This window comes from Ictidomys tridecemlineatus, chromosome 1 (assembly GCF_052094955.1).
Source record: "Ictidomys tridecemlineatus isolate mIctTri1 chromosome 1, mIctTri1.hap1, whole genome shotgun sequence".
Classification (NCBI taxonomy): domain Eukaryota; kingdom Metazoa; phylum Chordata; class Mammalia; order Rodentia; family Sciuridae; genus Ictidomys; species Ictidomys tridecemlineatus.
In genome coordinates, this window is record NC_135477.1 from 250523448 (window position 1) to 250811805 (window position 288358).

Sequence of the window (288358 nt, forward strand, 5' to 3'; positions counted from 1 at the left end):
AAAGGCATGAAAAGTACACTTGGAGGAGTCTATGGAAACATTCTCCCCTGTATTCTCCCTTATTCCCTTGCTACAAACTAGAAAAAAAAATATTTTCCTTATCCTTAAAAAGACCAGAAGGACAGCGTTAGAGGTGTGAGGGTTTCCAGTGGGAGAAGAGGACTCTGCAGCACTCACTTCTCACTCACCTGCTGCACGGAGGGTCTGCACGGTCATTTCCAGAGATATCTGAGGAGGTGGCAGGACCCACAGTAATCATGACTGTGACCTTGGGTAGCGCATAAGCAGATAAAAAGTCCCAAAGAAGACTCTGGATGTAGATTCAGAGGACCCCAAAGCTATAGCATGCCCAGGACTGGCCCTGAAATAACTCATAGAAGAACAGAGCTGAGAGTCTCATGGTGAAGCTGAAGGGTAAATCAGCATAACCTTGGTTGACCTTCCAAGAACCACGTAGGATAATGCAACCAAGGATCAGACAAGACAACAGAATCAAGGACCAGATAGGACAAAAGAACAGGGCAGAGACTAAGGCAGCCAGGTGGGTAGAAGACCAGTTTCATCCCAGAAGCCTAGTGAAGAATATAACTCAGTCCTGTGAGCATGGAGATACAGATTTGGACAAAAATGATAGACATGGGCAAAGAAACTTGAGTTGTCTGAGATTAAATGTTCTCTATCTGATGAACTGGGAGAGGAAGGATCCAAATGGAATTAAATTCATTTATTAAAAAACAATGGAGGGATTGGGGATATAGCTCAGTGGAAGAGCGCTTGCCCAGCATGCGCAAGGCCCTGAGTTCGGTCCTCAGCCCTGGGAAAAAAAAAATAATAATAATGGAGCCAGGCATGGTGGCTCATATCTGTAATCCCAGCTGCTCAGGAGACTGAGGCAGGAGGATCACAAGTTCAAAGCCAGCCTCGGCAATTTAGCAAGACCCTGTCTCTTAAAGAAAAATTCAGGGGTGGGGGATATGGCCAGGAATGTAGCTCAGTGGTTAAGTGCCCCTGGGTTCAATTTCTGGTACCAAAAAAAAAAAAAAAAAGAAAGAAAGAAAGAAATCAGATTATAGAGCTTGTGAGTAGTATGAAATTCCAATCTACCTAGTTAAGATTATATCTTCACAAATCAGTGTACAGCCTCTCTTCACGAAGGAGCACAGTGTAACTGTTTCTGGGGCTACAGGAGTGCCGCTTTCCTCCCGGAACCTGCTCAGAGTGTCCTGGGCTATTCTCATTACACGTGGATGGTATGTAGCAGCCACCTCCCTTTTAGAGCCTGTGTCTGAAATCTTAGTAAACAAAGCCCCCACATATGCTCCATGTGCATCATTTAAGAACTGAACCTTTGCCAGTTGATTTCAGTGGAAGGCTTTACTTTCATCCCAAATTCTATGTAAAATCCTGGCTCTGGCTTTGCTTCCTCATTGCATTTCCCTCTGATCTCAGGTTTTCGTGTCTGCCAGCAGCTTCATTCCATCTCTTTGTGGGAACCTGTGCTCTCTCTGGCAGCTGTGTTCTCTCTGTAGGATCATCAGTCTTCTGCAGGCTGTGGTGATAGCATGGATTTTTACACTCTTCTGGCAGAAGGAGTCACTTCCTGCTCAGAGAAAGAGATGAAAGTGAGCCCCACATTGTGCAGAAACACGGACACCGTGACACTTCCTGCAAAGCCCTGCTCAGCCCCCTACCCACACAGCAACACAGCACTCCACTGCCCCAAGCCCTCTTGACCCTGAACCCATGAGCTACACCAACCTCAGCCTGTGTCACATCTGCTCTAGGAAAGGGTATTTCCATAAACTTGGATACTCAGTTTCATATTCTTTGAGTTCAGGTGTATTGCTGAATTTCCCATTATTTAACATAAGACAACTTAATTTAATATGTGCAGCATACATTAAAAAAAAAATTAACTGTCATACAATCTCAAGTGAGAAACATTCCCTGGAGTTACATTTCAGGAAAAGGCGGTAAGTTACAGTCACTAATATTGGAACACAAAGACACCTGTGTTCCTTGTTCTGCAGCTTGACTTTAAGTCGTGACAAGTTGTAGAGACATTTCAGAATTTGATTCTTGTTTCCTTCATTTGTAGGAAAGAGCCTGTGGAAGATTTGGCATGGTTTGAACAACTGAAGGAAACTGAACATTTATGGCAAGGGGCCTTGGGAGACATAAAGACACCGAGGCCTCATGCCAGAGTCACCCAGGTAGATCTTCCTTTCTCCTTTCTTACATGACAGCTGCCCTGGGGACCTGGGAGTTGACACTAGATATTTTCACTGCTTTGGAGACGTAATCTCATTCCTCTCTCTCCCCACTTTGCTCGAAACCACAGCAATGCCTGGTACATAGGGAGAGTTCAGCATGTGTTTGAAAGATGGCTGAAGTGGAGAAGGGGTTCTCCCTCTGAGTCCTGGGTGGACAGCCCAGCACTCACAGAAAGCACCCAGAGCACAAGCACTCCTCATTCAGAGAGGATGTATTTGGGTAGAAGGGAAAGCCCTGGTCCTGAGTGACGTCATCTTAAGCCAGTCTCCACGGAGGTAAGGATGTCTCACTCTCCTAGAGGGCAGACTACCCCAGCCACTATGTGTCATCAGTGCCCCAGTCCCTACCCTATCATTCAGCGTGGGCCCCATGATGATGTAGGAGGGCTGGGAAGACCCACTCGGCACCCTGAGTGGAGATGGCAGAAGAGCATCATTGCTGGTTTCCACTGGGGGCACTCCTTCCATTTACGCGGCTTCAGACACCCCAGGTCCAACCAGGCAACTGCACAATGGGCTGTAAATATGTAAAGCCATATTTAGACACATCCAGGAAGGCAGTTTCTAGAACCATAAACCTAGAAGAGATTTGGCCAGATGCAAAAAAATGACTCCTATCAAACCCTTCTCTGAGATCTTGAGATTTGAAGACGTGACTAGTCCTCTACGGTAGCTTCTGCCCACTTCAGAGATCTGTCTTGTGGTATGGGTCCTACAAACTGGAGACCAGGGATGGCTTGGTAGTACCATGGACAGAAAACTGAGTGCACCTGTAATTTTCCTATGCCTCCCACGAAGAGTTTGACCTCTGATAAATGTGAATAATTTTTTAAAGTTCTGTTTAAAAGGCATTTATTAACTTACTAGATTTGACCTACCCAGGGTATCCACATGCCCATCATTGCTGTAACTTCACAGATACTACTTTTTTTGGTTTTGTTTTACAGATATTACTTTTAATTAAAGTTTTAACATTTTGTTCATTGTGACTTGGGTTGGGAGCCATCAATGTTTATTTTTTAATATATTGCTTCAAGGCTGGGGGTATAATTCAGATGTAGGGCAAATGCTTATCATGTGCGAGGTCATGGTTCAATCCCCAGCAACAAAAAATAAATAAAATAAAATATTGCATCAATATAATATATTGTACTATTGTACTATTTCTAATTGTTGACAGATTTGTTTGTCTTCTCTTAAATTTTGCAACTATATTAGCTCTTAAGTATGCATGCCAAATCACCACAAACTAGGTAGCTTGAAAACAATAGAAATGTTCTCTCATAGTTCTGGGGGCCACAAGTTCAAAATCATGGTGTTGGCAGGACCGCATTCCATTCAAAGCCTCTAGGAGAGAACCTGCCTTGCTTGCTCCTGGCTCTACTGGTCCCTGGTGTTCCTGCACCACTCCAATCTCTGCCTCCGTCTTGGCAGGGCCTCCTTCCTGTGCCTCCATGTGCCACCTTGTCCTCTGCTTCTAAGAAGGATACCTATTACCCTAAATCCAGAGTGATCTCAACTGGGGACTTTTAATCACATTTGCAAAGACCTTTTACCAAGTAAAATCACTCTCACAGGTTCCAGGGACTAAGACTTGAACATACATTTTGGGGGACCATTATTTCACCCACTGTGGCACCAAAGACAAGGACCTCATTTGTGGTCCCCTACTCTTGACCTTGTCACAAGCACATGTGTCCCTTGGGGATTCTGCCTCATTACCAGAATCACGACTGGTCCTTTTAGGTATGTGCAATGAGTAGACAGGACAATGCAAAACAGGGAACAACACACACACACACGAAGAGTAGGGACTTTCTGTAGCCAGATCCCACCCACAAGGAGAAACTCTGGCAAGGAAAAAGGGAGAGCAATTTTCTACATTGAAGATTTTCATAAGGGTCTTGAAAGTATGTTTTGTAAAGAAGTTCACCAAACTTCTGTCTTACTGCGACAGATCTTCTGGGTTTTGTTACGTACAATTTTATTCGTCCCTTGACTTCTTTCAGTATTCGCTTTATTTATATGTATGCAAAAATATTGATTTTTTTTTTGTCAAAACCACAGCTGCATGGCTGTCGTAAACTGAAATTCTTACAGCATGATCTTCTTCCTATGATCGTGGGAAAGAGTAAGCTACTCTAAAAGCACACATGCACACACGGCTTGAAGCCATATGGAGGTTTAATTCATGCAAATAGAGCTTGGTTTCCTCCCAGTTTCCCACAAGGCACTGTCTACATCAGAAAGATCTTGGTCTCTCAGTAGGACACATCAGGATGAGCCTCCCTCTGACCAAACATCTGCCCCCTTGCCTTGGCTCTTGGACACCTACATCTTTTATTCCCACCACAACAGCATCCAGGCTCCTTAGAACATGAAGAAGGACCAGTCAGTTCTGTTAAACCACTTACTTTATTTTAACATAAAACACTAGGTCAGACGAACCTATGTGTGAATTTCCACATTAGACAAGTTATGAATGTTCTCTCCAAAACTGTGTAAAAATTCATGTTTGAGTAAACTTCTCCTCTTCAGTATGTTTAAAAATTGGCATCATGTGAGAAAATTATTTGCAGATTGCTAGACAGGGTGAATAATCTGACACCATATGGAGACTATTTATGAACCACAACGATTTCCACACTGTTGATCATGTGTAAGATAAACAATGTAACCGAAGTGAATTATTACTTTTCCATTATTATCTTGGTATATTACATTTAATATTTAAATTGCGAGAAGCAGTTTGTGAGATTCTCTTATATGCATCTTGCCATTCATTAGTTAAGGGGGAATTATTTGTGTTTGCTATTTTCTGACCTTAACACAAAACATGTTTTCCTCTTCCTCGGTACTAACTGATATTTCATAGAAAAAGGGATTAAATATCAGAGCCTTTAGTAAATAGCAGCTTTTACTGGTGTAATGTCAGTCTTAGAAAACTCATCAAGAGGGAGAAGGATTCAAGCAGAGAGTGTGTCGGCATGGGTGCAGGTGTGGATGACAGGTACAGAAAATATGAATTCCGTTTTTACATGAAGATACTTCTCCCGGGCCAGACCATTGAGTCCTGTGGATGGGAGGAGAGGGTGTCAATGAAAACTGGAAGAACTTTTAGAGTACAACACAAGTAGTAGCTACTAACCCCCTAAATATGTTTTGAATCTGCTTTGTCTCCACCAGTTTCAGTGCTATAGGACAGCCTTATCTAGATGGTTTTCATGTCATCCTAACTCCGCTCTGCTCCGGAGGACCCACACACACTCAGCCTTCACAGACTGACAGACTCGACATTCCAAAATGCAGATTGAATTGTGTTGTGTCACTAAGTGGCACCTTTAAGTAACTCCCTGGATAATGAAGTCCTAATCCACAGCCTAGCTCCCGGGGCTGCTCATGCTCAGACCCAACCCACCTTCCCAGTCTGCCTCCTCATCCTCGGCACAGATTGCATGGTTCAAAACTCAGTAGTAGGATCAAGGACTAATCATCTGGAAGTAGTGAAGAAGAGAGAGAGAGAATAGCCTTCCTCCCAACCCTTGGTCACCTGGGACTTAGGAGAACTAGCTCCTGCACTAAGTGTTTCAGGAGGCTAAAGAGATGCAGTGGAGTCAGCTCTCAATCAAATCTGGAGTTTTTCACAACCCTTTCAAAAACTTACCCCAAGTGCTTTCTTGCTTTTCCTAAATATGTATTTGAAAGATTGCAGGTGTCCAATTACTCTCCATATCAAGACAAAAATTCAATATTGATTGATTGAGCTCATTTAAGTTGCAGCTACTGGCATAAGAACTAAGAACTCAGAGATGAATTACAACACAGCCACTACACTGATGATGGAACTCATGGTTAGTGCTCTTGGAAGCTCAGAGCTTTCCCTGAGAAATTCACTGACTGCAGGAAATGGGGGCTTAATATCTCCTGTCAGCCTCACTTGTGACCCAGGAGAGAGAATATTGGATTTTATGAAAAGAAACATAGGTGAGACAAGTTGTAATGAACAAGGCCTGGGAAGAGGGCAGGCGAGGCCGAAGGCTTAGCAGCAGGGGTGAGAGGCAGGCACATACAGCAGGCCACCAGTGGAGGGCTCAGCCTGCCCTGTCCTTTCCTGTGCAGCTGAGCCCTTTCCTCACATAAATTTCTACTTCTAAGAGAAGGTGTTTAACTATTTGATTGAACCTTCATTTCCAAAAGCCTTAATATTAGACACTTAATATTAGACATTCACTTGAGCTGCTATAACCAAATACCATGGGCTGAGTGACTTTTATAAACAAAAGAAACTTATTTATCATGGTTCTGGAGGCGAGAAGTCCAAGATCAGGGTGCCAGCATGGTCAGGTCTTGGTGAGGGCCCTCCTCCATGGTGCACGCTGCATACTTCTTGCTGTAGCCTCACATGACCAAGGAGGAGAGAGAGCTCTCAGCCTCTTTGTATGGGAACTAACCTCATTCAGGAGGGCTCCACCTTCATGACTTAATCACCTCCTAAAGTCCTCCCCTCTTATTTCCATCACCTTGGGAGTTGGGATTTTAACATTCAAGTTCAGCATGGGCACAAGCATTTGGACACAGCACACAGCAGCTTGATCTTCTGCACATCTCAAGAGATGGAGATGGAGATGGAGATGGAGAGCAATTAAAAGCTATCACTAGGGCCTTTTGGTTCTCCTTGCATGTTTTCATTTTTTTTTCTTGCATGTTTTTTTAAAAAAGTTTTTCTTATCTGTAATAAAGTGAGGAGCCAAATAGTCAGTTGTCAATAATGCCATGAATCAGCCTAGCCCCAAACTCAGTAGCCTGATGTAGCATTTACTTTTCCCCATCACAGATCTGAGGATTGCCTGATGTGGCTTTGGTTTGGGCTAAATTTTGGCTGGGTGTGGCCTTGTGTCAGAGTCCCAGCTACCTCATCATCTCATTTGAAGAAGCGGACTGAAGAATCTGTAGCTAGCAGGGGCAAACTCTTCTAATAGTAATGTTGGAGGTGCTCATATTCCATTGGCCGAAGCAAGATGTGAAGCTGAGTTCAAAGCTGGTGGGGATGGGAAACACGCACTCCTGGGAAAGGGAAGTTAATGGAGAGATGTGAAGTGATACTCTATGCCATCACCCCAGGTGAGGTACAACCCTTGCAATTACTGTGGTTTCCATAGCAACTCAGTGTCACAGGCATGGTCTTCCAATGTCCTTTCCTATATGTGCACTTCATTCTATGCTACCATAGGTGATAATATGAGTTACCATCATGTGACCTCATGCCATGAATCACTGGTGTCTTATTTCCCCCAAAAGCAAGGTTATTCAAGCCCTTACCCAATATTATAAGCAACTCAATCTTAGAAACACATTCTTAGGTTCTGTTTCCTGAGGCTACTCCTGGTACCAATTATACTGTCAGACATGGGAAATAATGTTATACCCTGAATTTGTTCATAATACTTTTGAGACATCAATCTGAATATCCAGATTGGGATATTCAGCTAAAGGAGAAAATTGATGTCTAAAGGAGATATTTTACATAGGCCAGCTAAAGGAGAGAATCAATATTGTTTTTAAAACATACTCAAACTTTGTGGGAGTATTATTACTCAAAGCATGCATTAATATGCTTGGTATTATTCTCCTCTCAGGATCTTTTTAACAAATATTAAAAAGCCCCAACATTGTTAAGAGTTTAAAGACACAAGGTTCATATTATAAAAATTCTGTAGATTTAATGCTACATAAAAAGTATGTCCAGGAGGAACTGTGAAATGGAATGTGGTATAAAAACACAGCAGTAATGGAGAAAACTGATCCATTTATGTCAATCATGTGGAGAGTCACGAGTACACTAGTAAAGACGATTAATATATCATCTATGAAAAGAAACAACAGAAGATTTAGGGAACTTTGCAGGTAAAGCTAAAGAGATCTGTAAATATACCCACCAAGATCCTCATCATTCTTGGACTCAAGAGAAAAAAAAATAAGAATAAAATCTAGGCTCAAAAACTCCTTTAGATTATCAGCTGAACAGTTCATTTTATATCACCTTCTAGAATTTTTAAATTGATGCAAAATATGTCTCCTATCTAGGACTTTAACATGGAACAGATGCTTCTTACCTGAGGAAGTAAACTGGTAGTGACCACAGAGGTGATTTGCTGATGTAAATCTGATAACCACATTTTAGTGATGAGGAGACACTTGTGTCCACCTTAAATCCACAATCTGCTTGTTCTTATAGCCTGAATATTTTCAAAGTCTTCGAATACATCCACATTAAACTAAAGACGGTACATTATCATCTGCGAGGTGACAAACTCATTACACCTGGTATTGAAATGACTATCCTTCAGGGAAACGTTGGGGAGGGCGTTGGAGCATAATCCGCCACCAGTCAGCACTGACTGCCAAGGGAAATGGGCTTTCTGCTTCATGCCATACCATGTCCTGGAGGCCCTGGAGGGTCCTGTTCTGTCCTGACTCTACCTTCAGATAAAGACAGAAGTGCTTACATTACCCAGGATCTTGCAGGACTGGGGTGAAAAGGAGTTTTATGATGTTTCTCACTCAGGCATGATGGATTTGGAGATACTATCTGGCAACACGGTAGACATATACACCATGGCTAGGAATCACATGTGACTAGGCACTTTTGCAACTCTTCCAGACAGATTCTCCCGACAAGTATTCCCCTTTAAGGATCAGCAATGAAACCCTTACAGAGACGGCTTGCAGAGCAGGTGAAGGGCAGTTCAGAAACTATTTTCCAAATCTCATCTTATTTCAATTTTGAACCCCCTGTCAGCAGGATGGCAGGAAACAAATTTATCTTCCTTAGGGTTAATCTCGGGGTGACTATGAATCCTGGTTTACCTGGGACATTACTGGTTTACTCCTGCATAACTATAAGTACATAATTATAAGTGCTCCCAAATGTGTCCTGGTGTCTATATTTGGCCACTGTATTTGGTGAATTGCCTCCCCAAGCCTCAGGTCATCACAAAGTTCTAAGAGGCAGATAAGCTTTGGTGTATGTAGGAGGAGTGAACAGGTGTCTGACCATTGGGTCCCTCAAGAGTCCACCAAAAGGCCCACCACTTTGTCCTGTGAGGGTAGTCAGACCTGAGGGCTAGGATTTTGTCACCTCTCTCCCACGCAGGACAAGTGACATCATTCTAAGTGTGCCCATGTCCTGATGCAGAGATGTTGACATTACCCTCTGGGGTTTGCTTCTTCCCTGACACAAGGCAATGAAGTTTGGCTTTGTCCATGTGGGATGCAGCCTGATACTCACTCTCTCGCCTGTGGAATGGAGCTGGTGATAGGCATTGTCTGCTTCCACCTTGGGACCCGCCCTCTCTTGCTCTCTTGTCTGCTCACTGATGGAAACTGGCTGCCAGGTTGTGGTCTTATCTGAAGAAAGTCTCATGGGGCAGGAAGAGCCAGGAGACCCTGGTACCCTTAGTCCAACTTCATACAAAGAGCTGACTCCTACCACAAATTGTGGGAATGAGCTTGGAGGCTGCTCATCCCCCAGTCAAGATGGGAGATGATGGCAGCCATGACCAATGTTGTCACTGAAGCTTGGTGGGAGATTGAGCAGAGGACTTCACTAAGGCAGATTTAGATCCTGACCTACTGAAACTGTGGGATAATAAATCTTTGCTGGTTTTAATCACTAAGCTTTAGGGTAATTTATTACATAGCAATAGGTAATTAATACAGCTCTCTCTGCTCTGGGGTTCCATGTACCCATGTTGGCTCCTACGGATGCCAGGAATTAGAAGATTACTTCTTATAATGACCATGTCTGTAATTTTCTGCATTCTGATGCTTTTATATCTTGGGCCTTGCTGACCCTGGAGGGACTGCTGGTCCCAGAATTAGCCCATGCCCAGAGACAAGAAACAACTTGCCCTCAAGTGTGTCTGTCAAATATTAATCAAACAATCAGGAGCTCACACCTCAAACACTGTTCTTTTTGGCTCTTGTACTCTAAGTCACAACCTCCTGCCTAATCACCCCAAGGTTAAGGAGCAGGTAACTAGGAGTATAGCCACACACCTCAGAACCTGCTGAGATCATTCAAACTAGCCATTATAAACTGACTACCTGCCTCACCTGTTTTTTCATGCAGACATCATGATAAAGACCCTTGCCTCACCTCCCCCTCTCCCTCTGCCTCCTCATCTGCCCTGGGGCTTCCTCATGTGGCCATCCATTGCAGATCATGGAAACTGTGAGTTACAATCTGTCATCTCCTGATCTATTGGCCTTACTATACCTCCGATTTCTACCAGTGTACTATATTTTAAAGACTTAGTTTTTTTTTTCTCCAAGCAGGACATCTTCTATAGTTTTGTATGGATTTGGAGATGCTATCTGGCAAGACAGTAGGCATATACACCATGGCTAGGTCAACATATGTGACTAGGCACTTTTGCAACACTCAGACAACTTATAGGTTTTGAGGGAAGCTTCACTTTTACTTTTGCTTCTAGTTAAACGTTTGTCATTTGTCTGGACACTAGACCATTCTTGTTTCCTTAACTACTACCTTAGGTCTCTCCATCTCTTAGGCCTGCCTTCGGCTCTAACCTTTGAATGTAAAAGGGACAAAAAGGAAGTACGAGGTGACAGCTGCAGAAATTAATACCAAAAAGATATTCTGCCATAGCTGAACATTGGCTTTCAGGAAAGTAGAACTTCTTCAAAGACAATCCTGAGAAGACCCTCGAAATACCTGGATAGGAGTGCACGATGAGAGGAATCTTTACAAAACCAGCTAGAGCTCAAGGAGAACTCACATGACAAAAAAAAGGGAGGGCCATCAAAATTTCACTAAATTAGTCAAAATGCACAGACAATGGGATTTCTGCATATAGATTTTATTTTTTATTAATTAATTTATTTTAATTAGGTATATCTGAGAGAAGAATGCATTCTGATTCATTGTGCACAGCTGCAGCATAACTTTTCATTTCTATGGTTGTACATGATGTAGTGTCACACCTTATGTGCAGTCATACTCCTACCTAGGATAGTGATGTCCATCTCATTCCACCATCTCTCCCGCCCCCATGCCCATTCCCCATTAGATTTTATTTTTAAAAGAGCTAGTTTCTTCTGTACTACAGTCCTGGGCAGAAGCCCATGATTAAAAGTAAATTCTGCCACTAATGTTGATTTCCGAATAGCAAAAAACTAAAAAATAATATAAAAATTGAAAAATAAATAAATAAAATGCTTTAGGTTAGAAATGCTAAAAGACTATTCTAAATGCATGTTTCTCCCTCTCCCTCTTTGGCCTGCATAAGCTCATGTTGAGTAGTTCATTTAATAGAAGCCTTCTTGAAACCACAGTCCATGTGGTAAGGTTTGTTTTACATGGGTCACTAATGTGGAAGGCTTTGATACCTTATGTTGAAAGTAGTGCAGTCAATTAATACCATGAGTGTGAACTTGGCATGACATCTAGTTTATCCTCAGAAGAAAGCAGTCAGGGTCCAAATACTGGTTTCTAAATAAAATAAAATATTATGTTCTGTGACTTAAAGTCAAAGCATGTTGCTTTAATTCATGAAGCATAAAATGAAAATTCTATCTTTTTTTAGCCCTCTTTTTCTCTCTTAAAGGAATCCTGGGCATAACTTAATTCAGAAACCTAAGGATTCTACTTCCTCACTCTCTGCTGAAATATACATGCTTATTTTGCTCAGTCTCTGTATTAATCAGTATGTGATGAGTTATGCTTCAGTAACAATTCAGAAATCTTAACTGATGCCCAAAGCAAAAGAGAGAGAGAGAGAGAGAGAGAGAGAGAGAGACAGAGAGACAGAGAGAGAGAAAGAAAGAAGAAGAAGAAGGAGGAGGAGGAGGAGGAGGAGGAGGAGAGAAGAAAGAAAGAAAGAAAGAAAGAAAGAAAGAAAGAAAGAAAGAGAGAGAGAGAGAGAAAGAAAGGAAGAAAGAAAGAGAGAAAGAAAGAGAGAGAAAGGAAGGAAGGAAGGAAGGAAGGAAGGAAGGAAGAAAGAAAGAAAGAAAGAAAGAAAGAAAGAAAGAAAGAAAGAAAGAAAGAAAGAAAGAAAGAAAGAAAGAAAGAGATTTGTTTGTTACACTGTATATAAATAGGGTTTGTCAGTAATATTAGGTTCTGCATGATGGCTAAGTGATTCAAGCTGATCAGAGACAGTCATATTTTAAATTTTACTTATTTCAGAGAGAAAAAGCATTGTAGAAGATTTTGACCCTACAAATAAATACTCCAATTCACACTATATTGCTTGGTGCTGGCCTTATGGCCCCACTAAAGCATGACAGGGTTAGAAATTCAATCTTTATGAGTCTAGAAGAGAAAGCAGCTGAATTTTGGAGGGTTGTCCTCATGATTATTCCAAGGCCTTTTAAGAAAACTGACTTGAACCACACAAACACAGACAGACCCTGCTGTCATTCCTGCAGGGTGAATTCCATTGCTCCACAAAGGGTCTGGCCACCTTTCTTTCATCTCCATCATTTAATCCTCATTTCCTCTTCATTTCCTCATCCTAGAATCCTCTCTTCATGCATTGAATTTTGGATGCTGCTATTTATCTAGTCAAGTGTTTAGCACACCACCCAAAACTAATTAAATCAGGATCTTTTGGGTATGGGAGCAGCCCACAGTCATCAGTTCTTTTTAAATCTCCAATGAGTCAAATGTGAAACAGAGTTGAAAAGAACTGCACTGATACATTGAATCAATGACCTTTGTATCTGTCTTAGCATCCTTCTATCAGAGGAGACTCAAAGAGCCACACATCAAGTCCCTGGACTCAGGCTTCACATGATGAAGCAAGAGGAACTCTGCCTTCTGACCCCATAGTGGAGGAAAATCACACATCCTGTCAGATGGTGTTCTTTGTCCTTCTTCCTTTCACAATACAGGAACCAGAAAATATCATTTCTAGAAGTGGGAGAAGGAGTAGAATGAACTGCTTGAAGTTAGAAACACAGTCATCCTAATCCAGTTATCTATTCCTATGTAAAAATCATCCCAAAATATAGAAGTTTAAAATAATGTGCATTTCTTTTCTGACAAATATGCCGTTACTCTACGTGGTACCTTCCAGGTGGCTGACCTGGGTCTGTACCAATCACATTGCCAACAGCTCACTCCCAGGGCTGGCAAGTCAGTGATGGCTGTCAGCTCTTCTCCTCAGTACAACTTTGCACTTCCTCATGACACAGCGTCTGGGTTCCAAAAGGGAGAATCCTAAGAGAGAGGATCTCAAAAGTGTCAGCCTGAATCGACATTGCCCCTTAAGATGTAGATGTCACACACTGTCCCTCCTGGCTAACTTAGAAAGAGCCTTTTGTTGCCATGTTCAAAATCAGGAAGGTTTTCCTCTGTTCTCTTCTAGGAGTTTTACAGTTGGAGGTTCAGTCTTAATTCATTTTGAGTTGGTTTTCCATAGAGCGTATGCTAGAGATCCAATTTCATTTTTTCACAAGTGGATACTCACTTTTCCTGGTACCATTACTACCCTTTCCCTATTGTGTATTCTTGGCACTCTTGTCAAATATCAATTGACCACATATGAATGAGTTTATTTCCAGACTCTTGAGTGTTTTGGTGTATATATCTGTCTCTATATCATTGCCACACTATTTTATTGTGACTTTGTAATACACATTTAAATCAGGAAGTGTGATGCCTCTGGCTTTGTGGTACTTGTTCAATATTGCTTTGAATATTCTCAGGTTGCTGTGATTATGTATGAATTTTAATATTTTTTTCTATTACTGTGGAAAATACCATTAGGATTTTCATATGAGTGCATTATATCTGCAGATAACTGAGCAGTATGAACACTTTAACAATATTAAATTTTCTAACCCATGAACATGGGAAATCTTTCATTTATTTGTGTCTTTTAAAACTTTCTTTCATTATTATTTTATGGTTTTCAGTGTACAAGTTTTTCAGCTCTCAGTTAAAGGTATTTCTAAGTATTTTATTATTTTAATACTATATATATTGCCATTTTGAATGATTTCAGTGTATCATATTTCATCTCCTTTGTTAAGTTTATTCTTAAGTATTTTATTATCGTTTTTATTGTGGTCATAAAGATATTTATTAAGACTTCAGGTACTTTTTGGTTAGATAAACATATATATATATTTATCCAAATTATATTCAGAAAAAAATTCAGAAAGGCTATGATCTTGAAGCATGTATATATAATGAAACATTCAAAAATTTATACAGAAAATTTATTTGACATGTCATTCGTATAACAATGGCAAGAAAAATTATCTTGAGATGAAGTAACAAGGAAATATTCATGAAAATATTGGGGTTCAAGTATTTATATACTTTAATATTAAAAAGTAAAACTTGATAATTTCTACTTTGGGCAATTTTGCTGAAATTACCAGATACTTTAATGCCCAAAGCAAGTTTTCTAAACTAATAATATGGTGGTACACAGGGAAATGTCAATTAAATGTATCAACATTTATATATTGATTAGTCATGAAATATAGCCTTAAAGAAGATGACATGTAATTTTATGGGGAAAAAATAGGACAATATTAAAATTAAAAATTCTTCAGAAAAATTCTGGTAATGAAGTTAGAGAGAATGCCTAAAAAACTGATTGAGTTAGGGGAATGTGTTCCAGGAACAACTATTCTACTCATGCTGTTTTAGTCTTCAGATGATTAGTATAAAGTTTTATTTTAATATAATGCACATGGTTATATGTTACTTTTTTCTTCATATAATTTTATTTTTAAAATATTTTTGTAAATAGGATTGTATGTCAGACTACCAGTATAATAGAATCAATGTGGAATTCAGTAAACAAATACTTCAAAAGTTATATTTTTAAAAGTATTTTAGTGTTTCCTTTTAACCCTTGAAGTATCTCTATACAATAAATCATAGTCATCTTATTAGCAGTTAATAATGTTACCTGTGATTTTTTAAAAATTTAGTGACAATATTCTTCCCATTAGAATTGGTATGGTGCATAAACAATTTATAATTGTACCCAAATAATCTGTGATACTTTGATCATTCATAATGGATGCTTCAGATGCCAAAATGTATAAATATTTCACATATTACAGTAGGACAACAGAGCTATTAGGACATTTCTTTTCTGTTCAAAACCTGCAAGTCCTTTCTTTTCCCTATATTCAGACTCTCACCTCCTGCACCTAAACTAACATTCTGTCTCTCTTGTTTTTCATCTACAGGTTCAGAATACATCACAACAACCTGCCATTTTTGCAAAAATACAAGTTATTGAGCCCTAGCCCCTAACTCAGTAAATATGAACTACAACCCAGGAATTAACATTTTGGATAGGCCCTCTAGATAATTCAGATTCTGTTTTATTATTGGAAGACAAGGACCACAGTTTGAGAAGTACAACTTTAGTCTCATATCAAAGGCAGTGCATCTATTTCTCTCAGATGTCTCTACATGGTCCCACCCCCATCTTTCTCTCTCTCTCTCTCTCTCTCTCTCTCTCTCTCTCTCTCTCTCTTTTTTTTTTTTGGTGGTGGTTGTACAAGTTAGATTTTCAGTGCTATGACCGAAAAGCCTACCAAAGACAACTTAGAGGAGAGGAAATTTACTTTATGCTCACAGTCTCAGAGGTTTCTGCCCATGGTCAGTCAACTCCATTGCTCTAGGTCCAAGGTGAGGCAGAACATTATGGCAAAAGGATGTGGAGGAGAAAGCTGCTCAATTCATGGCAGCCAGGAAGGAGAGGGAGAAAGAGAACAAGAAAGGAAGCAGGGAAAAAATATGATCCCTATGGAAAGTAGGGACCTACTTTCTCAAGCCATACCTTACCTGACCACAGTTACCACACAATAATCCATTCAAATTTAATCCATCAAGAGGACCAAACCACTGATTAGCTTACAGCTATTATTATTATTATTATTATTATTATTTTATCATATTATTTTTATTATATTATCATGTATTATTATTATTATTATTTTCATAATAGTATCATTTAACCTCTGAACATTCCTATGTTGCCACATGAGCTATTCAGGGGGCATCTCCTATTTAAACTATGGCAGTGGTGAGGGAGATCAAGCCCTCTCTCTTTTCTTATAAAACCATCAGGATTCAATTATGGAGGCTCTGCATTAATCACCTTCTCTAATTCTGATCACTTCCCAATGGTCCCACCTCTAAACACCAGAGTCAGATTAAGTTTTGACCTTCTGAATACCACAACATGGTGATTTGTGAGATTAAAATCCTGCCTGAGTTCAGGAGGGACAAATCATATTCAGATCATAACAATGGCATCTCACTGCGTGATGGATTGGGTCCAAAGTCCTTAGCAATATATACAAGAAGTTTCAATGAAATGGCCAGGAATTGGATTTTTTTCCAATTCTTTTGCACCTGTATTCAAGCTCCATCTGCCAGGGATCTGTGTATCAGGGGCTGCTTCTGTTCCCATCATTATATGCGCATACCCTCTAGAGAACTCAGAATATGGCAAAGCTTATCAGACCCTCAAGGTTGTCACACTTCCTGGAAATCCCTTTTAAATCCCTCCCTGGTCACCTTAAATGTTGCTTGCCTAAAATGGATTTGCAATCTCAGGCAAGCAGAACTTCTATTCCTCCCTGTTCTTTTTCTCCCCAGTTCTTTTTCTCTCTGTAACTGACAATGCTGAAATCAAATGAACCCCTTTACCGGAAACTGGACCTTTAAGACCCTGACAAAGGAAATAGGCCTTCACCAAATACCGAACCTGCTGGCATCTTGTTCTTGGATTTCCCAGACTCCAAACTTTAAAAAATAAATTACTATTCTTTATAAGCTACCCTACCTTTTGTATTCTATGACATCGGATCTAATGGACCTTTCTGCAGGGACAGTTTTACGACTGTTGTGTCTATCCTGGCTGAACCACCATGCTGACAAAGCTGGGGGTTAGGACCCTGGGAATAGGGCCACACACTCATTCAGTTCTCAACCAAGGTCCAGTCGTTTTCGTGAATAAGCCCTTCTCAGTTGGTTGCATGCTTTTGATCAGATTCAAGAGTGCTGAAAATATGATTGTTTCTGACCACTTTGTCTACCTTTAGAATTGCTTTTCAGGGAGACATCTGAATTGCCAGAGTCAGGACCACCTCTATAGCAGAGCTGAAAGCCCCTGAACTCCTCAGAATAGCTTTTAGACACACATCCTGAACTCCCTTGTGCATGACTATATGATACTATCGATCATCAGTGAGGCGTGTGTTTATGTTCCCCCTGGTATATAAGATGGGCCACACAGAAACATTCACCCTCTTTCCTTCCTTACAATCAGTATTACCCATTCACACAGTGACTGTGCCAGGCAAGAAGCATCATCTGATTTCTTAGTACAAAACTCAGAGGCCTCTCACTCTTCCACCTCCTTATAATTAGTAACACATTCTAAATGCCTGAACTATAGAGTGTCACCAGCTCACATATGAATTTGAGGGCACTAAAACTGTACCAGCTTGAAGTTTAGCAAACCCTCTGCAACACTGCTGGAGCTTCCAGGGTGCTTTGAAATATTTCCCCTCCAAAGACTTCACAAGCTCACACTGGAAACATACTGAGAGAGTTTCAATAAAATAAAGCTAACGAATTGTTTAGACATAAAACACTCAAATCTTTTTCATGTATTGTCTAAACTGATCTGATTAACTCATGAGAATAATTCCACACTCCTGCCAGAAAACAACAGGTTTTCTACATAGGTCTAGTTGGAAAGAGAAAGAAAAACTCCATGCAGCTATTCCAAGGCTGGGAAATGCTGTGCAGATCTGACAGCAGCTGTTGGCATGCCAAATAGTTCCAGAAATTCCTAATTAAATCCAGCTCAGGAGAAACTTTATGATTTGCATCACATGATTTCTGTCTGTATCTGGGATGTTTTTTTCTCCCCTTTTGAAAGTCCTCCAACAGAGTTTGCCTATTTGCTTAATCTCAGAGCTAATTAATCTAAAGGCAAAAATAGTATTTTATACCTTAAGGTTAGAACCCTCATAGGAGTCAAATGCTAAAGTTCCCAGAAGGGAGATGTCCTATCTCTTAACTGCAATAAACCAGCAGTGAGTGTGATTGGGGTGAGAGCTGTTCCTCTCCCTAATCCCCTGCCCCCAGTGTCTCTACTTCAATAAGGAATGGCATGTACATTTGTGGGTTTTTTCAACTTTGGTTCATAACTCCTAACTCATCATCCTAAATTAATCATAATAATACACTGATATAATATTTAACCAGTGGTTTCATGCATATTTTTATGTATGATTTAAAGCAACTATATGAAGGTGGCCACAAGATATTATTATCCCCATTTTATTAATCATAGTACCGACACTCTCAAATCCAAGTGATTCCTGATAAATAAATAGGTTTTGGTTGTCAGGTCAGCACTTAAAAACAGACTTCCTCGCCCCAAGGTCATGGCTGCTCCACTTGGCCCCATCCCTTCCTCAGGTCATTACTTGGCTGATGTAGCAGTCTCTTCCTACATTCATATGGTGCCATTTTGCCCAAGAGTATCTATATATTCTGCAGGAAAATTATTGTATTTTTTTTTAAAGAGAGAGTGAGAGAGGAGAGAGAAAGAGAGAATTATTTATTTATTTTTTAGTTCTCGGCGGACACAACATCTTTGTTGGTATGTGGTGCTGAGGATTGAACCCGGGCCACACGCATGCCAGGTGAGCACGCTACCGCTTGAACCACATCCCCAGCCCAAAATTGTTGTATTTTTGCATACATGTAGATGACTATAATTACATTTTTCCTTCATCCAACAGAAATGTGATGTATGTAGATTAGGTCCAGGTAGAGCTTGATAGAGGGCTTGAGCATATATTAGTAGTGAATATGAATTTAGCCATCAACATTTAAAATTATGTATTCTTGCCTATATGGTACAAGATTCTGGTCTCTCTGGTACACAAGTTCCAGAAACCAACCTAAAAAATGTACATTTTCAAAATCCCTCAGGCTAAAGGACAAAAGGAATGTAAGCCTTGCTAAAATAGAATTCTGGCTGTGAATAAGATTTTCATTAAGGTAAACAAAATAACAGCCCCACAGCCCTTTGACATGTTTATTCAGACTATTAATGCTTGTTTCCATGCGAGACCACATTCCTAGACTATTGGTAAGTGTGTGAGGGGCCTGTGAACACTTTTGCTCCATTATTAATGAGTTCAACCAATATGAAAATGTTTAATGGGACAGAATATGATAGAAGTATTTATCTGCTTATTTGATTGATTTCTGAGTTTATTACTCAGGATAATGAAGGTTAATTGGTGAAGAGATAAATCAACAAATCAGTGACATAATGCCTCCCCCCCCAAAAAAAACTCTTTTTTTTTTTTGCTCATACAAAGTACAATGGAATTTGGATAGCTCTGGGGTGTGTTTTAGGGATCCAAACTTTTTTAAACAATAAGCCTAGAAGTAGTAGCATATATTCTTTCCATGCACATGACATTGGCCAGCTTCTTAGCCTCATACCACAGAAAGAGATTTAGGGGAATGTAGTCTTCCTGTATTTCTATGAAAAAGAAAAGGGATGGAAAACAGAACCGTCTAGTAATGCATATGTATCCGCAATCACATTACTCTGGAAACCCAAATAGTCTATTTTGGAGAAGCATAATAATCTCAGGAGAGGGATTTTACAAACCCTGTCAACAGGAAGGGTTACTAGCCTCAGAGGAATTTCTCCAGAGCATGGCTTCAGAATCTAGAGGCCCCTATCTTTAACTACTGGGAAGAGGAGGAGACTAGGAGGAGGAGGGATTGAGCAGGATAGAGCTGAGGGAGGCTGAGCTCTATGATCCTGTCATCTCAATTTCATAATCCAATAAGGACTTTCTTCCAAAGATATGTGTATGTGTTTGTGTATACACACACACACTTGTGTATGCATATATGTATATATACATATGTATTCATGTATAAATATAAGAATAAAAGTATATGAGTATTTCTGCTGAACTGACCTGAACCGACCAGGGGAAACTTTTGCCATATAGGTGGGATGTTATCTTGGAATCATAATTATCTAGGGAACTCCAGATTTCCACCAAAGGCTGTTCATGTTCAACAGAGTCCCAAGGGATTAATTGGTCTAAGAAATTCTCTCACTTATAGCATTGTCTGTTCTGTGTTGTAAAACAGCTTTATTGAATACGTTCATATTCTTATATGTAATAACTCATCTTTAAATGCTCTTCTCAAAATACATTTAAAAAGGCTACCAATGAGATATTGCCTGATTGTACTTATCTCATGGTTCATTACAGTTATCTTTACTTCGTGACTACATAACTATATTTCATAGTTGTTAAAATCTGTAATTGTATTGAATTCAATTTTTTTCAAAACTTAGAAAATCAAGCATTACAGGTCAGTCCCCAAGCTTATAGAACTAAAATGCCTTGTTTTTTTGTTTTGTTTTGTTTTAATTTCTTCTTTCAGAAGACACAATCAGTCTTAGATATGTATATCCTGCCCTATGTCATTTCCATTTCCATAACAAAAACCATGATACCAAACTTTCAGAGTATATTGAAGAGTGAAGTATAGGTGAAATATAGGTGAAATGCTGAGTTCCCAGTCATGCATATTATTCTGTTTAGCTGCTTAACTTTTAAAATTTGGGGACATCAGACTTTTAAGAAATATCATATGCATTCAGACTTTGAAATAAATTGAATCAGGCCTGTTCATGCTCAACAGATCTGTTCATATATTCACTATACATAATTCTTTCCCCAAGGGTAGCACAATGTTTGTGAACCTAATAGAAACAGGATTTGTTTCATACAAAATGCACTCCACACCATGTTGACACATACAATATCTAATTTTCTCTCATCTCCAAAACGTTTCATACTCTGTGGCAGATAAGCATTTCAAGGGATAATATTCTGTCAATACTCATGGGCCATACATTTCATGTTTGAAGTGGAACTTGTTCTCTGAAGACAATGCAGTGTATCTGGGAATTTTGAATTTATCATAGACAAGCTGGAAACAATCAATAAAGTGGGTAGTTGTATACATTTCTCCAATTTCAAAAGAGCACAGTGTCTCTTTTGGACTTGCAAAAATTATACATTAGAAACCATCTTAGAAGCATCAGAAAAGAAGTGATGTTTAATTTTTTTTACATGATCATTCAATTTGACACAGAATATATTAAGAATTAGCGCAATGATATGAATATAGGGCACAGCAGCATTTTCTAAGCCTTCTGTATGGAACACATTATACTGTTAGAAATATATCCCGTGGTCAGAAAAATTGTGTTTGAATATTTTAAATCGAACAGATTTCTTTTATTGAGGGATTTTTCAGAGCCCTTAATAAACTTGTGTACATCGAGACTCTCCCAGATGTATGGTGTCCAAGTGCTGTAATTCCTAACTTACTTGGCCATTTAAACTTATTTGGCAGACTTCTTTAACATCTTAAGTCAAACCAGTGTTCTATAAAATGGTCTAAGAAAATTTCAGAAGAGACCCAAGCCCCCTTTTTTTTCTTTCCTAGAAAATACATAATTTCTGTAACAACAGTGCTGAAGGAATTCAGCAATAAGAGGAACATGTCAGAGCCCACTAGTTCAATCTGAAAGAGCTGTGTGGACACAACAAAAACGTGTTGAGCTGTGGCAATGAAGTACCGGTACTTTGTCTATTTAAAAGTAAGTATGTCATTGAGGGACAACCCAAACTTTAAAAAGTAAAGTAACAAAATAATTATATGCAAATTTATCTGTATATCCTAGTCACATCTCCCATTTATTCACTTCACAAATGATTAGAGAGTGCTGAGCATAGGCCAGGCATTGAGCTACTTCTCAAGAGTGTAGCAGGGAGAAGACACCTATTGTCTCCTTCACCAAAGGTTCTTGGGGTTCCAGCATAAATGTATATGCATAGATATGTATATATGCATGTGTTCATATTTCACAAGTACCACAATACAGAGACAATTATTCTACAATAAGAAAAATGTGTTAAAAGTGAACATTTCCTACAAAGGCATTACACATATAATTCAATATACAAATGATTAAAACGTTTTTCTCCTACAATCTTTTAAAATACACATATGGCCTCTCTAAACAATTGTTTCACTGAAAGCTCCAAATGACATTTTTATCTCAAGTTTCTTTTGAGTTTACAAAACAACTTTTTGCAGGTTTCCTCTAGATACTTTCTGTCCAAGCAACCATGAGGCTATTATGTTTAGGAAATGTCACAATATTCCTGCCACGCCGTAAAGGAACTGCATTACTATACTATCTCCAGGCAGAGTCGGACGTTTCCAAACAAAACATGAGCTAATATAAAGGTCTTTTTTCAAGATATAAACTTTGTGTGTTTTCCTTGCTTTCCAGGTTAGATGTGGGGCCAAGGAGATTACGACATGAATGGAATGCAGCTCGGTTCTATAATATAGGAAACTGTCATCTTTTTTTCGTCGGGTCGAAGGGAAGGATAAAGTGGGGAAAGCCAATGAAGCTCAGTTTAATATATATATATTTTTCCACTTTCCAATTTAAACCACTCACCTTCGCTCATACTCCGTTTAAGGCTTTGTGACCAGAAAACAGAGGGAAAGCAAAGAACAGCAGCATTGATGAAGGAAGGTGCCAAGGTGTGTTTGGAACAGCAGGGTATGAGCATTGGCAAGACGGCCAGGGCACCAGCATATCAGGATGAAGTGGGGGCTGGAAAGGAAGCACCTTTAGAATATGAGGAATGTCTTTCTTCTTATTTCTATTGATGTCTTCACTTAGAGCAACTACTAAATCTGCCTTTAGTGCAACAAATGTCAGATAGTTCCTGGTCTCTGACCAAGTGTCTCTGTATCCTCCCTCCTGGCTCAGCAGTTACTGCTTTCTTGACCAAGATAATACAGCATCTGCTTCCTGCTTCATGAGGTCTGTCATCTCCAAAGCTGCAGGCTCTCCTCTCGCACTAGAGGCTGCCATGTAGAGATCCATAGATTGAGTCAGATGGGGGGGGGGGGTTTGGTTGTTTTTTTGGGGGGGGGGCTTGGCTTTTTCCCCTCTTTAAATGCAAAACAAAATAAGAATCAAGATATTTCACATAAAATGCAAGTTTCTGGCTTCCTTTGAAGAACTGAAATATCTCCCAATCCCAGCCTCAAGATTCCACATGGTACAACTAGCTGGGGCTCAGGAGACTGAGCATTTCAATGTCATGTCAAGTCCTTCCACTTGCATAACATCTGCAGGTATGCTGAAGGCAGACCAGCTTCATTCATGGAAACCACCTGCTTAACCCCATGGAGGCAGTAATCGCCCATCTCAATGAAAACTGAAACTGCACATGGAGATGACCTGATCAAAATCATTTCCCCCTCTTCAAAGCTCATTCATCCACAAATGTCCTGTTCATCTAACCAACAGTCTCCAGGACGTCAATCCATCAAGTACTTCTTCAACCTTATGTGTTCACCATTTGATTCTCCATTAATTCTGTCCTAAACACAGTGAAAACAATTTTTTACCACCAAAAAAAAAAAAATAAGCAAACAAACAAACAAACAAAAAACAAGCACTTTACTCAACATTTGTTTTCTTTAAGCTATTCCCTTCTCCTTAGAGCAGAAAACATCCCTAAAAGAATAATTGAACCTTGCTCTTTGCAGTTCTTCACCCATCACCCACTTTTCAAACCACTGTAATCTGGCCCCAGCAGACTTTGGAAACTACTTTCACTATATTCACCAGTGGTTTCCCATTTCTGAGACCAACAAACTGACTTATTCCTCACCGTGTTAACTCTGCTGCAATATCCAGCATGGATGACTACTGACTTCTATTTTGAAACTATGTTCTTTCCTAGATTCCAAGGCAGGACTGTCTCCTTGTTCTTATTCTTGTCTTTAAATTTTTATTGAAGATTTAAAACTTTGTAAAAAAGTAACATAAAATACTAACTTCTTTTTTTTAAGATATCTCATGTATTTAGATGGTAAACTACTAAATTCTTTCTAGATGTATTTCCTACTCCTTTCAATTCTCCTTTATGTAAGACCTAATAACATCACCTGATGCTCAGCTATAAGATCCTAAGTACGTATAGAGAACAAAGATGATGGAAGGCACCTTGACGTGTCTGAAGAGAACATCAGATGTGATTAAAATCCAGGCAATGAAAACATATTTCATTCAAAAGCATAGCTTTTGGCTTAATCTTACATTTCCCTTACTGAACTGTCTTTTATTATTATTATTATTATTAAGATTGGATTTTTTCTAACTTTTCTTATATTTAGGGTGTAAGGGTCCGGCGAATCGTTGGAGAAAGAGACCACAAGAGACCAGCTTCATGCAATGAGCAGGAGGGAGTTTATTGAAGAGGATCCTAATTCAGCACACTGAGGCTCAAGGCTCACTCAGGAAGGGAGAGCGGCCCAGAGCCCAGAGCAGAGGTCAAGCAGAGCTTAAGTACACTTTTTGGGGAGGGGGGGGGGCTTTGCATACATCAGAACAAATCATCATGAGGCGCGGGGGAAAATTGAACAACTCTGAGACATGATTAGCACATTCATTTGCAGGAACAGGTCAGGCGGGGGTGATTGGTCACTCCTAAGCGGGGTACACATTTAAACTGATTGGTTCGGGCCCTGTGACAAACTGCACAGGGCCCTAGGCTAAATGGCCAGTAGGGCGTTGTCTTAACTATCTCAGGAATTTCAGGTTCTGGGTGTAGCAGAGGAACTTTGCGATGCCCGGGTCTTTTACATTTTAATTTTGCAGTTTAGAATCAGCTTAGAAATTTTACCCTTACAAGGGTTTTTTTTTTTTTTTAATTCATGTTAGCTTACTCCATTAAGGAGCCTTAAGGTTAAAATTCTCAAATTTCCATGGCTACATACACATAGGAATAGCCATGTGACACAGGCAATTACATGGTCAAGGAAAACAGTAGAGGGAATTTTCAAGACAACTTTTATGAAAAAAATGTATAGACAGTTAATGTGACCCATTTTGCCTTTTTAGCTTTTTCCTCCTCTCTTTTTCTGCCAAAAACAGAGAGGAAATGCTCAGAGGTGTGACTGCCTCCATCTTTCTACTATAAGAACAAATGCTTTTGCTAATGATTGCAAATCAAAAAGGTAAAAGGAGCCTGGCCCTGGTGACCTGCATAATCCACTGATGTGAACTTTGGACTCACCTGTTTAGGTCTTATTGTCTTGTGAGATAAACCTCCTGCTGGGAAACCACAGTGTTGGGTTTTCTGTATTTGCAAATGAAGTCATTCCTTTTTTAATTTGTTTTAATTAGTTACACATGACAATACAATGATCTTGATATATCATAGATTTGAATCAGATGGGCTATAATTTCTCATTTTTCTGAGTGTACAGGTTGCAGAATTACATTGGTCATGCAGTCACGTATATACCCACAGCAATAATAATGTCTATTTTATGCAAACATTTCTATGTAGGGAACACTTTTCACCTCTGTGACTGAATATGAGAGGATACATTTCAGAACTTATCACCATGGTTTCCTTTATACTGCTTTGAAAAATAAAATAAATGGAGATATAAAAACTTATAAAAAATGTTTAAGACCACTTCTTCATTTTAGAACTTAGGAAATTAAGACCCAAAATGCTATAAGGATTTATTCAAGACCACTTGAGTGTTGAAGCTTGAACTAGGCTCTGGTAGCCTATATCCCACCCTGTTATGCTTCCCTGTGTCTCTAAAAAGAGATTTTTGTATCTGAAACTACTGAAATTCTTTTTGAAAGCTTTACACCAATTTATCATCAATATACTCTGACATACCCAAGGTTACAATGTAAGTTGGAGACTTATGAGAAAGATAAAAATTATTAAGCACATAAGGAAAATTATAAATTATAATTATAGATTATAAATTTATAATTTAAAATTATAAATGATATATTTAAAGTTTGCAGAAGAATGAGGCAGGACTTAACCATCCATAGTGTAAGAGGTGTTCTCTGCTTTGTTCTTCTCTTAGTGGTACCTGGAATAACTCCAGATGTGTTGAGGATATATCAAAAGTATTAATTAAGTGAAATAATAATAAAGGAAAGATTAAGAACCAAACACTACATAATTTTCATAGAACTAAGAAAAAGATCTTTCTAACATATAAAACATATTGGGCTCTTTATAAATGAATATATTTATGACACCGAGTAATTGCATATATTGACCATGAGAAGATTGCAAAAATAATCAGAAAGAAGAGAGATTAATTGAGAATTATCTTTAATTATACACATAGTGGACTTCTCAACAGTAATATGACACACAGAATATCATGGATTAAAATCCTTAAAATGCTGTGGGAAAATAGCCATTAACTAAGAATTCTATACATGGCTAAATTGCCATTCAAAATCAAAGAAGACCCTTTCCAACAACAACAAAAAAAGAGATAATATGCAATAACATATAATACAATAAAAAGCAAATAATGACAAAAAAATAATTTCACCAGGAAGATTAAGGTGTAGTAAAGAAATAAAATTATAAACACGTTTCTAACAATAATAACATCATTTGAGTTTTAGAACTTTAAATAATGTACTCAATAGAAATAATATTTAAGAAGCTATTGGTTAGCTCTAAACTCTTCTTAAGTCCTAGTATTATGTGAGAGGAGTATAAAGATAATGATTAAATTTAGACTGTGTTAAACAAATTATTCATAATAACCTTTAAGGCTAACCATTAGAATGCTAGAAATTCAATGTTTAATATGCAGGAAAACAAAGAGAAAATTAAATTTAAAAATCAACATTAAACATCAAACTAACTTAACCACATCTCCATATTTGAAAAATTTTAAATCACATTTTAAATGACTGACAACACAAAGAAAAAATATGATAGAAACATCAAGATATTTAAAACTGTAATAATGAATAACAACCCCCAAAACTTGTGAGATATGGCTAAGCTGTTAAGTAAATGTATATTCTTAAATGTTGATATTTAAAAATTTAAATTAATTGAATTCATTAATGCTAATTAGAAAAATACAATAAAAGGCTAAATATTCATAACACAAAGATATTAGTGAAAAAACAATAGATTAATTTTAGGTTTTAGGGGGGAATAGAGCAATTTTTGTAATAGTAAATACAAATTTAATAGAGATATCAAATAAAGCTAACACAAGTTCTCTGAAAAGACCAATAAAATTTTAAAAGTGGAAAATATGAATATTCATTTGGCCTTGACAACTCAATAAAATATACAAATTCTTGGGAAAATATAAATCAGAAAAACTGAATCAAGATTTTAAAAAACCCAAATATTGTTATTACTTTTAAATAAATTGAATCAATAGTTAGAAATATATCCGTCATAGCCAGGCACGGTGGTGCATACCTATAATTCCAATGGCTCAGAAGGCTGAGGCAGGAAAACCACGAGTTCAAAGCCACCCTGAGCTGTTTAATGAGATCCTGTCTCAAAATTAAATGAAAAGAAAAGGTATAGCTCAGTGTATAGCTCAGTGGTATAGTGCACCTGGGACCTGGGTTCAATCCCCAGTTCAACAAAAGGGGGAGGAAAAGGGAAAGGGAAGAGAAAGAGAGAGAGGGAGGGAGAGAGGGGAGTAGGGAGAGAGGGAGAGGGAGGAGGGACAAGGAGGGAGGGAGAGGGAGAGGGAGGAGGGACAAGGAAGGAGGGAGAATGAGAGAGAGGGAGGAGGTCCTAGGAGGGAGGGAGAGGGAGAGGGAGAGGGAGGAGAAGAGGGAGAGGGAAGAAAGGAAGAAAGAAAGCCTTCAGATACCAACCAAACCCAGAAGCAAGCAAGTTGTATCAAATTTTCCAGAAGAAATAACTTCAATCCTATAAAAACTCTTTCAAAGAAGATAAGAATGCTCATCTTATTTAATGAGATTTGCATAACTTTGATACCAAAATTAGAGAAGTATAACCTACAAAATTACTAAAAATCATGAACAAAATGATTTTAGGAGCTGGTGCGGCAGTATATATCAAATAAATTCTGTTGCATGGAAACCCAGACCTCCAGGCAGGACACAGGAGGGTTTTTACTGAGCTTGACCAGGTGCGTGGGGAGTGGAGAGGATGGCTGGTGGGTAGGGAGAGGTTAAGTGAGAATCACTCAGGAAGCCCCAAATCACGCCCTTGTATTTTGTTCCAAACTACTTGTTGTGGGTGTCCTCTGTCCCACTTTAAAGTTAAGGAAACTGAAACTCAGCAATGGGAAATGATCTTTACCAATTAGAGATAAGCAAATGTCAATTCTCTGGTTCTAAATATGATTTCCCTTATATTCCTGCCTTGTTAAAGGTTGAGTAAATGGTTCTCCGGGGTAAAAAAAAAAAAATCTCACTTGTAGCATTTTCTCATTTCTATGGTCTAAATCCTCCCAGGCTGTTTCTGAAGGGCCATCTGATGTCCTTGAACAGGGAGTTGAGAAGAGATGTACACCAATGGCTCTGTGAACTATGCAGCCAGGCTCAGCACACCACTGCCCAAGCAATCCTCATTCTGGAGACTTTAATGTCTCCTTTTATTCATTTTTTTCTAGTTGACAGAAGATGACTTTGCTGGTTCAGTAATCTCCAAACATCATTTATGTAATAGATACTAATCAATCTCCTATAATATGTTAGCAATTTTTCTTAGCATTAAGAATAGAAAATTAAAAAAATAATAAATTAATAGAAATAAAATCTTGCCTTCTGAGCACATACATAGTAAGGGAACAGAAACTAAAAGCAAGTCACATATTGCATCAGAAGATGTGTAGTTACTGTGGAGAAAACCAAGCAGAAAGTTTGGACAAGAAAAGTTGAATAACGTAAGCAGTATTGGAACAAATGATTGATGGGGTAAATAATCCAGGCATGTGTATATCCGGCAAGGAGACTTCCAATACAAAAGAAGATCAGATGAAAAGAAGTGTTTCTAGTAACAGCAAGGAAGCAAGTGTGGCCAGAGCAGAGTGGGTACTGTCAGGAATAGGAAGAACATGAGCTCAGAGATCTAACAGAGATACATGTCACCGTCACCTCAGGCCTTCAGATCCTGAGGATCTTTGCTTTTATTTGGAATGAAGTTTGCATAACTTTTTCCTATATATCATATGCCATTTTAATTTACAGTGCATTTCTTCCTTCATTTGGGGGAAGCATTTCATTTTATATCATGATAAGTATTTATTTATTATTTCAGTCCCCTAAGTAAAGGAGACCAATTATACCCATGTTGGACCATTTCTGCCATATATATTATTTTATTCCTTGTCTTTTTTCTCTGAATTCACTGCGGTTATCTCAAGGATTTTCTCTTTCTTGCTACTAACCTAGTTATTATTGGTAGCATTATTATTGAAACTATTATTTCCTATTTTAATTATTAGTAGTAATTTGAGTTTTCTCTCCCTTTTTTCTTTATAACTTGGCTAAGGGTTTATCAATTTTGTTTATTTTTTTCAAAGAACCAACTTTTTGTTTTTGAATTGTTTTGTTGTTGTTGTTTCAATTTTATTAATTTTGGCTCTGATCTTAATTATTTACTGTCTTCTGCTTTGGGTGCTGATTTGTTCTCCTTTTTCTAGGGCTTTAAGATGTAAACTTAGGTTATTTATTTGATGATTTTCTGTTCTTAAATGAATGAGTTCAATGCAATGAACTTTACTCTTAGAACTGCCTTCAAAAATGTCCCAGAATTTGGTATGCTGCTTGCAATTCTCATTTACCTCCAAGTATTTTTTTTTAAGTTAATCCCTCTTTTCTTCAACCATCCATTGGTCTTAGTTATTAGTGAAATTTTATTCCTTTCCCTTTCTGATCAACTTGGTTGCTCTGTAATGTTATTCTCATTCTCAATTTTATCTTTTTATTCTATGGTTTCCATTTTTGCATTATTCTACTTCATTAACAGATGTCATCTTTAAGGCCTATCTCATTGGATTTTCTCTGACACTTGTGGAAATATGTTTCTTTCCCTTGGTTGGTATTTTCTTCCACACTGAGTCCATTTTATGATTCTTGCTCTTCCCTCCCTCCTTCCTCCTTTCCATCTTTCCTCTCTTCCTGCTTTTCTCTGTCCTTTCCTTTGTCCTTTTAAACATTTTTTTTTTTGCATAGTTGCTGTGCCATTGCTTCCTCCCTTGCCGAGGCCAGATATAAAGCCCAGATATGAAGCCCAGATATGAAGCTCCAGTATCACCTGGGTGAATTCTCTACCATTCTTTCTTAACTTGCTATTGGATCAATTGTCTTTACCCACTCAAGCAACACTCTGACTCTAGGAGCTTCCCTCTGTTTCCTTTAAAGTCTTACCTATTAATTGACCACAGCAAAAGCCTAGCTGATTGCACACAATCATCAAGGGGACCTGGACTTTGCTTTCTCTCCCAAAATTCTACCTAAAGTTGAAGGGCACACTCCACCCAGCAGGAGCATGGCCATATCCCTTCTCCCAGTTCCACACACTGCCAGGACACCAGAAACCCTGACCGTTCCTACACTTTAGCAGTGGTCCTATGCTGGTGTGGAAGTGCTAAGTATGTAAGGATTTTTAAAACTTTCCATGGGGATTCCTTCTCATTTCATTGACCCACATCTCTGCAAATTAAGGAATGTAAATATTCATAAGATTTTATTGATTATAATTCTTTCATTGGTACTGCTTCTGTACCTTAGTCAGGCTGTTGCTTAAGTCTATGGAGAATTATTTTGAATTCTTTTATCAACTGCCACTTTTAGAAATGTTTACCAGAAAATTAGTTATCTTTCCTAGTTTGATTGTTGGTTACAGAAATGATAGTTTCACAACTGCTTTTATTCTCACTATAGGAGAATATGAATGAACTCCCCAAATTCCTTGAACTTACACAATAAATAATTTGGGGTGATTGGAGGTACAGTGTGGTAACTATAGTTAATGACACCCTGCTTTTGTACACTTGATATCTGCTAAGAAAGAGGAGAACTTAAGTATTCTCACCAAAAATAAGAGGCAACTATGTGAGATGTCAGATGTGTGAATTAACCTGATTTTGGTCATGATCATTGCACAGCTTTTACACATATCAAATCATCATGCTGGAAACCTCAAATAAATACTTTTTAAAATCAATTACACCTCAGTAAAGCTAGCAAAAGGAAAAAGAATACTATTCTTTCACAAGTCTATGTCCCATTTGTTTCAGAAGAGTCTGTTGTGCTCAGAACTCAGGATGTGGATATCCTGGGTTCCTATAATTTATAAAAGAGACAAGTAATTATTTACAGATAGGCTCCTTTTATTCCCGCCAGTTATCCCAAAGGACATTTGGCATAATAATCCCCCTCCTCGTCTTCAAGTGTAATGTTGTAACAGATATTGCAAATCTATCCCATCTAGATGAATAGCCTTCAAGATTCATGGTCTCTCTAGTGTATTAGTCTGCTCAACTTCTCAAGGGTTTCTCCTTAACAGTTGGTGAGAAGAGACAAAGGAATAGAAGTATGTAACTAGGCTTCCCCAGGGAAAAAAAAGTATTTATTGAATTCGACATATTGAATATTTTTTTCTTAATATCACCCAAAACATTGAGGACTTCCCCAAGGGATTTGGAATGTATCTCTATGGGTCATTCTTCCTGGTCAATAAATGTCTCCAGAGGTCTGGTCCTGAGCACATTCACCTTGAATACAAGTCAATTGAACTCACGTTGTTTGGTGATCCAACAAGTATCTGTTTAGTATTCTTGGCATTGGTGGGCATCTTTCTGGGATAAGAGTTGCAAAATGAGCTATTTCCTAATAAGAAACATATTACAATAACCCTAGTTCTAAGTGCTCAATATTCTCTTAGGTCATATACCAAGTGACAGGGCTAACACCTCTCCAAGGTACATCTGATGCAAGTCTCAATGGAGAACAGATGTGCAGATCACACTGGGTTCCAGAAAGCTCTAGACTGTGTGCCCTTCAAGGTGGAAGGATCTGTTTGTCTGGTAAGCAGTGGAAAGATCCTTTGTGGATTAAGACCTTTCGTTTCTCTTAAAGGATGAATGGATCTTATAAGCCCCAAGGATTCAATAAAAATCTTTACAGCTTTAGTACAGCACAGTGTCCATCAGCCAATTCTGTGATTTTACTGTGTTTGTCTTTTGCAGAAATCCATGTGAAACCTCAAATGTTCCTTTTACGAGTTCTTTTGTTACACACACATGTTTTTGGTTAAATTGGTGGTGGTTCAATCTGGAAAAGATATCTGTAATTAGACTCTGATTTTTGAAGTTTAAAAGGGGAGGAGTAGCGCATTTTCTATCAACTTTTCCTCACAAACAACTTACTTTACCTTCAAAGACTGTGACCCAACTCAGCAGCTACCAGAATCTTCCAGAGGAAAATTTTGTTTATAGTCATATTGCCAGAAAAACAGAGACTTCCCAAGGTTTCAAAAACTTTGTTTCTGTCCTCAAAACTCAAGTGGGTTCTTATTAAACAATAATTCATACTTTTTTACAGTGTGTTAGCTTTCAAAATCACACACATAATTAAATCTGATTCCCCAAACCAGTTTCTCCACCTATGTATGTTGGGAACATCTTCATCATCAGTTTTTAATGGAGGAAGAGGACTAGAAAAATTACATACAATGCCTTTTGTTGAACAAAGAGAAAAAAAATGGTAAAAACTTTACATTTTTATCATAGTTTTTCTCTGAGTCTTGACCTAGTTATACTGACAGTTTTCTCCCAGTACCATATTTTGCCTATGATTGATGAGGTAGTAAATGGATATCTGAGGTATTAGACAAAAGCAAAGAGCATTATTCCCTACATCTTTGTCCTTGTCATGCCCTTTACATTTGATTTCTCAACTGCAAAATAATATTTAAATAATAAAAAACTAAATATTCTCATGGGAGCGTTTTATTCTATGGTTATATATTTAAGAGTTAAACACTGGCTATGGAAAACATTTACACTACTTTTTAAAAATATATGCAAAGTTGGTATCTGTTTGCCATTTGTATGAAATATTAAACCAAATTTTTAAAGCAAGTGAACTATTCCTCTATTGAACTTCTATTGTGAGTTGAGATGAACTATGAGGTTAATAAAATTCACACCAGGATAAAAAAAGAAATAGTTCTAGAAAAATCTTCAAAGCAATTTCTGATTTCAGAATCCCCCAAGATAATAGTTGCCTCTCTGATGAAATGCTGGACCCATTTAAGTGATACTTCTTTCTTCTTCTTGATTATCATTAGTCATACAGGGTGGCATTGGCCCAGGTAGGTATTCTTGTGGATAACCTTTCTGGTTTAAAGCAGTATTTCTCAACCTCATTGATATGTGGGTGAGATCCTTCTCTATGGTGGTGAGTTGTCCTGTGCATTTCAGAATATTGAGCAACATCCTGGACTCTACTCGATGGATATTATTGTACCCACAAACACATTGGAGACAATGAAAAAGTCTAGTTATTACCAAATGTTCCCTTGGGGACAAAATCATCCCCAGTGGAGACTACTGGCTTAAAGTATATAAAAATGTAGTAGTCCTAGTACTCACTAATTCTAACTCTAATAACCTAATAGAAAGCTTCATATTTAATTCTCCAAATTTTAAATGGGCCTCCAATATAGTCAAGGCACTGTGAGGGTTGCAATGACCAGTATGACAGAAAAATTTAATCCAGTAGGCTAAAAGAGTCACAATGGTTATCAAAGCAAAATATAGCCAATGACATAAACTATCTTTCTGTCACTTTGTGAAATTAAGTAGATGTTCATGCCTAGAAAAAGAATAGTCCACATGAAAAAATAATTTGACAATAATGGGAAGAACATAAATTACAATAAATGATAAACAGGAAAGAGTTTTTAGAATAGAAACATCCATATATCTCAGTGTTTTTAAGCATCTTATAGCACAATTTGCTTTTCATTTTATTTACCCATACTAGATATCTCAAAAAGAATAGCACAAACTAAAAATGTATGGCTATCCTAAAAGATATTGCTATACATTCTCTCTGATGGAGAAAAAAATACTACCTTTCAAATTTCTGAAATATAAAATATTAACATGAGATGATCATGAACAAACCAATGTGGTCATAAAATCAAGTTTCAAAATGGAAACATTTGTCTCATGAACTTATTTTAGATTCACCAAGATAAAAGAAAATCTTAGAGTCGTAAAATTTGGCAGTTTGACTTAAAAACAAGTTTGTAACAATGACTGCATAGTCAATTTAGAAGACAAACAACAGCAGAGGAATGTTGGTCTCTCAAACAGTCCCCTAGTTGAAGCTAATCTCATTCTCAATGCAAACACAGCTCCATGAGTTGTTTGTAACATACATTATTTTTATGTCTGAAATACAGGGATGAGAAAGTCACTCAAACTAAAGCCTGCTAGCTAAAAGGACTAAACAGAAAAATGGGAGGCAAAGACACAAACCTGGATCAAACTATTTTCATTAATAATAATAAAATAATAATAATAATACCATTTCAACAATAGCCAACTGTTCATTCACTGTTCTGAGAGTAACTGTTTAGATCACTAGATCTTTAGCATAATTCTGTGAGTGCTTATACTATGATGGATTGGCTATACCATATTTAACCAGGAAGACGTGAAAATACTTTAATAACAGCTCCCTTCTTTCTCACTGGGATTCTAAAAAGTTGAAAATAAAAATGAGGCCTAACACTGAAATATCACCTGTGTTCACTGCTAGGCTCCGTGTTGTATGTAGGACATAGCTTTAGGTCCTCTGGCTGGGTGAAGCTGAGTTCAGAAGGCTCACAGAGTGATATTGTGAGGTTTCTCCATCAGATAATTCATTCCATATTCTCAGACGACATAAAGAGGTGCAGAAAGCCAGGAAAATCTCTCCTCATGCAAATCCAGAGTGGGGAGAAGACCTGCCTCTCTGGCAGTCGTAAAGTTAACTTCATTTGTTTTTTGATTCTCAAATGGATAAGAAACATCAAACCAAACCTTTTGGACAATGAACAACAAGAGATTTACAAAATGCTATGATCTATCAAGTCCTTTTACGTATTTTTTTTTCTATTTAATCCTCCCAAATTTATTAAGTGGTCTATTATTAGATCTCTTTTGAAGTCACATGTCCCACCCATGGTCACACAGCAGCTACGTCAGCTTGATGGGTTGCAAATCTATCTTCATTACAGGTTGCAAATCTCATCTTCGTTACAGATGAGATGAGCTGGGAATCTTCTGTACTCTTGAAGCAGTCCTGGGCCAGCACTTGGAATGAAAGAGGATTAAGGGAAGTCACCACCAAGGTGCACCTTCCCTCAGGGATCTGTTGAACAACTAGGCTTTAATCAAACAGAGAACATTTAAGTCTTTCCACATCAAGGAACTGGCAAGGAGTCATCAATATCCTTGCTGTGATTTACATGCTTCAGAGGGGGAGACCCTGTAGACCTGTAGAAGACAAAGCTGGTCCACCAGATTAGAGCTGCAGATTAGAAGTTCTTGTAGGAAGAGCATTTTGGGTTTTTTTTGGTTTTTTTTGTTTTACTTTCTCAGGTTTCTGAGTGACTGAAAGTCACTCCAGTATTTTTAGGTAAAGGATTAATATAATTTTTCTACTTAATAAAGGAATAAGGCATTATCTGTTTAGCGGAATGTTGAAGAAGAAAGAAACTGGGGCGGGGGGGGGGATAGGGAAGAGACGATTTTAAGGGCCTGGTGACAAGTGTTGAGTGGTCATAAGGAAAAGAGAAAACCCAACAGGTATGGTCTAGAGAATGAGGGCGTGAAAGATGTTGGAGACAACACCATTCTGTTATCTGGGGTAATTTATGCAGGAAGGACACAGATGTGGGGATGGGAGGTGGAGGGAGTACAAGATGAGCAAAACCTGACAAACATGAATTGTGTGAGGGTTCAGCAAGTTACTATCTGCACTGGGAAAATGGAAATGTGTGTCGGGAGCTCAGAGGAGGGGTCGGGGGGAGTGACTAGAGCCAGTGGACATGGGCAGGGAGAGTGGATGTGCGGTGGCAGACAGAAAGGACCCTTTGTCCTGGAGAACTCTACCATGGAAAAATGAGAAGAAACAAAATGAGGCAAGAAAAAAATAGAGGAGCAGGTGGCGAGCCCCAGAGCTCTGCCGGAAAATCATGGATAGACATGAGCAAGAGCGAGGAGAGGACTGTCAGACAGAGTTACAGACAAGAGTGTGGAAAAATGCCATGTGCCAGGTAAGATGAGGGCCAAGGACGTTCAATGACCACTTTTCAAAGTCTGTCTATGCCAGAGACTATTTCTCCACAATACTCTCTAGGTTGGAGTCTGAGATATAATATTTCCCAGAAACTTCTTTATTTAAAAAATAAAAGTTATTTATTCTTTATTTTTTTTAAAAAAGTTATTTTCTCTTTAATTTGCCATTAGACAGTTTTTTCAAAAATCAAAATTATTTAGTCACTAAGATGAATTCATCTATTTTAAAAGGAAAAATATTTTAAACCTTTGTCCTAGATTTATTCTGAAACTGCATGTGTGGCTCGGGAGAGGATGGAGGATGAGAAAAGGAGAGCAGTCGGAGGCATCTTTGGAGTGAAAGGCCAACTCCTAGAGTATGGCGGACGAGACTGAAGAGCAAGTTCCTTCCAACAAGGAGAAGGCGGCAGCTTGGTGAGTGTCCTGCCGGAATTAGAGGGCATGTCCCCTAGGGGACCACGTGGCTGATCCTGAGCCAGCTCCTATTTTACTTTATTATTTTTGATGATCTACTTAAATAATTTTCTTTTACCTTATAAATTCATCCAGTGGCAAAAAGTTTGGCCATCTTCTCCTCTCTTGTGTGGCATTAGTAAAATATTATATGTATGGGCTTTTCTTTTGTGCAATCAACTGTATTAAAACCTTTCCAATTGAGATGCACTTAGTAGAATATAATATATAAGATCCCTAAGGTCACTGAGTACACTAGAAAGAATCATCACTTTTCCTGGGATGAGCCCATTAAGAGGTTTTTTGAAATGGAATTAACGACCTTCTCCAAAGAGCTAATCATTTGCCAAGTCACAAACTTAACGGTGTTGAAGAAATAAGTCATTTTATCTTATTTTAAAAACTTCTAAATGCTTCAATGGGGAATAATCAAGAAAAATTGGGTCTAAGACTAGAGGAAATATATAAATCAGACAAACCCACTGAGAGTAGCAGAGTTTGATCTGCCCACTTCCAGATTCTGTAGCTTGCTAACTATTTGATTGGGGAGAGCTAGCTACCTACAAGTTTTCATAAAATACATCACTGATGTTTGTTAGTGTGTATGTGTGTGAGCATGTGCGTTTGTATGTGTATGTATGAATGTGTGTGAATGTATGTGTGTTTGTTTTTGTAAGAATGTGTGTATGTATTCCCATGTGTATGTGCTTGTATGAGTGTATGAATGTGGGTGTGTATTTGTATGTGTGTGTGTATTTGTGAGTGCGTTTGTATGTATATGTACGTTCATATGAGTGTGTATATGTATATGTGTGTGAGTATGTATTTGTCTGAGTGTGAGTGTGTGTGTGAGACAACTTTTCCTCCTGTTACATCATCAACTTGGCGTCTACTCTTGAAATTCAAAACCTCATATACTGATTGTTGGTATATTTTTCTACTTATATAATACAGCAGAATAAAAACTAAACCTGTGGGAAATGCGAAAATTAATCTTACTTGGGAAAACAGTGAATTAAAAAAGCACTCTGCTGAGCATTTCTAAAGTACAAGAACCTATCTAGAACAATGAAACAGAAGTAGAAGGAGTTGAGCTCTTGAGAGATGCGGGTAGCCAAATGAAAATAGCTGAAAATAGAAGGAGGTTGGAAACAGAGGATTAACGTGGAACCTGACCTTCTGTCAAAACACTCTGAATTCAGTGTCCCAACAACAAACCTACCGGATGGCAGTTTATGGTCCGATGCCTTTTAACATTTCACTGTGTGGAATTCCTTCAACAAGCTTCAGTCAAATACCCACCAAACACATTCCAGCTGCTTTAGGGAATTCAAAAATAAGAGTTCTGGGGGTATTTTGTTTTGTTTTGTTTCCACCAAAAATCTTTCGAGGAGTGGGGAAGGGAATAGGAAAGACAGTAGAATGAATCAGACACAACTTTCCTGTGTTCATATATGAATCCACCACCAGTGTGACTCCATGAACAACCACAAGAAGGGGGTCTTAATTAGAATAAGATATATTCCATGTATGTGTCATATGTCAAAATATACTCTACTATCCTGTGTATCTAAAAAGAACAAATTTAAAAAAAAAAAAAAAGTCTTTCCTGCTAGTTGCACACACTTAGACACACTTCAAAATGTATATGCATATTTCTCTCCCCCCTTGATTTACTGAACTAATTCTTCTAGGGTTAAGTGTGTATTTTAAACTCTCTATTCCTATATGTATCACAGTCAGTCAGACATCAGCCAACTTGGGAGACAATGGACTCCGCAGCAGCCCAGTGACCTAGGATGAGGTTTGTTCTATCTAGGGGAACAGTATGACAGGGATTTGTGAGGAATACACAAAAAGAACAAACGAGGGAACAATGCACAGTATTGAAAAGAATTCAAAGTCCTCAAAATTGATATTAGACATTCTAAGACTAAATCTAAACAATTAAATATTGTTTACTGTCAGTGAAAGAAGAAGAATAAAATATTGCTGCCAATAAACTCTTGAAGTTAAAAAAAAGTCTATGTAACAAACAGCTTTGTGTTCTGCTCCTGGTATTGCATTATGAAACCATCTAAAAGTTTCCCAGCTCCCTTTAAAAGACATATTTTTCTTGTGTGACAAATTTCCAGAGTTGCAAAATCAGCAGAGCCAGGATTATATGCAAAAGATAGCTGAAGCTGCGGTTTCTAGAAATCACTGCCGAGGTAGAGAACATTATTTTGAAAATTCTGGGAATTCTCCTAACTTACAGCAATGAAACCAAAGAGAAACAACCCTGTCTCCATCTCCAAGAGATCATTCATCTTCATGTGAGGTGACCACCTCATCGGCCTCTCTTCAATGTCCATTACTCTGCCTGGGCCCTGGATCTAATTAAGAAAGTTCTCCTTTCCTCCCGGGCAGGATTTTTGTGTCCAGTTGGCTTCCATTAACCACTTCAGGTTGCAACACAGAAAGCTGATTCCAACCCAAGCACATGTAAACAAGAGCTGAAGGTATTACTTGACTTACAAGGAAAAAATTAATAAATACTATTTCCTGGCATTATTTTAAGTGAGTTTATGTAATTCTACTTTATATATTCTTGACACAGATTTGGCTTTTAGAAAGGCTTGATTGACTAGTCTTCTTAATTACATTTTATTATTCATCATTATTTAGCACATTTAGTGTTGTTAATTTTATTATTCTTTTTTGCTGGATTTTAAATATTTGTATATTTTAAATATTTGTTCGCTTTCATCTGAAATTTCTGCAGAAGACACACTCCTGGTTAGTAGTATTGAAAGCTCATTAGGTTGTAGGCACAAATGGCCAGAAACCTGGGTCTAAGAGTTTTACACTTTTTAGTCATTAATCCCACACCTAAAACAAATCTTCTAGGTCTACTCCCTGCTCCTTCACCCTCCCTACCTGCAAGCACCTCCAGAGGCCAAGGAAACCACAGGTATCAAAATAGTGCTAGGGCTGAAGACGTAGTTGGGCCAGCAGGAGCTGAGGGCAACAGCTCCTCATTCTCAGCAGTGAGGCGAGAGATCAAAGACCTTGCAACATTCAAGTAAAGGCTCCCACCAGGAGGTTTCCTGCACATAACCTTCTTGTTTTAAAATAACTCACCTGGGAGCTGTAAAAAAAAAAAAGCACTGCATTTCCTCCATTGCTTTCCTGAATGTGAGCAGCAAAAGCACTAATCCTGAAAGAAAAAAAAAAATTTCTTCAGGTAAATGGATCTGAATATAGGTAGAAAATTACAAAGGCTTATAAATTAAAGATAATTTTCGTTTAACAGAAACGAACGGTTAGCAGCAGTCAACTGGCCTCGGGAATCTTGTTATGGAAACTTCTGTGGGAGCAAATGCATTTGGATTTCTACTGGTGTCGTGAATCTCTATTCCCAACCCCAGGAACCTACTGGGTGAGAGAAGGCAGGAAAGAAGAGCCCCCACCCCACCCCCATTTACCAAATGCACATTTGCTCAACCTCAGGGGAGACTGGCTTCTGAGTTTTCTGATACCCCTTGATTTCAAGACACTAACAGACTTTTAAAACACAGCGTTATTTCCCTATATGCTAATCTTTTTTAGGGGGGTGGTGCCGGGGATATGTTGATTTTGTTTAAATCTAAAAGTTTGTAATATGAAATTAACAGAAAGAAGTAGTTATGAGTAAAACACTCCCTTCTAGAGGTCACTGGCTTTCCTTTACAAAACGGAATAGACAGTCTGATTTTAGCAAGGAAATTGATGTTTATTTTTCCACTCTGACGTGTCCCCTGTGATTAGCTATTGCAATGATGACTCTGTTCGCCAATGTAAAGAGCCGACTCTATCTTTATCAAAATAAAATCGTTTTTCAAGAGATAGTTGGGGTCCATAGAGTTGGTCCTGAACCTGACACCATCTGCTGACGTCTGCTTGCCTTCAGGTTCCCTGTCAAACAGAGAAATTTTTTTTTACTATAATCCTGGCTTATCATTGCCATGACTCAGGTAAAAGTTTGTTTATTTTGACCCATGCAATAGTTTTTAAAATATTTCCAAAGAAAATTGTGAAACATAATGCTCTTCAAGAAGACTAACGTATACTCATTTTGAATTTTCTCTTCAAAAGCTTACTAAAAATTTTCAAAAATTATTCTGTGTACTTAAAATGTGTTAGAAGAAAAACAAAAATTGCACTTCAATGGTGAGGACATCAAAGAAAGACTGCCCCTTATCTACTTACACCTGCTACCTCCTTGTTTAATGAGTGTGTTTATCAACTGTTCCATTTGGTAAGCTGTTCTCACTACAAGCTGAGCCATCTTTTAATACAAGTCACATGAGGGGTCAGTACAAGAAAGTGATTTGAACTTAAATAACTCTGTAGAGTTTATTTTAGGCTGTGTTTCTAGTATAATGAACCCTCTTCTTCCTTAAATGTGGACAGTCATTACCTGATGATCTCACAACATAAACTGTAACTATGAAAGAGTCAGCCAAAAAAAAAAAAATGGTACTTATGAACTCTTAAATGGACAACTCAGTAAATACCCATTTTCTCAGAATATCCAAACAAAGAGGGAGGGGACACTCACTTTCCAAAATCAGGAGGCACATAGGCATACAGCTGTCATCAATGATAGGCCTTTCTAGTGAGCCTGTGTCCACAGTCGTTTTATAAGTCCTAGTGGTATAAGCTATTCTATAATAAGGGAACTCCAAGGTCAACGGTTTAATGGCTTAGATGTTCCATTATTTAACAGCACACAAAGTTTCCTTCCCTTTCTGGCATTCTTTAGCAGACTTTTGGCATTCTCAGTTCCCTGTCACAAAAGCAAATTTAATTAGTGTCTATCCTTTCTCTTGCCTTTACTGTCCAGCATTAGAGATGGTTAAAAGATTCCTGAACCTAACCACCTCTAGTGAATTGACATGAAAGGAAATTGGTCATTAAAAGCCAATTTATCGGGGCAGAAGGTCTCTGCTGAAACAGCTTCCCTTTCTGGGTCACCTCAATTAAAAGCTAATTCCTCTGCATGACACCTAGTAGGCAATAATCCACTCTGGTTTGTAAATTGACATAAATCTGAACTGATGGACCTACTTCCCGTGTTCAGAAAAAGGTCAGGGGAACAATTACAATGGCAGCCAACTTTATCTAATCTTTTCATCTTTTTTTTTTTTTTTTTTTTTTTTTTTTTTTTATTTTTTTTTTTTTTTTTTTTATTGGTTGTTCACAACATTACAAAGCTCTTGACATATCATATTTTCATACATTAGATTGAAGTGGGTTATGAACTCCCAATTTTCCCCCAAATGCAGAATCACATCGGTTATACATCCACAGTTTTACATAATGCCCAATTAGTAATTGTTGTATTCTGCTACCTTTCCTATCCCGTACTAATCTTTTCATCTTTAACAGAAAGTCTACAGTCAATGCTAATTGGGAAAATATAAGGCCTGACAAAGGAAGTCTTCTTGAGACGGTTGGCAGAGGCTCCAGTTCCAGTTCTCAGAGGCCCTGATGGGATTGCATATTAACAATTCAAAGTAGGAGTCACAGTACCCCCACGGGTGTGCAGAACATCCACTCCAGATCCTAGCCCAGCTGAGATCTCGCTTTGGCAAGAACACGCCTCAGTTCTCAGATATCACATGTTTTGGCCTAAGTTTCCATTACATTAAAAGGGGGTACAAGGAGAAATGTCAGCAAGAAGTTCAGGAGCCTTGTTCACCATGAAAATATTAAATAAATGCCTAGAAACCATCGAAAATAACTTTATAGGATCTGTAGAAATCAGTCAAAGATCCACAGCAGTGACGCAAATTCCCAACCAGGCAGACGGAGTAGGTGAATTGGTGGCTTAATCCCCGGTGACTTTCACAAACTAAAACGAAAGCACAATGGTAAAAATTCGCAATATTTTGGCCTGACTGCAGGCCATCGGGGAGATTGGATTCAGTCCCCTAACTTGGAGTTTAGACACTCCAAAGTGGCTGGGATGTCATGCTAGGGAAAGCCATACAAAACAACGAGTGTAGCTTTTGAAAACTACAGAACCATAGATGTTTGAGGTAAGATATTATCAAACAAAGAATTAAACAGAGCAGTGGAAGTCATAAAACAAAAACATGAATGAGACTATCAGGGAAATTAAGATATTTAAAAGCATATATAGGGAATTTGAAAAAGGCACATACACAAGGTTAGAGAAAAATGCATACCTCAAAAACCCTAAGAAGACTTCAAGTCTTCATGTTGGATTGATTAGGAAAGATGTCCCCCTGCACAGGGTCAGTCTGCAAGGACTGGAAAAAGGGGGCTGTTTTTTCAGATTGTCCAGTTTTTAACACAAGATCACAAGACATACAGAAAAAGAGAAAAAAAAAGTGATTCAGAAAAAAAAAATAAATAAATAAATCTGCAGAAACTACCTCTGAAGAAACACAGGTATTAGACTTACTTGAAAATAACTACTTTAAATAAGCTCAAACAGCTAGTGAAAATATGGACAAACAACTAAAAGAAATCAAGAAAAATGATACATGAACAAAATGAGAATTTTCAGGAAAGAAACATAAAGAACCAAACAGATTGTGAAACTGAAAAATACAAAAGCTGAATTGGTGGGGGGGGGGAGGGGAATCACTAGAGGGATTCAGCAGCAGATTCTGACAGAAGAAATAGTCCACAAACTTGAAGACACTTGATTTGAAATGATTATTCTAAGGAACAACAACAACAACAACAAGGGATAAAAGTGAAAGGAGTCTAGGAGTCACACAGAACACCACTAAGTGGACCATACCCATGTCGTGAGAATCTGATGAGGAAAAGAGAAAAAGACAATGAATTTATTTATTTTATTTGAACAAATAATGACCCAAAATTTCTTAGATATGAGGAAACGCAAATGAAAGAAGCCCCGGGACTCCGTGGAGGATACATGCAGAGAGGCCTACCCAGAGGTATATTGCCCTTGACATAATCTGGACCTGGACTGTCCCTCAAAGATCGTGTTTTGGAGGCTTGGTCCCCATTGCGGCAATGTTCAGAGGTGGGCTCCTGGGAAGTGATTGGATCATGGGGCTCTGACCACATCAATGGATTGATCCATTCATGGGATAACAACTGAATGGACTATTGGAAGGTGGTAAAAACTGTAGGTGGTGGGCACTAGTGGGAGGCAGTAAGTCTCTGGAGACATTCCCTGGAAGCGGATATCTTATCACTGGCCCCTTCCTCATGCCCCTACATCCTATTTTCTGGCCACCATGAGGTTTTGCTCCACCATGCCCCCTATCACAATGAGCTGCCTCACCGCAGTACAAGAAACAATAGAACCCAGCTGCCCTTGGACGGTATCCTCAGGAAGCATGAGCCAAAATAAATCTTTCCTCCTCTAAGTTGATTTCCTCAGACATTTTGCTATAGCAATGGAAAGGTGCAAACACAATGTGCAAACTATTGAATGCTAAAGACAAAGATAGAACCATGAAAGCAGCAAGAGAAAAGGGTCATCCATAATTATCAGTGGATTTCTCAGTAGAAACCTTGAAGATCAGAAGGCAGGGGGAATACAACTTTAAGTGTTGAAAGAAGGAAAAACAGCTGAAAATTATGTATCTGATAAGACTGTATTTCAAAATTAAGAAGAAATGAAGATTTCCCAGATGAGCAAAACTGAGGGAGTTCAGTAAGACAAACTTTACTACAAAAATATATCTAAGGGAGGCTTTTAATTGAAACTAAAGAACACTATGCGGTATAGTAACTTAAAGCCATATTGTATAGTAAGAGCTTCTGAAGGTAAATGCATGTGCAAATTTTAAAATCATTATTATTCTAATTTTTGTTCATAGCTCTACTTTTCTGCCCAAGATTTAAAAGGCAAAAACATAAAAGATAATTACAAATTTAAGTTAATGAGCAGAGGATATAAATAAAGGATGATATGTGATATCAATAACATAAAATCTCTCAGTAGAGTTTTTGTATATGATTGAAGTTAAGTTGATATTGCTATAACCTCATGATGTCACAGGTAATATCCACAATAAACAAAAAAGAAAATATCTATGGAATATGCACAATAAGAAACAGGAAGGGAGTATGTCTTGTCTTTTTATACAACTTCTTTTAATAAAAAAAAATGATGCTAAGACCACCCAAATTCAAATTTAATCAATTGTTATTGATCATACAACAAACACTGGTATTGTTAAGAGAACAATAATGGACTCTGAAGTCCTATGACATGGCATCCACTATGTTAACTAGGCAATAAAAATTACTAGATATGCTTGGCCTTGCTGCGCCTTGTTCGGCTGGAGTACGTGGCCGCCACTACACAGACCCACGCACCCTCCGGTAATGAAAAGTATTCAGTAATAGCCTTTTGTTGCAACTTTTTTCCTGATAATCCTTTTTCTTTTGAACTTTCTTCTTTCTGGCCAGAGTTCCTGGGCTCTTATCTACACATGCCCTAACTATTCTTGGTTCCACTGGGGTGCCTTCTTCCCTTAGTAATTTACTTCTCACCCCTTCTATATTCTCATCACAAAGACAATACAACATTTCAAGACAAAACAAGACTCAAACATACTGTATCAATCTTCTCCATTTTCTCGAAATGGACATTTTTTCTCTCGCCCTATCTGTCTAGGGACGAGCAGATTTGCTCCCATCCTATCTATGGACGGGCAGCTTTTTTTTCGTCACTTACCTCCGAGTGTCCCGGGGCTCCCAGTACAGTCCAGCTGCAGCAAAATAACCGGGGGGGGGGGGGGGGGGGGGGGGTGTTGACAAACAACTTGTGTACATTGATGCAGCAGGAGTGGGAGCCGTTTATTGTAGGACAGGAGCGGTATTTATACATTCCACACAGCTTATCTTAATTAGCATAAACTAGATATATCAATAAGGAATCTCCACACTTATTGGCTCACTGGCGTTACTTCACAAACCACTCCCCCTGGCATTTTGCCAGGCGCCATCCAGACTTGTTTACAGACTCTAAGAGCAGCCCTAGCTGCTATATATTAGCAAATTCATACAATACCCAACTCTGCCTGTATAGCACAGGTAGGAATGATCCTAACTTTAACCCTACAGTGTTAACCGTTGCCCACTCTAGTACAAAATCCCAACTCAGGTCTGAGAGTTTGGTTTGGAGTTAAATATTTGAGCAGCACCAGATCAAAGTATTTAGGATATCACCCCAGAACTCTGGGCAAGAGGACTCCTCTGAGGCTGCTTAACTGATGGAGTACAAACCCACAGCCGCTGAAATTAAGTTTTTCACCTTGAAGGATGTGGAAGTCTGAGAATGAAGCCAAGACAGAAAAATCAGAGTAGGACTTGGGGAAACTCAGTACCAGACTACGCTGTGTGAGCACCTGGACTTGGCCTTGCCTCCTATCATCCCCCAAGACCTGGTGTTGTGGGAGCTAACAAATTCCCTCCTGTGACAAAGATGCAGAATTAAGTTTCTTTCAATCAGAAAACTCTTCACTAAAGCAAGAGGCTGGGTCTTGCTTTACTATGCAAATGTCGCAAATGTTGGGGGCAAGCCTCTGGGGTGTATATTTTGTGAGCTTAGTCTCTCTCTCTCTCTCTCTCTCTCTCTGTCTCTCTCTCTCTCTGTCTCTCTCTCTCTCTCTGCTTAGTCTCTCTCTACTATGCAAATGTTGGGGGAAAGCCTCTGGGTATATATTTTGGGAGCTGAGTTTAGTCTCTCTCTCTCTCTCTCTCTCTCTCTCTCTCTCTCTCTCTCTCTCTCTCTCTCTCTCTCCTTCCTGGTGTGATGTCCTGAGCCACTTTCCTCCACCACACTCTTCCACTATGATGTTGAGCCTCACCTCTACCCCCAAGGAATGGAGCTGACTGTCTAGGAAAGAGACTTCTGAAATTGTGAACAACAAATAAACTTTTCCCCCTTAAAACTGTTGTTGTCAGGTCACAGCAACAACAACAACAACAAACTGACTAAAACAGCCTTCATAAAATAGCAAGTCTTTGCCTAGATATGCAGATGGGGCTGTCATGTTCATGGGAGCAGGCTGCATTCCCAAGGTGAGGCGCCCCGTCTCCCTCAGACTCCTCTGATTACTTGTCAGAATTCATCAGCCTCTGGCGAGGCCTTTGGTGCAGCTGTTGCCTCTGTGAGGTGTGCAAAGGGTGTGGTCCGCAGCGTTCGGAAAGGCAATGTCAAAGATGAGCTGAGATTGCAAAATAAAACCATCATCCTTCCTCTTGACTTCATCAGCCAGATGTTACTTCTTAGAAAACGATGCTGCCCTTTTTCTCATTTAGAGAAAGATTTTGCTTTGGATTGACTTGAAGTAAAATAATGGCACATTCTGGCAAAATGCTTCAGGATGGCAGTTAGCTCTGTTCCTCCTGCTTCCCACGAGGGAACGAGCACACTTCCTGAAGGAGGTAGATCTTAGTGGACACCTTTACATAGACATGCTTTACCCTCAAGGGTAACACTTTGTGAGTGGTTTGGGAGGTCTCCTCTAAATTATATAAAGCATATATAAGGAGTGTTTATATAGAAAAAAAAAACATAAGTACAGATTTTCTCAAACCAGAATCAGAATACCTATGAAGAGTTTATTATTGGAAGCCTTCTTTGCACCAAAATGACATATTTTAAATATATCAAAGATGCCCATATGACCAGGAAATGCATTATTGATTGAAGATCAAATTCCACAGAGCTGGAGTCTATACTATTATACCTAATTTCTATCACATAACCCAAAACTAAACTCCAAACACAACCAAGTCATATACCATGTATTAAGCAAATGAAAGACCATAATAAAAGACCAGAATATATCCAATTCATTTATAAACAAAATTCCATTCAATAATGCTGTTTGACGTCTAATAACCATCACAAATTTAACATGTTAAAAATGGAATTCCTGATTTTCTCTAGCCAGAAAAAAGAAAAAAAAATAAAGCAAAAATGCTCCTGCATTTTACAGTCTTTCTCATTTCTCATTCGAAAATTCCATTTTATCAGTTGTTTACCCCTAACCTAAAAATATTGATTGATGTAAACTTCAAATAGTAATCCTAATGACAATCCTAAAAAAAAAAAAAAAAAAAAAGAGCACTTTCCTGCCCCAGCTCTCTATGCCTCCATGTGCTGCTTCTCAACACTTACCCATAGAACACTGAATATTTGCTAAGGAGGACAGAAACTGTATCTATGCTCTTCACTACCTAATCCACCACACCTGGGATTGTGCTCGGGATTGAATAGATGTGCATATTTTTCGATAATGAGTAAATGAAGAAGTTTCAGCAAAATTCAATGTTATTAGAAGATGAAAAATCTCAAAATATGTATGCTAATGACCTTAACATGTCACTTCCTCTCTACAGAAGACTGCCATTCATTCATTCATAAAAGCAAAATCTGTGTCCATGTAGCAGTGATTAAACACCCAGGAGGCAGCATAATGCATGGATGCCTATGACCCAGGGCTGACTTCTTCCTTCCCTCTCTTTCCCCTTCTTTCCCTCTCCTTCTTTACCTACTCTTCCACATGCTTCTTTCCTTGTAGTTGATAATATACATTTATTATAGGTAAAGTAAACAATTATTTCTGAGATTGAGATATTAATTTTCTTGATATTTGATGTTTGACTTTGCACTCATACCAGCAACACCTAATCGGGTCTATATTTTTGCACCCCAAAAAGTACTAGATGCTCATTTGCTTTACCTTTATTATTTTAATGATAAAAGTTAAAATAATATTGCTTTTAACATTTTTATTTCTTTGATTACCCAAGGGGCACAGTTTTCCTTGCCAAGAGGGACTGAACACATCTGTTCCCTCCTCTTGGAATTCTAGTGGAGATTGCGTGAATCTCAGGATGCTAGAAGTGGAAAGGGCTATCCTTGCATCTTATAGATGAGAAGACCAAAGCCAGCAAAGCAAGACATCTTTATTGTAAGTCATTCACCTAATATATAGCAGGACTGAGACCAAAATGAGGAATAACCTGATTCCAAGACTAGTCTGGTTATTACAGTAATTAAAAAGAGGTGGCTATTTTAAAGATTTTATGATGAGAGAATTTAGGAAACACAGGGACAGTCAGGGTCCTTACAAAGAGCAGCCCTTTGAAAAGTTGAGCAATTTATCCTTTATTTGAGTAATACCATTGGGAACTTAAAACAGAAAATTTCAAAAACATAGTGAGTTCAGAGATGTGGCCTTTTCAGACATGAGTAACATAAGATTTTGCTATCCTGTAAACATGCAGAGGTAAGACTGTTTGCCCACCTCTGCCATGTGGCCTGTGCCCCAGGACTGTGTAATTAGAAGTGTGTCGGGGCCATACCACAAGCAATCTCAGCCATGGAACTAAAATTTTCAAGATTAGCTCCTGGGCTTTTGTAATTTCCTCTCATTGCCATTTTTTAAAATCTCCCACACAAAGGAAGGAATTCTCCACCCAGAGATATCTTCCTGGCTGACTTGGCCACACTTTTTAACACATTCTCTCACTGATTCTTGCTGGTCTTGAGCAAAGAGTGATTTACCACAGCCACTTCTGCAAGCAGACAGCACAGACAGAGCCTCCGTCTGAAAGAGATTAAGATCTGAATCCACTAGACAAAGAGGCCTGTGTTTCCTCAGGGAGAGGCTCTCTGAGAGTGATCTCCCAAAGGATTTTGGAATGAGCTCCTGCCAGTGCGCTCAGGAGGAAAGATCTACGCAGAAAGCTCTGCGTGTGGAATCAGGAGAGGGTGGAACTCCGTCTTCCCAGAGGTTGGGATGTCTCAAGATTGTCAATAACATTTATCCCTTGGTGGTTTGGAATAACCCAGAGGGAGAAAAGAAAAGTTCATTTCAAAGCTACTTACTCAATATCTTTACTCACTCCATCAATCTTTGGTCTGAGACACCATATTTCTACAGGAGGCAGGGGACCCCAACAGTTTCAGATTCTGTCTTTCTGCAGAACCTTGCAGCCATCTCCCAGTCAGACCACATACAACAGAGGTTTGCAGCTGTTACAGCTCTGACCTCAGACCTGACCTTGCAGGTTGAATGCATTACCTGCTTTCCCCAAGGTCTCCAAACAACATACCTGCAAGTCATCAGTCAGAGAAGCCTGAGCATTCCAGTTCATCTTTTATCTTTTTCCCCCTCTCTAAAACTGACCTGTCTTTTTTTTTTTTTTCTTTTAAATCTGTGTGTTGTAATTATGCAGACTCGTGGAATTCATGGTTAAATATTCTATCACGCACATAACATGATTCGGTCAACTTCATTTCCCAGTACCTCTCCTTGCTCGACCCCCCTCCCCTGGGCCCCTTCCTCTACTGACCCATCTTATTAACTAACCATCCTCATTTCGCCCCTGGAACTGTGCGCTGTCATCCACAAACCCCTCTATGTCTTCAACATCTTCTCTGAAAATTCCCTCCACTTCTTTCCTGTTCCCTGACAAGACGCTTCTTTTGGGCCCTCTTCCGTGGGTGCTGTTGGACACACCATCCATGCCTTTCATGGAGGTGGGGTGACTTCTCCCATGCTCTCTCTTGCTGCTCCCCAATCATCTCATTCCTCTTTATTTCAAACCTCTTTACTAGGGAAGTTCATGTCACTGAACTTGCTGGTCAGTAAACCTTCTGTCATCATCTACCAAAATCCCGATCGCATCCCTCCCCGTCTGATGACGGCTGATGCACCTGTGACACTGTCTTTGTTTTTCAGTCTGACTCCTCCATCATTCTCTTGTGTCCTACATCCATACCAGTGACCCCCAAACAGCGCGAGACTCAGCCTCTCCAACTCCTCAGCACCAGGCACCTATTCTCCACCTCCCACCACCATCCCACTCTGGTCTACTTGGCCTCATCGGATCTCACATTTTTGTTGTCTGGAAATCATCCGTTTCAGGCATCTCACTCAGCAACAACCATCTGGTAATTCCAGCTCATCGCTTAATGGCCATACCTCATTATTCTCAAGAAAATGTAAAATCCATGGAGCATAAAAACTTTTCCCAGTCCATATTCATCTGCATGTGGACATCTTTTTACTCAGTTTAAGTCATGTGGTCCATTGTTGTCTTTCTTGGCTAACAGCCTTAATTATCTTTACCCTCTCCTTCCATTCACGGCTCAGATGGCAAACAAACAAAAACCCACAACAAAAATCCAATTCTTCCCTGAACCTGAGTAGCTGAATGCTACCTGGTTAGACTAGAAAACCGTGCCCTCCGTTCTCAGTTTGTATTTATTACCTAGGTCTGCTTCACGTTCACTTTCTCACCTCCCCAGAGAGCTGTTTCCTACTTTTTTCTTCCTCCTCCCTCTTTGCCATTTCTCCCTACCCATACTTCTCAGTCGAGGAAAGTACCTCAGATGGCACAGAGAAACTATTAAAAATGGAAGCCTCCCTATTTTCCCTCCCAATCTACTTATTGTCCATGGTACGTACCTGACTTGTTGAATTCTATCCTATTACTGTGGAGGGAACGTCTCTACTTCTGTCCAAGGCCAACTCCTCCTCCTGCACTAGAGATCCATCACCTCTCATCTCTGTTTTTAAAAAGCCATAGCGGGCTGGGCTATACTGTAGCTCATTGGTAGAGCGCCTGCCTCACATGTGTGGGTGCTGGGTTTGATCCTCAGCACCACATAAAAATAAGTAAAGATATTGTGTCCAACTACAACTAAAAAATATTTTTTAAAAAAGCCATAGCAAACACACATATTATATACATACATATGTACATTACATATGTGTGTATATGTTATATCCCCTTGATGAATTAACCTCTTTATCACTATATAAGAACCTTCTCCGTCTGATTTTACAGTTCTTGAAGTCTATTTTATCTAATACAAGGATAGTTCCCTCTCTTCCTTGGTGTCTGCATGTGTGGAATGTCATTTTGCATCTTCAATCTCTGTGTGTCCTTAAAGATGAAGCAAATCTCTCATAGGCAGCATATAGTTGGGTCCTGTATTTTATCCATCCTTCCATTCTGTGTCTTTCGAGAGGGGGATTTAAATCACATTTAAGGGAACTATTGATAGGACACACTACTGCCATTCTGGTAATGCGTCCTGGCTGTTCTGTAGATCATTTGTGCTCTTTTCCCGTCTGCGGTCCTCTGTGTGTTTTTCTCTAGTGGTATACTTTGATTCTTTAGTTTCACCTTTTGCATATCTAGTAGTTTTTTGTTGTTGTTTGCTTGTTTGTTTTGAGAAAGGGTCTTGCTCTGTTGCCAGGTTTGTCTCAAACTCCTGGCTCAAGTGCTGCTTCCTCTCACATCAGCCTCCCTGGCAGCTGGGACTACAGGTGTGTGTCACTGCATCCAGCTCTGACACACACGTTTACTCTGCCATAGTGAAGCTTGTGTGAGATACCTCACAGCTGTAAAAGTCTATTTCAGCTGATAACAACCTTACTTTGGTGACATGAAAATACTCAAAGCCTTATATCCATCCCACCTCCACATTTTATGTTTATGGTATTAAAGTTTTCATCTTTTAATATTGTATAGTCTTTAAAGTATTACAGCTATTATTATTGGAATGGTTTTGCCTTTTTACCTTCCTACTAAAGACAGAAGTAACTGACCCATTCTCACTTTACTGAACATCTCAGCAGCATCCCTTGTGGTTGACCACTCCACTGGTCTTGAATGTTTTCTGTCTTTTGACTTTAAAACATCAACTCCACTAACACCCTGGTTTTATATATATATACATTCCCTCCTTTTCGGTTTTCTTTCATGAGTTTTCCTCCTCTGAAAGATAAAGAGGTTCTTGCGTGTTCCAGGACATGGTTCTGGAAACTCTTTTCTCGTCAATTCATCTTCTCCCTTAAATGCCACATATACATGAGGCACTGCAGAACAGAGAATTATGTATATTTAAAGTAACCGACGTGATTCTGCAACCTGCATTTGGGGTAAAATTGGGAGTTCATAACCCACTTCAATCTAATGTATGAAATATGATATGTCAAGAGCTTTGTAATGTTGTGAACAACCAATAAAAAAAAAATAGCCCTATCTCATGGCAAATAAATGCAGAAGTCTCCAATGTATACAGGAGCGCTGAGAACATGGGAAGTATAAAACAATCTCCCAGAAATGGCTCTTACTTACTTCTCAGGAAATCGTAATGCCATCAGAATAACTGATATCTAGTGCACATGTTTTCTACCAACTCAGGGTTCTTATGCAGTGACACCTGTGATGACACATGTGATCATGTATCTGAAGTTGTGTAAATGGGTGTGCTTGTGTGCTTGTGAGTCTGTGCATCTCCATAGAGAGTATTCATAGTTTTTATCTGATTCTTTTTGGGGTTTAGGGTGAGATTATCTTCTGAAGCAGTTTAAGAATCATTTTTACTGGTTTGAGCTGTTGCACTGTGAGGTTATCTTGGTGGCCACTGTTTATACCAAGTAAATGTTTCCTGAGTGAAATTCATTAGGTGTAAATTGTACTGTGTGTGTATTTTAGTACCTACATTTTATTTTTATGTGCCCATCTCTACTAATTGTTAATTATATACATTGACAGAAGACTGATTTTTTTTTTCTTTTTACTGCTTAGCTAATACAGTTCCAAGGAATTTAAAGCCATCAATTTTGCATGTTGGTATTGTATCCAGACACCTTAAAAATTCCTTTAATTTTTTTTTCTGGTACTTTTCAATAATAAATTATTTAATTGGCAAAAAAAAATGGCTTTTGCTGATAAAATATTTTAGGATTTAATCTCAAAGATAAAACCTTGCTGTGATAAAATCACCAAATAAACTTTATCAACACACTTGGAAAATATTTTCAGACTAAAATTAGAAAAATGAAATTAATAATTTTCATTTCTTTAATTTTGATAATGGCTAATATTGGCATTGATGTAAAAAATTAGTTTTATATACTTCTGATGAGAGTGTAAATTGTTCTTTTTGTGAGGGGAATATTGCTAAGCAAATAAATATTTAGATACAAAACCCCTTTGACTCAGAAAGCATTCCTAAAGATGTCCACGAAACAGAATTTCTGAAAGATGTACGTGATATGATTTGTGTCTTTGTGCAGGAGATCACACCCGAGCTGAGACTTATAGAATGTTCAATAAAATTCTGCAAGCAGAGAATACTAAAATAAATAGATTTTGAGAATTTATATATATATCAGCATGTTTAAAGTTTGGGAAAATGTTATTTTAAAAAACTAAAAAGCTAAAGAAGCACAAAATGATTGGCTAAAAAACCAAAACTACATATATATACTTTTTTGTGGTCATAAATCATATGTGTTGCTGTGTGTGCTTAGAATTCTATAGATTTATTTTTAAATATTATTTATTTATTCTAATTTGTTAGAATATTCTAATTCTAATTTATTCTAATTTGTCATGTACAACAGAATGCATTTCAATTCATAGTACACATATAGAGCACAATTTTTCATGTCTGGTTGTACACAAAGTAGATTCTCACCATTTGTGTCTTCAAACGTGTACTTGGGGTAATGATGTCCATCTCGTTCCACAATCTTTCCTATCCCCATTCTCCTCCTTCCCCTCTCTCCCCTTTTCCCTATATAAAGTTCCTCCATTTCTCCCATGCTCCCCCACACCACTCCCATTATGGATCAGCTTCTACATATCACTTAAAACATTTGGCCTTTGGATTTTGTAGATTGGCTTACTTCACTTAGCACGATATTCTCCAACACCATCCATTTACCCGTAAATGCTATTATTTTATTCTCTTTTAATACTCAATAATATTCCATTGTGTATTTATACCACAGTTTCTTTACCCATTCATCTATTGAAGGGCATCTATATTGGTTCCACAATTTAGCTATTGTGAATTATGCTGCAGTAAACATTGATATGGCTGTGTCATTGTAGTATGCTGTTTTTAAGTCCTATGGGTATAAACTGAGGAGTAGAATAGCTGGGTCAAATGGTGGTTCTATTCAAAATTTTCTAAGAAATCTCCATACTACTTTCCAGACTGATTAAATCAATTTGCAGTCCCACCAGAAATGTATGAATGTGCTTTTTCCCCACATCCTGGCCAACACTTCTTGTTGTTTGTATTCTTAATAGCTGCCATTCTGAGTGGAGTGGGATGAAATCTTTAGAGTAGTTTTTATTTGAATTTCTCTAATTGCTAGAACTGTTGAACATTTTTTCATATATTTGTTGATTCATTGTATATATACTTCTGAGAAGTGTCTGTTCATTTCCTTGACCCATTATTAATTGGGTTATTCGGGTTTTTTGGTGTTAAGTTTTTTGAGTGCTTTATATATCCTAGAGATTAGTGCTCTATCTGATGTGTGTGTAGTAGAGTCGCTATTCACCTCATTGATTATTTCTTTTGCTGAGAAGAAGCTTTTCAGTTTGAATCCATCCCATTTATTGATTCTTGATTTTATTTCTTGCACTATAGGAGTCTTGTTAAAGAAGTTGGGGCCTAATCCAACATGATGAAGATTTGGGCCTACTTTTTCTTCAATTAGGTGCAGAGTCTCTGGTCTAATTCCTAGGTCATTGAACCACTTTGAGTTGAATTTTATACAGGGTGAGAGATAGGGGTTTAATTTCATTTTTTTGCATATGGATTTCCATTTCTCCCAGCACCATTATTGAAGAGGCTATCTTTTCTCCAATATATGTTTTGGTGCCTTTGTGTAGTATAAGATAACTGTATTTATGTGGGTTAGTCTCTGTGTCCTCTATTCTGTACCATTGGTCTACAAGTCTATTTTGGTGCCAATACCATGCCATCTTTGTTACTATTGCTCTGTAGTATAGTTTAAGGTCTGGTATAGTGATGCCACCTGCTTCACTCTTGCTGAGGATTGCTTTAATTATTCTGGGTCTCTTATTTTTCCAGATGAATTTCATGACTGCTTTTTTCTATTTCTATAGGGAATGTCATTGGAATTTTAATTGGAATTGCATTAAGTCTGTATAGTGCTTATGATAGTATGGTCATTTTGACAATATTAATTCTGTCTCTCCAAGAACAAGGGAAATCTCTTTCCATCTTCTAAGGTTTTTTAAAAATTTCTTTCTTTTAGATTGAATAGATTTAAATAGCAGCAAACTAACCCAGTTTCCAGAGAATGGGTTTTACGTTTTATAAGTATTCTTATATTTATTGTATATGTGCTTAACATATAAAACACCCATAGTAGCTAATTTGGTTCTCCCAACATACCTGTGGTTCCAATTTTACAGGTGTGGAAACTGAGGTCTAAGAGGTCAGGTGAATATTTAAGGCCACAGGCAAGTAAAAAAAAAGAGCTACCATGATACTGTTCATTCAAAAGGGAACATCAGGGCATAGCTCAAATCAAATTAGGCAAAAATAAGAATTGGTTGACCCACACCACTGGGCAAGGCCAGAAGAGAAGTCTTCCACCAGTTGTCAGCTTTACCATCTCCTGTGCAGATCAGCCTTCCCCAGGCTGGGAGAAGCTCACAGACATGTCTTCTGGGTTTCACCATGTGAGAATAAAGACCACTCTTCTCTTAAAGTCATGCTGCAAAAACTAAAGGAAATACTGAGCAGCCTGGTTTGCATCTTATGCCCTCCGTGGTGTCTCTGGCAGAGGAGTAACCTGGTAGACTGGACCACCACTGGTCAAAGAAGAGATCTGAGTTGTCCTCACACAGGAGGGGGTGCCAGGGAATTCAACAATCAGGGAAAGGAGAGGAGAGATGCTTCAACCTTATGGCACTTCCTCAGTCCCACCTGCAGAAGAAACACCAGCCGCCCCCATAAAATGTCCTTGTAAATGCTTTGGGACTTTGTGCTTGCAGGGTTCTCTTTGGTTGCTTATCCTAGAGGCAGGCCAGAGGACTTTCAAAAATAAGCTAGGCATTTTTGTTACATATGGGTTTTTTATTGAAAACAAAATATTTGCATAGAGCAAAGCATGTCACAGTAGTGCAGCCGTGTTGGAACTTCTTTTATGGGTGGCAAAGAGCTTGGCAGGGATTTGTGGGTGTTATGGCATTAATAACATAGTTTCTTTCAGTTCTGGTGTTGATTGGTACGTGGAAAGTGTTTAGGACCTTGTACAATCACCACTAAGTTTTGCTGTAATATGCTATGAATGTCATGAAAATTGAATCCTGTCTCTTGCTTGCTTGCATGAGACCCACGCAGATTTCATAAGAAGGTACCATGAGAAAAAAAAGCCACATGGTCTGGGACTCCCTTCTCCTCCACTGCATGGCTCTCTTTTTGATTTGCAAAGTTAAAATAAGCTTACTGGTCTGGTCATAAATGAGATCTTTCTACTATAATGTTCCCTGAGGCATATACATTCCTGGAATATATCTCCTTTACAGTAAACCCGTTTGAAAAATTCTTTCAAGAAAATTTCATCTTCTATCACACATTTCTTGACTCTTTGTAAGCTAATTAAGAATTGCATATTAAAATTTACATTTATATAAAATTTAAGTAATAGTTAAAGCAAATAACAAATGACCATATTTTGCACATGGTACCATACCATGATTGCTAGTACAAAAATAAGGCTCTTAAGGAATAGTAAAATCCTGTGGACTATTAGAAATTGACTAAATCGTGTTACTCTAATTCAATGTATTTGTTGTCAGTACATAATTCTTAAATAACTAAAAGAATGGACTTATCAGATGATACTAATTTCAATATTCCAGATAAAAGGTTTTCTATAGTTTTATTTCAATACAATTAATACCATTCTTTTTGTCAAGAGTATTGTACTAACAGTTAAAGAATTGTTACTTCAAGGAAAAATAAAAGACCCAGAATAGCAAAAGCAATTTTAAGCAGGAAGTGTGAATCAGGTGGTATAGCGATACCAGATTTCAAACTATATTACAGAGCAATAGTGACAAAAACAGCATGGTACTGGTACCAAAACAGGCGAGTGGACCAATGGTATAGAATAGAGGACACAGAGACTAATCCACAAAGTTACAACTATCTTATATTTGATAAAGGGGCTAAAAGCATGCAATGGAGGAAGGATAGCATCTTCAACAAATGGTGTTGGGAAAACTGGAAATCCATATGCAAAAAAATGAAACTGAATCCCTTCCTCTCGCCATGCACAAAACTTAACTCTAAATGGATCAAGGAGCTTGATATCAAATCAGAGACTCTGCGTCTGATAGAAGAAAAAGTTGGCTCCGATCTACATATTGTGGGGTCGGGCTCCAAATTCCTTAATAGGACACCCATAGCACAAGAGTTAATAACAAGAATCAACAAATGGGACTTACTTAAACTAAAAAGTTTTTTCTCAGCAAGAGAAACAATAAGAGAGGTAAATAGGGAGCCTACATCCTGGGAACAAATTTTTACTCCTCACACTTCAGATAGAGCCCTAATATCCAGAGTATACAAAGAACTCAAAAAATTAGACAATAAGATAACAAATAACCCAATCAACAAATGGGCCAAGGATCTGAACAGACACTTCTCAGAGTAGGACATACAATCAATCAACAAGTACATGAAAAAATGCTCACCATCTCTAGCAGTCAGAGAAATGCAAATCAAAACCACCCTAAGATACCATCTCACTCCAGTAAGATTGGCAGCCACTATGAAGTCAAACAACAACAAGTGCTGGCGAGGATGTGGAGAAAAGGGTACTCTTGTACATTGCTGGTGGGACTGCAAATTGGTGCGGCCAATTTGGAAAGCAGTTTGGAGATTCCTGGGAAAGCTAGGAATGGAACCACCATTTGACCCTGCTATTGCCCATCTCGGACTATTCCCTGAAGACCTTAAAAGAGCATGCTACAGGGATGCTGCCATATCGATGTTCATAGCAGCACAATTTACAATAGCTAGACTGTGGAACCAACCCAGATGCCCTTCAATAGATGAATGGATAAAAAAAATCTGGCATCTATACACAATGGAGTACTATGCAGCAATAAAAAATGACAAAATCATAGAATTTGCAGGGAAATGGATGGCACTAGAGCAGATTATGCTTAGTGAAGCTAGTCAATCCCTAAAAAACAAATACCAAATGTCTTCTTTGATATAATGAGAGCAACTATGAACAGAGCAAGGAGGAAGAGCAGGAAGAAAAGACTAACATTTAACAGAGTCATGAGATGGGAGAGAAAGGGAGAGAAAAGGGAAATTGCATGGAAATGAAGGGAGACCCTCATTGCTATACAAAATTACATATAAGAGGTTGTGAGGGGAATGGGAAAATAAACAAGGAGAGTAATGAATTACAGTAGATGGGGTAGAGAGAGAAGAAGGGAGGGGAGGGGAGAGGGGATAGTAGGGGATAGGAAAGGTAGCAGAATACAACAATTACTAATTGGGCATTATGTAAAATTGTGGATGTATCTGCAATCTGCATTTGGGGTAAAATTGGGAGTTCATAACCCACTTCAATCTAATGTATCAAATACGATATGTCAAGAACTTTGTAATGTTGTGAACAACCAATAAAAAAATTAAAAATTTTAAAAAATAAAATAAAATAAAAGGTTCATCTCTCTTCCTAGAAGGGGGAAAGGAAAAAAAAAGAATTGTTACTTCAAAACAACAAATAACTGTCTTGTTGTCTTAGTCTGCTTTCTGTTGCTATGACAAAATACCACAAACAGGGTAACATGTAAAGAAAATAAGTATAATTGACTCATGGTTCTAGAGTCTAGCAGGTCCAAGAGCATGGTGCCAGCACTTGGTGAGGGCTTTCTTGTCATGTCATAACATGGTGGAAGGGCAAGTGAGCATGGATGACACACACAGAGAGAAAGAGGGGCCAAGCTTATAACAACCCACTTATAGTAACTAACCTACTCCCTTGATAATGACATCAGTCCATTCGTAAGGGCAGAGCCCTCAGGACATCATCACCTCATTAGGCTCCATCTCCCACACTGTTGCACTGGGTATTAAATTTCCAACACATGAGCTTCAAGGGATATACTCCAACCGTAGCATTTCTCAAGGACCAAATGGTGGAAATGAGCAAAGAGCACAGAGTTCACAATCTACTGGTCAGACTATTGGCCAGCCCTGAGCGAGGTGCACAGAGGAGTCGACAGATCAGCAAAGGTAGAATTCACAGATGCCACCACGTACTTGAGAACAAGGTGGCTTTAGATTTCATAATCATTGGTCAAATTCCGTCATCCCATTTCTTAAGTCTCTACTACGTGTTGATTCATTGCTTTTTTTTTTTTTTGTCCCATTGTGTCATCTGTCCCTTTTAACCTAACTTGTTTGTACCAGTTTTTCCCAGAGGAGTGCCTCTTTTTCTTCGTCACAGGATTGTGCTAGTGTAGACTCAAAGCCCGGGTTCTTCTGTCAGCTGTCATTCTTTCACTCAGGAGCTTGGGTCTAAAACTAAGGGAAAGACTCAGGTTTCTAGAATTGGCCACATAAGAGCCCCTGTGAACTCATTCTGAGGTTTAAAGTCTTGTAGGGTCACCCTTAGCACACACAAAACGGACTCTCCACCAGTCAGGCAAATGTGTTCTGATTATCCATTTCTCATTAGCTTTAGCTTTGGAGGTTTGATCCTGGTGGTTGTGGCACCTCCTGCCTCTGTATTATGGGATTTAATCACAGTCACAGACCGACAACCAATTTTCTTTTGTTTTTATGTTTTATTTTGCACACCTGTTTAGTCCTGTTTAGTTCCCTAACCCAGGTCAGAAATCTCCAGGGAGCTCACTCCTCCAGCATCCTCCCTCTGCGAACATGATGTTCACTCAGGTGCTCTTTCCAGAGCACTCTGCTTTCCAGGGTTTGGTGTTTCCCCAGCACCACCTCCAGTTGCTTTCCCTGCCAATGGGCCTATTTGTTCCCCCTCAGAATCCAACTAGTGACACCATCCTAATTATTTTCAGATGATCCTTAATGATGTCATTTTATTTGAGTACATGGCAAGGAATAAAAGCAAACCCTATGAATCATATACCCATGCTTGAAATAAGGACCTAATGCAAATAAACTTCCAAATCCCTTTAACAACAAATTATATGTTGTATTTACTGCTGCTTTTGATAGTATAAACTTCCCAGGACACCATTATCCCAAAGGGACATTTTCAAAAGTAGTACAAGAGCATTTGAGTGAGCCAAACATTCTCTGGAAATGGACCATCCAACCGGTTATCCATCATGTGTGATCCTTCAGGTAAGAGCCCTCTCCTCACCAAGGCACAGACATCTTGTGGAACGCAGCCATTTCCCATTCACAAGACATTTCCTTTCAAAGTAGTGATTGGCCTTCAAATGATGATTTCAGGAACACAACCGCAGTCCTTTATCCAACAACCCTAATCCAAAGCAGTAAATTGAAGTATGACATCATTAATAGTTTAAGTTTCATCAGACTTATAGAAATTGCTACAGAGTTGAAAAGTCTTTTAACTACCATTTTACTCAATATTGTCTGTGATTCTAGTTGATGTACTCAGGCAGGGATTCGAAGGGGAAGAAGTGTCACTATTGGAAAATAATTATCGTTTATAAATTTAGTTAGAAACTATGTGCTATCCATAGCTTATTCATTTAGAAAATACCCCCACAAAATAGGGAAAAGTATTGAAACCTATAAAATCTATTAAGTATTAGGTGGTCAAATATATGATAGATAAAAAACTTAATAGTTTTATTTTATATACTAGTAATATTCAGATAATACAATAAAATGAAAGCATTTTTAATATCAATGATTAAGATAAAATGTATAGAAATTAACTCTGTGAAAAATGTTCAAGCTTGGTATAAGCAAAAAATTTAATTTTATTTAAGGTCATAAAAAAGAATTGAAAAGGGCTGGTGTTGTGGCTCAGTGGTAGAGCACTTGCCTAGCATGTGTGAGGCCCTGGGTTCAATCCTCAGCACCACATAAAAATAAATAAATAAAATAACATTTTTTAAAAATTTAAAAAAATATAATTAAAAAGATAAAAAAAAGTTCATGTTCCAACAAAGACAATCTTGATATAAAGCTGCCAACTCATCTGAAATGTATGCCATAAATTCAATTCAATTTCAGTTAAAGTTCCAAAAGGTTTGTTCTGTTGGCAAATTGACCCTAAAGTTCATCAGAAAGATTTCATGCTCAGATTCAATGGTAATTACAGAGAATTAATCTGAGAGCATGATGACAGGATTATTAGATTTAACTGCTTTGTGCAGCCATTTATGTGATAATTATGTAAGGGAAAACTTAAAATACTTTAATGAGACAGCCAGGGGTATAGAGAGAACAGATGTTTAAACCTAATGTTGTCTTTGTCTCTACTAAATTTCCCTCTGTGCTATTCCTCTCAGGAATCAATGAGTAATTCTTTTATCTATCTATCTATCTATCTATCTATCTATCTATCTATCTATCTATTTTAGTACCAGAGATTGAACTAAGATCTCACTAAAGTAATTCTTGTTGATGTCTCTAAATGTGATGTTCTTTTTTCTCATTTTATTTTCTGTTCATTAAATTTACTCATAAAACATTCTACAAATGTACAATTTTTCATTTTCAACAAAGTATAGTAAGACGTAAAAATCCTCAAAACACAACACATAACATTTACAATTCAAAATGAAATTAAGCCACACACAGTGGCACATGCCTGTAATCCCAGCAGCTCTGGAGGCTAAGATAGGAAGGATTGCCAGTTGAAAGCCAGGCTCAGCAACAGTGAAGCACTAAGCAACTCAGTGAGATCCTGTCTCTAAATAAGATACAAAATAGGGCTGGGAATGTGGCTCAGTGGCCAAGTGCCCCTGAGTTCAATCCCCGGTACACCACCCCCCAAAAAAAAATCAAATTAGCAGAATATTAAATATTTACAAAACTATATCTTTTTAAAATGTTTATAAAGTTATATGCAATTTTGTAGAATTGACAAAAGAATGGGTCAAAAATGGCAGAATATTCCTTCATTCCTAAAAAGAAAGCATGGCCGATAGAAGCCGTGAAGGTTTCATCCTCACCATCATCTAGCCGTGATGTTCTTGACCACACCTCAACCAGCCTCTTCAAAATCCTCCCTGTCTTCATTCTCTAGATGCTCCAAAACATTCAAAACCCTTCTTTCTCAGCCTTTCACAGTGCTTCAGATTTTGCAAAGACCTGCAATTGGCTTCCAAATCAAATTTAAAGGATCACATACATTGTTTTTAGGTGGTATAGCCATAAGGTCAGGCAATATTGAATGAACGATGTAATCTAAGGGGTATTTCTGAAAACTCAATGAGCCTCTATATCCTCATAATTACTGGGCTTTCTATTACCACAAAGGATTGTCATAACCATCAAAAAGCAGTTTATTCAGATATCATCTCAGGTTTGTGCAAGTAGATGTAGACAGAATAAAAGACAGCTTTCCTCTCACCTCTGGAAGCTAGATGGATGCTGCTTTCAGGTCTGAGTTTCTTGCCTTGAGATTTGGGGGTCTTTATGATGAATACAGAAATTTCCAAGCACTCCTAACAGCCAAGCCCCTGAAGAGTCCCAGCACAGAAGTGAGAGATTTTGAGAACCCTATTGTGGGCTTGGAGGGTAGTAAATGGGACCAACCCCATGAGCAGTGGGATCAGCACCTGGTTTCCCTAGTGTCTTAGAGAAGCTGCAGAACCTTAAATGGGGCAAGCCGAGAAAATTAAAGTAAGGTCAAGACCAGTGAATTCATCTCCAGGTGTTCTGGCCTGGGACTCAGACATGATCTGAGAAAAGGGAATAGTCCCCGTAAAACACAACCGAGAGGGAATTTCCCATCAGCTGAAAGTGGGGATGAGGACTACATTACATTATTCTAGAAAAAAATCGAAATATGAATTTCCTTATATTCAAAAGTCATGGGATAAAGTTTCATGCACGGTACATTAAAAAAATAATGAAAATAATGTGCTCATCACAGTAGCAGGCCCACATAAATGGTCACTGCGTGCCAGTAGTCATTATCTGTTTTATTATTTTATATCATTCATAACACGTCTTCTACCAGTACCTGTCCATCAGTCCTTACGCTGCCCGCCACGGCACCTCTGTTCAGGCCGGTGGCTCCTCCTTCACGGCCACACTGGCCTGCTCACCGCTCTTCTCCTTGTGGATGCTGCTCCCTTCATCTACAGGGCTGGGCTCCCTTCCCTCTGGGCTTCCTTCTCTCTGGTGTTCTATCTGCACCCATCCTTTAGAGCCATATTCAAAGGAAACTTCCGACAGGACGATTTCCTGAATAACCCTTGATATTCTCCCTGTGTCCAGGGCTAATTTATGCAACACCTGACATCAGCAGATGGTGAACATCCCTGCCCATAGCTCATCATCCCTGTCAGTCCCTTATACACCTAGGGTTTTTTATTGCACGAACCTGTGTCTCTGCCCGAAGGCTTCCCCTGGACAACAGAACACACCCAGCACAGGTGTAGGACCAGAGGAGACACCAGAATGCCCTGGAAGCAAAGCAGTCCTCAATCAGAGACATGAGGAAATTGAGAACACACTCTTTTGTTTCCTCACAGTGTCGCGTGGGACAACTCAGTCTGAATGCACTTGAAGGGTCCAGTTCCATTTATCTCCATCTCCCTCCATATAGCATCCTTCCTTCCCCCACCCTCACATTCCCACATCCCAAGAGGCTTTGCTGCCTTGTACTCTACACCTCCCTCCAACTTCTTGTCTCTGGGTCTGCTCCCTGGAGGCAGAACAGAAATGACATCACCTCACAACTTTCTCATATGCTGCGTAAGAAATAGTGATTTCCCTTTCTTAACTATTACCTTCCCAACAAGATTGTAAACTCCCCTGGTACACAGCATGACTTATTTCTTTGCTGCTGTTCTGGGAACTGTTTGTAACTGCAACGAGGTAAATACAGAAATCAAGAGTGAATTGTTTGTTAGAGGTCTGGGAATGTATCTCAGTGGGAGAGCACTTGCCTACTATGCATGAGGACCAAGGTTTGATCCCCAGCACTGCAAAAAGAAAAAAATAAGAAAGTGCTTAGTAATTTTTATAACAATTTTCCATTGCCAGCACATCCAATTGTGTGATTGGAGAGGCTGCCAATGAACAAATAAGGACCAGCTAAGATGCTGAAAGTTCAAGGATACCCGGGACATCAGCTGCCTATTGTGACATGCAAGATGACTTGAACAGATTGGAAATGTTATGAAAAGCTCCTCCACCACAGATGCTTTCAACATTACTGTTCTAAGCAACTAAAACAACTCTGGGCATGGAACTAGTATGGGCAGTAATATTTAACTTTTTGTTTTCGACACCTTAAGATAAATATGTGATAGCACAGTAGATACATCTCCATTTTTATTTGCCATTGATTTTTACATGGATTTATCCCAGGATGAATTGTATTTGAATACACTCTGGATCAATTATGCACCAGGTCTTAAAAGTGTGAGCTTTACGTGAAGGAAGCAGAAAGACATATGAAAGCAGAAATTGACAAATGCTGAGGTGCTAAGAGGATCTGGAGATACTGCTGAGGATCTGGAGATACTGCTGGTCTCCTGCCTGCCTTGCTTAAACTATCTATGCTATGCATCTTACTCTGACTAGTGTTGATCTCTGGGTAGACTTCAAAACAGTGGCACTATAATTTGCCCTGTTCCTTTACCATTAAATCTTAGAAGAATATAAAACATTTGGAATGCCCAATCAGTTTTCAGTTATATCTCCAGGGTAGATGTGGGGACAAATGGGAATGAAGCCAGACAAGGAATCAGGAGTTCCTTTTAAAGTCCAATATGTCATTGATGTAGTTATAACACAGTAGTTCTATGTAATAGGAAAAGAGGCCTTCATTCATCAACAGACCCCAAAATAAGTTCTCCCGAAATCCACGACGGTTCATAAAAATCATGTGACCAAAATTACTAGCTGCGACTGCACCTTCTTTTTTCCTTAACAACAGAAACCTTCATCTGTGGGGTGGGCTACAGTGTGCCCAGCTATAAAGACAACACTTGTCAATCTTCCTTGAAGATAGGGGTAGCTCATGAGACATAGGAGGAAACCATTAGGTGGCGCTCTTGAGAAAGCCCCTTTAAAAGAGACCATTTTCCCAAATGAAAGGGTCCTTGGCCTTGTTCCTCCTCTTCCTGTCTAGAATGTAGATGTAATGGCACTCCTGAAAGCTTTCTGTAAATATGAGGGAATAGCTTATACCTTAAGATGGCAGGATAGTAAGCTGGAAGGACCTTAGACCCAGATGAACTATGATAGTATATCAGAAGGTATTATATAACAAACCATTCCCAAAACTTAATAGCTTAAAACAAACAAAATGCCACAGACAGGGTGGCTTAATCAACAGATATTACTTATTGAACTCCATATTTGCAGTTTGGAAATTTGGCCTGGGCTAAACTAGATGGAGTTCTTCTTCTAATCTGAGGCAGTGTTGATTGGTCTTGGCTGTGTTCACTGGGGCTTTAGTTAGATGGGTTTTGAAAGTCAATGTTGAGGTAGGCAGGACAACAGGTACCTCTCTACTTTTGATCTGCTTTTTGGCACGCAGAAGAATCCTTCGGGGCTCTTACTTGGGACTTGTTTACTGTCACTTCTGTCACATGCTATGGGCCACTAGGCCAACTGACTTCATTGGGTAAAGAAATAGACTTCCCCCTCCCTCGAAAAGAAAATAAACCCTTTGACTGGTTTAACCCAGGATTTTCTTTGTGCGTTGTTACTAGAAGATTCAGCAAAATTCCTAACTGATACAAACACTCTAAGAAGTTATATGCTGACTCCTTTTCTGAGGATAGAATCATGGCCAAAAAATTGTCCTGTCCTGCCAGGAAGAAAACTCTTATTCCAGGCTAAAAAAAATAAGTTTGCATTTATTTCTCAAAAAAATAAATAAATAGTAATCTTGCACACACATTCTTCCACCACCCCAGTGATATTTAGTAGGAAGATGAAAAAAGAAGGAAAAACTTCTGTAGAATGGAATAGACTCATATCCTATCCCTCAGTCAGAGTCCAGGCAGAGAAATAATGGTACACTCACAGGGTAGTTACCAAAGGGTAATTTGAAAAGAGTTGGATGAAAGGACTCAGGTGAGAAGAGTGGATACAGGGAAGGAAAACAACCAATGCTGGTGCAGTTTGTGGGCCCTGGGACCTGGAAGGGAGGTGCTTCACAGCTGCCTTTATGCCTAAAGAGATGAAAGGCTGCAGAACCCAAGGGCAGATGTCTGGGCAGAGACTGAGAGCCCTCCTTTAGAAGATGCAACCTACCCATGGGGTCCTGTGGGCAAGTTTCTGGGCAAACCAATGCCCTGTCACCCTATTGTCTCTCTCCCATCTTCTACTGGTACTTGTTGCTGGGAAAACCAAATGAAAGTCAGAAGGGATGGGGGGCTTGGTGTGGTCTGTGCATGTCAGTGTCTGAGAACAAAACAGCATAGCCATTGTTGCAATCCACCAACGGGATCTCACGTGGAAATACTACTTTCTACATTCTTTTAAAAATATTCTTACTGTGATTAGTTTGCTAAGGCAGTCATAACAAAATGTCACAGACAGGGTGGCTTAATCAACAGACATTAATTTTTTCACAGTTCCAGAGACTGGAGGTCCAAGATCAAATTGGCAGATTTGGTTCGCCTGTGGCTTCTCTCCTTGGCGTATACATGGCCACCTTCTTGCCGTGTCTTCCCATGGCCCTTCCTCTATGAACACACTCCTCGGGAGTCTCTTATTATTATTATTATAAGATCAGGAGTCCTGTTGAATTCGAGTCCCACTCTAATAATTTCATTTCACCTTAACTGCCTTCGTAAACGCCTGTCTCCATACACAGTCCTATTGGGGATTAGACCTTCAAGCTATGAATGTTGGGTGACATAGTTCAGTCCACAACATTCTTGATGTCCTCTACTTCCAGTTCCATATGTAATGTGATTCTGGAGAGATAAGAAGGAGCTGTTTCTTGCTGAGGAGTGATATAGGCCAATTGACAATGTTACATTGTGTGCATGTACAAATATGTAACAACAAATCTCATCATTATGTACCACTGTAATGCACCAATAAAAAAAGGTGGGGACGGGGGGGTGCTTATCTGAAGGGACAAGAAAGGTATGAAATTCTAAACAGTAAATCCATTCCAAGCAACCTGTTGAACTTTAAAGCTGAAAATCTTTGCAAGGATAAAATTGTATTTAACATTTAATAACCAGGAAAGTGTCCTCACTAGGATATACCAGAAAGTACATTGGAATTGTGTTGCCTTCGATGGTTTAATGTTAACTCCTTTGGAATGGTGCACCCAAAACACACTCCATCCATAGCATTGGATAGTAATTAAAAGCTGTATTCAAATCAGCAACTGTAACTCTACAAATTGTATAAAGTCGGGATTCTTTTGTTTAACACAGGAACCTCAAATTTTGTCTCTTCTTCCTATAGATAAGAGAAATATATGATAAATGGGAAATGACGGTGATTCCTTATCTTAAAACAATGCATATAAAATATTTTATGTCTTCCCTTCCCTTTTAAATCAAGTGGTGACTTGATTAAAAATAATAATAATAATAAAGAAAGCATCCCATGGTAAAGAGAGCTGTAGGGAAATGTCATACATGGATCGCAGAGGTGGGGATGGGGTTCTGAAATGACCCCTGGGGTCATCAGGTGGTGAACCTGCCATCTGGCCCTGCCACTGTCCTCAGAAGTGCATCTGCCCTCTCAGAGGGTACACTTGCAGGTCAACGACTTCTTTCTATGGAGAGTCCTTTCTCCTGGAAACCAAGGATTTTCTGTTGGTGGCTTCTCTCCTGAAGGTGAATTTTTGCCTGTCTTACCTGGGACCCTCCTAATTCTAGCATCCACTCATGCTACATGGGTTGGTTCACAATAAAACTTCTCACTTATCCGGCTGTTTGATCTGTGTAACTTGATTTTCTTCCTAAGATTCCTGAGTTGGAAGCACTAAAGGCTTCCATTTAAAAATGATGGCTTTATACAAATAAATAGACAACTAAAAAATTATGGCTTCGGCAACTCTTGAGTAAAATATAAAGATGGCACTGTGAAAGCTTTAAATTTCATTTCTTCTTTAAGGAGACTCTCAGAGCCAAAAAAAAAAAAAAAAAAATGATTTCACCATGCTGAGCATGCAAATTCTGGGGTCAATGCAGAGTCTAGAATTATTAGAAAACTCGTATCTCAATAAAAATCTCAATATTAACTATGCAATACATGCAAATATTACCATGCATATGTATGTATATACCCATGTATCATATATTCATATGTGTATTTATATATCACACATGCATGCATGTGTGTTTTTAAGAAATGTTTCACACATTACAACTAAGTACAAACAAATGTTTAATAACTTAAAACATGCCAATATAAACCCTCAGAATTTCTAAAAAAGTTAAATATACATGACTCTGTCTCCTCTCATAGCCCCAGAATGGTGATCTTCTTGAATCTGTTACTGGCTCAGTGGATCCTTCAGCCTATATAGGATGGAACCTGATTAGTCGGCTTTTTTTTTTTTTCCCTGCTGTAACTAAAAGAACTAATCAGAACAATTTTAGAGGAGGAAAAGTTTTTTTGGGGGGACCACAGTTTCAGAGGTCTCAATCCATAGACAGCAGGCTCCATTCCTTGGGGCTCAAGGTGAGGTAGAACATCATGGTAGAAGCAGCTCACATGACAATCAGGGAGCACAGAGAGAGGGATGCTTCACTTGTCAAATACAAAACATACCGCAAAGTCACCCCTCCAATGACACCTCCTCCAGCCACACCGCCCTACCCACCTTCAGGTTCCACTCATTAATCCCATCAGGGGGGGTTAATTCATTGATTGGGTTAAGGCTCTCATACCCCAATCATTTCTCCTCTAAACCTTCTTGCATTGTCTCATACATGAGTTTTTAGGGGACACCTCACATCTAAACCATAATAGAACCAAAACGATGCTAACAAAGAGGAGGTTAGTAAAATCACTTATTGCATGGATCCACAGATCATGGTGGCCACTACATAGGCACAGTAGCAAGGAGATCAAGAGGTGAATAGTGGTAGGGGATAGGAAAGGTAGCAGAATATAACAATTACTAATAGGGCATTATGTAAAATTGTGGATGTGTAACCGACGTGATTCTGCAATCTGCATTTGGGGTAAAATTGGGAGTTCATAACCCACTTCAATCTAATGTATGAAATATGATATGTCAAGAGCTTTGTAATGTTGTGAACAACCAATTAAAAAAAATAAAAAATAAATAAATAAATAAAAGAGGTGAATAGTGTATAAATGCTCTAAGGCTAGAAATTAACATATCTGTAAGGTGTGCTGCAGTCTCTCCTTGAGCCTATGCCAGTTTGAACACCATCAAAAATGTGTCTACGATATTTTTAGGTCACCCTCACTGGGCATATCTTTTAGCATGTAAATGAATCTAAATGAGGGTCTCCCTTACTTCTGGGCAAGTGGTTTTGATCAGATGTGCTTGCACTGGTTCCATTCTTCCTTGTTTATTCTAAGCAAGGAATGTAGGTGGGGAAGGTTCTCCTGTCATTTATCTCAATCATAGAGTGTGCAGTCCTTTTCTTTCCATAGTCACCAGCTTAAATGTAACCCTATACCCCTGCATTGGATTATACAGGAAAAGAAAAATGCAAGATTTTTAAGTATGAATATAGTCAATATATGAGTAGTCAGAAGACCCAATAAACACATGATTCTCAATATAGAGACTCTACCTTCTAAATGAAAAATCAAAGAACTCAATTGAAGCATAAAATATTTATGTAGAAACTAAATATTGCAAATACAAGAACTTGCAAGATGCACTACCCATATCTTTGAAGAGCTTGAGATCTGCAGCAAATAAGAATTTAAATTCGCATACATAATTTATAGGTTATTGAAATATTTGTCATTATTTAGGGTCTATCAGTAGCCAACGCATGTGGGTCATATAATGATTAAATTACTTCAAGGCATTATTGAAGCACGTCAAAGATTCATTAATTCACTCATTTAAGGAATATTTATTTCACGCTTAGTATATAAAAGATCTTTCCATTTCAGCAGTGAAAGAAACCATGATCCTTACCCTTTTTGAGTTTACAATCAAGATGGACAATTTTTAAAAAATCAAAATAAACTAGTAAATTACATAGAACATTAGAAGGTAATGAGAATGAAGAAAGGGACTGGGAATGTGGCTCAGCAGTAGAGCACATGCCTAGCACGTGCAAGGCCCTGGGTTCGACCCTCATCCCCACATAAAAATAAATAAATAAAGGTATTATGTCTAACTACAACTAGAAAATAACTATTTTTTAAAAATTATGATGAAAAAGAAAAATTATGCAAAAAAAATCTACAAAGGTGTTAGAAGTGTGAAGGAGGTTGAGAGAATCAGGCAACAGTTTTAAACAGGCTTACTACTAAAACAGTGACACCTAAGCAAAAATGTGGCGTTAAGATGGTCATACAGATATTCCTGAGATGAGCATTTACAGAATTTGACAAAGAAAGAGGCCTTTAAATGCCAAAGCCCACCCATCATTAGCATTGCCCTCAACTGTCAGTCCTGCCAGTCTATGTCCAGGCTCTCTGCCACAGTGCACATGGTCCACAGCCATTTAGCAACTCCTCATCTCTCACGTCAGGGTGTTGTTATTCCACTGTTGTGCCAACCTACAAGGACTTCTTGCATCTTCCAAACTACACGAACCTATCCAATAGGTCTTGGGCTTCACCTATAGTTTGTAGGCAGGAAAATCTAAGCCCAAGTTGGGGATTTATCCATTCATTTCCTTGACACTCCAGAGAGACTCTCACCTCACAGGTGAGACAGAACACATAATCTCCGAAGGATCAGTCCTCCACCTGGCCTGTGTTAACAGGAAAACTTCATAACTTTTGTTTTGTTTTGTTTCCATGTAAATTTGAAGGTTACAGGTTGACCATTATTCTTTCATTTCCACCTTTGGCCACCTTTAGACAAAGTCAAGGGGCAGCAAATTTCAAAACAGAACTAACATACCAATATTCTATTCTCTGAAGGATTTGATCTGATCAATTTTCTTAGCAGATAATCCATCCCCACTCCTGGCCTGTCACATAGCCCATGCCTAGCCATTGTCACAGTGCCATAGCTAGTTATCCCTCCCCTGATAAAGAAAGTTCATCACTAAGTACAGTGTGTGGAGCTAGGAAAAAAACAGCTCAGCCGAGAATCAACAATCCTCCTCATCACTCTATTGTGGTGAAAGTCTCAGTGGTGGAGAGAAGAAGATCTGTTGTCATGGACTAATCAAATTGATCCCTGATGAAATAAGGGGTCTGCACTTTTACTAGTACAATGTTTTGTCTATTGGAGCTCAAGGACCTAGGAACTACACGGCTCTTCATCCCTTATTTCAGGATACAAGTGATACATGGGCTTTTAGATGTTACTCATTCATGCGACACTAAATGCTAAAGGGATATTATTTCCCCCAAATTGAAATATATAACAATTAAACATCAAGAGTTGAAAATTCGTCTGATAGGTCTGTCTATGACAATGATCTAACCTAACAAACTATTATTTCCCCAAATGCAGATTTATCCTTTAGTTAGCAACCTTCGTCTCTAGATTATATTATGCTAAAAAACGATACTAGGATCTTAGAAACTACATCCAGGAGTACATTTCCAAGTTGCAAGATCACTCTTTTTAGGGACCAAAAAAAGTAGCTTTATAAAAGGTGTAATAGATATGGAACCCAGTATGAAAACAAGAAATATAACTTTTTCAAGGTATCATGATAAATACTGAAAATAAAATACCTGTTAGATATAAAAGCAATGTTAATAAGTGGTGCTAAAGTTTTATCTTTCAAAAAAAGGTCGATATCTCTCATAACATGCTGAACAAAATGGAGAAATGTGTACATATAGAAAAATTGATTTAAAAATCACAAAGTGAGCCAGGCACAGTCTCAGCAGCTCAGGAGGCTGAGACAGGAGGATGGCAAGTTCAAAGCCTGCCTCAGCAAAAGTGAGGCGCTAAGCAACTCAGTGAGACCCTGTCTCTAAATAAAATACAAAATAGGACTGAGCGTGTGGCTCAGTGTTAGAGTGCCCCTGAGTTCAATCCCTGGTACCCCTCCAAGAAAAAAAAAAGTCAAAGTGTCTCTGAAAACAGGTGTAACCTTGGAATAATTAATGCCAAAAGAAGCATTAAAAAGGAAAACCTCAAAAGAATATTTATTTTTTCTTAGAGATGTTGATTCTGAAGGTCTTTTATTAGAGAATTAGTCTTCTTTAATCCAGTATTTATAATTCCCTTCTCACCAAATGAAATTCTGTAGCTATGAATATGCAGGACTTCCTACGGAGTTGTGCCAACATAGGGAATTGTGAACATGCAGAGTGGGGTGTTTAAGTACAAGAAAGAGACAGAATTCCAAAGAGTAAAACCATTAAGAAATGTATTAGAAAACTTTGAATATGCACAGAATTAAATTTCTTACAAGGTTTGATAACCAAGCAATCATTCTTTTAAGGTTGTCTAGAAAAATCCCCCTTGAATCCAGATGGATTACAAAGGCTCAGTGTTATCTCCCATGGAGTATAAAAATATTGCATGCTAATAGACTGTCACGGTACCTACACTGAAATTGGCATCTGTAACCCCCAAACATTTTGATTGGCAGAAAGGACCAGACACATTTCTATCTCTTCATCTAGCCAAAAGACAAGTTAATAAATCAATGCCTCTGGAAGATAGTGCATAGAGAATTTGATCACCACTTTCAAAGCAGAATTACCCTTCATGTGGTAACAAGACAAAATGAACTAATATTCTTGATTTGTGCCTCAGGTAAGGAAACAGCTAGACTTTTGTAGTCTTATCTTTAAAATGGACATCATCACATTTTACATTCCTGAACGCATGGATAGGATCATAACTTCCCCTAAGATTCTGTACAGATATATAAGACTTTAGAAACTATACAATACTTTAGATATTTTAACTTTCTTCCACTGACTTCAGAAAAATCAAAATATCTGATCCTGGAAACCAAGATTCTTTATGATCTGAATCTTCCACTACATACCTCATTTTATCTCATTACATCCCAGTAGAAGATTCTAAAACAATCAGAAATCTTCCTCGTTGTGCTGAAACATAATGTACTCCTACTTTCATTATTTGGAAAATGATTCTCAACTACTCCAATTCTACCTATGGTAAGCAGAATAAGGGTCCCAGTTCCTGGAAACTGTGATCATGTTACCTGATGTAGCAAAGAACTTTTGCAGGTATGATAAGGTTAATGATCTGGAGAGGAGGAAATTACTCTGAATTATCTGTGTAGGCTGCATACAATCATTAGTTCTCTTATTAATGAAAGAGAGACAGGAGCAGCCATCAGAGGAGATGTACAGATGGAACTGAGGTCAGCACTTTGTGACAGCTGGCTTTGTGGATAGACAGATGTGCCCAGCTACACAGCAGTCTCTGGAAGGAAATGGATTCTCCTCTAGAGCATCCAATGAAACCTAGCCCTGCTGACACCTTGAGATTAGCACAATTTGGACTCCTCATGACCTTCAGAGTTATAATTAATTCTTTGGTGATTTGTTACAGCAGCAACAGGAAACTAAGACACCTACCTTCAATGTTCCCCTCACTTCCATGGAACTTAATCCACTTTGGCACTTTCTTAAAAACTGTGTTGCGTACCTACTTCAGTTTTCCATTGTAAGAGATACAGTAACAGTAAAACTACATTGATATAAACACATGGGAAGCCTCTGCTGAAGGTACACATGGTGTTAATAGCACACTGAAACCAGAAAAATAAATAAAATCCTTTAGGGTTCAAAAACATGAGCTTTGAAGAAAAAGGTCAATTTTTTCTGTTTTGGAATGCTTTGCCTACCTTAAAGTCAAAATGATATTTTCTAATGCTTCCTTTTGGACACTTTTTTATTTTTTAGTTGATTTTGATCTATTTTTGTATGTGATATGACATAGGAGTTGAAGTTTATTTTTTTCCATACTGATATCCACTTGCTTCAGGACCATTTGGAGAATGCTGCCCCTTTCCACATTGAATTAGCTTGGTGCTTCTGTCCCAAAATAAATAAATAATCTGTGTGGTTCAGTCTATTAGGAAGCCTCTATTATGGTCTGTGAATCTGTTTGTCTATCTTTGGAGCAATATCACACTGTCTTCATTTTTATATCTTCATAGGAAGTCTTAAGATAAGGTAGTTAAGAACTTTTCTATTTCTTTTAGTGATGAAAATTTTTATTTCACATATTTTGAAGCTCTTTTATGACATATGTATACTTTAAGTATTGTTTTCTGTTTCTAGTAAACTAACCTTTGGATCACTATAAAATGACCTTCTTTACCTTTAGTGATTTACCTTTCTTTGAAATTCACTTTGTGTAATGATATGATCTTTCATGTTTAGAACTTGCATGATATATCATTTTCCATTTACTCTGTTTTATTTTTATTGGGAATCTATAGATGGCAGATAGATATGTGAACTTAAAAGAATCTAATCTGAAGATACATATGCCTTCTTCTAAGAGTTTTGAGCACATCTGGATTGAATGCAATGATTGATAGAGCTGTGTTTATATCATCTTATATGCTTTCTAGTTAATCTTTCTGTTTTTGTTGTTATTTTTATTATTTTAACCCTTATTTCTGCTTTCTTTTGGATTAATGATGCATCATATACACACAACAGAACATTACTAGGCCTTAAAGAAGAATGAAATTATGACATTTTTTGGTAAATGGATGGAGTTGGAGAATATCATGCTAAGTGAAATAAGTCAATCCCCAAAAACCAAAGGCTGAATGTTCTCTCGGATATGTGGATGCTAATTCACAATCACAGATGGAGGGGGTGGGGAAGCAGTAGGGAGGAATAGAGGTACCTTGAATTAGAGGGGAGTGAAAAATAGTAAATTGACTTTAAAGAATTTGAAAATTGTTATTTAAAGTAATTGTAGTAACAACACCAAAATAAAATCAATATTCTTCTAAATTGGAATTTAACCTTTTTTTTTTCTTTTAGTAGATATAGTCTCTCACAGGGAGTTGTCCCAAGAATCAGCTGGTATAGATTCATATGCCTTATCTTTTCACCATTTGGTCTGTTGCATGAGGTGATACTTAGGACATAAATTTTACAGTAGAATGTAAAGTTTATCCTGATCTTGAAGAGATCTTCTGTTTCTAAATAGCATTTTATGCAGTTTGTGATTTTTTTCCATAGAGGGGTATTTTTTCTAATTATTTAAATAGAATAACTATAATAAATTGTTCTCTCAGGAGAAACACTGGACCTTCCTAGTTTCCTATAAAACTCACTGGTCCCTTATCAATGTATCCTGTACACACAAAGGGACAGAGCTAAGTTCATGGTAATACATATTTCATGTTTAATTTTCTGACAATCATTTGCTACATAGAGTGTTTATTCTTTCCATTGAAAATATTTGTCTATCAGAGACAGTCTAGTTGTTACACTGATAACTGCACCTTATAAATGAGTATTCTGTGTTTACAGGATCATTCTTCTAGAATGGGTCTCATTTAAATATTATATTAAGTAACTCAGCATTTTGGGTCTCTGGGAAGAGGGAGCATGTAAGTAAAATACAATGATTTTTTCAATGAAATGAGTAACTCAAGAAAATACAGACATTGGTTCTTTTCTTTCTGAAGAAATAAATTTGAGACAACAAGATCTCAGAGTTACCTTGAGAGTTTCCATCAGAACTAATACGCCAGTATCTCAGAGAGTCTTAAAGATTTCTCAAATAAGCATGAGTGTCTTGAAGGAAAAACTATTTGCATATCTCTTTCCTTCATTCTGCTGCCATTTTGAATAGGAGCATTTGCTGTAGTTCTGTTCATCGTAACCCATCTGGTGCATTCAACGTATGACCACAGAGATGCTAAAAGACAATGGATTTTCTGCTTGAAAATACGCTTCCTCAACCTGTTAAGAACATAAATGTGTTACCAGGAAGAAACACATTTTCTTCAATATATCTCACTAAAACCAAAAGTGCAAAATTACCCTTGGAAAGGGTAATTCATTAGCTTCAAATCACATAGAGAAAAGTCGGCTGAAATCCAAGCCCTCCCTTAGCCATGCTTTGATAAAACCAAGAAAGAACAGAAACCAAAAGGAAAGAAGGTTCTTCTCCAAAGGGATTGGAAGAGTAAGCAAGAAAGGAGAAAAGAGCCCAGAAGTGGAAACAGGCAGAGGCCAAGCTGTCTCCCCTGCCCCACAGTTCTGCCTTGACTGGAAAACTCAGTAAGGAGCCAGCTGTATCTGCTCCTCATGCCCACCACCTTCCAGAAGGAGACGTTTCCTTGAAAACTCGATAGGGCAATCTGATATCCAACGTTTGACAAGAGAGGAAAAATACTGGTATTTACCCTCTTTACTCAAAAATTTTAATGTTAAATTTTTCACTAAGTACCAGTAACCCAGTTTATAAAGTAATTAGTTTTTAACTATGAAGAAAATTACAAATAAAAAAGATATCAGTGAAAAATAAAATTAAAAATATATAAAATTATAATTAAAATTTTATACTACTATGTATTTAAATATATAAAATTAATATAATAGTTTATGGTATATTGGGAATCATGGATTCTGATCCCTAATCATTCACCTATTAGCAAAGATTATTTTCTGTCATTTTTTGTTTAAATGTTTGTAATAAAAAATGCAACTATAAGGAAAAACTTCATGATTACCATAATCTTTCAGGGTGTTTAATTTTAACATTTTATAAAATCCATCCAACAACTTTGAAAAAAAAATAAGCAAGTCTATTTGATTATTCACTGTGCCAGGAAAACCACATTAAATTACATGAACACTTTTTGCTAAGTACTTTCGGAAGATCACATTTGATATAAAATAATTTACTAGTTCACATTCTTTAGACTTCTAATATAGTCTTTAATAGACTATATATTTCCCTTTCCTTGCATATCAACATGAACTCTCCTTTTTCTTAATTTTTTCAACTAACATATTAATAAGTCTGCTAACCTTGTGATAAAAGATACGTTCAGATGAGGCAGTGGAGAAGAGAATAATACAGACAGAGCCAGAAAACAGCAATTTATAAAAAGCAACTGTAAATTCCACTTAGAGTTCTCATCAGTTCCCACACATCATCGTCTGGAGGTCAGCAGGCAAAGCTCTAGGATCCTGTTCAACAGTGAAAAACTGAAGCTCAGAGAAGTTCGTAACTTCTTATCTTAAAATATTTTTGATTAGATAATCAATGAAGTTTGTTAGATCCAACACAGTTCACATTCCTGCTTGGGACAGTGATTATGATAACTTCTATCTAGTTTTTTTTTTTCAAAGGGCTAATGAATCAGCTGAGGTTCTTGGGCTCTGGAAGGAAAAAAAAAAATATATATATATATATATATGTGTGTGTGTGTGTGTATAATTATATATAATAATATCAACACTATATACAATAATATCAAAATAATAGCTAGCATTTTATATTATATATAATAACATCAATAATATGTATAAAATAATATCAAAATAATATCTAGCATTACTGAAGCTCCTACTATACACCAAGCCCGAATATTTTACCTCCACTTCATGGAAGAGGAAATGGAGGTGTGGGGCATTTAAATACCCTAACTGGTCAAGGTAGAGTTTGCTTCCTGTGCTTGGGCTATACTGCATGTTGCAACAATTTTAATCCTAAATGCTATAGAAAAAAAATGCTTTATTTTTTATTTATTTCTTAATTTTCTGTCCTCTAAATCTAGATTACAACAGAATATTTGAGGGTATCAGGCAAAAGTATCAATCTATCTTCCTTTTATTTTAAAGAGAGAGAGAGAGAGAGAGAGAGAGAGAGAGAGAGAGAGAGAGAGAGAGAGAATTTTTTAAAATATTTATTTAGTTTTTGGTGGGCACAACATCTTTGTTGGTATGTGGTGCTGAGGATCGAACCTGGGCCGCACGCATGCCAGCCGAGCGCGCTACCACTTGAGCCACATCCCCAGCCCCTATCTTCCTTTTTTTTCAGCTTTCCTAGGAGGAAAATCTAGCACTAGGTGCTCAGAAGGCTGGAATTCCAGTTGCAGGCAGACGCTGTTGAGTTGTACAGCCATGGGCAGGTCATCCAAACTCCTCTGAGGCCTTAGTTTACTCTAAAGTGAAGTTCCACTTAGCTCTAAAGGGGTGAACTTTGCCGACTTATTGGCTTTCTTTCCATTTTATTACACAAGGAGTTAAGCCTTTGGAATATATGCTTTCTGTTTTGGAAGCAAGATGGGTTTGGGTGTGTGTGTGTGTGTGTATTATACTATGGTGATTTGAAATTTAAACCTACACAATCACTGTACCAAGCAGGAATGTGAACTGTATTGGATCTAACAAACTTCATTGATTATATAATCAAAAATATTTTAGAACAATAACTACATAAGACAACATACAATAAACCATCCATTATCCATTTTCAAAATGGGAATAAAAGGAACATCAGTAAAATACTATCTGATAAGACTTTCAAAACACAATTTCATTCTAATTAAGTCCAGAATTGTGTCTGTAACTAACGAAGTTCACTTAAACTGTCTCACACATAAAATAAATACATAAATGAGGTATTGGTGCAGGCTATTATGGAAGGCCAGAGGGGGAAGTTGTATGTCTGTAACTAAAAATTAAATTTATATCCCACAGATACACCAGGAAAAAGAATAAGTTAGACTTTTTTGTATTGATAAAATATTATGAGAAAGTTTACACAAGAGACACTGGATTATTAGAAACAAGGAAGAATTTTGAAGCAAAAGAACTAATTTGAAATCCTGGCATTTTAATAATTATTTCCTTTGGGTAAGTTGTTTGTGTTTTGTTTTGTTTTGTTTTTCTGAGTCTCTGTTTTCTCATTTATTATATGCAATACTGCTTCTGTCTACTGCACAAGGCTCAATCCTAGGCCCACTTTATTTTTTATCTGGTAGCTGGGAGATCTTACTAAGATTCACACTTTCAAATTCCATCTACATATTGATAACTCAAAACTCTTTTCTACCAGCTGAGCCTCTCCATATCCTCCAAACATGTAGATCTAATTCTGTGTTTGACATCTCCACTTTGATATTTACTAGATATATCAGACTTGAAATTCCTGAAGCAAACACCTTTCCTCTTCCTAGAATATTTTTTATTTTGGATAATCATAATTCAAGTTGGTCAGGTCAAAAATCATCTCACAGCTCCCATTCCATCAATCAGCAAATCCTGTTGATGCTATCTTCAAAATATATAGAGAATCTGACTACTTCTCACCAACTCCATTTCTAATTCTCTGTGTGGGGCCACCAATATCTTTCAAATGGTTATTGCATGAATCTCCCTACTTTAGCCCTTGTTATATGAATTTCCTGTGTCTTCCATAAGGAAGTACCACAAACTTGGTGCCTTAAAACAATAGAATGCATTGTGCACAGTTCTGGAGGCTAGAGCTCAAAATCAGTAGTCAGCAGGGTCATGCTCCCTGTGCGACTAGCTAAAATCCTTTTTAGCTCTTCCTAGCTTCTTGATGTGCCCGAAATCTTGGTTTGGCACTGCCTCACTCCAATCTCTGCTCCGTCATCACATGAAACTCTCCCTGGGTGTCTTTGTCCTATTTTCCTCTGCTTATTAGTCATTAGTCTTAACAGATTAGAGATCAAATAAATGGTATCATCTGAACTTGATTACATTCATAAAGACTCTGTTTCCAAATAAGGTAACGTTCGCAGGCATAGTGGAGTTAGCACTTCAATATGTGTTTGAGGGAGGGGACACAATTCAACCCATATTTACCTTATAAATTTCTTCAATCCATCAGAATGACCCTTTGAAATCTATATCAGACATGTTCTTCAAAAGATAAAATCTTCACAATCAATGATCTACAAGGATCCTGAAGGCCCATATTGTCTGTCCTTCCTAATCCCTGGTGAGTTTTCCCTTGGTTATAACCAAGGGAAACTTTAAGTAAGCCCCCTAACTTTAATCAATTTTAGTTGACTTTTAAAAATCACTAATTTTGGAGGCCACAGAGCTGAGCTCTATGTCATTAGTCTCCCACTAGCTTGGCTGCCGATGGCACCTCTCGCTGAAGCCACATAACAGATTATAAATGTTGTCTTTGGCTATTTCTGCTGTTTTCCAGCAAAAGACACCTTTTGTATCTTGACGATTAAGTGCAAAGTTAGCTATTCTGGGGAAAATAAACTAAACAGACAAGAGTCAAAAAATTATTAATCAGTAACTTTACTCTAAATGTATAGAACCCAGGAAATCTGATGGTCTTCAAATGACATCAAAATATGAGCCAAGGACTTGCTAATCTTGTTCTTTAATTAAAAGTAGATTAATGTTTTACTTGCAGAAGAAAAATTTTTTGCCTAAAAAAAATAGGGACTGTTCTTGGAGATTAAAGTGAATTATTATCACAAGATACTCTAGAAAAAAATAATAATTCCTCTGAGTGACAGAGATGATTATCAAACCTGGATGCATGTCTCAGTGTGAGCTCTTTTGCCCATTGCCCGCCTGTTCCTCCTGTCCCTCCCTATATAAGCCCTTTGTGCCCTTGAACTCTAGGAGATAGAGCTTTGAAGACAATAGTCTGCTTCCCCCCATGTTCTCAAAGCCAGCCCCTGAGTAAAACTGACTTCCTTCCCACCTAATACCATCTCCTTAGTATTGGCTTTTGAGAGGTGAGCAGTCAGACTGGGTCTAAGAGCAAGATTTATGGCCTGAAGGATTTCTCTTCCAGATAGCACCAGGGCGTACCTCACACTCTCACTTCCTTCAAGTCTTTGCTCAAGTGTGCCTTATCAGAAAGGCCTTTCCTGATTATCTACTAAAAAATAACAATCCCACTTTCAATCCTTGGAAAATCTTTTTTAAAAAAAAATTTTAGCTGTAGATGGACACAATAACTTTTATTTATTTAACTTTTTTATGTGGTGCTGAGGATCAAACCCAGTGTCTCACATATACTAGGCACTGTGCTACCCCTGAGCCAAAACCCCAGCCCCTGGGATAATCTTCTTATTCTTTGTCCGATTACTCTTCTCAGATCCTATTATCATAACACATTCTCTATTTACCTCTTTGTTTCCTTCACTTAGATGTTAAGAATAGGAACACTCTTGATGCTATCACTTTGGTTTGCTTAAACCACAATAGACACTCAATAAATATCTGTTGAATGAATAAATGTGAGTAAGAATAAAGTGAGAAGTTTTAGAAGTTGATCTAATTTAGAGAAAGGCTTATTGTTTTATAGTAATAATAACTAATCATTGGGATCATTTTTAAGTCTGTTCAGCCCATCATCAACAACAATTTGCTTCTATAAACATGCTTTTGCAAGTTAACCAATCACCTTCCCTCCTCATTTCTGCAAGTTATCTCACAGTGATGAATCATAACCCCTAAGTATCCACCAAGCAACAAGAAAATGAACCAGAGAAATCACACTTCTTCAGATGACATCGGACCATTTAGGCCTTTGAAAGTCTACTAATCCATAAGGAAGAAAGTACACCTGAGCAGAGTAGCTTTCTTTTCCTATATGGTCAGCAATAAGTAATCCTGCTTTTTATGCCAAATATCAGTGGTGTTCTCTTCATCCTCTGAGAAATGTACAAGAAGAAAAAATATGGGAAAAATAAACTAAATAAATATAGGATTGCCAATATTTTGCTGTAAAATCATCAATTTGTTAGAAGGAAAAATAGACAATATTTGCACATTAAGTTATGCTGAAACTACACTTTCTTCAAGTGATTTTACTTCATTGCTATTCTATTTTTATTAACAACTTAATCAGACTAGTTTTACATTTAGTCTTTCATGTATTTAACAACTTCAATATGACAAGTCTATACTTATTGCAGCAGAAAGTTTCATAGTAATAATATGTCTTTTGTACTTGTCACCAAATAAACATCACTGAGGGTCACGTATTTAAGAGGGATTTTCTTCTTTACAATACCACATGATTACTATATACCAGGTGCTGGGCTTAGTCCTGGGTGAAGAAGGTCTCCAACCTTGGGGAGCTCACAGTCTAGTGGGAGAGACGGGTTTTGGATTCAGAGATATAATCCTCATTCTGTTCACACTGTGCGTGGGGTAAGTTCAGCATGCCATAAGAGAAGTTTCTAGAAGCATGGACTGATAAGAAATCCAGAAAAGCTGCCTAAGGAAATGGCATTTCACCAGCAAGGAAGAAGAATGTGCCAAATAAAGATATTTCTTTGAATTTTCAAAATTCTTATCAAAATACAGTGTCTATTTTGGTCCTTATAACTTCCTGAGCAGGAAGGCCAAATTATCTCACTCTAAAGACAGTTAAGAAAAAGTAGATAGATAAAGTCAGGCACATAGTATGCACTGAAGGACATCTTTTCTGTCACTGATTGCCCAACTGCTTTAGTTTGTTGTCTTTACAATAAGAATAAACAAACACTATTTACAACCTGGGCCTACCTGAAACTTTTAATTGCACATATGCATTCTCTAAAAACAAGTGTTGTTTGCACTTTATGTATTATGTGGATAAAACAGACACACACACACACAAAAAAAAAAAAACACATGTAATAACATTCCACTTAAGGACAGGGATACAACCTGAGAAAGCATGGTTAAGCAATTTTGCCATTGTATGAACATCATAGAGTATAGTTAACACATGCCTGGATGGAGTAGTACACTACACACCTCGGGTATATAAATGTATGTGCTACACTGTATATGACTGGCATACAGTAGTATGTTCACACCAGCATCACCAGGTGAGTGATGCCTTGTGCTGTGACATTACAGTGGTCGCCATGTCACTGGACAGCAGGACAGCATTACAGTATCACAACACCATTGTCCTGTATGTGTTCTGTTGCTGAACATAAAGCCATCATGAAACACAACTGTATACATACATAACATGTATGTGGAGAGGGTTGAATGGTATCTCCCTATTTGGGTTTGGTTGGGTCTTAGAGGTGCCCCCAAAAGCTCCTGAGTAAATGCAGGAATGTTGGAGGTTAAGTGACTGGAATGTGACTGCAGTCACCTAATCAGTTTGTCCCAGTTTGAGCAGACTGGCTACCGTGGGCTGGTGGGGCATGGCTAGAGGAGATGTGTCAGTGTGGCCGTGACCTGGAAGGGTTGTTCTTTCCTTCAGCTGCGTCCCCAGCACTGCCTCTCTGCTTCCTGGCCATGAAGTGAGCTCCTTTCCTCCACTCTGCGCTTTGGCCATGATGTCTTGCCTCACCTTGGGCCCAGAGCAATGGAGTTAGCTGTATATGGACTGGGACCACAAACCCCGAGGAAGCGTTCCATCCTCTAAATCGTTCTTGTCAGGTATTTTGATCACCATAATGTAAAGCCGACGAACACACCACTCAAAACGGCATGTCCCCACAACCTATGAACTTCCCTACCTGATTGGATAATGGATCACTGCAAGTGTGATTAGGTCGGGCATCTTGGGATGAAGAGATCCTCTGGATTATCCAGGCTGGCCCTAAACCCAAAGACAAGTGTCCCCATCAGAGACACAGGGAGAGAAAAACAAAGAGGAGGAGGAATGTGAGTTTGGAGGTAGAGATTGGAATGATGCGACTACCAGCCAAGAAACACCTCGGGCCACCAGAAGCCGGAAGAAGCAAAGGAGACAATCTCCTCCAAAGAGAGTTCAAATCTGCTCCCTCCTTGACTTCTGACCTTTTCTCCAGAGCTCCAGGATAAACGTGAGTTGTTTTAAACACTCCACTTGTGGCCATTTGTTACACTAGCCTTGGGAAACACACACACACACACACACACACACACACACACACACACACATATATATATATTTCTTCAAATTATCCCAACAGATTTAAAAGTGACTATAGATGTCTAATCCAAAACTGATGTAACTAGATTCCCTTTTCCTTCTATCTTTCTTTTCATAATGTCAAAATTTTAATACGAAAACCATAATAATGAATGGCTGTTATTACATCATTCTTGTTCAGCGGAAACTCTGTGCGTACTTGACGTGTTTAAAGGCTAAACTTAATCCTCATGACAACCTGTGGATTCAGTGCTCTTCTCTGGTCAGTGATTTCAAATAATTGGGCTGAAGTTTAGTTTAATTGACCCAGATTATACAGTTAGCGTGTGGACAAAACTAGCATTTGAATCCCAATTTTACGTCAAGCTTTTCCAACTATACCATGGTGCCTCTTTAGGAAGAGATCAACTGACCCTTCAGTTACTTGTCAACAGTAATGGGGATGAGGTTCGCCTGCTCTCCTAGATCCTCGTGTGTCTCTCCTCTCCCCTGCCCCCTCTTTTTCTTTCTCTCACTATCTCTCCTTTCCTCCCTCCTTTGAATTCTTGCCAACTGGAGGAAACCATGTTCCCTGACACTTTGTCCAGTTGAAATATTCAGATTCAATCACAAGAAGCTGGCAGGTTTGATAGAATCCAAATGCTGAGTCTTCTAAGGGCTGGGGGTTGGGCGCTGTGGAGGAGATTTCCTGGAAGAAATGCCATGTCCATGATTTTCGGTTTTAGCTTTAAAAACTTTGCCTGGAGAATGTCACTGAACACCAAAACTTAACCTTACTGTGGTATTTGATATGAGAATAAATGAAACTGTCTAAGAAGCCTAGGACTTCCCTAAAATAAAGATGTTAAATAAATCTAGTTAATGTGCTAGAACTATTTGGAAGTTTTCATGACCAGCTTAATGGGTTGGAAGCAAAATGCTCGATTTTTCCAACTGCATGATTCACTGCTGGCATACCGTGACTGAATGTGAGGATGGAGTGGTCAAAATGAGTTTTAAGTGGCTTGAAAATGACCCTTGATCTTAAGTGAGCCGGGGTCACGTAGCCTGGGGATTCTTACACTTCCTTCGGCTCTGTGTGACTCCTCTTCCAGAGCCTGGCTGCCCTCCCACTGCTCCCCAGGGATGGGCAGTGGGTCTCTCCTAAAGGCCGCCTGCCTGCCACACTCAGGGCACTGCGTCATATGACAGAGTTCTCTTCTTTGATCTGTCTTCCCTAAATGACTTCAAGTTTCTCAAGAAAGAACTCATTCCACACTTGCATCCCTGTTTCTTAACCCTCATCACTGTGGGTCCTTCATGAGGTGGGTTCTTGCCCACCTCCTAACCTGGCACCACTGGCCAGGGTGCTCCTTGCAATGCAGACAAGGCTTGGTGGTGGCCACCAGGAGCTTTCACAGTCCCCCTTTGGGTGAGGGTGAATGTAGAGGTTGGAGAGAAAGAAAGTAAAAACTAGGTCACAGTAAACGATCTGATGAGCAATGACCTTGGAGACCTCCTAAACTTCCGGGTAATGATCATTCTGACCATGACCCTTTTTTTTGCCTCAAAAAAACACAGTCTCTTCTCCTAAGACTGAGTATTTGGGAATAAGCTACTGCTCACCACCCATTGGGACATGAGACTGGCTGCTTTGAACACAGAGTGACATCTAAATTGGAGAAGCACCAGCAAGTGAGCTGACCCTGAGGATGCCTTTCCACAGAGAAATGGATTGTTTCAGGAAAGCAGGTGCTAACACACCAGGGTCCGGAGGTTTGGGGCATCAAGAAGACTAGAACCTTCCTCCCACACACACGGATGTGGTTGTTGTGGCTGGTGGTAGTGGTGTGTGTGTGCATGTGTGCACACTTTGGAATTCCAAATGAACCCATGTTTCAGCCTCACGATCTATCATCCCTGTCTATCATATTAGCCAGAGTTCTACAGAGAAACAAAACCACTGTGAGATAGACGATAGATAGATAGACAGATGGGCAGATGGAAAGACAGATGGACTAATGGACAGAAGAATAAATAAATACATAGATAGACAGACAGCTGGACAGATGGATAGTCTAATGGACAGATGGATGGATGGATGGATAGATAGATAGACAGACAGAGTTATTTTAGGGAACTATCCAAAGCTGGAAATTCGGGAAAGAGGTGACACTGCAGTTAACTCAGAAGTGCCCCTTCTCTGGGGAGGAGTAGGAGTTTGTTCACGTCTTTGTTCTTCTCTCTGGCTCTGAGCTCGACCTTCTCTATCTAGCAGTTTTCTGTTTGCCTCCATTCCACCATTCCCAAGGTGACAGGAAGGATACTATTGTCCCTGTCCCTAAGCCGGTGGGGTAGGTGGTTTGGCCCATGTCATGCTGGTGAAGCAGAGTCTGCCTTTCTTCATTCCCCAAAATGTGGGTAGAAATGGCCACAGCTACTTTCATCTCAGCCATCCCCTCTCACAGGGCACTTTTATTTTCCATTAGCAATCAGGAGTAGACCTTCCACAGCCTCCACTCAGCTCCTTTTCTGGACCCCAAATCATCTCTGATTCTATCAGTGTTTCTGTATTATGTAAATTTAGCTAACCTTGTTTCACAGAGGCATCACTTGATTTTTAGATGTGGCTATCATTTTTTTCTCATATATATATAATTATCAATAAAAATCACATTTAATCTGTCATTGCTTGTACTTGAAGAAAGGTGAAGAGTTTCAACATATACTTCTACTATGCCATTTGATTACTTTGCTTTTGACAAATTTGTGAAAATATCTACTTGGTCATTGTCTACTTTCCATAAGAGCTCATATGATTAATATTTTTCAGTTATTAAGAAAAAAGAAACATATTTTAAAGTAATAAGAGTTTATTGCCATGATACATGAGCAATTTAAAATAAGGAACAGGTGCAGTAAGAAAATAGCCTTCCGGGAAAATAAGATGCTCATCATGAAACTACAGCAAGAGGCGTGTCTCACCAGCAGCTCTGTGATCCATGCTCCCCTCTCGTCTCCCCCCTCTCTGTTCCCTGTGGCCACCTCACCTGACTGTCTCTTTGCACTCAACCTCATGATTTCTGCCAATTCATGGCTTCTGCTGCCTCATTGCCTCTTTCTCATATTTGGCTCTTCCTCTCTCAGATTCTGTTTTATTCTACCATCTATCTTGGTCTTTCCTATCCTATAGTCCAACTTCTTAAAAAAGATGACCTTATTGGTTTGTTAAATTACCACCAACAAAGCAGAACTCCTCTGCAGGATAGCCTCCTTGGTCCCTGGGATTCCTTACATGCAGACATCATCTTTGTGGCATTGTGACCCAATGTGTAGAAATCTCAACACAAAACCTTCTGCTACTTCATTGCTCAGAGTTATTTTAAGGAACATGGACATGGCAGGCACTTGAAGAACAAACTATGCAGAGGAGAGCTGGTGTAAGCTCTTTCTGTTCCTAGCCCCAGGCATCTACAATTATATTCAGCTCTGCTCAAATATCATTATAGGACTCCCTTTTATCTATCAGGAAATCCTCATATTGCACGTAGCACTTTTTCTTGTGAAATTTTACCATCGGAACTCCTGTTTTATTTTTTAATTCTTATGTGCAAAATACACATCAGCATTTCTCAAAATCATGAGATGTACAATTGTCAGAAAGATGGGGAGCAAAATCAGGTAAAATTGTGTTTGGATGTTTCTTCAAACACTCTTTGAACCCATATATTCTGAAGAAAATCCCCTTTTCTTTACACTATTTTAAATTATCATCTATATTTATTATCTGCTGAAAATTCCCTAAAGGTTTAACTCCACAAAGATAAAGTCCCTTTCACAGTCACCTGTATTTTTTAAGGTCCATCCTTCCATCATGAAGAGTTTCCCCACGTGGCAGTTAGAAACTCTATGCAAGTACGTGAACAAATGGCCTTAGTTGGGAGAACTCTTTTTTTTTTTTTTTCAATGCCTAATCAAAAGCCAAGACTAGTAAAGACCATTTATGTGGCATTTAAATTCTGTTTTCTGGTTAAACATAACACGTGTGTAAAAGAAGACAACATAATATTGGTTGCACTGCTAGAAACTCCCTAGATTTCCAAAACTCTTTTTGCTAATTTCATTCTCTCCAAGGGGGGTTAGTGATGGAAGCAAGACCCATCTGTTCCCTCTAATGGGACTGGAGAAGCTTCCTTCCATGTTCCATGTCTGGCCATTGGCTTGAGTTCATGTTTGTAAAATCCACATGGAGTAGGGCCCAAAGGACTTAAATAGTGCCTGAAAGCACTTAGAAGGCCTGGCTGAGCCACACAGGGAGAGAGAGATTTCTGGCAATATGATGGGCTGGGCATTAGACTCAATTTTCCCAGGAAAGGAGACTAAAAATGATGGTAAAAACAATAGTATCAAATAATACATTTTTTCCTAAAAGCATCGATAAGCTTCAAGATAGTAAAAAGTCTGAGGCCAAAATCTAAGTGAAAGCTGGAAGCTATAACAGGAAGCCATGTGCTGTAACCCTGTTGGCCTGAGGGCACTTGCCAAAGTGGGAACTTGGGTGGTGATTTTCGAGATCTCATTAGGGATTGCAGAACAGGACAAAGTGGGTGGTCTAATAATAGATGTTTCCCCCATAAAGCTGGGGCCTTAAAGGGTTCCGCTTTCAGTTCAAGGATTAACTGGAAGAAAAATTATCACTGAAGACTGCAAGGAAAATTACTTAGTTGCTTTGGCAATAAGCAAAGCCGAGGAAAAGAGGTTGGGGGGGAAAGACAAAGAAGAAAGGAAGACAGACAAATGGTAATGACAAGCTAATTGTTACACAAAGTTTTTGTCTAAATTCACATAAGCAAATTCAAGCAGCAGATTTAAAGAGTATCCAGACTGGGGTGGTTCCCAGGCACCTGACTAAAGCAAATTCAACTCTAATCTAGAGGAATCTGCCTTCATTTTAGACCTCAAAAGGCTTCCCACAATCAGTTCTCCAAGAAATAAAAATCCACAAACAATAACCAACATTTCAGAGCAAAAATTAAAATCCAGACTTGAAAATATCTGCACAGTAAATGAAACAACAAATAATGATCATGTTCATGTGCAGGAATCAGATACACGTAGAGATAAAAAAAATATAATTGAAAACTAAAGTCAATGGGTAGGTTTAGCAGTATATGAGACACGGCTAAGGAGATGTAGAGATCAGGGAGAGTAAATCTGGAAATTTTTCAGCCATCATCACTCCAAATATAGCCTCTGCTCCATCTTCTCTCCTTTCCTGGGACTCTAAATATTTGATTGAAATAATGAACAAATATTTACTAATACCCAAATATTTAGAGTTCCAGATGGAGAAGAGAAAGGATGGAAAGATCCACAATATTTGCAGTTTTTCCAGATATGGTGGAAGATCAAAGCTTAATTTCAAGAATCCCAAACAATCCTAAATGAAAATAAATTGACACCTAGATACAACAGAATGAAAAACAGAAAGATAAAGTGTACCCCAAGAGATGGGAAAAAAAAAAACAAACAAACCGTGCAGGGACCTGATTCACTCTGACCAAAGATCCTGAACAGAATAACGGAAGCTGAGATGCAGTGGTGTGATGTCTCAATACAAGCAAGTTTCAGTTATTCATTGCTTAAAAACAAACCTCATCACAGATTATTGGCTTAAAGCCTCAAGGATCATTCATTTGCTCTAGAGTCTATGATTTGGGCAGGACTTGACAAGGATGTCTCATCTGTCTCATGAAGCACCAGGCAAGGAGTGTCACCTGGGGGATGAAAGATGTGCCTGCCGCACGCTCTCCTCTGGAGACCAGTGCTTCCTGTGGGCCTCTCCTCAGCATGGTGGAGGGCTTCCAGTAGCAAGCATCAGGAAGAACAGAGAAGCACCTGGCCTTGTTATGACCTAACTCAGAAGACTCACCTCATCATGTCTACCACACCCTATTGGTCCAAAGAATCCCAAATACTGCTCGGCCACAGACTCTGCCTCCTGATGGAAGAAGGGTAAGCCTCCATAACAGGCAGGAGGACAGATACTTTTTCAGCGCAAATATGGTTTTAAAAAGCGGGGGTGGCAGGGTATGCAGCAGTCACTAATATACAGTGATTCTGAAATCCAGCTAAGCATACGTTGCCAGTTGCTTGATGAGCTCTAGATCCTGTTCCTTGGGATTATTCTCCAAACTCTTGGCTCCTCTTTCTGACTTATCTTCCCTTTACTATTAAATGCAGCTCAGGTTTGAAGCAGGTGATTTTCTCAGCCTGATTAATAGAAGCTTCGTGGTTCCTATAAGACATTTAAGCTTCGTGGTGAAAAAAAAAAAAAAACTATCTTTCTTTTTTCTTAGTTCACTCTGAGAGTATTTATTTTAGAATCTTCCATGAAACATTATGGGTTTTCTATCAATCATACTGGAGTTTTCTCTGCAAGACAAATGCCAAAACCACAAAATTCCTGATAGTCCTTTATCTTCCTTGGAAGACACTGTTGGACGATGCCTTTAAGATTCTTATGAGCCTATTATTTAAAGAAGAGAATTGCTGAGGTAGGTGTGCCTTCAAGATCTGTAGAGGCCCAAAGAGCCAGAGAAAAGTTCTGGAAAGCCCTGGATTGTTTAAAAAAAAAAAAAATAGACGTACAATTTTTCCTCTAGATTCTATCTTTAGCCTGAGGATCTTTTCTTACTTTGAAAATTGTTTGAAGTCTGGGGAAGCTGGGAAAGTCCTGGTTCCTTTACTTTTAACAGTTCAGATCTGGGATGCTTCCATGTCAATAACCCAGTGGAGGGTGGGTAGGAGAATCGTGGAGTCACCCTGTCCAATGTTCTGGCCTAGGGGTCATTGTGACACACATCTCTTCCCAGAGTTTGTAAGAGGATATAGGTATGAGGTGCCCCCCAAGCTCAGGTATGAGACCATGAAAGAATGTCCAGAGGTGAAATGATGAGGTTGTAAGACATATAACCTAATCAGTGGATTAATACACTGATATGGAGGAACTGGTGATAACGGTGGGCAGGTAGGGTGTGGCTGTAGGAAGTAGGTCCCTGGCAGGTATGGCTTTGGGTTTTATATTTTTTCCCTAGTGAGTGAGCAAAGCGCTCGCGCTCGTGCTCTCTCTCTCTCTCTCTCTCTCTCTCTCTCTCTCTCTCTCTCTCTCTCTCTCTCTCTCTCTCCTTCCTGGCTGCCATGTTCTGAGATGCCTTCCTCAGCCACACCCTTCTGCCATGTTGTTCAGCCTCACCTCAGGCCCAGATCTATGGAGTCAGCTGGCCAGAGACAGAAGCCCTGAAACCATGGACCAAAATAAAGTTTTATTCCTCTAAGTTGTTCTTGACAGATCCTTTGTTCACAATGATGAAAAACCTGGCTGAAACAAGTTATTTTTAAGAACTCAGTAAAATGACTGTGTGAAACGATGAAGGAAGCCATGAAAGTAAATCTGACTGCGTAGCCAACCATCCAGCTAAAACTGTGACTGCAGAGCAAAGTGAGAGAGATTTTTGCTGACAATTAGCAGTCATTGCCATAGTCATTAACCGTAAGTGGGTTCATCCAGCTATGCTGCCTCAGTACACACCCTCTCCCACTCATTTGAACTTGAAGTCTACCTTCCCCCTGTATTCTAAAATACACAGCTCTTCCCCATTCTCATTCTCAATTCGTGGGCTTCTTGCTACCTCTCTGAGATATCTGAAGCAATCAGAAGAGAACTTCCTCCCTCTCCCACTACATGGGCACAACTCTCTTCCTGTCTGTCTTCAGTAGGCTTCTCTCCTAAGTGAATGATTTCCGTGCCCCAGTAATGGAGACCTCTGCTTGTTCACTGGAGTCCAAGCCCTGCCTTGTACTTAAGGACCGCCATCCAGCAGTAATCCCCTCTTTCCCTCAAATCAACTTTCCTCTCCACTAGTTCATCGCCAAGCATATTCTTATGTCCCTGGTGAGCAAAGCTCAGCCCTCTCTTGACCCTCAACTTCCACCTCCAACTACCTTCCAATTTCTGCTCTTCATCTGATCACAAAAAAACTAATGATACCCTTTATCATGAATTTCTCCCTTTCTTCTCCTCCCACTCTCATTTGATCAAGTCCAGTCTGACTTTCTCACCTACACATCACAAAAATTTCTCTTCTCAGAATCATCGAGTTATTCCCTACTAATTAAATTATCCAGTTTAGTTCTCCATTCACATTTTACTTGATCATCAACAGTCTGTGATCCAGCTGATAGCTCTTCACTCCCCCAAAACATGGCCTTCACTAGATTTCAAGGTTTCTATACTCATCTGATTGTCCTGCTACCACCCATGCCACCCCTCAGATTTTTTGACGGGCTCCACCCCTTTCACCTGACATCCAAGTAGTTGGTCTACCAGTATTGAGTCCTTTACCTTTTCTCATTTGTCTACCCTCATTCCCCTGTGATCTCGTCCATTCTTATGTAATGATATATGATCTATGCACACAATCTTTTAAATTTGTATCTCTCACCCAGATCTTTTCTTTCCATCACAGATTCATATACATGCCTGCTTGTTAAACCCCCTTGCATCTCCACAAGCATCTCAGTCTTTACCTATTAAAAGCAATCTATAGTATTTCCCCAAAATCTGCTCTTTCTTTATTCTTCACTGTCTTAGAAAATGACAACTACACTCTTCCATTTATTCAAGCCAAAAAATATATATATGTGGAATTATCATTGATCAACTCTATTTCAAAGAATCCTGCTAATAAAGTTATCTTCAAAACAAACCATGGATCAGTTCACTTTTAACTATTTTACTGAGGTTGTTCTATTCAAGCCATGGTATCTCTCTCAGTTAGGTGACAGTGTGAAGCCATCCTGATCTCTCGCCTATGTCACTGCAGTATGATCCGACTTCCTCACTGCACTCTTGACCCACTACATGCAGTCTCTTTTCATCACTTCAGCCAGATTGCCCTTATTGAAATGAGAGTCAGATAATGCCATGCCCCTGCCTGTGGCTTCCTATTCCGTTCAGAGTAAAAGACAAAACAATCATAGTGACCTTCGAGGTCTATGGGTCTGACCCTCACCTCTGCCCAACCACACCTGCAGTCATGCGATTCTGCCTGTGTTCCACACTCCTTTCTCCTTAAATGCATCTATCTACCTCAGCATTTTGTACGGAGTGTATCTTCTGCCTGGAGCAGGCATCTGAAATATATCCACAGAGCTGCTCCATTTCTTCAGTTAGTTTTGACTTAATGTTTTCCTGGGAAGAACTTTCCCTAGAGCTAGTGAGGACATCCTCAAGATACCATGGGTAAAACTGGATGAAAGCAGAACCATAAAAATACCTGGATATCACACCTTCTTTCCCTGCTTGATTCTTTACTGCAGCACCAAAAAATTGCATGATTTATATATCGGTGATTCCGAAATACTAATATGTCTATATGTAGTCTGAGGTTGTCTTATTAAAAGGCAGATTCTGATTGAGTAAGTCTGGGGGGAGCCAGAGAGTCTGCATTTCCATCAAACATTCAGTTAATGCTAATTCTGCTAGAATGTAACCCACATGAAGGAGCCAGGATCAAAAGGTCTAAACAGCTCTGACCTGTAGAAATGTAATGCCAGCCATCTGTACATTTAAATTGTCTAATAGCCACATTAAAAAATAAATAGGTAGAATTAACTTTAATAATATATCTTGTTAACCCCCCATATCTTGATTAACATACCACCATGTTTTCAATAAAAAAGTGTGAATCAGCTATTATATATTATGGTTTCATAGTATGTCTCTAAAATCCAGTGCATATTTTTTTCCTTAATTTGGAGCAGTCATACTTCAAGTGCTCAATGGTCACATGTGTCTAGAGGCTGGGTAGCACAGGTCTAAACTTTAATATTTGTCCTCCTATTGTCTCTCTTCTTCAAGAATGAAAGCCACAAAAGACATACATTTTTTTTAAATTTCATTAACTAACATATTGTCCCATGCAGAAAAGAATATCTAGGCTCAATGGATCTCAAAAATATTTGAATAAATGTCTTGTTGGGTATCTTGGGCTTAGTGTTTCCCAGAATCTCCCAGAGGAAATAACCTGGTCACCCACAGTGGTAACTTGCCTTTATTGGCTTCTTTTCTCTCTGATCCACCTCTTCCCAAGAAATCTATGGGTTCAAGGATCCTCATCTCAGAATCTGCTTTGGAGAAATCCCAAATTAAAGCACTGGCTTCAATCTACCAGTTTGTTCCTCCCAACTGCCATGTGAGTCCCTTGCTTAGATTCTCCATCTGCTAGAGAATGGCCAAAATTCACTTCCAAAAGAGATGTGAGACCAACTTATTTGCTCAGAGTCCCTCGTCCCATTGACAGTTCCTCAGTCCCCTTTTCTGCCTACCACCAAATTCAAAGAAAATAATTTGTTAGACAGAAATTACCCAAATACCATCCAAGGCCCATTGACATGCCTGGAAACATTAAATGTGAACTACATCCCAGAAATTCTTCAAGAGTGACAAGGCTTTCTTTATATTTTGCTTTGGTGTTGACAACTGAGAGAAAATGTACACAAAGCAGTCCATGTGATAATTCAGCAAGGGCTGGACAGGGCCATTTCATCTTAAGGGACAGAAACAGAAAGCCTTTTATGTAGGATTACTCCTCCAAAATCAACATTTTTGAAATGGTGCCCTTTCTCATCGCCTCCTTCTCTGAAGCATAAACATTTTTAACCACCTCTTTGAATCTCAAGAGTTAGGCCACAAGGCCAGGGTACAAATAATGTGTTACAGTATTAAATGCTAGATCAGCTATCGGCTGAAATCCCTGGGGTCTTTTAGTACAATGTAGCTGTCTGAAGAGGAAACTTTTTTTTTTTTTTCCAACATAGCAAATTCTGTAGCTCTGAGATTCTGAGTTCTGGATCAGATTTGTTTTGATAATGCATACCTCAGCTTCTCCAGAGAAAGCTCGCTCTTGGTCGTGAAATGATGGCTTCAATTAGACTTGGTTACACCAGTCAAAGCCTGCGATTGTGTTTCAATGGACTGTCGATGTTTTATTCTGCCACCTTTGACATAAATTGTTTTCTGTCTGTGGCTCAGCCCATGCACTGTTCCAAGAAAGCTATCCATGAAGGGAAAATGCCCTTGCACAATAGCACCATTGATGCCCAATGAGTGAAATGGCGCCTGTATTCTTTCTACCTGTAGAGACCCCGCTCTTAAAATATAAATGTCCACGGGTCATTGCAGAGTGCTAGGATAAGCCAGATGACACAGAAACCCTAGGAAAATGCACATGTAACCGAGTGACTTCTTCTTATTGTGTGGAATATTAAGAAAGTTCAGTAACAGGGAAAAATACTGAACCTCTTGGGTAGTATTTTAACATTTCATTTCTTATGATGCCTAATAATTGCATATTCTTATGGGGTTCAGTGTGGTGTTTCGATGCTTGTATATATTGGGTAATGATCAAGTCAGGGTATTTAGCATATCTACTACCTCAAAATTATCATTTCTTCATGGTTTAAAAATTCTCTCTTCTACATATTTTGAAATATGCAAACAATGTTGTTGACTATAGTCATTCCACTATGAAATACAATGCCAACATTTATACCTCCTATCTGACAAATGAATTTTTATTTAGACTTGGGTCCCATTCTCAAGATATCCCATTACGCACATGCAAATATTCCAAAATACAAAAAGAAATCAAAAAGCCAAAAACACTTCTGGTTCCAAGCATTTCAGATAAGAGATACTCAATCCAAACTACATCCTTCTAATTTCATGATTTTATCTGGATCTTGCTCCCATGCTCTCAAAATATAAAACCTAATTTCTTGCAGTTTGTGATGCTGAGGAATGCTAGATAAAGTGTTTTGCATTCGATTGTTGTATAATTCAGCTATTACTGTGTAAAAAATAGGCTCGTTACTCGGGCTGGCAGGGTGGTTCTCTTCTACATGTTTCATGTTGACTTTGGGAGAGGGGTGGCAATTTTGAAAAAAATCAGATAGGTTGTCCACCAAGCAAGGGTCCAAGCCTCCAGCCATATCACATCCAGTCACATCCCTGTGCCTAGTAGGAATGCACCAGTCACATATCCCGTGGCAAGGACATACTAAAGACACCATTTGGTGCTGTTCTGCATTTGCCCCCATATATGTACTGAGGCCTCTCTGCCCCCAGCTGCTTCTTAACCATGATTGGTGTAGGAATGGAGGCTAAGGTAAGTTCAAGTCCCTTAGTTTGGGTGACTTTGGCTTGAGGACTCCCCATCAGTCTGGCCAAACACTCCACAAATGGCACTGCAGTGTGTCTCACCTTTGGTCCTCTCCCCCACTCTCCTGCCCCTGCCAGCTCTGTACCTGAGCTGAAAACTCGTTCCCACTTCTTAGCCCCCTCCCTTTATCCTTCACAAGCAAGTCACCTGGCCAACCCCAAAACCAGGGGGTGGAAAATTTTATTCCCCTACAGATTAGGTAATTATAATTCTTCTATAGGGTAGTGAAACATAGGAAGTAGGTGTTCAATTTGCCATAGGAATAGAATGTAAAATAATTTATGGAAGTGACATGTGAAAAAACGATATAAAGAAACGCAATATGCAGAAACCTAAGATAACCCCAAAATTCTCACCTCTGATCACTGATGAGGTTATTAATCAGTTGTCTGTTGACTATGTTAGTCAAAAGACAGGCTATACTGGAAATAGCTGACCCAGTCAGGTCAGGTGAGCCCCAAAGAGAAATCAGACTGTCCTGCTGGCTTGGAAGGAGTAAACTAGCCCATGGGAACAGGTCATGTGGCAGTGTCTTGAAGATGGCCTCTAGGGGCTGAGAGAAGTCCCACCCAGGACTGATAATTGGTGCAATCCCTCTGGAAATCAGTATGGAGTTAGCTCAAAAAAGCTAACTAGGAATGGAACCACTATTTGACCCAGTTATCCCACTCCTGAGTGTATATCCAAAGGAGTTAAAACCAGCATACTACAGTGACACAGCCACAGCAAGGTTCACAGCACTCCAGTTCACAATAGTTAAGCTATAGAACCATCATAGGTGCCCTTCCACAGTTGAATTTTTAAAATGTGGATGTATACACAATGGAGTATTCCTGGTCATAGAGAATAATTTTTGCCAGTGAATGGATGGATCTGGAGACTATCATGCTAAATAAAATAAGCCAATCCCCAAAAAACTGAAGGCAGAATGTTCCCTCTGACATGTGGATGCTAAACTACAACAAGTGGGGAGGGGAAGAATAGAAGTTCAATGGATTACACAAAGGGGAAAACAGGTGGGGGGAAGTCGGTGGAATGAATTGGACATGTCTTTCCTAGGTGGACAACTTTCCCATGTACAAGGTATCATGAATACTTCGACATCAAAGGACTAGAGTACTGGACTTTACACTTTTGATTTTGTCTCTGCTGGACGCTCCTCTCAGCTGGGAGGTCTCCCCGGCTGGCTGTCCTTCTTCATCTGTGGTAGTGGCCCCCACACCCTTCTCAACCCTGTCTTATGCCCCCCTCACTCTCAGATGAGGCCACCACCTAATTTCAGCCACATGGGACAATAAATTCCATGTTGTGCTTATCCCCCTTTGATTTAAGTTTTCTGTTTCTCAGAATAAGAGCTTCCTGTCAGCAATTGCCTTCCCATGTTATCACCCTTTCTCTATTTGGCTTGGTAACCAAACGTCTGCAAAACATTGCTCCATTTCCTAGTCATCATCTAGGAAGAGAGCGCCATCTTTACTATGCTAAAGAAGCCACTGTCACCATGGTCCCTGACAACCATGGTAGCTGGTGCCGTGGTCACTTCCCAAAGCTTGTTGGGCTTGATCCTTCAGTAGCATTTAGCTCTATTGACCACACTCTCCTGTGAGACGTGCTGCCTGAACTTCTATTTTTCCTTATTTTTCTCTTAGTTCTTAAGGAATTCCCTCTTAGTAAACAAGCAGCACCACCACCCTCACCTCCTCCCCATCTTCTTCTCACCTCCGCTCTCCAGCAGTGGTGTGAGTAAATGACTTGAGTCATGAACTTGCATGTTTGACTCCAATCTCTTTCTAATTCCTTAAATCAAATTATTGTCAATTATTATCATCAGATGTACACTCCCAAATATCTCCTGAGCCTGTCTACTGCTCATCCCAAATTCCACCCCACCCCCAGACCATCACCATGCAGGGAATGTCCACTCCAGTCCCCTCTCTGGTCTCCAAGCCTCTGTTCTCACCTTACTCTAATCCATGCTTTCCTCCACAGTCAACCCCACCTTTCTGTAATAGGAATCTGGCTCCGCCCCCCCCCTGCAGTGTGCAACACCTCAGTGCCCCCTCAACCTTCTCAAAAGAATTTGAACACAGCTGCAGGGTCCGGGTGGTCTGACTTCCACCCTCGCCCCTGGGCTCTCCAGCCTCATGCCTCCTTTGCACCTTCTGAGCAGCAGCCTGATCAGGTGTGAGAGCTTGCCATCTCTCTCCTGCACTTGTTTCCTCTTGAAGGAATGATTTCCAGCCTTTGCTCCCCACCTCCTCCTTCCACCAGGAAATTTTTTTGGGGGGGAGGAGAATACCAGGGATTGAACTCAGGGGCACTCAACCACTGAGCCACATCCCCAGCCCTATTGTGTATTTTATTTAAAGTCAGGGTCTCACTGAGTTGCTCAGCACCTCACCATTGCTCAGGTTGGCTTTGAACTCACAGTCCTCCTGCCTCAGCTTCCTGAGCCACTGGGTTTACAGGTATGTGCCACTGTGCCCAGCCAGGAACTTCTTCTTTATCACCACATTCTAGATGGCCACCCACCTGTGGGCCCTAACACCTGGACAACACCATCCCAATGCTTTTATCTTTTAACTGATTATACCTGCCTGTGTCCTCCATTAGTCTGCTATCTCCATGAGAACAGGCCTCACGAATGTTTCCCTGCCATCTTATCCCAGGGCCCAGAACAGGGCCTGGCACATAATAAAGGCTCAGGAATCCTCACTGACTCAATACTGAGTGAATATGACCCATGTGAGGTAGGCCCATCCCATCACTAGTTTCACTTCTTCCAAGGTCTAAGATATGCATCTCAGAAAATAAGCCCTGTTTTGTGCTGAGGGTCCACCCGTAGGCCCCAGCTGCGGACCACTCAGCTCCCAGGATGCCCAGGCTGACCTTCCTCCACACAGACAGAGGAGGCAGCAGTGCTGGAAACCTTGGCACCAGCCTCTACTGTCCGTCCCCAAAGGGCCAGTCCCCCTTCCTCAGGCAAAGGCTGTCTTACCACACAGGCTTTAATGAAAAAAAAGTAATAATAACGTAGGTCCAGCGACAGCCAAGCTTGTAGATCAAGAGTTCTTAACCTGAAGTCTATACGTACATCTATGGAATTCAGAGATTCTAAAAACCCAAATGGGGAAAGATTAATCTTGATTTTTACTACTCTCTAACTGGAATGTAACATTTCTTGTAATATCAATAATATTATATATATATATATATAATATATATAATTATATATATATATAATCACAATCACATGTGTATGTATATGTATATTTCATTTAGACATTTGTCATTTATTACTAATCTGGTGATCGCAGTATAATTCAAGAAAATTAAGATTTTTTAATTAATGTATTATATTTTATGCTTTTAAAAATATTATTCTGAGACATGGTCCATAAGTTTCACCAAACCACCAAAGGAAACCAAAGCATAAAATGCTTAAGTTATTTATTCATTCATTTGCTTTGTTTGCTTAATATTCTTTAAAAATAGTAGGAAAAATAAACACTGAATAGAGCTGTTAAACAGCGCTTGCAGACAAAAAAAAATTACAGTTCTTTTCTGCAACTCTTGTCTCTAGAATAGACTTTAGAGCCTATTTTGAAACTTTAAAGCATGAATTCTTTCTCTGTGTATATTTTGTGACAGTCCTAAATCTCCCCTATGGCATGATAGCCTCTGGTTGGACTAGGAAAGGATCAGGTATAAGAAAATGTGAAGAACAAAAGTGTGTCCATCGGCACTGAAAAATATAATTTGTCTGCACGTAAGCGATAAAAAACAAGAAGGATCCCTGGTGCTCTGGGTAGATCCCCAAAGACTGACGCTCCCTCCCATGACGTCCTATCCTCTCCCAGTCTGTGATGAAAACTGGCAGTGAGACTGAACAAGGAGGTGGGAACAGGAGGGATCCCTTTAGCATTACAGTCATTAGTGGCCTTCAGTGGACACCTGCCGGTGCACACCAGCCACCTTCCCAGCAGAGCTCATCTCAGAGGATCCAACTCCAGCAGCAGCCTCCCCTCCTGTCCCTGCCCAACTGAAGAGAGAAAATCCATAGTTCAGGCCAGCTTCTCTAGAAGCACCCAAGGAGCCAGATACTCCAAATCCATCTCACTTTTTGATTTCCTCTCTTTGTGATAGTCCCGTTCATATATCTCCTGCTGTCCCAGAAATTTATAAATTTATGGTGCCAATAGTGTTTTGAAAAGCAAGTACATCTTTTCTCAGATATTGTTTCGTATAAAGATTTTTCCTGCTCTGTACCGGTTCAAGTGAACCATGCCATGGGGATAATTTGAAGAAAGGCACAGACATGGCTCTCTGTCACAATTCAGCCTGGAGCCTGATGTGTCTCAATGCTGGTGGGGACCAGGCAGGCTCCTCCCCAGTCCCACCAGGCAGGCAGCTCAGACCTTGTTGTTGACAACCGCCAGGATCTCGCCAACCATTGGGAGGAATCAGTGCAGTTTAATTTGCAACCTATCACAGGACTTCAGAATCAAAAGGGGCTGCTGTAGCACCCATGGGTATGCCTAATTGTTAATGCACAACACTGAGATGTACAAAGGGTGTACAGCACACCCTGGGGGTTGTCACTAGCCGAGGAATCCCTAGTAAAATAACCAGGGGAAGAGCTTGGCCGTCAGGATTCATCTTAGAAATAGGAAAACTTTTAATATAAATAAATTGACAGGGATAGAATTGAGGGATCACAAGGAGAGGACTTCTTTGTGATTCCTTATGTTAAAAAAAGGTTATTCAAAAGCGATTTCTAATATTTAAAAAGAGCTACTCCGTTCTGTGGCGTAAATGTGAGCCAGTTTGTGTCCACTGGTCAGGACCTATGAAGGCAATTCTTCGGCCCTACCCAGGCTGAACCTCAGCTTCCTTCTCAACACAGCACACCTCCTGGCAGTCACTACTTTCATTCTGTGCTGTCCTGAGGGATGGAACTTGCCATGCCTCCCCTGCATTAGGAGTTTTCCAGAAGGAAGAAACCGGAAATGGTAAAATGTCAAAGAAAGGAGCATTTGCCCATCTCTCTCTCTCTCTCAAAGCCCTGATAATCCAAAGACCTTTTCTATACTTATCCTTTCTTTGAAGTTATTCGTAAGATTTCCACCTCTAGAACTCAGTCCTAGCATGTTTTTTAAAAGTATTTGGTTCATGCTATTCAATGGTACGTTTGCAATATACTGAGCTATATTATACTGATAATATACTGATAATTGTGTGTGCATTTCTGTCATCTCCTTCACTTGTTGTATTCATTCACCCAATTTGATTGGGGTTGGGAAAGCAGGTATTATGTGCCAGATTCTGGGGATACAAAACACAATGATAAAATCCCTGTCCCCAGTTGCTCACAGAAATAGCTAAGTACTATCAAAAATGACTTAAGTGTGATAATGTTTTGCTTAAAAAACGTATGTCCTTAACTACATTAAAGCAGCAGATTGTAAATTATATTAAGTACATATAATAAAATTTTATTAATACACAGAAATCTAAAATCAAAACTAGAAAAAAATATGGAAACAGGGCAATCAAGTCATGGGGAGATGAGGAGGAAGGAGAGTTAAAGAAAAATATACAACAAGGAACTTAAACAAGATATTATTTGAAGATCTTCTGTGTGCACAAAAGTACCACAGAAATTTTGAAATATGGAATTGACAGAAACAGATTTTATTACTATTGGGGGAGCATACTGTAAATTCAACTTGCTCATTTCCCATCCATCTGCCTCAGTGATGTGCACTTGGTGGATGTTCAATAAACACACAGGGAGGTTGCCTGAGTGCTGCAGGTGGGGCGAGAAAGAGGATAGGTCGCCTAGAACAAAAAGCATATCTCACTTCTGTCCTGGGTCGGTCCTCCTGGGAATACTGTGAGATGAGAAGTAGAAATGGGAATGAATGTGTTCCTAAGAACTTCTCAAACTACAGGATTTGGAAGGTTCTCAGACCAGATGTCCTCAAGAATGGCAACCTCTCCTGGCCATGGTCGGTGTCTCTCAGTAGAGATGGAAGCCTTATGGAGTCAGGGATCCAGGTCTGTTATTGCAGAAAGGAGAATGGCACCCAACCTAAAAGAACAGCAGGACATCATGGAGTGGTCAGTCTGCCAGTATTAAAGTTTCCTGTGAAGAATATGTTGGTAAAATTCATTAGCATTATGAAATGCACCTGCTTGTGTGTCCATTCTTAAAAATAACTACTCAGTGAAGACCTCAACGTAGAGAATCTCAGTTAGTAGAACTTGAAGCACCCACACTGAATCAGTCAGCTTTGAGAAATTAAAGATCTTATGTAAGAATATAGTTGGAGGCAAAGTCATGAATGGACTCAAAGCATTTATCAATATACTTCACAATCTCTAAAATAGAGACCCCCCAGAAGAGATTATTTGTGGTGTTTTTTATCCTTTTGAACCTAATAACAAGTTTCTACTTAACACTCTGCTTTTTATCCCTTTGGGGGATCCCCTCTCCTGGGCTTTTCTGCTGGTATGCCTGGACTTGCTGCACTGACTTCGCTGTCCCACGGTGCCCTCTCCCCTCCTGTCCCCTGCCGTATCCTGGTGCAACCTCAGCTCTCCTCCAGCTAGACCCTCTCTTGCCTTTCCAGTTCCTGATCTTACCCTCTTACTTACATACAGGCATGAGCCAGTAATTTTTATACATTAACATGGCTATCCTTCAATTCTTGAAGAAGATTGGCAGTTTTAAGGCCACAGATATGACAATGTTAGAATTCTATGTAACATTCCTGTAACGGTTTAGATGTGAGGTGTCCCCCAAAATCTCATGTGTGAGACAAAGCAAGGAAGTTTAGAGATGAAATGACTGGGTTTTGAGAGCCTTGAACTAATCAGTGCATCAATCCCCTAATAGGGATTAACTGAATGGTAACCTTAGGCAGATGATAGGGTGTGGCTGGAGGAGATGGGTTCCTGGGGGCGTGGCTTTGGGGTTTATACTTTATTATTCTTGTTGAGCAGAGTTCTCTCTCTCTTCTTCCTGGGTGCCATGCTCCCAGCTACTTTCCTCAGCCACACCCTTCTGCCATGATGTTTAGCCTCATTGGCCCCTCGAGGAATGGAGCTGGGAGTCTATGAACTGAGACCTCTGAAACCATGAGCCCCAAATAAACTTGTCCTTCTTAAAATTGTTCTTGTCAGGTCTTTGGTCACAGTAGCAAAAAAATCTAAAACAATTCGCTTGATTGTTTTATGCATGATTTTTTTTTTGGCAGGAATCAAACCCAGGTCTCCTCACATACTAGGCAAGCACTCCACCACTGAGCTACAGCCAAGGCCTTGATTACTTTTTCACATGCACTCTCCACCCTTCCACATCCTGCTATGTGCCTCCAGGTCGACCTTTATAGACTGCAATGATGAGGCCCCCTTACCTTTTGGTTTTTAGATGGTTTGGCCAAGGCAAAGTATTAGCATAAGGTCAGAAATCAGGAAGCCAGAGGTATTGTGCATTCAATTCCCTGGATCTCTCACCCTAGGAGTAGCTTATCAGCAATGCATCTCCTACTAGAAGAAGGCCTCTGCTCTTCTTCCAGGAGAGGCTGCCCTTTAGCTAAGGCCCTCTCCAGTCCAACAGCCTGCCCTTCCCCAGATCTGCTCCTGTCTGGGAAGGCAAAGCTTGCTCTGCAGCCCTTATTCATTCCCATCACCTCTTCCACTTCTTACAAGTAGCTTCTTCATTAATCTCCCCTCAGTCACCTCCTTGGAGACCATCACCCAGTTCCTGCTGGAATGCTAAAAGAAGAACTTATCCATGCACGTTTGTGGATTTTTGTCAGGTAGTAGCTCTACTCAACAGACAAGCAGCTCATGCTTGTGAACAGAAGTTTAGCCTGGAGCGTAAGACGTGGTGTCTGTCCTCTTGACTTGAACCTTATTGGTTTAATTATATAATCTCAGAAATCATTTGTTTTAATTATAGCAAACGAAAGCATGTTCTATTTCAACGTTTGAATTTTAAACAAACCAAGAGTACACCATAATCTTCCTGCTTCATATCCAGCTTTAATTGGATTCCAGAATAGAGATGCAAACAGAACTGAGATTCAAGAATATGTTAACTGTTCTTTGCTACAGAGATTTGCTAGAATTATATAAATAATTATACTTCCTACACTTAACCCTGTACCTTTCTTTTTATACTTTTCTTGAAGTTCAAAATCAGATATCTGAGTTCTCAAGATAAAAGAGGTTTTCTTCCATTGCCTTTTCTTTCACCTCCAATTTCAATCAGATCAGAATTTGAATCTCCTTATAAAACAAGATAAGCTTTAAGCTCATTTTATTTCAGACTTGTTGACAAGGGCTAACATCACAACCTAGGCACACAAACATACATATATATATGCTTAGCTATAACAAAAGTCTCATTAAATGTTATTACATGTGATGCATCTTAATATTTTATATCCTAGACTGTTTAGAAAAATATGACTGTTACCACTCATTAACATACCTGTAAGTTAATGGTATTGTATTGTGACATTTAGTTTGAAACACATAGTTTAAAGTTAAATGATAAGTGAACAGAAAGTTGAACAACATGTGGAATAAAGTAAGGGAGTATAAGACTCTGGAGTTAGCCAAGTTATAATTAAGTTATGCTTTAACTAAACTTACTAAAATGTATGTAAGACAAATTCTATAAATATTTTCTATGGTAATGTTTAACCATAAATAATTTCAGGGGGTACTAGAATAATGCTTTTATTGTTTACTGAAATAACGGTCATTATTATGACTTTTATTTCCAACTACATATCAAAACACATTTCTAGATGGAAGCTCTAAACTTTCCTACAGAATACCCTTATTCTTTGAAGAAAATGCCAGTACACTCATCCAAACTCTTAAGGATCAAAATGAAGTGGAAGCTTTTCCATCTACGAAAATGGCTTCTTCCAGTAAATGGCTCCATTATTTGTGACAGGCCATGATTCTCTCTACCTGTGGTAAGAAGCATCTCTGTGCAAGCCTTCCAAATATTCACTTCTAATAATAACACATTCTCTAGAGATTAAAAAATAAAATAAGAGCCATACTGAAAATTAACTTGATTTATACTGAATGTGGTAAGCACAGTAGTTTGATAGTCAATGGGTTGTTCATCATTGTCCCAGCTCCCCCTTCTGGAAACATGTAGAACTGCACCAACTCAGGAATCTGGAAACCTGAGCAGATGAACTAATGGCTTCACCATTTCCCTCCTGCCTTCAGCCATGACCACCTCCAAGTGCACCTGGGTTGCAGAGGAAAGACAATGACCATGTGGGGCCAGAATCCCCCAACAGCCCTCAAGGAGGCAGGAAATGAACCTTTGTTGCTTTAAGCCACTGAGATATAGGGGTGGCTTTTCTGTCTCAGCACAATCTGAAAATCTCTCTCTCCAGATCCTCAAATAAACTTTCTCCTTTTTTCTGAAGTGTTGGAAGCCATAAGAATTTAATCAAGGAGCTTTAAGAATAATTTCACTTAGACCATCCCAAAATGCACAGGAACTCTCTTGAATAGGACTTATCTCTCTTACAATCCAGTTGCCATTGAGAAAGAAAATGCTACGGGACACTTCATCTGTGTGTCATAAATCAAGACTTTGCAATTCTTTGGCCACCAGGCCAACCACTTTTTAGCAGCCCAGAACCGAGGAAGAAAGCTTAGATCAACGTGATCGCCTTGGGCAGTCTAGTCATTTCTGAGCCTCATCCACTGATGAGCCAAGAGTTGCCAGAATGAACCCACACTTTGAGTTTCTGATCAGGCAACAATGGATTGCTTGTTGGGCGTTCCACCAAATTAACAATGTACATGCTATATGATAATCAAAGAAGGGTTTTTTAATGCATTCTCTAAATGGTTCCACTCCAAATATCATCTTGCAAGCAAAGTTTACAGAGCTAGAGCAACTGCTAAGTACCACCAAATTAAAAGTTTCTTTTAGGTGAATGATCTCATCCTAATGTTAGAACATGTAATCAGCATTTTCCCTCTCTCTCTAGGGAAGAAACTACTCTCTGGATTCAAAGATAATAAAGTCTCCAATGATTTACCTGTGAATGCTAGACAAGTCTTCCCACCAACTCAAAGATACTAAGAATGCTATAAAAATGTGATTATTTCCATAAGTGGTTGGGTACACTTGATAGTAACAAAATGCTATTTATCTAATTAATCTATCATTTGGGTTGGCCATTCCTCTCATTTCTTAATTTAAGGCATATTATCACAGTCAAAGCTGAGCCACTGTGTGATTCAGCCACATTAACTCCAAATTCATCTCAATATCTTACAGGTATCCTACTGAGTAAAATATAAATTCATGATCAAAGAGGTGGTACAGGGCCCCTGGACAAACAGAACACCTGATACACATTTTCACTTCAAGACAGAAAAGTGTAGATGGTGTAACAATGCACACATCATCTAAACTGGTGACACACATCACCTGTACCATCTTTACATACTAAAAGTCACAATTTTATTATGCTTATAACATCAAGGATTTAGCCCTATCATCTTTGAGATAAAAGGCAATGAGTGTGTCTGTTAATGTCTTCATTAAAGGGAAGCACATTATCTTTATTATAAATCATGTCACACACCTTGGTCTTTACAAAGCTGGTACAACCTACATGGAATATTGCAAGCTGCATATACCATGCATCCTTTGTAACTGTCAAGAGCTCACTCTGAACTGGAGAACCTGGTCGGATCTGAAGATATAGAAAACCATCTCAATGCTTTTCTGAGGATCTTGGCTCCCACAAAACCTCAAGTGCAATTGTCCAACCACTTTCACCCTTAACTTTTAAGCTCATGTGTATTTTAAGGGAAATTCAATCCGTATGTTTTTGAATCATGGACACTGAAGCCATTAAGATTTTTGTTTAGTAAGAGCTTTCTAAATCCCAAGATGACTTATGGGACTTTTTATAGCCTGTTTACTTTGAAGCAAAGTAGTCACGTTTTGTTGAAAGTAAACAAGATTTAAAAGTAAGAAACTTTGAGGCTTGGAGAAAACTAGAGTTCAAGAAAGTTTATGCACATTGAACCTATGCAAAACTCATTAGTTGGTTTCTCCAATTTACTTCATCCAAAGCAGAAATAATGGCACCTTGGGCTAATAAATAGATACTTTTATAAACACACTCCACACTACTTAGAATAGCATAGTTCTTTAACTTGAGGCAATAGTTAGTCATTTAATGGTATTGCATATTTATGCCTTTTTCATGGAAACATTTTCAAAAGTGAGTGTGGCTGATTTTGAGTTATGGTGTGTGACTTGCATGTATGTAAACTCTGAAGTGCTCTTGGCAAAATCCTCATTGAATCACATGCTGTTAATTTGGAATTTATGATTTGGAGCAAAGTTTACTCATAACTATGAAAAAGGGTTTGGAAACAAATGTACACAATAAGCAAGAGTCGGTAAAAATTTGATTATTCGTTATTTCCCCTATTTATAATGATAAATTTATTTCAAGTTATTTACTGAGTACCCCTTCTCATGTAAACAATATACCCTCTGTATAAATATTGCTTTTATTGAAGAAAGTCACTAAAGTTCTTTAGCTGTCAAATTTTAATATACATTCATATAGTAGTTGGGTGGACTTGACAGAAACAAAATGTAATTTATTTAATTAATCTATCATTTGGGTTGACCCTTTCTTTCATTTGCCTGAGTTACCGACGTGTGCTTCCTACTGTTGGAAATTTCTGAATTTAAGACAAATTATCATAGTCCAAGCTGTGCCCCTGTGCGATTCAGCCACATTAACTACAACATACTCTGGCTGAGGATTCCTTAACACACTTCCTGAAAGCCTTTTCAATCATAATTTTTCCCATATGATTTTGAAAATATTAATGGCATGCAAACATTATTAATTTAAATGTTCTGAAATAAATCAGCGATTAAAATAAATGAGCTTTAGGTACCTGTTACATAAAAAGCACTGCTTCAGTCAGCTTTGCGTTCCTATGACCAAAAGACCTGACAAAAATCAATTTAGAGGAGGAAAAGTTTACTTTGAGATTCAGCCCACCTATTGGTCAACTCCACACCTCTGGGCCTCAGAGCCAGCAAAACACCATGGCAGAGGGAAGCAGCTCAGGGTATGGCAACGAGGAAGAAAAGAGAGCGCTCCAATAACCCAGGACAAAATATATGCCCCAAAAGCATGCCCCAGTGACCTACCTCCTCAGGTCACAACCTACTGTTACCACCCAGTTAATCTGTATCAGTGGATTAATGCATTAATTACAGTTCTCATGATGTGATCATCTCACCTCTGAACATTCTTGAGTTGTTTTCCTATGAACTTAGGAGGGGCACCTCATATTCAAACCCTAACAGGCACCACAGTAAATATTAGGGAACTAACAACATCCTCAAAAGACTTTTTTGTGGGAGAAATGGATACATATGTCATAAATCCAAACACATGTGAAGGAGGAAATGTTTTAGAAATGCACTAAAATATGCTGGAGCTGAACCAGGGAAAGACCCTGGAGAAGCGTCTAAGAATGTGACAGATGGGGCTGGGGTTGTGGCTCAGCAGTAGAGCACTCGCCCACCAAGGGCAAGGCCCTGGGTTCGATCCACGGCATCACATAAAATTAAATAAAAATATTGCGTCCAACTACAACTAAAAAATAAATATTTTTTAAAAAAAGAATGTGTTAGAAGAAAGAATCTACCTGTGGGGGAAGTGAAAGCAGGGGTGGTGCTTCTCAGTAAAGAAGTTTCCTCTTTTTACAATTGTAGAAGAGATGGGAAATCCGAATAGTGCCTACCATTTGATAAATTTGGACATATGCCTACATCAGTGGAACCATCATCATAATCAAGTAATGATCTTTTCCATCACCTCCAAGTTCTTGAATACCTGTTGGTGTTGGTGGTGGTGGTGGTTTTTTTGTGGTAAATACGCATAGCATGAGATATTTGTTGTTGATGATGATGATATTGTTGTTCTCCCATGTTAAAGTTCAAGTCCAGGCCTCATGCATTGCTAGGCAAGCACTCTACCTCTGAGCTAAACCCCCAAGTCCAAGATCCAATCTTTTAACCAAAATTTTAAGGGCATAACACAATGTCACTAACCTTAGGAACCATATTGCACAGCACATCTCTATAACTTGTTCATTTTGCACAACTGAAAATTTATTCCCATTGACTAGCTCTGCATTTCCCCCTCCCCAGTACCTATTCCTTCTGCTGTCTGCTTTTGTGAGTGACCATTGTGGATGCCTCACTTGAGTGGGTTTGTGCTGCATTTGCCATTGTGCGACTGTTTTCTTTCATTCAACATATCATCCTCCAGGTTCACCCATCCTGTTGCAAATACTAGTACTTGTTACTCCTTTAAGGCTAAATGATATTCTGGCTTTTGTGTATGCCACATTTTTCCACTGTCAGCCAAGGATGCTTGGGTTATTTCCATACAATGACTTTTATGAATAAGGCTGTAATGAACACAGGAGAGCAGATATCTCTTCAAATTCTGATTTCCACTGCTGGTGGAATGCAAATTGGTGCAGTCAAAAGGGAAAGCAGTATGGAGATTTCTTAGAAAATTGGGAATGGAACCACCACTTGACGCAGCTATCCCTCTCCTTGGTCTATACCCAAAGGACTTAAAAACAGCATACTACAGGGACACAGCCACATCGATGTTTATAGCAGCACAATTCACAATAGCTAAACTGTGGAGCCAAGCTAGATGCCCTTCAGTGGACGAATGGATAAAAAATGTGGCATATATACACAGTGGAATATTACTCAGCAATAAAAGAGAATAAAATCATAGCATTTGCTGATAAATGGACAGCGTTGGAGAAGATAATGCTAAGTGAAGTTAGCCAGTCCCAAAAATCCAAATGATGAATTTTTCTCTGATATAAGAAAGCTGACTCATAGTGAGATAGGGAGAGGGAGCATGGGAGAAATAGATGAACTCTAGATAGGGCAGAAGGGTTGGAGGGGAAGGGAGGGGGCATGGGGTAATTAATGATGGTGGAATGTGATGATCATTACTATCCAAAGTACATGTGTGAAGATACAAATTGGTGTGAATATACTATGTATACAACCAGAGATATGAAAAAAATGTGCTCTATATATGTAATAAGAATTGTTATGCATTCTGCTGTCATAAATAATTTTTTTAAATTTACATTAAAAAATATCCTGATTTCAAGAATCTCAGAATTAATTTTTCATGAAGTACCATACTACTGTCTTTTATAGCAGCTATGCCCCTGTGCTTTCCCACCAACAACATATGAGGTGGGAATTTCTCCCATCCTCACCAAGACGTGTTATCTTTTGGTTTTTGGTAATAGTCACCTTAAGCATGTGAAGAAATGTTATAATCTGGGTCTTAAATTCCCCCCCTAAAAGCCCATGTCTTAGTCAATGCAGGAGTGTTCAGAGATGAAATGATTAGATTATCAGAGCCAAAAGTCTATCAGTAGATTGATCCATTTCATGGATTTGAATGGACTACTGGGTGGTAACTGTAGTCAGATGGGGTGTGGCTGGAGGAGGTGGGTCACTGGGGATGAGGCCAGTCCTGTATCTGTCGATGACCCCTTCTGCTCTCTCTGCTTCCTGGTTGCTGTGAGCTGATGTTCTACCTCACCTCAGGCCCAGAACAATGGAACTAGCCAACCGTGGATGAACCTCGAAAACTATGAGCCTAAAATAATCTTCTTCTCCTCTAAGTTATTCTTACAGGGACTTCAGATGCAGTAATGAAAAGCTGTATAACAGGGACTATCTCATTGTGGTTCTGATTTGCATTTCCCTGATAATTAGTCACGTTATGCACCTTTCACCTAACTGGTGGTTTCTGTGTGTCTTGGAGACATACCTACTCAAGTCCTTTCCCCATTTTTAATCAACTTATCAGAGGGGGGCTGCTATTGAATTGTGTGAGTTCCCTATATTTTTGACAGATGAATGGTTTACATCCATTTTCTCCCATGCTGGTTAATTTGTAAACTGCTTCCTATGCTGTGCAGAAGATTTTACTTTGAGGTGATCCCACTTGTCTAATTTCACTATTGTTGTCTGAGTTTTTGGTGTTAAATTCAAGAAGTCATTGCCAGGAAAATATCTGGGAGACGAGGCTTATATAAAACAATTTATAGCTATTGATGTCATGCATTACACCTGTTTTAGGGAATATGTGTTCAACAATTGTCCATAGCCATAGTTGTTTTGATACATTTGTCTTTTAGCTCTTGAACTAGAGTTAAGAGTGATTCACACACCGCCTGCACATCATTAAAGTAGTCTATATTTTACTATATATCTACCTTCATCAGTAAAATCTTTTAAGTAAATGGGTTCATATTATAGGAACCTATAGCACCTTCCTTTGTGAATGGCTACTGGATTGTAGCCCAGGAATACAGAAACTTTCTGCATGGAACATTTGGTGTTTATGTAACATTTCAGTTATACGTATGATCTCAATGTCATTTCAGAGATAATAAACACAGGAGAATAAAACTTTTGTTTTCTTTTTTATAACACGTGTGATGAGAAAGCACTCTTTATTGGAATCCATACCCTCTATGTACATTTCAGTTCAAAATGCTAAATGGAGGAATGTGTTTTCCTTAAAGCAATGGAAGAACCAAACATTGACATTATTCAAAAGTTAGTTTCTGCCAGAGATTTAAAGTTGACAAAAGAATCTGTCTTATCTCCTTTGTTTAAGTCAATGACACATTAATTTGATATTTTATTAATCCCCACATCAAAGATATTTCTTATAAAATAATATTATTTTAGTACGACTGGAATTCTTTGTAAGAAATATTCTTTTTGTTTCCTTGTTCTCCCTCTTTCCCTTTTCTGTTTCCCTCTTCTCCCTTTTATTTTGGGGTATGTGTGGGGTACTGGAGACTGAACCCAGGGGTCTCCACCTCTGAGCTATATTCCTAGCCCTCTTTATTTTCTATTTTGACACAGGGTCTCACTAAGCTGCCCAGGCTGGCTTCAAACTTGTGATCCTCTGGCCTCAGCCTCCTGAGTAGCGGGGATTACAGGTGTGCACCGCCATGTCTGCTGCTTCTTTCTTTTCTTAATCTCCCATAATTGGAGCAAGAATATTAATCTCATTGTACCCTATCCAGGAGATTTATGTTTCATTAGAATTCTCACCCTTCTCTTTGCTTTTATTCTTTAACAGAAAAAAGTGGGGGGGGGGCTAGAATAACATCAGTAAGATGGCGGAAGAGGAAGTCCCAGCTCTTGTGTCTGCACAGCAACTTTATTTAACAAAGATACACAGTCTTGAAATACCTTTAGGAGTAGCTAATAATTCCAGTGAAGAAGTTGCAATTCCCTAGATGAACAAAAAACTGAGAACAACCACATTGACATTGGTAACAACAGCTCAATGTGACACCCTCCCTGAGTCCAGCAGAGCTCTGAGAAATCACGTTAGCCCGTGACTTTACCTGCAGGAGAGAGTGGGGCATGCACCCTATGTCCATGGTCTTCAGAACACTGCTTGAGGCACCAGTTTCTGCCCTGTTTCACCCAGTGCCTTAAGGGAATTGGCCTAGTTTTGAATGGCTAAGGGCTGCAAAGAACAAAGAAAAGGAGTGGGAAGTTTGGGGCAAGTGGCAGTGCTCAGAAAGCTTTAAAGAAATCACACAATCCTGAGAGGGAGCGAGAGAACAGAGCACACTCAACCTGGCATTTCAGGGCACTGCTCTCGAGAAAGGAGGTGGGTGGCTCACTGCAGGTAGCACAGTTCTGCAAAACAGAGAAGGCACACCCCCTGAGAATCCTCCTCACAAGGGATGGAGAAGAGTGGAACACGTGCATCCAAAGAAAAGACCTGAGAAACTCCTAAAATCTCTCTCCAGCTGATAGTGAAGGTTTCCCTGTCAAAGCTAGTCTGCAAAGACTGGGAGGAGTGACTGCTCTTCAAATGCACAGACATCTAAACAGAGCTACAAGGAACATGAAGAATAATGGAGCCATGATGCTATCAGAGGAACAGAACAACTCTCCAGTGGCCAGAGAAATGGAGATCTGTGAGCCGCCTCCAGAGAACTCAAAAATGGAGAAGCAGAGAGGCTTCTCAACTTACAGTGAGGTTACCTCTTGATAAACCCACTGTGAGTCAAAAAGGAGCGTAAAAAATAATGTCCCCCAAGAAAACCATTGGAAAGGCAACAATTATAAGTTGAACAATCACAAGTTGAGGACTTTCTATTATCAAAATATCACACTGTAGCCAGTAAATATTAAATATGTACCATCAATACATGCCAATTAAAACTAAAAAAAAAAGTACTAAGAATATTTTCCTAGTTCTTGTTAACCATTTTATGAAGTAACTCTCTGGATGGCTGGACTCTGTCTCTCCTCTGCTTCTTCCCACTTGCCCTCTGTTATAAAAAACAGTAAAAATTTAGAAGGTGAAAGGGGGAGGGGAGACCAAAGCTGTCAAAAGGATCCTCAGAGTGAACTATCCTGAAACCAGCCAAGAGGGTGTTGTGTGTGATATGAGTGTCCCTGGGGAACAGCGACATCTACAGAAGTTCTTTTTCTACAGTTTTTATCGCATCGTGTGCATTGCACCTAAGTCTATAGTTCCATGAATTTTCATGGAAGGAATGCAGCCCTATAACCAGCCCCCAGGGCAGAGAACGTCCTATGCTCCCTGCTGGTCACTCACTACACTCAAGGGAACCACTGTGCAGCTAATGGTTTTGTCTGTGTGGTGCTTCACATATTTTTGTGTCTGGATTCTTTTATTCAACAGGGCCCTTGTGAATTCATCCATACTCCCCATGTGATTACATATTACTTGCTCTTGTTATGCAGTATTCCATTCTGTGACTACGCCACAGTTCATTCAGTCTACGGTGGAAAGGCATTCTGGTAACGCCTAGCTACTTGGCATCATGCTGCTATGAATGCTCTTGGACATAACTGGTAAATGTATTTACGCCTGTTCATTGAGGATATGCAAATGTTGGTTCTCATAGATGTTGACAAACATCTATGAAGATGGAGATCTGTGAACCGCCCATAGAGAACTCAAAGGGAAATCTACCTCTCATTAGAATTCTCACCCTTCTCTTTGCTTTTATTCCTTCTCTTTGCTTTTATTCCTTCTCTTTGCTTTTATTCCTTAACAGAAAAAGGGGGGAGGGGTAGAATAACATCTACCAAGGTCTTGTCACCCCTGGATTAGTCAACACTCGACATTTTCATTCTTCGTTCATTTGAGGTGCTTCTGTATGGCATAGGGTCACACTGTGATTTTATTTTGCATTTCCCCAGTGACTGACGAGGCTGAACCCTGTTCATAACCATTCAGAGATCCTTTTGTGTGAAGTCTGCTCTGGTCTCCTATCCATTTTTCTACCAAGTGATTCTGTTTTGATTACTTCTTATTTGCTTTTATATGTTCAGGGTACTCTGGTCTGTGTGTTTGTCCCCTGGAATTCATATGTTGGAAACTTGGTTTCCAATGCAGCTGTCTTGGGAAGAGCCTCCTGAATAGGTGAATGTCCTTACCATGGGGTGGCTTAGCTACCTGGAGAGGGGATGCTTGCAGAACATGTCTGCCCCTTGAGCTTTGTGTCTTACACACACTCTGGCTCTTCGCTTTTGTGCCCTAAGACACAGGATCTGGAAGTTTCTGAACATATGCACTGTGAATATGTTTTCCCAGATATGGGTTAAATACCCTCTCTTTCAATTATGACCTTTATAATCCGAAGTTTCTGGTTTTAATGTGGTCCAATTTATCAATTTTTAAAAGTGCATATTTGAATTTTTTTCTGAAGGTACATCTACCTATGCCAAATCATGACAACTTTTCCTTTTTTCCTTTAAAAGATACCATTTTATCTTTCACACCTAGATCTACAATCCATTCAGAACTTACCTTTTTCAAGATGCAAGGCAGGACCCCAGCACATACTTTTCCTTGTGGACATCCAGGGGACTCTCCTATCCTTGCTGGACTTGAGGTTACCTTGGCCACACATGGGTTCTCGGGGTCTAACAAGAATACCACAGCTCTAAGTAGCATGGTCTAGGTTAAGTACTCTGATTTGCTTTTGTTCTTCAAAATTGTCTTGTGTATTCTTGTTCTTCTATAGTTCCAAATAACTTTTGCAATCATTTTGTTAATTTCCTCCAAAAAAAAAACTGTACTTGGTTTGAAATAAGATTGCATTAATTTAAGAATCAATTTGGGGATAATTAGTGTCTTAGTAATATTGAGTCTTTTGGACCATTAAATTGATATGCCCTTCCATTTACAAAGTCTTCTTTAATTTTTTCAGTAATGCTTTGTAATTTTCAATGAAGAGATCTTGCAAAAGTTTTCTCAGATTTTCTCCAGTTCCTTGTTGGTTCAGATGCTGTTTTAATGGCATGTTTTATTATAAATTGTATTTTCTGCTGACATATAGAAATATAATTTATTTTTGTGCACACACTGCATTCAATCAGCTTGTGAATTCACTTATGAGTAACTATAGTTTGTGCATTGGGGTGATTTTCTGCAAAAATAATCATATCTGGGAATAACAGCAGCTTTGCTTCCTTCCTTCCAATCCCAGAATTAGAATAAATAAGAAGTAAAGACAATGGGAAAAAATATAACCAGTAACAGAAAATTACAGACATATTCAAAAGAAAAATGTCTTCATGTTCCTTATAGCGCTAGCTTCCTGGGGTGACTGACAGCAGGCTGCTTCCTGGAAGAAAAGTGCTCTTCTTGACTGGCCAAGCTTCACCCATGTCAGGATTCCAGGGTTCCTCTCATATTGTTGTAGCTTCCTGCAAGGGCATAGGTTTGAGATAGTGGGATTTAGCTTAGAAATTCTTGCTTTTAGCCAATCTGCAGTGAATATGGTCAGTAGACTAATAAGTGAGTTTAAGCAAAGCCATGAATATCTGCCCAGGGAGAGCTGAGGAGCAGCCACAGGTATGCATTGGGTGAGCACATCACAGTCTTGGAGAGGTCTCTCCCGCATCTGAACATGCTCCTGTGCTATCCCTCATTGAGGGAAATGTCCTTCCATATGGCAAACACCAATCCTAAGCAAGTAGGGAGCTGAGAAGTAGAGAATTTGAACAAGGTGATACAACTTCCTTAACAAGTAGACTGCTTTAGTTTTTTGAAAAATATCTTTCTTTGAATATGCAATATCCATTTCTCTTTCATTGTCTTTTTACTTCCCTTTAAAAAACAAATCTGACCTACAACAAAAGCCCAAGGGCGTAGATAATTTGATTTCTGTGGATTTCAGCGATAATAAAATAAGAATCGGAAGGAAAAAATAAAATTATTTCCTTTGTATTTCCTCCATAGTGCACACAGAGTTTCAGAAGGTGGCCTTTGGGAATATGAGCAAACACTTTAGGCTTGTTTTTGCTCATCACAACCTTGTGTTTATGCCTCTGCTGTGCATGGAGAAGTCTCCCATTGACACCCTGGTACATTCAAATCCCCAGGGTGCAAGGTTAGAGACACCAGCGGGCAGACCGAGTGGGACTAGAAGAGGCTGAGTACAAAGGATTCTTAAGTCGGGATCCTCTCAAAGCAGAATCTGAGAAATGTATCTTGAAGACCACAATTTATCTGGAAGGTAATCATGGGAAGTACAGAGGAAGCAGAGAGGGAGGCACCACGGAAGGAAAGCCAATGAGAGGTGTAATATCAAGGGGGTGACCACAGCAGGCAACAGATGGTGCAGCCTTACTGGGGACCCTCTGGGAGACTGTGTATGTGCACTGTCCAGCCTGGAAGCCTCTAGCCACATGTGGCTTGTTGAAATTTGAATTTAACTAAAATTTAAAATGTCATGTCTCATTCACATTAGTCGCATTTCAAGTTCTCCAGAGCTACATGTGGCCAGTGGCTACCATATTGGACTGGGAATATGATAGAGTATTTTCACTGTTACGGAAAGTTCTACTGAACTGTGCTGTTATCTATCCTGGTTCTGAATTGTTCCGCCTGAGAGGCAAGAAAGCTGGGGTGATTATCCAGTGACTGTAGTCTTTCATAGAAGACTGCCATTCATAGGGCCTTCCCTTTTGGCTTGTTCCCTCTGCCAGAGGCCTCCTTCAGAGAATGAGAAGCACAGAGCCAAGTATACAGGTATTTCCAGCAGGTGGCCTCTGAAATGGTTTCAGAGATATGTATGAGGCACCAAGTATCCATTACAGTTGCAAACAGAGCCTAAATCATGAGAGACACAAAGAAGTTTAGAAAAGAAAACCTACTAATTGGAGAAGGAGGGAGATAAGTCAGAAAGCAAGCAACCATCTCAGACAACAGTCACGTGCACAACACACTGCCCGGCCAGAACAACAGGAACTATCCCAACACCAAAGAAAGATGCTTGGTAAACATCTGCATCACATAATTTTCCTGCTGGGAAACCCAATCCTGCACCCACACATCCCAGCCTGTTCCTCTGTCAAATGGAAAGCCGACCTCACTTAGACCTAGCCCCAGGCCATGGCTTACTACTTTTTTTAAAAGGAGAATTAAAAATGGGATAGGAGGCCCAGAGAAGAGAAGCAGCAGCTTAACTAGAATTGTGTAAAAATTCTGGAAAGAGACCCAGTTCTCCCGACTTCTCTGCTCTCTCCCTGAGCCTGCCTCACAGCCCAGAAAAAGGTTAAATCCTTGCCAAGCTGCCTGTCTTACTTCTCAATGGCTGAAATAACTTCCACAATCCCATCAGTAAAGAGAGGATGGTGCTATGGTTTGAATGTGTCCCCCAGAATCCATGTGTCAGAGACAACCCCAATGCAACTGTTTGGGAGTTTAAGAGATCACCTTTAAGAGATGATTAACCCATGACTGCTCTGACTTCATAAACGAGTTAATGCCATATCATAGGAATGGATTAGTTATTGCAAGAGTGGCTTCCTGATAGAAGGATGAGCTTGGCTCCCTTTCTTCTCTCCTCTCAGGGAGTTCTCACAGCAAGAATGCCCTCACCATATGCAGGTCCATCCACCTTGGACTTCCAGCCTCCAGAACTGTAAGAAATAAATTTGTGTTCATTATAAATTACCCAGTGGTAACAGGTATTCTGTTACAGGAGCATGAAATGGATGAAGACAGCTGGGGATCTAAATATCTCTGGAGAAAACAATGTTGAAATGCTTTCTTGGTTGTATATAGATCTCTCAAAATTTTTCATGTTAGACTTACATTAAAGGTGAGAAAGAAGATCATTCTCCACACTAAATAAGAGGAACGGGGCCAAGGCATGGATAGTGGGCTGTAGGGAGCAAAGATTTAAAATGGAAGGCAGACACAGGCTTAAGCAATAGGGCAAGGTGGCCTTCCAGTGCTGAGTGGAGTAGAGTTGGGGTTAGTCACCCTGTCAGAGGCAATATTCAGGGCCCCTCTTCTTTGTCATATTCCTCTCAACATTCACGATCCCCATCTAACCACAAAAAAAAGAGCATGACAAACCCCCAAGTTGACAGAATCCCCGAATGCACAAGGCCATGATAAACAAGGAAAATCCCAGAAACTTCCAGAGACAAAAGAAACTAAGGAAGGATAAAAACTAAATGCAGTGGGGTCCCCTGGATGGGATCCTGGAAAAGAAAAGAGACATTCGTGGAAAACCAGTAAAATCCCAATCAAGCATGGGCTTGGGTTATAGTAATGAACCAATGTCCGTATCCTAGTTGCAATAAATGTACCACAATTATGCCAAATGTTAACAGTAGGAAAAATTGGGTGAAGGGTATGTGGGAAGTCTCCACCACTGTTCTGTAAATCTAAAATAAAACCCCAAAATGAAAAGGCTTATTTTTAAAAAGAAAAAGACTGAATTACAAAAGACCAATTGCATAGTTCTGCTCCAGGCTAGTCCCGCAATAAGAGACAGTGAGGAAAACAAAATGAAAATTATGATATTCTAATGTTAGAGACACATTTCAGTGGGTGTCTAACAAGAATACGCAAAGAAAGGAAGTCCTTCATGTTTGCTTACCTTAAACATCCCAAACTACTAAACATTGCAAGGTAAAGGGATTTTTTTTGTTGATATTTTGGTTTGGGGTTTTTTTCCTTTTCCTTTTTTGTCAGAAGGAGGAGAAGTTAATATACTGGAATAAGTTTAACTTGACAAATTGTAATATAAACAGTTGCATTCATATGAGTGATGGGGACATTAACTGTGCTCTATGTGCCCGAGCCAAATAGAATGGTCTAAACTCCAGTGGTAACAGATGGCGTGCAGAAATTAAGTCCAGCCCAAAGCTTTTCAGATAAGTCGGTTAAAATTAAAGGAAACAAAAATGTTGAAATGTATATGTTTCTAATGGGCAAGTAGTGAACACTGCTGGCCCACTGACAGAACAACAAATTGCAGTATTATTTAGCTTCAACCAACAGAGATTCTAATTCAGGGAATTTCTTTGTAATTATTTTAATTCACTCTCATTGCACACCACACACACACACACACACACACACACACACACACCCTATTTCTATGACAAATAACTGAATAGTCAACAGTTCCAAGACTCAACAACTTCCACAAGGGTTCTATAAATGGAAAAAAATGCTCCAAACCCACTAACAATGTAACTGGAAGTATGGAAAAGTTTACAAAGTTTACAAAAAGAAATCCCTGAATCATAGGAACTAAACAAAGAACCCAAACTGCTGACTTAGCACCAGAGGGTGAAGACCAAGACATGGTAGGAAAAGGAATTAAGGGAAGATGGAGAAAAAGAAGGGCCAGCGAGACTCAACATGAGAAATAAGCTGAAACTAAGACCCCCCCACGTGTGCCAGGGGCTGGCATCAGAGACAGAGCCTGCCAGTCGTCCATGTTTGAGGTTCCCCGCCTTTTCCTTCATGTTCCTACATTTCCTGTTTCAGCATTTCATAGCCTTATGGTGTATGTACAAGGAAGAGCCTGCTGAAAGGTGTGGCTTTTCTGGGTCTCAGCAGAGGCTCAGGCACATTTCATAGGTGCCATCCATTCTAAGTCCTCCATCAATGCCTCTGAATTTTAATATGAATAAGAATCAGTATTTGATCTGGTTACAACAATGTTTGCATAACTAACAAGCTGGAGAGGTGAAGCCTGCCCTCGTGATCCAAGGACTACTCTTCAAAAAGCAAGCGTCTGGAGCGCCTGGAGAGACCGGCCTAGAGCCTGTGGACCAGCTCTGCAGGGTGGCCACTTCACCTCCCGCCAGCCTGGAGAGCAGCCAGCAGGCGTCCCTGGGATTTTGAAGAGTCCAGTTCAGAGGGTCGCCTTTGCAGACTGCACTCTGAGTTGCTCCTGTCCTTTTCACTTTCCTGGAAGCCAGTTGAAGCAGGTACAGAGAGAACTCCCTGGGTAGCCTGGGAGATTCGGAGACAAGAGAACAAAGCATGCAGGTGTCTTAGTTGATTGTCTGAAGGTGAGAGGATGCGATCATTTGGGTAATGACCTGAACTTCCAGAGCCTGCAGGGATAAGACACATGTGACAAAAGGAAGAACCAACATTTGGAAATTACCACACCAGATGGAACCAGATTAGAACTGTAGAAAGAAAGTGAGAGCGTCCCCACCTTTCCTTCCACTCCCTCTTCTCCCAACAGCAGCCACTGAGTCAGGGTGAGAGGGAACTGTTCCTCTCACAGGGAGAGAAACAGCCAGTGGCAATGATGGCCTTTTCTCCTGCCACATGGCTATGACTGGAGGCTGGCCTGAGCCAGAGAGGAGGACAGGCTCTGAAGTAGAGTTGACTGTATGACAGAATGTGATTTTCCAGCCAGAGTGGATTTCTGATTACCTAGAAGAGATCAGACCTAGCGGGCGGGCGGCTCAAGGCTTCATCCAGAGTTGGAAAGAGCCATCCACAGGGTTTGTTTAAGAGACAGCGGTGGCAAAGGAAAAAGATGCTTTCTCGCCAGGTGCTGTAGTGCACACCTGTAATCCCAGTGGCTGAGGCAGGAGGATTGCGAATTCAAAGCCAGCCTCAGCAAAAGTGAGGCACTAAGCAACTCAGTGAGATCCAGGACTGAGGATGTGGCTCAGTGGTCAAGTGCCCCTGAGTTCAATCCCTGGTACTAAAAAAAAAAAAAGATACTTTCTCTTTGCAGTTTAGAAACCTAGTTGGTTCCATATTTGAGATTTTCCAACATGCTGTTTAAAAGATTTAATAGATCACAGATACATGTACACGGAGGTTGTTGCACATGCCTTATAATAAACCAATAGGTTAAAGACCAAGGACATGGCATCCAGAGGAACGATCCTTTAGCGAATATCTGAATGCTGATCTGCCTTATAAATTTTTAGACTTTAAGAGCCAAAAGAGACTTTAAGCCTCATCTCCTCAAAACTTCACATCTTATGGAGGGGAAAACAAGAACTGTATCAAATTAAGTGATTTTTCAGAAGACACAGTTGCTTTTTGGTGGCAGACCCAGGCCTGGAAGCCATGCGCCATGACGCTCATAAGCCATGAGAACGTGCAGATAATTTTAAAGAAGCATTTAAAATTACTAACCAATGACTAAAAGAGTCATTGGTTGATAGCTACTTATAGCCAGAAAAAGTGATTATTTCAGTGGGAAAAATACCTCAGGCAAATAGGGCAAGAAAAAACCATCATGATATAAACATCGTTAATTTAATATAAATATGTTGCATTAATGATAAGCTGAAATAATCTTTAAAAAGAATAAAGTTGAAGGTTTCACATTTCCTGATTTCAAAACTTAATATAAAACTACAGTAATCAAAACAGTGTGGTACTGATATAAGGCAGACACACAGGCCAATGGAAACAAACATAGAGCCCAGATTTAAACTGCCTCATTTCTGATTAATTGCTTTTTGACAAGAATGTCAAGACTATTCAATGATGAAAGGACAGTCTTTTCAGTAAACAGTGCTAGGAAAACTGATGTCTACATGCAAAATAAGCTGGACCTTACTTTATACCATATACGAAAATTAACTCAAAATTTATTGAAAACTTAGATATTAAGAATTAAAACAGGGGCTGGGGTTATGGCTGAGTGGCAGAGCACTCGCCTAGCATGTGCAAGGCCCTGGGTTCAAACCTCAACACCACATAAAAATAAAATAAAAATATTGTGTCCAACTACAACTTAAAAATATATACATATTTTTTTATAAAAAGAACTATTAAAAAAAGAATTAAAATTATTTTTTGACTTTTAGAATAAAACATAGGGAGAATGACATTGAATTTGGCACTGATTTCTTAGATATAACATCAAAAGTTAAGAAGGCAAATAGTACAAATGGGACTATATTAAACTAAAACTGGCAAGGTTCAGTGGTGCAGGCCTATAATCCCAGCAGCTCAGGAGGCTAAGGCAAGAGGATCACAAGTTCAAAGCCAGCATCAGCAACTTAGTGAGGCCCAAAGCAACTCAGTGAGACCCTGTCTTTAAATAAAATATAGAAAGGACTAGGGTTGTGACTCTGTGGTTAAGTACCCCAGACTCACTTCCTAGTACAAAAAAAATTAAAATTAACTGAAAAACTTGTGTGCATCAAAGAAAAATAATCAATATCCAGGCACAATGACACATACTTTTAATCCCAGAGACTCAGGAGGCTGAGGTAGGAGTATCCCCAGTTGAAGGCCAACCTCAACAATTAGTAAGACCAGTCTCAAAATAAAAAGTAAAAAGGGCTGGGGATGTAGCTCAGTGGTAAAGTGCCCTTGGATCCAATCCTCAGTATAGAAAAAATTACCAAATGGGAGAAAATATTTGCAAATCACATAAATGATAAGGGGTTAATATTCAGAATACACAAGAACTCCTACAACTCAACAATTTAAAAATTCAAAAATGAGCAAAGAACCTTATAGACATTTCTTCAAAGAAGATATCAAAATGGTCAATGAGTACAGGAAATAATATTGGACATCACTGAGCGTTAGGGAGACACAAATCAAAGCCATGATGAGATACCACTTGACACCCATTAGAGTGGTCACTATCAAAACACAAAAAAATAACAAGTGTTGGCGAGGATGTGGAGTAACTGGAACGCTTGTGCACTGTTGGTGGGAATGTAACTTGTGCGGCCTCTGCAGAAAACAGTATGACTGTTCCTCAAAAGATTAAAAAGAGAATTACCATAGGATCCAGCAGGTCCTGGTCTACACACTGCATGCCCAATAGACTTGAAAGCAAGGTCTGAAGAGACATCTGCACACCCACATTCGTGGCAGCAGCACTCACAATTACCAAAAGGTAGAAGCCACAGATGGATGTGACCATAGACAGATGAATGCATAAACAAAATGTGTCCTATAAGTACCCAAATTATTTATTCTTTAAAAATTAAAAGTTCTAACATGTACTATAGTACCAAGGAAGCTTGAAGACGTTAAAGTGAAATAAGCCCATCACAAAAGACAAATAATGTTTGATTTCACTTATACGAGGGCCCACAGTAGTCAAATTTTAAAGACAGAAATTAGAATGACAGGTGCCAGGGCCTGGGGAAAGGAAGGAATGAAGAGTTGTTTATGGGTATAGAGTTTTGGTTTTGTGAGATGAAAAGAATCCTGGGGATTGGTTGTATTTGAGACTGCTAAATGGTTGGGAAGTAAACTTATGTTCTGTGTAGTTACCCCAACTAAAAAGGTTTTAACTTAAAAATTTTAAAATAACATTAATGTGGTTGAAAACCATCAGCAAAGGCTTATGTGTCCACACCTTTTTCTCCAAAGCTGTATTCATGGTTTAAGGCAACAAAGGCAAACAGTTCCACTTTGTGGGGTGGTTCTGATCCCTGCCCATTGATCGGGCATCCTCAGGAATGGAGGGCAGAGAATCACTGTAATGCCTGCCCTGGCATCAGGAGGTGGTGATGGTCTGCGTGCCAATTATTTATCACCTCCGCTTTGCAGAAACCGTTTTCCCCACAGTGTGTCCTTATCACCAACATAAATTCTTGCCACCACCAGGAACTTCCCACTTCTCTGCTTTAATGACCCAGAAGGCCCTAACTGGTGATGGAATAACATCTAGACTGTGTATTGCTTGCTGGTAACTGTGATGAGCAAACCTTCCAAGAAAATGCATACACACAAAAAAAACATTAACCCCATTTTTCCTGGTTATGCCTGATTGTGCCGATCTTCTAACACTAACCAAATGAGGATATTTTTATGGAGTCTTGTTATCATCTCGGAGGATACTTGGGGCATTGGACTGAAAAATTCCTGAGACCTGGAGAGGCCAATTCCCAGACTCTTGACTTTTGGTTGCTGAAACATTAATGTTAGCACAGAGATCAAAACACAGAGAATTTTATGTTTTACTGTGATGGAAAGAATAAACTACAGTAATTTTTAAAATTTTCTGTAAGATAAAACTTTGTAAATGGGTTGTCTCTCAGCTTTTATGATCACTGTAAATGAAAAAGCGTTTGAGGGCTGGGGATGTGGCTCAAGCGGTAGCGCACTCGCCTGGCATGTGTGCGGCCCGGGTTCGATCCTCAGCACCACATACCAACAAAGATGTTGTGTCCGCCGAGAACTAAAAAATAAATATTAAAAAAATTCTCTCTCTCTCTCTCTCTCTCTCTCTCTCTCTCTCTCTCTCTCAAAAAGAAAAAGAAAAAGCATTTGATGCATTTGTTTGTGTGCTTGCACATATATTCCTTAGGCCGGGGAAACTTTAAAGCAACAAGAATCCTATGACAACATAAAAACCAGGGGCCACCGTGATGAGCTTTCAAAAGACACCTAGACCAAAAGACTTGGATAATTTATCATAGAATATAAAAGCTTGGGAAAAATCAATTGGAATAATTACCATGAGACCAAATATTAGGTAGACCATTTTGCTCTGTGACACTGTAGCTAAGAAAATAAAGTTTTAATAGGAGATTTACGTTCAAAGAGGTTCCTCACAGCATTATTTATAATCCAAACAACATAAACATCTACCAAAATAGAACTTAAAGTATGAGGAAATAAAACACTTCATTAAAATTCATTTTTTCAAGGAAATATTTAAGAATCAAGAAAAATGTTCATCTCATAATCAGAAATGAGAAAAAACCCTATTAGAGAGAAGATGATACTGAACGGTTAGGTAAAGGGAACAGAGGAAAGCCAGATGCAGGAAAAGGTCAGAGAGAGACAGCCCGAGAGAAACACAGCAAATGGTTCATAGTCGTCCTCTCTGAAGGATTTTAGTCTTTTTTTTTTTTTTTGGTACCAGGGATTGAACTCAAGGGCACTTTACCACTGAGCCATATCCCCAGCTCTTTTTTATATTTTACTTAGAGACAAGGTCTCACTGAGTTGTTTAAGGCCTCGCTGAATTGCTGAGGCTGGCTTTGAACTCATGATCCTCCTGCCTCTTGTCTCTCGAGATCCTGGGATGACAGGCGTGCACCACTGCTCTTGCAGTCTGTCATATTTTTAGACATTTTTCCTCTTCCAACAGCAGCTCTAACTTATGTAATCAGAAAAAGACACAGTACGTGAGCATGAGGAAAGGATCGATAATGTGATTTGCAGTTGGTGTCATTAACTTGCGAAACAACAGGGACTGCACTGAGCCAGGGAGCCACAAAGAAGACTGAGACACTGTCCCTCCCCATGCCGAAACATGTTACCGCCCCACATACCACACAAGTGTTAAAGTCATCCTGAAGTTTTACCACAGTCCCCAACCGTGCGACTTGGGAAAGTAAAATGGATCACAAACCAACAATCTGATCAGAGCAAAAAATAAATAAAACTGTTTTGTTCCGGTTTTGTGAACCAGGGATATGGAAAAGAAATGAGAGTTCTAATGAAAATCAGGCACAATAACTTCCCAGGCCAAATTATGAGTTATGGAGTATAAGTACTGCATCTAATAGATATCAAATTGTCAGTTTCTTTACTGATTTAAAAAGACAGGAGCACGCTCAGTTCCTTCACCCAAATCCATCTGATGAATCAGGCAGTAAGGGCCAAGAATGGAACTCTAACAGAAGTCCCTCAAGAGAAAACAAAGTGAAAAAGAATCTCCACCTCTACTTTGATATATGAGAACAATTTCCCAGTAGTAATAAAAATTTTAAAATGGCAGCTATGATGAGAGCAAAGAATAATGCACAAGGTACTAGACTTGAAGAGTTTTATTCAAATCTGCTTCATGCATTTAGAAACTCTGCAACTACCAAGTGAATGAAGGTGTGGCCTCTTAACCTTTGGGAACCTTATTTGCACAATTATTATAAAGAAATGGTCCCCACTCGGCTAGTCTCAGAGTGCGGTATTGAGGGCTCAGAACTTGTGCACGAAAGACTTTTACAAATACCCTAGTGCTATGCAAATTGCATTTTTCCAAATCTGCTAAGTCCATTGTCTAAAAGAATATCATGACATTTCAGTTCTCTTATTCCAACAGGGTAAGCCACTAATGTGCTCTTAAATCCTCATGCTTGAAACTGCTTGTACTACAGAATCTGCCTTTACAAGGACATTTCCTTCTGGAAGAGCGGCCAGGAAACTTCCAAGCAAATGGAATGGTCCACATCCAGGTGACCTGAAAATTAGGACATCAAGAAACAGGGCAAGTGTGAGTCACAATCCACAGCCTGCCCTCCTCTTCTGGGGAGTGCTACCGTGGCTTACTGATAAATCATCAACTGGAGAAATGTAAACACTGGCTACACAAACAAATCCAATTTAAGAGTCTCTTAATGAACGGTTAACAAGTGACATGTGGGCTGTAAATGCCCTGCAGGCTGCTCAATGTGTTTGTTTTGGGTGGTGGGGGCTGGAGGGGATTAAAAAAGTGTCAGTTCCCCTCATCTTATGATTCATCTTATTAGCAAAATACAGTTGAAAACCACTGATTTTTGAATTAAAATTCTATTTGCAAAGGTGGGGGGGAGGATGCATCTGTCATTGATAAAGAAATGAATAAACTGAGAAAATGTAATTCCTCAATTAGGGCAGAAAGGAACAAAAGAACAGTGATAGGTTTTTTGTTTTTTTTTTTTTAAGAGTGATGATTTCTGAAAGAAAAATTCAGAATTTTCCACTCACCCCATACGGAATCATAACCAAACTGACCCTTTTTCCTTCCTCATGGTTAGGGCTTTAAAATTATAGGGTTCTCCTCCTGAACCCCTTTCTCTATTGGCCGAGAGTTAAAACTCACCACGCATGCATACACGCACACCCAGACAGCGTTTTACTTGGGAGGAAAAATGATAAAGGTTTAGATTTGCATAATGAAAGCCTGAATAGCCAAAGACAGTGGAACCTAGGATGTTTCCACTACAGCTCAAATCTACAGGAAGCACAGAGGTCAGGTGGAGAGGGCTTGATAGCATGAATCGATGGCATCCAAACACACCCAGAAGGTGCCATTTCCATTCCTGTAAGGGACTTCTCATCAGCAGTAAGGAACTTATTTTGTCTGTGAATCACCTTGCACAGGATTTTAGTTTGCTCTTTGCATACCAAGATTTTGACCTCAGAGAAATGCAGCTCAAGGCCAGCTTCACCTGGACAGGGCCAAGTAGCCAGTCAATGGCCCTCACTGAGTCACAATCAAAGGGCTGCCAGGGGGCTGGGATTATGGCTCAGCAGTAGAGGGCTCACCTAGCATGTGTGGGGTGCTGGGTTCAATCCTCAGCACCACATAAAAATAAAATAAAGGTATTGTGTCCAACTACAACTAAAACAAAATATTTTTTATAAAGGGCTGCCAGGATGGCGGCCACCAGCCAGCAAATGTCATGGTCCTAGAGAAAGCTCTACGAGCCGCATGGAGGGAACATTCATGCCAGGGGTTGCAAAAATTCTGTGGCTTGCCGATTTGCCTTCACACTCGGGAAGGCCTAACTATGTGTGTGAGCAAGGAATGAGAAAACAAAACTCCATAGAACGTCTAGAAGACGCTTGGAACACAATTGTCGAGAACAGGTGGTTTGAACCACACTTTCCACCCACCCACCTGCCCCTTTTCTCTACATCCTGGTTTGAATCCCCATAAGGAGCTCTCATGGTGTTTGTCTCAGTTAGGATGAAATCACCCAGGATAGCAGAGGTCTTTCCTTGGGAAAAACTACTTGAGTCCTTGCTACCCAGTATCACCTTCTATAAAATACCTCCTTCATGTTGCCTGCGACTTAGGGCTATGAAGATTGCATTAGTTCACAGGGTTTGCTCTAAAGTGCCTGGCATAGAGTATGCCTTATGGATTAGACCCTAAGGTACAGGCATGTATTCATTCATCAGAAAAGACACGTTCAGCTTCTCTTATGTGCTAGTCATTGCTTTTGATGCAAAAACACAATGATAGCTGACATTTTTTGAGCATCTATTATGCACCAGGGGGTGTGTACTAAACATGTCACCTTTGTCTCACTTAATGTTAGAGGGGAAAAACAAATGGCTTGTCTTGCCTACCATGTGCCAAGCAGGTTTTATCTCATGGTCACACGGCTGGTAAATGAACCAATCAAGGAATGAAATCAGGTGTAGAGAACCATCCTGTTTAGGTCCTACCACTTTCCTTCATACACACACAAAGAATTACTTTTCTACAGCATGAAACCCTGAGCAGACCAACACTTTTCTGGAAAAATAGTGTGTGATATAGAATAGAACTTTTTTTTTTTTCCTCCTTTTGGAAAGAGAAAATCTGCCTGTTGGTCTAAGGCATAGAACTCCCATCCCCAGTCAGCTGCTGGCATTTACCTCAGCTAAGGAACTCCCTCAGCTGTTTTTGAAATCTCCTCGACAGTATTTTAAAAGACAAAGCACCTGTGTGACCACAGTTGGGTCACAGTTCCAGGACCTTAGCACCTAAGGGTAGGTCTGTCCCTAACATGTGCGTTAACCACACGACTGCCACACATTCTAATCCAGTCCCCTGAGAGTCTCAGAAAACCAATGGGGAAATTTTGCAGTCACATATGGGATTTTGTTTCCATCTTTGCCAGATACAACTTAAATGCTTCACTGGTTTCCAGAATAGTGTGTGTGTGTGTGTGTTCTTTGTTGTATGCTTTGCTAGAGAGAAGAGAGAAGATTTTAAATCATGGAAGCAAGCAACGAGTCAACTCGAACTTCCTCCTTTGGAAGTACGCCCCCTGGGCTACCAAGCCTGGGATGGAAGTAAATCATTCCAGCTGCCTTTGATCATCAGCTTCTCTCTGACTTTATGCATCTTTAGGGTACAGAGTTCAGAAATTATCACAGCTGTAGGAAAGAAGTTGGAGGATCTGAAATGAAATGAGGAAATATGACTTAATTTCTCCATCTATTTCTCATTTAAAACAGGGATGGATTCCCCATTACGGCTGTCTAACAGGCAGTATTTGCCAGGAAATGGCACCCTTACTAGTAACTCTCCATTTTTCTTGTCCTTTAGAATCTTCTCTCCTTGTCCCCATCAAACAGAGGTTAAACAGATTTCTATTGAAAGAAAACTAATAAAGGTACCAACCTACAGTAGTCCCTGGTCAAACTGTAATAGCTTCATAAGATACCTATGGTCGTACACCAGAATCACCCACAGAACTTGGTAAAGATAAAAATGTCCAACAACTCCCCCTCCAAGAGACTTGATTTCATGTGTCTAGGGAGACATCTGGGCATCTGTGTGTTCTAAAACTCCCCAGGTGTTCCTCCTATACAGTGGTGAAAGACCATTGCCTGACTTGAAGGTGACGGTTTCTTGCATGAGTGCCTTGTCAATCTGCCCCTCTACCTTGATGCTAAACTCCACCTGGGTTTCCTTCTGCTGCTCATCACCCATGGCTTGCTACTCTGAATGAGTGGTATTGAGGTTGAGTATTTCTCAATCTTTGGCTTGGCACAGTTGTTTTCTCCCAATGTGAGACGCGTGAAGAAGAATAAGGAGCCAGAGAGCCACTTGCCTCAGGCTCTGCATAAATAGAGGGTCTGAAATATAGACCCTTGACTTTACAACAAATAAGTGTATATGTTCAGCCATAAAGGTACATTGTCAGGTAAAGCCTGACGACCTTCAACATATACTCCATTAGTAAAGTGTATCACCTAGAGTACCCAATATTTAAGGAAGGTCTCTCTCCCAGGTGCCAACCCTGTACTTGTACAACCCTGAGAGTAAGGGTCTCTTTAAGTATTGGAGTCTGAATGTTCAGGTATTTTCCAAGTCGGCACACTCAAGCACTTATCATGCATTCCCTGCCCCACCCTCACGTGCTCACACGTGCACATGTGCACACACACACACACACTGCTCTAGCCATCTCAAGACCAGCGTAGTGGTGAAAATTCACTACAGCCAGTTGTGTGAGTCAGCTTTTTCATTGCTGTGACCAAAAAACTTATAGTGGGGAAAGGCTTTTTTATTGGCTCACAGTTCAGAGGTGCGGTCCATGGTGGTCCAACTCTATGGCTCTGGCTCCAAGGTGAGGCAGAACTTCATGGTAGAAGAGCAAAGTGGAGGAGCACTGCTCCATTCATGGTGACCAGGAGGCAGAGGTGGGGGAAGAGCCTCAGGGAAGACACATCCTTCCAGGGCATGCCCCCAGTGACCCACCACACCCCACCTGCCCTCAGTCACCACCCACTCGGTCCTTGGGCAATTATGTTATAGTTCTCATAATCCAATCATTTCACCTCTGAACACTCATTACTACAAGAGCTTTGGGGGACACCTCATATACAAACCATAATACCACTGAAATACCTTTTAAATGTATATTTTGCATTTAAGAGACCAATGGAATCATCAATTTTCTAGCATAATAATGAGGAAAATGTCTTACCATTGATATTGAATATGAGTAATCCTGAGTGGTTATAAGGCACATGGAGAACAAGATCAAGTGGGAACACGTCCAAAAGGCGTGTTGGTGGGCGACACCTGTTCTTGTAGATACACATGCGGGAAGAGCCGCGAGGAATTTTGGCAGCTAGGCTGCTGAGACTGTTCACGTTGCTTTTGCTTTCATTAAGAGGAGTTTTCACAAAAGTTAAAATGTTTGGTTTCTCTGGATGATAGAGATAATGAAGGAAAAGGCCAAATCTAAACCAGCCAAGTTGGAAACTATGTTTGTGAAGACCTCAGTGATATGCCTGCAATTAATTCCTGATGTTTTTTTTAAGTGAAAAGTAAACTATAAGAGAGCACCATTCTGTCCTTCCTAAAAAATCAAGCCAAAAAGGTTAGTGCTATTTACATCAGTTGATCTTTATCATTTTTGTTTCCAATTCAAGTTACTCATCCACATATGGAGGCATTGTATTGTGTGTACGTGTGCTTGGGGGTGTGCATTTACACACGTAGACAAACACACCCTTCCCAACGCAGCCCTCTTGAACTCGAGAACACTTGCTTTTCACAGAACAAAGAGGTCCTGCTCCTTCCGAGGACAGCTTGTCTCTCTGCTGAACCCCACACTCCAATCTCTCCCAGGAGGCACCTCTTGATTGTTTCACCATTAAGTGATCCTCGTCCAACAAATAGTTTAAAGGATGATTCTGCAAAAGAGAGGGTAGGAAGCAAGTGAGAGAATTCTGATTCTCGTGGCTGGCCAGTATCACCTCCTGTTCTATGATACCATATGCTGAGGATTCGGATGATGGAAGATTCCATGAAAACAAAAGATATTCCAGTGCTCACTCTGCCTTTGCATTTGAAGAATGGCCAAGAACATATCAGATTCTAATTTATTTTGAAAGTTTTACATAGTGCCATACTTTGGATCGATTATGTCTACCAAAGATATATGTGTTGAAGGTACAGTCCCCAGTTTGGCACTATTGGGAGATAGAAAATTTTAAGAGGTGGGGCCTAATGAGAGATATTTAGGCCATTGGGGACATGGCCTTGAAGAGGATTGTGAGACCCTAGCCTGTTCCTCTTTCTCTCTTTTGCTTCCTGGCCATGAGGTGAGCAGTTTTGCCCTGTCACATGCTCCAGCCATGATATACTGCCTCACCCAAGTAAAGGAAGTCAACCCATCATGAGAAGAAACCATAGGGTTGGGGTTTGTTGGCCTCCAAGCTGTAAGCCAAAATAAAACTTTTCTCTGTATAAACTATTATCTCAGATACTTGTTATAGTAACAGAAAGCTGACTAATACATACAGTGAGAAAAAGAGTCCATTGTGGGAAAATTATACTTAAGCAATGGAATTTCTCACTCTCAAGTTCTTTTGTAACTTTTTTTTTAATTTGGCTTTTATAAGTAATCCACAAATGAGACCAAGATTAGTAAGGAGGATAGCTCAACACTGATGAAGTCCATCATCAACAAAATCAGACTTCCCAGTTTAGGTCACTGCTCTGTCACTTTATTGCCTATATTTCCTTGGGTGAGCTAGTTTACCTCTCTGTTATGCCAAGAACTTCATCTATAAAGTGCACACAATACAAGCACCTGCTGTAGTAATGATCCAACCTGTCAATGCTGGCCGGGAGCTTGGCACAGTGCCAAGCAAGGGCTCAAAGATGAAGCTATAATCATGGTTGTTAATATTATTAATATCCTTTAAATAACTTGTTGCAACGCAAGATTCTTTTAAAAGATCTTCTTATAAGATCTCTTCCAAAATTATCAGCCTGTTAAAAGGCTAATAGGACCCCTTTGGGAAGAAATTGAGACAGCTCGATTTATTAATACAGAAATTGTCAGCCAAAGTTATTGTTCATGCATATTTGTAAGTTCCAAATACAATAAAAGCTGGTCTATTTATCTCTGAGTCTTTAGTTAATGTTAACTGTGACGTTCTATGTTTCCCTAGCAACTGGCCTATGTTGATACAAGCAGAACAGTGTGGACTCATCCTTTGGGGCTTGGTTACAAAAGTCACTGTTTTCAAAGGGAGGGTACCCCTTACAAAATAGGAGGAAAAACAAACTCTTCTGGGGAAAAAAATGCAATTTTATGTAAATATTCCTAAGGAAAGGAAAAAAATGGGGAGATGACATGGAGGAAATTTGCTCTCTGTGATTAGCATATTGTGCAAGCACAAAGAAGATGGCAGTCCCTGACCATAACTGGTACAATCTCTCCCACCGCTAACAAACCTGTAGTAGTACTAAGGGTGACGTTTGCTTCCAGTCACTTGAGGCAAAGGCTGATCTACAGGGTCAGGCAGACCTGGATCATAAGCTTTGCTCCATCACTTCCTGTTTCTGTGAGACCATGGACAATTGCTCTGCCTCTCTGCTAAAAATTCATGTGTAGGTTTGCCACCTCTGAAACAGGCACAATAAACAAAAATCTCCTTTTACCAGAATCAGCCATGTGGAGGTCTGTCTAGTGCCACATGCCAACAAACCCCAACTCTATGGTTTCTTCTCAACTTTCTGTGACAAGAATGCCCATCCAGGAATTCTTCAAATCATGCATAGACTCTTGCTTCTACCTCCTTGTTGAACCCCAGCCTTTTTCCTATGCATTGTGCAATGACTGCATTAATGTCGGCACTTTCTATTGATGTCAAATTTATTTGCCTTATCAGGCTGTTTTCCCTTGATAGTTCCCGATGAGTTAGTAGGTAGAAAAGCCTTTTGTAAATCTGTGATATGTCATCATCAGTATTATTATAATGATATCAATTTCCTTAACAAGGTAGACTTAATAAATTGAAAGACCAAACTAGCACCTCCATTCAATATTTTTAGCAGGAATTTCTGTCACAAAATTTCCTTGAGAGATGACTTTTCTAGTGAAGGTATCTCGGGGCAAGAGTCGGCAAACTGGGTTGTCCAGGTGATTAATAAACCACATGGAGCAAAGTGACAGTCTGAAGTCGAGGATGTAAAGCCCCCCCACTGAAGGGGAGGGCCTTTTCATTCTATTCTCTTCAGGTCTTTTCTAAAAACATTGAATCTTGAGATAAGTGTAAGTTCTTTCATTTGGATTTTAAAGATGACAAGCACCGGGGAAGAAAGTCAAGAGGGACACAGTTACCCAGGGAAGCAGACCTAGTAACTGCAGTAAGCAGAGTGATGCAGCGTCCATCACACGATAGGAAGATAGAACGTCGTGTTTAGAATGAGAGAACCAGCATCCTCCCTTGACCCTGCCCAGGTGAGGCCTCACCTAGAACATGGTGTGAAATAGCAGAGCACAGGTGACAGTCTGGGAGGGTGGTAAGAGAACAGCGGAGGGTCTGGAACCTGTCAGTCCATCCTGATTCCTCCACAGGACCCTCTGCTTCTGCCCCTGGCCCTTCCCCATCTCGCTTGATTCCTTCTCGCCATTCAGTTATGGCCACACTCTTCTCCCTCAGGGCCCTCTCTGTGCCCCTCTTGCCCCCGTATTTGGGGTTTTAAAGCCCAGTCTTGGGAAGCCAGCTGCGTGGGTGTGAGTCTTGCTCTGCTCCTTCTGTGTTGTGTGACCTTCAGCAAATTGCTCCAATCCTCTGTGCTTCCCTCCAAGCGGGAGCAGTAATTATGCTTATTCCAAGAAAACAAGATGGAATCTGTCCTAGTCAGCCTTTTGCCACTGTGACCAAAATACATGACATAAATAACTTCCAGGAGGAAAGATCCATTCTGGCCCACAGTTCCAGAGGTCTCAGTCCCTGGTCCACTGGCTCCGTGGTTTGGGCTAGGAAGGCAGAACACCCTGGCAGCCGGCCGTGGGAGAAAGCTGCTCAGCTCATGGCCGCAGGGGAGCAAATGGAAAGAATATGAGAAAGAGCTGGGGACAGTCCCCTCCAGAGCATGCCACCCAATGGCCTACTTCCTCCCACCAGGCCCCACTGCCTACAGTTTCCACTGCATAATAAGATGACATCAAATATGAATTCCTCCGTATATTAATCTGTGGTTCAGGGCAGAGTCCTCCAGATCCAAACACTTCCCCAAGTCCCACCTCTGAACATTGCTGCTTGGGGACCAAGGGTCAAACACGTGAGTCTTTGGGGACAGCAAATATCCAAAGCATAACAGAATAATGTATGGAAATAGTAGAACAATACCTGCAGCACAGCGAGAGCCTCTCATCAAAGGCTGTTCAAGTAGGTTCCATGCCAATCCCATTTCAAATGCCGACGATGGCTCCTCCTGTGTACAGAGTGGAGAGGGAGCCCCTCCACGTGGCATCCCTGGCCATCCTTGCTCAAGCCCCAAGCTTTCTCTTTTCCTCGTATTCTACACTTCGAGCACATGCACGATATGATCCATGCACATCAGGACACCTGACATGAGTCAAAACTGGCCATGGATTTCCCCACGTCCTTGTTTAGCTCTTCCAGCTTCCCCAGACTAAAGGCTCACCTCCCCAAAGTGCCTTTTGAACACAGCGCACCCTTCAAGTCCTGAATCCAATGACATGTCATCCAGAAATATTCCCCTGGTAACCCCATTTGGATAAAGTCTCTCACCCAGCGTTTTTCTGGTTCTTTCTTACTCTCTTACATAGTCACATTCGCGCTTGTATTATCAGAGTTGGGGTGAGAGACAATATGTACATGGGCATGAGTCACCAAATGTTGCCCCAAATCATACTCTAGAGTGCTTCTGTAGAGTTGATGGGAATGTACCAATGATTTGCCTCTTTAGGTACCACGACTGAAAGAAGGAAACATTCAATGACTCGTGGACTTGCTCTATGTGCTAAAATATGAATTTGCAAACATCCTAAAAAGAAAAAGAGAAGGTGACCCACCAGGCAGCAGTAGGGACCCCGGTCTCCAACATTTGAGAGAAGGAACAGTGAGTTTGGAAACATTCAAGTTTCCAACACTGAGTTCACAGGAGTTGAGAGATTCGGTGTTGATTTTCCACTCAAATGAAAGCAACTCTGTTTCACTCAATATATACGCTATCTTCTACTTGACATTCCTTGGACCATTAAAAAGGTATGTCTTCTCACTCAATCTGTTGTCTTGAAATCTTTATTTCTGAAAGCAGAGTCACCACCAGCTATGCTTGATGTTGGAATTCCTAAGTTGTGCAGGACACTGGGACCACTTCAAAGGCCAACTGGGATGCCCTCGCTGGTCTCAATCCTCATGATCTCCAATGGCACAATTTGCTAATATATTGAAAGGAACAGATGTTGGAAACTGTGGCAACTTCATGCAACCAGGAAGGAAACAGCTGCCTTAATGCTTTTCTAGATTATTCCAGTCATTTTCTGATTTTAAAGTTTAAAAACAACTGGAAAAGATAGAATCTCCTATTTTAAAACAAAGCAACACCTTAGTTCTAGTCGTTACTTTATAGGGTAATAAACTATGTTTCAATCTGGTTGGGGGGGAGAACTAATCTATAATACATGCAAATCTTAATAATTGGGTCCTTTTTTTATTGGTTGTTCAAAACATTACAAAGCTCATGACATATCATCTTCCATACATTTGATTCAAGTGGGTTATGAACTCCCATTTTTTACCCCAAATACAAGTTGCAGAATCACATCGGTTACACATCCACATTTTTACATAATATCATATTAATGACTGTTGTATTCTGCTACCTTTCCTATCCCCTACTATCTCCCCTCCCCTTCCCTCTCATCTTCCCTCTCTACCCCATCTGCTATTGTTTAATTCTCTCCCTTGTTTTTTTCCCCCTTTCCCCTCACAAACTCTTATATGTAATTTTGTGTAACAATGAGGGTCTCCTTCTATTTCCATACAGTTTCCCTTCTCTCTCCCTTTCTCTCCCCCTACTGGTCTCTGTTTAATGTTAATCTTTTCTGCCTTCTCTTCCTCCCTGCTCTGTTCTTAGTTGCTCTCTTTATATCAAAGAAGACATTTGGCATTTGTTTTTTAAGGATTGGCTAGCTTCACTTAGCATAATCTGCTCTAATGCCATCCATTTCCCTGCAAAATCCATGATTTTGTTGTTTTTTAGTGCTGCATAATACTCCATTGTGTATAAATGCCACAGTTTTTTAATCCATTCATCTATTGAAAGGCATCTAGGTTGATTCCAAAGTCTAGCTATTGTGAATTGTGCTGCTATGATCATTGATGTGGCAGTATCCCTAAAGTATGCTCTTTTAAGGTCCTCAGGGAGTAGATCGAGAAGGGCAATAGCTGGGAATGGAACCACCATTTGAGGGTCAAATGGTGGTTCCATTCCCAGCTTTCCTAGGAATCTCCATACTGCTTTCCATATTGGCTGCACCAATTTGCAGTCCCACCAGCAATGTACAAGTGTACCCTTTTCTCCACATCCTCGCCAGCACTTGTTGTTGTTTGACTTCATAATGGCTGCCAATCTTACTGGAGTGAGATGGTATCTTAGAGTGGTTTTGATTTGCATTTCTCTGACTGCTAGAGATGGTGAGCGTTTTTTCATGTACTTGATGATTGATTGTATGTCCTCCTCTGAGAAGTGTCTATTCAGGTTTTTAATTTTTTTTAATGTGGTGCTGAGAATCAAACCCAGGGCCTCGCATGTGCTAGGCAAGCGCTCTACCACTGAGCCACAACCCCAGCCCAATAATCAGGTCTTAATTACGATCGTGTGTATTGATGGTGGAAGAGAAGTATGGACTTTGATGTTTTTACACAAAACAATAGGCTTTGCAATAATTTATCTGCAATCCACAATTAATCCCCAGAGTTTTAAGAAAATTGGAAACAAAGGGTTGTCCGTAATTTTGAAATAGCAAACCATGCTCTAACCTCAGTGGCAGACTGTGATCATTCCGGTTTACAGGTGCCGGTATGGCCAGGAATACTGCTGCATTTTTACACAGTGGGAAGCCGTAAATTGATCTGATAAATGAGCAAGGGATTCATTCAGGTTGTGGGTTCACCAAGTGGAAGACAAACATTTGCAATTCATTCAACCCAGGATAATCCAAAGGATATACTGTTCTACAAAGCTAATCCATTAAGCACAGTTGCTCAAGCATCTGTCCATTTGGGAAGCATTTATCAGGAGGCTGTCAGAAGAAAGAACCCAAATGATGCTTCTCCCGACATCAAACTCACCCTCAAGATTTGAAAAGGACCCCTCCCAAAGAACCCACACCGGGGATGAGGGTCCAGCAGATTTATGGAACAAGGAGACCACACTTGAGAGAAGGTCCCTTAGCAACCTCCTAACCTCTTCTTGAGCTTTGGGCTTGGCTTCCCCGACACTGAGCTGTCCCAGACATTCACAGTGATCTATGGCCTCAGTTTGAAGCCCATCCAAAGATAACTGCAGAGTCATCAAGTTTTAGTTCAGCTCGACTCCTCCGGATTTTACTAAGTCTGGACTTTAAACGAAATGTCTCTGGCTTATTTGGCCATGGGGACATCAGAATCCTACGCTTCAGTCACTCCTCATGGACAATGAAAGCCCAAGGTTGCACCTATCAGAATTAGAACCTATTTAATGATTCTAAATGAGGAACATTTTCTTCTGTGACTTTTAAGGTGGCCTCAAGTATAATGGAAACACCCACAAATCCATAACTCTGTGGATATACACGGAAGGAAAGAACACTCCTTGCTAGTAGTGTTTAAATTTCATGCCACAAATAGAAAGTAGAATGAAGCTTGAATCTCTTGTGTAATACATTTAATGGTCATTGGATAACAGAAAGAAATGCCGGGTAAAGTCTCTGCATTCATACAATACAACACAGACAGTGGAGGGAAATCATAATCATAACCTCAGTGATAGGATGCACAAGGAAATGCTTCACGGAGTTCCCAGGATTGGTGACCTGTAAAAACAGGTTGAGCTCTAGACAAGGGATATAACAAGCACAACTCCTATGCCTTTTTCCCAATACCACTTCCAAGTTTTTCTCTCCAACCTTTTAGACGATGAACACAGTCTCAGCTCTGCCAGCCATCCACACCCTCTTGGTCAGCCATTCAGTCAATCTCCTTCCCAGTAGAACAAGGCTCTGAAACACTGCCATCTTGTGGCACTCCAGCGCTAAGCGCTTCCAAACACAACCACCTACAGGAGGAATTGGGAGTTTTCAAAGAGGGAGTTCTCAGAATGAGGATGTTCACAGGATCTAAAATGCAAAGTGACTTGTCTCAGGTAGATCATCTAACAAGAGGCGATCATTTAAAATAGAATGTGCTTCTTAAAAAATATAACAGTATTTCCAAAATGCAAGTGTCTACAAAGCTAAGGTATCATTCTTGGAATGACAAAACAGAATTAAGGAAAAAATAAAATATGTATCAAAAAGACCTCTGCACCTGCTAGAGAAATGCCAGGTAAAGTCCCTGCATGGATACATGACAACATAGAGAGCCAGGGGAAAGATGGCTGATGACCGTGGCCCTTCAGACCAGAAGCGCAGTCTTAGGGCTATCTTGCTCCCCCGATGGTTTATTTGGAAAATTTCCAAGTCATTAATAAAGTTGAATTAATGTTACCATGGATATCTGTTTTTTCTTCCACTAGACTTATTAGCTATTAATTTTTCACTGTATTCTCTCTTTTTTTTGTTCACTATTTCAAAAATCTGTTTTTAATTCCTCCTTCTGAAAAAGTCAAGGCCATCATATGACCTCATTCTGAATATCTTAACATCTATTTCCAAAGAATAAGGGTATTTTTCTTAATAATCACAACATTAATATTACCCTTAAAATAATATAAAGCCCTAGCCAGGAGCCGTGGCACACACCTGTAATCTCAGCAGTTTGGGAGGCTGAGGCAGGAGGATTTCAGTTCTAAGCCAGCCTCAGCAACTTAGTGAGGACCTAAGCAACCTAGCAATACCCTGTCTCAAATAAAATATAAAAAGGCCTGAAAATGTGGCTCAGTCGCTAAGTACCCCTGGGTTCGATCCTCAGTACCAAAATAAAATAATGATAATAATAACATGGAGCCCTAACATTATGTAATACAGGTTGAGTATCCCTAATTTGGAAATTCAAAATGCTTCAAAAATCCAAAACTTTTTGAACACTGACATAATGCCTCAAGAAAATTCCAAACCATGAAACTTCATTTCATGAAAAAAGAATTATGTAAAATATTCTGTAAAATTATCTTCAGGCTATGTGTATAAGATGCATAAGAAACATAAATGAAAGTTGTGTTGAGATTTGAGTGCTATCCCCCAGATATCTTGTGAGGTATACCCAAATACTTCAAATATGTGTGCGTGTGTGTATGTGTGTGTGTGTGTGTGTGTGTGTGTATTTAAAATATATATATATGTTTGTATATATACAAAATATATATTTGTAAATATATTTTGTATATACATACAAACATATATGTGTGTATTCACATACAAATATATATTTATATTTGTTTATTTTTTATATATGAAAGACTTGTAGTCCAAGCATTTCAGATAAGAGGTATTCAACCTGTATAGAGTCCATATTTAAATCACGTTCAACTGTCCCCTAACATGTCTTTTACAGCTTTTCTCTTTTCTGATTCAAGATCTTAGTTGAACTTCTCACTTTGCCTTTGGCTCTTCTGTTTCTTTAAATCCAGGAAAGCACTTCCCTGCTACCATTTTCATTTCTCATGATATTGATATGTCTGGAGAACCCAGGGCCGGATTCAACTATTCCCCACTCCTAGGTTCATTCAGAAGACAGCATCAGCTCTGCCTACCCCTCGTTTGCCGGCTCTCATTCCATTTAACACAGAAGGATTCTTGTGGGTTTTTAGGATGAGCACTGGAGGCCCTCTGTGAGTAACTACAATATGTCTCTTTAAGCCACCTGCCTACGTAAAATCTCATGGGAGAGACACAGAGAAGTCTTGGGATCTTCTGGGGAAGGGGTGTCAGAAAAGACCAGTTCTGCTCATGATTGTCCATTACCATCAGAGGCTGCATCCTCCTGCACATCCACACAAGAAAAAATTCAAAGCTTTTAATTTCCCATTCCTATGTTCACAGGTATTTTTGTCAAAACTTGCCTTTGAGTAAGGAAAAGAACAATAAAATGGTGAAAGAATGAAAAAAATCTTCTGAAACATATCAAATGTGAAAGCCAGCCAGCCTGCCTCATTCCCTGTCCACCTTATCGGGGCCACTTGGATGTGGGAGGGAGGGCTCACAGCACAGAGCCGCCCATTTCATTATTGATGAGCTGTGTGCTCACCATCACCAGGATCCAGTCCATCTGGACCGGGCTCTTTTAGGGTCTGCTCTGTGCTCACGTGTGCAGTTGCTTAAGGTCTTACAGAAAATGGGAACCTGGTGGGTCTCTTCAGTTATTTTATTAACCCATTAATTGGGAAGACAGAACCTACCACTGTCAAGAGACCCCAGATGGTATTGCATTCCTGACACCTCATCTTCCCCGTGGTCCCTGGACTGTTCAGCCAACATCAGACACCTAGATCCGGGGAAAGGATATGCTTTCCTCAGAGGCCTCCTGCTTAACCAGGAAGGACAACATCTGCTAGGACAGCAGAGAGACCCCGGTCGAGAGTTGAGCTCTCCCAGTGTTCTGTCAACTCCTATGCAATGTTCAATTGTAGATAAATACAATCTGGCCATTCTGATTTCTTCTTTTCTATGGAATTAAGTTTCAGAGTGGTACTAAACTATTCCCCTCACCAAAACAAATAGTGCCTGTAAACGAGTCAGAAAACAAGCCAACAAAAAATGAGCTCTAATTCTGGAACTAAATATTCTAAAAGTCCAGTTCTAGGTAGGTAGTCTCGAGAACATTTCTTATTTCTCTATGTCCATTTTCTCCTGCAAAAAAAAAAAAGGGGAAAGTATGTACCTTACAGGATACTCACAAAGCTTGGTGCATACAAAATGCTTTATATATGTTTAATTTTCCATCCCTTTCAAAATCTCAACATTCTTGATATGCTGACTTGACTGCACATCAGCCATTTCATGATTATAAGACTCTGCAGATTTCATTGATTAGTAAGTTACCATTAGGGAAACAAACAATAGGATTAGGCTTGGTCCTTTAGAGATCTGAAACTGGTGGTGAAAAATTTTTCATGCATGATAAAAATTGTTGCTTCGTATAAAAAAATAAAACCCTATAGTAAAGGGTTTGCAGCCACATTGTTCAAGAGCGTTTAGTGGAGGCCTTTGCCAAAGAAGGTGAAATCCTACTTAAGCTCATTCCCCCTCACAGGATAAGAGACCATTTGGACGGCAGCTGCAGGATTTCCTGCCCGTGCTTTGCAGAGCATTTGGCCTGATAGAAGCATGGAGATCCATGTGCAGGCCAACACGTCAGAGGTGAGCTGTCTCTCCCTCACCCGCCTCTCTCTGAACTCTTGCAGAAGTGAATGTGGCCCTAGGAGTAGGCCGGGGGAACAGGAACTTGCACTGGGAAGGGAAGGCAAGTTGGGGGTGGGGTATAGGCCGTATGCACAGGGCCCCGGCACTTGGCAGGCATCACTCGGCCTGGGTCCACACGGTGCCCCTCCTTGGCTTCTCATGCCTCGCCATCACTGTCACCTAACTGAGGTGAACACCAAGGTGACGTTTAGTCTTCTGCTCTGGTCTTGCTGCTTCTAGATATTAATCCATTGGGATGGGACCCCTTTATTCTTGAGACAAGTGTGTGTTTTGCCTCATATCAGTGAAGAGCTGCCCTGACATCATTAACTTCACCTTCGTTTCATTCCTCCAAGAAGAATGAGAATAAAAAGCAAAACAAGCCTACACAAACAAGCCTACATAAACACAAACAAGCCTACTTTACATCAGAACCATGGCGATGCCCTGCATGCCAAAGCACTCAGTCTTTACAGCAATGCTACGTACAAGGTAGGTTCTACCATTATTCATATTGCACACGTAAGGAGAAGCCCAGGGAAACAGGCAGCTTGCTCAACATCACACAGCTAGGATGCAGCAGCACTTGGGTGAAGGCAGTAAAGTCCATGTAATTCCATGCAACCCTGCCCTGTCGGAGATGTATTCATTCACTCCACATACACGTGTTATTTAAGACTTGCACACAGGGCTGCTCTAAGTACATAATTTCCATTTCTACAACTTCATGGGCTTGATTTATAATACTTACCATGGCACTTTATTATAAGAAGGTATATACATGAATACATTTCACATGATGATGCTTTGATATTATAAAAACTCCACTATGGTTCCAAGTCCTTTGGATTTTAATTACCTGTGCTGAGACACAACGAGCAGTTTTATTCTTCATCTATTTCCAGAACTGGTATACTGAGGCCTTTTTTACTACTTTGCTGTAAATTTATCAAAACTGAAATGTGAGGCATTGTCCATACTTATTTTCCACGCAAGCTGAGACAGTAGTTTTCAAAAATATAAAAATATTCATTTCAGATATCTTCAAAACATCTAAATGTCATCACCTTTGGTCTTCTCAAAGGGAAATGCCATTGGCATGTTTGCCATTGTATCTAGAAATGATAAACATCAACAATCTGCAGTACATAAAGAGGACAGAGAATCAGCAAATTATGCTTGCTTTTCTCTTTACAAAAGATAAGTCAAGATGTTAGGATAATATACCCTTAGAGGTCCTTTGAGCAGAAGTTTCAGAAATTGAAATAAACCAAGTGTTTTTGAGCAATTGAAGACAGAATCAAATGATGAAAATGTGGTATTTATTTTACATACCTCCACATTTCACTTACAAGAGCATGGAGAGGATGCTGCAGGCCATGGTTATACATCACACTTTTAAAAAGAAAATGTAGAGAACGTTTTTCCACATGCAGCTATTAAGATAAAAATTGATCAAAAATAGCAATAAATCTGAGCCAGGCACAGTGGTGCATGCCTTAATCTCAGCTATTCATGAGGCTAAAGCAGGAGGATCACAAGTTCAAGGCCACACTAGGCTATATACCAAGACCCCATATTTTTAAAAAAAGAAAGAAAGAAAGAAAAAGGAAAAAAAGGCAGTAAATTTAGAGTAGCAGCTTCTATGACCACTTTGAGAGAGGAACATTTTCAAATTTTATTGGAAAATTTTACATTTTATTTTCTATTTTTTTCTAAAAATAGACCTTCAGCAATCTGTCTACTATGTAACACACACACACACCCAATAGTCACTTGTCATAAGTACACTTCTCTCAGTTAAACAATCATGTCAGATATTCTAAACATTTAAGATAATTGGCCAGTATTTTAAAGTCACTTTCATGTGTACCCCTGACACTCCAGCCACTTGGTAGTGCATGAATTATAAGTCAACAAACCAGGCAATGATCCTCTAACAGTAACACAGTCACCAAAATAACTTCCAGAAACTAAAAATCCTCCAGATTAGCTATATAAGAGTTTCTCCCTGCCCTAGAGTTCCAAACCCAGATCCACAAGTCATTTCCGAGAGTCTCAGAGACCTCCTCTGCATAGCAGAGATGGAAAACCCAACTTGCTTCATAGTATGAAGATAGTTCCCCCCAAGCACTCGGGGACAGTGTTGGCAATGCTCCCAGAGATGCCCAAACCCTGCCAAGGGAAAACTTCTTTCCGCATAGGGAACAATTTCCTTACACAGGTGACCTGGTGCTGTGCCATGTGCACCTGCCACTCTGATCTCATCTAGCTTTGATCAGGGGAAACAGTCATCTAAGTCTGTCCAACAGGAGCATGGACAGAGGCAGCACGGCAACTGGATGACAGGATCAACCCTCCTTGGAGAATCTTTTGGAGGCTTTTTTGTTTGTTTTGTTTTGTTTTTAATTTATTTTCAACTAATTACACAAAAAGCATAAAAATATACATATTAATGAGGCACCATGCAATGTTTTGACACTGCCTAATGTTTGTGTCAGGTTAAATGTATCTATTTCTTCAAACATTTATCACTTCTTTTGGTTAAAACTTTCAAAATTCTTTCTTCAAGCTTTCTGAAATGTACAGCACATTGTTGTTATCTGCAGTCGCCCTACTGTGCGCCAGCACATCAGAACCTCTAACTCCCAGCTAACTGAACTATATGCATTACTCAGTCTCTCCCCGTCTCCTCCTCCCCTACCCCATCCACCAGCCTCTGGTAACTACTATTCTCTTTTCAACTTCCATGAGATCAGCTTTTTTTAGATTCCACTTGCACACTACTACTGGGAATGTAAATTAATAGAGCAACTTTGGAAAATAGCATGGAGCATCAAAAAAATTAAAAATAGAACTACCATATGATCCTCCAATCCACTCTGGGTATGCATCCAAAGAAAATGAAATCAGTAAGTCAGAGAGACTTCTGTTCACCATGTTCATTGCAGCACTGTGCAGAATAGCTAAGAAATGGAAACAACCTAAGTGTCCATCAACTAATAAATGAGTAAAGAAAAACGTGGTATGTCTATACAATGGAATACTATTCAACCATAAGAAAGAGAGAAATTCTGTCATTTCAGCAACATGGACGGAACACTATGTGAAGTAAAATAAGCCATGCACAGAAAGGCAACCATAACATTACTTCAATATATGTGAACTCTAAGAAAGTTAATCTCATAGAAGTCAAGAGCAGAATAATGGTTACCAGAGGTTAGGGAGAGCGGGTATGAGGAGTGGCTGACAAGCAGGGCATAGTGACACAAGCCTGGAATCCTAGCAGCTCAGGAGGATGAGGCAGGAGAATGGCAAATTCAAAGTCAATCTCAGCAAATTAGTGAGACCTTGTCTCTAAATAAAATATAAAAAGGCTGGAGATGTTGCTCAGTTGTCAAGTGTCCCTAGGTTCAATCCCTGGTACAAAAAAAAATAAGTCATCAATAAGTACAAATTTATAGTTAAGAGAAATATATTCTGGTTTTCTATTGCACTTAGATGACTGTAGATAATGATAATATTCTGTATATGTTTAAAAGGTAAAAAGCTAAAAAAGAGGATTATAGAAAATTATGTTTAAAGTTATTATGTGATGACTTAAGTATTTGTAAAAAGCTTTTAAAAATATTGAACCACAAAGAAATGATAAGTGTTTGAAAAGAAAAATGAACACAGCGGGAGAAATCGAAGGAGAGACTGTGCCTTAGCAGAACGAGTTGTCAGAATCCAGGGAGGATCGTCCAGGGCAATGGAGAGTGAGTGGGCCCCACATGTTCAGGGAGGCCCGGCAAGGAGCCCGTGGACTTTGACACCATAGAACCATCTGGGTCTTGAGACAGGAGTCTCCGTGGAGCAGAGAGGGAGGCCAAAAGGCCACCTGATGAGGAATAAATGGGAGGTAAGCTGTAAGCTGAGAGCTGGAGACAAGGTTCAGGAAGCTTCAATTCCCACTGCCCCTCTAGCTACCTGTCTGTCCCATCCAGAGTGTTTGGACAAAAGGACAAGTTTAAATGCTGGAGGAAAGAGCCATTCCGGATAGGAAGGATCCAGGCAGAACCCAGTACACTGAGGTGGGAGGGCACAGGCCCAAACCTTGCATACGCCCTTCTCTGAGGTAGAGAGCAGAATGGTCACAGTGCAGGACTGAGAACCCCCCTTTTATACTAACACTTTTATTTAGACATAATTTAGATGCCATAAAAGCCAGCTTTTCAAGTGCACAACCTGGTGGTTTCCAGTACACTCACATAGCTGCAGAACCAGACCACCATCATCACCCCCAGGAGGGACTTCCTATCAATGAGCAACCGCCACTCCTCAGCTCTCCTTCCTCCCAGCCCACAGCCACCACTGACCTTGCTGTGTCTATGGACTCGACTGTTCCGGATGCTTCGTAGAAACGGAATCATGTAGGGTGTAGCGTGTTTCAGCTTTCTCACTCTGTATGTTGCCCAGGTGAGCGATGATCACGACAGACAGTGTCTTAATTCTAAGTTAGGAATAAACACAGCTCCCAGAAACCTGAAACATCCTCCAAAGGGAAGGAAATTTTGTTTCAAAAGAGAATAAAGGGAAAGAAATATCAAGGTGTTGTTTTGTTATTCTTCTAAACTCCTTTCTCAAGACTGTAAAGCCTCTTAAGCTGATGTCTTCTTTAACTAATGTTCTTCCACATCGTCCTCTATGCCAGCAAGACTCGGGTTTGCAAAGAGTCTCAGCAGATTTATTCTGCTACTGTCACTGACTGTATTTTGGTGTTTTTCTTTTTCAATTGCCTTTACAACCAACATTTTTTTCCCAAAGCAACTGCTGAGTAGACAGTGTATTCAAAAGTAGTCTATCTTTCTTTCCATACATCCTCACCATGAGAAGAGTTAATTTCTCGATCTGTTTTTAAATTATATTTTTTATTGGTCCTTTATAATTATATATAATAGGATTGATTTTTATGCATTGTTATGTCCATGCACATAACATAATTTGGTCAATTTCATTCCTCAGTATTTCCCATTTCCCTCTCCTCCTCTTTCCTCCTGGTTTCTAAAATTTCTGGATATTGAAAGCTGAATGACAAGATTCTACACTTAACCCACCATCCATTGGCCTCATCAAGACTGGTTTCTCTCAAAATAAAGACTCTATGTAAGTATATAGAGAGAGACAGAAAGAGGATGCAGATATAAAAGGTTCTTTATATTTCTATATATGCACGTTATATCTATACCTTTTAATATGTAGCTTTTTATGTATTGTATGTACATATATGATGTATGCATGTAAATGTGTGCATATATACACACAGTGTATTAGACATCAGGTGTGATACTTAGACTAAACTTTTAAAGGAAACTACATAAAATTCGTTGTAGTAGACATCAGTATCATAGTACCCAGATTCTATTCCAGGAGTTTTAGCTTTTAAATATCACCAGCCCATGCTTTTTGACCTTATGGCTCTCCCCGTGTAAAATTATCATTTAGATAAGCTTTGATAAGCTCTCATAGCCTCTCTGACTCTCAGAGAATTATGTGAGCTTGTTCCATTTGCACTTCTGTTCCAGATAGCACGGAAGATTGCAGAGCTGCTAATCAGATACGTTTCTGTTCAGAGATTGTCAATGGGGCTTCCGGGGACAAACTGCATGAATCTGTGTGACAGGAGGGTGAGGCCAGGCTGGTCGATTTCCTTCAAATTCTGAGCACACGCCAGCATGCTGCACAGCCCTTGACTTAGCTAAGACATATGCCAAGGCTAAGAAAATGGTCTCTTTGTTGAATATCAATGCAGGGGTTGGCGCTTGAAATACACCATGAAGCCACTGCATTTGAGGTGGCACTGGGAGAAACAGTCCTCAACCAGGAACATGTCCTCATCTCTAATTAGTATCCTGGAAACTCAAGTCACCCACTGTAGAAAATAATGTTTCAGTTCCTACATTATTCCTGGTGTCAGGGAGACAGGGAAGTGGAAAGTGATCAAGGCCAACAGTCAATGTCCAGTGCAACTTCCTAGATGCCTGAGCTGCTTGGATATAGCACTAGGTACACGCTTCCCTTAAATCTAACACTCGGCACTCTCCATTTTCCTAGGGTGGCAACATTTTGAAGTTAGAATGCAAAGGTAGAAATAAGAGTCAAAATAGAAATATGATAAATGAAGAAGTATTGGAATACTAAGTGGCCAGAAGAATCACTGTCTCATATCCACACTGTGACGAGTGTAACCATGCTACGTATGCTCAGCAGAAAGCCACCCCTCCAAATCAGACCCACTCTCTCAAGAATTGAAAACAAAACAAAACAAAAACCCACCACTCCTACGCAAGGCACCCTAATTTCTTGAATCCAAAGGAATTGCACTTTTCACAATGACCCAGTGTTGCATTGATTTTGCAACCAATATAACTTGGAGCCATCTACCTTGAAGATCCCTCGCTTCTTAACTGCTGTGGAGATTATTCATTGGCACCAGCTCCTTTGTTTCTCAGCTTCATTTTCTGTCATCTAGACTCATTGCCATTTTCATTCCTGACAAGAACAACTTAGAGGATGGAAAGTTTATTTGGTTCATGGTTTCAGAAATATCAATACCTGGTCAACTGGTTCCATTGCTCTGGGCAAGGCAGAATATCATGGCAGAGGAAAGCTACTCAACTCATGGTAGCAGAGAAGCAGAGAGAGAAGGGAAGGGGCTAGGGACAAGATATAGTCTCCAAGGGCACATCCCCAATGACCTACTTCTTCCAACATGCCCACCTGCCTACAGTTTCACCTCCTCTCAGTAGCCCATTCAAATCATTAATCAAGCAAATGGATTAATCCACTGAGGAGATTTACAGTTCTCACAATCCATTCACTTCCCAAATGTCCTAGCCCTCAACATCACTGTGTTGGGGTCCAAGTCTTTAGCACATAAGCTTTGGGAGGCATTCCAGATAAAGATAACTTTATCTTCCTTCTATCTCCATGTTCTAAATGCACCTAGTAAGTCCTGTCTTCTAATAGGATTTCCATAACTCAGTTTGAGCACATGCTTTGGAAATCTCATACATCTAAAGCTACCTTTCAGTCTATTACTTTGGGGCTACACAAAAGCCTTAAAGAGTCCAGTGCTCCAGCTGCACCTGAGATGAATAACGTCAGAATCACTGTGGGTGAGTTGCAGGCATTATTAGTATTTCTTCAGAATTCAATGTGCAGGCAGGACCAAGACCTCCTGCAAGAGATCACCTAGAGATTTGTCTTTCAGCCTCAGGTACTCTCTACCATGGGTTTCCTAAATCCTCCTGCCCCAGGAAAAAGTAAAGAGACAAGTTCAGTAGTCACCCCAGGAAGACCCCTATAGGAAGAATGTTCTAGATCAGCAGCTGTTGAGCTTTTTTTGGTCTTCATTTATGCACATGTTCTTTTCTTTTAATTTATTTTATAGTAGAATGCATTTTAACAAATTGTACATGAATGGAGCACAGCTTCTCATTCCTCTGGCTGTACATGGTGCAGAGTCACTCCAGTAGTGTAATCATACATGTATATAGGGTAATAATGTCTGACTCATTCGTCCTTCCCATCCCCACAACCCCACCCCTCTCCTTACTCCCCTCTACACAAACCAAAATTTCTTCATTCTTCCTATCCCACCCCACCCCACTATGCATCAGCATCTGCTTATCAGAGAAGACATTTGGCTTTTGGGTTTGGGGATTGGTTTATTTCACTTAACATGATATTATCTAGTTCCATCCATTTACCTGCAAATGCCATAATTTCATTGTTCTTTAAGGCTGAGTCACGTTCCATTGTATATATGTACCACATTTTCTTTGTTCATCTGTTGAAGGGCATCTTGGTTGGTTCCATAGTTTAGCTATTGTGAATTGAGCTGCTATAAATATTGAAGTGGCTGCATCGCTATAGTATATGCTCTTTTCTATACAAGCATGTGGAACAGGGCTTCTCTTCAGATGAATGATTTGCTTCTGGGAAATTCAAAAGTCCTCTTACAAAATCTGAGTTTGATGTCAGAAGTGGGTACCATGCCTACATTACCAGTTATTAGTTCAAGATGTAGAAATCTTCTAATTATTCATCTCTGAGCAAAAAATAGCAAAAAGCAAGAAAAGGGGTTTCCTCTTATTGTTCTCTGCACCCTGAAAGCCTTCTGATGATTAGGGTTCAGAGCATCACTGGAAGTTCCCAGGTTCTGGAGCTTGAAAAAAATCTGTCCTGTGGCCACTAAAGCTGCAGGAACCCAGGTGACTAGGGCAGAACAGAGAAAAAAATGGGGACTCCTTGTGATTGAAAAAAAAGACCAGTTTCTGAGCACTCCTCAAAACCCTCGTGGGCTTCATGGAGGAGGTGGGTGAAACTGTGGGAGGCTGGGGACACAGAGGTTGCAGAGGGAGGGGGTCAGAAAGACACTATGAACTCCCTCACCTTGTTTCCCCAGGCTGATGCCTGGGAGGTAGAAGTTATATCAGGAACCAAGGGTGTTTGGGACACAAACTCTTCCTGTGTGGTCTAAGTGTCGGAGGGAAAGAAAGGAGACCTTGTTTCCTCTTGGCCAGCCAGGTTTCCTAGTATTGCCCACAGCCCTCTTTCTCTCTTTCTCTTTCTCTCTGTCTCTCTCTGTCTCTCTGTCTCTCTCTCTCTCTCTCTCTCTCTCTGTCTCTGTCTCTCTCTCTCTCTCCCTCTCTCTCTCCCCGCTCTCCAAGGGATCTCGCCTTTCTCAGAGCTTCACTATTGTGACAACCCCCAAGCATGTAGACTTATCCCAGAACCTCCCCTCTGAGCCACAGAATCCTGTACCTGTACATCTACCTCATAACTCTGCTAGAAAATCCCACCGGCACTTCTGAGTCCATGTGGGCAACAGGCGCACTCTTGCAGGACAGGGACTGAGTATTACCTCCTGCAACCTGCCCCACCTGTCTCATCCGACCACTGCGAAGCAGAAATGTTTGTGGTTCCTGTTTGTGGTCTGGAGCTGCGGGTTGGGGCCTCCTGAGTGTGGGATAGGAGCTTCAGAAGGGTGGGTTATGGGTAGAGGTGAGTGAAGACAGGGCCAGACATAGGAATGGGATTTCCAGGGTGAGGAGAAAGACTGGGGCTTGGTGATGGAAAGCTGGTCAGCAAGGCCAGGAGGTACAGCGCAAAGTGTTGTGGGGCCTGCTGAGGGACACCCCGTGGACCTGATCCTCTCGCAGTTCTCCACTCTCTGGGTCACTATAGAAGAGAAAATATTCTCATAATTTCCCCCTCATGCTTCTGATAGTTTCTCCCCCAAATCAAGCCTGTGATTCTCTTGGGGTCTTCTAAGGGCTTGGCATTTGTTCATTTACCTTGGCACCTCCTATGTGCCAAGAACATAAGGGTGAATAATAAAACAGACATGGGTCATGCCCTTGTGGGGCTTAGAAAATACTGTAGAGGGTTCTACAATAAATATTCAAATGTAGAACATTCGAGTTGACTTGCAAACCCTACTATCCCTACCGTAAAACTTCCCACTTTGAGTTTCCCCTTCCGCAGACTACATAGTAGACTGAATTCTTCCAGATCCAGATGGAAGCTGGGATTGTTTTCTTACTGGGTCCACACTTAAACCACATTCTAAATCGTGAGCTTTTCCTTTGCAGTTACACTAGTAAACTAAAAACTGAAAGAAAGGACATAATTGCCCAGAACTTTTTCTCGGAAGGACAGCAAAAAAAGTCAACACTGAAACCGTGAGACATTGGATAGGGAGGGCCAAAGCCATTTTCCAAACATCTACGTTACTTACCACCAAACAGGAATCTTATTCAGACTCAATTCCCAGCTTGAGTTGCAAAATAATCCCTACAAGTGGTTTCACAGATATAACAGTGTCTAGCTGTCTTCTTTTCCCCCATCTTTTACCAATATCTGGTTTCTGAAATTGGTATTCTTTCTTCATGTGCTTGTTCTCTCCAAACCACCTCTTCAAAAACAAGAACCAAAGCCATCCAGTATTTTTGCTCTTTTGGAGGGTCTTTTACTTCTTTTTAATGAAATTCCAAATGTTCTAACAGTCTTCCTAGGCAGCCATTGGAATTTAATTGAAATAGTTGTGCACATAATTATATCAAGGATATGTTTGGGTTATTGAAATGTAGCACTTGACTGTGTAAACTTTTTTAGAATTAGCACTTTTTCATAGTGAATTTGTGGCCCTGGTCCTAATGATCCCTTGGGAAACGTATCTCAGCATTTCTATAGATTTTTTTTTTTTCGTACCAGGGATTGAACCCAGGGGCATTCAACCACTGAGCCACATCCTTGATCCTTTTTTTTATTTTATTTATGGACAGGGTCTCAGCAAGTTGCTTAGGACCTCACTAAATTGCTAAGGCTGGCTTTGAACTCACAGTCCTCCTGTCTCAGCCTCCCGAGCTACTGGGATATAGGTGTGTCCTCTATAGATTTTTATTCCAAAGAAACTTTAAATGATTCATTAACTGAAATTGTCAATTTTTTTTCTTTTCATATATTGTCAAAGCACCAAATGCCATGAAGTTAAATAGTGGGTGGAGAGATTGCATTTCAGGAACAATAGGGCATGTAGAGACCCTAAGAACTAACTTGAAGTGACTCCCTCCCATAGCTTCCATGGTCCTCCTCCAACCAGGGAAACTGGTGTTATGGAAAACTGACAGATGAAACATCCTTGGAAAGGATCAAAGTGCTATCAGTCATAACTAGGGAGCTATTAAGACACATTACCATTTTTTAAAATAAGAAAAATATTTTTATTTTAAAGGGAGATAAAACAAAACAACTTTGACATTCTTTCAGTTTGTGAAAGAAAATATTTTAAATCATCTGAACTTTTGAAATGTCAAAATTTCACCAGCATCAATATTGCTCAAAATTAGACATACAATGGATGTTTATTGAGTCTTCTAGCATTCTGTAGAAGATGGATAACACATGTCTGAATAACTTCCATGCCAAATTATCATGGTCATACTCTCTAGAAGAAATCACAAATTAGATGGCCACAGGCCAAAGCCAGCCCTCCAGTGTGTTTTGCTTGACCCATACCATACTAAAACTAGTTGAGAAGTTTCATTAAAAGTTATTCTGCAAATATTTACTGAGTGCCCTTATGCATGCCAAGCTCAATACTAAAGTCTAGAAATAATATAGTGAAGAAGGGCACAGGACGCCTATTCCTGTGAGACTTAGAGTCAAGAAAGGAGGGCTCACAAGAGAATTAACAAGTGATTACATGAAGCTTGGTAAATGTTTTGATAGGGTAAAGGTTGCTGCTGTGTGTGTATAGCAGCTAGTATACATTGGCCATTCAGTAAGCAGCAGGAATCCTATACACACGTTCCCATACATACTCACCCTATGCAGTGAGTGCTGTCATCATTTTATGGTTTGAATGTTCAGCATCCAAAAAAAAAAAACACTCACGTGTGAGACAATGCAAAAGGGTTTAAAAAGGTGAAACAATTGGGTTATGAGAGTCTTACCCTCATGATTGGGTAGTGAGTGTAGGCAGTTGGGATGTGGCTGGTAGAGGTGGGTCACTGGGGTGTGCCTTTGGGGTTTATATTTTGTCTGCCCAAGAGAACCCTCTCTGCCTCCTGATCATCATATCCTGAGCCTCTTTCCTCCACCACACACCTCCACCATGATGTTCTGCCTCACCTCAGGCCTTGAGAAATAAAGTCAGCCATCTGTGGACTGAGACGTCCAAAATCTTGAGCCCCAAAATGAACTTTTCCTCCTGCAATTCTTCTTGTCAAGTCTTTTGATCACAGTGGTGAAAAAGCTGCCTAAAAACACCTCAGTGCCCCTGCATTCCAGATGAGCATTCCGAAGCCCAGAAAGTCTCAATAATTTGCCCAATACCATAAAATATTTACCTTTTGAATTCAATGTTTTGATTTATCTATTCTAGATTATATTCTAGTCCATGGAGTTGGCAGTTATTCATATTCTATTTAGGATGCCAAAATACTTTCTTATATTTTTCTTGGTTTACCATAGGCACAGTGTATCTATAGTATTTATATACAGGCTTTGAATCTGGTTAGACCTCGGTTAACATCTTGAATTTTCTGCTTTCTAGTTTTGCAGTGTCAGTAGGTAGAATTTTGGCCCTAATGACTTCATGCCATAGTGTTACCCCTTAATTATGTTATGCTACTTGGACAAAAGAAGTTTTCAGGCATAATTATGAAGCCATTTGTCCTTAAGATATCAAGCTTTTCCTGGTGGGCTCGCCCCAGTAATATAAGATCCTTTAAAAGCAGACAGCTTTCTCTGTCTAGGGGACAAATAGATGCTACAGAAGAAGACAGAGAAATCAGAAGCATGACTCTGCATGCTTTGTGATCTGATTGGGAACCTAATCTATGTTAAAATGTCCTAGGCATCCAGGAAATCATGAGTTTTGTTAATTAAACATTAATGAAAAGCACATTTACAATGTAAAATTACAGGCAAATAATACTATCAAAATCAAGTCTCTGGCTGTTATGACTTAGATGTGAAGTATCCTCTGAGAAATTCATCTGTTGGAAACATGGTCCCCGATGTAGCCATGCTCAGAGGTGAAAAGACTGGATTATGAGAGTTGCCCTTTCACCATGATGTTCTGCTCATCTCAGGCCCAGAGCAACGGAGTCAGCCAATAAACTTCTCCTACTCTAAGTTGTTCTTCTCAGGTATTTTGGTCTCCGTGATGAAAAGCCTACTAAAATACTAGCCATGATTCTCTGTTTACTGGCCAAAACCTGGTTGGATCCAGCCAAAGTCTGCTTACCTTCATTCTGTAGGCAACTACTGGGTTTTCATGGTCACCATCTGGTGTATTTTAGATATGAAAGCTCATGTGTGAGACAATGCAAGAATGTTTAAAGGTGAAATAATTGGGTTATGAGAGCCTTAATGTGATCAGTGCGTGAATCCAGCTGAATGGATTAACTGGCTGGTAATTGCAGCAGGTAATATGTGGACGGAGGAGCTGAGTCACTGGGGCATGCCTTTGGGGTTTGTATTTTCTCCCTGGTGACCGAGGGCTCTCTCTTCTTCCTTGTTGCCAGGTCATGAACTGCTTTCCTTCACCACACATTTCCTCCATGATGTTATGCCTCACCCCAGATCCAGAACAATGGAGTTGGCCATCAATGGACTAAGACCTCTGAAATCATGAGTGCCAAACAAAGTTTTCCTCTTCTAACATTGTTCTTATCATTTCTTTTGTTCACAGAAACAAAACTGCTGACTAAAACCAGCCCTAACCCATCTTTTTGTTGTTGTTATAGAAAAGTTTCTTTTACTTCAGATTCTCACTCTGACTACATTCATTTGTGCATTTTTAATCTGATGCATTCTAACTTGGTCTACAGGGTTGGAGAACAACATTTTGAGCACCAAGAAAGCATCTCACCATTACCAGCCATACATTTTACCTATGGCTTAGCAGTAAACAATTTTCTCATCCTTTGACAGAAGGCAAAATATAAACCAATCATCAATTTTCCCTTCCCAGACCCCTCCAAAAATGATTTATATATGTGGAAATAGATTATTACAATACTAAAGATTTATTAAAACAAAACATCTGCAAAGTAGAGAAAAATAGACTCTTCTTTAAATTATATGTTATTTTGAATAAACCAATAGGTAATTATGTTGACTGTAAAACTTTATTAATAGATCAAATACTGAAAAGTTGGTTATCACAGGGATTTTTGACACTGAGCTTTATTCTCCAGATAATTTTTATTTGAAATAAAATATATTTTGAATGTACATGTTTTATGAATTTAAAATGCACATTAGATTCTATTATCTTACAGCACAGGTGACAAGGAAACTGGCAGGAAAGCTCAACATGCTGTGTGGTTCTGTCCTCCATCTTTCCATCCTCCTATCCATCTGTCCTTTACTGATATTTAACAATGGCATGAGTATATATTGAGCTAAGGTCTTAGGAAGGTACTGTTCCATTATTTTTAAAATCCTTATGGAAATAAGAGAACCAAATCACCATGATACAAGCATCCAATAGATGTTGCCTAGGTTACCTCCAAGACCAAGTAAGAATCATCCACCTTAAAGAAGAGTTGGGATCAAACTACTCACAGCAGTGCAGGTACAAAGATAACCACTCTGGATGGCCCAGTCACTCGTTCTGTGAATGACTTTAGGCATGGTCTCTCCTTCCCTGGGCTCTTCAGAAAATGAGGAGAATCTCCATGTAAAACAGGAGTGGTCACATGTTGCCCATGACCTCACAGACACTTCTTGTGGCCCTCACCCAACTGGGGGGTCAGAAATAAGAAAGTAAGGAAACCTGGTGTGCTCAGGGGGGAAGCAGGCTTCAGACCTTTCTCTCTCCAACCACCAAGTCGAAAACTGCAAGATTCGCAAATAAGAAAGGAAAAACATGATATGGGAACCTTACCAGAATGAATTAACAATGACACAGAAATCAAACCCAGGGCTTTCTTGAATTTCAAATCACCTGTCACATGAATTCAGAACAAAGGTAACATAATCGAGTCTGACTTAGAATGTTGACATAAATCTCCCAACACCTGACCCAGCAGAGCCATGCTTAACGGCAGCATGAAGTTGTACACTTCAAATGTGTGACTCTGTGTTTGCCACGCCTTCATCGACTAGAAACCGTATCTCCATAGAATTCCAATTCAAATTCTCCCTGTATGTGGATGGATGGTCAGTGACGGCCTTATCCTTCCAAAAACTAGGAGCTGTCTCTCACATCTGTGTTCTATGCACGGACTATAAGACACAAATGTAGGTAATATGTAAACATCATTTTTAACTACAAGACTTTAACATTGTATTAATTTTTCATCATGATCCACCAGAAGTTATAATAACCCACCAACCCAGAAAATACTAAGGACGCCAGTCAGATAAACCAGGCAGTACACAGATCTCTGTGACTCACAAGTATGTATGCACTAGAGGGACTAAGGATGAGCTCAGAGGTCACACTGTGTGGGTCTGCACCCTGCCTTCACAGCTCCCTAACCTAGGGCAAGCCACTTCACCTTCCTTGGTTTTAATCTGTTCAGCTATAAAACACAGAAGCAGCAATTACCTGTGTAAGTTACCCATTGCTCTGAAAAAATTATGCAGATTTTAGCAGCGTAAAACAAGGAACATTTATTATCTCACATTGTTTCTAAGGATCAAGAATCCCAGAGTCAACCAGCTAGGTGGTTCTGGCCAAGGTCCCTGGTCAGGCATCAGTCAAGCAGAGCTACAGTCACCCGCTGTCTTGGCTGGTGTGGGGAATCTGCCACCAAGACAATCTCGCGGTGGTTGTCAGGCCTCAGGTCAACAGGCTAGAGAGGTCAGTTCTTCTCCAGGTGAGCCTTTCCTGAGGGCCGACAGACCTCCAGGATGTGGCAGCTAGCTTGTACCAGAGTGAGTGGGGAGGAAAAGGCGGGGACAGAGAGAGAGAGGGAAAAAAACCAATATGGAAGCCTCGCCTTTTTTATCACCAAGGTCACATGTGGTCACTTTAACTGTTTTCTACTCACAGAAACAAGTCAAAAAGCTCAAGTTCAAGAGGGAGGGAATTAGACCCCACATCTTAAAGGGCGGTGATTTTAGAAGCACCACACTCCCTACCAGGACTGTGGTAAAGAGTGAATCAAATGTATGAAATATGATATGTCAAGAGCTTTGTAATGTTTTGAACAAAAATAAAATAAAATAAAATAATTTTAAAAAAGAAAAGAAAAAATTGGAAATTGAGGTGAGGAATTTTAAACTTCATACATAATGGCTCCTCAAGAAGCATATTGCTATTCTTACACCAACATAAACCACTTAAGAAGTAAAATAATAATGTCAATAAAATAGGACTTTTAACACCTTAAAAAAAAAAAAAAGAGTAAACCAATCTCAGTGCCCAGAAAGCACTTAGAACACGTGGCCAAGCCTCATGCACACCAGCAGATCTCATGCTTTGTTTGCCGTGTTGCCTGGACCAAGATCTGTGCTCCAGAATGGAACACAGGAGAGTCTGAAACTCGGAAGTCAGTCCAAAATGAGGATGGAATTGCTCGTGAGGGAGCAGAAAGAATAACAGAGCGAAGCCAGAGGTCTTGGTTGCGGAGTCCCTGAGTCCTGCTCTTTCCAGACTTGCTTTACTCCTTAAGTCACCCTTATTCCTTAAGTTCACCTTTGTGGTTATTGTTTACATGCCAAAAGCATCCTGCTTGGTGAATTCTTTTTTTTTTTTTTTTTTTTTTTTTTTTATTGGTTGTTCAAAACATTACAGAGCTCAAGACATATCATCTTTCATACATTCGACTCAATTGGGTTTTGAACTCCCCAAATACATAATACAGACTCACTTCTGTTACATACTCACATTTTTACATAATGGCATATTAGTGACTGTTGTATTCTGCTACCTTTCCTATCCCCTACTATCCCCCCTCCCCTCCCCTCCCCTCCCAACATCCCTCTCTACCTCCTCTGCTGTTGTTCAATTCTCTCCCCTTTTTTCCCCCCACCCCCTTGCCCCTCATAACCTCTTATTATTTTGTGTATCACTGAAGGTCTCCTACCATTTCCATATGTTTTCCCTTCTCTCTTCCTTTCTCTCCCCCCATTCGTCTTAGTTTACTGTTAGTCTTTTCCTCATGCTCTTCCTTCCTGTTCTATTCTTAGTGGCTCTCTTTATATCAAAGAAGACATTTGACATTTGTTTTTTAGGGCTTGGCTAGCTTCACTTAGCATAATCTGCTCTAATGCCATCCATTTCCCTGCAAATTCTATGATTTTGTCGTTTCTTAGTGCTGCATAATACTCCATTGTGTATAGCTGCCACAATTTTTTTATCCACTCATCTATTGAAGGGCATCTAGGTTGGTTCCACAGTCTAGCTATTGTGAATTGTGCTGCTATAATCATTGATGTGGCCGTATCCGTATAGTGTGCTCTTTTAAGGTCCTCAGGGAATAGTCCAAGAAGGGCAATAGCTGGGTCAAATGGTGGATCCATTCCCAGCTTTCCCAGGAATCTCCATACTGCTTTCCAAATTGGCCTCACCATTTTGCAGTCCCACCAGCAGTGAACAAGTGTGCCCTTTTCCCCACATCCTCGCCAACACTTATTGTTGTTTGACTTCATAATGGCTGCGAATCTTACAGGAGTGAAATGGTATCTTAGGGTGGTTTTGATTTGCATTTCTCTGATTGCTAGAGATGTTGAGCATTTTCTCATGTGCTTGTGGATTGATTGTATGTCCTCCTCTGAGAAGTGTCTGTTCAGGTCCTTGGCCCATTTGTTGATTGGATTATTTGTTATCTTATTGTTTAATTTTTTGAGTTCTTTGTACATTCTGGATATTAGGGCTCTGTCTGAGGTGTGAGGGGTAAAAATTTGTTCCCAGGATGTAGGCTCTCTATTTACCTCTTTTACTGTTTCTCTTGCTGAGAAAAAACTTTTTAGTTTAAGTAGGTCCCATTTGTTTATTCTTGTCATTAACTCTTGGGCTATGGGCGTTCTATTAAGGAATTTGGAGCCCGACCCCACAATATGTAGATCGTAGCCAACTTTTCCTTCTATCAGACGCAGTGTCTCTGTTTTTATATCTAGCTCCTTGATCCATTTTGAGTTAACTTTTGTGGCTGGCGAGAGAAAGGGATTCAATTTCATTTTGTTGCATATGGATTTCCAATTTTCCCAGCACCATTTGTTGAAGATGCTATCCTTCCTCCATTGCATGTTTTTAGCCCCTTTATCAAATATAAGATAGTTGTAACTTTGTGGATTAGTCTCTGTGTCCTCTATTCTGTACCATTGGTCCACCTGCCTGTTTTGGTACCAGTACCATGCTGTTTTTGTTACTATTGCTTTGTAGTACAGTTTGAGCTCTGGTATCGCTATACCTCCAGATTCACACTTCCTGCTTAGAATTGCTTTTGCTATTCTGGTCCAAAATGAGGATGGAATTGCTCGTGAGGGAGCAGAAAGAATAACAGAGCGAAGCCAGAGGTCTTGGTTGCGGAGTCCCTGAGTCCTGCTCTTTCCAGACTTGCTTTACTCCTCAAGTCACCCTTATTCCTTAAGTTCACCTTTGTGGTTATTGTTTACATGCCAAAAGCATCCTGCTTGGTGAATTCTTAATACACGCACTGCAGTATTTAACACATTTGTTCTGTCTAGAATCTAAACAAGTACAGCTAAGTAGTCATTTTGGTTATGTAAAGGCCTCAGGAAAATCTATGTAGCTTGTCCAAAGTATTTAAGGCGTACATTCCAAGTGTCTAATGGTTCATTTTCTCCTTGGAAATTAAACAGAAAGTACAAACCGAGGATCGGCATGTAGCAGTATGTTATTACCACTTTGTAATATTAGTTTCATCAGTTAAGAGTTAGACAATATTAGTAGGAAAATACAATCCAGTAGCTGCTTGCTAAGTACACTCCTTAAGCATATTTTCATTTCTTTGGGACTGTTTGGTTTGGAAAAGGAAAGGAAACACAGAATTTTTTAATAAATTAAAAAGGATTCCTATGTGGAGTTTAAGTTAATTGTGGGAACTCACACAATGCTAATTCCTAGCCATCTATCTTTAGGCAGACTCTTTAAATTTCTTATTGGAGTCAGGATATTTTCTTTGGTTTGACATTAGTGATAGCTAAAAATTAATTTTTTTGCCCACAGGAAATATTAGTCTCTCATTTGAGAGTCAATAATATTATTTTTCTCGGATAAATCATCAGTGAGTCAGCCAGCTCTGAAACCCAAGCTTCATAAATCATAAAAATCATGAAGTTGAAGGCATTTTTGGATCTTAAAGCCCAGACCTTATATGGATAAGGAAACTGAATCCTGGAGAAGTGGAAAGAATCACCTACAGTCGTAGCAGCTGAAGGCAGGGGCAAGTGGAAACCCAAGGCTTCTGAGTCCCTGGGCCCTGATTTCATCTCTATTACTTGCTAGAATTAGAAATTAATTCCAATTATGAATTAAAATTTAACCACTAATCAGAGTAGAAAGGAGGCAAGGGCCACTATGCTCTTGGCTCATGTCTGTGACTCTGGACTGTTCATCTGACCTGCCACGGTGGCCCTTCCTAGGTTTACACATCTCTGGAAGGAGGTCTCTGGAGGTTGGAGCTCAGTGATGGGCCACTTGCCTACAGTACGTCTGTGGCCCTGAGTTCAATCCCCAGCTCTGTCAAAAGAAAAAAAATGAAAGAGGTCTGACTTTTTTACCTTCCTAACAGATGCTAGTTTTTCAAAAAAGTGAGATATCCTCAAGAAAGGTCTTTCACTAACAACGTAGTCGTTTGATTAGCCACCAGATCTGACTAGCAATGATTTATGATTTATAATGTGACCCTACTCAATTTGTTTCCTTACCACAAAAGACACCCAGCGTTCCTCCTGGGGCAGGCTGCAGCTCCAGCTCATCTGAAGGCTGCAGAGGATTTTGCAGCCGCATTCGCTGTTCTTCACGCTGCTGGTCTGCCCCAGGAATGCCATGAATAGCACTTATTAATCTTGTTGAAAGAATTTTGGCTTTGCATGTATAATGCGTACTTCAGGGAAAATCAGCTTTCACCTCTGTGTGTCCTTCTCAGCATTTCATCACAGCATCTTAAAAAGAGGGTTTTCTCTTACAAAGGAGAGTGATTTTCTTCTTTTCCATCAGCTTATTGAGTTTCTTTCTGGAAATTGTTGCCCAAATGTTTCTCGCTCGTTCATTCCCATTTCTCAGTTAACCATTCAGTAGACGGAGCTTCTAGTACGATTTTCATATTTTAGTGCATTGCAGAATTTGTAGAGAAAAGACCCAAGTCGATATCTTGGAGATAGTTTTTGTAATTAAAGAACATTGCATTTCCATGAAGCCATCGTCAAATGGCATAGATGCAGACAGGAGGCTATGTCTGTGTCTTGTGACTATTAAATGTTTAACTGATCAGGACCTATTTCAAAAAGTCTCTTTGGCGTGATTAGGAAGTATGCACCAGAAAATTCTTCAAGGAGGGATGAGAGGACGCTTAGAAATCAAACGTTGGCTTGGAAACATAAAATATAAGGTTAGGGGAGAAAGAAAAGAAATGTCATCCAATTGCAAAACTCACATGTATGGAAGTATCCTTCAGAAATGAAGACATGAGAATTGTTTTGTCTTCAGGTGACCTCTATTCCTGCACGCCCCCAACATAAGAAGTTGGGGAAATTGGAATATCTCACTCTCAAACAAGGTGATGAGGATGTCCTCATGCCAAGTGTGACATGGAAATCCTTCTCCATGCTTCCTAAGGTGACTCTTATCCCCCATGAAACTGCCTCACTCACCACCCATGTGTCACATAGCAAGTGCATCTCCTCCTTGGAAACCCCTGGTCCCTACCACAATTTTCTAACACCTTTTACATAAAACAATTCACCCATTTAGTGTAAAAGTCAGTGGTTTATGGCATATTTGCAGAATTATGCAATCATCACCACAATTTTCTTTGAAACATGTTCATCACTTTAAGGAAACCCTATACCCATGATGTTGAAAACCAACAAGGCAACCAACAAGTATCCACCAACATTGGAAGTCACTCCCTCCCTCACCCCAAACACAATCAACTTCCTGACTCTATACATTTGCCTATTCCAGGCATTTCACATAAATGGAATTTTACCATATATTCTTTTATAACTGATTTCTTTCAATAACTATACTATTTTCAGGATTTCAGAGCAAAAGATAATTCCCATAATTTCTAGCAAAAGTCCTCCAATTCACACTAATTACAGGACACATACAGAAGTCTGAATTAATTCCTTAATGGAAGGTACAAATGGACTTTGTCCAGGTCACATATAAATCCCTAAAGTTGAGACTGATGACAGCTTCTTCCAAAATTCCATTTACACCCAATAGATATTGGGGAAATTAAAACCAAGAAGGCTTTCCCCAACATCATAAAATATTTATAAATTCTCTACTATTATGCAATCTATAAATAATTTTCCCAGAACAAAATATGCTTACATTCCTGTGTACACAGTAACCACCATGAATATACTTTCTCCTGTATCAAAAAAAAAAAAAGCTGCTTTTTAAATGAAAGCTACTTTCTTTTTATTTTAAGGAGTAAATCATTAAAGTCTATCTACTATTTCTGAGTTTTTAAAAAATTAAAGGAGAAGAAGAGAGAGAAAAGTTGTAGGTAACCCTCTTTCTTTGATTTTCAATCAAACTGAATCCAACTTTGGAAACATTAATAGTCCGTTTAAACATAATTTGAAAATCATTGATTCAACTAAACTATAATAGTCAGCTATGACTACAGGGATGCTGTGTAACAAACCACCCCTTAAATCATTAGTTTAATAAACTGAGCATTTATTCCCACATTCATAGCCCTTCAGGTCAACTGCAGCTCAACTAATCCAAATTGGATGGGTCTGTGTCGATGGCTAGGCTTAATTATGAGCTAGAGTTTAGGTTCAAGTCTGGTGTACAAGAGTTCATTCTTGAGGAACAGAAGTACCTGGGCATGTTAGTCAGCTTTTTGTGTGTGTGATCAAACACTGACATAAATAACTTAATGGAAGAAAGATTGATTTTGGCTCAGAGCTTCAGAGCTCTTAGTCCAAAGTCAGTCAGCTCCATTGCCTTGGGCCTGAAGCAAGGCAGATTTTCTGTAAAACATCATCCTGTAAAATCCTCTGGACAGGACTTTTCTCTAGGGACTTATCCATTTCAATTAGGTTTTAAAGAAAGGTAGTGTCAGGGTCTGTAAACAAGTCAAGATGGCGCCTGGCATTTTGCCAGAGGGAGTGGTTTGCGGAGTAATGCCAGCGAGCCATTAAGTGTGGAGATTTCTTATTGGTTGACTGCTGTATCTAGTTTATGTTAATTAAGATAAGCTGTGTGGAATGTATAAATACCCCTCCTGTCCTACAATAAACGGCTCCCACTCCTGCTGTATCAACGTACACAAGTTGTTCGTCACTCCCCCGGGTTAGTTTGCCCAGCCAGCCGGGCTGCGGCAAGGTAGAAGGGCATAGCTGAGGAAGGCTGCTCAGTTCATGACAGCCAGGAAGCATACAGAGAAAAGGGGACCAGGAACAAGGTATAGTCCCCAAGGGTAACCTCCTAGACCCACTCCCTCCAACTAGGTTCCAATCCTGCAGCTTCCACCACCTCCAATATTCCATCAGCTATGAATCCCTCACTGGATTTATCCATTGATAAGGTCAAGACCCTCATGGTTCATCACTTTCCAAATCCCTACCTTTGAACATTGCTGCACTGGGGACCAAATCTTCAACCCAAGAGACTTTTGAGGGATACCCAAACCATACATTGGGCCTATATGTCTCATGGAAAATTACTCAGTTACCAAACCAAGCCAAACCACACAGGGATTCAAGGCCTCCACAAGCATCATGTCTGCTAACACTCTACAGAACACAAGTCACATGTCCAAACCCAACATCAGAGAAGAGAGGAAGTACTCCTAAATGAGACAGACAGAAGACTGAATGCTTGCTGAACTCAAACCATCACATGAATTCAGCTGTAAATATATTTTTAACTGAGAGAGTCTGTAACTATCGTCTAATGAAGTTCTTCTTCCTGGTTTTGCAGATGTGAACATTGGGGCATAAAGAAATGTCTTTTCTAAAGTTCTTCTGTGACTATCAAGTAGCTGTGTCTAGATTAGAAATCTTCTGCTTCATATGAAAGAAGGCTTCAGCATACAAAGAATTCTTGGTCTCCAACTTCTCTAAAGATGGCAACTCAACTTTGGCTACTGACATCCCACAAAAACCAACCAGAGAATTGAGAGTATGTTAGTCATCTTTTGTCTCATGACTGATACCTGAGGATAACAACTTAGAGGAGGGAAAGTATTTCAGTCAGGTTTTTTTTTGCTATTATGTCCAAGAGACCTGACAGTTTTATAGGAGGGAAAGTTTATTTGAGGGATCATGGTCTCAGAGATCTCAGTCTAAAGAGGGCCAACTCCATTCCTGGGGCCTGAGGTAAGGCAAAGCATCATGGCAAAATGGTATGTTGTCGGGAAACAATTCAGGACATGGCACCAGGAAGCAGAAAGGGCTCCTCTCAACAAAGACAAAATATATACCCCAAAGGCACATTTGTAGGGACCCATCTCCTCCAGACATACCCTACCTGCCTACGGTTACCATCCAGTTAATCCTATTAGGAATTAACACACTGATTAGGTTAAAATTCTCACAGCCCAATCGTTTCACATCTAAACTTTCTTGCATTGTTTCATACATGAGCTTTTGGGGGACACCTAATATCTAAACCATAATAAAAAGTTTATTTGGGGCTCACAGTTTCAGAGTTCTCAGTTCCTGTCTGACTGACTCCATTGCTGGGCCTCGGGGGGAGGCAGGACATCATGGTGGATGGGCATGGTGGAGAAAAGCTCAAAGCAGCTGGGAAGCAAGGAGATAGAGCAGAGTCAGGGGGACAAGTTATAATCTCCAAAAGTTCTACTGTGACTATCAAGTAGCTGTGTCTAGATTAGAAATCTAGACAGTAGCTCCCAGAGGCCTACTTTCTCCATCCATGCTCCACAAGCTAAAGTTACTCCACAGTAGAGTAATTCTTTCAAATTATTAATCCATCAAATGGATTAATTCACTGATTAGGCTACACATTTTATAACCTAAGACCATTGCACCTCTAAACATTACAACATTAAATAACACACAAGTTTTGGAGGGGGGAATTTCATAACCAAATCATAATAGAGAGGAAGCTGTGGATTCAGGAACTTTGGGGGTACTTAAGGCTGCCTCAACTGTGTGTAAGAGAGTGATTTGGGGGCTAGAGAGTTGAAGGTAGGTTCCTACATCCTGTATCTTTCAAGTGATTTAGTAAGTTAAATAAACCTCAAACAAAAAATGTCAAGGATAGAAAAAAGAAAATGAAAATAAAAATACAGGAATGAAATGCAGTAATTTTTCCAAGAATTGTGTAAAACTATAAATTTGAAAACCTAGTTGAAATGAACAAATCCCTAGGGAAAAAAATCCTGTCCAGATGATTTTACATGATTCTCAGGGAAGAGTTAATTAAATTCTCCTTCATTCAAATTGGTCTAGAAAATGAAAAAAGTGAAAGTTAAGATAATCTTGAGTCTAAAACCAAAGAAGGAAAAAAATAGATTCTTTTTAAGTATGAACGTGTATGAAAACATCCCAACTGAAGGAAGCGTAAGTTAATATGTCCAATAGCATATAAACAGCACAAAATGATAAGACAGACTTTGTCCCAGGAATAATAAGCATCAGAGAAGCGAAGAAGGTAATTACCACATCAATAGACTAGAGCTGAAAATCATATTATAGGCAGAAAAGCATTTTGGTGAATGTCAACACATATTTCTGAGTTAAAACTAGGGACTGATGGATTGTTTCTTCACTTGGTATTGAACATTGCTACTGTTGGGCCCCAACTGGTGAAAACAGGAAACTTCTCACAGATGTGCAGGGGACTGACATCTCAGCCCTGGAGTTACCAAGCAGCACCATGTGACCGACTGTAGCCAGTGGTCTGCAAGGGAAGCATTACTTGTCCTGTACATGCAGAAGGAGCGGAAGGCTCTGCACAGATCTGTGGTCACTCTTGTCCCCTCTCAACAGAGCAGAGCTTTCTTGACACGGCATGACCCAACATTCCAAGCTGTCACCACTTACAGGACAATTGCCCTCGAGTGTTTCTCATTCCACAGAGGATGAGTTTGCTGTGACTAGCCACTAGTGTTTGAACATTGTTTATTTATTGGTTGGTTGGTTAGTTGATTGGTTGGTTTTTATCACAGCATAGCTGGGTACACCATTATGGATCTACTTGGTAAAAGTTACATTCAAAACATCTACAAAATAAAGTTTGTTTTTTTGCAGTATGAGGGCCTCTTACATGCTAGGCAAGTGCTCTACCACTGAGCTATACTCCCAACCCTTTTTATCTTATTTTTGAGATAAGCTCTCCCTAAGTTTTCCAGTCTGACCTCAAACCTGTGATTCTCCTGCCCTAGCCTCTGAAGTAGAAGGAATTACAGCATCACCACATCTGCTTACAAAGTTATCCTTTGTTTGTTTGTTTGTTTTCTGCAGTGCTGGGATTGAACCTAGGGACTTACACTTACTAGGCAAATCTCTACCCCTGAGGTACATCCCCAGCCCTACAAAGTTATTCCTCATAGAGAAATTTTAATGCATCAATGTCTTTAAGATCAGGAATAAAAAAAATATATTATTATTATGCTGAGGGCTTCCACCATACTTAAAATAACACTTTCTTCATGACCATAACAAAAAAAAAAGAAATGAAGAAAAGATCTACACATTGGAAAGGAAGATAGAACCATCTGATTCTTTGAAAATTATAGATCATCAGATAAAAGATCCACTAAGAAAAATCAATGATCTTTTATAAAAAAATCTACTTACAGAAATAATTATTTTTTCCAAAAATGTTTTAATATTATTGTTGGAAATATCTATCAGATTATCAAAAAACTTTGGCTTTGGAAAATACTCAAGAAAAACCTTTTAATGTTCTCTAAAATATAAAGCCATGATGATCTGAGTAAAGGGACAAACATTTAATGTTCTAGAATAAGATAATTTGAGATTTTTTTAAAGTCAATTCTTCCCAAATTAATCCATAATATAACTACAATTTCAATCAAAATTTTAGGATATGTTTTATGAAACTCAATATAAACTCGTGCCACAATAAATATGGAAGAATTATTGTGTTTTTCCAGGAAAACCTAAACAGAAAAAAAATTATGGAGGAAGGGCTTTCTTTATCATATATGAATACATACTACACAAAAACTGTGATTTTTTCAAGATGCATTATCAGCACAGGTAAAAACAGAATAGAGGACTGAGAGAGAGAACGATGATGAAAGTAATTAGGAGAAAAAAATGAAAGAGGATTGTTTTAAAGGAACTGGTTTACCCTATGGCTCAAAGTAAAACGGAATCTTGTCTAAAACATACAAATGAGGACTCTAGACGGATTAAAGACCTAAAGTTGAAAGGAAAAATTATAAAATTAACAGAAGGAAGGTAGGATATCTTTAACCTGTGACACAAAATCATAACTCGTTGGCTAAAGTTTCATTCATTTTTCACACCAATATGGAGAAATTGTATCACTGAAGGTCGCCCTGGGCAAAGGTAACAGAGAGAAGACAGATTGGTCTGTATCCATAATACCTAAAATCAACAAGAGATAATGAAAAGATGAGCTCTGGCAATTCAGCAAAATGCAAGAGTGGGAAAGAGGGGACAGGCAACAGTTACGAAGTGGCAATGCTGGGTGGAGAAGCCTTAATCATATTGGTTATTAAAGAAATGCGATTTCAAAGAAGAATAAGCTAGTCTTCATCGCCAACAGCCTAGCAACAACCGGAAAGCTGGATGATGCCCAGGGTGATGGGGTGTGGAGATGCCACGACTCTGGAAATAGCTGGTGTAATGTGGATCAGTCATTCTGAGAGCAAAAATAAGTGTGTGCCACCTGTATGCCATCAGAGTTCTCCAGAGAAACCGAAACCACAGGTTGGAGAAAGAGAGATGAAGAAATCTTAAATATCCGGTTCACACAATGATGGAGGATAGAAGTTCACAATGTGATCCAGGAGGCCAGTGGGCTGTCTGCTAGCAGAATTCCTTCTCTCTCAGAAGAGGTCTGTCTTTATTTGGTTAGGGCCCTTGGTGAGGTACATGAGGTCCACCCCCATTGTGGATGGTGATCTGCTTTACTCAATGACTACCAATTTAAAAGTTCATCTTATCCAGAAAGCATCTTCACAAAAACATCCAGGATAATGTTTTATCAAACATCTGGACACATTGAAAAGCTGACACACAAAACTAACTATCATACCACCCTGCAAACCAGAAATCGCACTCCTTCATACAGATCCCACCAGAAACCTCTCAGAGCCATGCCCAAGGAGCTGTGCATGAAGATGCTCATCACAGGGCTCTCGTGGTGACAGCAGCTTCCCCAACAGCCTCTTTCCCTCCTATTTCCCCTCCTTGGGTCCATTCTGCACAGTGGTGCTTTAGAGATGCAAAACACAAACACAACTGCATATTTTTTCTAGCCCAACCTTTAAGGACCTCCACATTGATTGCACTGGAAACCAAACCACAGGTCTTTCCAAGTGGCTCTCTTCACAGCCTGCCTTGTTTCCTGCAATTCCACACATGACTTTTACAGACAAGGAGTGAGAACCCCATGGAGTCTCTGAACAGCCTGCTGCTGTGCCGTCAGTTCTCACCACGCTGCCCCTGCCCCCTGCCTGAGATGCCTACCCAATCCCTCTGCCTTCATTTGGCAACTCCTCTCTTCCTCCTCTTCCTTGGCCTCTTCAAAATCATCAAGTCCATCAACTCCACCTCCAAAATATATTCTGCATCCACCCATTTCCGGGCCCCTCCACTGCAGATGCTCTCATCCAAGCCGGACTTCTCCATGTGAAGATGCAGCACCTCCTGCTGGACTCCCTGCCCCAACCTAATTTCCACCCAAAAGCCAGAGAGGCCCAGTGAGAGGCAATGCCCAATACTGTTCAGGAGCCACATGTGGCCATTTAAATTAAAATAGCAAATTTATATTGAAAAGGAGCTCTGTGGTGGCACTAGCACATTTTGTACACTCAGGAGCTACATGTGGCTATGGCTGCTGTAATGGACAAATAGATATAGAGCATTTCCATAAATGCCAAAATGATTTCGGATGGGTCACATTCTCTGCTCATACCTCATTGTGTTTCTATTTTACCCAGAATGAAGCCAGCATCCTCACATGACCTACAGGACCATTTGCCACCTAAGCTCTGCTTACCTCTCTCCCAGTCACCCACGGTTACCCCTCCTGCTCCCTCCTCCAGCCAAGTGATCTTGTCATCCCTGGAACATGCTACGTACATCCCTGCCTCCAGGTCTTCTGCTCCTGGGTGCACCACCCAGTCAGCAGGCCTGAGACCTCAACCTTTCTCTTTAGTTGGCTTTTAGTTCAGATGTCACCTCCTCAAACCCCTCATCTAAAGAAGTGTCCCATAAAAATAATAATAATAAATTTTTTAGAGAGAGAGAGAATTTTTTAATATTTATTTTTAGTTTTCAGTGGACACAAATCTTTATTTTTTATGTGGTGCTGAGGATCGAACCCAGCGCCCCGTGCATGCCAGGCGAGCGCACTACCACTTGAGCCACATCCCCAGCCCATAAATTTTTAAATAATAACAAATTTTTCTTTAAAAAGATGGCATGAAAGCTGAAGAATTGTTAAGGAAGAGAGTGAGAACCTGGGGGAGGTAGGGAAGTAGAGAACAGAGCCGTAGGGCGAGTAGACACAATCACAGAATCTTACAGACATGTATGGAGATGTCACAATGGAACCTATGAATTTATTCAGCCAGTATGTGCTAATAATTAAATTCAAAAATAAAACGAAAGAGACTTCCCTGCCTAGCAATATCTGATTATGTTATTTCCATCAAAGTGGTAGTTATCATTACTGAATTACTTTCTTTGTTGGTTTCTTTATGAACGTAATCACCCCTGGAATAAAGATTAAAACAGAGAGCTTCTCTGTCTTCTTTGCCTCTTCATCCCCAGAGCAGGGCCTGACATTCAATAAACGCTAAGTATTTGTTGACAGTCAGTGAAAAGACCATTGCCAGTCCTTCAGGAATCCATTCAGACATCATCCCCACAATCTTATGGCCATGTCTATTTAGATTTGGAGGAATAAAAAAGTGTAACTTCCTCCCCAAATTTCCCTATTTGGAAGTAATTGCTCCTTACGTGCCCCAGAAATATCATTACATGTACTTGTTACGGGCTGAACTGTGCCACTCCAAAATTCACCAGTTCAAGTCCTAACCCCTAGCACCTAAGGATAAAACTGCATCTGGAGATTGGATCTTTTAAGAGGTGATCTAGGTCAAAATGAGGTCATGTAGCTGAGCCATAATCTAATCTGACTGGTGTCCTTATAAGAAGAGATTGGGACACACAGAGAGACACCAGCAAGGCCACACACACAGAACGGGCCACGTGAGGACAAGGGAGAAGCAGCCTCTGCACACCTAGGAGAGAGACCTCAGGAGAAACCAACCATGCGGCACCCTGTCATGGACTCCCAGCCTCCAGGACTGTGAGAAATAAATTTCTGTTGCTTAAACCACGCAGTCTGTGGTTTTTGGTTGTGGCGACCCCACCAAGCACAGCGTTTCTGGGTTTTATATTGGCATGCCACTTTAAAAAAAGAGCAGGCATGACAATTAGTCGTTGGTATCAATACACTTATTTCTAGAAGGTCAAGCTTTTTCAAGGCATCCAGTAGATAATTTTTACTGACTGTGTTTGTTCCTTTTTCTTATCACCTATCTCTCATCAATTTCAACATTTCAGATTTGATCACCAGCAGTGATGGACAGCCATGGTAGGACAAGCTTTCCTTCCCAGCAGGGTGGACACAGCCAAGGACCTTGTCCTAAAGATCCGGCCTTTCTTGAATTCCCCACTGTCAAATAAGAAGGCTAGATTCTCCTGAATTCTCCCTTAATGTGCTTTATGATTTTGAGTAGCTATTAAAATCCAAATTTTGTTCTTTACTTTTTGCTATCTGAGGTTTCAGTGTTTTTTATCCTGAGACCAAATGCCAGTGGGAAAGCGTTGTGGTGTGTCTCATGAACGCAGTCGAGGTGAGCCTTGTTAACTATTTTACATTGAGCAAAGAAATAACCATAAAAGTGGATATAGTTTCTACCACTGTTCATTACAAAGAAATCCATGTCCTCACTCCTCTCAGAGGTACTTTGTGAGCCTCTTCTTTCACTTCACCATCTGTCACTCCAGAGTCACTCTGGAATGTACCTTTTGACAAAACTTGATGCACGAAGAAACTGCCATACACCAACATCCAAAGGCGATTGGGTTGTCCTCGATCCATGTTCCAACCTCCTCCAATTCTTTTTGCCTAATTCACCATTTTTTAGACTTAACATGGCTATTCACCCTGCTTCCCAACCTCCTGCTCTCTCCATGGGGATCCAAACCTATTGTCTACAGGGCATGTCTGTAACACACCTGTCCAGGTATCTCAGCCTCATGTTTCAGTCTAACTGCCACCTTAGAACTCAGAACTAGTTTCCTCTTCTTGCTTTGTGGAGTCAACAAGAAAATGTATTTCTGTTACAAACTGTCAATCTGATAATGTGCTGAGGTTTTTTGGTAAAATACAACTTCCATTTTCTCTCTTAATATTTCTTTCAAAAAAAAAAACTATATGGGCGCTGGGGATGTGGCTCAAGCGGTAGCGCTCTCGCCTGGCATGCGCATGGTGCTGGGTTTAATCCTCAGCACCACATAAAAATAAAATGAAGATGTGTGTCCACCGAAAAAACTAAAAAATAAATATTAAAAAATTCTCTCTCTCTCTTAAAAAAAAATATATGGATAGAGATATGGTTTCCCTCAAGCGGGTTCAGTGGTGGAAAACTCTTTGTCCCCTAATTGGACCCATCCCACCCTCCCCTACATCCTCATTCTTGACAGATGGGCTCATCTCTCACTGAAATGGAGAACATCATGGCTGCCTGATTAGCAGCATTATCTACCTCCTCTGAATGCTTTCTTCCCATTTTTCCTCATAATATGCTCTTATATTTTATACATCTTTTACTAAAAATTTTTTCAGTCTGAAATGAATATATGTATATATTCATGAAATATATCAGATAGGTACAAACTGCTTAAGACTGAAGACACTATGAATTATTAAAAGTTATTACTGGAGTGGAAAGATCATGAGACCTACCTCGTTCTACCGAGTTGCTTGTTAGTTGTGACATTTTGAAGATGTATGTTGACCTCTTTGACTAAATATTCTATATTTTTTAAGTGTAAACCTCACCAAGTATGTATGTATGTGTATATATATATACACACACACATACATATACATATTCTTTTAAATATGATCAACCAGAAATGTATTTCTGCTTACAAACTGTCAATTTGATAACATGCAAAGTATTGTCTTGTAAAATGTAACTTCCATTTTTCTTTCTTCTCTTAACATATGAACATATTACTTTCTAAAAAATAAAAACTTATGGTTTCTCTGGAGCTTGTAGTGAATGTTAGCAGCAAAGTCTGCATTGAAATACACTACGCCACGTCACAGAGAGTTCAGGTACCTTTTCACCATGTATTCGTAATTCCTTTCACATATCTCTTGTCACATTACTATCATTTATTCCATCTATTCACATAATATTATCAACCAATTATTATTTGGGAATAATTATCTATTAAATAAAGAAAAATAAAAAGAAAATGTTATGTTTTACTTTGTTTCTTTTCTAATGCTTGTCCTTTTTCTTTCTTTCTTTCTATTTTTCTTTCTCTCTTTTTAAGGTACTAGGAATAAAACTCAGGGGTTTTATTTTATGATAGATCTAACTCTACCATTGAGTTAGATCCCCAGCCCCTTTTTAAATTTTGAGACAGGGTCTCATTAAGTTGCCCAGGCTGGCCTTGAACTTGGGATCCTCCTGTTTCAGCCTCCTGAGTCCCTGGAATTACAGATGTGTGCTACTGCACCTGGAAAATTCTCATCCTTTCCAAGCTTCTGGCCTATGTAATTTTCCTCTCCTTTGAAGAACACCAAGTTCAGTGAGGCATGGAGCACCACAGCTCTCATTACTGCTAGTAGGAATGCAAAGTGGTACAGCAAATGGACCATTTGCATGGTACAATGCAAATGGAAGACTGTTTGGCAGTTCCTTACAAAAATGAACATAGACTCACTATATTATGCGGTAATCGCACTCCTTGGGATTTACCCAAATTAAGTGGAAAACAGTCTACACGAAAGCTTGCATATGAACACTTAGAGAAGCTTTATAGACAATTCCCCAAATTGGAAGCAACTAAGATGTCCATCAGAAGCTAAATAGATACCAAATGGACTCAGCTTTAACATCTCTAAGAAACCTGTTAGCAATATATACATGAAAGATCATTTTTGCAACAAGAGGTAAATTGATCATGAAAAGTTGTCATAATTCTCCACCTAAAAAGACAGCAGGTTTTGCAAAAGTCTATACAAGGAAAACAAACCATTAAAGAAAGAAATATTTTTCCCCACAGGACTTTTTCTTTTCATCTTTTTTTTTCCTTTTTAGATATACATGACAGTTGAGTCCCCCACTGGACTTTAAGTCAAGGTTAGCAGTGCATTAAAAGCTGAAACTCAGGTAATAAGAGAGACTTGATAAAATTTCTTGATGTAGATATTTTCAGATATACTTTAGGTCAAAAATAGAGAACAAATATAAAAGCCTTGTCCTTATCAAACTAACCGTCCAAATGACATAATTCAATGTGTTCAAAAGACATATTGAAAGACTCAGTATAAGGCTCTCTATTTACAGCCGACTGAACAAAAATACATGTTCAATATTTAATCATTTTAATGGCAGTCATCTGTGAAAACATCAATTTGCAGTGTACTTGAACGGAAAATAGCTGATGAGGAAAATTTTTTTAAAAGATCAGTGAGTCTTTCAGTGGATCTAGGGTCCACTGGAAAATTGAATAGAAAAGCCAGTGTGGAATCAAATCAATGAAGACAAAAGTGCTGGAGGGGCGCTGTCAGACCCCAGGCCATTAAGGACAATGAATGCACTAGAATCCACTCTTTTATTCACAGAGAATGAAGTGCTTGCCACTTGATTTTCTCATTGTGTTTGATGGGGTAATAAAAACAGGCAATTTGGTTGAACAAACAAGATGACAAAAAAAAAAATGAGTGCAGAGAGACACCTCTGCTGGAAGGGGAAGTCACTTTGAAAACTTCCTCTGGGTGACAGAAAATGAATATGGAAATGTCAGCTGATTGGCGTGAACTGAGGAAGCTGAAGCCAAGAGAGCATATGGAGGAGACTGTGGGAAAGAAAGGAAGGAGGCAGTTGAGGACCCAGGTTTAGGGTTGAAGAAGTGCAGGAGTGAGAAAAGAGCCGGAAAACAAGAGGGCCTTTGGCATGAGTAGAGGAAGCCATTTCCCCTTCCCTTCCACCCACAGCCTCACAGGAGCCACAGGATGGAGGGCTCCAGGGGAGAGCGTCAGGGAAGGGAACGTCCAGGTTGTTTAACATATTTGCTGCTGTCTCCCGCAGCTGTTTCTTCACAGTTTCCAGATATGAGTTTTTTAATAGAAGCCCCTTAGGGGAGAGGGTTTGAGAAACCTTTGAGGAAGGCTTGTATGAGTTGCTCTGCGAATACGCCATCCTCCTTCTGTGGTCAGCCTGTTCTTTTCCAGTGGGCTCAGGAGCAATGCAGGCAGGATAGCACAGTGGACTTTGCATAGCCCTGATAGTAACAAGCTCCTCTCCGAGGTCAGCCTGGCTGCAACCCCTGCAGATTCCTGATATCACAGCCACAGCGACCTACCAGACCTAAGATATGCAACCACGGCTCAAGCAGACAAGTCTTCCTAGCATGTCCAATAGCAGCTTTTCTGCCATGGAGCGGAGAGCCATTTGGCTAAGAGTCTGTACTCTGAAAAACTCATCCTAACATGCCTGTCAAATTGCCTTTCCAATGGTCCACACCCAGGCAACGGTTGAGCATACCGGTGGTTTTAACCAGGTACACGTGGTGTTTTGAGAAAAATTGTCAACCTTAATATGGAAATTTGAAAATGTAAAAAAAAAAAAATTAAATTTGAGAGTTAAATAAGAAAGTATATCACAGGAACTAATAGTTAAGACTATTGGTTCATTTTGATCTGATTTAAATGACCATTCCTTAAATGGATGGATCTGGAAACTATCATGCTAAGTGAAATAACCAAAGGTTAATATTCTCTCTGATCTGTGGACGCTAACATACAACAAGTGTTGGGAGGGGAAGAATAGAAGTGGATTAGACAAAGGGAAATGAAGGGAAGGACGGGGAACGGAAATAGGAAAGACAGTAGAGTGAATCTGACATCACTTTCCTCTGCTCATAAATGACTACACCACAATGAGTCCTCACATCATGTACACCCACAAGACTGGGATCCTAATTAGAATAGATACGTTCCATATTTATATAAATATGTCAAAATATACTCTACTGTCATGTAAAACTATAAAGAACAAATTAAAAAAAGAAAGAAAGAAATGACCAGTGTTAAAATACAAGATCCAAAACATCAGCTTTTTTTCTGTGAAGTTCCTGCGAAGAGATTTCTGGAAGCTGTAGAAGAGGTTCAACTCAGAAAACAGAAAGACTTCCAATCCGCATATCATTCTCCCATGGTGGCCCTCTCATCAAAACATCCACCCAGAGCAGCTGAGGGCTTACCCCTAACCCCCTCTCCAGCAGCATTTGACCCCCTCTCCAGAGATTACCCTGACGAAATGCCAGTAAGGACAAAGAGAAAAATACTACTTTTATTTATTCACTTACTACGTAAGCCTAGATTATGGGAAGTAGCAGCTGAGAAGTCACACGGCAAGTCTAGCTCATCATTTCACTGCTCTTCAATTGGACCCTACTTTCTTCAATGGATAGAGACAATACAACAATATTGTACACATAAACCAACCACCCATTGGAATAGGGCTTCAGGCTGGAAACATTTTTTTGTTAATGCTTATTTTCTTGTTCCTGTGAGTATTTTAAAATATTATTGTTATAATCAGAAAAGGAAATGCAGAACTATTTTGATGTGAAAAATCGCCCGTACGTTGATAAGATTTAAGGCTTCTAAAGAGTGCCTCGCTTGCTGCAGTCTGCTTCAAACCCTGGGTTTCCCAGGGTTCCAGTTCATGTCTTTTGCTCTTGGGCTTACTTCAGTGGACAATTATGAGAAGCAGATATTCATGAAATGTATCTTGACTTTGCAAGCAATGAGGAGTCATTTAATAAGTCCAAAGAGGCAGGACGACATCGACCTTTGAACAGAGTCAACTGCAGGAGAGAAACTTGGAAAACTGCAACGATTCAAGTTTAAAATTAAGTTTCCTTGCATAATGGCATATTCAGTGGAGATAAAGGAAGAAATTAATCCTTTGCTCTATTAAAATTTCCAATCATCTTATTTCTACCCTCTGCCTACTACACTAATACCACAGCTCCATACCAACTGTAACCCTACTCTGCCCTTTAATGCTTTCCTAATATTCACTCTTTAAAAGCTCTCATTCCTCAAGGTTATTACAAGGAAGCCACAGAGTTATAAAAGGGAACCTAGGACTCATCTTTTCCAGACAATTTATTCTTGCCCTTGTCTATATATTGCAGCACACTAAGTGTTAGCAAGGATCGAAGGGCCTGGAAATTGTTTTGAAATCTTGAATTGGAGGAAGCGCCATTGTTTCTAGGGAGCGTCTGATTTCAATTTTCCAAATGCATTTGCCCTAATGAGGTGTCAAAAACTAAACAAGTAGATTATTCATCCTCCTCTATGCCCATTTTTTTTAAATACATATTTCCCTTTCCAAAGAGACCGTGATAACTTTATCTTTGGAACTCACATTAAGAATTTTCATCAAGTTCTTTCTGTCTTATGTTTTGCATTTCCCCCTCTCCCACCCACTGCAAAATGTGCTTCTGAAAACATTAGATAGACAATAGATGCATAAAACCAGGCAGACATAGAGATGTATAAAATGTATATTTATGTGCCACACAGTCCTGGTACTGAAAGGATGTGAATAAATAACCATGCTTACTGAACTTTGGGTAAAATAGAAATGTTTGCAGATTTAATCCTTCTGTGTAATTTTTGGTATTGAACAATTCAGACTGGATTGGAACAGTGCGGTCCACTGTTAGATTAGCCACCAACCACATTTGGTTCTATAAATTTAAATTTAAATACATTAAAATTTATCTAAAAATAAAAATTCAGTTCCATTAAAATTATCTAAAAATAAAAATTCAGTTCCTCCTTCAAACAAGCTGCATTTTGAATGCTTCCTTTAAGTCTAGTGACTACTGAGTGCAACAGCACAGATGTCGCACATCTTTATCATCCCAGTTTTCTTGGAAAGTTGATGTCTTGGAATTTTTTTCTCACACATTTTCTGATGCTCAAATCCTGACACATTCTTCTCTCAAAAGAAAAACTGCTTTGCCCAGATTCACAAAGAAACTCTAGAGCCATTCTACAGGTCAATTTTGAACCTCCAGGTTTCAATTATAGAAAGAAGAGATCAAGACCTATGGACTTCAAGCTCAAGATTCTATCCTATAGTCATTAAATCTTAGGGTGGAAGAAAACCTTAGAGGTCATCTGATCCAATCATTCTTTCCATATTTTCCAACGCCTCTTTAAAAACTCTACCAAATATCAATCTAGCCCATATTTGAAAACCTTTAATGAAAGAACATGCCCAACCTAAGGAGTCATTAAATCAAAAACTATTTGTAAAACGATGGGCCCTTAATATCTGTCGTTTTCTTACCTCCTGCCTGTGGTTTTGCTGAATTGCCCTCCAGCTAAGGGCAGTAAGACAATTCCTTTAGTGACTCATTTAAAAGAAAACCCATGGGCTGGGGATGTGGCTCAAGCGGTAGCGCGCTCGCCTAGCATGCGTGCGGCCCCGGTTCGATCCTCAGCAGCACCACATACCAACAAAGATGTTGTGTCCGCCGAGAACTAAGAAAAAAATAAATAAATAAATGTTAAAATTCTCTCTCTCTCTCTCTGTCCCCCTCTCTCTCACTCACTCTTTTAAAAAAATAATAAAAATAAAAAATATAAAAAAAATAAAAGAAAACTCATTACTCTGCCCAATATGATATTTAGCAGCCCTTTAAAAAAGAAACATAAGTCTTTCATAATGAATCCCACTTTTTTCTGTAACTATAATGCACTAATAAAAACATTTTTAAAAACAGCTTGGATGGGGGAAAAAAAGTTGCTTTCACGGAAACATTTTGGTTTTGTTAAAGCACTTGCTTTTTCAACAAAATGAATCATTTTGCTGTTTCTTCACCTAACACCTGGTCGAGACCCACTCTGGAGGCTTCATCTTAACCTCAACCCTAAAAATCTGTGATTGAACTAGAGCATGCGCGGTGTGGACAGATGCCACCGGGAAGCCTTCTTTCCTCCCAGACCCACTGTTGCATCTTCCCACAAACTCCTGTGACGGAATATGACGATGATGAATAATGGAGACTGAACTTGACTTGCTCATGATGCCCTCAAAAGCAAGAGGACCAATAAAATGTTCTCAGATGGGAGCTGAACAGGGTTGGGATATTATTAAAAGGGGTAAGTCATTTTGCCCATTTTTACGTTTACAAAGCTGTAAAGTTTTGTAATAGCTATTATAAAGTTACTACCAGGTCTTCCTAATGGAATTGTCCTGGTTTAGTTATTTCATCCCAATAAATCTGCCTTCAATTTGGCATAGCGATCTAGAAAATTTCTAGTTAAGAGAAAAATAGGCCTGAGTCCATTCCAGTTTCTAGATCACAATTAGTATTTGTTAGTCTATAAATATATATATAGGTTTACATATGGTTTTCTCAAATAAATAGTAGTAAACTTATTCAAAAATACAATCTGGTCTCCAATGGTGACCAAGAAAACTCTCATCAGATCATATCACTGACCCTCTCAAAGCCATCTCACTAGAATTCAACTCCACCTCCTGTAAGGACCGGGAGGCCCTCATGCTGAGGTCCTAGGCTGTCTCCAGCCACACTTTTCTCCTGTCCCTCCTGCGCCCGACTCCTTGCCAGATCCCTTGCTCTTCTTCCAACACTCCAAGCAGCTTCTGACTCAGCATTTTGCACTTGTTGGTCCCTCTGCCTGAAATGCTTTCATCTAGACATTCACAGAATGCACTCCCTCACTTTAATCGGAGCTTAGATCATTGGTCACCTCTTCAGAGAAGCCTGCCATGGGTTATTGTTTTTCTTGTTTTAATGTAAATTCTGTGAGACGGAAATTTGGCTTTGTTCATTGCTATATCACATCTAGAACATGCTAAGTGTTCAATTAAAATGTTGTAATAAGTGTACAAACAAGTGAATGGATAAACACCTTCTGTCCAAGGCCCTCTTTATGATGAGTTCCCAGTATTTTCCCTTATAACACTTATAACCCTTAAATTACTTGATATTTGAATTTTCTGCTAGATTATGGCCATTTCCTTCACTGCTATAAACCTTCAATGACTTCCAAAGTATTCTTTAAACATGCACTGAGAAAAAAAATGAATGAATGAACTGTCCACTTTGATTATCCATAAGATCCATCCTGATGTTTGGTTCTCATCCTCAGGGAAAAAAAATGTAGGTGAGAAAAATCTCACAGATTCATTGGGACTGTCATGATCGCTAGCCAAGAGAAGTGAGAGCGTTGGAATAAATGGCCAGATCAAGGCAAAAAAAAATGTGGTGCTCTATCAGAATGAACAGCCTTAGTAACCTGGAAAAGTGGTCAGAGTGCCCTAGCGACATGGCCCTACCCACCACCAGGAAAGAGTGAGCCACTGCACCTATGGACAGGCTCAGGAGGAATTGTCCACATCCTGTATTAATCCAGAGAGTCCTCTTCATCAGCAGTCTCCATTTAGGGAGCATAAGTGACCTTGGTAATTAAGAGAGCTAGACATGTTCCTTATGAGCCCACCATACTCTTCTTCTCATTCTAGGAACACTGGCCACTGCTGAGAGATAGGCTTGGAATAGGTTGAGTATGTGACTCACAGCAGACCAGAGACCAAGGCCATGCCCCATGTAGAGGGCAACTAGGACAATGAAAACTAACCATGGCATCTGACAACTCTCATCTGGACTTTTCACTGGAGATTAAGGAGAGGATTGGTATTTGGTGGCAGATAGAAAGTAGAACTGACTCAGAGTAAAACAGAACCACGGGAAAGAGAGACCGTGTGGACCTGAAAGAGACAAGGAGACTGCAGGCAGCTGAGAGGGCCACGCTCCTGAAGAGCTTCGTGTTCCAGCTTGAGCCTGCTCTGTGCTTGAAATAAGCAGCCTTTTGTGCAGGCCGACTGTGTGTGTGGTTTTTGATTCCTGAAGACACAGAAAAGACTGCCATGCTGCAGATGCTAAACAACTCCTCAGAGAAGAGGCAGAATGAGCACTGTCCCTCCAAGCACTCTTCTGACTGAGGATTTACACTTCTTGGTTCCTCTGCCTGAAATACTTCCACCGAGGTAATCACAGAGTGTGCTCCATCATGTCAACTCATCTCCTCTCACTAATATTACCTCCCTTCCTTCTCTTTCTTGCTCCTTGCCCTGTTTTCTTCATGGACTTATTCTATCTGATGATACCTGGATGTGTTCAGGTTTTTCTTTGATTTTGTACATTTCTATATTGCACCTAGCACATACTAAATGTTCAATTAGAATGTTTTAATAAATGCACAGAATAAATAAATAAGCACCATTTGTCAAAGGCTCTCTCTATGATAAGAGTGCCCAGTGTTTTCCCTTTATAAACTCATACTCCTGGATGAGGGTTTTGGGATCCTCCATTAAAATACAGAAAGCAAAGTCCATGTCTTACCAGACAAAACCATTAACAGGTGTTGTGCAGAGTTTGGTGATAAGGGCAACTCAGAAGGAATGAGAAAGCCAAGCAGAACTGGAAGACAGTTTCTTGCAGGATCAGGCTGTGTGCACTACAGAAAGCAAAGTGGGTCTCATGTTGTGGGGGGTGGGGAGCAGATAAGGTCACAGGGCTGGTATTGCCTCAGAAGAAGGTAAACTAGAATGGTGAGCATCACCCAGGTCATGTACAGCACGCTTATTTTCCACCATTCCCAGAGTCACTGACATTCTCCTAATGAAGGATATGGATGAAAGGGGATCCTCCACATGGTACATGGAATGACTATTCATTCTGAGTCAGTGAAAATCTGCTGCAGGAAAAGCATTCTGCTTTGTTAGATAACCTGAGGGGCAAACTAGAGCCACAGACTGTTGACAAGCACTCCAATAATCATGGCCTTTTGACTTCACAGCTCTCCAGGGTTTTGGTTTGAGATAATGTTCTACCTAGCAAAAAGCTGTGCTCTGAGAAATCAGAAAGGGAGAATTCCACATCCTGGGATTCTCCAGGCATTTCCCATAAATCAGCAATGGATCAGTTTGCCTTATTGTGGTTCATACCTCTCAAGAAGGTAGGAATACAGCATAAAGCTCACGAATATATGAAGAAGTAGGATTAAAAAGAATTATACATAAAAGTTGTAAGTAATGTATAAGGAAGATTATTGAAGGCTAGGGAGAGAAGATGTTGGTAAAGAACTTATAGGCTCTCCCCTAAGGAGAGAAAGCCAAACTTAGATCAATCCAAACTTATTGTAATGATCAGAGCTTACCTAAGATGCTAGATTAGTAGCTAGAGGTTGAATCAAACCCTAGATAACGATGCTGATGCTGCATTTTTAATATTTATTTTTTAGGTGTAGTTGGACACAATGCCTTTATTTTATTTGCTTATTTTTATGTGGTGCTGAGGATCAAACCCAGGGCCTCACAAGTGCTAGGTGAATGCTCTACTGCTGAGCTACTACCCCAGCCCCTCTGATGCTGCTTTTGACACAATGTGGAAGACAGAAAGCAAAGGCTGTAGATGAAGTGACGACAGCCAGCCATGTCACCTGCTCCTCTTCCCTCTGGACATGACTTGGAATACATAAATAGCAGAAGTAACCAAAATAGGATTCTTGGTACCAATGGAGACAGTGCTAGAGATAAACTGACTCCAAGTGGCAGTAAATGAAAGCAATGAAGAGATAAACATAAGGCTTTCGCCTAAAGCAAATACATACACACATACATACGTACATATATGAAAAACAGATGAACTGGGAAACACTATGATGTCTGAAGAGGTTCCATTCAAGCACATGAGGGTTTGCGAGAATGAGACAGATTAGCTTCCCACCAACACTGGCTTCATTTTTGTATTAGTTTACTATTTCTATAAAACTCAATGGCTTAAAACAATGATGAGTATCATTTATACAGCTCTGCAAGTTGGAAGTCTGCTGATCTAAGCTGGGCATGTCCAGATGGCTCTGCTTCAGGATTCCACAGCTGGAATGGCTCCACTCCACGGGTCTCCCATCCTCCCTCGACCAGTGGACTTGCCAGCCCATGTCCCTCTCGGGGCAGTAGCAGAGGTGAAGGAGGGAAGGTGAGAAGGCACGAGGACTCCTGCAACCTGGGCTCAGAACTGGCACACCTTCATTCCCACCCACGTGACACTGACTAAGAAATAATGTAGGTGAGCCCAAAGCCAGGAGGTGGGGAGATACACTTCACCCACAATGAAGCAAACAAATGAGGGATACAGCACAGAACAAAGAACTGGAGTACATATGACATTGGCCACAATTGTCATCAGCAGAATCCCAGGTCTGTTGCATGGAAGTTGGACTCCAATGAAGATGTGGAATTCTTCACAGTTTCCAGAGGTAAGTCATTTTACCATCAAGAACTCCTTGAACAAAAAGGTTTAGAAAACTTTGAGGAAGGATGCTACAACACCCTTCCCCTGGTCCACCCAGAGAGACTTGCCATCATCACCAAGGATGGACATTCTCCAGCTATTATTCATTCACCTTCGTCAACCAATGGACAGACACTCTCCTCCTGCAGGCTAGCCTGGCTACAAGCACTACAAAGTCCTACTGTCCCAGCAGCAGGGACCTGCCCAGTGTTGAGATGAGACCTGCTCCTCAGGGGGAAGTCCTCATGGAAAGCCAGGAGAGCTGTTCAAATTTGCCCACAAGGCTTTGGACATTGTGTGGTGTTCAATGCCCCTGAGGCTGGTAACATAGAAGATTCATTTCAGACTTCTGACCTTCATTATTTAAAAAAATAAATCTGTGCTATTTTAAACCACTGAATTCGTGATAATTTATTCCACCAGCAATGGGAAACTAAGACAGAATAGAATGGGCTCCAGAAGAACTAAGAACACATGGGCATAACCTGGAAATCTAGACTTTCAGAAAAACAAAAGGTCTCAAAGCAATCCCAGAATAGCACCTCTACCTAGTAGCAGCAGGCATTCGTGGGGAGGAAGACAAGTATTTTGCAGCTAGATGTATGATAGAAGGGGTCAGATTGAGGCATTCTTAGAATTGAATAAATAGGAACAGGAGAGCCCAGCCCAGCAACCAGGGGGTGCATGCCCTGGGTTTATGGTGCTTTCAGGAATCTCCTGAAGTCATTCTGCACACAATCCCCTCTTCGGGGAAACCAGGCTAGGATATTTTGTGCACAACTTCCTGTTATTAGGCCATTGATGGATGTGTCTGACACAAAAGTACCCCATTTAGACTTGAGCCTAAACATCTACCTATGGGGAGTCCCTGGCCAAGGAGAACAGTAACAAAGGAAAGAAGGTAGACAAAGCCATTAACTCCACACTCATTCCCCTTAATGTGGTGGAAACACATCCTACGTAGTGGAAAATAAATCTTTGCTTAGGATCATGCCACCTATTACATGAGAGTAAGCACCAGGTAAAAGTTTAACACCAGGTTAAAAGTTTCTCCATCACTATCTTAAAACTTAAGTTTAAAAAACCAAGTCAGACATTAAAGGATTTTATTTCTTTCTTCTTCACCATTACCTCAAACTGTTTTCCCTGTAAAATTAGTACATTAAGTGGCACTGAAGTGGGCTACAGGATGGTCAACAGGAGAAAAGTGACAAACCTTCCTCCACTACTCCCAACAATGACTCAAAGCCACTAAAAATTACAGAATGGAAGAATAGCCCCAAACAGGTGGACTTTTTTTAACAACCCAAGCCCTTTTTTATGAACAAACAAGATCTGACTTACAGATTTCAAAAACTTGAACATAAATAGAAGTGCCTGTTCTTGTTGGAAAAGGTCATTTATAAGAAACATAATTAAGTTAACCAAAGAAAGCTCTTCTTAGAAAAAAATATTCAATGAACTCTTGGCTGCTTTGTGCTGCTGTAAATAGGGTATGTGAGACTGGGTAAATTATAAACATCAAGGCTCACAGCTCTGGAGGCTGAGAAATCTAAGAGCATGGCACCAGTATCTGGCAAAGGCCTTTGTGATCATCCATGGCAGAAGGCAGCAGGGCAAGAGAAGACGAGGGCTGGCAAGTGCAAGAGGGCTCCAAACTGGCTTTGATAATCTGTAGCCTACTCCCACAGCAGCAGCAGCAGTCCACCCAGGATGCAGGGCACTCGGAACCTAATCACCTCTGATGAGGGCCAACCTCCCAACACTGTTGCGCTGGGGATGAAGTTTGCAACCAAGAACTTCAATGGACACATTCAAATTGTAGCAACTCCTGAGAAAGAAGAATGGTTGCTCAGTGCCCAGGATATTCCTGGAATATGCTTCACTGGGGGTCCCCTTTGCTCTCTCTAGGCTCCCACTGCTCCATACCATGAACCTGACCAGCTAAGTCAAAGTCCATTGTCTCTTTCTTCATATACACATGTGAGTGTGTATGCTGATCCCAAGGCACAGATTCTAGGGCTATGCAAGAGGTCACACTTCATCCTAAAGCATTGCATATGCCAGTTAAACTTTTTATATGAGTTCTTTGGCAAAATGTCAGAATTACAGTTATAATTGCTAATTAATAGGTTGTAAGGGCAGTCTGACATTATCCCACCTGTCATGAGCCTCTCAGGGAACATAGATGAGGGAATATCTCAATCAGGGCAGAATTCAACATCCCTAGTCCAGGACTACAATACCATTTAACTGCACAAAAATCCTCCTTTTAAATACCAACAATCCTAAAAGTACTGATATTATCCCCCATCATCCAGGTAGAGAAGCTGAGGATGAGGTAAAGCAGTTGAGACATTGCTTATGGTACAGTCAAATTTCAAGTTCAGTTCTCTCCTGCTCCAAAGTCTATGCCTTTAGCCACTAGAAGATTGATCATAAGTCCTTGTTTCAGTGACCTCAAGGGAGTGAAATACCAACCACTTTTGAAAATCCTAGTAAATAACTGATGCAATGACTTACTCTATACCAACGTGTAAGAAACTGTAAATCATTTCTATTATTCATGCTGAAAATTTTAACGTGGTTTATAAAATACAGTCAGATCAATTTCCCACTGTTCTCAACTCAATACATCTTCATTTTACAACTATTTATTTACAACGTGCCCACTGCAGGCCAACATGATAAGCTTCCCTTTTTATTTAAGACGAAAATAAAGCGGCTTCTGCTAATAAAACCTAGAATGCATTATGGATGGATTGCAAACCCTAAATAGTGGTGCATGAAAAGAAGAGAAGAAAATCGTCCTAACTCCAGGTTTTTGCAAACATTCCCTCTACACTTGATTCCAACATAGATAGAGGACTTAAGAGGTTCAAGTACAACATAAAATGAATATGAATGGTCGGAGAGGGAAAAGCAGTGGTTTTCTTTCAGAACCAGAGGTCTCCCTCACTTCTTCTTATTGAACTGTACCTGCCTGAAGTCCTGAGTTCCCATCTGGAAAATGTCATAGAAATCCTCAGTCATACTAACTGCAAAGCTGTAAGAAAACAAGACAAACGAAAGAGTTTTAAACAGTACCAGGATAAAATAATAACGGTGGGAGGATCTGAGACAGCAGGATGTTGAAGACAGGGAGAAAATGGAGACAAACTCCAGGGGTCTCTCCCTGCAGGTGGAGCCTCTTGCCTGCCCAGCACACTCGGGGGTCTTCTCTGGCTTTTGATCACCAAATTGGTGGTAATTTGCTACAGCAGTCCTAGGAAACCAAGCCAATATCATTTAAAACAGTGAGAATAGATGAAATCACCAAGAGACCTGGAGAATCAATATTGAGAGAGCAGAGAAGAGCACGTAACTGAGCTCTGGGCCCTGAGGCTGTGAAAGGCTGGAGAGGACACAGGATCCAGAACAGGAAGGGGGAGGGAGGAAGCCAGGAGGGCAGGGTCCTGCAAGCTCATAGAAGGAGGGTGGACTTGTGTGTCCAGTGCTGCTGCATTTCGTGAGGCATGGAGATTGACCCGTGGAGTTAGCAACGTGAGGGCATTAGAAACCTTGGCAAGGAAGTGCTCAGGGAAGCAAAACCCAATTTGGGTTGATTTTAAGACTGAATTGGAAAGAAAAACTGGAGACTGCAAGCCCATAGAACTTAATTCTCCTAAGGTTTTGCTACAAAAGGAAACGAGAAATGGGGTGGTAGCTATGCAGGAAATAAGGCCAAGACAAAGTTTTTAAAGATGGAAAGAGTTCCAACAGCCTGCTCATATGCTAATGGCAATGATCAAGATAGAATAAAATATGAATTACATAAGAGAAAGGGGGAAACTGGTGGAATGATGTACAGAAATTTTTCTAAAATTTTTATGCCTGCCAAGATAACAACTGTGCAGTAAATTCCCTTAAGATTATTTTCCTCTGACCTTTTTAGATGGTCGATGTTATAGCCAAAAAAAATACACATATGGGTTTTTAAGGATAGTTAGCTAATACACATGGACTTAGAACAGAGTATTATTTGAACAAGGTTTCAGTGACTTAAAATATCTGCTATTGGAGGGTTTGAAAAGTAACTCGGCCCATTTAATATAAGTTGCCAAAAACTGTTAAATTCTTTGGCAACTAAATAGCCATTGTGGAGTGCTCTGTAATTCTGCTTTTGTGAAAGCCAAAAATAAAAAATTTTTAAAAAGGCTTTTTGTTCCACAATTCTCCCTATTCTGTGTCCTGCTATATTATTTTTTGGTACATTCTTATCAAGTGCTAGAAACTGAAAGGTGCAGTCTTTTTTTTTTTTTAATGTAGTTAGTTACTAAATAGGTCAAGAAGGTCAACCACAACAGTGAGTTAAAAGATATACAGTGGGAAACGCATTTCCTGACAGAAAAAGGAGCAGAAGAGGAGAAAGCCTCCAGTTTGCCTTCTGAATCAACAAGCCAGCAAATAATTCAGAGTTCCTGACTTATCATTTCCATTTCCAAACCAGGAGTCTCCTTGGGTTCTTAATTCATATTCTGAACACTTGCATCGCCAACGTCTTTCTATTGCTTTTTCTATGAAGGTCAAGGGAACTCTGCTTGAAATTCTTGGATCCGTTTTTCCTCCACACTCTTTAGATTTTTCTCCAGTGACATTTGGTCTTCTGGTTTTGCAGAAGAATTTTCATGGAAATTTTAGGTAGGTTTTTCTTGATCATTCCATTTCAAAAGTTTAGCCACTTTCAGAAGAATTATTTTAACCATTATTTTAACCAGTATCTCTTGGGTATCCCAAGAGATTAAGGAAATAGAACGTGACTATTCAAGGACTGTAATCAAGTTTTTGTTTATCTCCCTTATATAAAGCTGTGTTTCATTTATTGTGATTACACCTATAACTTTTACGTTGGATATCTCTCTGTAATTTTCCATGTCATTACTTTCTCAGCATGGTGCTTTTCCTGAAGAGCTTCTCCAGTTTATTTCTCACAGCGCTCATTATATGTCAATTAGAATTTTAGTTCTCACAATATAAATTTAATTCATTAAAATTCCATTCCTCTAGGAGAAAATCTTTACCACATGCATCTAAGATAGAGCATTAATCTCTAGGGTATATAAAGAACTCAAAAGACTCCACATCAGCCAGGTGCAGTGGCACATGCCTGTAATCCCAACTGCTCAGGAAGCTGAGGCAGGAGGATCGCCAGTTCAAAGCCAGCATCAGCAAAAGCAAGGTGCTAAACAACTCAGTAAGACCTTGTCTGTAAATAAAATACAAAATAAGGTTGGGGATGTGACCCAGTGGTCGAGTGCCCCAGAGTTCAATCCCTGATCCAGGAAAAAAAAAAAAAAAAAACTCAACACCAAAAAAAACGAATAATCAATAAATGGGCAAAGAAACTGAACAAACACTTCACAGAAGAAGAAATACAATCAATCAACAAACATGAAAAAAAAATGTTCTTCATCTCTAGCAATTAGAGAAATGCAAATCAAAACCACTCTAAGATTTCATCTCACTCCAATCAGAATGGCAATTACCAAGAATACAAGCAACAAAATGTTGGTGAGGATGTGGGGGGAAGGTACACTCATACATTGCTGGTGGGACTGCAAACCACTATAGAAAGAGTATGGAGATCCCTCAGAAAATTTGGAAGGGAACCACCATTTGACCCAGTTATCTCACTTCTTGGTTTATACCCAAAGGACTTAAAACCAGCATATTACAATGATGCAGCCACATCAGTGTTTATAGCAGTTCAGTTTACAATAGCTAATCATGGAAACAGCCTAGGTGCCCAGATGAAATGATAAAGAAAATGTGGTACATAAACATGATGGAATATTACTTGGCCTTTAAGAAGAATGAAATTAAGGCATTTGCTGGTAAATGGTTGGAGCTAAAGAATATTATGCTAAGTAAAATAAGTCAGTCCCAAAGAACTAAAGCCTGCATGTCTTCTCTGATATTTGGATGCTAATTCACAATAAGGAGGGGGGATAGGGAAGAATAGAGTTACTTTGGATTATACAGGGGGGAGTGAAGTGAGGGGAAGGAGTAGGGGTAGGAAGAACAGTAGAATGAGTCAGACATTATTACCCTACGTGCATGTGTGATTACGTGACCAGTGTAACTCTGCATCATGTACAACCAGAAGAATGAGAAATCATGCGCCATTTATGTATGTTGTGTCAAAACGCATTCTACTATCATGTGTAACTAATTAGAACACATTTTAAAAATTTTAAAAATAAAGAATAAAATTTCCTTTTCTCATGCTAAGTGAAATAAGCCAATTCCAATAAAACCAAAGGTCAAACGTCCTCCTGAGATGTGGATGCTAACCCACAACAAGGACAGGGCAGGGGGAGAATAGAAGTTCCATGGATTAGACAAAAGGAAATGAAGGGAAGGGAAGGTGGATGGGAATAGGAAGGCAGAGGAATGAGTCTGACCTGACCCTCCTGTGCACCTGTGAACACTCCACCTCGACTCTCACCCTCACACACGTCCACCAGACGTGGGTCCTCCTCATTAGAATGAGATACAGACCATGTTTGCATAATTATATTAAGATGGATTCTTCTATAATATATAACTAAAAAGAACCAGTAAAAAAAAATAATAATAATAATTAACCAGACTGAGGCACCAGGAAACCTGAAATGATTTTTTTTAATTTTTTTTCTTGTTTTCTCACTATGTTTTACTCAGATTACCTTATTGTTTTTTTCAATCTCTGCCTGGTTTGTCTTGTTTGTTTGTTCCTATCAATTACTGTCTCTGTTACCTAAAAATGAACTCTTCTTGAGTCCTTATAGAGACAGGATTTTTCTAACATCTTTTTTTCTGATTCTTTCCTAGTGTTTGTTGTTACGTTTGCAGAGACCTGGGATCAAACCCAGGGCTTCCCGCATGCCAACCACATGCTCCGTCACTGAGCTGCATACCCAGCCCTTCTAATACTTATTTTCAGGGTTTTCTTTCTCCTTGGAGCTATATTATTTTAAAGATACACTTTTTTCTCTATTTCTTAAAATCAATTTTTTAAATGAAAATTGAGACTATTAAAATGTAAGACTTTCATTTATTATTCTACCACCTTTAAGGTATCTATGTAATGGAGTATCATGAAGTCATTAGGAATTGTTATATGTGTGTGTGTGTGTGTGTGTGTGTGTGTGCATGTGTGTACGTGTTAAATTTGGAAAAATTACTTAGTAGTTACCACTTAAGAAAAGGAAGTTATAAGAAAGAGAGAGAAATGGTAGTATTATCCCATCTTTGCTTTAAATATAAAAATATATTTCAATCATTTATTGAATAAACGGTTTTTAGCCACTCCCAAAAGCCAAAAGCCAAATGTTTTCTCTGATAAGTGGATGCTAATTCATAGTGAGGGGGTGGGTAGAGAAGAAAGAAGAAACTCTGGTTTGTGTAGAGGGGAGTGAGGGGACGTATAGGGATGTGGGGATGGGAAGGAAGGTAGAAAGAGACAGACATTATCACCCTATATACATGTATGATACACTAATGGAGTGACTCTGCACCTGGACAGCCAGAAGGATGAGAAATTGTGCTGCATCTGTGTACAATATGTAAAATGCATTCTACTATAAAATAAATAAATAATCAATGTTTGAGGAGCTAGAAATGTTCAATTTTATTTAAACATTATGCAATGTGCACTTGTACTGAATCATTGTAGGCTAACCCATTAATAAAACATACAATGTGTATGTTTTTATGTATCAGTTCAAATAAATTTTAAAAGCAACTAAGCTCTATCCTAGGCAATATGAAGTGTGGTCCCCTTGTTGTTTTGATTTGCACTGATGATGCTGAGTGTTTTGTCAAGTGCTTATTGGTCATTTGTATATCTTCTCTGGCAAAATGCCTATTCAGATCACTTGCCCACTTAAGAATTGGGTTTTTTTTTCTTTTTATCACTGAATTACAAGATTTCTTTACATACCCTAGATACAGGTATCTTACTAAATATTCAATTTGCAAATATTCTCTTCTAAAAAAAACATTTTTTAGTAATTACTAACTGCTAATAGAAGTGAACAACACAAACCTTCTGATCTTATGATGAGTATATTCTAGTGGGGGAAATGGTAAAAGCAAGTAAATAATGTAATGGCTTTAAATCATTAAAGATGGAATGGACGCATCTCAAAGAAATACCGTGTGAGAGAAGCACATGAGTGAGGGAACCTAGCATGCAGAGACCAGGTCAAACCAGGCTAGAGGGTGACCTTGCTGTGACTTCACAGGAAGGAAGTCTACTCTGATGTGTGGCAGGGTAAGGAAAGCCCCTTCTGGGCCCCAGCAAGCCTCTGCACAGGGAAGGCTCCATACTGCAAAGCCAGCAGGTAGGGAAGGATTGGGGGTACTTGCAAAGTAAATAAATAAGCAGGGCCACATTCTTGAAGTACATTTATGCAGAGGAACAGGGACATAAGAACAGATGAACATCCACACTAAGTCCAGATTACAGATGGCCTTGGATACATTGCTAGGAAATTTAGGTTTTATTCTAAGAGCTAGGAAATGAGTGATTTGGGGTGAATAAAAATTAAAATTCAAAGTTCATTTTTAAGTTAATATTGCATTTATAAAATTTGCAAGTCACAAACCTAGATCTACTATAAGCTTTTAAGTAATTTTACTATACAATTTTAGAGACTAGCACATTTTAATGATCATTTAAGGGGTCTGTTTGGCATTTGATCTCACTTAAATACTTAATGATGTTGGGCATTTTTTATATACATGATAACCATTAGAATGTCTTCTTTTGAGAAATGTCTATTTATTGTTTGTTTTTAATTAGATTATTTGTTATTTGACTATTACGTTTTTTAAGTTCCTTATAAATTTTGATATTAACCCCTTGTCAGGTGTACATTTTGCAATATTTTCTCCCACCCTTTGGTTTTCTCTCCCTCTGTTGATTGCTTCCTTGGCCATGCAGAAACTTTTTGGTCTGATATAATTCCATTTGTCTATTTTTTTGTTTTTGTCTCCTTTACTTTTGCGGAATTTTGCCCAGGCCAATGTACTACACTAATCCTGAGGAAAATGCAAATCAAAACCACAGGGAGGTATCACTTTAGTCCAGTAAGAATGGCTACTATCAAAAAGATAAAAGATAAGTGCTCCTGAGGATGTGGAGAAAGGGGACCTCTGCAAAAGGTTGGTGAGAATGTAAATTAGTATGATTATTGTGGAAATCAGTATGGAGGTTCCTCAAAACATTAAAACTAGAACTGCCATGAGATTCTGCATTTCCACTATGGTGCCCAAAGGAAACGGAATCTATATATTTGGTTTTAGTGAGACAGTATCCTTTCTTTATGGTAAAATATTCAAACTCCTTTCTTGGAGCTTTTGGAGACACTAACCTATAGTCACCCCAGACATGTTGATTTAAAGACATCTGCATGCCTGTGCTTACTGCAGCACATACACATAGCCTAGAAATGGAAACAAATCAACTGATGAATTGATTAAAAAATAAAAATAGGGTCCATGTACACAATGGACTGCTTGTTCATGCCATGCGATCCCTTCATCTGTGACAGCACGGACAGGACCAAACATCAGTATGTGAAATAAGCAAGCAAAGAATGATTCGTACCACATGACCTCAGTCACACGTGGAGTTGACCTAACAGAGTTGGCAGTAGAAGAGTCCTTACCAGAGGTTAAGGAGATCTGGTGGGAGGAAGGGACAGGGACAGGCTCATCAATGGGTACCGAGTCATGGTTAGCCGGGAGTAAGACACTCTGATGTGCCAGTGCCCAGTACAGTGACCACAAATAATAATCATGGGCTGAATGTCTCTAAAAGCTAAAAGAAAGAAATATTAGTATTTTTGCCACAAGAAATGACAAAGCTTTCAGTAGACAGATATGTTTAATTTGATTTAAACATTATATAATGTATTCATGTATTGAAACATCACGTGGTGGTGCCCCATAAATTTGTGTAATTTTTATGTTTTAATATGTCAAAAATAAATGTAATTTCCAAAAATTTCAATTATGCTACTGCCTTGAAATACTTTACATTGTGTTTATAAACTGAATGTTTTATTTTCTTCCTAATTTTACAATTATCTGATGAACTTTTCCTAAATATGTCAAGTAATTATTATAAATATCTTATACGATTCCTAAAGTTTCATAAATGTCCCAGTAATATGTATAAACAGTATGATTTCAAAGAAATCACAGATATAAGTTAATTTGATTTATTTATGTGTTTTTAAACTGAAATCACAATGCTAACTAATTGATGTTATAATATGTCAGAGATCCTTAAACACTCTAGGCATTTAGCATAAAAATATATAAAAATTAGCTAGGCATGGTGGTACTTTGTTAGTAATCCTAGCAACTCAGGAGCCGGAGGCAAGAGGATCACAAGATCAAGGCCAGCCTCAGCAACTTAGGGAGACCCTGTGTCAACATAACAATTAAAAAGTGCTGGCAATACAGCTCACTCATAGAGCACTTGTGGATAAATGTTCAATATATATATTTGTGTGTGTATAAATTATACCCAAACTACTATGTTTTTATTTTCTTCATATCTACACTTAATTATAAATCTCTCTGGAGTTAAAGGTACTTGTATGCTAAGGAAGAAACTAAGTTACTTCAAATAAATTTGAACTTGCTTTCCCAGGGAAATATTTAGAGTTTCTGGGCATCCTGAGCAGCTTAATAACCAGATCAACTCTCTGGACCTACAGACTATCCAGGGCAACCCTTTTCACTCTCTGGCCAAGCTCAAGGCTCATCCAGTTGTGGCTTTTATAACTAAGAGTGGAGACACAGCACCCCTAATTTGCATGACACTTTGGTCTCTCTCCCCACCCAGGTGGCTTCTCCACTTGATTGGAATAAACAAATCTAGTTACTGCTGCCATCTGTCTTCAGTTTTTGTCATTCATATTCTTCCTGTCTTTTAGAAGCACAATATTTAGATATGAGGAGTTGACCTAACAGAGCTGGAAGTAGAAGAGTCCTTACCAGAGGTTAAGGAGATCTGGTGGGAGGAAGGGACAGGGAGGGTACCCAGTCATGGTTGAGAATGTCCTGATGGCTTTGTCTGACAAGGACAGTGAGAACTCGTTAAACGATTGTGAGCAGGAGTGTGATATGAACAGCATTACATTTTCAAAAAACCACTCCCCTAACTCCAAAGAAAATGAGTTGGAAGGATGCAGACTGGATTCGGAACCAATCAGAGGCTTCTGCTGGACCTCAGGCCAGAGGTCAGCCCGCGACTGGAGTGGAGGATGGCATGATAGGCCTCTATACCCCGACTGAAAATGGCCCTCCTCAGGGAAACGCTGTCTCCCCCACCCTGGGGAAGGCTGTGGAGGAAGACATGTGGGAATCAGAGCAGAAGCAAACCAGACTAGTCCAGGGCTGCTGTGTCCACCATATCACCCTCCTTCCAGAACCTAACAGCAGTTCAGAACACAGCTACCAAAGGAACCAAGAAGCAGAGAAGCCATTGCAGATGGGGAACACCTAACCGGGACTGCAAGGGGTCACAGGATGGCGAATGCAGCTACTAGAATCTAAGGAGAGTGGCCACCCTGGAAATACGTATGTGAATACACACATGTCCAAGCTCTTCAGTGTGTGTGGGGGGATGGGGGGATAACAACATCTGCCAAATCTTTTACGTCTACATTTGTTCCTGAGGAGAAACCTGAATAAACCCTGAATCTTGACTGGCTCTTAGTTAACTTAGAAATTTACTAATTTTGGAGGTCATGCAACTAGAGAGACACTATTAGTCTCCTACTAGCTTTGCCAGAGGTAACCCCTCTGACATACGGACTATGATGATAATGGTGCAGGTTATTTTCAGGGATTGGTCACTTCTGCCCAAAACACTGACTATTCACTTGAGCCTGCAGTCACCCAGTGGGCGGCTGGAACAGCATGAAAAGGTTTGGTATCTCTGCCTGTCTCCTCGTCCTATCATGCCTGTCTCCTTTGCAGTCTTAATCTCTGGGCCACATTTCTGCTCAGCTCTGCATGCAGACATGCTGATCACCGGAGGAAAAAAAAAAAATGTTCAGTCCAGAACTATAACACAGGGTTGATTTGAACTGGACTCGCCTGGTCTCTGTCCTCCCACTTCAAGGCTGAAGACACCAAGATGGGTGCCCAAAGCACCTCTAATAGTCTCAAACTTCATTGTAGTCTGACTTCCCATGTAGATGACACATATACCAGAAGACATGAAAAGAAACATCAGACCTTAAAAGGAGCAGATTGACGTAGCCCCAAGTTCTGGGAAACCTACACCTATTCCAAGGAAAGACATAAAAGGCCCCCCTCCCTCCATCAGCCTGTGCCTTCTTCTCTTGCCCTGTGTCCCTAACTCCTCAGCCCCTCTGGAGCCGGAGAGGCTGATTTGTGAGCAGGGCTCTGGTTTCCCCACTCTGTGGCCACTGAGTAAACTGGTCCTATCAGTGCTTACTGTTCAGCTTCATGGCTTCACTACACCAAAAGGAAAAAATCCCACTTTGGGGGTCTCCCTTACAAAGGAAAAACCAACAAACTCTTTGTAACACATTTATTTTATCATTTTCATCTAAATCTGTGACAGGAGGAGATATGCTCACTACATTTTAGATGAGGACATTGACGCATGCACATGTCAAAGCCTCAATGCGCTATCCATGTGTGTGTTAGCACACATACACACACACACACACATGCTCACACACATGCAGAGGACAGGGCTGGAACTCGAGTTCTGAGCCCATTCCTTCCTTCAGGCATCTATTCATGGGGTTTAGAATTTTCAATCAGTAAATTTCAAAAAGCCACTCCCGCTGGCACATTTCTACCTGATTTTTATATTATAAAAATAGTAGTGAAGTGTTTACTAGTGCTAGACACTGTATGTGGAGAAAATAAAGCCTGTGGGATTTGGGTTCTTTTGATCCCTGTGCTAGTACAGGGCATGGCATGCACTAAGTGTTTGATATATACTTAAGCAGCTGTGAGCAAGACAGAAGCATTCTCTGGGAGCAGTACTCCATTCAAAATCACAGTAGGTTCCTGGGCTCGTTTCTCATAATTGCTCGATAGGCAACCCCAAAGTCCCCCACCCTGGTCCAGGGACCGCTTGGTGCTTCCCACGTGGAGCCCAAGACCTGCAGGAGCCTGAACCCTGACTCCTACAGGTATCAGATACCAGGAGAGGGGTTTCTCTGATGGGAATCTGACTTTGACAACTCTGACTTGGAGAACGAGCTGGCTTCCTGGGCTGGCCTGCAGACGGTGGGTCAGAGTTCTGTTGTTGTCTATGGTTTGCCCATTTCTATGTTCGGTCTCTCACTCCTCTATTAATTCTGCTCTTAAACCAAACTCACAGCTTCCTTTTTTCCTCATTTTTTAAATGAGAGTTAGAACAATATAGCTTTTTGCATGTGACTTGCTTTTTGTTATAGCCTCTTTGTCCTTTGGAATCTGATCAGAAAAGAGCTAAGTTAAGCATCAAGAACTCAAAATTGTCCCACCTTGTGGCCCCTGACCTCTGCCCCATACCTACACTTTCTCTCTCCAGGACCAATGTTCCTCCTATCAGAGACATTACCCTAGGCAGACTAGGGGTGTCCCAGCCAGATTGTCCTTTGAGGAGGGACTTGCTCTTCTTTGTGGGCACACCCACAAGGGAGACAGACCTGATCTGCCATGTGATCTTCCAAGTTCTTCCTCAGCAACTAAGAGCAACCTTACCCTAGCTGATTCCCTTTCCTAGGCAGCCAACACCTAGCTACAGAACAAGGCCGAGTTACGAACATGACACCATTTTGGCCAGAGGAGGACAATGTTGTCCAAGATTTCTCAGGTCTGTAGTCCTATTTCATTGTTCCTCTACCTAGACTTCACCCTTTCATTCATAGTTGCTAATAAAATCGATTATCAGGTTCCTATAAAATCTTTCAGCCCAAACTCATGTAAGCAACTGCTCTGGAAAACTCAACCTGTGAGTCTGCCTCAAAGCTTGTCTTCATTAGTTCCAGGGTCTTAGTTGCGTCCATCATTAATATAGATATGCTTGTAGTTCATACCTTCATCCCTTACTTCTTTAATTAAATCTGGGAGTGAACACACACACACACACACACACACACACCAGTCTAAACTTTGTGATAACCTCTTCTCTAAACTGTATATAGAGACAAGACCCTAAAACTGAGACGGGCAGGTGGCAGCTCATTGTCTGATCCTGGATCTCAGATATGCAAATATCTAATTTAAACCCAGAAAGCAGACGACCCTTGCCTCCCCATGGAATGGATGGGGCAGCTGAGTGATCTTATAGTTCTCCTGCACCCCTCATCTGAAGTGTGAGCATAACATTGAACCAAAGATCTCTGGTCAACAAAAGAAGAACAGAAAAAAAAAAAAAAAACAGAAGATTAGAAAAGTCAATAGGAAGAAAGAGGAGATTGGATTCAGCAGAGTTGTTGCTCTGAGCCATTCTTGATTTATGGTTTAGCTCCAGGCTCAGAGTCTCAGCCCAGAGCAAGAATTGAGCACAAATCCTCTGAGCCCCGAGCTTGTTTGGGAGCTCACTGTCTGGGCTTTAGACAGTAAGTGCACAAAGCTGTTGGCAATGGCAGACGGTGGCTCCAGACAGCTACTAGATTAAGGAGAGAACTTTTTCATTGGTGCTAAATTAAACATGATTCAAATCCTCATATGGCTAATATTTTGTACTTTTTTCTCATCAAAGAGTGATTTATTGAGTAGAGAAAATGGACATTTGGAGCAAACAGTGAGGTGAATGAGCAGAGCGGGGGGAAATGTGTAGACTCAGCCTCTGTTTGCTGGTGAATCGCCCCCTACAGAATTATCACCAGCAATGAGAAAACACATCCATCAAGCAGACAGTGTGCTAGAGAGTCTGTGAACAAGAGCCAAGGAAGCAGCCACTGTCCCCTGTGTTCCCAATGTGAAAACATTCCAAAATTCAGACAGCAAAGACAAGGGCCCCAGTTGTTCACACACCCTCAAATGAAACCTCATTACTGTGAGTCATTGAGTTCCAGTAGCTCTATTTCTCCTGCCATTAAAGTGCAAGGCTGTGAATATTTTATCAGACAACATCAGGCCCAGGATAACTGGTGGTTTGAGGCATTGCAATCACAAAAGGCTACCTACATCCCTTGAAGAATAGCAAATCAAATTAGGTCAAGAAGGCAGACTGAGAACATCCACCGTTTCCTCTCCTGTTCCAAGTCCCCAGAAATGCAGGGGGAACTGGGAAAGGGCCTGCACGCATGCACACATGTGTGTACAAGAGAAAAATTGCTCCCCCGTTGTCTTAGTCCATTTTCTATGGCTATGATAGAATGCTTGACACTAAGGAATTTATTTTGAAAATTAAGTTTCATTTTGGCTCACAGTTCTGGAAGCTGGAAAGTCCGACCTTGGGCAACCCCATCTGGAGCATTGCCTATGCTGCTTCAACTCATGACGGACAGTGGAAGAGACAAGAAAAGAGGGGAGGGGCTACCTCACTTTATAACAGCCTACTCTCATGATAACTAATCCAGTCCTGTAAGGATTAACCCAGACCCACAAGAAAGTATAAACACTCTTTGTGACCTTACTCTTAAAGGCCTCACTTTGTAGCACCTGCATGTGGCCATCAAATTTCAACAAGAGTTTCAGAGGGGACAAACTGTGTTCAGATTAGAGCAACCAGCGTTTGAAACAAGAAGTATCAATGGACAGAAAGTCTGGCTAATTTACAAAAGATGAAAGGCAAATGAGGTTTGTTTGATAGAGGAAACAAGAGACCAAAACTCACCCCAGGAGAAGAAACTAGGAAAAATAGGCACAGAGCTGGGTATTTTCTTAGCCTGAATGTCTCAGTCCAGGAGCTGGAGAAGCCACCAGAATTATGGAAACACATTTGGAGCAATTTGAGCAGCCAGAAGGGCTCACCCTCCTTCACCATCCCCTCACTCCACACCTCCACGTCAATCAGAAGCAAGCATCTCCCCGAGACTGCAGCAGGGAGTCTGAAGGCTTGGTTTGGAGGAGCTGGTGCATGGCAATGGAACTTCTGACAAATAGGAGAAATGTTTCTAGGCAGCCCCAGGCTCAGAGGACAAAGCACTCAAGTGTTTACCAGGCAGCACATCCCACCCCTTTCTCCAAAATCACTGGAGGCAGGTTGCAGCAAACAGAAACACAACCACACGTGTACACAAACAAACAAACAAACAAAAGCCCAGAAAATGTTTAGGAGAAGTCACACTTGGGCAGAGAAGCATGGAAGACGACAGATGGAAAACCAGCAAACAGTGAAAATTAAGATAATAGAAGGAGGGATTTTAGGTGAAGTATAAACCTCAGAGTTATAACAGAAGTGATTTCATCTATAAAATAAAATTTAGTTGTTTTGACAAAGAACCAATTAGAGATCTTAGAAATAAAACAACCTGTCAAAATTAAAAGTCTTAAATAGACCAAATGTCAAAATTGGCATCACTAAAGAGTAAGTTAATGAGCTGGGAGTCAGAGTTGAACAGTTCTCCCGAAGTACTCATGAAATAAGTCTACAAATATGAAGAGGAACTTCATGTTTGAAATATAAGAAAAACTTCATATTTGAGTATCAAAATCCACTGAATCAGAAATTCAGTGCAATCTAGATGACATTTTCAACAGGTTTTCACTGAACTCCACAAGTCAATGATGAAAGAGAAGAGAAAATGTAGGGGGAAAGAACAGTGAGAGGAGCTGGACCTACCACGTAGGAAGCGCTACCAGCTGACACGTGTGGTTACTCTGTACTGGGTCTTTACCTGAACAAACACAGGTAAGTAAAAGAAAAAACAAGCTCATAATAATGCTTTATGTGTGGAGGTAGGACAAGTCTAGAGATTTAAGCTATTCTCTTTTGGGGAGACAACTTCTGGCTTGTTACTGGGCTTCAGTAAGGACTAAAGACCATGGGGCACCAGTAACCGGGCATTCTGAGCTCCCCATCATGCAGCAGGAGTTGTCCAACCCACCTAGTAATAAGAGTGGGTTTGCTTAACAGCAATTCACCACCAACTGGAAATGGCAGTGGCTTTGAAATGTGTCAACTGGGCTACGATGACCACTCTCCAGAAATACCATTCTAGCATGCTCCTGCTTCTGGTGGGCCATGGAAGAATATGAGGACCTCTGGATGGAAGAAAAGAAGCAGCAGCCATCTGTAGTGTACGTGCAGTTGACTCACCTCATAGCAAGAAGCACCTGGGACTGCACACACTCCACCTCGCACTACATTGCCCTTAGCTTTTCTGAATGGACCCATAGAAGGACTTTACCTCCATGATGAAAGGCCACCAAGGGCAGAGGTTTGTCTTCATGGAGCTTCAGCTCATGCATGCCACACTTCAGTCTACTCATGGTCTTCCCTTGCTGCCTACCTGTTTGTCGACTTGCAAAGAGAACAGCCTTACAGAGACTGTTTAACTAGCTCCCACATGATACAAGCCAATTCCTTATAACAAATCCCATAGAAATTAAATTCCTACTGATTCTTGTCCATTTAATCCTCACAGACACAAGAGACTAAGCCCAAGCAAATTCAGAAAGTACAAGTAAATTACACACGTAACTAGGTCACCTCCCGCAATACCACCTCCCATTGATTGGAGTTGCCTCCTGTCCCTCAATCCATGCCATTGATCAAGGAACCAACAGATCAAGGAAGAAACACTTCAGCATGATGTGCCGATACCACCAGAAGGCAGAATGCCAGAGTCCAGAGGAGGGCCCCAGCACCACTCAAGGACAACCTGAAGAACAAGGTAAAGGGAAATCCTTCTAGGCAGACCTTTGAGCTGTACATGGCCACCGTGACTGAAGTGAGAAGCCAGGGTATGTGTCTGCACTGACTTAGACACAGACTCGGTTTTGGCTGGATGATTGGGACTTCCATGTTTGGAAGAAAGGTGATAAGGATATCCGAAGAAAATGTAATGCATCTGGAATCTCGCAGGCTGTAAGATCTCTGTGCCCTCCATAAATATCCACCAAAGGAAATTCACTACAGAAGAGGCTCTAAATAATCAGATGGACGGGGCTGGGGATGTGGCTCAAGCGGTAGCGTTGGTAGCGCTGGATTTGATCCTCAACACCACATAAAAATAAAATAAAGATGTTATGTCCACCTAAAACTAAAAAATAAATATTTAAAGAAAAATAATCAGATGGACAAAAAAAGGACATGCTCTGTGGATGTCAGGCATCCTCCTCTGACTCACAGTCATTTGTAATTTCTGTCTTGTAATTGTGATTCTCAAACTGAAATGATTTTACCCCCATGGGCACACATGCTTATACATACTCAAAACCATAAGATAAACAAGGTCACCTCCTTTGAACATCTTTTTCATTTCATTGATAAGCAATTTCAAATGTCATCTTTATATGGCAAAAAAAAAATACAATATTCACCCAATTTGTAAAGTGACTTGAAACCGGCAATAAAACTTCCTACTTGTACTGATGCCTGGTTCCCAGTTCCCTTCCCACCCAAACACTGATTCTCAAAACAAGGCAGCCCCACAAAAATAGGTGTGGCATAGGCCATCAAATTATTACCATTATGTGCAAGAATGAGCAACACAACAGAATCCTCTTCTATCCCTTCAAAAACACTGGATAACATCTCAGACATTATTTTGTTGGAATTTGGTGTATATGTATGTGAAGATCATTTGGACTCAGAAGAGAAATTTGAAATTAAGTTTTCTTCTTCACCTTTTCTGAATATAAGATTTTTTTAGACTTTTTTTAAAGGATAAGCTATTAAACATTATTATTGCAAAACATTAATTTTAGGCAAATTGATAATAAACACTAGCCCCATGATGGATGGCATAACTCAGTCGGCCACACCTGTGTCCTTACTCAGTCACTGTTGCTACCAGAGGAGATGGGTAGAGGTTGGAAGAAATGATGTCCAAACCAAGCCAGTTTCTCAAAGGCAGTACTATTGACATTTGGAGCTGAATCTTTGGGGTGAGGCACTGACCCAGGCATTGCCAGATGCTTATCAGTATCTCCTGAAATGCCATCAATATCTTCCCTGCCCAGTTGTGACAACCAAAGCATTTCCAGATATAACCAATGTCCCCTAGGGGCAAAAATCACCTCTCCCTAGCTACTGAGAACCACTGTGATAGAGACAAAAACACAGATGACAGGAGACACAGAAGCTAATGTCTTTTTAAAGTAGACACGCATTCCATTTTGACCCTTCTGTGCCTTCAAAAAGAAATTCATTCTGCTAAAATACAATAAAATGCAACCAGCCCTCACTGTGGCAAGCAAGAGGAGTTTTTAAGAGAAACCAAGAAAAGGTGTGTAAAAATCAGCTCTCTCCAGAGGCCTGGGCTCTTCTTGGATAGAATCTAATTCCATTCCCTTGAGAGAAGTCACTGGGAAACACTGCTCAGATTTTTTTTTTTTCCACGTGCCAGAAAATCATCTGTGATAGATAAGACCTTGTAGCCACTATTACTTTCAAACCACCTCAAATGGCAGTCTCTTCCCCTGTCCTCCCTGAGCTGAGAACCATTTTCTTTGCTTTCCTGGCAGTGGCCAGAAGAGCCAACTGGGTGGGAGTCTCAGGAGGTACCTGAAACTACTCACAAAAAGACCAAGGCAGACCCAAGAACATGTCCATCATGAGCCAACCTCATTTTGAAAGAAGCCAGTGACATCATTTCAACAGTGAATTAATTCACTTCCAACTGGAAGTATTGTGTTGAAAATATTTGTATCTCCAAATTTAAAACTAAAGCTGCAATCCCTCTATGAGAAAACCTGCCAAACAGCCCTGCCCTCACAAGGAAACTCCTGTCACCTCCAGGGTCTGTCTGCATGTTCCCCATGGCCCAAGAACGTGTGCAGCCCCAGCTTGGCTCATATGTCCCCAAAGTCCTTTTCATTCTGTTTTTATTTCAATCTTTAGGAACACAATTTTTCCTGGAGAAAGGGGGAAAGACGCAAAAGGACAAGTCAGAGGGATAACTCCTGTGGAGTTACCATCAACAGCCCCTCCTTCTGTGCCTGACACCTTCTTACCTTCCCACAAACATGTTTTGAACCTAGCAATTGTAATCAGGAAAACAGAACTAACATACATGGATCCGATACATCTTTTTTGAGCAAACCACTGAACTTGCTCCATGAAATTCATCAGGCGGTTGCTTTGCGATTATGCCTTTGTTTTTTTTCATAAAACTCAAATCCTGATTCCTTTCATTTTTCATTTCTCTTCTATATCATGGTCATATGTTGGAAAGTTGGACTTGCCATTGATTCCCCTGTTTTGCAAAAAGGTAAACAAATAAAAGGCCTCAATGATTGACATTATTCTAAATAGATCTCAGTTTTCCAAACTTTTTCTTTAAGAGTTCTTATCACTGGATTTATGCAACCTCTCTACTGCTCCCAATGTTATTAGAATACTATTAGGAGCCATCACGTGTGTTTCCTGAGTGGCACCATTTTCAAAATGAAGAGTGTTTGCTAGAAACAAGAATCCCAGGGTTATTCTTTGCAAAGCTAACAGAATTCCTCACTGTAAATCTTTATCTAAAGAAGCATATAATGTTTAATAGCTGAAGACTCAAGATACAAATTACTGTCAATAGTCCCATAAGTTGAATAAATTCATGAGTGTTCAATTAAAATATAATTATATAGGGAAAAGTCGTGAAAATTAAATGCAATTTTTCCTTGAGAGTCTTCCAAATTTTTTTTTTCAGGAAATCAGTCTTCAGTGGAACACGGAGACTCCAGGAAAACAGTAGGCTAATGCTATCCTAATTCATAGCTCATCTGAAGGGTCTGGTTTTTGCAAGGGAGCTTCTTAGTACCTCAGGAACTGTACAGAGATATAAAGACGTGTCTGCAATCACCGGGAACAGGAGAATAAAATATGAAGCAACCCCTCAGATGGGGAGGTGTCCTTTCCAGGCAAGACTATTGGCTATTTGAGTCTTTGGAGCCTGGCAAACAGCAGATGGATCTAATTTCTGACAAGCTCTGCCTTCTTCTGTTCCACTCCTCAGGCACAATGATTCCACTTTGAGGAAAACTTCTCCAATTATCACACTGTCTGAAACAAGTAGAAGAAAGATGACTTTTACATTTTGTTAGTATCATTTTGTTCAGAGGTTAGAAACTCACAACAGTGCCTCAAAGACTCTATGTGGTTGAGATCTCAAAAGTTAGATACAGTAAAACAATAAATACAAAGAATGGACCTGGAAAACGGGAAGGTCACAGTGTCACCACATCATCTGTCTTGAACTCAGCATGGCCACGAGATGTCAATACAGGTGCAACAGAAACCAATCATGTCCCTTTCGTGGCTTTATGCTCAAAGACCTAATTCAAAAATTATAGGTAATAACTGGACACAGGCACACACCTGTGATCCCAGCAACTCAAGAGGCTGAGGGAAGAGGGATAAAAGTTAAAGGCCAGCCTCAGCAACTTAGCAAAACCCTGTCTCTAAATACAATTTTTAAAAAGGGAGAGGAGGTTGGGAATGCAATTCTATGTAGAGCACTTGCTAGCAGGCACAAAGCCCTTGGTTCAACCCTCATATCTAAGCTGGGCGCAGTGGTATGTGCTTGTAATCCCAGTGGCTTGGGAAGCTCTCTAGTTCAAAGCCAGCCTCAGCAATGGCAAAGTGCTGAGCAACTCAGGAAGACCCTGTCTCTAAATAAAATACAAAATAGGGCTGGGGATGTGGCTCAGTGGTCGAGTATCCCTGGGTTCAATCTCCAGTACCAAAAAGAAAAAAGAAAAAAAATACATAACTACATAGGTAAGAAGATATTGAATTAAATGTGGTAAAAAAATGTCTGTCATAAGACCAAACAGGATTGAGATGTAATCCAGGAATGCAATACATGACATTTTTTTAAAACCTATAGGAGTGACTTAGAAAATGGAAAGCCATGACCCAGCCATGTGATTCAGAGAAGATGCACAAAACCCTTATTAAAAACCAAAGTAGAAGCCAGGTGTAGTGTGCACATCTGTAATCCCAGTGGCTTGGGAGGCGGAGGCAGGAGTATTGCAAGTTTAAAGCAATTGCCTCAGTAGTTTAGCAAGGAAAAAAAAGCATCCAAATGGCTGCTGGATGGTTTTCATTTCCCTCTTGCCTTCCAGAATGAAGCAGTCCTTAGCATTTGAAGGCAGAGTGGCAGCTTCACAATCCTGGTGGCACCACTCCCTCAAGGCCCCAGACAACACTTGTATGTTAATATTTTTATGAAAGGACATTATGGTTTAGATGTGAGGTGTTCCCTTGTGTGGGAGAAAATGCAAGGAAGTTTAGAGGTGAAATGATTGGGTTCTGAGAGTTTTCACCTAATCAGTGAATTAACCCTCTGATGGGGATTCACTGGGTGGTGGGTGTAGGCAGGTAGGGTGTGGCTGGAGGAGGGGCTCTTGGGGTGTGCCCTTGGGGTGGATGTTTTGTCCCTGGTGAGGGAAGCCTCTCTCCCTCTGCTTCCTGGTGCCTTGGTCCCAGCTGTTTTCCTCTGCCGCACACTTGCACCATGATTTTCTGCCTCATTTCAAGTTTCAAGGAATGGATTCAGCTGTCTGTGGACTGAGACCTCTAAAATAGTCAGCCCTAAATAAACATTTCCTCTTCTAATTGCTCTTGTCAGGTCTTTTGATCATGGCAGAGAAAAAGCTGACTAAACAGAGGATGATTGAGTCTTTCTTTCCCGATGTCCCCTCCCTTCTGGGGCTGGTGCATCCACTCCAGGGAACTCTCCTAAATTCCTCCTGCTCCAAGACTTTTTGTATTGCCTTCTCCCCCTTCCCCTTTGCCTTCCTGGCCCTCACTGTCCCCTGGAATGTCAGATTCCCAGTGGCCCTTTCCTCACCTTCCACACCTCCCCCTTGCACCTCCGGAGTCACGGCAGCTCAGGTGTCTGTGCACTACTTCACAGGGACCTCGCCCGGGGGACATGAAGCTCTGTGAAGGCGGTGGCTGTGTTAGTCTTGCAGTTTTGGGCATCAGTCCTTTGGCATCTGGGCCTCAACAAGGGTCAGAGGCAGAGTCCATGGCCTTGGGAGGGTCATCCTTTTGCTCCAGGACATCCAGGAGCAACCACGGTCACCACAGGCATCTACAGCCCTCAGGAAGGGTGAGGCCCGGCTGCAGAGATTCTGCTGTGTAGCCCCTGCCCCAGGACAGGGATGCAGAGCAGTGGGTGAGTCGGTGCAGGGAGCAGAGCCCACGCCTTCCTCTGGGGACTCTCTGCAGCTGAGGCGGGTGGTTCCTAAGTCCCCGATCCTGCTGATGCCAGGGTTTACCTGCCTGCTCTCAGACCTGGACACTTTGCTCATTCTCCTTCAAGCTTTCCTCTTGACCCTCGTTCTAGGTTTGTCTAAATGCGAGTTGTGACCACAGAACGAAGGCAAAAACCCAAAACAAAAACAAAACAAAAATCTTTCATTGAAGTTTATTTTCAATACAGTGTACTCTGAGAAACACGGGAAGGGGACCTGGAACAAATTTAAAAACAGGAGAAAACACTAGAGCAGGCCAGAATCCCCTTCCTCTGGATGGCCGGGGACCGGGGAGTGGATTGGAAAATGTGATAACAGAACGGTCCCTGGAGACCTGGGAGCAGAGACTGAGTCAGGAAAGGACAGCCCAGAGAGGAGCGGCAGAGGCAGACCCGGCGTTCCCCCAACATGCTGTCACCGTGGTCGCTCCTGGAGCACAAGCATTGCCCTGCTGTGTTTTCTCAGTGTCCGGAGAGTTCCCTCTCATCGGGAGCCTGTGAGACACAGTTCATAGGCCATCAGTAATAAAATCTGGACCATTGTTCAAATTCTTCCTTGGGTTTGGACCATTTCTCCAGATAATAGTGACCCTCCCGAAAAGCAAGACTCTGGCCAAGTGGTCGGGGTGTTGGAGTTTATATTTGAACCAAAGCATCACTGGCTAGAGCCAGGATTCCCTGGGGGCCCCCCAACCCTCCCATCTGGACCAAGGCGCCAGGATGCAGACCTTCTGTGGAGGACTCTTCCTTTGTGAATCCAGCCACTGCTCCAACTTGTGCTACACGGATTCCCATAGCTTATTTAGGCAAAGACGGATGTTCTTTTCTTCTCTGTCTATGTCACTATTTGAGTTCCTGCACCATTAGAATTAAAATTGTTATAAGTCACTGAACAGGTAAATTGAAAAGGGAAAGGGAATTTCTCCAAAAAGTGATGAAATAGTAATTGTGTGTGGGGGGGGACATATGAATTTTCAAGATGGTCTCTGAAATATTTCTTCTCTGAGTGTCAAGGGTTGTTAGCTAACATCTTTCTGGGTTCTGAGTTAACCTAAGTGAAAAATATATTGGAAATAGGTGGATGACACCCCTTCTGACTTAGTGAGAGCAGTGACCCCACAGGAAGCCAGCTGCCCCACTGCTCTCTCCTCCAAAACCACCTCTTGTGGTATGTGCCACCAGTACCCCTAATTTCTGCAGCTTCAGAGGAACTGCCCTATGCCTGGTAAGGTCAAAGCCATGAGAGGTATGAAAATCACCCTGACTTCCCTCAAAAAAAAAAAAAAAAAGAAAAGAAAATCCGAGTCCTACAAAGAAAGAGCTCCAGAAGCAGCCAGCTCAATGGAACAGACCCAGATGCCCCAGCAAGCCTGGGCTTTGACCTCCAGAGACCTCTGTATGTGCCAAAATGAAAGGTAGAAACTGGGAAGCATACCAACTTAGGGCCAGGGGTGGCTTCCTGGGTCAAGGACCCGTGCAAACATGCCCTACTTTTTAGAAGGGGCTCACAATTAGAGTTTGATGCCATTTGGTCACTGTCTCAAAGTTCTTTGAAAAACTTTATCTTTGAATTTGCTTGTGGTCAACGAAGTCCAATACAACTACAAAGTATGCCCAGGAGCTTGGAGCCTCAACTCACCTGAGACCCCTCTTCCTTTCCCCATCAGTGACAGAGATTTCCCTCCCAGCCCACAAACAGCCACCGCTGCCACCTCTTCCCCCAGCAGAACCTGGGTCCAAGCACAGATCCAAGGGAGAGTGAGATAGGGTCCAGGAGCACATGCCCAGCAGCATCTTAGATTGTCCATGGCTGCAGCTGTCTTCTCCCAGTCTCAGCACCATGGTGCATTAGGCCTCTGGGGCTCACCCCATCAAGGTATCTCAGGGCGCTTCTGCCATGGAGGTTAGAGCCCACCCACCCACCATGGATCGGAGCCAGTGACCGTTAGAAGAGTTTGACCTATCTGCTCCCTCCCTCATCCACACAAGCATAGCATTTCTTCCAGCAGCTGGTACCACTAGTTGAACCACCAGGAATTTGCAAGTCACAAGGTAAGGGTCCCCAAGTGCTGTGAAGGTCTAGATTCACCTGGTGAGTGTTCCCATGCTCAAGAAAACATGACATGAAATGGAAATTTTTAAAAAATACTGGGATAAGTAGAGAAAGATTGTTATCCAGTATGAGAATTCTACTGCCTGGCTGAACTCTTACCTAATGCCTCACTCTGCTTAAGCAGAATGTTTACAGACCACTTGAAACCAGCCAGATCCAAGATGGTGCCTAAATGACCTCTAATAGACCCCAAGCCCCATTATAATTCCATCTGTTTGATAACTACACAAACCCCCAGCTCCATGACAGGTGCCATGTCAATGGCTAGAAAGAATCATAAAAGGAGTAAAGAGAAGATGCCCAAATTCCTGGAAAATCTCCACCTATTTTAGGAAAAGACATGAATATTCCTTCCCTTTATTAGTTTTTCCTTCCCCTCATTCCTTTTACCCTATACCTATGACTTCCCCACTTCTAACCAGTTGAAAAGTTGAACAGCAAGCTAGTCTGCTTTGAGGGTCTCCCCCTTTTCAAGGGGAAGCCTGAAAGTTGTTGGTAAGAATAACACAGAAGAAAGGGTGGAAAGGCTTATATTTCTGTAACTTTATGCTTTTGGGGGAAAAAAGTCTCCTGAATTTTCTTTCTTTCTTTCTTTCTTTTTTTTTTTGGGGGGGGGGTACTGGGGATTGAACTCAGGGGCACTCAACCACTGAACCACATGCCCAGCCCTATTTTGTATTTTATTTAGAGACAGGGTCTCACTGAATTGCTTAGCACCTCACTTGTGCTGAGGCTGGCTTTGAACTCTTGATCCTCCTGTCTCAGCCTCCCAAGCCACTAGGATTACAGGCGTGGGCCACCGTACTACCCAGTATGAATTTTCATTTTATACTGAACCCTATGAATTATGTAGCCAGTCTTATCTTTTAGATAATTTAAGAATGAAATTTCCCCCACAGTGAGCAGTATTCAAGGAATTCCTGGGAGTTGTACTATCCATTCACAAGGCTGGAAGGGACCCAATATTAGATTCATGGCTCTCCTGGAGACCGAATCTTAAATCACACCAATGGAGACAGAATTCTGACTGTGTATTCCACATGGCAGACATAAAACAAGCTGCTGTGGCCCAGATAGAATCTTCCTGATAGTATTCTTTGAGCAACTAGATCAAGGAATCCCCAAAGGGCTATCTACTCTAAACACTTAAGTCTCTCAAGCCAAATAAATCCCCTCTGCTGCTCAAACTTGAATTGGATCCTATAACTTTCAACTGAAAAAAAAAACCCAAGTCATACAGAGGTATTGAGGTTGGTGGTTGATGGAGAAGGTGGTTTCCAATCTCAATCCTCATCATGCTGGAGTGTCCATGGGCTCTAAGTAAAGGGTGTGGCATGGAAGATGCCAGTTTCATCAGATAAAGCTGATTCTGCCCCCCAGGTCCAGCCTCCACTGATGGAAGATCACATCTAAAGAAAAGTTTAAGTTAATTGAAAGTTCGCTCCAAAGACTTGGAAAACAACAAAAGTGGGAAAGATACAAGGCCAACTTGGTAAGAAGATAATCCTAAGTATTGGGTCCACTGGAGTGGAGTTTTTAAAAACAGCTGGTTAATTAACAACACTGGTGAGAAAGGGAGATTTACTCCTTTGGGAGGGTTCATCCTGGACTGCGTAAGTGATCCACAATTTTCTGGCAATCATTTCAGGACAATTTTGGAAAGTACTGAAAAGTGTAAGCTTCTGAGTCCAGGAAACAAAAATTATAACTGCTTTGACTACAAGAGACAGAAAGCAGGGATCCCAGTTTGAGTTCTAGAGTTTGCTTTGGGATCCAGAGTGTATGCTGATGTCATTGCTGAAAATAATTCCAAGCCAAAAATCCATTTTATCCTGGAGTAGCCTTTTATTTGTTTGCAAAACCTCTGTTGCTGATAATCTGTGATGTGTCATGTTCTCCTTTGTTAATGATCAACAAGGCTCTACATCCTTACCCCCATAAAATCTGTGTGTCTCTGGGGTGTAAATAATTTAGTTATCTAAACTCTGAGTCTTGATTTCTCATTAAGTAGAAATCAAGACTCAGAGTTTAGATAACTTGTCCAGTATCTCAGTGACAACTGGCAAGGCCAAGCTCATGCAGGTACATCTGATTCATGCAAGTACACGTGAACCCCTGTATTGTGAACTCCTGTGGTGTGAACCCCTGTAGCGTGAACCCCTGTGGTGTGAACCCCTGTGGTGTGAACCCCTGTGGTGTGAACTCCTGTGGTGTGAACCCCTGTGGTATGAACTCCTGTGGCACAGTTTTTCTCACACACTAGAGAGACCCAGTGTGTTCACAGCTGCTACAGCAAACCTTTAAAATGGGAAGAGGATTGCATTATCCTTGATTCATTGACTTGTGAATTAAAAAATGAAAATTTATTTGACCATACCAAGATGACAAAAAAAGGTTAAATATTACTTTGTTTCAAAAAATGTCAGAACAATTTTAATAAAAATAAAACTGTTCATATTAAATGTAAAATATTGCCATCTATATGACAAAATTATATATTTATATATACATTACATATATATATAGATAAGATTATATACTATATATAAATCATATAATTTATTATTCAAAAAATTTAATTATATATTTATGTGTAATATAAATGATTATGCATTTTATTTAAATTATATGATTTATTTGCATGTAAATTATATAATTTATAATAGACTATTTCTATAGTCCATTAATTTATATATAAATTATACTACATACCTAACATTTTGTAAAATGTAAGAATAATTGTAGATTTTTTTCCCCTCAAGAAAAAAAATCACAGCCTTATTGGAGCAAGGGATATATACACAAAAAAAGTTATTATAAGTTGTATACACAAAATAATATATAATATATATTATATATTGTATGTTATATATTATATATTGTATTATATAATATATATTATATGTAACATATATTATATATGATATATAAGGCATATATACACAATGGAATATTATTACTCAGCAATAAAAGAGAATAAAATCATGGCATTTGCAGGTAAGTGGGTGCAGTTAGAGAAGATAATGCTAAGTGAAGTTAGCCAATCCCCCCAAAAACCAAATGCCAAATGTTTTCTCTAATATAAAGAGGCTGACTCATAATGGAGTAGGGAGGGGGAGCATGGGAGGAATAGACAAACTCTAGATAGGGCAGAGGGGTGGGAAGGGAAGGGAGAGGGCATAGGGTTAGAAATGATGGTGGAACGTGATGGACATTATTATCCAAAGCACATGCATGAAGACACAAGTTGGTGTGAAGATACTTTGTATACAACCAGAGATATGAAAAATTGTGCTCTATATGTGTAATAAGCATTGTAATGCATTCTGCTGTCGTATATAAATTTTTTTAAATCAACTAAAAAATGTACTCTAAAAATTTTTTTAAATAAATGATAGGATAAAAGTTTTTTTAAATTATATATTATGTATAAATCATATAATTTATTATATATAATATTTAATTATACATAAATATATAATATAGATAATTGTGCATTTATATATAAATTACATATACATGTGTGTATGTTTGTGTCATATACCTAGAACTTCACACTCAGTGAAACTCTGTACATCTTAAAAATGCCTAAAAGCAGTGTAAACTGGCCTCCTTGGATGCTTAATTGGCTCTGAGTCCCCATCAAGGATCTGTTGGACAGGCAGGCTTTCTGTCATTGTTCAAAATGGACGTCTTCCTTTTCTCCTCCAATTAATGGACAATTTCTAGTAACCAAAAGAAAGCCCTAGTAATGTTTCCACTGTTGTGAAATTGAAAACCTCACTTACAAAACTGCCACAGAGGCCTGAGATAAGGTGAATTTGCCTTTGCCTGGACCCTGCACCACCCTTCCATCCCAGGACAAAATAAAAGACACAGACTCGAACACCAGAGGGCGACATTGGTCCTCAAATACATACTCCAGAGAAAAAACTAGCGGAGTCCATTAGGTCTTCCCTTTAAGAAGACTCCTTTGAGGAAATATTCCTATTTTCCAATGGCAGGAGGAAATGATGATCTGATTCTGTATATCCCACCTCCAACTCAACAGGCTCCTTCTCTTTTCTGTCTTCTGGGTTGCCTAACTTAGCCAGAAGTGGGGGCAGACCCCAAGACAGGAATCTCAAAGGCACTCCCCAATCTCCAAGCTTCTCTCCACTCACTTTGAATGTCCATTTTGTTGTTTTCCATCCTTATCTGACTAATTCAGAGAGAGTAGGAACCTGATTCATCTCACCCACCACTCTGTCCTCAAACCAAGAGCCCAGGGTTTAGTGAGTCTTGCTAGACATAAGTCACCAGGTACGTTCTAGACTCCTTCCTTTCTCTCATTCCTCAATTTGCAACAGTCATCAAGCCCTGATTCTCTTTAATTCACCCTCTCCCTCCACGGACAAAGATTCTTAGCTTGACCAAACTTTGGTCAGGCTCATAAATCTTCTGGTAAGCCCACCTGTGCCCTTCCTTGTCAAATCCGGCTTCAGCAAGAACTCTGCAAAGTGAGTTTAGCAAGGATTAAAGGATCCTTTAATCTTTAAAAGATTCCCATTGTCTGTCACGCAAAGGCTGGCCTCCTGTGCAGGGTCAGAAGTCCACCTCTCCCTCATAAGCCCCAAGGTTCCCCAACTAAGCCAAAGGACTACTGGTTCCCAAACTGTGGCAGGCCCTGGTCTGCGTCTGCCTGTGCCATGGCCTCCTCCTGCAATCCCCCGCCCATCCACGTCTGCTTAATTAACCCCTGCTCAGTTCCTGCTCTGTATGGACATATCTCTGGGATAGTTTGTCCCATAGAGCGCTGGAACTCTCTGCTCATCCTTCTCCTCTGAGCTAGGAAGGAAGAGGGTTTGCATTTTCTCTTTGTGTCCCAAGAACCTCACATGGTGCTTCTGGGATGATGGGGATTAAAAACTGAACTCGGGTTTATGAAGACATTTTCCATTTTCAACTCTGCAGCTTCTCCCAGCCCATCTGTAGTTTTTTTCATTAATCTGCTTTTCATGCCTTTCAAAGGGATTGAATTTTTATCTTCATAATTAATGACTTTTGAGAAGTCTTTCTTGAAAGTAGACATCAAAATTTTGTGGTAACTAGGTTAGGAAAATAGAGATTAAGAATTGATCTAAGATCTGAAGTTTTGCAGCTTCCTTGACTGGAGTGGGTTGGACTTGATGAGTCCCCTTGTCCAGACTTGCACAGAGTCATGGGTGGTGCTTCCCTCTACCCTCTGAAACAGAGGGCTGGTGCCCTAACCTCTCACCCAGCACACTTGCTATGAGCTAATTTGTCCTCCACAAAATTCATGGTGAATTTTACTTCAGAATGTTATCATAGTCAGAGTCAATATTCTGGAAAGTAAAGGCCTGGTCCAAGAAGTAGCTAGAAACTTGCTTGAAAATGTCCTACAAATATTAAGTATGTACACCAAGATCCAGTGTGGCTTACTGTGTTGATGTAAGCTAGGAAGGATGAGAGGATGAGAGGTTCTTAAACAATGAGATTCTAACACCTTCAAACTCTTCCGCACAGTCTTCCTCAGCTTTTTATCTTTTCCCAGGTGATTGTGAATCTGAATCCAATCTGACTGGTGTTCAAGGAAGACAAAGTTTTGGAATACAGGAATCCAAAGATAGAAGACCATGTGAAGACAAAACGAGAATTCGCCCATCTACACTCCAAGGACAGAGATCTTGGGGAAAATCAACCCTTCTGACAGCTTGATCTCATATGTCTAACCCCCAGAATGGTTTGACCCACCTTATGGTGGTACTTTGTCATGGCAGCCCTAGCAGACTACTATACCAACAGTCACGTGCTTGTCCCTTCTCTGCACCTTTCCAACAGTGGATCTTACTGTGCACACTGACTCTCAGTGGTTTTCTTCATGCACCAATAAGTGAACATTTTTCCAAGTCAAGCATTTTTAATGACCAGCAGTCATTTTGGATATAACAAAGCCATCTACAGTCTTTCCAGGACACTTTAAAACACACAATAACACAGCAGAATCCTTTAAAAGGTGCTCTTTCGGCTGCTCATACTCATCAACCCACTTCTCCATTTTTATTTTTTGGGTTAGGAAGGATGAGAGGTTCTTAAAACAATGAGATTCTAACACCTTCAAACTCCTCCGCATAGTCTTCCTCAGCTTTTTATCTTTTCCCAGTTCCTCCTATTTGCCTCAGACATGGGGGAGCAGGGGTTTGATGAGTCTCATCTTCATGGGAAACAAAAATATAACTTCTTTAAATCCCAAAGGCCTTAAAAGACCCTATTTTTAAATATTCTGGAAAGTAAAGGCCTGGTCCAAGAAGTAGCTAGTAACTTGCTTGAAAATGTCCTACAAATATTAAGTGTGTACACCAAGATCCAGTGTGGCTTACTGTGTTGATGTAAGCTAGGATACAGGGTGGATTATTATGTTAATGGTTCTCCCATGTGTATTTGTTGTTTTACTTTTGAGTTTGTTTCCTAAACTAAAGGGAAAACATCTTAAGTTTTATGGCTTATATAGAACTTTGTTTATGAGAGACAATATATTGCAGTGGGTAAGAATTCAAGCTCAGGTGGATGCCAGACCTCTATGCAAATCTCAGCTCTGCTACTGACGCACTAGGGCATCTGGGACAAGCCTTGGCCCTCTCTGGGTCAGTTTCCACATCTATTCATTGTAATACATCTAGAGTAGAAATATCCACATCCAGGCTATTGGGAAAAATGAGTGAAACACAAAATATTCAGTGTGATACCTGAAACATAGAAGAATTAAGTAGATACAGATAGACAGAAAGAGATATTGATTTTATATTACCATTATCCCTGCAACTCTTAAGAAAATCTTGAATTCAGACTAAGACCCACATCTTATGTGTAAAGCATTCTGGCTTGGGTAATATTTTTTCTCTTCACTGACTGATTGGTAAGAAGAATATGACCTAAATAGCAGTTTATAAAAAGTAAACTATAGGGTCTGGGGTTGTAGCAGTAGAGCACTTGGCCTCACATGTGTGACACCCTGGGTTCAATCCTCAGCACCACATTAAAAAATAAATAAATAAGTGAAATAAAGGTATTGTGTCCAACCACAACAATAAATATTTTTAAAAATTTTTTTTAAAGTAAGCTATAGTAAGAACACAGAAATTACTTTATCGCTGTAAGAAGAACACATCAACAGATGCTTTTATAATTCCTTTGTCTACTTGAGAAGGCTTTTTTATGAACAAGTAGGTTGGTTGTTGCTTAGCTGGTCAGTAATGTCACAGACTTGGAGGAGTGCATACAGAGAGGGACAGAGAGTGACAACCCTTGATGTTTCTTGGACCTGGGGCTTTAGGAACTGACTCACCTGAGGTAAAACCCATCAGACCTCGGTCACCATACATATTAATGGTTCTATCCTTTTGTGTACTGTGGGCATTTCTGCTGTGATTATGTAAAGTCATCTGTTTCTGTGTAATAGGGGGGAACAGCAGTTTTAAATAAAGACACTCTCACAAGAGTTTATCTTAGTATTTTAAGAATTGGAATAATTTAAATGCACTGTTGTAATGTAAATCAGCCATATTTTCTAGCTAATTTGAGCTTTCTTTAGGGAAAAATTATACCTCGCATTTCCTTTGCTTAGGAAACCACATAATTTTTGTTGCATTTTAATTTTAACTTCCATCTCTTCTCAGCCCACATGGTGGCTTTGAAGCTTCTGCCCCTTTCCTCCACCTTTGATTCTTATGTCCAGGGTAGCGCTCACCTAGAACCCCCAGCTCACCTGTGACTGCCTGGTGGCCCTAAACATTCCGCCCATAACATGGAGTCCTCTCAGGTGCCTCTTCCACAGGGATGCAAGACTCCCGAGGCCTCAAGCCAAGACTGCTTTCCCCTAGAATCACCCTGAACCAGAATAATTCTGGGCCATCTTTGTTAATTTTCTACATTCCTCTTCTCTGAGAAAGTAATTTAAGGATTGTTGGGTTAAGGTGGTATTTTCCTTTAAAGTAAGGAAAGAGAAGACTTAAAGAAGACAGACTTTGATTGTTGAGAAATTACACTGGGCTTCTCTCCATCCCTCCTCTCTGCCTACCCACATCACTGCAGCAGGCAGCTACAAAAACCCAGTAAGGCCAAAATATACTGCATGGAACCACAGTGCTTCCTGGCATGCCCGGCACTCAGCCTTGATGATGCAGGACAGTGGGACAAGTTAGTCACGCACAGACAAGAGCAGCCCTTGACTAGCTGAACATGCCTGGATTCCGAGTGCCACCGCCTACGCTGCCCCCCAGCCCGGGGTAGCAATGGCAGTGCTCTGTCCTCACTGCATGGATACAGCAAGCATTTATTGAGCAACACTGTGCCAGTTACAGGACCAAGGATGAATGAGGAGGATCCATGATGGTCAGTCTCTCAGAACAACTCCAGGACAGTATGGAAACCCAGTGATGAGGAAGAAGCATCCAAGAGGAACTTCTAACCCAGGGGTTGGTGGGAGGCATTAGTAAAACTTCCTGGAAAAAAAGCAAAATATGAACTGACTCTTATATACAAATTCTTAAGAGATCTCAGAGATCAAAACGTGTGTACACACTTAGGAAAGCCTCTGACTCCAGGGAGACCACCTCACACCAACAGGCTCCACCAGCACACTCAATCCCCACTGGAAGACAGGTTCCAGAGCAGAGATTTCTTTGTGGGATTCATTTTTGCCCATTTATTTTCATTTCTCTTTCTCATAGGTATGAAGCCATAATTCCCATTCACAAAATAGGTATTCTTGACTTTCGAAACTTTGATATGAATAACATCCATTTCCTGCTCAGTTAAATATGTTTCTTGCACATGCTTGTTATCGCCCTTCTGCTAAAGCCATTATAGACGTGGGCTGTAGTATTTAGAGAGACTAAATAGGATCATTGAATCCAAACGGGTGTGTCCTGATGTGATAATTGCTTTGGGGACAGGTCATTGTGCCCGCCTTCTCGCCCGAGTTGTTTAGCTTAAAATACATTTTGTATACTGTGCAAATCACTCGGAAAAAAAAAATCCCTGGTGAACTACCTATAAAATTGCCAGGACAGGCTAAGTCATATCATCAAGTATTTCATTTTTCCAACAGACTCAACTTCCCTAGAGCCTTTATTTTATAAAATGAGACTTTAATTAAAGGCAAATTTTATTACTCTTTTTTTGAGGATGGAGAAACTGGGACATAGGCTAAAATGAATCATCTGTAGTTGCTGAACGAGTCAGAAGCAAAATCTGTTGGTAACTGGTGGTTTGCACTGTCTATTCATCAGATGCTGTTACTTCTTATGTTTCCTTCCAGGAACTCGAAAGGAAATGTACACTATTGAAATGGACTGTCAGTCATTAAACTTTAATTACACAGAGCCTACATTAAAAGTATACCTTTAATTCTGTCTATCCTTCTGAACATGGGGGGCATAAACTATTCGTACTCTCTATAAAGTACATTCTAGGGGTGCTATATTGATGTTATTCGTCTGCTCTCATGCAAATGTATTGGTCTGTTAACTTATTCTTAACAGCAGTTGAATATTCACCACAAAACACACAGTCAACACTAGACGGTCAAATGGGAATACCCTTTGACTGTTGTGTGTTGAAAGTTTATTCTCTCTGCCCTTATACTTGCTTTTTGTCCTCAGCCCTCCAGATCTAAATCCCCACTTCCCCAAGCCCAGCAGCCCCTTCCACAGCAAACCCAGGCTGTGCTGAAGGAATGGCAGTAACATTACAAAGAAACAAGAGTGCCCAGGGAAGAGGTTTCCATGCTGGCCCATGCTGGTCACCCACTGGGGTGTCCTGAGAGTCAAAAATGAAAGCCAAGTGCCCCTGCCAGGCTGGAGAGTGTACCCATGAGGGGAAAGGAGCTGTTCCCAAATCTACACTGTACCCTCTTTCCCACCTGGAAAAGACACTTGAACCTGGTGTGAACCTTCTCTGGAGTCTGTGAACAAGACTTGCCACCAGCAGTGCCACTGTGTGATTGTGAGCCGGTGATTCTTCCTCCTATGATAAGCAACAGCATAGGCATGGGGTTATACTACTTATTCACCCCAAATTTTCTACTAAACTCTAGAACAAATCCTTCCTCTCCCATCGTGGAAGTGGGGTTTTGAGATCCCAAGAGGAAAGTGGGCTTTCAATCACTGTATGTATTTTGAAATTCAAATTAATTAGAATATAAGTATTCCAAATATTTAAAAAACTTAAATAGAAATCTTATTATAGCCCCCAAATGCTCCTGTGAGCCAGACCCTATGCACTATACCTAAACTGGTAATACCAACTCTTCTCCAATGGAGAAAGTACTACTATCTTCACTTTGCAGAAGAAGAAACTCGGGGTCAGAGAGAATACTGTAATTCGATCAAGGACACAGAAGTAATAAGTGGTTGGGTTGTGACTTGAACCCAGGTCCAGTGGGAATCTGGAGCATGCATTCTCAATCAGTGTCCCCCACGACTCCGTTTCTGCTGGGAGTTTGTCCAGTTGTGAATGCTCCAGAGCTCCACTTACGCGGTAGCATCCCAGCGGTCGCACACCTAATGGCACCAACCTGAAGAGGGCTGGAAATTCAGTACGTGGGAGACAAGAAGGATTTTGTTCTCTTAACAGCAGATGTGTCACCTGGATAAGTTACTTAAGCTCTCTGTCTCAGTTTCCTTGCCTGTAGAATAGGGATAGAAATAATAATGACTGCAGCCTGGAGTCCTGTGAGGGCGGAATGAAACGATGTATGACATGCCTTTAGGATCCGCTAGGCAGGGCGCACGCACAGTAGCGCTTTCCTACCGCAGTTACTGCAGCCTAGCTATCACTGCGACTGGCAAGCACACCTCTCCATCTTTCTGCTCCGGTTGTACAGGACTTTAGCCTCCAGAGTGGAAAGTGGCAACAAATTTAGATCAAAGACTATAAATAGAGCACCATCAGCTGCGCCTGGGCTGTATTTGTTCAGCAGAGGCGCGGTGGGGGAGGTGAAGGGAGACGGCTTCGCCCGGGACCGCTAGATGGCGCTGATTTATTACAACCCGTCGCCAGGCTTTCCCTATAGATCACACAATAAAAAATGTGCTGGAGGGCTGGCCGGGGCCAGGGCATTGTTTTCTAACTGTTGCCCATTATTCTGCTTCTGGCACAAGGGCTCTACAGTGTGCCTCTCATCAGGCCATGCACCACCCGAAGCAAAAGACAAGGATTGTATTCCAGTTGCTTTATTTTAGACACAAGACAACTTGAATCGCTGTCTTTTGAGATCATAATCAGGGTCACACAGTCAAGTTTTAAAAATCTGCACTTTTTGCCAAATACAAAGTGTAATGAATTGTTGCTATTCAAACAGTGATTTGATGTAAGCAGAGACTGGTGGAACAGTCTTAAAAGTTTAACAGTTGGGTTTTTTTTTCTGTGCTAAGGAAAAAAAAAATTACACAACTCCTGGAATTAAAATGTCCTCACAGACTATAATTGAATAATACTTGTGGTGAACTTTCCCTGGCTAATTTGAGAAGTAAATTCCCGCTTTTCTGGCGTTTCCTGCAGGGGCAGTGGGCTGCCCCACCCACGGCAGCTTCAGGCCTGATTTCATGGAAGGGTCATGGAAGGGTTCCTGATGGCTGCCACTGTCCCATGTGGAAGTGACCACTGTAGCTTCCTGGGATCCACAGGTGGGGATGCTCTCTGGCTTCTAAGTCAGCTGAGGTCTCAACTTCCCCAAATTGCAGGCCTTGCCCTCTCCACACCCACCATCGGATTTCACAGGGGCATTCAGACCTCTCCCCCGGCCCCCCACATCTCCCAAATGGTGAGGAAAGGAGATGCTGGCCCAAGGGAAGTACCTTGTTTTGCATTCTCACAGCCAAAAAAAAACTAACTTCAAAAGGATCGTTTTTAATTTCTTGTTTTAAATTCCATCTGGGCATTGTAAATAGCCCTTAAAAGCTGTATCCTTGGAGATTCTAGATACAAAGGAGATGGGTTTGCCTGGGCAGCCTCCGCCTGAGACAGATGCCTCCCTCCTGTACTTCACCTCCCAGCTCACCCTTTGAGCTGCATTTCTCAAATCCGGCTCTTTTTACACCGTTGCTGTTGATAGACAAAGCACTGCAATTGCCAGACCCCTGCTGAAGGTTAGCTAGCGGAGCAGTTGGACCCTGAACCCAGCTCTTTGTGCAAAGTTGCCCTGGTTTTCACTGTGCCTGTCACCTGCTGCTCCCTAACCACGCCTGCCCCCTGACAGTCACCATCAGCTGCCTGCATGGCTATGTGAAGCCTCTACTCCAACTCAGTTCTGAGTCTAACGACAACGACCACACCTCAAAAACCTGCCGTTCCTGCATACCCTAAAATGCTCAGCATATAATTGTTGGTTAGACTTGCATTGTGTAAACAAAGAGAGTAATAACGTTTTTTTTATTTGTGCCCATTGAAATCTAAATGCTTAGATTCTGCTTTTGTAAAAGGGAAAAACATCAGAACTGGAGTTTTTTTTTTTTTTTCAAATTTATTTTGAATGGAAAAAGTATGTCAGTTCAGGACAGACTCATTTCCTATCCTATATCCATTGTGGGTTTAGGTTATAATTTTGGATGACAGCAAAGGGGCTGGGGTGTTTTGCTGTTTTCCTTTGCTAAATGACATGATTTAAGTACAAGTAAAATTGTGTTTCTGTGGGTTTGCCTCCACATTTACTCACTGCCTGGCTCTCATTTTCCAGTGTCTCATAGTCTGGAGAGGAAGTGTGGTCTAGTGGTCAGAAAAACAATTTAGGAGACTAGAGTTGTGGCTTCTATTCCTGTCTCGCTCCTTGACTCATCGTAAGATGTTTAGGAGAGTCACTTCATCATTACGCGCCTCAGTTTACCCATTTTCTACCCCAAGATGTTGCTCAAAAACAACCAGGTCATCTGATGATGTAAAATTTAAAATAAAGTTGGTTCTAAAAAGAAATAATACCATATGAATGCAAGGCTTTGTGAAATGGATAATAAGAGCTACAGAGAAACACAGAATCCTCTAACTTATTTGTAATAAAAGGAGTCTTCAAAAATGCTTCTAGTACATATGGGTTCCACTGGACAAGGGGGTCCTGGAGGGTTGGCATCTGGAAAACATATTTGTGATAGGAAGAAAATCTAAGAACCAAGGATCCAGGGAAGAAGAGCCCCAGAAACTTGGGACTGTCCTCCTGGCCCCAGGGAAAGTGTAACTGAATGGAAGTGCTCAGATGTTACTTGGGGTTCACACTCTGAGACATACAAATAGAATTCTTGGGAGGTGTGATTTGGTCAGGCCGCAGAGACAAAGTCTGTTTGGGATTACAGCTTCTCCTCATCAGTTTCTCCATGTTGTCCTTCCTTAGGAGAAAAACCACCGCGGATGTAAACCCTGTGGAGTCGGAGAGGGAGCTCTCTGCAGAAGGAAACCCGGAGCTGCTCCCCGCACTCAGAAACGATTGGGTTTCCTGTCACATGTGCTGCTGGCCAGGTGGTTGACTGGTGTTCTCAATAACAGTCACCTAAAACAGAACAGGGCTGCCTTGGGAATCCTAGTGGTTCTAGAATTGGTGTTGCCCTGCTAGGATTTGTCACCTTGCTAGGGCAGAACCTGATAAATCAATCATTCACTATTTCTGATGCCGAAATTAATAATAACGGTTACTAATATTATAAGAACAACTGTTTACTAAGTAGACAGTAATTGCCAGGCACGATGCTCGGGTGTTGTGTGCATGACCTCATTTAACTCTCCCTCAAATCTGATAAGGTGAGAAGCCTTGTCCTCGTCTTACAAAAAAGGAGACTTGGAAATAAGGCCACAGAGTGAGGAATGAAACCCAAAGCTGAGCCCATAAGCTGTGATCTTGACCACTGAGTGCACTGCCTCCCACCCACTGGAAAAGGCGAAAGAGCTTCCTCCAAGAATTGTCAGAGGAGAAGCAAAGGACACCAATAAGCCATCTGTTCCAAGAAGCAGAGAGTAGCTGTTTCTATGGCCTGCGGGGATTGTGCTGGGGCTCTTTCCTGCTGAAGGCCACGCATTGGCCAAGCTGACCTCACTGCTCAAAAAGCAGGTGAAAAGATAGGGACAGGTCCCACCCGCTTAGCACACACAACAAAACATTCCAGGACAAGAAAGGAAACAATCATTTAGGCTATGCAAGATTCTCAAGGGGACACAAATTAGTGAGAAAGAAGGCATTCCAGACGAGTTCACCTGCTCAGCAGGTAAAGCCCATCCTCCTCAGATAGAGAGCACCTGTTGAGGATTAGCCCTGTCCTCACATCCTGCATGAAACAATACTGAGAACCAGCATGTTGAAACCAAAGGTCAAAGAATCCAAGAAGACAAGACAGGGTGAAGACACCCTCGGGCCACAGTGGACTTAACCTTGCCAGGAACAGAACGTAGAACAGGAAAAATCCCCAAGAGCCCAAAGGAAATTAAAGGAATGGGGGCACAGATGTTGTTTTTATCTCTCTTTCCAATTTAGAATCCAGACTTTGAGAGAGAATACAGAATGTGAAGGGTTAGGGATGTAGCTCAGTGGTACAGAGCTTGCCTTGCATGAGCCAAACCCAGAGTTCAATACTCAGCTCTGGGGACAAAAAAAGAATACGGAATGTGGGAAGGAAACATATGATAGAGTCCACAGTAGCATGCTTTTGGCAACAAAAGGAAGTACTAATTTTTAATTACTCCAGGAATGCCAGGTAAACCATCCAGGCAATCTAAGACATATGGTCACTCCAACATTTGGAAAATCTGTGAATGTAAGAATAAAATTACAGTAGAGAAATGTGTGTAATGGCTAAATATATATGTGTATATATATATATATATGCATGAACATATGTATGTATAAATGCATGCATACATACACATATTTATGTAAAATAGAATAAAGGAGGGGAGTGTCCTGGAGAAATTGGTTAATATAATCCTGGTACTAATCATAAAAATCAGCACATTGGCAGGTTAATTGCCCATAAATACTGGAAATTTCCATCTGAAAGTCAGGTCATCTGATAGATGTATGGATGTGACTTCCTTGCTTACAATTTCACTTCTCAGAAAGAAAAGGAAGTGATAAAGAAACTGCTTCTTCACACATAAATCTCCCTCCTAATGAGGAACTGCTAAAGGAGGCAGATCTGCTTCTGATCCCAACAGTGTCCACAAAGATGGGCAGAACCACTCAGAGGTGGCCCAGGAGAGAAGCCCATGAAAGAGAAAACCAGACAACACCTGGCAGTCTGCACAGTCAAGAGCACAAGCCTAAAAGGACATGAAATACTGCCCATTGGAAGGCCTTTCGCATGCCCATCCCCTGCAGCCCAACTTCCACCCAGCAGTTACCCACCAATAGCCTGCTGATCACCAGCAGACCACTTGCGGATCACCTGCTGCCCACTGCTGCCTGGCAGTCCATTTTCAGGGCACTTGCAGATTTGGTTACACGCGGTCATCGCCATCTTGGGACCTGGGCCAGAGCCTGGGAGTCCAGGGTGAAGAGGCCTGCAGGGTTGCCACCACCATCTCGGGTACAGGCACCTCAGTCTGGTTCACCAGCCAGGACCTAGTGTCAGGGTACCTGCAGGTCTGGTTGTGCTGAGGTCTTTCTGCTGGGTGTTCCAGTGGCCACCATCTGGCTCCTCTTTGTAGAGTCGCTCCTTTGTGTGAGTGCATCCCTGATGGTCACTCTGCAAGTTGAAATGACATCGAGATCTTGAGATGGCAGCAAGGTAGAGCCTGGGGAAGCTGAAGCCCAGGTCTGTCAGATTGTAGCTAGGTTTGCATGGGCCAGTCTGGGCCTGGTAAGCCTGTGGAAAGCCAGAGACTGCAGACGGTTTCCTGAAGGGACCCCAGGTTGGAGAAAGTGGAGAAAACCAGGCTCTCTCCAGCTCAGTGAGTCCTGAAGTGCACAGGCATGGAAGGGGCCAGCTACAATGGGTAGGAAGACGGGAAGAGAGTGTGAGAGCATCTCACTATTGGCTCATCCACCCATCTAGTCTGCACCATCACCATCAAATTTCAGACAACCCTACCTATTGGCAGAGAAGGGAAGCTGAGAAAATTTTTGAAAGCCAATTGAAGCTATCATTCAATTTTCCATTGAGATTCCCCACCCAACCCCCCTTTTATTTGCCCCTCACTCAGATCTCTACCATCTTTCAATCCAAATATTTTTGATGCATCCATTTATTGAGAAATGGGGTTCTGAATAGTATATTACATTTTTGTTGTGTATTCTTATATTTTACTTTAAAAAAAATCTGTATATATATATTTTTCTCTCGTCTACCTGTCTCCCTGGATTCTCTTCCTCACTTCTCTCATGCTAATAGCCAGCCTCTATTAATTCCTCCTTTGCTCTTACTATAAATTTTTACCTGTATCTTCTCTCCTTTGCTCTCAAAACATCCTATCTTACACTATTTCTGTTCCCTCAATTGTCCACCATTTGAAACGATAAACCCTTTTAGCAAATGTACTGCTTATATCGTAGACAATAATTGAACACATCATATCCATTTATTGCAACAAACCTGTAGATATCTTAATAGCAGATATTTGGTTTAAGTTTGTGTACTGTTTGAATTGGGTGCTGTTAATATTGGTCTCCCCCTTAAAGGTAAGATACTGAACGCCTTCAGGGACAACATGAGACTACAGGGTAGAAGCTATACTGCCTCCGATCCATACCACTAGAAGGGAAGACACACAAACAACATTAAAAAAAAAAAAGGAATAAAGTGCCTCAAACAAACCAAGATATTCCAACAATAGAATCCATAGACAATACACTAGAAGAAATGTCAGAGGAGGAGTTCAGAAGGTACATAGTTAGATTGGTCCTTTAAATAAAGGATGGTATCAAAGAGAAAACATAGAAGGTGAAAGATCACTTCAATAAAGAGGCAGAGAGTATAAAAAGGATTCAAGAAAAAAATCCTCAAAATGAAGGAAATAATAAAACAAATTAAAAATTTAATGGAAAGTATCACCAAGAGACGAGACCACTTGGAAGACAAAACCTCAGGCAATGAAGACAAAACATATACTCTTGAAAATAAAGTCACTGTACAGAGAAGATGGTAAGAAACCATGATCAGAACTTCCAAGAGTTATAGGGTAACATGAAAAGATCAAATTTAAGCTTTATCAGAATAGATGAAGGCATGGAGATATAAACCAAAGAATGCACAATCTTTTCAATGACATAATATCAGAAAATTTCCCAAATCTAAAGAATGAAATGGAAAATCAACTACAAGAGCCTTACAGGACCCCAAATATACAAAATTTTAGCAGACCCACACCAAGGCACAGTATAATGAGAATGACTAACACAGAGAATTAAGATAAAATTTTAAAGGATGAGAGAGGGAAAAAATATCAAATTACATATAGGGGAAACCAATTCAGATTTCAGCTGATTTCTCAACCCAGACCCTCAACACCAGGAGGTTCTGGAATTACACATATTAAGTTCTAAAAGAAAATGGATGCCAACCAAGAATTTATAGCCAGCAAAAATAAATTTCAGATGACATAAAAACCTTCCATGATAAACAAAAGTTAAAAGAATTCACAACTAGAAAGCCTGCACTACAGAACATCCTCAGCAGAATATTCCATGAGGAGGAAATGGGAAAAAAAATGAAAACCAGCAAAGGGAGGATCTACAGCAAAGGAAAAGTCACTCAAAGGAGAAACCAAGTCAAGTTAAACCAAAAATAAACCAAAAGGATAGGGAATACAAATCATATCTCAATAATAACCCTAAACTCATCAATCGAAAGACATAGACTAGCAGATTGGATTTTTTAAAAAGACCCAATAATATGCTGCCTTCAAGAGATTCATCTCATAGAAAAAGACATCCACGGACTAAAGGTGAAAGATTGGGAAAGAACGTGGACTATGTAAACAAGCAGGGGTTTCCATCCTCAAATCAGACAAAATGGACTTCAAATCAAAGTTAATCAGAAGAGATAAAGAAGGAAATTTCAAGCTGCTTAAGAGAATCATACATCAACAAGATATAACAACTGTAAATATATATGTCGCCAAAAATGGAGCATCTATGTTCATCAAACAAACCCTTCTCAATTTCAATAATTCAATAGACCACAACACAACAATACTGGATGACTTTAACACACCTCTCTCACCCACTGATCGTCCAAACAAAAACTAAACAAACTATAGAACTAAATAATTCAATCAACAATTTAGACTTAACAGGCCTATATAGAGTATGTCATCCATCATCAAGTGAGTATGCTTTCTTCTCAGCAGCACATGGATCCTTCTCTGAAATAGACCATATGTTATACCACAAAGGAACTTTTAGCAAATACAAAAAGTAGAGATACTACCCTGCATACTCTCAGGTCATAATGGAATAAAACTGGAAATCAATGATAAAAAAAAATAGAAGCTACTGCAACATCTGGAGACTAAATAACATGCTATTGAGTGAGGAATGGATAACAGAAGAAATCATGGAAGAAATAAAAAAAAAACTTATAGATAAATGAGAACACCTATACAACATATCAAAATCTCTGGGACACTATGAAGGCAATGCTAAGAGGAAAGTTCATGGCATGGAGCTCATTCAGTAAAAGAATTAAAAAGTCAAATGAATTAGCTAATATTACATCTCAAAGCCCTCGAAAAAGAAGAACAAATCAACACCAAAAGTAGTAGAAGACAGGAAATAATTAAAATCTGAAATCAATGAAATTGAAAGAAAAGAAACAATTCAAGGGCTGGGGTTGTGGCTCAGAGGTACAGCACTTGCCTAGCATTTATGAGGCACTGGGTTCGATCCTAGCACCACATAAAAATAAAATAAAGATATTGTATCCATCTATAACTAAAAATAAATATTAAAAAAGAAACCATTTAAAAAATTGGTAAAACAAAAAGTTGGTTCTTTGAAAAAATAAATAAAATTGATAAACACTTAGCTACATTAACGAAAAGGAGAGAAAAGTCAAATTACTAAAATTCATGGTGAAAAAGGAAATATCATGATGGACATTACTGAAATATAGAAGATAATTAGGAACTATTTTGAAAATTTAAACTCAAATAAAATAGAAAATCTTGAAGACATAAACAAATTTCTAGAGACATATGATCTTCATATGATCTACCCAAAGTGAATCAGGAGGACATACACAATTTAAACAGATCAATTTCAGCAATGAAATAGAAAACACCATCAAAAGCCTACCAACCAAGAAAATCCCAGGACCAGACACATTCTCAGCTGAGTTCTATAAGATTTTCAAAGAAGAATTAACACCAATACTCCTCAAATTATTCCAAGAAATAGAAAAGGAGGGAACTCTACCAAACTCATTCTATGATGCTAGTATCACCCTGATACCAAAAATCAGACTAAGACAGATCAAGAAAAGAAAGCTTCAGACAAATATCCCTGAAGAACATAAATGCAAAAATTCTCAATAAAATTCTGGCAAATTGCATACAAAAAACATATTAAAAAGATAGTGCACCACGATCAAATGGGGTTCATCCCAGGGATGCCAGGTTGGTTCAACAAGCAGAAATCAATAAATGTTATTACATCAATAGACAAGAATCATTTGATCATCTCAATATATGAAGAAAAAGCATTTGAGAAAATACAGCATGTCTTCATGTTCAAAACACTAGGAAACTAGGGATGCTAGGAACATACCTCAACACATTGTAAAAGCTATCTATGCTAAGCCCAAGGCCAACATCATCCTAAATGGAGAAAATTTGAAAGCATTACATCTAAAAACTGGAACAAGACAGGGATGTCCTGTTTCACCACTTCTATTCAACATAGTCCTTGAAATTCTAGCCAGAGCAATCAGACAGACAAAAGAAATGAAAGGGATATAAATAGGAAAAGAAAAACTTGAGCTATCACTATTTGCCAATGACATAATTCTGTATTTAGAATATCCAAAAAATTCCACCAGAAAACTTCTAGAACTAATAAATGAATTCAGCAAAATAGCAAGATAAAAAATCAAGGCCTGTAAATCAAATGCATTTCTATTCATCAGTGATGAATACTCTGAAATAGAAATTAGGAAAACTATCCCATTCACAATAGCCTCAGAAAATAAATAGATAAAATACTTGGGAATCAACCTTAAAAAAGAGGTGAAAGACTTCTACAATGAAAACTACAGAATACTAAAGAAAGAAATTAAAGAAGTCCTTAGAAGATGGAAAGATTTCCCATGCTCTTATATAGGCAGAATTAATATTGTCAAAATGGCCATACTACCAAACCTGTTATACAGATTTAATGCAATTCCAATTAAAACTCAATGTCATTCCTCACAGAACTAGAAAAAGCAATCATGAAATCCATTTGTAGAAATAAGAGACCCAAAATAACCAAAGCGATCCTTAGCAAGAAGAATAAAGCAGGAGGAATCACAACATCAGAAATTAAACTATACTACAGAGCCATAATAATAAAAATAGCATGTCATTGGCACCAAAACAGACAGGTAGACCAATGGGACAGAACAGAAAACTCAGAAACAAACCCTCATAAATTCGGTTATCTCATACTAGACAAAGGCACCAAAACATACATTGGAGAAAAGATAACCACTTCAACAAATGGTGCTGGGAAAACATGAAAATCCATATGTAGCAAAATGAAATTAAACCTCTATCTCTCCCTGCACACACAAAAAAATTAACTCAAAGTGGATCAAAGACTTAGGTACTAGAACAGAGACCCTGTACCTAATAGAAAAAAATAGCAGGCCCAAAACTTCATATGTCGGCTTAGGACCTGACTTTCTTAACAAGACTACTAAGGCACGGGAAGTAAAATCAAGAATCAATAAATGGGATGGATTCAAACTAAAAAGCTTCTTTTTGGCAAAAGAAACAATTGATAAGGTATGAGACAGCCTACAGAATGGGAGAAAATCTTTATCACCTGCACCTCAGGTAGAAAACTAATCTCCAGGAGATATAAAGAAAAAAAAATTAACACCAAAAAAAAAAAAAAACCAAGTAGCCCAACCAATAAATGGGCCAAGGAACTGAACAGACACATCACAAAAGAAGAAATACAACTGATCAGCAAACATGCAAAAAAAAAAATGTTCATCATCTCTAACAATTAGAGAAATACAAATCAAAACTACTCTAAGATTTCATCTCACTCCAGTCAGAATGGCAGCTATCAAGAATACAAACAATAATAAGTATTGGCAATGATGTAGGGGGAAATTTACACTCATACGTTGCTGGTGGGACTGCAAAATGGTGCAACTATTACAGAAAGCAGTATGGAGATTCCTCAGAAAACCTGAAATGGAACCACCATTTGACCCAGCTATCCCACTCCTCAGTCTATACCCAGAGGATTAAAATCAACATACTTCAGTGATGTAGCCACATTAATGTTCATAGCAGCTCAATTCACAATAGGTAAACTATGGAACCAACCTAGGTGTCCTTCAACAGATGAATGGATAAAGAAAATTTGGTGCATATACACACTGGAATATTATTCAGCCTTAAAGAAGAATGAAATTATGGCATTTTCTGGTAAATGGATGGAGCTGGGGAATATCATGCAAAATAAAATAAGCTAAACCCCCCAAACCAAAGGTCAAATGTTTTCTCTGATAAGCAGAGGCTGATCCATAATGGGGGCAGGTAGAGAAGAAGGAAGGAAGTTTGGGTTGGGCAGAGGGGAGTGAGGGAAGGGGAAGGGGTGTGGGGGTGGGAAGGACAGTGGAATGAGATAGATATTTCCCTATATACGTGCATGATTACACTACCAGTGTGACTCTGCACCAGGCACAGCCAGGGGAAGGAGAAGCTGTGCTCCATCTGAGTACACTATGTCAAAATGCATTCTACTGTCATGTATAACTAATTAGAACAAACGTAAAAATTTTTTAAAGTTTCTTTGAAAAAAAAAGCATGAAATACAGCCAGAAATGCTACAACCAAGACAAGGCAAGGCTGGCAAAAGTTCTGGAGCTACCAAGGAGAATGAGAAACATTCCCATACATACCTACCCTTCAAGAATCTCTGTCACACTGAACAAGCATAGAAATAGAGGTTGAGGGCTGGCAGAGGATGTAGAGCTGTTTCTGCTTTGCTGACACTTTCTTTGTCTACAGTGTTGTTGCTTGGTACCTGAAAAGAGTGATTTTTTTTTTTTTGTACTGAGGATTGAACCCAGTGGTGCTTAACCACTGAGCCACATCCCCAGCCCTTTTTATTTTGAGACAGGATCTCACTAAGTTGTTTAGGGCCTCGCTAAGTTGCTGAGGCTGGCTTTGAACTCACAATCCTCCTCCCTCAGCTTCCTGAGCCACTGGGATTACAGGCATGGGCCACTGCGTCCGGAGAGTGACTTGATATACTTCAAACTGTGCCTCAAGCCTAAAGTTTAAAGCTAGAGGGGAAAAGATGGCAGACTGAACATAATCTGAGAACAATGGGGAAGATGAAGGAGAAGAAAGATTCAAGGAGGAGTTGGTTATATTCTGAAGGAAGATAACTCATTCCTAGGCATCAGAGAACAAAATCAGACGTTCACGTTTTGACCTAATAGACATTCACATCCTGAAGCATTCTTCCCAAAGTGGCCATCGGGACGTGGTGTGGCCCCTTTCCTGGAGTTAGGCAAAGACTGCAAACATCATTTTGCGGAGGTGTTGGTCACCTCAGTCTGAGTCAGGGAGTAGCAAAGATGCTTTCCAAGAGATCAGAGCATTAACAGAGCGGCTAGACGTGATGACTCAAGAGTTTCCCTCAGCCCGCAACGTCTGTCCTCTTACTTTAAACGGTAAGTAAACTCCATGGTTCACTCTGCACCAGAGGGACACTCTTGCTTTATGGGAGGTAGAATGGCAAGAACCTGGACACCAAAGTCCATCTGTCTTCTCATGAACCTCTCAACATTACCTCTCACTGGCTTTGTGGCCGTCAACAATTACTCAACCTCTCCAAATTTCTGTATTATGATGAACAAAGTATAGGAGACAATGATAGTGCCCACCTCCACCTTCTTGCTGTAAGAATTACCTGAGATAATTATGTAAAGAGTGCCAATGTCTATCATATGATACTCAATAAAATTTAACTATTTTTATGACTTAAATCAAATACTGAATTTAGAGGAGGGAGTGTCTGTCTGGAACTGATCAATTTCATTCGATGCTTTAAGTTGAAACTCATTGTCAGGTGCAATCAGTTTACATTCCAAGGTATGCATTTACACAATTGTTGGTCTGCTTGTAAAATTCCTAGAGAACTGAGGCCACCCTGTAGAGAGCTGTCTGCAGGTGTGCATGTCTGGCCTTGGTGGTTGCTCAAGGCCCATTGCTAGTGTCTACAAAGGGACAAAAGAAAACATGATGTTCCCATCAGATGACCCAATACTAATTTTGAATAAAATGGGAAAAGTCTAATGAAAGGAATGATCCTGAAAGAAGAGTTGGGAGTCATGGGGGCCATCCAGGTTTAATGCCATCTCAAGTACACGTGTGCATTGTTTAAGTGGAATGTGTGCAGAGAAATGTGGTGTCAGGCAATTTTGTCTTGTGCAAATATCATAGGGTATTTGCATAAACCCTATATAGCACCATTTTCTGCACCTAGAACCGTGATGAACAGAAGGAGAGTAAATTGAGCACAAGAGAAAATGATGTCCTCGAGAGACACAGTAAACGCAAGCTGGATGAGACTGCTGCCAGCGAAACACAGCAGACTGTCTTACAGTCGGCTTTTTCATGTTAGTGTAAGGAGTCCACGCTAACGTAACAATGAGGAATTTGAGTAAGTGCATGACCCATTAACAGTCATTTATCATCATCAAGTATTGTGTACATAATTGGTTGTCAGTGTCTTAGGTGTTTTTACCCCAGCATCAGCAAACGCATCAGTCATGTGCTCATGGTATGACATCACAGGCAACAAGATTTTTTTTTGAGCTCCACTTCAGTCTTATAGATCTCTCTCATATATGTGGGTCTGTCATTGACTGATATGTCATTATTTGAAGCCTGACCATACAAACAGAAAAGTTTGGAGGAAAAAGAGATTTAAGTTTTAGGCTTCATTGACTAACACAACAATACCTAATAGCGCACATGTCCATGCAGCAAAAATATTAGAAATTTGTTGTAAATGGGATCCTCTTAGCCCATTTTTCCATGATGGATTTGATATTGGTATTTATTTACACCCTGCTATTTGCATATGCAAGCTCCCTTTAACAGATGTGTTATTTTCATCAATATCATTCCTATAAAAGGATCATTTAATAGTGTTATGGAGTTAATTCTCAGCAGCTTGTGTCAGCTGGGAGAGCCAAGTGCACACATACATCCCTTTGCACCACACTTTCCAATGACATCATGTCAGTAGCTTGATCTCAGTTATAAAGGAAATATTTATGTGAAGAGGTCAACAAAGGCTACAGATCAGTTTGTTGTTAAATGTTTACAGGTGCATCACTGATTTTATTTCTGGCCCTATTGTCCTCAGGCGTGGTCATGACTTGTTTGGACCAATGATATGAGAACAAGTGACATGTGTCATTTTCAGGCAGTTTTAAAAGCCATTGTGTGTTTCACTGTGTTATTCCCCATGCCACTGCTACTGACAATGCTCCAATTAGTACCTGTCTCATTAGGGTAAATCCCAAAGTGACAACAGGATGGTGATAGAGACATTGAAGGCCCAAGTCAATCCGTGTGAAGTGTAACATAGGTGGGCATGAGTGCCTTTGTTATTTAAAGCCACTGAAATTTGGGGCTTGTTTGTTATGCAGCATAATACTGTCTCTGCTGACTGATTATATCTACTCTGTTTCTCAAATAAGTTACTTCACCTCCTCAGACCTCCATTTGCCCATCTGCAAAATGAAAATGTTGAGTACTAACAACTTGCTAACTTTAAAACCTATGAATATTTTACCAGAATTTCATGAATATGCAAATTTGTCAACATGGACTCAACTACTGTATGTATAACTATAATACACTATTTTTTTTAAATGGGTAAAAAGAATTTGGAGAAAGAATAAATTCTAATAGTAAAAAAAAATCTCAGTTATTAGTCCTATATCTAATCCCATTGTATGACAGTCTTTTTGAACTCTAATTTTTTTTTTCCTCTATGAAATGAAAACTGAGACGGGGTAACTTTTAAGTCTCCTTTAAACTGTAAAAATTACTTGGTTTTATATTCAGACTACAAGTAAAACAAACACAGGACACATGAATTCCTTAAACCAGTGCCTCTCAAACTTTAATATGCAATATGAATCACCTGGGGATCTTGTTCGAGTGTGAATTCAGATTTGAGTGTGAATTCAGATTTGGTCGGGCTGGGGTAGATCATATTTCTGCCCTTAGAAAAAGCCCCAGTTGGTGCTAATGCTGTTGGTTGGTGGTTACACCAAATCTCTGGAGGAATGTAGCTTCCTTGATTCAAAAAGAAGTACTCACTTATTGCCTAAAGCATTATTGCCAAATTTTGAAGCAATCATGCAGAACAAATAGGACAAAAATGGCCCTTAAAACATCAATTTCCAACCCTCATTCCTCAATAAAGCAACTAATGCATAATAATAATATAAAATATTTGCATTTGATTTTAGGAAAACCATCATGAAGAGAACCAAGGCTTTCATCTGTTTCATTACTACCCTTTGTGCTCATTCAAAGGGTAATGTCAATGCATGACAACATTTAGAATCCATAAATGGGCAAAGGAAATTCTTCACAGAAGAAAAGATACCATCAGTCAACAAACATGAATTAGAAAATTGCAAACCAAAACTAAGATTCCATCTCACTCCAGTCAGAATGGCAATTATCAAGAATACAAGCAACAAGAAGTGTTGGCAAGGATGTAGGGGAAAGAGTACACTCTTACACTGCTGGTGGGACTGAAAATTAGTTCAACCTCTATGGAAAGCAGTATGAAGATTCTTCAAAAAACTGGAATGGTACCACCATTAGACCCAGTTTTCCTACTCCTTTGTTTACACCCAAAGGACTTAAAATCAGCATATTATGATGACACAGCCACATCAATGTTTACAGCAGCTCAACTTACAATAGCTAAACTATGGAACCAACTTAGATGTCCTTCAACAGATGAATAGAATAAGAAATTTTGGAATAAATAATATGCAATATGAATCAGCCTTGAAGAAGAATGAAATTATGGCATTTGCAGGTAAATGGATGGAGCTGGAGAACATCATGCAAGTGAATCTCAAAAAACAATGCAAGCCAATCTCAAAAAACCAAAGGGCAAATGTTTTCTCTGATATCTGGATGCTAGTTCACAATGAAGGGGAGGCCTAGGGAAGAACAGAAGTACTTTGTATTAGTCAGAGGGAGTGAAGGGAAGGGATGGGGTTTGGAGGTAGGAATGATAGTAGAATGAATCAGATATTATCATCCTTTGTGCATACATGACTGGTGTGATTCTACATCACGTACAACCAGAAGAATGAAACGTTATACTCCATTTATGTATGATGTGTCAAAGTGCATTCTGCTGTCATTAGAACAAAACAACAAAAGGACCTGAACTCAAAATACAGCTCACTCTCCTCAATAAATTGGTCTCTGTACTAGTCTCCTCCAGAGAAGCAGAATTATGGTTTTATATTTGTAGAAAAAGATTAAGCTTAAGGAGATAGATCACACAATAACAGAAAGTGACAAGTCTCAAGATTGGCAGGCAGCAAGATGGAGACCCACTAGGCCTGACAGTGTAGGTCTAGGCCAAAAATAGCTGACCCAAGACCCAGTGTCCCAATCCAAGTTCAAAGGCAGGGAAAAAGCTGACAACTCAATCCAAAGATAGTCAGGCAGCAGGAATTCTCTCTTACTTGGGAGAAAATTAGTCCTTTGGCCCTTGTCAAATCTTCAACAGACTGGGTGAGGCCCATCCAAGTTAAGGAGAGCAATCTAAATTTCTTGGTCTGCCAATTTAAACCCCACACAGAAACACCCTAAATAACACCTAAGTAATGCTTGACCAAATATCTGGGTACCCTGTGACCCAGGCAGGTTGACACATAAATGTAACACAGTTCCTTTTGAATTTGCTTTCTATAAAGTGGTTTTTTTAAGTATTAGTACAACTCAAAAAGAACAACAAAAATTTGAAAATGGACAAAGGAATTAAATAGAAACTTCTCCAAAGGAGATATACAAATACCCAGTAAGCATGTATAAAGAGGCTCCGCATCACTAGTCATTAAGGAAATGCAAATCAAAACCACAATGAGATGGCTTCACATCCATTGGAATGACTATTGTTTAAAAAATGGAAAATAACAAGTATTTGCAATGTGGAAAAATTGGAATCCTTATGCATTGCTAGTAAGAGAGTAAACTTATACAGTCACTGTGGAAAATGTGTATTGGCTCCTCAAAAAGTAAGACATAGAATTATTATGTGCTCTAGCAGTTCAGTCTCCAGGTATATACTCAAAAGAATTGAAAGCAGAGTGTCCAAGGGATACTTTATATATCATAGCAGCATTATTCTCAAAAGCCAAAGGTGGAAACCACCCAAGTACCCACCAATAGATGCATGGATAAATAACATGGGCTCTCTATGTATAATGGAGTATCATTCAGCCTTAGAATGGAATGAAATTCTGATACATACTACAACATGAATAAACCCTGAGGATATCATGCTAAGCAAAAGAAGACAGGAACAAAAGGGAAGTATTATTGGATTCCCTTTATAGGACTGCCGTGGTCTGAATGTTTGCAACCCCCTAAATCCACATTAAAACCTAGCCACCAGTGTGGCGGTATTACCAAGAGCCTTGGAGAGGTGACAGGGCAAACAGGGAAGCCGATGAATGGTGTTAGTGCTCTTAGAGACCAGAGAGATCATTCGCCCTTTTCCACTCCATCAAGACAGAGAGAGAAAGCACAACATAGGAACCAGGACAAGGGCCCTCACCAGACAGAGAAGTTGAATCCTTAACTCTCAGCAACCAGATTTGTGATAAATAAGTTTCTGTTGTGTATAAGTCACCCAGTTGATAGTACTTTGTTATGGCAGCCAGAATGGGCTAAGATAATGAGTAGGCAAAGTCACAGAGAGTAGAACAGAAGTTTCCAGGGGCTGGGGATATTTTTAAAAATCAGAGGTTGACAATAGTAATGAGCAATAAAAAATGGATTCTATTCAGGAACTATTGCAAGAGGGAGAAAGAAACTTCAGAATAGAACTGTAGCTCAATTCCAAATACACCAAAGGGATTTACAGCCAAGGAGCAAGTTGGGCGACCAATGGATAGACAATTAAGAAGAGACCTAAAAAGTAGGGAGGAAATCTTGCTAAACTGACCTAACAGGATTCTTTCTAAGGGCAGGTAGGGTGATTAGATAGCACCTGGAGGATGGAGAGGGTTGGTAAGGAATTTCATCAGATATTGAGAGGGATCAAATAGACCTGACTTAGTGAGATTCTGGTTACACCTGGATGCTGCAGGCCTGACAAGGTGGAGGCCAAAGTTCAGGTCCAGTCAGGAAGATGACTTAAAGAGCCCGTCTTAAGTCAGGCTAGGAGAGTCTCCGTTACAGGAGGGGTGAGATCCCACGCCTGTTCCAATACAGGGCAGCTAGTGTGTTATGGGCATAGAGTTTCTGCTTGGGACAATGGAAAAGCTCTGAAAATGGATGATGATGATGGTTGCACAACATTTTTAATGTTCTTAATGCCACTCAATTGTATGCTTAAATCTTGTTAAAATGGTAAATTTGTGTTATGTATATACCACTACAATAAAAAAGCTTTCAAAAAAAGTATTAGTATGAATTTACAGTATTTTTAAAATTTCTAGTTCAACAAACCATAGCATTTATTTCCACTGAAGAATTTTTACCTTATATTTAGTATTTTTCTCTCTCTCTCTCTCTCTCTCTCTCTCTCTCTCTCTCTCTCTCTCTCCATCTCCTTCTCCTCCCCCTCAAATACTCCCAAGACAAATTAAATTTGAAGTCAGGTGGGGTAAATTGAAGGAGCTATCAAGGCAGCCAAAGATAGCACTAGGATTTTTAGGTTTGACATAAGCAAGAATATGGTTTGATGTATGTAAGTTCTCAAAAAAGCTAAAAGAAAGGAAACCATGTACAAAAGCCCAATTGAATATGGATAGTGAATTAGAAAACATCCAGGAATTGTGTTCTGGCAATTTAAAAATATCATGGCTTGCCACATGCTCAGGTACATGAAATCAGGCATACATAGTATCCCATGCCTGTTCCAATACCATGCACCTAGCAATACTCAATAAATATTTTCTAAATAAATGAAGTTAAGAATGATTCTCGGGCTGGGGATGTGGCTCAAGCGGTAGCACGCTCGCCTGGCATGCATGTGGCCCAGGTTCAATCCTCAGCAGCACATACCAACAAAGATGTTGTTTCTGCCGAAAAACTAAAAAAAATAAATATTAAAAATTCTCTCTCTGGGCTGGGGATGTGGCTCAAGTGGTAGTGCGCTTGTCTGGCATGCGTGTGGCCTGGGTTTGATCCTCAGCACCACATACCAACAAAGATGTTGTGTCCGCCGAGAACTAAAAAATAAATATTAAAAATTCTCTCTCTCTCTCTCTCTCTCTCTCTCCCCCCCCTCTCTCTAAAAAAAAAAAATTCTCTCTCTCTCCCTCCCTCCCTCCCTCTCCTCTCTCTCTCTTAAAAAAAAAAAAGAATGATTCTCCAGGATTGGTATCCATGAACATAGTACACCAATATTCATAACACAATCCACAAAGAACTAACCAGCTTCATAAGCAACCTTAGGAAGCTCAGAATGACAACAAGCAACTGTTATCAAGTAAATATTTTTAGAAGACTCAACTTGTCTGTGTATAAACAAGATCCAACTGTACCCTGTAAATATTTTTTTTTTAAAGTAAAATACGAAGTGGACAAAATTTGCAAAATCTCTGAAAATAAATTAGTTACCTGACTTGGAATGAAAATCAGGTCTCAACAATGGCCCCAGGGTTTTGGAGGTCAATCCTCCTCACTTCTCTGTCTTTATCTCCTTTTTCTCCTGCTCTCTCTCCATTTCAGCCCCACGGATACAAAGGCCTTTGCCCTTTCTCTGTTCCCTCTACCTGGAAAGCTCTCCCTGAGTCATCTGCATATGTATTATTTCCCTCCTGCAGGACCTTATTCAAATGCACCATCTCAACAACATCTTTATCTATTTATATTTATATTGTTTGTATTTGCAATGCCATCTCAACTGCTGCATTCCTCTTCTTGGTCTAGGGCCTCCCTGAGCAAGAATTTGAAAGCTGGGGGTTAAATGAGTTTTCCATTCCAAGTTGTAAAAAGGCAGAACCAGAGAGAAGTGAAAGATAAAAGGAGGGAAGGATCAGCAAGTATATGCAATCCAGCCTGCTGCCTCCATGCAATGATTGAAACTTCCAGAGACCTTCTGAAGAAACTGATCCCCTCCTGACCCCTACCATTCCAGGAGGACCCAGAGGCACTGCCTGCCTGCACGCCTAGGTGTGCCTGGCTAAGGATAGAGCTGATTCCCAAAGGCTCAACATCAGAGACGACCCAGGGAAACAAACAAGAACAAGGCCGTGAGGCAAGGCACCATCAGATTGCCCTGTGCAGAGCTGGTCAAGTTCAGCAGTAGTGGATGGAGTCAAAGGGAGACTGTGAAGACTTTTGTTCTCGCCAGCACCTGACATCCAGTCAAAGCCCTCCATATCTGTGGAGTTCGCATCCTTGTACTCAACCAACCTCCTTTGTTGTTTAGTTTTGGGTTTCTTTTTTTTTTTCCTTACAAGATCTCTCCAAGTTGCCCAGGCTGGATTCAAACTTGTCATCCTCCTGCTTCAGTTATTACTGAGTAATTCCAAGTAGCTAAAATACAGGTGTGTACACTGCTTCACCAAGGACCCTTCCCATCCCAGGAATTGACCCACAGTTGCCCGTAGTGACAACCGGTTTATAACACCCTGCAGTGGCTTCACTCCCTTCCTCTCACTTCCTCACCCACTTTCCTAGGACCGTCTTCCAGATACATTGTGCTCAGATCCTAAATGTTTCCTGCTGACCCCAGCTCCTTTTTTTTTTTATTGTTGGTTGTTCAAAACATTACATAGTTCTTGATATATCATATTTCACACTTTGATTCAAGTGGGTTATGAACTCCCATTTTTACCCTGTATACAGATTGCAGAATCACATCGGTTACACTTCCATTGATTTACATATTGACATACTCATGTCTGTTGTATTCTGCTGCCTTTCCTATCCTCTACTATCCCCCTTCCCCTCCCCTTCCTTCCCCTCTTCTCTCTCTACCCCCTCTACTGTAATTCATTGCCCCCCCCTTGTATTATTTTTCCCTTTCCCCTCACTTCCTCTTGTATGTAATTTTGTATAACCCTGAGGGTCTCCTTCCATTTCCATGCAATTTCCCTTCTCTCCCCCTTTCCCTCCCACCTCTCATCCCTGTTTAATGTTAATCTTCTTCTCATGCTCTTCTTCCCTAGTCTGTTCTTAGTTACTCTCCTTATATCAAAGAAGACATTTGGCATTTGTTTTTTAGGGATTGGCTGGCTTCACTTAGCATAATCTGCTCTAATGCCATCCATTTCCCTCCAAATTCTATGATTTTGTCATTTTTTAATGCAGAGTAATACTCCATTGTGTATAAATGCCACCTTTTTTTTAATCCATTCGTCTATTGAAGGGCATCTAGGTTGGTTCCACAGTCTTGCTATTGTGAATTGTGCTGCTATGAACATCAATGTAGCAGTGTCCCTGTAGCATGCTCTTTTTAGGTCTTTAGGGAATAGACCGAGAAGGGGAATAGCTGTGACCCCAGCTCTTGGAGCATCTCAAGGGATGGTTCCACAGAATCCAGTGTGATGATAATCCAAACCAAGTGTAGTGATAGATGGCTTAGGGACACAGGCACTTCTCAAGACACAGATGGTTCCACTCACAGGGCTCCAGAAGCTTACATTAGGGGCCTATCTGAGCCAATCCCTTCATGATCCCCTGGAGCTGCTAAAGAATCTCTGGCAAGGGAGCTCCAGAGGGGCCTGATGCATGAGGTGTGCATGAACATACAGTAGGCCTTTGGTCTCAGGTGGTAAGAAGAGCAAAATCACTGTGGGTTTTTGAGCCAGAAAATATCAATATGAATTGTGCTTCCGGGAAGTTAATCTGACATTTGCATACAGATTAGGCAGGAAGGGAGAATAAACTCCTGTTTTCCAGTTAACTAAGAGAATGAATCATTTATCTAGATATGTAATCAAATATATTTGGAATCAAAAGACAGAATAAGAGAGTGAGAAAGAGAGAATGAGAAAAAAGTTCTCTAATGAGCAGAGAGGACCTATCCACCAAACTTTGGCAGGAGCCCTGTAAATAAACCTATAGAACAAAGTTCCATTCAGAGAAGAGTTAGGGAGCTGAGAGTTCAGCTCCCATCAGGCTGGGGAGGGCACACACAGTAGCAGACAGCATCCTGCGCGAGGGGAAACCACAGGCAGGAAACGGCCTCTGTCTTTAGGCCTTTCTAAGATATTTATACTCCCCTCTGTGGCCAGCAAACATAACTGGTGAAACTTGGATGAAATTTTAATTATACGTGATTTTAATGATTTAAGTTGCTGTGGGTGGAGAGGGGAAGCCAATAAGGAGGGAATAAAGGTTCACCCAAGTACAACCGTCTGTTTCCCCTCAAGCTTATAGAAAAACCAGCATGCCAGAGGAAGGTCTCCAGGTTCAAGGTTTTAGGTAGGAGAGAGCCACATAATTCTGGATCCTGGCTACGGCACTGGCTTTGCCCATACCCAGCTTTGCCACAACAGGGCAACAAGTTCACTGATCCAGAGTTGATCCTCTTGCTATAAAAGGATAATGGGGGAACACTGTCATCTCCGTGCTCCCCAAGTTCTCACCTCTGGTTTCTCCTCCGATACCTCCTCTCCCTCTCTGCTGTTTTCCTCTAGACGGGCCTCACTGGTCAGGAGCTGCAGCAGGAGACCACTCTGATCTGCCCAGGACATGGTCACTGTTACCTTGCATGCAGGAAGGAGGTTGCTGGATTGGTCTCCATGTGGAGCTCTAGAAGGACCCCATGAGGCTTTCACCCACCATGGATTGGGCAAACACCTTCCTGGCCCAGAGATTCTTACCACGAAGCTCAAAAGCCCTGTGTCTTCATGATCACAAGACCTGATTCAGCAGACACCCCCCTGCTCAGGGGGGCTTTGCAAGATGGCCGAGTGGGCCTTGCAGCAACAAAATATGTGTTCTCATTCATTCAGCCACTTCCTGAAAACTAGCGACTGTGCTAGATGCCTCGAGGGCTACCACAATGAACAGGGTAGGGGTTCAGTCCTCAAGTCACGGGCAATTTGGCAGAAGGCAAAACGTGTCTCTAAACCACAGAACAGCGCAAGGCACCCTTCCCAGAGCCCATGGGTGAGACAGCTCTCAGGAGGGGAGGAGGAGGGATCAGGCAAGTATCACAAGTAACATTCCAAGTTGGACTTGGAGGGTGAATAGGATCTTTATGTGGAAAGACAAGGAACTCCAGGAAAGGTAGGAATGTGCAAGGTGTGTGCATTCAGGGACAAGAATTAGTTCATTTTGGCTCAAGTTTGTCTGTGTTAAAAGAGGTGAAACTAAGAGAGTTAAAGATTGCAGATAGAATTTGTTTTATAGGTAATAAGGAAGCAATTAGTGTCAAAGCACCTGGTTCCATCCCTCACTCAAAGATTACAGCCCCACACCTACTGGGGTTAGGAGCCTTTCCCAAGCTCCAGCGGCAAGGCAGAGCTGGCTCTCGTCCCCAGTTCAGGGCCTTTTCACAACACTGAGTGCCTATTTCACAACAGAACAGAGCCTTAGGACACATCATCTGGCAGCGGGATAGAGGGGAGGACAGAGGTAAAGGGCTCCGGGCCTGGGAGGCCTTGGCAGGTTCCAGGAAAGGAATACTGGGCCCCTGGACCACGCTCTTGGCAGTGGACATGCGGAGGAAGGTAGGAGTCCAAGAGTAACTGTGGAGGGAAAGTTTACAGGACAAGATGACTGTTTGGATGCGTGGGCTGTGGCAGGGGAGGCGGAAGAGTCGATTCCAAGGTTGTAAGCCCTTTTATGGACAAAGGAAGTTGCCCACTCTTTCCTGAGCTCCGGGCAATGCCCCTCTGCTCCACCCTGCTGCCCAGAGCTCCCGTGGAGGTTGTCCTGGCCTCCAGGTCAGCCACGTGCACAGAGCCCCTGCCCCCTGACTGGGGACAATAGACACACTCACCCCTCCTATTTTCCCCTCTTCTTCTTGGATTTTTCATCTCCATGAACCTTTGTTGTTTAATCCTTAATTTTTCTTTGGTGCCCAAAATGTAATTGTTTTCTAATTTTAGATTCTGTTCTCTTTTCATATTAGTAACGCAGCATAGAAACTCTCTTCAAATAAAGTGAAAAAGAAAGGGAACTTAATGGTTTTCTTTGAAGGGTATAGGTATGTACGGTTTTAGGAAAAGCTGAGTTTAGGGGTCTACATTCCCTCCCTCCCTCTCTCTCTCTCTCTCTCTCTCTCTCTCTCTCTCACACACACACACACACACACACACAGTCTACTTGTGTTTCTGCTGGCTTCGCTCCTAGGCACAGTCTCTGGTCAGATGGTCTCCAACAGCTCTACTGCCTCCTGACTCAGTTGCTCCAGCGGAAGTTGAAGTTCTAATGGTCCCAACGAAGGCGCTGGGATTTGGTTTTATTAGACCCAATTGGGTCAGGTGACATTCCTAAAGAAATCACTGTGGGCAGAGGGTGGGATGTGTGATTGGCCAGGCCTGGAGGGCATGTGGCTGGGATTGAGCTGATCCAGTCATGCGAACCAACAGTTGGAAAGGGAGAGTCCCCACTAGGAAACTCAAACAAAAACCACATAATTGTGACCATCAGGGAAGAGGAGTGGATGCGATCGAGCGAGGGGAAGACAACATGGTTTTCATAGCGGTTCATGTCCTAAGTTTCTTATTTGTAGGGCTGGTTTCTCTGAGGGTTTCTGGACCCCTTAACTGACACTTTGTCTGAACATGTGATTGGTTCATCCAACTCCTTACATTCAAAGTCCAACACGTCTGCTCTATTTTCTGCTAATCTACGTCGTGCCACCACATTCTAAGTCACTTGCAGCTATGACTCTGGAATCATCTTTATGTTTCCCTCGTCTCATAACTGAGCGCTTCCCTTCCTCTCCGTGTGTCTCTTTTTTTCCTTGTGATTTGACAACTCCTGCCTTGAAGACACAGAGTCTATTTCCCCACCCAGTGAATCTAGGCTGAACTTGTAGTCTTCTTTGGCTAACCGGAGATGGCCTCTGTGACTGCTTCTCACTTCTTCTGTCTTCACCAGGAGACAACCCCCTAACCTGTGGAGCCAAGACAAGCCATCCCACCTGGCCATCCTAGACTAGCCCGGCACCAGATGAACTACCAGCTGACCACAGATGCTTGAGACAAGAGTCAAAAGCAAAAAACAAAACACCTGCTAACCTGAGCCCACTCCAACTTGATGACCCGCAGAATCATGGGCTAAGTCAATGTTTGCTTTATTGAAACCACTACACTTGAGATTTCCATGTTACACAGCAAACATCAATTAATGCGTTTTATTTCCATATCTTACCTGGTTGATGAACTGATGCTTCAGCTGGTCTTAGAACGACTAGTGATAACTCTTTCTAATATCTATATGGTGCTTTTCCTGTGTCAGACAGCGTGTGAAGCACCAGCATACAATAATTCACCAAAAGGTTTACAACAGTAAATTATATAACTGTCCAGGATACAGGGACACCAGAGTGCATGTGATGGACAATCACTGGGGGAAATTCTTCAGCCTGGAAACAGAAGCCAAGCATTCAGTGATATCTGGGCAGAGAGGAAGCATCAGGACCTTCATGGCCAATTTTATCTATTATAGTCATCTCTCATTTCTTTTTTCTTTTTTTTGAGAGAGAGAGAGAGAGAGAGAGAGAGAGAGAGAGAGAGAGAATTTTTTAATATTTATTTTTTAGTTTTCAGCGGACCCAACATGTTTGTATGTGGTGCTGAGGATCGAACACATGCCAGGCGAGTGCACTACCGCTTGAGCCACATCCCCAGCCCTATAGACATCTCTCTCCAACATAAAATATCCAGCCCAAGAACATGACTTTCTTTTTAAACAACCACACTAAACGACCGCCCATCACTCTAAAAAAATACATGAGAGCGAGCATGGTGGCGCACGCCTGTAATCCCAGTGGCTCGGAAGGCTTTGACAGGAGGATTGCAAGTTCAAAGCCAGCCAAGATGATAAGCAACTAAGTGAGATCCTGTCTCTAAATAAAATACAAAATAGGGCTGAGGATGTGGCTCAGTGATGGAGTACCCTCTGAGTTCAATCCCCAGTACCAAAAAAAAAAAAAAACATGAGAATGAGAATTGCATACACATTAATGGTAATTTCCCAGATATCCCTGAGGTCTGAATTACTCCTGATTGATTGAAGAAACCCTCCAATGAAATATTACAGTTCTAAATTAGGAATGCATTACTGTATCATCTTACAATATTTATCAAAGTTACTGTGTTTAACAGACAAGTTAAATCCAGACAATTACCTACCAGGTTTTTAAGGATAATAAAACTAATGATAAAGATTACCCCAGCCACCTATCAATTTATCTGCCATTGTTCCCAAAATAACACGTGTCTAAAATTAATCCCACGGCAATTCTACCAGGGAAAGGTCACTATTGTAGAGAATCCCAGAATGGTGGGATGGAAGTGGCAGAGGAAAAAAAAGTGTTTTAGAAAAACATAGCTTTTTTGTAATTAAAGGTCAAAGGTATTGGGGCTGGGGGTGTGGCTCAAGCGGTATCGCGCTCACCTGGCATGCGTGCGGCCCGGGTTCGATCCTCAGCACCACATACCAACAAAGATGTTGTGTCTGCCAAGAACTAAAAAATAAATATTAAAAATTCTCTCTCTCTCTCTCTCTCCTCTCTCACTCTCTCTTAAAAAAAAAAAGAATAGACTATTTAAAAAAAAAAAAAGGTCAAAGGTATTGATCTAGTGTTAAATTGTGTAAGATTCTTAAGTACTCCCCAAATATATTTCACTTAGTCCAATAATTCCGGTAGCTATTTAGTTTGTTGTTTGCTATCCCATTTATCCCAAGTATGCAGGAGCCTAAAGGGCTTCCTCCTTGTGAACAAGTGAGGTTGAAAGGAAAGGTTTTACAGTCAACCATAAAAATGAGCCCAGTTAAGAATTTTATTTTGGTCGATAAAGCACCACCAGATAGGTAGAGGTCAACCTTAACAAGATCATAAAACAGGGAGAAGAGGCAGACTAAGGCTGTCCCTATTCCCAGGACACAGGAGCTTTCAGTATGGGGTGGGCATTCTGCATCCTGGAGAATGGAGCTGTGTTCCTACAGCCTAAAAAATGATGCAGCTCCAGGCCTCAAACTATTTCAATCTCTGTCCCTGCTAAAGTACACGCAAACATTCCATGGACAGGTGAACAAAAGGAACAATGAGGAAATGGGGCAAAGATGACCTGATTTAGAAGGTGTAAAATGAGACCTGAAGTGACCTAACGTCATGAAAACAAAGGTATGGCACGCAACCCGTCATGCATTCAGTCATTTGTACCCTGCGTGGCTTGTACACTAATTGACCCCTCATTATCTACTATTGGTAAATGCAAAAGGTGAGAAAACTTTCATAATGAGTGAAGCATTAAAAATGCCCAGAAGAAAAATTCTTCTAGAACAAGAGGGACAAAATGCTGTGGCAATGGTTATGTTTTACTGGCTGCTTAGAAACCCTTGAAAAGTTGTAAGTATACAAGTTATATTCTCTTTTGCTATAAGATTACTCAAAAGAACATACCAGAAAAAAATATAATCTTTCTTATGACTCGTTATCTGCATTGTATTGCTAAATATTCTTATTGTCTCAAAATGGAACCCTGGGTTAACCTTTTAGCTTTTACTCGGTCTCTCTTAAAGACAAACTGAAAATGGATTTAGCTTTAAAAGGGTCATAGAAATTTCATTCCTTTATAGCACAGTGAATGTGCACAGTTGGAGGAATATGATATGCCAGATCAAAGACTGCCCCCAATCCCCTGTTGTGATTTCCTCTTCATGACAGTGCCATTTTGTAACCATTTCACAGCGGTTAAAACGCACTATTCCAATCCATGAAATTAACAAATAAAGAGCAGCCTAATCTGGAGCAGCTGCCAAGAAGAGAGGCCAAATTTTAAAATCCTAATATTCCTATGTCACCAATTTGTTTCCCCTATATCAAAAAGTAGATAAGCACTTTAAGTTTCCATATATATGTCAGTTATGCTCCTAGTTTTCTCATAGAATGATGCAGCTAGACTTGAAAAAGACCCCAGAAACCACCAATCCTCATTTCACAAATGTGGAAATGGAAATCTGAAATTTTTAAAAATACTTTTGTTTATCTATTTATTTATTTTTGTAGTGGGATTGAACCCAAGGGTGTTTTACCACTGAGCTATATCCCAGCCCTTTTTTTAAAAAAAATTCCATCTTATTTTATTTGAGACAGGGTCTCACTAAGTGTTTTAGTCAGCTTTTTTGATGCAGTGACTAAAGGATCTGACCAGCACAACTGTAGAGGAGGAAAGGTTTATTTAGGGCTCACAGTTTCAGAGGTCTCAATCCATAGACAGCTGGCTCCATTCCTCCGGGTTCAAAGTGAGGCAGGACATCATGGCGGAAGAGTGTGGCAGAGGGAACCAACTCTCACGATGATCAGAAAGCAGAGAGAGACTCCACTCTCCAGACACTAAATATATACCACATAGCCACACCCCCAATGAACCACTTTTTCCAGGTGCACCCCACCTTCCTCCATTTGCCACTCAGTTGATCCCACCAGGGATTAATTCATTGGTTAGTTTAAGGTTATAACCCGATCGTTTCTCTTCCAAACCCTCTTGCATTGTCTCACATGTGAGCTTTTGGGGGGATACCGCATCTAAACCATAACATTAAGTTGCTTAGGGCCTTGCTAAATTACTGAGGCTGCCCTTGATTTTACAATCCTCCTGCCTTAGCCTCCCAAGTCACTGGGATTGCTGATGTGCACCACCATGTCCGACCCAAAACACGTTTTTCCAAGATCATATACTCAGCCTATTGCAGAGCAGGAATGTGAAGCTGAGTCTCTGGATGTACAGTGAGTGCTCTCTCATTTACAAGAAATAAAAAAAAAAAACCTTGAAAATTTTGAAATAAGTGTATATTTCCTTGAACCAAAGTGTTAATGAAGGATCTTGGACTATTGTGTATGTAATGTATCAATAAAAATATTTTAAAAGAGAGGAGGTGGAAAACAGATGTGAAATGAGAACCTTGATTCTCTGTATATCACAACATTTTGCAGCACAGTTTCGTGATCCAGTTAGCATCATTGAAAGTCATTGCAAGCTTATAAAAATTTTAAGACCTCTTTCACAAAGGAAACTCTGATAAGGGTAATTGAGGGCTTCCTAATGTTTAGTCCCCCTGACAGCCATGATCACATTTTAAAATTGCTTTACGGAGTGCCTCAAATGACAGTGAATATTGTTCAGTGGCTGCTTGGCATTCTTTCATGTGGTTCTCTTGGCTCTCCCATCTATCTCGTTAAAAACCATGGTCGTCACCATCCTTGAGCTTCATGGATTTGCTTAGGCTCCAGATGCCATTTCACACCAGAGTTAATGCAGAGTGGAAATTTTTGTGCATAGCCCATAAGCTCCAACAAAGGGAAAAAAATAAGCTTATCTGTCATGTAACCAGCATTCACTCAGTACCTACACTGTAGCAGGGACTGTGTTAGATGCTACAAGTAACACAAAAGGATCAGCTTTGATCGTTGAACCTGAGGGTTTTCTAAACTTTAGCAAACTATTAAGTGCTAGTGAAATAAATTAAGTGATAAAGGAGAAGAGAGAAAACCAATTCATTCTGGGGAAGAAATAAAACCAAGAGGTCATGAGAGTGACTTCACAGAGGAGTTGTTCCACTATTTATTGCTATTTAACAGACGGCCCAAAAACTCAGTAGCTGAAAAACTCATGATGCTCATTTTTCTCCTGAGTCTGCAATTCAATCAGGGCTCAGTCGGAATGGCTCCTCTCGGCTCCACTCAGCACCAGCTCAGACTGATCAAAGCCCTGGAACTGGCATCACCTCACTCATCACATTTCTGGAGACTGATGCTTGTTGCCTGGAACATTACCTGGGACTGTTAGGTAGAACACCTATGTGTAGCACCTCCATGCTATCTGGGTTCCCTTACAACATGGCTGGGGAGTAAGGGGGAGAAAAAGAGGGGAGGGAAGGAAGAGAGAACAATACTGCCATTTATGACCGAGCCTCAAAAGTCACACAACATCAATTTGCCACATGCTATTCACACAGTCACAAAGATCTGGCAACCACCTAATGGAAAAATAGCAAGGTTCTAGAAGAATTCGTGTGGCCATTTGAAAGAAAGTAAAATCTACCATAGGGGATAATTTTTGAATGAAGCCTTGAAGGACAAAAAAAAAAAAAAATTCTTTTCCAGGTGAAGGAATGTTTTGACAAAAGAAGAAAATAACCATGTAGGTGGGAATGCATAGCATATTATCTGTCCATAAATAACATTAAGATCATAGGGAAACTATTAAGTCTTCCTCCATTAAAATAAGGAGAAAAATAAAATGCTATAACCTTCCCATCCTTGGCTATTTATTATGAATGGGGCATTGTGAAAAGTATTTTCTATTTAATCCTCACAATAATCCCAAGCAGTAGATATTATATCCCCACTTTAATGATGAAGGAACTGAGTTTCTGAAAATTGAACTAGTTATAAAGCTAGTAAGAGGATTGCATCTCCACTTTGATCCCATGTCGCGTAGTCTCAGCAACAACACTAGTCCAAGAACCAAACATGAGAACTAAGTCTGAGTCAAAACCCAAGGCCTTTGACATTGGTTGAGGAACTGCCAGCTGGTGAGCAGATTACCCCCAAATCTCAGCAGATTGATAGAACTGATATAAATTCTGAAATGGGTATTTCTGATCAACAAGACACTCCTTCAAGCATTAATTCAGGGATCTGAGCCTCTTCTTTCAGGTAAACTGGTGCCACTGCCTGCCTCAGTTTCTTGATGGTCCTCACAAGAGAAAGACCTGGGAATTTTTTATGGCTCACATCTAGAAGTGATTCCCTCACCTTTGCTAAAATTCTATTGGCTGAACTCTGTCACATGATCAGACCAAACTGCAAAGGCAGCTGGGAAATGTGTCTCTACCACAGCTGCTTCGTCATCAGTCACTCATAAAACAGTGACATCTGCTTATGTTAAAATTTACAGAAATAAGTAAGTGCTACAGTCATGTTGTCTAAATCGATACATTTTTTTCTTTCTTTCTCCTCACACCAAGATGTGGAACTCTGAAAACCTTTAGCAGAGGATCTAAAGAAAGATTCACCTATAAACATTACCTATTTACTCAAGGCAATAAAATTATATAATAAAGACCATAGACCAGGGACAGTTAAAGGGTTATAGGCTTAGTTAGATATTGACAAAAACATAAGTGAATAAAGATTTTGGATTTTTCAATAAGTGAGAGAACCTTAATTAACAATTAATAAGGAGTAAAGACACAATCTCCACACCAGTGATGTTAAGTAGTTTGGATTTTGATGACTTAAACACACATACTAACTACCTCACCCACCCTTACCAAGGCCTTCCACATCTTCTCCACACGGTTCCTTCCTTCTTACAATTCACCCCAGGCCTCCTGTTGTTATTTGAACACCAGGCACACACCTGTCTTTGGGTCCTTACTCTGGGGAAAAAAAAAAAATCTTTCCAAGCAGAGGAAACAGCTAGATCAATTCCTACTAAAATTCACAGCAAAGAAAAGTAACAAACTACAACAGTGCATAGTTTGAAAATGGCTATTCATGAAACGAGCTGATTTTCAAACCTGGTTCATAAAAGGAGAGATCCAAAGACCAAAGGATGAACTTCACAGGAGAGTCACAGACCATTAAATAGTTCTAACACTGAAATCTCACAACAGATAAAACGATTCTGAGCTTAGACACTTTGGAGGAAACAGAATGACCTTTTAATAATTCATGTGGATAAAGAGTTTACTAAGGGAACTTCTAAAGCTGAGGATCATTTATCTTTATCATCATTCTATCCCACCCTAACAAGGGTATGGAGCAAAAGAACCAAATTATTATAGGATAGATTTTGGTTAGGCATTAAGACTTTGGAAGCTTATTCATTAATAAGCACAGGCAATAATAAGAACACCTTAGCTCAGATTAAAAAGAACCCTTCATGCAGAGTAGAACAAGCTACGGTGGGTCCTTTTAAACTCCAGTTGTAAGTATACCATGCTCCAGTGACCTGAGCTCAGTTAGTATAGTCCTTAAACTACCGTTGCCTCTAGAGGGTCTTCTCTCACAAAACTTCCTCTCCTTCCCTTCTTGGAGGAGGTTTCTATGGACTGAATGTTTGTGTTCCTTCCCCAAGTTTGAAGCCTGAATCCCTCGTACAACAATATTTAGAGGTGAGGATTAGAGGAGGTGATTCTTTTTTTTTTTTTAACATACACATCCTTATATTTTTAAAATATTTATTTATTTAATTTTTTTCTAGTTTTCGGCAGACACAACATCTTTGTTGGTATGTGGTGCTGAGGATGGAACCCGGGCCGTACGTAAGCCAGGTGAGCACGCTACTGCTTGAGCCATATCCCCAGCCCCAAGGAGGTGATTCTTGAGAGTAGAATCCTCGTGAATGGGATTCCTGCCTTTATGAGAAGAGACATGGGAGAGAAAATCCTTCTCTGCCAAATGGGAGTGCATCTAGATCCTCATCAGGCCTTCATCAGAAATTGATTTGGCCAGCAGCTTGATCTTAGACCTCCAGAACTGTGAGATATCATGGTGTTTGTGATGCTAAAACCAGTATCACCCCAATGCTGATAAGAATTCTCAACTCCTCAAATGAGCTTTCCTTAACTCCGAGGAAAGGGGTGCTATTCACTTACCTGTGTTTATAAACCCAGTTCTTTGGGGTAGAGACAAAGGTACAGCAGAAACAAGGTCAAAAGGTTCATCAAAACCTCATGTGCTGCCATCTAAGAACAGAACAATCCCAATTCAAAAACAGAATTACAAGGCTTTCACCCCACCCTTTACAGGATGAATCTGTCAGATTCTTCCCATGATGTTTATTCTCCTCCAAGAGTTCAGCAGGAGGGAAACATTTAATTAATTTTAAAAGCTCCGCTGTCCCTTGTGGTATAAAAAAGATCAAAAGTAATCTCAAGGTCTTTCAACAACTATTTCAAACCTAGATGGAAAATTAATTTTGATTTTGTCAAGTTCAGACACAAAGGTATAAAAAGCAAGCTTGATTCTAATCATTCATTGTTATTTCTTTTTTTTACATTTTCTGCCAGATTTAGTTATAAAACCAAAAAGGAGGAAGAAAAAAAACCCAATTCAAATACTTAGCAATGGGGGAATAGTTTAATAAATCATAGTGAAAATTTGCATCCTAACAATTGACAATTTATGAAGAGTTTTTGTGCTAGGAATTGCACTATGAAACTTAGATGTATTCTCTCATGAGACCTTCACAACAGGCCCCAGCTCACATATAATCACTTGGGATACAAGGAGGTTGACTAACTTACCTGAGACCAGGACTCCAGCATCCTTGTTTTAAGCACTACACTGTGAGCCACATGGTCAGAAGGGCATTCCTAGTCTCCAGGAGAGGCAGAGATATAAACTTAATAACTAAAATACAGTACCAAGCACAGTGATAGAAGTACAGTATGCTGGAAAGCCTCACAAATGGAGTGACACATGTACTGCTGTAGGGGGAAAGGGTTCACCCTGACACTCCCTGTGGGAAACAAAGCCCAGGTTTCCCACTTGGTTCCCATAGTTGCCCCCAGTGCAGGGGATCCTCGGGTTGCTGGGTGAAGGGAAATTTCAGGCAGCTAGCAGGTCTCCTCTGACACCACCCTGACTGGGAAGGAGAGGGATGTCTGACTATGGCTCCCATGTGGCCTCCACCAACAGTATGGGAGAGTGCTTACCACGGGGTAGTGGTCTAGACCTTCAGATGCATGTGGAGAGAAGGAGGGTGACTCATTCTCACTGGGTGGGAATGGAACTCCAGGATCCCCATAAGGCCTCCATGGACACCCAGCTAAATAAGAGGCGTTAAGGAAGAACCAAAGTCCCATACCATAATACCCAACATGTCTGGGATAAAATTCAAAAATTGCTCATCACACCCAGAACCAGGAACATCTCACACTGAACAAGAAAAGACAACCCACAGACACCAACAGCAAACGAATCGTGGTGCTGGAAAAATTATAGATTTACCACAAATGAACAACAGATCTGTCAGAATGATGAGCAATGGTATCTGAAAAACTCTTCTGGTATAAAATGGGACAGCACCAAGTGGCAAGATGGAAATTTATGGAGTGGCAAGATGGTACAAGATTTGAAAGGCCCATAATTGCCTAGTATTTAAAAAGTGCCTACAGACTAAAATAAGAGTAAAAGAATACTCTGCTGCCTGGAAACTGTTAAGAACATTGCTTCAGTCATGTAACAAACAGTGGTAAACCGAGGCATCAGCAAAGCCAGATGAAAGGAGTGTGTATACAGATCCATCTGAGGTGAGCTGGACATCATGGTTGAGAATGAGGGAGGAAAAATAAGAATCACACACAGACTTCCAACTCAGCAGAATGGGTGTCATTCACAAAAACAAGGAAAACAAGAGGGGACAATTTAAGAGTAAATTCAACAAACCCATCTGGGAGACACGTCTAACTTCATGAGTCTGTAGGCATTCAGATCTGGAGCTAGACGAGAGACCGGTACTGGAGGAGTCAGTTGACGCTGTAGGCCCAGGTGAGACATCCCAGGGAGAATTTGGGATGGAAAGCAGTGAGCCAGGGAGACTGACACCATCATGAGCAGAAAGAGGTTCCTGAAAGTGCAACAAAGAAAGAAAGGGGGAAAAAACACAAAACCCACAACACAACTGAGGTGACCATTGTGGGAAGCCATTCTCACACGTGATTGGGCACCTCCCTGACTGGGGGTGAGGCGTTCCGGCCAAGCTGTGTCAGAACGTATCCCCACCCTTTTTAGGTTCAAGAGCCCAACTGTGACTGACCATTGACCCTGAGACCAATCACTGACTCTGACCTTGGAATGCTGTCCCCCTCGACCTTCATTCCATGGAATTTTCCCCTGAATTTCTGGTTCCCCAGTAAAAGGCCACTCTCTGGCGAGCTCCTTCCTCTCTCCTGCTGGTCTCTTGTGGAAACCTCGCTACCCCACCAGGTGGCTCGAGGCAGGAGCCAGGAAGGGCCATCTCTGAACTGGGCAAGAAAAAGGTAAATTGAGTTATGGGTCTTTATTTTGATCTCACTAGTTAACTTCTATGCTTGGAACCTCTAGTATGAAGCTAGCGTGCTGGTCGCACGGCAGACAATGCTGTCATGTTAGACAAGGAAGAAAAAGAGGCAGTGATCAGGTGGCCAGTGTAACAGAGGACTTGACACACGGTTCCAAGGATTTGACACATGGAGGCCAGAGGTGCAATGGACAAGGGGCAGGTTGGGAGGTGTATGAGAAAAAAGAAGAACAACTGAGACCAATGAATATAAAAGCTGTCTTCAGAGTGGGAGTCCTCAAAGTGGGTTCCCACCTTCAGCATCACCCGGGAGCTTGGCAGAAAGGCACTTTCTCAGACTCTACCCCAAACATACTGAATCAGAATGAGGCCCGGCAATTGGTGCTTTTACAAGTTCTTGGAAGGGGGTATTCTGGTGCATACTGAAGGCTGAGATACACAGATCTAGCTCTCACCTGGAGAGAAGGAGGAGCCACAACAGGAAGGAAGGGTTGACGCAAGGTTTGTTTTCCAAAGTGGTTTAGATTTTTCACATGCTGGCATGCTATGAGGAAAAGAAGCAGTGTTTGAACAGAAGAGACTGAATGTATAGAAAAGAGAAGACAGGGGTAGAGCCAACTCTTGGGAGAACCAGAAACTGCATGGTATGAAGACATTTTGAGATATAAAGACAGAGGAGCAGCTTGAGAATTATGTCCCAATGCCAGCACCTACCAGCAAAGCAGAGGTGACAAGATATTTTTGCTTCCATGAGTCTGCCTCCCTATGCCTCCTCCAAGAATCTCTGTCTTTTCATTTACTGTGAGACTAATATCTGAGCATTTAGGAGCATTTGAAGCCGAGGCAGACCCACTGCAGCTCAATAGCTCTCCTAGACCAGGCCTCCAGGCGATTGGGAGCACTAAGGTACCTTGGGTAGAGTATTTGTTTCCACTCTTGGGAATTCAGCCCACATGAGTCGCAGTGCAGGATGCAGAGAGGCCAGGAAGAGAGGCGTTCTAGGCCAAGTGCAAATGAGAAGATGTCCAGTGCTTTTTCCAGATAGTGTAGGAAGGAGACACTTACCCAGTGGCTTCAACAAAAATAAAATTCCATCTTTTAGGGTGATTTAAAATGTCAAATACAGACAAAAATTTTTTTTTTTTAAAGAGAGAGTGAGAGAGAGAGGGGGACAGAGAGAGAGAGAGAGAGAGAATTTTAACATTTGTTTATTTTTTCTTAGTTCTCAGCGGACACAACATCTTTGTTGGTATGTGGTGCTGCTGAGGATCGAACCCGGGCCGCACGCATGCTAGGCGAGCGCGCCACCGCTTGAGCCACATCCCCAGCCCCAGACAAAATTTTAATGGAGGAAAAAAAAAAGTTTGTCTGGTAGGGAAAAAGGAGGCTGCCTGTTACGACAGCCACCATTGCTAATGTTTATTTTGTTTTTCCTCTGGTCAAGCTGGTCTGCAAAGACCCGGCGCACCCAGGCAAGAGACGGTTGCAAAACAAGTGTCTGTACAGGAGACCTACAGGGAGACTCAGAGACTTTTAACTTTCATTAACCCCAATTTTGACTTTCTTTTTCTTAAAAACATGGTGCTAAATCTCTGTGGTGAAAACCCCAGGTTGACAGCCTTTAATAAAGAAGTCCAGACTCTGGAAAACCAAAAAATAAACAGAACTAGAGTCCAAATCACATTCTCCTTTGAAAGTTGGCTTTGAAAGTCCAAGGGAGCAGCATTACCATCGAAGGAAAAGTAGGCAATTCATTTCCTTCCTAAGGTCTTTTCAGATGTCTCCCAGAATTGAGCGTGGAGCAGACTGCAGCTTAATGCCATATCCAGGAATTAATTCAGATCACCACGTCCTCTCTGACAGTAACATCGGCTTGCTACTGGCCTCCATGAGGTACAAGAACTGAAGAGAGTCTCTATTCTCAGCACCGACTCATGCACCGTCTAGTTTCAACTTTTTATTTCTTTCCTATCCCACTCTCAGGAAAGGAAAGTCAAGTCTGGGCATGATGCAGGGTGACATCAGTAAGTAAAAAAGTAAGAAAATATACACGTATAGTCCACGCTGTCTGCATCCTGTGAAAGAATGCACCCTAACCGCTCCTCCTCTTTACTCCTCTCACCTTGGGAGAAGACTAAGCACACCAGCAGGAATTAGGGCATCTGTAGGTAGCTGATTGTTTTGCACCAGAGCTTCTTCCATTGTCAATGCTAACGAAGTTGCAACAGTGATGGCTTTCTTTTCTAGTAGAAAATCCAATGTTTTCTGTTAGATGAATATGTCATAATATGAATGTTTAAGTCACGACTAGCACTTTGGATATAGATAAAATAAGAAAAAGAGGATAGAAGAGGATGGATAGAAGAGGAAAGAAGAGAGGATGAAAAAGAGGATAGATGGAGCCAGGTGAAACGGCACACGCCTGTAATCCCAGCAGCTCAGGAGGCTGAGGCAGGAGGATTGCAAGTTTGAAGCCAGCCTCAGCAAAAGCAAGGTGCTAAGAAATTCAATGAGACCCTGTCTCTAAATAAAATACAAAATAAGATTGAGAATGTGGCTCAGAGGTCAAGTGCCCCTGATTTCATTACCCAATATCTCCACACTAATCCAACCCCCCAAAAAAGAGAGAGCTAGGATAGATGGGATCAGATAGGATCAGATAGGTCAGGTTGGATGGGATAGAGAATGGATAGGAGAGGTAAAAATTGATAGGACTGGATGGGAGGAAATGCTTTAGATTGGACTGGAGAGGATAGATTGGATGGCATAGGAGAGGTTGGATAGAATAGGGTAGAAGATACCATGAGTAACACAGGGGAGAGGTGGAACTTTTATATAGGTTTGTTGTGTGCATAGATTCACAAATGTGGTTATGTTCTAAGCCACAATGTAAAATGGATCTTTCATAATCAAAAAGTTTGGTAATAGTGTAATCATAGAAATGAGTTTTAGCACAGTAGTGAGACTTTTCTATCAAATCCCTGGTGATCTCCAGTCTTCCACGCTTACTGTGTTATAACATAGAACTTGGCTTTAAAGTTACATTTGATAAAATGCAGTTACACAAGAGAAGAGACGATCAAAATAGGTTTTGACACAAGCAGATAGAGCATCCATCTCCAGGATATATAAGGAACTTAAAACACTTAACACTAAAACAACAATCAATAAACCAAATAAACAATAAATAAACCAATAAACACCAAAAATCCAGTCAATAAATGGGCAAAGGAACTGAACAGACACTTCACAGAAGAAGAGATACAACTAACTGATCAACAAATATACCAAAAAAAAAAAGTCCCACATCTCTAGCAATTAGAGAAATGCAAAACAAAACTATACTGAGATTCCATCTTGCTCCAGTCAGAATGACAATTATCAAGAATACAAGTAACTATAAATGTTGGCGAGGATATGAGGAAAAAGTTTCACGCATACATTGCTGATGGGACTGCAAATTGCTGCAACTACTATGGAAAGCAGTATGGAGATTCCTCAGAAAACCTGGAATGGAACCACCATTTGACCCAGCTATCCCACTCCTCAGTCTATACCCAAAGGACTTAAAATCAGCATACTACAGTGACACAGCCACATCAATGTTCATAACAGCTCAATTCATAATAGCTAAACTATAGAACCAGCGAGGGTGTCCTTCAACAGATGAATGGATAAAGAAAGTGTGGAACACATCCACACTGTAATATAACTCAGCCTTTAAAAAGAATGAAATTATGGCATTTGCTGCTTTATAAAATAGAATTTGGCTTTAAAGTTACATTTGATAAAATGCAGCTACACAAGAGAAGAGAGGATCAAAATAGGTTTTGACACATGCAGGTAGAGCATTAATTGGAGAATATTATGCTAAGTGAAATAAGCCAATTCCAAAGAACCAAAGGCCAAATATTTTCTCTGTTATGTGGATACTAATTCACAATGGGGGTGGGGGGAGAACAAAGATATTTTGGATTAGACAGAGGGGAATGAAGGGAGATGAGGGGACATGGGGGGTAGGAATGACAGTAGAATTAATCAGATATCATTACCCTATGTGCATATATGATTACATGACCTGTATAACTCTACATCATGTATAACCAGACAAATGAGAAGTTGTATTCCATTTATGTATGATGTGTCAAAGTGCATTCTACTGTTATGTATAACTAATTAGAAGCAGAAAAATAGGTTTTGATAGAGGTTGGTTGACCACATGAATACTTTATACTTTTGTCACACTGTCCTCCCCTCACCCCCATTCTCTTTTTTCTAAAAAGAAACATTATTGGAAGTAAGAAATGCATACACACAAAGTACATTTAACAAATAATGGAATAATTTCTCCCCTTCATGTTGCACTTTTGCTAAGTCAGTACGTAATGACCATGGGATAGAATCTAAGCCTAAATTCATGTTTATTTTCTTTCTTATTGAGAGCATGTTACATTCATTCCCATTGTATTCATTTTGTATATTCCAATACAATATACAGTAAAGATTATAAAATTACTAATTATATCAAGTCACATTGAACAATATTCCGCTTATTTAGAAAATAAGGCAATCCATTCCTTTGTGTCAAAAAGAACTAAAATCAGTGTTCTACAGCTATCCAACCACCTTGATATTTATAGCAATTTTATTCACAATAGCCAAATTATGGAATCAGCCCAGACTCAGAAAGACAAGGGGTGAATGTTTTCTCTCACACATGGAAGCTAGAGCCAAGCGAGGTGGAAAGGGGAGGACTGGATGTCATAAAGATATAGGAAGATCAGTGGAGCAGAGATAGAGAACAAGAGGGAGGGAGGGGGTGGGGAGGGGGAAAAATACGGATCCAATTTAGTAAAATCATGTTATATGCACACATAAAGGTACCAAAGGGAATTTCAACTTTATGTATCTGTAGAAAGTGCCAAAAATAGATAGATAGATAGATAGATAGATAGATAGATAGATAGATAGATAGATAGATAGATAGATAGACAAAGGAGCAAAAGACTGGTTGAGTAGAGGAGGGAGAATGGGGGAGGGAGGAGAGCAAGGTGGGGGGTGGAATAAAATTCCTTGTGTGTATGATTCCGTCAAAATGAACCCAGCTACTATGTATAACTATAATGCTCTCATGAAAAGAAAAAGAAATGAGGGGACAGTAAAAGTTCCCACATAATAGAGGTCGGCTGACCACATGAATATTTTATACTTTTGTCACTCTGTCCTCCCCCCAGCCCCATTCTCTTTTTTCTAAAAAAAAAAAAAAAAATTATTGGAAGTAACAAATGCATACTCACAGAAATTTTATTCATTTTGGCATCTTTAAAATCCGGGGTTCTTCACAACTAACACAGATTCCACATTCTCGAGGCCATTCCTTGTGCGCGGCGAAGCAAAGGAAGAAAGGAAAGGAGAAGACTGGGCGGAGAAGACAGACCCTGTTCTGTGCAGCTTGCATGAGAAAGAAGAAAGTCTGCCCTGGGGACTAGTGTCCGAAGCTCAAAGAATAAGGGCCATGATAACAAGCTCAGTGGGGCCTGGGCTTTCTCTCACATGAGGACTCTACCACTGAGAAGTCGGACGGGGACAGTGCCCACAGCCCTCGGGACGATGCAGCTCATTATGAACACACTCAGAGGTGTCTCCAGGTGATGCCATTCAAACCCGAAGAGGGTTTTCCATGATCAAAGAAGACAGTTAGACTTAGGTGTCAACAGGGTAAGGATACAGCACCCAGTGATTAGATCAAACACTGTCTTAGGTGCCGTGGGAAGCTATTTTGTAAACACGGTTAAGATGTGCAGTCTGTTGACTTTAGAAAAAAGGAGATGATCCTCTACACCCTCAGTGAGCCTCACCAATCCACTGAAACCGAGGGTTCCCGGTGGAAGAAGAGATCCCACCTGTAAACCACAGCCCCAGCTCCGGCCTGGCAGAGTTCAGCTGCTCTTCCTGAAGCCTGCCCTAGGCAAAGCACAAGGGCCAGCCCTGCAGTTGCTGGTCCTGTTTCTCTGGCACAATCCTGACTGGATACAACAGTCTACTAGTCTTAGATGCTATCAATCTGTATTCATCTAAAAATAAATTCTCTCCTTATGCCCTAAATTTTAGATGGTGCCAACCCCAGAAACGCTGATTTTTTTAAAAAAATATTTTTTTAGTTGTCAATGGACTTTGATTTTATTTATTTATATGCGGTCATGAAAATCGAACCCAGTGCTTCACACATGCTAGGCAAGGGCTCTACCACTGAGCTACAACCCCAACCCCAAAACATTGATTTTTAAGCTGCAGAATCCCCAAGAAGCAGATCTTTAAAATAATTGCAACTATGTCGTTAGAAGCCATCGAACTCTAGATAGGACAGAGGGGTTGGAAGGGAAGGGAGGGGGCATGGGGTTAGAAATGATGGTGGAATGTGATGGTCATTATTATCCAAAGTACATGTATGAAGACACGAATTGGTGTGATTATCCTTTGTATACAACCAAAAAAAAAAATTCAACAACTTTCTATCAAAAAAAAAAAAAAAGCCATGTCATTGAGAGCTAGTAAGAATATACTCTGCACAGCTAGTTGGTCCCAGTTTCTACCCAGATTAAAGGACACTTGAAATGGGTCCTTGTTCCAGTTGGTTTCCATTATTGTAAAATGGCTTCCGTCTCTCAAGGCAGAAAGGAACACGTATGGAAGATGGTTTCTGAAATGCCACCAAAACCAAAGGCGTCTAAGTTTGACTTTACGAATGCTTAAATGAAGTTGAGATTGGTTTCAGCCCATTTCCCAAATTGTAGCTGGGCCTCTAATAGTATTCCTCCTAACCTTCCTTATTTTGGTAGTTTCCTGGAGGGTTTTCTCCCGACATCGAAGAAGGAAGTTGTCCTCTTAAATCTTCCACACAAACTATCACTGATGAGTCTCATGGTCCTGTGCTCACCACGAAAACTACAACTTTCCCTTCTGCTGCATTCCTCTTTCGCCAAAATAGGCCCCTAGGACTGCGTGGTTTTATTTTGTTCCATCATAAGAGAGTTTAATATAAGCTTGTCAGGAAAAGAGGCAGCAGTGACAGTTAAATGAAAAGTGGCACCAATTAACGTATTTATAGAATACCATGCACAAACACACAACAGATGGGGAAAGAATATTTATACACGAAAAAACACACCAAGCTTCTGCACTAGTGGATTTGTCAAAAGGCCTGTGCCCCCTGACAAGCCATCGGTGGCAGAAAACCCCAAAGATCAAAGGAGCATAAAATGAGGTCCTTTTCCAGCCACCTGACTTCCCCTGGACCAGTCTTGCAGCCTAGAAGGCTGTGGCAAAGAGCCAAAGGTGGTCAGAAAATGGGTTGGCCAACACCATCAGTGACCTGTCTAGGCTTCAGTGGGCGTCTCTGAGCACCTGTGGTCAGGTTATGGGAACGACGGAAGGCTCCCACTCTGCACTGTGGACACTGTCCAGGCACAATCCTGACCCTGGCAGATGGCTTTTCTCTTTTTTTGCTTCTTTCTCTCTGTCACATAGTGCTTCTCCCAGCTGCTCATTCCTGCTCTTAAAGAATAATCTAGTATCTGTCATGTATTGAAGTCGATGGGTTACCCTGGGCTCTCGGCTGTAGAATCCATTCTTTACAGAATGGACTGCTGGTGTCAGTAGAGGCTGGGGTGGGGAAGAGTGACAAGGTAATTTATGGTTACAGGACCTCCCATGTTCCTAGACAGCTCTCAGAGAGTCACCCCTGCATTATTCATGTCACTTGGAGCTGTAGCAGATGGCAGAGGAATAAGATGCTTTCTCATCCCATGAGACAGCTTGGAAGAAAGGGTGTCTGGAGAGGCAATGGCCACATATGAACTCTAAGCCACACATACGAGTTGGTTTCTTAAATGACCCAAAGCTTCCCCTACATCAGAAAATATATGTATGAAAAGCATCATTACAAAACTTTAGATTCTGGCTATAATGGAGTTGTTTTTTTTTAAATAATTTTATTACAACTAATAGCATGTATTGATTGTGCAAAGCAATAGGTTTCTATGTGATGTTTCAAATATTCATAGAATGTAGTTTTTTATTGTATCCACACACTCTGTTACTCTCTTACCTCACCTTCCCCAATCTCCTTCCCTTCCCTGATAGTCCCCTTTCTACTGTCATGCCCTCTTGTTTTTTCCCCCTAGATTCCACATATGAGAGGAAAACATGATACTTGTCTCTCTAAGATTGGTTTATTTTGCTTATCATGATGTCCAGTTCCATTCATCCTCCTGTGAATGAGGCAATTTTGTTCTTTCTTAAGGCTGAATAATACTCCACTGTGTATATATACTGTATTTTCTTTATGCATTCATCTGTTGATGGGCAGCTAGGCTGATTCCATGACTCGGTTGATGTGAATATTGCCATGATAAACATGGGTGTGCAGGTGTCTCTTTTGTATGCTAATTTTGATAGCTGGATCCTATGGTAGTTCTATTCTTGATTTTTTTTTTGTTTGTTTTTTTGTTTTTGTTTTTTGAGGAATCTCCACATTGTCTTCCATTGTGCTGTACTAATTTAGATTCCTACCAACAATGTATATGTGTTCCTTTTCTCCCACATCCTCTCCAGCATTTATTATATTTTTTCTTGAGGACAACCATTCTATCTGGGGTGAGATGGAATCTCAAAGCAGTTTTGATTTGGATTTCCCCGATGGCTACAAATGTTGAATGTTTTTTTCATTTATTTATTGGAAATTTTCACTTCTTTTGAGAAGTCTCCGTTCATCTCATTTGCCTATTTATTGACTGTATTACCAAAAGAGTGTTTAATTATTTAGTTCTTTATATATTCTGAATAGTAATCCTGTTGGAGTAATAGCTGGCAAAGACTTTCTTCCATTCTGTAGGCAACCTCTTTATTCTGTTGCTTGTTTTCTTGGCTGAGCAGAAGCTTTTTTAATTGGATGTAATCCTACTTGTCAACTCTGGACTTTTGGAGTCCTATTTATGAAATTGTTACCTATACTAACATATGATGGAGTCGTCTTTTAAAAGGAAAACTTAAATAACAGATAAAATCTTTTTTCTGCTTAAAGGCATAGGAGAATTACCAAGACAACCAGGCAGAATTTGAGCACCAGTCCAAAGAAGAGAAGCATTAGAAGTGAACTTCACTTTCAGCATCTCAAGGTCACCTTCAGGACAGATGTCAATTCTTGGTACTGAGCTAGAAACTGAGAAATCGGGCAGAAGGTGCTCTTGTCAGAGAAGCCAGCAGAACTTCAAGCAATTTTACAGGACGAGGAAGAAAAATGAGATTGGGAACTACAAGGTAGCTTTGAGATGTTAAAGGGATGAAGAGGACAAGAATGAATCTTAGGGGCTGGAATTGTGGCTCAGTGGGAGAGCGTTTGCCTAGCACACAGCACTGGGTTTGAGCTCCAGCACCACACCTAAAAAAAAAACAAAAAGAATGAATCCTACCCTCAGCAGTGCTGTCTCCAATGTGTCAGAAAGACATAAAATAGAGATAGGATCAATGAGATTACCTTATGAAAATATAAATGAATAGCAATCGTACAAAATAATAATAAGACCTTGTGGATAATTAAACTGTAATGACAGAATAACAAAATGAAAGAGATGGTCCACAGAGCTGAAGTACTTTAAAGTTTTAGCACAGAAGAGGTAGAGAACCCATGTCAGACTGGAATAAGAGCAAGCTTTTAAATCCCTAGGATAACTTTCCAAAAAAGAGCATAGGAATAAAGTGTAAGAAAATTCTTATTTTAAAAAAAAGTTATCATCAGAGGGGAAGTTGAAAAAAATTTAAGTCATTTAGAAGAGAAAATATATAAATGAGAAAGATGACGGATTAAGTACATGGAGCATTCTGAAGAGGCGATGTCCAGGGTAGGAAGCTTCTCACTTTACTGGATAGGAAAGATAGTACAATGAAACAGACATTACTACTGTATGTTACATATGTGACTACATGACCAATATGATTCTGCAACATGTACACTCAGAAAAATGAGAAATTATATCCCATCTATGTATGATATATCAAAGTGCATATTTATTTGCGTTCTTCTGTCAGATATAGCTAATTAAAACAAATTTAAAAATCAAAAAAACAAAACAAAAAAAAATGTGTTCTAATTGAAGACAGACCAGGGAGGTCAAATGCCAAGGGTAAGAGATGAGCAATTCCATCAGATAAGGAGGCAGATTGTCTATCAAAGGATCCTCTCTAACTTGCTAGAGGGGATCCTCTCTAAACTGGCTCAGCAAGATTCTGCCACCGCTGAACTCTGCTGAACTCTGCAAACCCAGCAAGGACAAAGGTGAAGGTCAAGATCTGGTGGAGAAGAGGATTCAGTGGAGCCTAATGAAAGTGTGAGCAAGGAGTGAAACTTTGTCCATCTCAGATGACGTCAGGAAGGGATTTCTCCAAACAGTTAAAGAAGTGATACTGGGCAGGAGTGGGGGCTGGGGGTTAGGGATAGAGCTCAGATGATAAGAGTGCTTGTGTAGTGTGTTCAAGGCCCTGCGTTCAATCCCCAGTACCATAAAAAAAGGAAAGAGAAATAATAAATAATACCAACATTAACACAATTGTCTACAGAATGTAAAAAAGAAGCAGCGGTTCCTTACACGTTTTATGAGGCCAGCATAAACTGGATACCAAAATCTGAAAAATACATCACACAGACATACACACACACACACACACAAAACAATGAAAGAAAAATCGCACATGGATCTCTCTCATCAGGAAGAGAACCCTAGAGAAGAGCAGTACATGGATGCACTAGGGGCTGGCCTTGCTCTTGCTAGAAGCTGGCCTGACACCCATATGAAGGCTCCATGTTCTCTCGCTGAACAAAAGCCCACCCAGAACAGCATGTCAGGGCACTCTGTAGCTATGATGGTTTAAGACAAAGTAATCCCAGTTCATATTCATGCTGTGTACAAAGACAAGACCACTGTTCAGCCGTATCTGCTGCCCCTTTACCAATCACAAGCGTGACTTCAATCTACTCGCCCAGTCATTCAGATAAGATTTATTAAGATCTCAATTATAGAACTCCTCACTTTCTGACAGTATGATTAGAGCAAAGCTCTCCTTCCTTACCTTCTCCCTGAAAACACCAAATCCTGTGATAAAGCCTTGCTCACTCTCTCTTTCTGAAACATGTTTTCTGTTATGTGCATTCTCTCTTGTGACAATGAGCAAGAAACCCAACTTGGACTTCAAGTGCATTCCTGGTGGTCTTTGGCTGAAGGTTATTGGCATATGCTAAAGTATTTATCAAACATTGACATATCAAATCCATCAGCACATAAAAATAACAATACATCACAACCAAGTTACATGGGTGGGGGGGTGGTCAGGAATGGAATTCAAGGTTAGCTTAACCTTCAAAAGTCAATCAACATACCTTTAGAAAAGAGGCCCCAGGTAACTCCTGAGCCTTTTCCACCTTGCCAGGACACAGTGCCATAGAGCACTATACAGGGTGCTCCAGGATGAGGCCCTCACCAGTCACCCTGGTCTTGAACTTCCCAGCCTCCAGAACTGTGAGAAATAAATTTTTGTTCTTTATAAAAAAAAATAATAATGCAATTCATCATATAATAAGAAAGAAATGTGATATGATCCTAGTAATGAATGCACAAATTGCATCTGGTAAAACTTAGCATTTACTCATGCTAACAAAAATGCAAACTCTTGCCAGGCACTGTGGTACACGCCTGTAATCCCAGCGGCTTGAGAGGCTAAGGCAGGAGGATCAAGAGTTCAAAGTCAACAACTTAGTGAGGCCCTAAGCAAACAAGTGCAACCTGGTCTTTAAATAAAATACAAAAAAAAAAAAAAAAAGGGCTGTTGCTCAGTGGTTAAGTGTCCCTGGGTTCAATCCCTGGTACCCTCCCCCCCCAAAAAAAAATGACAGTAAATGTGGAAGGAAGATAATAGTTTTTTCAAAAATACATAAATGTAGGACAATGGAAGGTGTTGGTCTTTCCTGGGATTTGAATTGAGAACTCCGGAGGGCTAGAGGACTATACAGATGCTCAAATTACTTCCAAAGACACTACACAATTCCTTTGAGAATTTACAGTGAACTTTTGTTGCTTTATTTCTCATTCCATTCTCTCTACTCAATTTCCTAAGTGCCCTAAGAAATCGACATAATACAATAAACAAACGGTGCTCTTGGTCAGTGGATGGTTGACATCACATCAAGGCCTGAGCAAAAATAATTAAATTCTTAAACCCAAATCTCCCTCCTCTCTCTCAGCGCCACCAGAAGCACCAAGATGGCCCGGAAATGGAAACCTGTGTCTTGACCATGGTGCTGAGGGACACCTCAAAGGCTCCTGGGGGGATTGCCATGGACCAGGCTTCCAAGGCACCGTCCCTCAGCAGGAAGAATTTGCCCTCCTCCCGGCCATTCCAGCATAGCCTATGTTGACCCGCTGCACCATATAGTTCTTTCTAGTGGAAGTCTGAATAAACAGTTTGCCGAGGAGAGCATAAAGAAGAAAACGGGTAACGTACTGGGGAAGCGCTATTGAGTTCAAATTCTGACTCTGTTTCTAGCTAGTTGTTTCCTACCAGGCAGCTCACGGAGCCCGTCTGCACTTAATGTCTTGGTCTGTGATGTGGATCTTTGCCTGCATGGTCATCAGGTCCCTTCCCAGTGTGAAGGTTCTTTGGTGCACTGGGGAGGCCTTCAAAGTGACTTTCATTTGTGTTTGATCGTTTGCTTGGTCTTAAACCCAGCCTTGACACTGTGACACCTTGGGCTCTAGAGCAGAGCTACATGCTGGTACCTCCTTGTGATGGCATATTCCAATGGTGTCACACATACTGGAACATTAACTGGGCATGTTGAAAAGCTGACATCCTTCACTTTCCTTGCCAGGAAACTTGTGCTTTGAGAACCTAAGACGGTGTTCCCTCTGCTGGAGACTCAACCAGGCATTTGTACTATTGAAGCAAATGGCTTCTGGTTTTTTTGTTGTTGTTGTTTTTCACACAGCACAGAATTAAGTAGTCCACAGTAACAAATAGTATTCTTAAATGAAGCCAAAAAACAGCACAATTCTTTGAATCCAGCTGGTTAAATCCTGATCATTAAACAGGAAGGAAATTTTTTGTTCTGTTTTCCTAAATATTTGGACAGAATGTGGTTTCCAATTAGAAGCATGTTAAATTGTTCTGTGCAAAATTTAAAACCTGTATCCAATCAACCTGTTATAGAAATGGGAAATCTTGTCTATTCCCTTCTCCCTGTATGGACAAACGAGGCAGGCTCTGACCTTACCTGTTGTGAGCATGACGTGTCCAGTGTGATTACAAGTTCCCGATTACTCAGGACCAGGTACAGATGCCTACCTTGCCATCCCCAGTCACACGCCAATCTTCACACTTCACAAGCCAGCACCACCAACAGCTTTGAGCTTCTCAAAATAGCCCAAGGGCAGACTGCACCGTCACTGAGAACTTACTAATGCCAAACTCTCCTCTAAGCACGGGATACACACCAGGGCGCAAAAATAGACACAAGTGTTGAACTTCAAGGGAATGACCCTCCGGGACGAGGTTTAAAAGTAGAGGCTCATCAAAGCTCCCCTGGACTAGGTGAATACCTTTGTACATCTTCAGTTTTGAAAAGAGCTCATTAATTGAGGACTTGGAGGCTGAGAAGAGGAAGTAGTCTTATCATTAAGGGTGACTTCTATATGTTATTAGTGCCGACCATATAAGATCTAGAGGACATCAATGAAAAGCACAATATGCAACAAAAAAAAAATCACTCGTAAAGAACTCCTACTTTAGGCTTATTAACTAAGTAATGACAATGAAGATTTAAGAATTATAATATTTTCCTAGAGAACAAGAGATACAAACAGAAGCAGGAGTCTTTGTCACCTTCTTGGTCAAGTAAAACATGGGAGGTGGGCCTATGGGGAAGAAACCTGTGACATTTAAGAAATCTAAGACATTTATGATGATGGAGTCCAGAAGATGTTTTGATTGGTGGAGAAGAAGGATAGTTCCTTCGGATCTTTGTTTGGGGCAAAAATTTGACTTAGTTCCTACAAAACTCTTCTACTTTTTTTAATTTTTTTTTTTTGGTAGATCCTAGAGGAGGAGTCCAGAGAGAGTCAGCTGCTCTGGGGCCCATGAGCAGCCAACTCAAGTGGCCAAGAATGCAGGAGAGGCTGGGTGAAGCCCAGGTGAGTGACAGAGGGCCCGGAGGGAGACAACCCAACACTGGCACTCTCCATGTGAGGTGCTGATTCATTCCCAGTGTGTGTGGGCAACAAACCCTCTGAAGGGAATTCCAAAAATGTTCTAGTATTTGAACAAGTACAATGATCACTTTGAGAATGGGTACGTGTGTTATGGTTTGTTTAAAACAAATCCCATGACATAATTCATACATTTCTCTAATCAAAAAAAAAAAAAAAAAGAAGAAAGAAAGAAAGAAAAATACAACCCAGAAATAAATGCTGTTCTTTGCTCTGGACAGAAAGCCTTGCCTATGAGACACAAGATCACCTGCAGAACTATGTGTCTGAAAGTCCTCCATCATTTATCCTGAACAGAATTCAACTTTTGGTAGAAACAAGTTGACTTTTGGTAGAAACAACTACCTTTTAAGGGATCAGAAGATAAAAAATTCTATGTAAAGAACTTTTTTACCTCCAGTACCAGGGACTGAACCCAACGTTGTTCTACCACTGAGCTACATCTCCAGCTTTTTATTTTTCATTTTTAGACAGGGTCTTACCAAGTTGCCTAAGCTGGCCTTAAACTTGTAATCCTCCTGCCTCAGCCTCCCAAGTTACTGGGATTTCAGACGCATGCCACCCTGCCAGGCATAACGTACGTTTTATATAACATCAGGTAAGTGCTACCCGGAGCGGCAGGTTGAATAATCAGATACCTGAGAAAGTTTCCTCAAGAAAGTCCAATTCTGTGCTCCCGATGAATCGGTTTGTTCATTAAATGTGTGCTACAAGGAAAGTGAGGCAGAGCTGGAGAAGATGAGAATTTGAACAAGGCATGAATCTCTGCAATTCTAAAAAAGGCAGCTTTGTCTGATTGTTTACAGGGCCCTTGGGTTCAATTAATGCACGTGTTTTCAAGGCTACAGTGTTTCTGTCCAGGTACAACGTTCACAGTTGGTTAAAGAGAGTCTCACTTCTATGAAAGGTTGAACGCCCATGCAGTTCTGTTTCACACCAATATTTCAAAGTACAAATCACTCCAGATAACAACCCTTCTCCTGAGCATAAATCCCTCAATTGGTATGTGCATACTGGTGAAAACTCATATGAACCCTAAACAACAACATATCCGAACTTCAACATTGCTAGGTGACTTTAGGAGGCCATTAGATAATGTGATCTTGTCATCTCTCCTACCTACGCCTTTGTGTGAGGATTTGGAAAATGTCACTTTGGTGAGTAAGGTGAAGAAGCCACACTGTATTTCATGTGACTTGTGTAAGGAGCTGTCAGATTGGGGGGTTTGAAGTCAGGTAATTCTTGAGCTCCTGTACCTATGGATCATGCAGTGCTCTCAAGATCATGAAATTGGGAGGGAAAAACTCTTGAATGAGGAGGACACTTGGGATTTGTGCCGTCAAATGAACTTCAGACTTTCGGCTCTCCTTAACTACTCTTTACTTATTTTTGTTTAATGGAACTAAGAATATATCAAATGACCTTATTCTCAAACTCTGCCTGTTCAATGGGAATGGGATGATGAATTCAGAAGGTTGTTTTTGAACCTTCCAAACTGCTGAGCTATCATTTATGCTGAGAAGTGAAAAAGATAACTCAGAAAAATAATGTCTAAGATAAAAAGTGTGTTTGATTTGATAGGATAGGATAGTTATCCACAGAAAATGGAAACAAAACAAAGCCCTCCATGACGGTAGGCCGCCTGGGTCCGTGAGCAGAGGAGGGAGATTTCCATCTAGATGTGGTCTCTTCGTTTATGCACAGATGCTGAGAGAAGCAGAGTGTCTGGGTACCTGTTTCAGGATATTACACCAGGTGCTTTACTTCCTTGTACCTTGAAGCCATAATGTGCTCTGGGAGGAATTAATATTCCCTTGAAGCTAAATATAATGCTAAAAGTATGACTGCAGTCAATGAAATAAATATCTACCACTTTTATCTTCTTTTAATTCCAAAGCATAATGGAAGAACAGTGTCTATCAGAGATCTCTACCTTCTACCTTCTCTATATTAAAAAAAAAAAAAAAGCAAGGAACATGCCGTGAAATTGAATTTTCAGAAAAGATTTTCATAGCAGCATATGATAAAAAAAAATGCTATTCCCAAAAAGGGGAAAAAGTTAATGTAATGAATGACTTGAGTTAGGAGCATTAAAAATAATCTCTTTTGATTAATCTGGTCAACCTCAAGCTGCTTCTTATTTTGAAGCTTTTTTTTTTTTTTTAGAAGCTAATCTCAGTTATTAAAGAGCACAGCATAGCATGGGGTGTACAGTTTAGTCAGCACACCCTAATCTCAATCTATAACTCTATATGTCCTCCCTGCTAGTCGATATTAGAGATGCTTAAAATTCTTTTGTGGAAGATATTTAATTTTGTCACTTACCTTCCCAAAGAGCCCATGCAATTTAAAAGGAGGCCAAATTAACATGCACTTAAAAGAAAATTAAACCCGGAGACTTTTCCCCATTCCCCAACCTGGAGTGTAAGATTAGTATATAAACCCACAGTGTAAGTATATTGCTTCATTTGTGGGGCTGGAGGTTGAGGGAAGATATCAAAGGATTACAAATGGAGAGACAATTATTAAAATATTAATACACAAAGTGAGTAATTGGAATCACTTTCTTAAGGACTTGTGAAACAAAGATTTAATTGTTGTTGCAAAAAAAAAATCTGTATGAAGTAGAAACTGGTTTCAATAACATTAGTAGAGAATATGTTCTAGAAAGTGGAGGTAAGTGGATGTAAAATTCTGGCAGCAGTATAACAGAACAGTCCCAGATGGTTAGGATGAGGTCAACACCCAATGAGGATGAAAGCCTTGTCTGGGGAATTTTGAAAGATACCTGCAGAAATATTACACAGGGCATAAATCAAATTGAACTGTTTCCACAAGTGTTGTGACGTTTCTATATATAGTGAAAGTTTTTTTTCTGCATGCACTCTAATTTCACAGCAAGGGTGGCATAGAATACCTAAACACAGAAAAGAGCATTCATGCAAGATATCTAACTCCTTGATATAACAATGGATACACTTCAAAATGATTACACTATTATTACATCTAGGGCTTTTTGCAAGTACAAGGTGGTAGTTAGGGAAAGCATGACCCCCAGTCCCCACATCTATACAGCAGCCACCACCTTCTATGTGTTCTCTTTTTGCATTTTTGTTTTGTTTTCATTTTCCTTAATCAACTCTGCTGTTGTTGCTGCTGCTTGGCAAAACTGGTAAAAACGAAATTGTAATCATTGAAAATAGCACTTTGGCAATCAAGACGTTTAAAACCTTCAATCTTCTGGGGTGAAGAAAGCACTGTGTGACATTCAGAACTCTGACAAACAAACAAGATAGTCACAAATTTTCCTGGCTTGAAGATTCCCACAACTTTCCTGATCAGGCCATCCGAAGAGATCTGACTTAAGTTTGTTTCAAAACTAACGTAAGGAAATTCTGGTTCTGACATGATGTGAATAGTCCAGTAAGTTCCAACTGATTTCATTCCACTCACTGAATACGCACAAGGATTGAACAGTGTGGCATCAATGACAGAACTTGGTATCAGGTCACAAATTCCACTCTCTCGAATGATGTCCTTCCCAGGAACACCATCTGTCATGTAGAACTGGTCCATAACTGCTGGGTCGAGCTCACTCATCAAAATTTCCAGGGTTTGATGAGGCTGACCTTACTCTCTGGGAAAAGCAGAGTATACAAGTACCCACAGTCAGACTTCATACATCCCCTATAATATGCTGCTCCACTTGGGAAAATTGCATTAAGAAATTCTGTTTCTTCCTGGAAATTCCAGCATGGGTATCCTTGATAAGGCTTCATGAGATTCTTACAAGAATCAAAGAAGCTTTGAATTGAGTCAAACCCACTGGAATCCCTGGCAAGCTTCAACAGCAGAACCGGTACTTTCAGCAGGAGGATGGTACCACGGGTCTTCAGAATGAAATGCCTCTTGGAGACAAATATGCTATTCTCACTGAATTCATAAGCTTTCTGCTTGGCAGTTTTGTAATTGAACATGTCACATGCTTCAAAAGTCCATCCCACTCAGATCTTGGGATAGCACAAAGACCCCAGACCCTTGGTTTGCATCAGATTGTAGCCAGGAGACACCAAACCTCCAACAGATTCTTGGTCCCTTCAAAAAAAAAAAATGTGCAACTTCCATCACTGTGAGATGTGACTAACCAACAACTGCAGAAAATCAACTAAATTAAATATCTTCTCCGGCCTCTGCCGCCGCCACCGTGGATTGTTCCAGCTGTTACTAAAGTTCACGTTCCTCTTTTTTTTTTTTTTTTTTTGCTATAATTTTATACTGAATTTTTTTTAAAAAAGGATTCATAAAATTTTCTCAGCTTTGTATGTGTGTGTGAGCGAGAGTTGTGCGTGAGTCTGTTGGAAATAGAGGCTGATACAGTTGAATCTCTTGTAGTTCACTGCTTTCCCATGATAGAGAGTAGAGCGAGTGCCATACTGTGCAAGCCATGTTGAAGCTCTATACCATGATGTTTCCAAGGACAACATTCCAGGGCTTTTCAAAAAGACATGTTCCAGGTTATATAAAAGGATTCTTTCTGGGCATTTTGAGATTACAGGATGAAAGCTTCTACAAAAGAAATAAGACAGACTCAAGTGTTATTGCTAGGAAACATGGAGACTTTTTCCTGTAACCTCTTGGAATCATTAACCTCCATTCCATTTAGATAGCTATTAGTCATAGTTCACGGTTAAATGATCAGTGGATGAATGTTTTCCTAGAGAGTTTTTGTGCTTTGTCATAAGCACAGTGAGTCGTTTTTTGCTGCAACATCAAAAGTTCACTCAAATGTAAAAAGGGACAGAAATCAGTCAAGGTCAAATACTTTCGATCTGAGCCGCACATGATACTATAACCAAATTCTAATCATCCGGGAAAGCAGATTACAGCAGGTTAAGTAGCTTGTCCAGACCAGAAATTTACCAGGTTATCTACATTGGGAGTGGCTTTGGGTTCTCAAATATTTCTTCCAGAGCACTCACTGAACACTAGAAATCGTTCTTCATACTGGTGTGGCCATAATGGCAATCACCATAAACAGCTGCTGATCTCTCCTACAGCTAGGTATATAGATGCAGACGTGAAATAAACAAGGATTTGTCCTATTCCATCAGGCTTCCATTAGGAAGAACATTTTCCATTGCATCAAAACATACGTAACGTCTCGCTGACTACCACTTTTTTTTTAAAAATCAGGTAATAACTGTTTCTTTATCAAGGAAGAGCTAGGAATGCCCTTTCCTTCTCAGTTGACCTTTAACACAGGGTAATAGTGTCCCAGCCGGGCTACACAGGTGGCAGCTAAAACACGTTTATGGGAAGGATGGTCTCCAGTATCAACATCTATGAAGCAGCCACCACCTTTTATGTGTGCTCTGTTTTTGCATTTTTTTCTGCATTTTCTTTAATCAACTCTGCGTTTGTTGCTGCTTCTTGGCAAAACCAGTTAAAACAAAGTTGTAATCATTGAACAGGAATAAGGAAATTGCCCCGGAATCAGGAAACCCAACTTCAGAGGTGCCGTTTCTTCCCTATCAAGAACTTCAGAACCTTTATTTATTGCAAAATTTCACTATCAGGTACAACTAATCCTTTCCTGGGAGACTTCAGATATAGTTTTTCCTTCCAGGGGCCAGAAGAGTAGACATTTTCTTTTATCTCAATGTTTGTCAATTTAAATTGCTGACTCAGTCTCACTGAGAAACTGAGAGAATAGGTGCAGGGCTTAAAATGGATCACGGCAGAACTTGGTCTTTTCACACACAAAGTAAGGCTGACATTTCCTGGCTCCACCAAACTTTCGGCTCAGATTGCCCCCAAAGAAATGGTAAGTTTGATAGTGACACGAAGATCCTCAATCCCGTATCTCTCCAAACTCTGCCCGCCCCCACATCACAATATGAAATGCCTGACACTGTGCCCCTTTCTTGTTCAACACTGTGTCCCCATTGGTACATAGGAAGAGCGGTGACGATAGTGGTGGTAAGAGCAATGGGTGGTCATCATAGTCATTAACACTAACTGGCTGCTCTCTATATGCCACCACAGGGCTAAAACCCTGTCAGACACTATCCAATTGAATCCTAAAAACAACCCATGCAGCAGGTGCTACTATTATACTTGTTTCTCAAAAGAGGAACCAGAGGCAGGGGGAAGCTAGGTGACTTACTTAAGGTCACACAGCTGGTAAGTGATGGGGATTTGAACTTAAGAAGACTACCCCTCGACCACCCCACTTCTGACAGTTCTGACATATTACTTTGAGCCAACGAATAAATGAAAAGGAAGAGGAATCTATGAAATGCCATTCTCAAGGCATCCCTTATGATTAGCGACGTTCCTTGAGTTTCCAGGATGCCAACATCCATAAGAAATTGCTCATACTAGAACTTGGAAACGTATTCACATGCATTTCTGCAAGCTAGAAATAACTTCCTAAGGAGCCTGCCTTGTAATAAGTGTGACACTTGATGGTGATAAATGCGTTTCTATTGGGGTGAGTCCCCCACTTGGGAAAAGTAGAAACTACAATCCATTCTTCATGTTCCTCTCCAAAAATCTACATAAGAATCTCAAAGTAAGCCAAAGTGTAGCAACAGAACGGGGACTATCCTGTCAGTTTCTTCACAGTGGTCAGTAATCCACCTGGGTGAAAAGAAGTTCAAAATGGCAGCTATATTTTGTCATCACCATCAATCCAGAGACTTCCATTGAGTTTCCTCTGCTGAAATGGAAGCTATATAGTGTCCAATGGCCCAATCCTCCCTTCCAAACTGCCTTATGCAGTGGTCTTGGGGTGACTGACTCCCTAAAATAGATTCTACCTCAAATGGGTAGCCATGTTACGTTACCTTCACGTTTATGATAATGAACATGTAAAGGCAAAACATTTATTTAGCTCATGTTCTGGAAGTTCAAGTACAAGGTGCAGCATTCCCACTGGTTTGGGCCTCTGGAGAGGGCAAAAGATGGCGATGGCAGGGAGAGCACGCTGGAACAAGCTGCTCCTATCTCAGGCCAGGAGGCAGAGAGAGAGGACAGGCCAGGGTGGCACAATCTCTTTCAGAGGCAGAGGAATGCCTGGAGTGAGTGAAGGGTTAAAGACCTCTTTTCTCTATCTTTTGCACATCTAAAAGAAGAAAAATTTGAAAGGCTAAAATAAATTTTCTTAAAAGCTTAATGCAAGTGTGATTGAAAAATACTTTAATAACACTTTTCAGAGTTCTTTATGCTGTGAAAAGTATTTTCAAGTGCTTTCATGGCAGCACACTGTATTTTTCACCAGCATCCTGAGATTCAGGTAGGTTCTATATAAACTTCTACTAACAAAAAAAAAAATAAACTGTGATTTAGAGAAGACTATCACTAGAACCTAGTCCCCGGATTTGCCTCTCAATGTTTTGTTTTTTTGTTTTTTTTTTTTTTGTTTTTTCCATTTTCTACAGCATCTGTGGATTAAGGATCAGTAACAGAGTGAAAATGGCATGACCTTTGGTTCTAGTGCTGCCCCAACCATTACCGACTGACCACCATACTCTAGGTTAACTACTGGTACCTAGTGCATAATAGGTGCTCACAAAGGACAGTCATTACAGTAATTTCCCCTTCTGTAAGGGGGACTTTACGAGACCCACAGGGGATGCCTGGAAACAAGGGTGAAAGATTATTAACTGTAAAGTCCTGCTCAAATCAAATAAGTAACCTTTAGAACCTTCGCCTCAACTAAATCATGCCTGATTTTTAACCACCTTTACCTTTAGCCCTCACAGTCATAAATGGCATTCACATGATTAAGCATGTTCATTAAGAGCTTTCATCATCTCATTGATTGCTTAGCTGTGAAATTTACTTATCAAGGACGTGTCCAGGAGTAAAACTGTTCCTCATGGGAAGACTTGTCCTGCTCAGTTCCTGCTAGTCCCTGGAAACTAGTCCAGTTACAGCCAGACCTTAGGGCCTTCCCACACTTGTGGGTTCTGGTGACTCTGAGGTGGTCCCAAGTGGCCTCGTTGGCATGACATCTGAGAGGGGCACAGGATGGCTCAAAAGATCTGGGCTGAAACCTGCTCCTCTTCACCCTGGGGAGTGTGAACCCAAACCCCTCAGGCAGCTCGGTGCTGGCCACCCTAGATTAGGGTTGGCCTCAGTCCAGCCTCAGGACACCAGGAAAGGCCACTCTAGAAGAGCTCATGGAGGAATTGGAAAGGACAATTGTCCTAATGATGGCCTTTGATCTCATTTTCCTCAGCAATGGAAACTTGGCTTATAGCACAGAAGAGTGAATATTTCTCCTGCTGCTTTTTTTCCCTCATAACAAAGCAGTAATAATGGTGAGGATACAGATTCAAATGATCCTAAAGGTTTTAGTTAGAAGACCCAGCCACCCCTCTCAGGTTGCCTAAAACAGTACTGGCTTGTCCTATTGTCCTGGTATAATTAATCATATTTCTCTCCTTCCTCAAAGGTTTCTTATTTGGGATAATAAAGTATGAGGTCTCCCAAGATTGAGTTGCTTAGGAAATGACCTTCTGTTCACTGGTCTAAGTATTCACCAGTTGAGCTATCTTCATATCACCCCCATGAAGGCTCTTGTAGGGGAAAAGCCACTTAGTAAGGCCCTGCCTCAAAATAATACAGGATTGGGGATGTAGCTCAAGGGTAATGCACCCCTGGGTTCGATACCCAATACTGGGGGGGGGGTGGGACTCTCTATTTTAAAAGACTGTTTTATTATTTCATGTACTGACTAATTTCCTTAGCATTGACAAGGAATGAAATATACGATGTAAACGTAAAACCCATGAACTTGAAAATTTCCCTTCTGAGAACTTTGAAATTTTTGTTTATAGGACTTCTTATATGTACTAAATACTACATACTAAACATATTCTGTCATTCATCCTAATCAAAGTCATAATCAAAACCTATTGATTGTACTGCTCCAAGCAGCCCCAAATGTCCCAATCTCCATCATTCCCACCTGCTGTGGCCAGAGGGCCGTGGGGAGGATGGCCCAGAAAACCCAGGAGTAGGGTTAGGAAATAGACTCTGTTAAAGAAGGAGGAGGAGGAGGAGGAGGAGGGGGAGGAGGGGAGGAGGAGGGGGAGGAGAAGAGGAGGAGGGGGAGGAAAGGAGGAGGAGTGGGAGGAGGAGGAGGAGGAGGAGGAGGAGGAGGAGGAAAGTCAAGGATTGCATTAGTGCATGGTGGACTATTGTGGAATGCCGCTGAAGGAATGACTGGCATTCAGGTTTTCACAGAATCCTTTCAACTCTGCTTTTCTTCTGTCTTCTCCCTTGTTGCCCACTGCCATGTCTCCACCTGGCAGCTATTGGCAGTTCCAGATTCTATCCCCTTTTTAAATCCATTAAACATAACTAAAAAGAACAAGAAGCGGCTGAGGAAATCGCACCCTCACTAAGTCAGTAGCCCTCATTTTAAAGACGATTCTGAGTCGACGGGCTCCTATCAGAAAGTAGATCCGCTTCTTTTAGAGTCAGACAGACCCTTGAGATGAGGTTGCCTCCCCTGTGGAGGCCTAATCTAATACTTCCATGTCCTTAACCCTGTATGAATTTATGCATGCAGTGAATTTACCCAAAAGTCTAACCTCAGGAAAAAAATGGAACATTGTCGAATCACTGACTTCAGTTCACAAATTGTCATCGATGGAAATTTTTCTGCAAAATCCATTACCTTCAGTAGAAAGGTACAGAGCAATGGTGGAAACTAACACTCTCAGCTCACTCCTGTCTTTGCCGTTGCTGTTCACTATCTTAGGATTTCCATAAGCAGGTCAATTTGTCAAGAAAACAATCAAAAGTGACCCAAATTGGAAAGGAGAGAGTAAAACTGTATTTTCTTGCAAATGACATGATTCTATATATAGAAAATCCCAGATAAACTATTGAAAAATATGAGAGCTAATAAACTCAGCAGAGTTGCAGGGCACAAAACCAACCCAGAAAAATAAGCTGTATTTTTATACATTAGAAATGAACAATCCAAAAAGAAAATCAAGAAAACAATTCCATTTACAAGAGCATCCAAAAGAACAGAAACTTAGCAATAAAACCGACCTATGAGGTGTACACTGAAAACTGTGAATCATTACTCAAAGAAATGAAAGAAGAACTAAATAAATGAAAAGACATCAGTGTTCATAAAAGGAAGACTTGATATTGTAAAGGTGACAGTACTCCCCAAAGAAGTCTACACATTTAACACAAGCCCTATCAAAATTCCCATGGCAATTTTGACAGAAATTTTTAAAAAGCCAATCCTCAAATCCACATAGAGTAATAAGTGGCTCTGAATAGCCAAAACAATGAAAAATAAAGTCAGTAGATTCACACTTTCTGATTTTGAAACCTCTACAAAGCTACAAAACAATATAGAACTGGGAGTTTATCTCATTGGAGAGTGCGTGCCTAACATGATCAGGGCTCTGGATTTAATGACATGTTTACACACACACACACATACACACAGTAGCAGAATAAAGGTACACACATAGACCGATGGTATAGGATTAACAGGGCTGACATGAGTTATAATATTTGTGGCCACTTATTCTGACAAGGGTACCAAGATCATTCAATAGGGAAAGAACATTCTATTCAACAAATAGTTTTGAAAAAAACATATTATTAGGTATAAAAGAATGAAGCTGGACCCCTACCTCATTCCATGATCCAAAATTAACTTAGAGAATATCAATGACTTAAAGAGCTAAAAATATAAAGATATATATTGAAGAAAACATGAGGTGAATTTTCATGATTTTAGATTTGGCAATGATTACTTAGATTTGACACCTAAATAATCAACAATAAAAGAAAAAAATATAGATGTGTTGAACTTCATAAGCATTAGAACACTTTTATGCATCAAAAGGTGGTTATCAAATAAATGTTGGCGAGGATGTGGTGGAAAAGGTACACTCATACTTTGCTGGTGGGACTTCAAATTGGTGCAATATGGAGATTCCTCAGAAAATTGGGAATGGAACCACTATTTGACCCAGCTATCCCACTCCTTGGTTTATATCCAAAGGACTTAAAATCATCATACTATAGTGACACAGCCACATCAATGCTTATAGCAGCTCAATTCATAATAGCTAGACTATGGAACCCACCTAGGTGTCCCTCAGTTGATGAATAGATAAAGAAAATGTGGTATATATACTCAATGGAATATTACTCAGCTTTAAAGAAGAGTAAAATTATGGAATTTGCCAGTTGGAAAATATCATGCTAAGCAAAATAAGCCAATCCCACAAAACCAAAGGCCAAATGTTTTCTCAAGTATGCGGATGCTAATTCACAATAAGGCGGGTGGGGGGGGTGCACTAGGGAAGAATAGCGTTACCTTAGATTAGGTAGAGGGAAGTGATGGTAGGGTAGGGTAGGGGATGTGGGGATGGGAAAGATAGTAGAATGAAACAGACATTATTACTGTATGTATACATGTGACTGCATGACCAATGTGATTCTGCAACATGTACAAGCCACAAGCAACTCAGTAAAACCCTGCTCTAAATAAAATACAAAAAAGGGCTGGGGATGTGGCTCAGTGGTTGAATATCCCTGAGGTCAATCACCAGCACAAAAGGAAGGATGGAAGGGAGGTAGGTAGGTATGAAGGGAGGGAGGGAGGAAGAGGAACCCTCATACATTGCTGATTGAAACTGAAAATGTTGAGCCACTGTGGATAACTAGTGATTCCTTACATGTTAAACACATAATTGCCCTATGACCCAGCAATTTCAACCCAAAATAATTAAAAACAGGTGTTCAAACAAAAACTTGTCCGTGAATGTTCATGGAAGCACTCTTTACAACAGCCAAAATGTGGAAACAAACCAATTGTACATCAAAGAATGAATGGATGAACAAACTGATATATTCATACAGTGGAATATTATTCAACCATAAATAAGAACAAAATACTGGTACATGCCACAACATAGACGAACCTTGAAAACATTAGGCTGAGTGAAGAAGCCGGGCCCAAATGGTTTCATACTGTATGATTCCCTTTAGGTGAAATATCCAAAGCAGCAAATCCACAGGGAAGGAAAGCAGATTTGTGGTTCCCAGGGGATGGAGGAGGAGGAGGGCAGGGAGTACTACTTACTGGATATTGTCTATTCTTCTGGGATGATGAAAAAGTTTTCAAACTAGAGAGAGGAGGTGGGTTCAGGACATTACAAATGCACTAAGCACCACTCAGTTGTGCACTGCTAAATGGTTCATTGTAGACTCCACTGCAGTGAAAGACAAATGCATTACTTTGTTGGTAATAGTACATTTCCTTAACTCCAACTCAGTGGTTCTTCTATTCTCTCACAGTGAATATTAATCACACTGGCTTTTTTTAAAACATCACATTCAGAAATAAAAAAAAATTAAAAAGAGAGGGTTACTTTTAAAACTGACAGTAAATTATAGAAAGAATTGACCAAAAATAGATATCAAGTAAAGCATTTTCCAAATGTTATTTTAAAAAGAAATTTATGTTCATAATACACATATTGATATGAATCCTAATGTGGAAAATTCCTTATCAAAGTCCAATTTGCCTGTTAAGTGTTTTTAACAGCTGAATTGCCTCTAATCGGTAAAGAAGTATGAACACAGTCCACCCCCAGTTCTCAGTGCCACCAAGAGAAGGTGCTGGCATGTTCCTCAGAGGACTTAATCTAAGTAACAGTTCAGCAGGAAATGCAAAGTGGGAGGAGGAGGAGGGAAAATAAAAGACTGAGTTGAAAACGTGAGCAAGAGTCTCTGGTGGAAAATGGATTCTTTGACTGCATCTCACCTAGACTATCCAGGAGGCTGGGACAACAATGCCCAACACCACTTTTGAAGAGAGAATCCTCCTAGTTTAGAAGGGAATGATGTGGATGAGCTGACCTCTGGACCAGGGGGGCTACTTAAAACACACCTCCAGCTTCGGTTTGTCATATACTGGTATTTGGTGCGTGCCCTGGAGTGCTCTCTGTTCTTCTTTGTTTATCTGTGAACGTCGGTTACACAGAACGGATTTCAAGGCGGTGTCTTCATACATGCATGTAACATACTTGGATCATTTCCACCCCCTCTATATCCCCCGGCGCCTGCCCTCCCCAACCCACTTCCTCTTCTCTACTAGCCTCCCATCTAGTTTCGTGTCCTCTTTACCCAGCCCCGGCCCCCAAATTACACAGGAGAGAAAACACACAAAACTTGTCTTTCTGTGTCTGGCTTATTTTGCTTAGTGGATGTTCTCCAGTTCCATCCATTTCCCTATAAGACATGATTTCATTATTCTTTATAGCTTAATAAAATTCCATTTCACACACACACACACACACACACACACACACACACACAGCACTCTATATATATGCACACACACACACACACATTTTCTTTGTCCATTTATCTATGGAGAGCACCTCGGTTGATTCCATAATTTGGTTATCATGAATTGTTCCGTGATAAACACCACATGCAGTATCACTAAAGTATGCGCACTTTAGTTCCCTCAGATACATATACCAAGGCGTGGTATAGCTGGATCCATTCATTTTTATTGTGGAAAATACACATAACATAAAATACTACCTTTCCAATCATCCTACTAAAGTGTACAATTCAGTGTCATTCGGTACATTCACAATGCTATGTGACTATTACCTCTACCAAGTTCCCAAGCAGTTGATCACCCTAAAAGGAAACCCAGACTCACCAGGCAGTCCTTAAGTCCTGCCTAACTGCAGGCCTAGGCGACCACTCATCAGCTTTTGGCCCCTGTGGATTTACCTATTTGGGAATTTGGGGGGCGGGGGAAGTGGAGGGGAGGCCAAGGATTTAACCCAGGGCACTTGGCCATTGAGAGGGCATCACAGAGTTGTTGAGGCTGGTCTCAAACTTACAATCCTCTTGTCTCAGCCTCCCTAGATACTTCTTATAAGAGTATTTTATAAGATGTGGCCTTTTGTGCCTGGCTTCTTTCAGTTAGCATGATGTTTTCAAGGTTCATCTATGGTGGGGTATGTGTCTGTATTTCATTATTTTATGGGCTAAATAATACTTTGTCATATGAATTTACTAAGATCTGTTTATCCATTCAACCTCTTGACTTTTGGTTATTGTGCTTCTATGAACATTCATGTACGAGTTTTTGTTTCAACATCTGTTTTTGATTCTCTTGGATACATATCTAGGAATGGAATTGCTGGGTCTTATGGTAATTCTGTTTAACTTACTGAGGAACTATCAAACTGCTTTCCACAGTGGCTAAACCATTTCAGAGTCCCACTAGCAATATGAGTCACACTCTTTATGTCCTCAAGTTTTAGGGTTCGTTGTAAAGTCATTCAGAAGGGTTTTCAACCAGTATGACTTTTTTAAATTTTGTTTTCTGCCAATGTTGCATGTTCTACACTATTTAAAATAGCCTAAAGTAAGAAATAAATATTCATATAAGTTTATTTGTCTAAATCAAGAATGGTAAATTATGGCATAAATCATTTCAGTCTTTTTATTACTGTATTTAATAATCTTTTAATCTTGGGCATAGATAAATAATAGCTGTTTTGACCATTTGCTAAGTTCACTTGACCAAGAAACACCTTCATGACCTAGCAGGAGCTAAAGTAAAATACATATTGAGTTGCTACAAAAAAATGACTTCAGATTTAATTGACATTTTGTAAACTTTTTAATAAAGCAAAAAGATTGGGAACTAGGGACTTGGGTTGTACCTCAGAGATAGAATGTGTGTGGGACTGGGTTCGATTCTCAGCACTGCATATAAATAAGTAAAATAAAGGTTCATTGACAATTTTAAAAATATTTTTTAAAAATTGGGAACTATTTGTTTAAATGTTTAATATACATCTGAAGGAAGAATGACACTGCTAAGTCCAATCTTGATCTAAGATGCAGTATAAATAATAACTGTTAAAAGTGGATAATCAGCACTGACCATTTGCTGCATACCTGACACTGTACTGGTTTCCATTCATTTCACCTTCAAAACAATCCTTTGAGGTCTCTGGTTCTGATTATTTCACTCGATAAATAAGAAGGAAAAAAAATAGTGAGGTTAAGTAACTTGCTCAAAGTGAGAGTAAATAGTTAGAATTTAGATTCGAACTTATTTTGTCATACTAAATCCCAGGATCTCAACAACTCCAAGTGCACATGTTTGTCTTCATTTGCCGTGTAAGTAGAAAAATCCTATTTCTTGCAGGTGCACTGGGGCAAAAGAATAGATGCAAACTGCTGGTGTTATCGTATTTGGGTGATCATAAATGAAATTATTTTAAAATGTATTATTCATTTTGAATAATTTTCATAAAAACCGAAGACATTATTAATATTCTCTTGGGAGTATTCCTATTTTAGCTCATTTATGTTAGACACAGTTGGTGTATCAGAGCATCATACTTCTCTGTTTGGTCTCCCTCTGTCAGCTGTAGACCTTGGGAAGCAGGTTTGTGTAATACACTGTTTGGTGTCCTAAGTCCATGAAGTAAAAAGTCTAACATATATTGAAGATGAAGAACATGACACATAGCTCAGATCGGCTGTCTTCAAAGTTGGTATTCAGGGCCTAGGGATAAGCTCAGTTGTTGAGAACTTGCCTGGCACGCACAAGGCTCTGGGTTCAACCCCCAGCACCACACTGGGTAGGGAGATACATATATATATATTCACATCAGTTTGACAGTAAGCCAATGGAAGGCTGTCAGGGTGTCAATGATGGATGGAATGTCATGCATATTAAGTCTTCTTACATCCAAATTTTAAGTACAATTTGGAGGGGGAAAAATCCATGGTAGCATTTCCTTTTTACAGAATAGCTTATGGCATCTCATAGAACCAAGCGGAAATTTTTAAACCATTTGAGTGAAGATTCAGGCAGAATTCTGATGGTGAGCCCCTTTAGAATGAAAAGACAGCAGTGAGGATGCTGTCTCCAGCTAGGGTTTGCTCACGTTTTTCATTTAAAGCAGGGTGATTTGTTCTTACTATGTACCCTCTATATTCCCCAAAGTTTATTTTATCATTCATTACCTGTACCTGAAATCCCCCACAAATAGTTTTTGTTTGTTTGTTTGGTACTGGGGATTGAACTCAGGGGCACTCAACCACCTAGCCACATCCCCAACCCTATTTTGTATCTTATTTAGAGACAGGGTCTCACTGAGTTACTTAGGGTCTCACTAAATTGCTGAGGCTGGCTTTGAACTCACGATTCTCCTGCCTCCGCCTCCCAAGCTGCTGGGATTACAGGTGTACGCCACCACGCCCATCTTGTTTTGTTTGTTTTGTTTTGTTTTGTTTTGTTGGAAAGCTCTAAGAAGGTAAAAATGCAATTCAATTTCTGATCTTTTTTGAAGCAAATAAAGAAATATAGACCCATTCAGAATTTACCCTTTATAAAAAAAAAAGCCTGCCTCCAATTATATTGTTACATGTGTGTATAAACATGTAACAGTGAATTTCACTATTATGTAAAATTATAATGCACCCGTTAAAAAAAGAAGCAAAACCCAGCCTGCCTCAGGCATTTTATTACAGTAAGAAAAAATTGGCTAATTATTATGGGCTTATAATTCCCTAATAATTAAGTCCATTCAGAATTTAAACTATTTATAAAGAAAGGTAATTTCTCCTCAATCCTGCTGAAGTTATCACAACCTGACATTATACAGAATTGGAAGTCAGTCTTCCCTTCACTGGGGTAATAAAAATATTGTGGGACAGAGGAGGCTAGAAGGAGTTGAGCAGCTAAAACATCTGGAAGTCTCAACAACCCAAAGGTACCACTAATAATATTTTATCTCCATGGAGCAACTTACAGCCAAGAAGCACATGGCTGGGTATAGTCAGAGACACAACCGTCACCTAAATGTTCTTTGGATGCCCAGAGTAGGACTTCGGGTGGTGATGGTGGGTACTGGTAGTAGAGCAGGTTTGGAAGGAAGAAGGACACAGAAAATACAGTGATGTAGGCAATCGGACAACTTCCATTTTCTTCTTGGCTCCTCTCCCATGCTCTCAGCCTGGTCCACAAGAGCTCCAAGCAAGGGCCTCTGCCCCAGAAGAAATCTTGTCACCTAGTTCAGCAAAAGTCCCATCCTAATTTAAAGCCATCTTCCCTAAGAAGTTATTAGCCCATTTTCACTGAATATAATGAAATTCCTGAGGCAAGAGCTGTTATTTTTTTATTGGTGGTGCATTATAGTTTTACATAATAGTGGAATTCATTGTTACGTGTTTGTACACACAAAGAGTGTCATAATATAATTTGAAGCAGGCTACTTTATTAGGAAAAGGGGTTTGTTTAGCTCACAGTTTCGAAGGATGGAGGTCTAAACAGCATGGCACAGGCTCTGGCACAGGCCCCCACGGCTGCATTACATCATGGTGGAGCACATGGATATGTCTATGTGGTCCCTCTCCCTCTCTCTTTAGAACCACCAGAATTCAATCATGGGGTCTCCATCCTAAGGGCCCAATCTAATCACTTCTAAATGCAATGTTTGTATAAAGTTGTTCCATTAAGATAAACACTTTGAGGCTTAAACTCCTTCATAAGTTTAGTGGAAAAACAACCATATTCAAACCACAGCAGAAGGTGCCCAACAATTTTGCTCTCAAGTTGACTAAGATAGCACCTCTCCCAAAGGGTATTTGACTCCCAAAAGAATTGACCTCTCACAGAGAGAATTGTAGGTGAGCAGTGGAGTGAGCCTGGTAGAGTAGAAAGTACACATCTGGAAGGCACAAGACATTCTTCCCTGATTCCATCGTCTTTTTACGAAGC

General features: G+C 40.2%; 1 long non-coding RNA gene and 1 pseudogene across 5 annotated transcripts; one reads left to right on the top strand and one right to left on the bottom strand.

The window, feature by feature from the left end:
- Positions 1–36397: 36397 nt before the first annotated feature.
- Positions 36398–172773, top strand: LOC144365626 (uncharacterized). 5 transcript variants are annotated; one of them, XR_013424296.1, is made up of 3 exons: positions 36398–36566; positions 36847–37002; positions 171371–172773. It is a non-coding gene; the product is annotated as an uncharacterized LOC144365626 (long non-coding RNA). The 5 variants fall into 5 exon arrangements; XR_013424306.1 differs by lacking the exon at positions 171371–172773 and adding an exon at positions 166165–166883; XR_013424309.1 differs by lacking the exon at positions 171371–172773 and adding an exon at positions 143374–143474.
- Positions 172774–273669: 100896 nt separating this feature from the next.
- LOC101960136 (S-adenosylmethionine decarboxylase proenzyme pseudogene) lies at positions 273670–274313 on the bottom strand (annotated as a pseudogene).
- Positions 274314–288358: the final 14045 nt, after the last annotated feature.